The sequence below is a fragment of the Perca flavescens genome, chromosome 2 (genome assembly GCF_004354835.1).
Source record: "Perca flavescens isolate YP-PL-M2 chromosome 2, PFLA_1.0, whole genome shotgun sequence".
NCBI lineage: Eukaryota > Metazoa > Chordata > Actinopteri > Perciformes > Percidae > Perca > Perca flavescens.
The window spans coordinates 13,912,929-14,197,479 of NC_041332.1; the positions used below are offsets into that span (position 1 = coordinate 13,912,929).

General features: G+C 40.8%; 22 protein-coding genes and 1 long non-coding RNA gene across 36 annotated transcripts in view; 11 read left to right on the plus strand and 12 right to left on the minus strand.

Annotated features, from left to right (window-relative positions):
• pld5 (phospholipase D family member 5) overlaps window positions 1-65 on the plus strand; it is a 12,790-nt gene extending 12,725 nt beyond the window's left edge. For both annotated transcript variants that reach the window (XM_028567960.1, XM_028567969.1), the window contains one exon: window positions 1-65. This exon is cut by the window's left edge and continues 802 nt beyond it. The gene's annotated coding sequence lies outside the window, so the exon portion shown is untranslated.
• Window positions 66-3,243: 3,178 nt separating this feature from the next.
• LOC114562292 (girdin) lies at window positions 3,244-26,012 on the plus strand. Its single transcript, XM_028588622.1, has 30 exons — window positions 3,244-3,647; window positions 3,729-3,820; window positions 5,654-5,759; window positions 9,208-9,277; window positions 10,193-10,251; window positions 10,347-10,430; window positions 10,734-10,874; window positions 11,144-11,319; window positions 12,653-12,734; window positions 13,347-13,505; window positions 13,896-14,042; window positions 14,183-14,327; window positions 16,031-16,702; window positions 16,791-16,996; window positions 17,389-17,583; window positions 18,273-18,403; window positions 18,914-19,055; window positions 19,155-19,328; window positions 19,454-19,615; window positions 19,754-20,031; window positions 20,713-20,856; window positions 20,959-21,145; window positions 21,694-21,839; window positions 22,065-22,157; window positions 23,558-23,763; window positions 24,433-24,588; window positions 25,093-25,356; window positions 25,526-25,588; window positions 25,865-25,906; window positions 26,002-26,012. Exons 1-30 carry the CDS (start codon window positions 3,585-3,587, stop codon window positions 26,010-26,012), a joined length of 4,596 nt encoding a protein of 1,531 aa, XP_028444423.1. The 5' UTR covers window positions 3,244-3,584.
• Window positions 24,977-27,541, plus strand: LOC114547919 (uncharacterized). The gene is made up of 3 exons (XM_028567453.1): window positions 24,977-25,356; window positions 25,526-25,588; window positions 25,865-27,541. Exon 3 carries the CDS (start codon window positions 26,077-26,079, stop codon window positions 26,974-26,976), a length of 900 nt encoding a protein of 299 aa, XP_028423254.1. The 5' UTR covers window positions 24,977-25,356; window positions 25,526-25,588; window positions 25,865-26,076; the 3' UTR covers window positions 26,977-27,541.
• A 127-nt stretch (window positions 27,542-27,668) lies between these two features.
• mettl26 (methyltransferase like 26) lies at window positions 27,669-30,738 on the plus strand. The gene is made up of 6 exons (XM_028592870.1): window positions 27,669-28,027; window positions 28,267-28,429; window positions 29,412-29,471; window positions 30,007-30,074; window positions 30,242-30,320; window positions 30,439-30,738. The coding sequence occupies exons 1-6, from the start codon at window positions 27,834-27,836 to the stop codon at window positions 30,493-30,495; spliced, it is 621 nt and encodes a 206-aa protein (XP_028448671.1). The 5' UTR covers window positions 27,669-27,833; the 3' UTR covers window positions 30,496-30,738.
• On the minus strand, window positions 30,589-34,451 carry wfikkn1 (WAP, follistatin/kazal, immunoglobulin, kunitz and netrin domain containing 1). The gene is made up of 2 exons (XM_028592823.1): window positions 33,039-34,451; window positions 30,589-32,916 (listed from the first exon to the last, which is right to left on the minus strand). The coding sequence occupies exons 1-2, from the start codon at window positions 33,303-33,305 to the stop codon at window positions 31,399-31,401; spliced, it is 1,785 nt and encodes a 594-aa protein (XP_028448624.1). The 5' UTR covers window positions 33,306-34,451; the 3' UTR covers window positions 30,589-31,398.
• A 164-nt stretch (window positions 34,452-34,615) lies between these two features.
• Window positions 34,616-40,307, minus strand: LOC114565041 (ras-related protein Rab-40C). Of its 2 annotated transcripts, XM_028592858.1 has the most exons (7): window positions 39,697-40,307; window positions 39,380-39,577; window positions 39,224-39,284; window positions 38,624-38,684; window positions 38,465-38,542; window positions 37,493-37,715; window positions 34,616-36,682 (listed from the first exon to the last, which is right to left on the minus strand). In XM_028592858.1, exons 2-7 carry the CDS (start codon window positions 39,531-39,533, stop codon window positions 36,378-36,380), a joined length of 882 nt encoding a protein of 293 aa, XP_028448659.1. In that variant the 5' UTR covers window positions 39,534-39,577; window positions 39,697-40,307; the 3' UTR covers window positions 34,616-36,377. The 2 variants fall into 2 exon arrangements, with proteins under 2 accessions (XP_028448659.1, XP_028448649.1); XM_028592848.1 differs by having other exon boundaries at window positions 39,380-40,307.
• A 129-nt stretch (window positions 40,308-40,436) lies between these two features.
• Window positions 40,437-43,400, plus strand: zp3c (zona pellucida glycoprotein 3c). The gene is made up of 8 exons (XM_028592836.1): window positions 40,437-41,055; window positions 41,140-41,246; window positions 41,415-41,518; window positions 42,212-42,410; window positions 42,489-42,615; window positions 42,696-42,784; window positions 42,944-43,017; window positions 43,202-43,400. The coding sequence occupies exons 1-8, from the start codon at window positions 40,507-40,509 to the stop codon at window positions 43,375-43,377; spliced, it is 1,425 nt and encodes a 474-aa protein (XP_028448637.1). The 5' UTR covers window positions 40,437-40,506; the 3' UTR covers window positions 43,378-43,400.
• LOC114565014 (inositol 1,4,5-trisphosphate receptor-interacting protein) lies at window positions 42,925-60,488 on the minus strand. 3 transcript variants are annotated; one of them, XM_028592795.1, is made up of 4 exons: window positions 60,120-60,488; window positions 59,848-59,970; window positions 45,740-45,841; window positions 42,925-45,375 (listed from the first exon to the last, which is right to left on the minus strand). In XM_028592795.1, the coding sequence occupies exon 4, from the start codon at window positions 45,361-45,363 to the stop codon at window positions 43,429-43,431; it is 1,935 nt and encodes a 644-aa protein (XP_028448596.1). In that variant the 5' UTR covers window positions 45,364-45,375; window positions 45,740-45,841; window positions 59,848-59,970; window positions 60,120-60,488; the 3' UTR covers window positions 42,925-43,428. The 3 variants fall into 3 exon arrangements, 2 of the variants coding, with proteins under 2 accessions (XP_028448596.1, XP_028448606.1); XM_028592805.1 differs by having other exon boundaries at window positions 45,658-45,841; XR_003693876.1 differs by lacking the exons at window positions 42,925-45,375; window positions 45,740-45,841 and adding an exon at window positions 55,003-55,488.
• Window positions 47,327-50,257, plus strand: calhm1b (calcium homeostasis modulator 1b). The gene is made up of 2 exons (XM_028588631.1): window positions 47,327-47,872; window positions 49,748-50,257. Exons 1-2 carry the CDS (start codon window positions 47,327-47,329, stop codon window positions 50,255-50,257), a joined length of 1,056 nt encoding a protein of 351 aa, XP_028444432.1.
• zgc:175214 (RING finger protein 122) lies at window positions 52,435-62,218 on the plus strand. Of its 2 annotated transcripts, XM_028592882.1 has the most exons (7): window positions 52,435-53,181; window positions 53,380-53,746; window positions 55,275-55,428; window positions 57,156-57,198; window positions 58,734-58,775; window positions 59,873-59,955; window positions 61,337-62,218. In XM_028592882.1, exons 2-7 carry the CDS (start codon window positions 53,722-53,724, stop codon window positions 61,455-61,457), a joined length of 468 nt encoding a protein of 155 aa, XP_028448683.1. In that variant the 5' UTR covers window positions 52,435-53,181; window positions 53,380-53,721; the 3' UTR covers window positions 61,458-62,218. The 2 variants fall into 2 exon arrangements, with proteins under 2 accessions (XP_028448683.1, XP_028448693.1); XM_028592892.1 differs by lacking the exon at window positions 52,435-53,181 and having other exon boundaries at window positions 53,190-53,746.
• On the minus strand, window positions 62,209-79,718 carry pdcd11 (programmed cell death 11). 4 transcript variants are annotated; one of them, XM_028592757.1, is made up of 37 exons: window positions 79,634-79,718; window positions 78,957-79,090; window positions 78,564-78,704; window positions 78,269-78,433; window positions 77,805-77,966; window positions 77,571-77,688; window positions 76,779-76,954; window positions 76,484-76,591; window positions 75,459-75,671; window positions 75,208-75,332; window positions 75,046-75,106; window positions 73,981-74,127; window positions 73,434-73,685; window positions 73,118-73,243; window positions 72,841-73,035; window positions 72,500-72,670; window positions 72,201-72,414; window positions 71,968-72,117; window positions 71,076-71,188; window positions 70,314-70,813; window positions 70,137-70,199; window positions 69,803-69,899; window positions 69,540-69,629; window positions 69,300-69,402; window positions 68,569-68,746; window positions 67,747-67,803; window positions 67,527-67,649; window positions 67,267-67,389; window positions 66,942-67,110; window positions 65,815-65,961; window positions 65,525-65,671; window positions 64,519-64,769; window positions 64,007-64,175; window positions 63,393-63,546; window positions 63,044-63,209; window positions 62,621-62,819; window positions 62,209-62,586 (listed from the first exon to the last, which is right to left on the minus strand). In XM_028592757.1, the coding sequence occupies exons 2-36, from the start codon at window positions 79,056-79,058 to the stop codon at window positions 62,648-62,650; spliced, it is 5,448 nt and encodes a 1,815-aa protein (XP_028448558.1). In that variant the 5' UTR covers window positions 79,059-79,090; window positions 79,634-79,718; the 3' UTR covers window positions 62,209-62,586; window positions 62,621-62,647. The 4 variants fall into 4 exon arrangements, with proteins under 4 accessions (XP_028448558.1, XP_028448574.1, XP_028448552.1 ...); XM_028592773.1 differs by having other exon boundaries at window positions 62,209-62,819; window positions 65,525-65,668; XM_028592751.1 differs by having other exon boundaries at window positions 62,209-62,819.
• A 113-nt stretch (window positions 79,719-79,831) lies between these two features.
• On the plus strand, window positions 79,832-81,102 carry atp5md (ATP synthase membrane subunit k). Its single transcript, XM_028592902.1, has 4 exons — window positions 79,832-79,938; window positions 80,588-80,692; window positions 80,784-80,877; window positions 80,984-81,102. Exons 2-3 carry the CDS (start codon window positions 80,606-80,608, stop codon window positions 80,871-80,873), a joined length of 177 nt encoding a protein of 58 aa, XP_028448703.1. The 5' UTR covers window positions 79,832-79,938; window positions 80,588-80,605; the 3' UTR covers window positions 80,874-80,877; window positions 80,984-81,102.
• On the minus strand, window positions 81,100-87,250 carry taf5 (TAF5 RNA polymerase II, TATA box binding protein (TBP)-associated factor). Its single transcript, XM_028592786.1, has 11 exons — window positions 86,785-87,250; window positions 85,784-86,012; window positions 85,344-85,659; window positions 85,069-85,232; window positions 84,531-84,666; window positions 84,311-84,431; window positions 84,082-84,211; window positions 83,039-83,203; window positions 82,767-82,944; window positions 81,943-82,120; window positions 81,100-81,687 (listed from the first exon to the last, which is right to left on the minus strand). Exons 1-11 carry the CDS (start codon window positions 87,200-87,202, stop codon window positions 81,473-81,475), a joined length of 2,250 nt encoding a protein of 749 aa, XP_028448587.1. The 5' UTR covers window positions 87,203-87,250; the 3' UTR covers window positions 81,100-81,472.
• On the plus strand, window positions 86,440-90,315 carry LOC114565076 (uncharacterized). The gene is made up of 3 exons (XR_003693878.1): window positions 86,440-86,975; window positions 90,063-90,129; window positions 90,298-90,315. It is a non-coding gene; the product is annotated as an uncharacterized LOC114565076 (long non-coding RNA).
• Window positions 90,316-104,839: 14,524 nt separating this feature from the next.
• Window positions 104,840-120,223, minus strand: inab (internexin neuronal intermediate filament protein, alpha b). 2 transcript variants are annotated; one of them, XM_028601708.1, is made up of 4 exons: window positions 119,979-120,223; window positions 108,365-109,398; window positions 107,729-107,853; window positions 104,840-107,591 (listed from the first exon to the last, which is right to left on the minus strand). In XM_028601708.1, the coding sequence occupies exons 1-4, from the start codon at window positions 120,010-120,012 to the stop codon at window positions 107,312-107,314; spliced, it is 1,473 nt and encodes a 490-aa protein (XP_028457509.1). In that variant the 5' UTR covers window positions 120,013-120,223; the 3' UTR covers window positions 104,840-107,311. The 2 variants fall into 2 exon arrangements, with proteins under 2 accessions (XP_028457509.1, XP_028457518.1); XM_028601717.1 differs by having other exon boundaries at window positions 108,365-109,435; window positions 119,979-120,032.
• On the plus strand, window positions 112,594-135,400 carry nt5c2b (5'-nucleotidase, cytosolic IIb). 2 transcript variants are annotated; one of them, XM_028601685.1, is made up of 18 exons: window positions 112,594-112,810; window positions 114,129-114,248; window positions 119,094-119,167; window positions 125,988-126,105; window positions 126,443-126,538; window positions 126,733-126,824; window positions 127,018-127,075; window positions 127,692-127,785; window positions 128,833-128,886; window positions 129,114-129,197; window positions 129,412-129,453; window positions 129,644-129,751; window positions 130,218-130,284; window positions 130,397-130,567; window positions 130,953-131,004; window positions 131,322-131,382; window positions 131,666-131,842; window positions 133,626-135,400. In XM_028601685.1, the coding sequence occupies exons 2-18, from the start codon at window positions 114,148-114,150 to the stop codon at window positions 133,890-133,892; spliced, it is 1,716 nt and encodes a 571-aa protein (XP_028457486.1). In that variant the 5' UTR covers window positions 112,594-112,810; window positions 114,129-114,147; the 3' UTR covers window positions 133,893-135,400. The 2 variants fall into 2 exon arrangements, with proteins under 2 accessions (XP_028457486.1, XP_028457495.1); XM_028601694.1 differs by lacking the exons at window positions 112,594-112,810; window positions 114,129-114,248; window positions 119,094-119,167 and adding an exon at window positions 120,816-121,795.
• A 3,256-nt stretch (window positions 135,401-138,656) lies between these two features.
• On the minus strand, window positions 138,657-185,679 carry cnnm2b (cyclin and CBS domain divalent metal cation transport mediator 2b). 3 transcript variants are annotated; one of them, XR_003694054.1, is made up of 9 exons: window positions 183,999-185,679; window positions 157,499-157,642; window positions 155,470-155,607; window positions 152,732-152,901; window positions 149,470-149,563; window positions 148,351-148,413; window positions 145,381-145,559; window positions 141,136-142,441; window positions 138,657-139,262 (listed from the first exon to the last, which is right to left on the minus strand). XR_003694054.1 is itself a non-coding variant. In XM_028594770.1 (8 exons), the coding sequence occupies exons 1-8, from the start codon at window positions 185,482-185,484 to the stop codon at window positions 142,169-142,171; spliced, it is 2,547 nt and encodes an 848-aa protein (XP_028450571.1). In that variant the 5' UTR covers window positions 185,485-185,679; the 3' UTR covers window positions 140,758-142,168. The 3 variants fall into 3 exon arrangements, 2 of the variants coding, with proteins under 2 accessions (XP_028450571.1, XP_028450581.1); XM_028594770.1 differs by lacking the exon at window positions 138,657-139,262 and having other exon boundaries at window positions 140,758-142,441; XM_028594780.1 differs by lacking the exons at window positions 138,657-139,262; window positions 148,351-148,413 and having other exon boundaries at window positions 140,758-142,441.
• Window positions 185,680-186,269: 590 nt separating this feature from the next.
• Window positions 186,270-192,818, minus strand: as3mt (arsenite methyltransferase). The gene is made up of 11 exons (XM_028594793.1): window positions 192,659-192,818; window positions 192,276-192,324; window positions 191,883-192,010; window positions 191,636-191,786; window positions 190,637-190,773; window positions 190,469-190,538; window positions 190,213-190,294; window positions 190,002-190,133; window positions 188,207-188,346; window positions 187,997-188,119; window positions 186,270-187,025 (listed from the first exon to the last, which is right to left on the minus strand). The coding sequence occupies exons 1-11, from the start codon at window positions 192,673-192,675 to the stop codon at window positions 186,918-186,920; spliced, it is 1,137 nt and encodes a 378-aa protein (XP_028450594.1). The 5' UTR covers window positions 192,676-192,818; the 3' UTR covers window positions 186,270-186,917.
• Window positions 192,819-192,906: 88 nt separating this feature from the next.
• wbp1lb (WW domain binding protein 1-like b) lies at window positions 192,907-211,723 on the minus strand. Of its 2 annotated transcripts, none has more exons than XM_028566850.1 (4): window positions 211,314-211,723; window positions 202,940-203,042; window positions 198,528-198,689; window positions 192,907-196,121 (listed from the first exon to the last, which is right to left on the minus strand). In XM_028566850.1, exons 1-4 carry the CDS (start codon window positions 211,398-211,400, stop codon window positions 195,280-195,282), a joined length of 1,194 nt encoding a protein of 397 aa, XP_028422651.1. In that variant the 5' UTR covers window positions 211,401-211,723; the 3' UTR covers window positions 192,907-195,279. The 2 variants fall into 2 exon arrangements, with proteins under 2 accessions (XP_028422651.1, XP_028422652.1); XM_028566851.1 differs by lacking the exon at window positions 211,314-211,723 and adding an exon at window positions 205,898-205,994.
• Window positions 211,724-212,192: 469 nt separating this feature from the next.
• On the minus strand, window positions 212,193-219,040 carry poll (polymerase (DNA directed), lambda). Its single transcript, XM_028598759.1, has 9 exons — window positions 218,957-219,040; window positions 218,103-218,246; window positions 217,701-217,998; window positions 217,305-217,422; window positions 216,565-216,903; window positions 216,205-216,378; window positions 214,772-214,900; window positions 213,297-213,465; window positions 212,193-213,197 (listed from the first exon to the last, which is right to left on the minus strand). The coding sequence occupies exons 2-9, from the start codon at window positions 218,215-218,217 to the stop codon at window positions 212,836-212,838; spliced, it is 1,704 nt and encodes a 567-aa protein (XP_028454560.1). The 5' UTR covers window positions 218,218-218,246; window positions 218,957-219,040; the 3' UTR covers window positions 212,193-212,835.
• Window positions 219,041-219,226: 186 nt separating this feature from the next.
• On the plus strand, window positions 219,227-222,445 carry dpcd (deleted in primary ciliary dyskinesia homolog (mouse)). The gene is made up of 6 exons (XM_028596798.1): window positions 219,227-219,337; window positions 220,022-220,102; window positions 220,209-220,333; window positions 220,499-220,632; window positions 220,798-220,900; window positions 221,367-222,445. Exons 1-6 carry the CDS (start codon window positions 219,274-219,276, stop codon window positions 221,469-221,471), a joined length of 612 nt encoding a protein of 203 aa, XP_028452599.1. The 5' UTR covers window positions 219,227-219,273; the 3' UTR covers window positions 221,472-222,445.
• Window positions 222,446-223,661: 1,216 nt separating this feature from the next.
• On the minus strand, window positions 223,662-226,502 carry fgf8b (fibroblast growth factor 8b). Its single transcript, XM_028596810.1, has 3 exons — window positions 226,324-226,502; window positions 224,702-224,808; window positions 223,662-224,417 (listed from the first exon to the last, which is right to left on the minus strand). The coding sequence occupies exons 1-3, from the start codon at window positions 226,436-226,438 to the stop codon at window positions 224,121-224,123; spliced, it is 519 nt and encodes a 172-aa protein (XP_028452611.1). The 5' UTR covers window positions 226,439-226,502; the 3' UTR covers window positions 223,662-224,120.
• Window positions 226,503-251,098: 24,596 nt separating this feature from the next.
• slc2a15b (solute carrier family 2 member 15b) lies at window positions 251,099-270,099 on the minus strand. The gene is made up of 12 exons (XM_028605063.1): window positions 269,927-270,099; window positions 267,612-267,710; window positions 261,865-262,025; window positions 261,540-261,664; window positions 260,471-260,616; window positions 260,145-260,277; window positions 259,746-259,933; window positions 258,263-258,373; window positions 256,883-256,984; window positions 255,037-255,112; window positions 253,745-253,872; window positions 251,099-252,195 (listed from the first exon to the last, which is right to left on the minus strand). Exons 1-12 carry the CDS (start codon window positions 269,960-269,962, stop codon window positions 251,968-251,970), a joined length of 1,533 nt encoding a protein of 510 aa, XP_028460864.1. The 5' UTR covers window positions 269,963-270,099; the 3' UTR covers window positions 251,099-251,967.
• Between the last annotated feature and the right edge of the window lie 14,452 nt (window positions 270,100-284,551).

The window sequence follows — 284,551 nt, forward strand, 5'->3', positions numbered from 1 at the left end:
CCACCAGCTGTTTATCATCTCATTGAAAATGTCATCCATACTTATAAAATGTATCTTTTTCCTAATTGTTGTTGTTGTGGTGGTGGTGTGTATTTCAACATCACTTCGCTGGGAAAGCATAGAGTGGCCCACATTTACACTAACATAGTGCAGCCCAGCCATTGTTCATATTTTCCTTTTATCAAAGCAGTAAGTATGCATGCAGGCATATCTAATGAGATGAGTGTGTTTTATATAATCTTCTCAAATTGCACCTACAACACATTTTAAATATTGCATTGTTACAAAGCTAGAGTCTCCTGTTGGTAAAACAGAGCATCTCCAGTATGTCCAAGAAATCACACTAGAAATAGTCCAAACCATTAGTTCAGTTTGTGTGATACTCCATGATCATCTACACTCTGTTATGAACTCAGACACACTACATGAACCAGATTTGGCCACTGGTGGGCAGACAAACACCAGACCAAGATGATTGACAAAAAAAAATACCTGACATGATGTGTTAGCATATTAGATAGAAAACAGTAAAGTAAATAGATATAGATTTATTTTATTAAAATGTGTATTTATCTCAAATAATCAATATACTGGAAAAGAAAAGGAAAAAATCCAATAAAAACACAAAGATGATATAGATAAAGCAATCTGATTCCATCAAAGAACAAAAAAGGATGAGTTTGAGAAGGAGAAGGTGTTGGCCTACACCACCCACACACATAATTATCATCCCATTGGAGTCGATAAGTCCAGTATTCTATTTAACACATTATAGGAATACATAGATTTATTTTTATGTCAAATAACTGTATATATTCGTGGTTCCTCTTTTAATACAAGTGGACTATAAATGGTTTATCTGGCTGTTGAATGAGGGCAAACATCTGGCATCTGGCATTAAGATTTATCAAATCTATTAAGATTGAACTTTTGGAAAATCTTAATATTTCTAAGGAAATCATATAGTAATCTAAATGTTTGCATTATTATTATTGTGAGGCAGTGTATGCTTTTGCAAAAAAAAGTACATCCCTTTAAAATAACACTTTTTACACATTTAATATTATATTTTTGTGGTGTTGTTTAATTGTGTTGTGCTACACTGACAGGTGTTATTATTTTGTCCACCCCATTTATATTGAGGGCAGGCTAAATAACAGAACCAGATTTCTATTTATTGCAATACAGTTCAACAACACCACAAACTACATCCTCCAAAATGTTCTGAACATTATAATCTTAATGAAGGTAGGATTTATTGCAGGACTGATGTATTATGTATGATGATGTATATATATATAAAAACAATATATATATATATATATATATATATATATATATATATATATATACAAATATATTTAGAAATAACACATTACGATTTATCTGAAGGCATTATTTACATTACTTCAATACTGCAAAATAATAATATAGTGTTACATCGTTTTTTACAGTAGGCTATTTGTAACGTAGGCTACATCCATAGATATATACATATATGTACAGTACAGGCCAAAAGTTTGGACACGCCTTCTCATTCAATGCGTTTCCTTTTTATTTTCATGACTATGTACATTGTAGATTCTCACTGAAGGCATCAAAACTATGAATGAACACATATGGAATTATGTACTTAACAAAAAAGTGTGAAATAACTGAAAACATGTCTTATATTTTAGATTCCTCAAAGTAGCCGCCCTTTGCTTTTTTATTAATAAGGCAAAACATTCCACTAATTAACCCTGACAAGGCACACCTGTGAAGTGAAAACCATTTCAGGTGACTACCTCATGAAGCTCATTGAGAGAACACCAAGGGTTTGCAGAGTTATCAAAAAAAAAGCGTGACTACTTTGAAGAATCTAAAATATAAGACATGTTTTCAGTTATTTCACACTTTTTTGTTAAATACATAATTCCATATGTGTTCATTCATAGTTTTGATGCCTTCAGTGAGAATCTACAATGTAAATAGTCATGAAAATAAAGAAACACATTGAATGAGAAGGTGTGTCCAAACTTTTGGCCTGTACTGTACTTATATATATATATATATATATATATATATATATATATATATATATATATATATATATATATATATAAATATATATATACAAATATATTTAGAAATAACACATTACGATTTATCTAAAGGCATTTTACTTGTATACTGCAAAATTATAATATATAGTGTTACATCGTTTTTTATAGTAGGCTATTTGTATCGTAGGCTACATCCATAGATATATACATATATGTATATATCTATGGGCTACATCTATGACAGATTGAACGTTAGCATTCAGATTTGCTTCCAGTCTTTAACACAAGGAGGCGCCATAGCACCATCATACCATCACCGGCTGCTAGTTTTGAAAGCCACAGTTTGGCATGATGGGTTTGTATTCAAAAGGAACCCCATCATATCTGTCTCGGATAAAGTCCACCCTTTTAAAATTCAGTTCATCACTTTATTAGCACTTGCTGAACAGGATTCCTTAGCTGAACGAAATATTTTTTTGCGCAAAATCATATTAGTCTACATCGTAGAGTGCTCATGATGAGTGAATTTACTTGCAAATGAATTAACGGTAATTGCATTGGAGGGGAACTTATTATGTGTAGGTATAGTTGTTCCGGTGAAAATTTGCTAAATCTTAAACTAATTTAAAATAAATAATAGGCACATTTAAACAAAAACACATTTATAACATTACAAAAAGTTGTTGCAGCTTTTCATAACATCCTGCTATTTTGTTATGGCCCTTTATAGTTAGCCTACTACTTGAACAACAATATACCATAGCTAAGTGGCTAACGTTGAAGTGGATGTGTTAGCAGCAGCGTTGCTTTTGTTGTCATGTGAAAGAGAGGCTGCTGCTGCTGCTGCTGCTGCTGCTGCTGCTGCTGCTGATGATGATGATGGGGGGAGGGGTGGGGGCGCCGTTGTCATGGTGACAGATTAAAAGGCAAAGATATTTCAGATAGCTCTATTAGCGCGTCTGCTGCAGTGGCAACTGTATCCGAACTAAGGAGGGAACATTTCACGTTATGGTGTCTAGTCCAAGAGTTTTTAAAAGGAAATAGCACACTTGGCTAAACTGTCACTTTTGGTTTTAGTATTTGTAAAAATCGCTCACAGCCTACATCAGTTCTAACTCTTTCTGTGTGACGAGCAGGGAAGCTGGGAGGAGGAGGAGGAGGAGGAGGAGGAGGAGGGTTGGAGGGGAACTGGCGGCAGATGCCTTTGCAGCAGAGAGGACCAAAGGAGGATGTTAGAGTGTGTGTGTGTGTGTGTGTGTGGGGGGCTGTTGCAGGATAAAATGCGGATAGGACTGTGCTTGAACACCGCTTTGGCGACGTTTAAACTGGCGGATGTGAGTAAAAAACGCCGACAATCTGTACAACCGCAGAGGAAATAATCAACTAGTTTAAGTAAGATGCATGGGACGATTTGGATGGTGCACTCGTGCCAGACTGCCTCACTTATGAAGGAAATTTAGTTAGTGTGCTACCAGTCTTTTCCGGATTGACACAACTAGGAGATTCTGTTGAGGTTTATCACCCACAACCTTGGTAACGATGGAAATTGGAGTTGTTCTGCCCTGTCTGGATCTGTTCATGCTGAGCCCACTTGTCACTTGGGTAAGTAATTGCAGAAGGCTCCGATTTCCTGCCAGACTGTGATATCAACCTGTCATCCTGTATATTCTCTGTGTTATTTAGGTGAAGACATTCATGCCACATGATGGGGGCATGCACTTGGAGTTTTCGGAATTACTGGATGGAGTTTTTTTGAATGACATAATGACACAAATGTAAGTCACTTCATGCCACAGCTTTGTTCTTGCATCTTATATTTCATTTGTCAAATCTTGTGAGCGGTGTCCAGATGGATATTCAGAGTAGTAGCTAGAGCTGGGCAATATATCAATATTATATCGCTATCGTGATATGAGACTAGATATCGTCTTAGATTTTGGATATCGTAATATGGCATAAGTGTTGTCTTTTCCTGGTTTTAAAGGCTGCAATACAGTAAAGTGATGTCATTTTCTGAACTTACCAGACTATAACTGTTCTATTATTTGCCTTTACCCACTTAGTAATTATATTTACATTACTGATGATTATTTATCACAACCTCATTGTGTAAATATTTTGTGAAAGCACTACAATATCGTTGCGGTATCGATATTGAGGTATTTGCCCAAAAATATCGTGATATTTCATTTTCTCCATATCGCCCAGCCGTAGTAGTAGCCTGTGTTCTGAAGCTGTAGGCTCTTATAGACTTTATATAGCATCTGTCATTAAGTTATGATTAATCCTTCAAACACTAGCAAACAACCCTAATTAAGTCATTTTTTTAAGAATACTTTATCTTCTCTCCTCATGCCATTTATAGCGGCTACTGATACAGTATCAAGCTAACATTCTTATCCAGGCACAAACAGTACTGGCTTTGTCACTCTGCAGTAATAAAAGGGGATCTTTGTAGTCAGCAGTGTTTAAATGCAACTTCCTCATTACTTACAGGTTAGGGTTTCTTAAAAAATGTTAGAATTAGCAAGAAAGTTACAGACACTGAGGGACAGAAGAAAAAGACTACAAATCTGTCAAGACATGAGGGACATCATAGATACTGTCAAGACGCTACTTAAGAGATTATGATTTGGGTGCCTTATGTTCTGAGGGAATTACCCTCAACTGATGGCCTTTTGGCAATTTACAATGTGACAAAAACTGCTGTGAGCTGACAGGTGGCGAGACCCTAGCTTTAGTCTTTGTCTTTGGTTGGCACTTCAGACATTGATGTTAGAACTGAAATTGAAGAGTTGCAAAGAAAGGGTGAAAAAACTGATGACCCAATGCACTTGTGGATAATGCTGTCTAGCCACCCCAACTCTACAGTATCCATTCATCCCACTTATCCCCAAGGGTCACAATAACCAGCTCTAAATGCAAAACAATGCTGCGCCGAGGGGAGGGGAAGAGGCGGGATAATCTCTTGGATTGGGAGACCCTCTGGGATTAGGGCCTTGTTGCTGCTGTTTAGAGGCATTGGGACACAGATGGGAGGGAGGGAGGAGAGACACATAAACAGGACAAACAGCACTGAGATGGAGACAGGCAGACTAAAAAATGCGATGCACTGGGCAGCATCTCTGTCTCTCTTTCATCCATTATGTCTTTCTGTCTTTTCCCAGTCGTATATATATTATAAGACTATATACACATTTTGGCCTAGATATACATTTTAGTCCATCGCTGAAGTCTGACCTATATAACTGCACAAAGGTTCATGAATGATAGCATTTCAGCTATAATGTATGACAGTTCAGCCCCAGACTACATTAGGCCCGAGCCAACAGCCTGAGAATCCAGCTAAAGGGTTTCCTTTGGGTTGCAAAGTCTAATGCCACCCCATTTGGCTCGAAAACAGTGTGGTTTGTTGGCTGAAAGGAATGATGTCACACAGGCTAAAGTTAGGAATGAATAGAGACTTCATACATGTTTTCATGGCGATCCCTGAGCCAAGACTTTTACCAGCTTTTCTTCTTCCTCTTACTCCATTCCACTGACAACCATTTGTTTGTAATTAGCAGAAATGTCAAATAAAATGCCTTTATGTTGCATCCCGTCTTCAGAAATCCCTCGGCTACGCCTCAGGGTGCAAACAAAGTGAGCAGGGATCCAAGTCAGAGAATCCAGAACCTGAACTTCCTTGTCCAGCAAATCAAGACTTATTATCTGGTGAGTTTTGGATGTTCCCTGTTCTTGTTTCTCAGCCATATTATATGTTATCAAAGATACAGACTGCTAAGCTTTCCATCTCTCTACATCAGATTATGGTATCTGAACATGGAACATGAACCTTGGATTTCTTGCAATTCTGCATCATCCATCACGCACACACTGGCTCACACATGCGCAAACCAGATAGTTGGTAGATCAACTAGTTTTTGTTAAGCTGATGCCCTAAATATCAGCCATGACACATCTGTATAATTAGCACAGGAGTGAGGTTAGAGCGCAGCACAGAGCCACAGTAAAGCTGCAGTCAGTTTCACAGACAGACAGACAGACATACTCACTAGGTTGTAGGCCAATATGTACTGTAGGTGTTAAGGAAAACATGTTCCTTTGACTATTTGTTAATCATTTGAACATTTCTCTGTATGTATCTGTTCGAAATTGTCACACTGTTGTATGAGCTATGACATTGAGATGTAGTCAGATTGCCTTTTTCTGGGGCTTTTCTTGGTCACTGATTTATGAGCTGTAGAGAGGCTTGAGACTATTTATAAAATTCTGTATGTTAAACTGAGTAAAGTATATGACAGTTTGTCATTGGGAAAGACGAGACAATATGTCTGAATGGCTATTGAAGGACAAGCTAAACTTAACTGGAGACATTTCATTGGTTACTGGAAGTAGTTAAGAAACCTTCTCATTGGTTTGTAAAAATATTCATTTGGCTGCTTTCCAATAAGCGTAGGCTTCTACACTTGTAACCAACTATTCATTGTGTTTCTGTGTGAGCTTTTTGGGAGCTGCGGAGTGAAACTGAATGACACTATTGCTTTGTAGCTCCACTGTAATTAATTGCACATTAATTACATAAAACATTTGCAATATATCATTTTAACCATTCTTTGTGTTTTGTGTTCTCTGTGTGCCAAAGAAAATATCAATAACATAGGCTTGTGTGCTGTATGTGTGTGCTATCTGTTCAGTAGTTGCTCTTAACATATTGTCCCTTATGGGATTAATAAAGTTGTTGAATTGAATTGAATTTAGACAAACAGACAGACAGACAGAAAGAGCTTTAGAGCGACACATTAAGTCACGAGATTTGTGGGCAGACACTACTGATGTTGAATCTTGGATTTGCTGTCTGTGTGAGAGTAATTAAATACATTTTAAGCTGAGCTTTCTTCAGTTAAGAGCACAAGAAAAGTAATTTCACTGAGGTCGGAACAATCAAATTCTTTTGATTAGGAATTTGAAAGGAATAATGGGGGGTTATATACTATATTTTTGTTAGCACAGATGTATAGTATATCTGGTATCATCATATCTAATCATTGTTTCTACTGTGGTTACTCTTGGTAAACTCAAAGTTTGGTAACTTCTTAGTCACATCCAAGGACCTAACAGGAAGGAAAAATGTCAGAATTAATTTATGCCTGAAACAGACTGCAGCTTCTTTTTATGCTTTTGCCCATACTAAAATAACTCTTGAATAGGTTTCATGCAGTAAAAGCAGATGTAGGGCAGCTCTTGCATCTTTTAACCGCTGTAGTGTGAAAACCACATCAGTCCTGGATGTCCAATTTTGGTTATTTGTTTATGTTTGTAAAGTCAGTAAATTACTTATTTTTTCCACTGGTTGGAAAATTAGACTGAATAGTATCTACCAGTGGTGTAGTCTAATGTATTGTAGTGGGTAGACTGTGCTGTATATGGTGGGGGGCATATCATAGTGGGGGGGGGTCTGGGTGTTCTCCCCCAGGGAAGTTTTAAGCATGAACAACTTCATTTCCTGTATTCGGGTACAATTTTATGCACCAATTTACAGTGGAAATACATTTATTTAGCCTATGTGAAGAAAGTATAACACGCTCGATGGTGTTTTTTTTGCCCCCAACTGCTCCTTCCAGGCAGCGCTGCGACCGCTGCCTTCAAGGCACCTAACCCTAACCTTAACCCTAACCATAACCATAACCATAACCATAACCATAACCATAACCATAACCAGTGCCTCCCAGACAGCGCTGCCTGGAAGGCACCGTTGGGGACAAAAAACACTGATAAACGTATAACACAGATTACAATTCAAAATATATAAAAAATATAATGGAAAGTATGTTGTTGCGTGTCATTGGGCATTTTTAATTGGGTATATGGAGCTTTCTTAGTGGGTATACTGCGTATACCTGTGTATCACATAGACTACACCACTGGTCTCTGCAGCCATGCTAGCTGCTCTGTACTTTGGTACAATGGTACTTTGAGCTACATGCTAATGTAAGCATGCTAACATGTTGACAATGACAGTGCTAACATGCAGATGTTTAGCAGGTTTAATGTGTTTACCATGTTCACCATCTTAGTTTAGGGTTGTTACCATGATTTGCTAACAACTTGCTCTCAGCTCCACACTCCATAATCACACAAGAGCCACACAAGCTAGGAAGTAGAGGATGATGGGAGATTCATGGCCAGTCAGTTCAACTTTCCTTAACCCTTGTTTTGACTTGGGGTCAAATTGACCCGTTTTGAATTTTTGTTTTATATCACAAAATATGGGATGTAGAAGGGAGGAGGCCTCGGGGAAGACCCAGGACTAGGTGGAGGGATTATATCTCCAACCTGGCCTGGGAACGCCTCGGGATCCCCCAGTCGGAGCTGGTTAATGTTGCTCGGGAAAGGGAAGTTTGGGGTCCCCTGCTGGAGCTGCTCCCCCCGCGACCCGACACCGGATAAGCGGACGAAGATGGATGGATGGATGGATGGGATGTAGAAATAAGTGCTGAGAATGTAAAGAAGAAACATTTTACAATTTAAAACGTTGGAAAAAGCAAAAACAAACTGAAAAAAAGGCATCAAAAACATAGAAAAAAAAGGTTTTTTTTTCAAGGTTGATGGGAAGACAACACAAGGGTCATGGTGGCCATCTCTAGAAAATGTGACTGTTAGTGCATGGCGGACTGTATTACATCAAAGACTAAATGATTCCTGTCAACTGTAGCTTTCCTTGCATATGGGAATAAGTTATGGTTTCCTGAACTTTACATGTTTACTGTTCCTCATTAGGAGTTATTAACAATTACTATTACACTGCACACACACATACACCACAACAGCACACATATTGTACACACACGCAAGCCACTCATAGCCTGATACAAGGCCGTACTAAACACTTTTGGTGGATTTCCCCACTGCACCAGGGAAACTGGCTCTGTCATCTACCCATTCAGAGCGCTCCTCCATTTGTTGGCTGTGTTTCTATACACGTGTTAAAGCAGCTGCTATGTGCTGTACATACATACGTCCCTGTCCATTCAAGCACTTTGGCTCGACCACAAGAAATGTTGTATTCTGTCCTTGTTTCAGTTTTGGTCTAAAACGTGCTTATCTCCTTTATTTCTCTCCACCCATCTCCCTCGTCCCTCTTTGTTTTTCTTTTTTGCAGGATAATCTGAGACAATTAATCATGATTCCTTTGCCAAACGTGTTGCTGCTAGGCAGGACTCCTTACTGTGGTAGGCTCTTTTATTACTTATCTCTCCTCTCTATTGGAGCTGCAAAGTCAGTATGTGGTTGGAAGCCTGATAAGTCTGTTTGCTGATACTCAATAAGCAGTGCATTGATTTCTATTCATGTACCTAGGATTAGGACATGTGTAGTATGGATTTAGTGTCATTGCTAAACTGGTCGAATTAAAAGATCTAAGAAAAAAAAAGTTCATTAAAATATTATATATTAAAACTATTAAATATCACAGCAGGTCGAGGTTCTATACGTACTGTGAAAGTGTCAAAACGAGCCGTTAGGACTTCCATACAGTTGTGATGTCACTACTATACTATACTATACTATACTATACTATACTACGGAGTGTTAGACATAGGGTAAATGCAGGTTTAATCAGACAAACAGTATGAAAAAAATTATGTGCTTTAATATAAAGCATGTAAACATGTTCCAGTAGAAACCCAAAATACAAGTATGAACCTGAAAATGAACATATGTCCACTTTAAAACTGTTTGCTAATTAAACTAAACTAGCTATAACTATAAACTAATAATGTAATTGGTAATCGCATATAGAAAATGGCAACAATGCAAAATGCGTGATAATCTTTGTTTCTAATTAGTCAACAATGAAAATCAAGCAGCAGTTTCCTGCCAAAAAAGGCTTCCCAGCACTGAAAACAATTACAGTATTTCCTCACAGACAGACTGCGTTAGGTCTTTAATACAGTTTCTGATACAGTTTTAATTCAATTGCACTCTATCAGTCTGATAACTACACAGCCTTGTGATGGTAAGGCTTTGGCAAGTGGTGACCTAAATTCACCAGCCAGCACTCTATTCAACTTAAATCCATGCCAGCAGCCCTCGGTACTTCAATCTGATAAGTTCTATATCAGATAATGAACTTTTTTCCCCCTCAGAACAAAGTCTGGAGGAAATGAAGAAGCTTTTGCTGCTGCTGTTGGGATGTGCAGTCCAGGTAAAACCTGACTATCTTACTATGGCTGTGCAGAAAACCTGAAACAGACTGCATGAGCTGTGGAGATCTAAATCTGTTAACATTTTCACTTTCAGTGTGAGAAAAAAGAGGAGTACATCGAGAGGATCCGGATGCTTGACTTTGACACAAAAGCTGCTATAGCTGCACATATTCAGGAGGTATCTGACTTTCTATGACGTGCGCTTTGAAATGCCACATTCGTTGTGCAGGATATCAGTTTGTGTGTAGTCGTGCTCTTACCTGGGAAAAATAAAGAATACAGTTGTTCATGTTAGCTAAATATATTATGAGAAATACAGTTTGTATGAAAGTTTCTAAGGATTTATTGGGAAGTGAAAAAAGTAACTGTGTATGTCATTTTGTAGCTGCATCCTGAGGATCCGTGTGCCACTTTATATTCTTTCACATTATATTGTGCTTTTTTTTCTCCTACCCTGAATGTCCCTTTCCATGTTAACCAGTTGACTCATAGTCAGGAGAACGTGCTGGATCTGCAGTGGTTGGAGTCCAGCGAGGTGCACCCAGATGAGCTGGAGGCCGTAGCGAGGAATATGGCCACACACCTCCGACAACTTCTGGACCAGAGGGACACCCATCTAGAGGTATATATGACATTCTATCATAATTTATTCTGATTGTTTAAGAGATGCATATTAACTTTATCTAAACCTGTGTTTGAATCCAAACATATCTTTTGCATGAAGTTGTATTTTGGGTATAAAGTAGCTACAAAGTGTGCTTGTTAAGACATGAAAATTCTCTATGGATAGAACCGTTTCAGTCAACACATTTTTACAGTCTGAGTGCACAGATTTTCAATTGGTATTGAGTCATATGCTAAAGCTAATCTTGACCTGTCTTTTTTTTGCAGACTATAGCAGAGCTAATGCAGGAAAAGGAAGGTGTTGTTAGTTTGCTCAATACCCCCTCCAGCCCACAGTCTGGCAGCTACTCTCCCAGCATGCAACAGCAGACGGGGACGCAGCAACACCTGGCTGTGGAGCTGGCTGATTCTAAAGCCAAGATTAGACGACTTAGACAAGAACTGTAAGTACCTAATGTTGCATGGTTTAACATGACTCTTCATTTCTCACAGGCAATCTGATACACATAAAGACAATCTAAAAAACACAGGGGACATCTCGTAGCCATTTCGCCTCCTCCCCCCTGTACAACTCCCCTGGTTACATCTCAACTGGCATGGGGAAACTGAATCTGCACATAGAGACAGTTTACTGTGACCTTGTACTTTTTTCGGTTCAGACAAACAGTGGTCACATTATGTTCCAGACTTTGTGAGAGAAACTAAAATAGAAATAATATATTGTAATATAATAATATAAAGAATCATGCTTAAATGTAATTTTAAGCATGAATGCTTACAATAGCTTAAATGTAACACTTTATTTTATTTACAAAAAAGATATGCAATGCAATTAAACAAGAAAACACGAGGAAAAAAAACACTATTTAAAGTATAGTGGATAGTTTAATGAATAATAATGCATCATATTTTAATTGTTGTGTTTTGTGAGTAAAATGTGAATCTGGCATGTTCCTTTGACAATTGAATGGGAACACGGCTAGTCATAAAAGCATCTTACAGCAAACATGCCAATGCATAGGAAAAGTGTTGATCTGAGATCTAAATACAGCGCAAATGGCATGAAATCAAAAATACACACTGATGGAAGTTAGTTGTCCCTTCCCACAATGATTGTTGAGAGAGAGAGAGAGAGAGAGAGAGAGAGAGAGAGAGAGAGAGAGAGAGAGAGAGATACTACAGGATAAGAGTTGCCCCTGGGAGTTTGGCCCACATTACTGGTTCCATGGCTGTGCGCACCACCACTGACCCACATTAGCTCTGCATTTCAGTGGATACTGCACACACACACACGCACACACACACACACAAACACACACACACACACACACACACTAACCCTGATCTGATCAAAATCTCAGTTCCATCATTGCTCCGCATCCCATCTTCTCTGCTGTATTGTCCTCTCTTGTTGGGAAGCTCAGATTCACATACTGCTGCCTCTGAGCAAACACAATATCACGTAAAGCATCATGTATGGTCCTGGCCTAAGACACTTCTTTCATCTGCATAAATACATCTGAATCTGCAACAGCTCTTCTTACATGCATCTGCTTCTCGACAATCAAGTATATGTAGGTTAGTGCAATGCAAGTTTCTAACAACATTATTAATGATAGCCCACTTAGCTTATGAAACAACATTTAAAAGGGGCATTTGTGTTTGGTTATTTGCAGTATTTAAATATATGTAAAAGTATTGCAGAAAAGTAGTAAGTAATGCAAACTGAGCGGCCCGTCTGCTTGTCTTTCTGCGCTGCACATCTGACCCCACCAGAGAAGAGAAGAGTGAGCAGATGCTGGACTGCAGACATGAGCTGGAGAGCATGGAGGCAGAACTGAAGAGGATCCAGCAGGAGGTTTGAAAAGACAAAGAATAAATTGCAGCTCCTTCTGATTGTGACACACAGTAACCTCCTGTCCGCTCTGCAGATTATACAGATTATTGCACGTCACACTTTGCTGTAGAGCAGTGCTTAATGACAGCAAATTTAAACCTTGACTCAGATACAACAAAAGCTTGTAGGGCTTTGTCTGAAAAGGAGGCTACACATGTTAGCATGGTTCACATGTTTCCAACAACCAAGCATGGTTCACATGTTTCCAACAACCAAACATTTGTGGCAAAATGAAGCAGCATAAATTGAGGGACATATCTGGCTTTTTAGCTGCTAAATGTTCCACAAGCTAGTTGCTAACTTTGTCTGCTAAACAAAGGGAAAGCTAAATGGGAACTGCAAAGTTGGGTGATAATTATCTGTGGCTTATTCACTACCATTTCACAATACAAGTACTCATTTGATTTATTGTTATTATAAAACATTGATCAATGCAGCTTTAAATACAAATGATGTAACAAACTGACACTGATATTATGCTGAGAAACACTTGAAGACTTCCAGGACTAGATATGGTTCAGATCTCCATTTATTGTAAGTTTTTTCTATGAACCATGCCTCTATCTTCACCAGAACTCCCAGCTGCTTGTAGACGCCCGTGCATCCCGCACCTACCGTGACGAGCTGGACGCCCTGAGAGAGAGAGCCATAAAGGCGGACAAGCTGGAGAGCGAAGTGGGACGCTACAGGGAGCAACTGCACAAGATGGAGTTCTACAAGGCCAAAGTGGAGGTTGATGCAGTCTTACAAATGCTTTACCAGTGATTTTATTATAATTATACGTATGCTTTGTGGCAGCAGTAGCTCAGTCCATAGGGACTTGGCTTGGGACCCGGTTCAAGTCCCTGTACGGACCAAGCACGGACTGTGGACTGGTGCCAGTTCACCTCCTGGGCACTGCTCAGATGTCCTTGAGAAAGGCACCTAACTGCTCGGGGCGGCTTTAATGGGCAGCCCCCACGCTCTGACATCTCTCCATTAGTGCATGTATAGGTCTTATTTGTGCATGTTTGTGTAATATATAAAAAAAAAAAAATCAATAAAGTATCTCTCTTGGAATTGAATCACTGAATACTCTGCTGCAACAATCACATATTGATGGTTTTTGTGTGTGTGTTTTAGGAGCTAAAGGAGGATAATAGGGTGCTACAGGAGACCAAAGAGGTGTTGGAGGATCAGTTGGCGGGCTGGAGGGCACGCTCCGATAAAATTCACCAGCTTGAGAAGCACAGTCTGCTGCTGAAGGCCCGGGTCCACGACATGGAACAGGTCAGACATCTGCACACAAGGAGGGGTCTTCTTTCTTACCGTTGTGTTGCGTTGCATTAAGCCTCTACCACGTCTTTCGAGCGGCTGGACAGAATCCGTACTCATACCTCTGCTGCTGATATTTTGTGTCTCGCCTTCAGGAGAGGAATGCAGATCGGAGGCGCATTGAGGAGCTGCAGGAGGAAAACCTGGCTCTCTGTTTGGCTCAAAGGAGGAGCATGGAAGAGTCCCAGCACCTGGGCTGGGAGTTAGAGCAGCTCTCCAAGACAACTGAGAACTCCCAGGGTAAGTCTGCATCCAGACAGCCTGTGTTGGCCGTTCAATGGTGCAGCAATTACGCCGGTCTTTCCATTCATTTTGAATGGGGATAGTGCGTTTAGGCGGCGGCGGGTGTTGCCACAGGGGTGGAGACGGGAAAAAAACGCAGCGGCCTGCGGCAAAAAGTTAAAGGTCCCATGACATGTTGCTCTTTGGATGTTGCTCTTTAGATGCTTTTATAGACCTTAGTGGTCCCCTAATACTGTATCTGAAGTCTCTTTCCCGAAATTCAGCCTTGGTGCAGAATTACAGCCACTAGAGCCAGTCCCACAATGAGCTTTCCTTAGTATGTGCCATTTCTGTGTCTGTAGCTGTTGAGGAGGAGGGAGGGGGGGGCAAGGTGGGGGGGGGGCGTGTGGCCTTGATCAACTGCCACTTTGCTCATTTCAAAGCCATGATGTCTCTCTCTCATGGGTCGGCCAAATTCTCTGGGCGGGCAAAGCAGAGAAAGGGGAGGTAACCTTGCTCCTTATGACCTCATAAGGAGAAGATTCCAGATTGGCCCCTCTGAGCTGGCAGAGCAGGATACCCAGGGCTCAGTTTACACTTATCACCATTTCTAGCCACTGGGGGACCATAGGCAGGCTGGGGGAACGCATATTAATGTTAAAAAAAATCATAAAGTGAAATTTTCATGCTATGGGACCTTTAAGACCGACTCAACTTTTGAAGAAACTCAACCCCACGTCACGCTGAGGTGGCCAATCATGTAACCAGCGATCAGACTTGTCAGCCGGTTTTGAGGCGGTGTGAGAATCCCGTACAGGAAACAGGAAACAGGAAATATCACTGCCTCTATCGCTGCCACAAGAAAGTCCGGGAGTTTGTGTAACACCTGAATGTGTGACAAACAACAGAGCACAGTTGATCGGTCTCGCTCGTCTCTTTTCTCTCTCTCTTTCTCCGTGAAATGAGGCTGACTTCAAGTGCAGTCTGAAAACGTCGAGATCTATAAAGGATCTGACAGAAAACAGTAACTGTGAAAGTCTACTTCTGCTAGCTGGTTTCAGTGACACTCCCACACCGCAGATTGCTTTTTTTGGTCTGAACGGGCTCTAAGAGCTGGTGACACAGTAAGATGAAGTGATGGAACAATTAATGGATGGGATTTGTTGGAATGGTAGGGAAAATAAGGAAATTGATATGTAAATGATGTCAATGTGTTGTGTAGTGCTTTAATCTATTAGCACTTTTATATACTTCTCTTATCTGTTTCTTCATGTCTCTGCATACAGTTTGAATGTATAGATGCTGAAACACGTCCTAGAGTTTAAGCTCATTAACTAGATGTCCACAGATCAGTAGATGTTTCGCCAAACACCGTAAATTGTGGTTTACAGATTTATGTCAGCAATCTTTTTTGTTAAAGTTTAGTATTAATTGTTAGGATTGTAATGTAGAATTATATGTATGAGCAAGTTTAAAAACTCAGCGCTTGTATTGTACCATTCTGCTACTGATCCTACAGAATTATCTTATTTAATAGGCTAACTGAACTGAGCTAGACTCAAGAAACATTCAAACTGTGCACAGATATAATAAAGGTATCCACGTTATAAAGTGTGTCTCTGCGTACCAAAAGCTTTTAAATGTTTGCAACTAGTCTTTCATTCTGTCTGTCTCAAGTTCTCGTGTCCTTCAGTTAATTGCCAGCATGTGTTTGTGTACAGGCCAGCAGACTCTGAGCGAGGAGGTGAGTGAGAGGACCCGCAGTGGGATGCTGAAGCTGGAGAAGGAGAACCAGAGTCTCTTAAGGAGCATAGAGGAACTCAGAGCTGCCTCTATTAACAACAGCGCGCAGCCCAAACATGGCCTCCACCTCCAGTGTGAACATGTCTGCCAGGTGGTCTGTAGCGCCAACAACTGTACCTCGTCAACAGATGAACCCACGGGGTTGCAAACCACCTGCTCACATATAGAAAACCACACTAATGTATTCCCGCTCAGCACAGTAACACAGCAGATGCTGAATGGAAGTTCACACTGCCATCAGCCACTCCATGCAGAGGATGAGCTGGAGGGAGTCCAGAGTGAGATCCTTCTCACCGAGAATCCAGACCTTCATATGAAGGAGAAAGGACAGCTAGAGGACGGAGATCATTTTAAAGAAATGATGTCTGATCTGGAAGTCTTAGAAAACAATCACAATAGGCTCCATTGTTTTGTTGGATCACGGGATAGCCCCCCTGGCTCGAAGAGCAGCAGTCCCTGCCATGAAAGCATCTTCACAGGTCTGCCAACACGTTCCTCCTATGCCAGCAAGCACACACAGCGGCTGGAGGCCAAGTGCAGGGCCCTGGACACAGTTAACCAGCATCTGCAGACTTCTCTCGATAACACTGGTAGGTTCTGTAGATTAAACCGATATTTAAGAATCAATGATGCAAGCATAAAATTACTAAGGTTTCTACCCACCCTCCATCTCTTTAGACCGGAAAGTTCAGCGCCTGGAGGCAGAGGTTGAGGAGCTGGAGGCAGAGAACCAGAGTCTGGAGGCCACTTTAGAAGAACTTCGGATCACTGCACGTCGCCTGGAGCAACTGGAAACAGAGAAGCAAAGCCTGGAGCAAGAAACCACAGTCCTGGAGAGGGAAAAGAGGCAGCTAGAGAAAGAGAATCGACGACTCCGCCAGCAGGTAAATAGGCTTGTTATCTAAAGATAAGTTGTTAGATGCTAACCGTTCATCACACCCCCAACCAGCCCGGTCAGACACCGCCTACCAAGAGTCTGGGTCTGCCGAGGTTTCTTCCTAAAAGGGAGTTTTTCCTCGCCACTGTCGCAACAGCCCCTGCTAATGCTCGCTCTTGGGGGAATTACTGGAATTGTTGGAGCTTTGTAAATTATAGAGTGTGGTCTAGACCTACTCTATCTGTAAAGTGTCTCGAGATAACTCTTGTTATGATTTGATACATACTATAAACAAAATGGAATTGAATTGAATTGAATTAACCTAAGGTAGGGTAATGATTGGAAGACTTACATTGCTCTTGAATTAAATGGCTACTGTTCTACCTTCCTCTTTCTCAGGCTGAAATCCAGGAAGCCAACTTAGACAGCAGCAATGTCTGTATTGCCAGCCTGGAAAGGGAGATGCGTTTTCTTGTAAAGGAGGTGGAGGGGTTAAGGGAGACTGCTGAGAGGGTGAAAGGCCTGGAGAGAGACAACAGAGAACTGAGCAAGCAAGCTGCTATCGACCAGAGGACCCTGGCCACCCTCAGAGAGGTTAGAGGAAGTCTGTGCTGTCTGGTTTACGCTGACCGAATAAATAATCTGCCCTGACGTTTCACTGATGATGCAGTTTCTTTTACAGCAGCAGTGTGCATGTGTTTCACACGGGTTTTGGCTAGATATTATCTGCACACAAGTGTACTAGGATGCATAACTCACCGAACTCTTAACTACAAACATGCATTTTGAAAAATCTGATGAAACTACAAACATGCATTTTGAAAAATCTGATGAAAGCAAGTAAAACATACCTGTAAAATGTATGTTTTTGTTTTCTTTTGCATCAGTGACGTAACTTAACCAAGTGTTTTCTGCAAGTGTTTTGCATTTTATGTCCTAAGATGAAGGCTCTGACACGTGCGATGGTTTGTTGTTTCTATGGTAATTTCTTATTTAACCAGGCCTGCAGATTAACATAAAGCAGAGAATTGTTGTTTTTTTTAACATTTGGTTCTGTGGATTTGGAATTATGTCCTAACTTTGAAGTCAAAGTTTTAGCACAAATCAAATAATTATGTCATCTCCTAATTGTTGGTTAAAACCATAGATATAAAACATTATATATATGGTTAAAACCTTTGCCTGAACAATATAATTAAGTTTTTAAGTTCCATGTTAAATGTCTATAAAAATCTCTTTAAAAAAAATAAAAAGTTTAATCCACATATACTGTCCATCTTTAGGAGCTGGTGAGCGAGAAGCTAAAGACCCAGCAGAGAAACAATGAACTGGAGAGGCTTGCCCATGATTTGGAAATGAAGGCCCTGAGCCAGGAGAGTGCAGAGCAAGCTGAACAAGAGGCTACAGACACCAGGTGCTTACATACTGCTTGGAGTTCCCATCCTGTAACCTTTGAAGTGAATATGATAAAAAATGAGGAGGGTTAAGCGTGATTTATGGTTCTGCGGAGGCTCCACGCAGAGCTTTTGACATAGCCTACGTAAGTGGCCTGAAGTTTATACTCGTGCGCTGATGTGTGCGTCAATCTCTTTAGGAGAATAGCAGGGCCGGCATGTGTGTGTGTGCCTGGGGAGTGTGTGGTAGAGTGAGTGAGAGAGCGAAGAAGGGATTTGCTTAGGAGCGAGTAACGACTCTAGCGTGTCTCCCCTCCCCTCCCTCCCCTCTCCTTGATTTCATGTTGTTTATGGAGAAGGAGAACCAGGAAACGAGTAGGGGGAAATACAACACTACCAAGCCAAAACAGAGACGTGCGTCACCGTGACGTGTAGTCCCGTCTACGACGTAGATTTAACGCAGAAGAATAAATAATGCTTTATAATGCCACAGTTGGTAGCCTACAACAGTCCTTCTTTCCTCTATGCAGTAGGTTTAAGATGCTGGAGTCAGAATTGGAGTCGTCTCTGAAAAAATCGCTTCGGATTAAAGAGGACAAGATGGCAGCTTTGGAGGCTCGTCTGCAGGAATCCTCCACCCTGAACCAGCAGCTGCGCCAGGAGCTCAAGACTGTAAGTCATAAAGTTCACAGTTCAGTTGAGAAAAAAATCACTTAACAAAATGCATTGTACTTTGCTACAGACCCAAGTGTTTAACCTTTGACACTACAGGTGAAGCTAAGCTACGAGGCCTTGCAACAGAGGCATGAGGAAGAGTGGACAGCATCAAGTTCCACCCCTCCCAGAGAGACTGGCAAGGTAATGAGCGAATGGCTGCGTGAAAGCCAGGAGGCCACCAAGGAACTGCTGAAGCTCAAAGACCGTCTCATTGAAGTGGAAAGGAATGTGAGTGGTTGACCTTTTTTAAAGCACTAGCTTTTGATGTTGATTTATGTTACTGATAGACCAAACAACACTACCTCCTTGTTTTCATGTCACATTTTACAATAATGTTCTCTTCTCCACTCCAGAATGCAACACTGGAGGCAGAGCGCCAGGCTACGCAGGCCCAGCTGAGGCAGCTGGAGAGTCAGTCTGACAGCCAGCAGGCTCAGGTCCTCGCCCTGCAGAGGCAGGCTGCCTCACTGCAGGAGAACAACACAGCCCTGCAGACACACAACGCTAACCTGCAGGTGCCAACACAACACATTATTCTTGGTGATACACTTAACATACACACATACGTACGGTATATTCAAACCTCTGCATCAGTTTGCATGCAGACAGTACACACTGAAATGCTACATCAACTGGGTCCCTTTCTTCCCCAGGTGGAAAAATCCACTCTGAACTCACAGAGTGCTTCCCTCATGGCCCAGAATGCTCAGCTGCAGCAGCAGCAGTCAGGGACAGAAAGCGAGCGTGACGGCGCCATGCGGGAACGCGAAGACCTGCGCGTTGTTCATGAGCAGCTGTTACGAGATCACGAGCGGCTGGCAGCTCTGCATGAGCGGCAAGCTATGGAGTATGAGGCCCTGATGGGCAAGCATGGCTGTGTGAAAAACGCCCATCGCACTCTGGAGCTGGAGCATCGCACACTGCAGGACAGGTGCACTATTGTCAGGCCATGTTGTACAAGATCCCGACATGTTCCTGTGTAGGGCTGGGTTTTAAAAAATTGATTTTCCAAATTTGAATCAAAATCGATTAATAAAATCCAAGGATCAATCGTTGTCTGTATCATATGAAAGTAGCAGCCCTTAGGAATCCATTGGTACGCATGGTACTATGTAATGCTAGCTTGTCGGGAAGGGGGTTAAATAACCCTCCAAAGTTAGGCAACATTTTGGTTAGGGAAAAACTGGCATGGCCATTTTCAAAGGGGTCACTCAAGACATCTGAATGAAATGTCTCTCAATACTCACTGACTGTAGAGTCTGAAGAGCTGCACTTTATTGTGTGTTCATGTTAAATAAAAAGTACATTCATGTAATTGCTTTGGGGTCAATTCTTAATGTAAACATTGATACATTTAATTATGCAGCAGGTTAGAGGGAACCTTGTACTTGTAATTGTTGAATCGCTTTCATATCCAAGCGAAATTGGTATTGTAACTGAAATGTTCCTAACCTAAATGATATTGAATCGAAAATAAAATAAAATTGGGAATAATATTGATTCGGGACCTTGTGAATCGGAACCGAATCGATTCGGAAAATCATTGACGATACCCAGCCCTATTCCTGTGTGCGTTTTCATCCATGTTGATGTGTGTTGGTTGTATCTTTAGGTACAATAGCCTGTTGCAGCAGCGTACCAAGCTAGAAGACCTGGAGAAAGCCCTGAAGGAGGAGCAGCTGAGGATGGCTCTGGAGAAAGAACAGCACAGGACCACTGCTGCTGAATGTCACAGGCTCCGTGACGAGAAGGACTGGTGAGGAGGCACAGGCATACACAATACACACTAATGCATGGATTTGAGCTTAAACAAGGGCATAAACATTACCGTGCATAAACGTTTTTTTTTTTTTTTAAGGCTGAACCAGACATACCGTCAGCTCCTTAACGACAACGAGTTGCTAACGGCGGATCACAAGCAGCTCAAGAGCCAGCTGAACGAGGCCAAGCTGGAGCACACCTGGCTGGAGGCCGACTTCTCCAAGCTCAAGAAGGAGTTTCAGCAGCTGGACATTACCTCCACAAAGCTCACCAACCAGTGTGAGGTATTGACATGCAGCAGGTTGAGCTGGTGTGGTATTGACTATTGAATAATATAACTTAACCTTGTAGTTGCCTCTTAACCTCAGCACACTCTTGACAAACACTCTTTAGAGTCAGGCCTACATAGGCTCAGTAAGCTGACTCTATGTGTGTAGTAATGCATTTTTCTGTTTTAATAATTGCATGATTGTGTGTGTTTTACATACATGCATACACATACATACATATCTAGTCAAGTCAAGTCAATGTTATTGTCAATTCAGCAATATGTGCCAGACATACAGAGCAATTGAAAATGGCTTTATCTCCGACCCACAGTGCAATAACGACACATACAACAAGTTTAATATAAAAGATAAGAAATATATACAAATAAGATAAAGAAAGATAAGTAATATATACAATTTAAAAAAAGATAAGTAATGTGTACAATACAGTAATACATTCTAAATAGTGCAAATGTAAGGCAAAACCAAACCTTATAGAAAACTAAAGATAAATGAAATGTGCAATATAAAAGGAAGAGGCTGCTTGTCTTTATGATGTTTAGCTACTGGGCCAGTTGAAGGGCAACCTGGAGGAAGAGAATCGCCACCTGCTCAGCCAGATCGAGACCCTGATGCTACAGAACCGAACCCTGTTGGAGCAGACTATGGAGAGCAAGGATCTGTTTCACGTTGAAGAGAGACAGTATATGTAAGCAAATAGGGCCAACACCATGACAAGATAATGTAGCAATAAATAGGGTCTAATGTGTTGATTTTCAGCATATTACAGTAGTTTGTTAATGGCATTAAGGCTTAGCAATTGATACTTGCAAACAGCACAAAATGCACCCTATTTAGGACACCAGAATACAATCAACAGCAGGCCCACAATTGACGATGTATCTGTTTTCTCTCTCTGCCGGTCTCTGTTAAGTGACAAACTTAATGATTTGAGGAGGCAGAAGGAGAAGCTGGAGGAAAAGATAATGGACCAGTACAAATTTTATGAACCATCCCCCCCTCGCAGGTAAGTTGCCTGTAATAGTGATAACTATGATTATTTTTTTACCCCGACTATGGTGAAATTGTGATGTGTTAAATTTCTGTTTTCACATCCAGCACTCTGTAGCACTTGGCTAATTAACAGGAGTATCAAGTTATGTCATTTCATAGCTCACATACATCACAGTTCATATACTTATTTAATCATTCGAGAAATATTCATAGTGTAGTCAGTAATACGGTGAGCTCCATGGTTCTCTGTATCTTTGTATAGCAGGACATGTTTGTCCATGTGCTAATTTTCTTTTGAGAGCTCTGTTTTTGGTCTCCACCAACTTCCTGAAGGAAATAAATCTTGCTAAATGCTCCAGCTTTTTACCAGCTAGTTGCTGACTTTGCAGCCCAAAATGCAGCCATTAGAGCAGTGAGAGTGAACCAAAACAGTAAAGTTGTGGGCCATAAAACCAAAATGCTCTGTAAAGCTGAGAGGAATTGTAGAGTTGTTAAAGGAGACCTGTTATATACTGTTTCAGGTTCATACTTGTATTTTGTGTTTCTACTAGAACATGTTTACATGCTGTAATGAAAAAAAACCAACACCTATTTTTATCATACTGCCCATGGCTGCACAACCTGTATTCACTCTCCGTCTGAGGCGCTCTGTTGTAGCCCAGTCTGCTCTGATTGGTCAGCGCTTCCGTGTCTCCACATCTGTCCTCCACCATTTGCTCCGCTCTGGCTGTGTCTGTACTACTGCAGTTGCAGCCGGAGACTGACTGCAACAGTATATATAGCGTAACTGTATCCCGTGAAAAATCACCGTTAAAGGCTTCTAAGCCAAAAACTAAACAACCAGACATGTTCCAGCAGGAATGTGATCCGAAATTAGAGTGAAATCACCAACATCTGCAACCAAGATTACAGGTTTCCCTGATGTCAGCATGTAGCTACATGTAGCAGTAATGTAAACACTGCAGTAGCTGCCTGGAGCAGATATAGAAAACCGGCCCGGTGTGACATCACTCCGGGCCGAGAGTAGAAAAAAACTGTTGATCCAGAACGTTCAGAACAGTGAAATCTGAGGTTTTGGCTCACAGGGATTACTTTTAAATGTATTTACTTTATTATTTTAACTTTTGGCCACGTTAAATATGAACATCTGACAGTGTAACATTAAAGATATGACATAAAGCATAGTAGGTCTCCTTTAATAAAATAATATCGATAACAGCAGCTTTAAGTGTCCATTGTTTATTCTGAATATCCAACATACATTAACATTTATTGCTGGTCTAGCTCACTTCTGCATGATTGGTGATTGACTGCCCAATACTTTGGTGTGCCGACCAGCCTGGCCTCCCTGTACGAGGTTATTTGTGCCTCATTCTGTTAAGGTTTCTCTCTTGTATGTCTGCCCTTTCACAGACGTGGAAACTGGATCACCCTGAAACTGAAGAAGTTGATTAAGTCCAATAGCCGTGAGCATGGTCCCGACTGCCCACCCACACCCACAAACTCAGGCTTTACTGAGCCACACCTCACCTGTCAGGACAACAGCTCCTTCGTCAGCTCAGATGGCTCTGGAGGCTCAGCCTTAGCAGGTGACGCCATCTCACCCCAGCGTAACAGCAGTGAGTATGACCTTCTTGAATTCAGATCCTCCCTCACTGACTTGGAGGAACCGGCCTCATCACAGAACCAAAGTCCCCCTTTCACTGCTTCAGCCATAGACCAGGAAGTAAGATCATCATCAAAGGCAGGGCACAAAGATCATTCAGGAGTGTTTTCATGTAAAGACCAGCCCACAGCCAGAGGTCAGAGAGACATGGGTGAACCGGAAGCCACAGCCGTTTCATCTACACATGAAGCTGCACTTGTAGAACAGGCATTTAAACTTCCCCCTCCACCTCAGAATTTTCCAAGGAAACGCAAAAACTCAAATAAATGGATTTTAAAGTAAAACTGTGTGATAAATACATAAATAATGCAGGTGTTGCAATGTGTATGTGTGTGTGTGTGTGTGTGTGTGTGTGTGTGTGTGTGTGTGTGTGTGTCATGTCCAAAGGGTCATTTGTGCTGATGCATGACGTGTGTAAACTTTCCTCAACAGTCCTCAATATGTCTTCCCCATGTCTTTCTTGTTTCTTAATGTATTTCTTCACCCCTGCCTACCTTCTTTCCCTTTGTCTTTTCATTTCCTTCCCTTCCCTACCTACCTGTCTCCTCTCTTACATCCCTCTCTCTGCTTGCATCCATTCCTTTGTCTACCTCCCATGTGGCTGCACTTTGCTGTTAAACAGCGACCAAAATGTTTCCCCGTATGAGGAACAGGCTGAAGGACAGAGACAAAGTCAAGTCCCTCTTCCGTCGTTCCATGTGTAAGAAAGACTGTGGTCCGGTGTCTACCCTCCTCTTCACTGTAGCCTTTTATTTCACTGCTAACTTGATTATACTAAGTGTACAACTATGCTTTATTGTTTATGTTCTACAAGCCATAACACCAGTAAGTAACCTTAGTTGAGTAAAGTGTGGATGCTTCCCAGCAGATGTAAATCATCAGTCATATGTTAGTAATGTGTCCATCCATGCCAACCTCATTCCACCACTATCTTAACTAAATAAGATATGGTATTACATTTTTGAACATCTGCAGCAGTGATTTTTTAGCAGAGTGCTAGCTGTGTTTGAAGAAAATCTGGGATATTTTATCAGAGGTCAAAGAAATGCTGCATTGCAGAAGGGACACTGGTGCTGCATGAGCTCTGCCCTACCAGGTGCCAGCTGTTCTGTAAGGATCAAAAGTATAATAGCACAATTCAGGGAAAGCAAGCCATCCCTGTCTCTGTGTTTTCCACACCATAGAATAAAAAAGACCTCCTAATCTCCATGACCAGTTCACCTTTCTATCCCCCTCCCTCATCCGCTTCCCACTTCTTCCACTCCTTGGTCCAACACTGCAGCCCTGAGCAGCTTGGCGTACCCCTCGGCCCCGTTCGAGGAGGATCGGTGGGCAGACAGCTCAGAGCGGCTCGAAGGGTCAGAGGCAGGAGGAGAATCCTGTGTGGAGGACAGGAAGAACGCATTGTCCTCATCCCATACCACATCCATCTTGTCCATCCTCCACCTTAATCTTCCCACCACTCTACCATCTGGCCACGTCACCATCACAACCACTGACACCACCACCGACACTGTTCCAGATGTTTCTGAGCTCTGGGTGACAGGTAGAAGCATTCATGAGCCACTGTTTTGGATTGATGTCAACCTCATTAGTTAGATGCTAGAATAGTGTGTAGAGGAGAGAGTAGAGTGAAGGCGCCTTTCTATTCTAAGTGTTGAAAAGTGTCTATCACGTATAACCGTTCAGTGATTTCTCATTTTTATGCCCCACAGACAAGGATTCAAATGATAGCGCTGTGCCATCTGGATTTGAGGACGACGAGCTGCAAACTCACGGTAAAACCCTGTGTATATCTGGTTTAGAGGATTGGCAAGCATACAGATGTATTACCAGCTCGGGAATTAGAGCAAATCCATCAAATTGCAATCATGACCTTGTTTCATATTAATCTCTCTGCTGACTACAGAGGCCAACAACTGTTTTAGAAAGACTTGCCTTTGCTTCCCCCTGTTGGTCATTAAGAATATGTTGACTATTGCGTTTTCATGATAGAAGTGAAAATGTGTATATTGTATTGTAGCTCTTTGAAAAACATCATAATCTCTTTCCAGGGCTGAATGGCGTCCAGAGTCGTGCCCAAAGTGAGAGCAGCGGTGAGTTCAGCCTGAGTCTGGAAAATGAGCCATGGTCAAATGGCAGCAGCCCTGTCAAGCAGCCTCCATCACGCCACTCCTTCTCCTCCTTCCAGCCCCCCAATGATACCTCCACCCCCCAACACACACAGAAGCAGAAGCAGCAGCGGCACAAGGAGAAAGCCTCTACCATGGCCATCACCAACAGCCAGAATTCAGATATCCAGTCTACACCACAACAGAAAAAGCATGGGCTCTCTCAGGACTTCTGGCTCACAAGGGGTACAAAGAGCATCCGGAGGGTTCCAAGAGGGAAAGTGACGCGTCGCTCATCAGATTCAACAGGCACAGTCAAAATGAACCCAGGGCAGAATGGGATGAATTCAAAATCAAGCTCTAGCAAAGCTGAAACTACCCAAACCTTAGCTTGTTCGCCTATCACAGTGCTGTATGTTCAGGGCAAGTCATCCTCAATGTCTGGTTGCCTCAACTGCTTCTCAACCCCTTTGGGCAAAGAGGGGCGACTTAAAGGGCCCAGGTCGCCCAAAAGTCTCCCCCGAGCCAGCAGTGTCATTTCCACCGCAGAGGGATCATCCCGGCGCTCCAGTGTAAACAGTGACTGCAGGGCAACTGTAAAGACTGACCCGCTTTCCGCCAAGGTTTCAGAAGGGAGCAGTGGTCAGGAGGAAACAGTGAGTCAACCTGAACCAGAGACCAATAACAGGGAGCCTGAGCCCATTCCCCCAGTCAAACCTCCCAGAGACCCGGCAGTTTTTGATCCCACAGACGGCCCCAAATCCCCCGTGCAGGAGTCACTTTTTGGCTCCTCGTTCACTTTCAACTCTGTCTTCTCCAACACGATCTTCAGCGATTCTGTGGTCACGACCACGACCAGTCTGGATGCTCTTGACACCAACCAGACCTTCCTCTGTCTGAATCCATCTCTGGTGCAAAACTGTCCACTTGAGAGCCAGGAGTCCACTCCTCCTATGACACCACAAACACTGCTCAACATGGAGAATGAGCAGAGTCAAAATGTAGAATGTACAGCTGGGATGGAGGAGAAGGACAAGCCACTCACAATTGCATGAAATGCAGCTGTCACATCATTGACTATTGTCACATTCAAATATTGCAGCTAGCTGCAAGTCCACTTCTCATCACATCAACCGTAGCACACAATTTAAGTCACAAATTTAATATGTTTGCATTTCTTTCCACTGACTAAGTATACAGTTATCTTAAGAGGTGTAAATAAAAATATGTTTGGTTCTGATTTTCTTTCCACAGCTTTAGTAACATTAGTGCATAGTTGTTTTCAGAGATTAACAGTAGCCTATTATCTTTCCATTCTGTTTGTCTTTTTGCACAAATTATGTAACTGAATAACGTATGGATAGATGTCCTCTTTTGCTCATTAAAGGGTTGGATTGGGACTGTTTACTTTTACTTTTACACACTGACAATCCTATTATGTACATTTGTGTTTGCCAAAACATTTTGTTCATTTCCCCTGTTTCTATTTATGTCATGTCACTCAGAAAGAACTGTTAAATTATTATATGTTGGTGAGCTGTCTGTTAGATTTAAATGTAAGCCTGGAGGAAATGTGACGTTCATGTGTAATAAACTGTAAATCTTGTAAAATAGGATGTGTACCTGAATGCTATTTTCCCTTAAAATAAAGAAGCCCTCTATGTAAAATATGTATTTGCTTTGTCATTGTTTTATATAACGGTGCAGGGGAACTTGTACCCGCCCAGTAGTCTTATTGGATGGCAGATCAGTCACGTGAGGCAATACGGAAGTGGACCATTTTCAGCCGAAAAACAAAACATTCGTGGGTGGTGTTGAGTTATTCAATCCGGACTGACGTTACTCACCTCTGCTGGAGTGGTTTCGTAAACTGTACCGCATAACTCGACAGTTATACCCGGGGTTTGGCACGATGCTGAACGCCGCCGCCGCGGAGAGGAACAAGGAGCCCATCCTGGCTGTGCTCCGGCAGAGCGTGAACACCGGGAGACCCCTGCAGGCTCTGGAGATCTCCTCCGGTACCGGGCAGCATGTCACACACTTCGCTCAGGCTCTGCGGAATATCATCTGGCAGCCCTCAGAGTATGACCGCCAGTCTCTAGCCAGGTAACACAGGTTCTGTGTATCTGTATCAGTAACAATTCACATTACTGTTGTAACTTACCTTATAAACCGCTTATAACCTCGAGTATTGAAGATTAATTCCTGCGTAGCAAACTTGAAGCAAAGCATTATTGGCCCTAAACTGAGGTATTACCGGTGGTTCTTTTAATACTACCGATGCAGGACTGTGTTTTGTTGGAGAGCGCTTGCATAACAATAATGTCTTTTGTTCCCATTCTCAGTATCGAAGCGTACAGAGCCCACTACCAGCTGCACAATGTAAGGCCTGCCATCAACCTGGATGTTTCTCTGCCCCATCAGTACTGGGGAGGTATCCAGCCAGAGAGCCTCGACCTGGTAGTCAACATCAACATGATCCACATTTCTCCGATGGCTTGCACAGAGGTAGGACTGATGATTTTCTAAATGCTCATACATAGTGTTGTGATTGGTCTAACCCAAGGACCTGAGTATCCTGCCCAAAACTAAAACGTCCAACTGGCAAAGCAGGCAACTTGCCCGGGGCCCTCAGGACCCCAGAAGGCCCCAAATTGAATGTGTGGCAATTAGTTTGCAGTGATTTGATAAATTGCACATTTGTTTAGTAATACTGTAAGACACTACTAAAGCACAATTTTATATTGTAAAATTCTAAAATGTTAAAAGGCTCATCAGCACCTGCATTATCAAGTTTTAAGGCTTTTATTATTTGGGTTTATATTGTGCTTACATGGTGCATATTTATTAAAAAAAATTTAATAAATCAACCCACCACAAATTAATAACAAATAAGGGGCCCTCAGCTCAGTTTAGCTCTGGCCCCATTAGTGGATTAATCCAGACCTGATCCTTCCGGTTCTATTATCTTTATTGTTACTATAATTGCCACTGCTCATCATGCCAACTGCTATAATTATTATGAATCATATTTCTGTGTATCTGTTTCTCTGTGTCCCAACCGGCAGCGGCAGAAGGCCGCCCACCAAGAGGCAGGTTCTGTCCGAGGTTTATGCCTGAATTGTTGGGACTCCGTAAAATTAGAGTGTGGTCTAGACCTACTCTATCTGTAAAGTGTCCTGAGATAACCTTATGTTGTGATTTGACACAATAAATAAAATTGAATTGTCTCCTACCCAAACATAGTTGTGGTTTAAATCTATACAAGGGGAAGCCCACAATGCTAAAAGATAGATGTTCTTTCAAAATGTACATAGTCTGGCTGGTTTTGTACAGTGATCTATTGACTGGTCCTGGTGTTTACTTTCCATAAAGCAGAAATATTGCAGTGTATGCTGCTATATGTATGTATGTATGGTGCTGGAGTAGTAGTCCCTCTGGCCTCTAAACCCCCACCACATGACGTGACTTGATCACTATTTTCTTCTAGGGTTTATTCAAAGGGGCTGGAGCAGTGCTGAAGCCGCAAGGTCTTCTACTGACATACGGGGTGAGTGAAAAACCATTGTGTCATAAACATTCACTCATTCATGACTAGGGTTGGGTATAGTTTGGATTTTTACGATTCCGATGCCGAACCGGTACTTTTAAAACGATTCTGATTCCTAAACCGATTCTTGAATAACTGTAAAATGACATCAAAGATGTAATATGTTTACTAGCGATCGCGTGCAGTGAACGGTTAATATGCTTTCACGTTCGTTTTGGTGAGCCCAGAGGGAAAATATGGCATTTTAAAAGTAGCCTACATTTACGGTAGCTAGCTAATGGTAGACTACAGAGAAAGTGTGATATTTTTACGTCTGTTTACGTCGGAGCGACAGAGGGAAAATATTTCAGTCGACACATTATGAGGAACCAAAATTTGTGTTCTAATCCGGTCCGATTCCTACCGGTTGCATAGGAACCGGTTCCATAGTGGAACCGGGTTTCGGTACCCAACCCTATTCATGACGTTATTTATCGAATGTGAACATTAAAGTGTGCCATAATTGCTACATGACATATTTTGTTGTTACCCTCAGCCCTATGCAGTGAATGGCCAGATCACCCCTCAAAGTAACATTGACTTTGACTACAGCCTACGGCAGAGGTAACATGTTTTAATGCTTCATGGAAGTTAATTATGTTATAAAGGGAGGTTTTCTTGTCAAATTAGCAGCATTGTATACATGATTTCATGTGTTTATGCCATCCATACAATAAATAATGCAAAGGTGAATGTGGGATATATAACTGCTTTATGTTTTAATCATACAGGAACTCAGAGTGGGGACTCAGGGATATCTCCCTCCTCAGTTCTATAGCACAAAGAAATGGTTTATTCCTGGAGAAAATAGTAAGTCATTTAAACATCTGACACAATTTTTGAAATGTAAAAACATGAGAAGAAAAAACAGGGCAGTTTTGGGAGTATTGGTTTACTAACATATGGTTTGAAATGTTTTCTTTGCTAGATGGACATGCCTGCAAACAACAAGTGTCTTCTGTTCAGAAAGGAGAGTTTGGTGTGAAGTACCCTGTTGTTCCTTCTCTGGGTGCAGACCAGTATTGGAGCAGGATGGTCGAAACGCCTTAACTTACATTTAAAGCTCAGATACATTGCCAAATTTCCAGAATTTTTAATGAACTGTTTCCCCATATTCTGGTACACATTGACATAGATACAATTATTTATTCAGAACTGAAATACTGAATTATGTTATACACTATATTCTTCTGTATTGCACACTTGAGTAAAAAGGCTCACAGATTGATATGTTGTCTTTGTGCTATATTTACCTCGATACCGCCACCTACTCTTTCTATTTTTTCATTCAGTTTGCAGAGACTGAGACTAAGTTAGCAGAAGTGCTTTGCAGAGGGAGAGAATGTGCGGCACACATTAGAGCTTGAAGTCATACATAACAACAAAAGGTAACTTATATAAACAGCTATGCAAATGACTAGTATAAAGAACCCAGTACAAAATATACATAATACAATAAAATAGAAAAACAAACACAATCTGGAGGTAATATACTGTAGGTGTCTAGTTCTTTAGCTTCACAAGCTAGGCATATTGCAAATTGATCAACTTGTGTGGCTGCTATTCTGGCTACTATGTTATTTTTCAGAAATACACAGAATATATTTCAAAAGAAAGAATATCTATATTTAAACTTATAAAAAAAAACATTTCAGCATTGGTATTAATGTATTCAACACATCTGGAATGTAGTACAACCTGTGTTGTAATGAACATACAAATCACCTGACACATTGACATATAGTATTTAACATATTTGTGTCTTTTGATTTAAAGCGTTACTAAGTTTTAGCTTTTTTTGTTGCAATTCTGATGCTCATCCCTAGTGCTAAAAGGTAAAGGTGACCACAGACCCTCTGCGGGCTAATAAGTCTAAATTCTGGGACTTCTACAATACCTCACAGGTCTTTTTATTCAGAACCTCACGTAGCTTCTTGAGTCGGCGTTCGGTTATGGCTCTGACATAGCTGTCTGATTGGATGATGGCCATGCCATCCTGCACCACACCCATTACCAGCAAAGGGTTTTCGTCCATGGTGATGTTGGGACAGGGACAGCTCCAGTCTATCTTGGCTATAGTCACCTCTAGGTGTTTGGTATTGAAGAAAGTCAATTCCATCTTTTCATCTCTGAGGACTTCTTCCAAGCTAAAGCGGGCAAACCCAGAGTCCAGCTCCTCCACCAGCTCTGTCAGCCGCCCCACGATAGCAAAGTCGCTACGGCATAAGCTGGGCACCATTTTCCCCTTCACCCGACAGGTCTTGCAAGGTCTCCTTTTGGGCTGTGGGCAGTTTGCCTCACACTCCTTCTTGGTGCGGAAATTGTTGGCATTCCCATGGCAGCCACCATAGGCAAAGGCCTGGCACTGTTTCAAGATCGAATTCCAGGCCCAACGTGGTTCCCAAGATTTACAGGGGCCCTGCACAGCAGGCAGGAAGCAGATGCCCATCCCCTCTCTCTGACAGGAGGCCTTGCACTCCTCATAAGTCTCAAATCGGTTGCGGCTGTCGTCACATCCGCCGTTGCTGAAGGCCATGCAGGAACCCATCTTGCTGTCATAATACCAGTCCATGTGACGCTCTCCACTGCACACTCTCAGGTCTACTTCAGCCAGGCAGTCTGCTGGGGAGAATGGGCGCCCCATTGGCATCTCAGGATCTTCAGAGAAATCGTCATCAGACCGACGGATGACAGACAGGGGATAGTCTGCACGAAGAACGCCAGCAGAATTCCGTGCAATGCAGATGTAGATACCTGTATCCCACACCTGCGCGTTGTAAATGACAAGCTGACCGATGTTGGTGATAACCACGTTGCCATACATCTGGTCAGGCCTCATGACCAGCCGCTCGCGCCGTTCACTTTGTTTCTCCCATGTTACATCAGGTCTGGGGGCTCCAATAACGTCACAGTGGAAGCTGACTGTGCCTCCCACATAGATGGACTGGTGGTGAGGGTTGGAGTACAGCGTGGGGGGCATGGGGTCCTCCTGGGAGGATGTCGGGGTGGGGTTAGCTGTAGTGTCCTGAGGCAGTGGACTGGTGTGGGGCCCGGCCAGGTAAAAGCGGCAGGCGACCACGGTTATAGTCACCCCACGGATGCAGGCCTCTGCGTCCATGAAGCAGTGGTTGAAGTAGGTGAGGCCATCTGAAGCGCAGGTGAAGTTGGGCTCTTTCTCACACCGGTCCCGGCACTTGCAGATGGGTTGTCCATCCCAGATGTCACAGGTGGCTCCCTGCTGGCTGCAGATAAAGCCCTCGCAGGTAGCTGTGGAGTTGGGGGCATCATTTCCTTTTCCTCCACCCTGCCCATCTGGCTGGGCAGGGGTGCCATCAGAGAAACGTGCAGCCACACAGCTGTTGAGACCACACACGTTGGTGCAGCATTTCTCAAAGTCGGCACAGTCCTGCACAGACACAATGCACACACAGAACAGCATTTATGGAAGCAGATATAAAATGAACAAAACACCAAATGAACTGATGATTATTAGTGTATCACTATTGAGAATAACGTGAATAACACCACCTCGTCGACGTTGCATTCTCTCTCGCAGGTACTTTGCGCATCAACCCAGAGATTGGAATTCAGCTTGTTAGGACAAAATCCTAAGTGTTCAACTTTGGATCCTGCCACACTTGCACACAAAGAAAGTTCGGGTAATTCGCAAACCAGGAGCATCACCAAATACGCACTAATCCATCCTAATACTAGTTTATTTGAGTTGGGTGCATTACGCCAACTTTGATCCTTTATACATCTATCCTTCAAAAGTTGTAGAGGGAATTTATACATTATTGCGCTTTTGCATGAGTCGCCCACCGAGTAAATCCATTCCTACTTTAGGTCTTCAAATTCGGTATAATGTCGATTTTCAAACGTGGTAGTCCGTTTTGTGCGTAAACATTGTGGAAATCAGTTTGCTGTGCGCAGAGAGGAGATTTGTAGCAATCCAAAAGATCAAGACGAGTTCCCATGCGCTGGACGTTTACTGAACAAAATATATCCCAGAAACGCGTGGAGAAAAAAAAAAATCCAATAAAAAATATGCAATTGCGTTGCATGAAATATATGCCTTAATAACCAAAACAAAACTCAACAGGCAGACTCTCATTCGGGTCCATTTTCCCGAACAGCGAAATAAGCGAACGAAACTGCACAATGAGAGAGAAAGACGCAACATCAGCCTTTCAGAGTGTGAATGGAGGTGGAAAGGGCAGCCCCTCTGACCGCCCCCATGGTCGTCCGGTGTCTGAAACTCTTATGAAGCAGCACCATGCGCTAAGCAACTGGACAAACATTGTAAAAACATCAAAGAAAACGTGGAGCCGTGGTGGCAAGCTGTCCCAACAACCTTGCGCATGGAGCTACACATTCCGGTGAGAAATCCAACGTTAAATGTGTCCAGACAGAATTTATAGAGGTGTCATTTATAAGGGAGGCAATGAGCTATTTTTTTTTTTTTTTTTTTGTTGTTAGTTACAATTATCCATTTCCGCGTTTTACGCAGTACAAACTTCGGCACATACTTTTCTTGCAACAAACCAAAGAGCAAATTGTACCCAAAAAAAAAGAAGAAAAAAGAAGTCGCCGGGAGCGGAAAGCGTGAAGACCAAACACGGGGCGTGTCGCATCATGTCTAGCAAAACATGTTGTTTACGTCCTGCTTGTCTAGACGTCGGTCAATTTAGCACCGACGCTCATTCACACGGAGCTCAGAGATGCCACGGCCAGGTGGGAAGGCGTAAAAGCGCCACATTTTCAATAGTGTGCGAGTCATCTTTGTCCCGGCGCAGCTCCGAGGCGATGAGAAGCAGCACCCCTCATCTTTTCATTGGAAGTGACCCTGCAACCTTTGGGTGACTTTTGACCGCGTTGCATTCATGCGCTGCAGCGAAGTGCCGGTTATCCAAAACTGGCCAATACCGAGAGAGCGGCTAATCAATTCAGCACCCCCAACGGGTTTTTATTGCATTTGATCACCGGCGCCCTGGACTGGACAAAGGGTACAAAAAAATAAATATCTCCACAATGACCTTAATAAATGAATGGGGAAAAAAAATCATTGCAGAAAAGCACACAAGTTGATGAAAACACAAAGTAACCCTGGAGCTTTACCCTTTATTTTGTTGGGCGACTGTTTTCAATGAAGACAAAATTATAATTTATCCCGTATCCAAACCTTTAAGACACACATCTTTGATAGCAACAATCATTATCAAACGTTTACATATAGTGCTTTAAATAGCTCATTGTGCTGGTCTCAATAGACCACATAAAACAGGCACCAGTAGAAAAACATGCACCATTTCTGTATGCCCTCAATAACCGTATCACAGACACATAGCCATGACACTTGGAATGTTGAAGTGGAAATACAGCTACGTTAATCAGAGGTGGAAAGAAAACTTATAAGCTTTATAAGCAAAATAAGTATTTGTGTAGATTATTTAATTATTAAAAACAATATCATTATTTAGCTCGGATTAAAAATACAAGACTTTCAGTGGCCTCTCTGAAGCCTTCAAGTTCATCTGACAAATCATTCTAATCCCTACTATTACACACACATTTTAGGAGGGTTAGAAAATAAGAATGAAGTTACAGTACAAATACTCAACGCTTATTAAAAAAACTCACAATAGCAGATTACCTTCCCACCTCTGATTCTTACAGTCCCACATATTACCACAGCAAAGTAGCAGATGAATATTGTGTTACATTCATAAATACATTGCATATACAGAGAAGATCCAAAAAGCAATCAAATTAAAATATTCCTTTCACCAATGTCTAGTGAGTTAACAAATTCCTGTTAAGAACCAGGATGCGATCGCAGCTCTCTCTGAAGGCAAAACGCCACAACTGAGCAAACAATCTGCACATCTGATTTGTACAAGGTTTCCCTCATCAGCACCAAGCAATCTCTGAATTGCCACAATAGTTAATAGATTGATAGATGAGCATGTGGTTGATGGTTTAAACCAGTTAAAGCAATGATAATGCAACTAAGGATATTACATTTTAGAGGCAAAAATGGCCTGAGAAAGTCAACAGATGTTGACAATGACTGATGGAGACTGAGGGTGAATTCAGTTGGGCTGAAATTAAGAGGCACCGCAGGAAGTCTTCAAAATAAGACAGGTGGGCTCTACTCTGTTTCACAGATGGAGCATTGCTAGACTAAGAGTTTTTCAATGGATAATGGTCAATTCCAGCCTGGGAAACTAACCCTGCTCTTCTCATGACATTCAATTTAAGCCAGTCTAATTTTTTCAACATAACTAATCTGAGATTTAAATAAGTAGCTCAGCACCCTTGAGGTTGCAATGAAAATATTCCACGGTAGACAAAGGGTATAAGACGCACAAATAAATTGGACACCGAAGCAGGTCTCCGAAAACATTCAAGACAAAACAAGCATAAGAAGCTCCTCTCCAAGATCAAATCACCGAACACAGACCAAAACAACTTTAGCACATACAGCATATTTACAACTTTAAATACAATAAAAACAATCATTTTTCAAAATAAAAGCTAGCTAATGTCCCTCCACTCATGTTTAGTGTTAACAGGTGAGCGATTCTCTTGGATTCACATCTGTTGGTCCCAGGGAAATCTTGTTCTACTTGATCATAGCGAGCCACCCGTAGTAAAGAGTACGGGTTAACGGACATCCACAAGATGGCATCAGCAAGCGCAAAGAGAGCAGAAACCAATCCAACCATCAGAGTCAGTTCCCAAGGGTCAATGAAAGTTCACAGCTAGATCCGTTGCTGGTGGCTCTCCGTGCTCTCTCGTGGCCTCTTGGAGCAACAACACCTTTAATACTGGCCCTGTGGAGGCAACCATTAGTCAGCTCCTTCACTATGAAATCTTACAGCTCCCCTTAGAGGATGATGACGACGAGGTCTTTGGAGGGCTCTGCGGAGGCCTGAAAGACTTGGAGCGCTTGAGACTGTTGGCTTTGCTTCCGCCGCTGCTACTGCCCGAGGCTGCACTGTTGGCCACTGAGTAGGAGCGTCCGTGCATCATGACTGCATTCATGCCGTTGGCCATGGAGAAAGACTTGAGGTGCGACTTGATGGCCACAGGAAGGGGCAGTTTGTCAATGAGGTGAACCGGTGTGCAGGAGACGATCGAACGGCAGCACAAATCTTGGAGGCTGAAGACTGTGGGACAAGAAAAGGGAATATGGATGTTACAACTGGATGTCATGTCTTCTTTCTTTCTCTCTCCCCCTATGAAAAAAAAAAAGCTGCCTTCAAGTGCGGTCAGAAACGTCGAAATCTATAAAAAGTTCTGACGGAAAACAATTGTGAAATAGAAAGTGTACTTGTGCTTTGTTGGGGGAGGACGTCACACAAATTGGGCCGTTTCATTGACCCTCCCTCCTGCCGCGCTACCCTGCGGCAAATCTTACCGTTTGCACTATAAATGTGGTTTTTGTTTCATGTTGTTATCAATATATAAGCTTTAATTTGTTAAATCAGTGCATTTTTCTCTTCTTTTTTTTCCAGTCCTCACTCAAGTTTTCTAACAATTAAGTTTGAAATAGGTTCAATTTCACAACGGTCTGTTTAAAAGCAAGATATAAAATAAAAAATAAGTAAAGATTTTTCAATAACTAGATAGTTCCACCATGTGACATATACTATTTTTGTCGACTCATGTGTTGCTACAGTGTCATCCCATTTTGTCAGGAAAAGAAAAACACACCCTCAAAAGACAAAACGATTCAAACAAACAGTTACAGAGGCCACAACTCTGTTGGTTGGAATTTCTTTTTCAGACGAGTACTACAACGAGTAAAAACTGGATCCTCAAGTGCTGCACACAAAACTTGGCATCGTGAAGTACAACGCAATTAAACTTTCTGGGAGATTTGTTTAGTCATTTATCAACCCTTTGTCTACAGAAAAAGCATACATTCCTAATCTGACTGAATTGGTATGAAAAAAAAAACACATTAACCAGCTCACCTCTGTTGGGCCTCCAGAATTTCTCCATCCCGTGCCTCATCAGCACAATGCGTGAGAGTTCTGTGAAGGATTCGATGACGTTGAAGTTGCACAGCGGACTGACCTCAAAAAAAGTCATGCTGTTCTTTTCAGCATAGGCCCTTGCCTGCTCCGTAGGTACCTGCCGCTTGAAAGCCAGGTGAAGCCGATTTCCCACCAGGATCCTGGGTACACCTGGGGCATGCTAATGGAAATAGAAATTGCTTTTAGGTAAGGTTACCAAATTATGTTGTGTCTCTTAAACAGGATTTTTGAAAAGCTATTGCAGTGACTTTTTTTTTTTGACTGAAAATTGACTCTGACAGGGATGGAAGCATGTAGACACAGGATTAGGGCTGCACGATATCAGGAAAATATGCAATAACGTTGTCGAATAACGCAATAACGATATTACTTGCAATAAATAAAACAGTTATTTTTTTAAAGATTCATTCATTGGCCCTTTTTTAGGCCTATATAGGGCAATTTAGACTTGAAAGGGGAGAGAGAAGGGGAATGACATGCAGCAAAGGGCCGCAGGTCAGAGTCGAACGCGCGGCCGCTGCATCAAGGAGTAAACCTCTACAGTATATATGTGCCCGCTCTACCAGGTGAGCTAACCAGGTGCCCATAAAACAGATATTCAAGTGTACTCAGTTCTGCATTTCTGTTGCTTTCAGTATTCTGCTAAAATGCAACAATTGCTTGTTGAACTTAAAACTAAAATTAAATATTTCCCAACACTTTTATTGAACAAATTGAACATTGAGTTGAAGGCACCAGATTTAAAACTGCAGTTTTCTACTGATAATCTCTTTCAACTAACATAATAGGTGCGCCAGTTAATATTGCAATGACGATAAGAAAAGAATATATTGTTCAGCCCTACACAGGATATACCCCCTTCCCATACATTTTTTCTTTGTCAAACAGAAATGGATTGAATGGGATTACCTCATCAATTTCCCGTATCCAGCGGTCAATGCCATCAAAGGACCAGCCGTTTGTGATGTCATAGACCAGCAGGATGCCCTATGGAATGAAAACATGTTTACATACATATAGAATTCTATACTGAGGGAAAAACACAAAAACTGCTCTACATGTAGTCACCTGTGCTCCACGAGAGTAAGACCTGAAGATGGTGCAGAATCTGCCTTGCCCCGATGTGTCCCTGTTGAAGACGCACACAAGCATATACAGTAAGGCAAGGCAGCTTTATTTGTATAGCACATTTCAGCAACAGGGCAATTCAAAGTGCTTTACATAAAACATTAAAGAGCAGTTAGAAAACGATTAAAAACAAATTAAAACATTAAAATAAGCGAAAAAAGTTACAGTGCAGTATAAGAAATCAAACATTAAAGAGCAGTTATCGAGTGTCATACAGTGTCATCAATGCAACTTCAAGTATAACAAAATGAACAGTTATTTAAAGAAAGGCAACATCAAAAAGATAGGTCTTTAGCTTTGATTTAAAAGAACAGAGTTGCTGCGGACCTGCAGTTTTCTGGGAGTTTGTTCCAGATATGTGGAGCATAAAAACGGAATGCTGCTTCCCCCTGTTCAGTTCTGACTCTGGGGACAAGAAGCAGACCTGTCCCAGACGACCTGAGAGGTCTGGGTGGGTCAATTATGTATACCCATATGCAATGGCATTGTCCATTTTCCCACTTTTGACTTGCTAATTCTATATTTGTTAAAAACACTTACCACAACTCTAATTTCACTCTTCTCCCATCCAGCAGTATCGTGGTGGTCTTGTAATCAATCCCTGAGATTACACACAATCCACAGAAAGTTAGTTCATGTTGGTCAGTCCAAGCTTTTTCCTAAACAACTGAACTAAAGCAAGAGATAGTTACACACCACTGCTGTAGGCATAGGGAGACTCGACCGTTCCGTCTTGTAAACTGTCCAAGATTTCTCCCTTTCCAACATCGCTGTCTCCCACCAAAAGAAATTTCAGGAGATAATCGTAACTCTTGACTGGACTACTCTGGGTCCCCATCATCCCACGCATTGGGCCCGGTTCACAGGGAGCTTTTTAAGCTCGCCAGACGTCCACTATTCGAGGCAAGGGACAAACCAGACGCCCCCCAACAATGGTTAGCTAAAGCTAGGCGACCGTCTTTTTGACGTTAACGTTAGCTGATTAACTAGCTGGTACACTGCCTACGACTTACATTCACTCTGTCCTTTGTAATCCGCCGATGTGACGTTAACGTTCACGCTAATAACCAAAACAACCTTAACTAACTGTTAGCTGGCGTGCTAGCTAGCCAGCTAACACAAACGACAGTAACGCATTCTACCACAAACAATTGATACTGAGTTAAAGCTAGGCGGTTTAGTCCCACATAACACGATACTCCACCAAAGCAAATACGATTGTTCCACTTTGTTTATGAAGAAAAACAAAAGCCAACGAGTGCTACTCAGCTTCCGAGCACAACGTCAAGCCAAGTGTACTCGACTGCGTTGGAACTTCCTGGTATTGACATCATTGGCTGCGTAACATCCGGTTATTATACAAATAAAACAAACCCAACGTGTTGCTTACTTTTTTTATATTTACTAACACGCGTTTTCTAAATTTCACCCATCCTTTGAATGTGATTGATTTTGAAAATCACATTGATACTCTTCTTATCAGTATTAGTAGATGTTTAATTAATCTGCCTGGGAATTATTTTATTGGACCTTCATTCCATTTCCATTTAATAATACATTTCCTTAAATGAATGGAAAATTGGAAATGTCAAATTATGATATAATACTTTACCAACCCACGCTGGTGTGTGACAACAGACTACAGAGGAGGGGTGATTATATGGTCACCTGCCTCTCATTAGTTGTTCTTGATTGACATTTGCAGCAGCTGTGGGACTTTTCTATTGATTGCAGAGTAGGCCTACAAAAGCCAGTTGAAACACCACCATTACATCCAACCAGTGAGTTGAGGAGTCAGTTGGTGAGATTTGCTTGAGTGGAAAATGGATCTCAGGCACGCTGCGTTTTTGTTACTGCTGTCTTGTTCTGCCTATAGTTATCGGTTCAGAAGTAGAGCTGGCAATGTGGAAGACCCTGAACAAGCGTGGGAGAGACTGAAGACAGAGAACGGGGACGAAGTGGCTGAGACCCTTGTACCCAGATCCTTTTGGGATGAATCAGAGAATGGATCGACACCTCAAGCAAAACAAGTTCGTGAGTATCAGGCAATCTCAGCCTTGGAGAACAAGAAAAAGGACTTCAAGCCAGAAATTGGTGCCAGGCCCCTCCCTGACTGGGCCAGAGAAATGTTGCTTGAGACTGCTAGCGATTCTATGGAAACTGATACTTTTGCAACTGAAATGGCCAGGCCGCAGTTGGTTGAAATCCTGTGCCATGTTGACAGAATTTATGTAAGAATGAAGAAGAGTTTCTTTAAGACTTCCAACGCACACCGGTATCTGAAATTTGGCACCTGTCGTGTTAACCAAGCTACCAAAGATCATTACTACTTTCTGTACCTTCTGACTGCTGACTGTGGATTTAAGAAAATGGTAATTGTTTTTTGTCTTTTTGCTAAATTGTGTTTTTTTTTTTTTTTTTTTTGATAAACTACAATTAACATGTTTATGTTCTAGAGTACTGCAGACTATCGTTATGTTGGCAATGTGCTCACCTACAAGCCAACCACTCCAGTTCTAAGAGAAATGCCATTTGACATTCCCATGCAGTGTAAATTTCCCAGGTAAGATTTAGTTTCTCTCGTTTTACCCAGATTGTAATGGGCCTACTTTTTATTTTTACCAGCATTTAATATATAAATATTATGGAGTTTATATTTGCATAACCCTACAGGGAAATTAAGTTGCTGCTTAACAATTTGTGTTAACAGAAGTTCTCTTGACTGTTGCAGGTTTTTCCGCTCTTTTAGTGCTGGCTTCTATCCTATACTAAAGGGAGGCACAGTTTACAGATCGCTCAACCCAGAAAGCAGTTTCACCCTTACTTCTCAAGATGGTATGCATTTTATTTTTATGTTTAATTAAAAAGTGATTACTGTTAACCTGTGTGCTAGCATGTAACATGCAAAGTTGTGGACCGGTGCTTTTGAGCACAAGGCCTTTCCCCACAAGCTTTAATGAATTTCACAAAGAAGCGGGCTGTAAATGTCCTTAACTTGCAAATTCCCAAATATCTAAAGTAAATTTGGCTGTGTTGCATAGATGTGTCAAGGACTCTAGATTTTGTACAGTTATCACTTTCAATTATGTAACCTGGTGGGAAAATGTCCACTTAAAGGTGGAGTGCAGGATAAACTAGTGGAGGTAACACTTTCACTTGGTCTTAAATGAGTTGAGTAATTGTGCAAATCATAGCTCTTGAACGTGTGTGTGTGTGTGGGGGGAACTAGAGCTTGTAGGGAACAGACTATTTCCAGCTTTTAGCTGCTGTTGAGTTCAAAATAACGAAGTAGACATTCAACAAGTTCATATTTTATTTACAAATTTTTATGCCACCATACAGTAAAGTATTTGAAGTGCTTAAAATGTATAAAAGTTCAATACTAGATGTACTAAAAGGAGTCTAAAGGATATTCAGACTACAAAAGCTTAGGCAGAGATCAAACCTTTACACTTGGTAATTGGAAACTTATGCAGCTGCCTGCTAATTTGTAAGCATTGAAGAGTGACATCCCTCTCTCTGCCACAGCATTGGGGTTGGAAATCACTGGTGCCCAATCCTACAGCTTGGGTCAGACAATGTACTTTCAGGCCAAGGAATTTACATATTATGAGGAGGTGTTTGCGGAGGTGGCAGCGGAGCAGAGGATTTACATCAACCAATGCTTCATGACAGCCTTTCGAAATCCCACCTCAAATCCTAAATATACAGTCATAGACAACTATGGGTAAGATTTAAATGATTTCAGAATTGAGCTGGGTGCATCTCTTGGTTATCTGAGGTAACCGTGCATATTCTCTTGCAGCTGTATGGTTGACGGCATGATGACGGATAAGTCAAAGTTCCTCTCTGATCCCTCACAAACAGCCCTGAGATTCAGTGTGGCCGCTGTGATTTTCAAGGAAATGATTTCCACTTCGTCTTCATCACAGGTACTGTCAAGAGCAAGTGGTACAGAGCTCTGTACTGTCGCATAGAAAGTGTATTAACACTGAAATCTAATGTCTTTCAGCAACTCTACATGCACTGTGATGTCTCTATGGGACCACTTACTCCAACTGAGAGTTCAAAGACTTGCAACTATGATCAAGCTACAAAAGCGTGAGTTGCCTCTGGCTAAAGTAAATTATCCACAGGTTGCTTTAAAAGGTCTTGTTGGATGACCTGTATGTACTTGATGGCAAAAATTTTGTTTTTTGGTGTAACTGTTGGTTGGCTTGTTTACCACACTTGAGCTGACCTTTTGGGTTTTTGCTTCAGATGGAAGGAGCTGTATGGCAGTGACTCTGTGTGCACCTGCTGTGACTCAACCTGCCCCTCAGCAAAGCCTAAATGTAAGTTTACACATGACTGTATAAGCTTGGCCAAACCTGGCAGTCTAAAATATGACTTGACACATGATCCTTAAATATCCATTCATAAAGCATTTTATGTACAGTAAATAGATTATTGCATATCCCTTATTTACAAGGCAAACTATAAAATTTTACTTTTTAAAGCAAGAATTTGTTTCAACAGCTTCTAGGAATGTGATCTCAAGTCACGCTTGGAAGATCAACTTGAGCAACAATGGCAAATTTCACCCTCGGATGAAATCCTCAGCAGACTCCAGTTTGGCTGACTCTAGAAAGGCCGTGCATGCGGACTTCCTAAAGTACTGGGGGGAGGACCAAAGGAAATCTGTGAAATTTTAAAATAAAATGGATTCTCTGGTACCTAATGTTTGACTTTTTTTTTTTTTTAATCTAACAATTGCCACAGTCATACACTGCAACATACTCCTGTATCAGCATGTGTGCATTACTAAGCATTTCCTGGAAATGCATCACTGCATTTCTGTAGATGCAGTTGTGTACCACAAGGGGATGGAAGAGATTCACAGTATTTGCATGAGTAAACTCAGCAGGAAGTTTAATAACTCTCTGGCTTAAAGGGTTCCCAATAAGCACATGGTGCAGCAGCTTTGTCTTGAGGCTCCTCTCCATGAAGGCCAATAAGTCTCGAAGCCTACAAGCCACATTACTGGGTTCCCACTGCAATGGGTCTTTGGTCAAAAGCAGGTGCATTAGTGCAATTTTGAAATGCAAATCTTCCAGAGCACTACTTCCTGACAGTGCAGTCTGTCTCCTGTGAAGGAAATGTGCAATTTCAAGAGTTTGACTGTGACATGAGTTTGCAGGCAGGAGTTTAGAGATGTTTTCTAAGAAATTATCTTCATAGCCAGTCAAGGAGAGTGTCCAGGAAATATCAAAGTTTGGAGAGTGAGGATTAATGAATAAATGAGCATCGGCATTGACTTTAACCACAGGATTCATACTGAAGCAGATCTTCTTCCCTGATCTGAATCGAACTATCAGAGATCCCGGAGCACCAATGTAGCGAACTTTCAGCTCAAACTCATACTTATGTGAAATCTGTCCCCACGCTTGTTTGATAGTGTTCTGAAACCATCTAGTAACCTGTGATTTTGACAGGAAGTGGGAGTTCTTCATGCAAAGAAGGCTGGCACAAACTTCAGTCATTTTCATCTTTACTTGCTCAGTCTCACAATGCAGCAAGCACACCATATCATCTGAATTAGAAGACTGGCAGGGGCAGTCATTTTGGATTTTATTTTTCATCAGTTGGATTCGACCACAGACTTGCATATCTGGCAGCGTGTCATTTGCCTGATTGTTCCAGAGCAGACACTGGAAACTATAGGGATCAGGTGGGGTAAAAGGGACGATGATATTGCACACATCCACTATTTGAAAGTCCTCAATAACCATACCGCTATTTCCATCACAGACAGTCCTCATGGCCTCCAACAGATCCTTTGCAAACCCCTCCAAAAACTCCTTCCACTTATTTTCGGATGAGACTTGAATACATTTAGAATGAAATTGCTGCAGAGTTTTGCTGTCTGGTAGTGGTATTTCAGCAGCAGTGCAGGTCACTGGGAAGGCCCTGGCTTGTTTCATTTGTGAAATGTTCCCTAGGTATTTCCTAAAGAAGCGGATCATGGAAATGACAGAGATGGTGTTCCATATATACCAGAGGTAGTCCCCCTCCCAGTCAGCGATGGCCTCTGAAGTTTCATTTTCTGATGTCATGGTGTGAAGGTGTGATCGAGGGGATTCTTGTTCTTTGGAGCTGAACACTCCCTTATCCTCAGGCTTTTCTTGTTGCCCTTGTGGTCTGCTTTGGTCTGTAAAAGAGCCATCAGTCTGGATGTCTTCTCCCTGTTTACTCTTCTTGTCCAGCTGTAGATTTCCATTTTGCTCATGGTCAATTTGTGAAGTCTTCAGTGCAGCGTCAGGTTCACGTTTAGAGTCTTGTGGCTGACTTGGATCCAAATCTGCTTCTGGTGAGTTGTGACCAGTAGCGTCTTCCTCAGAATCATGTTTGGTGACAGTAATATCTTCTAAGACTGACGTTTGATCTTTTTCAGTAACGTGTTTCTCAGACTGAATATTTCTTAAGTCATCCTGACGAGGCACTCTACTGTCAGTATGTGTCATTTCCTCACTGACAGGTGCCATTTCGTCACCCAGTTCCTCTCCTCTCAGCAGCCTCTCTTCATGCTTTTGTATGCCTGCTGTGGTGATATCGTCCCATTCCTCAACCCCGGGGTCATCCCTCGGATACGTTAGGAGACTCAGAGCCACCACAAACACTCGCAACAGAGTATCTTGCATTGTCAATATTGTCTGTGAATAAGTCAAAAAACATAAAGAATTGTTAATAATTTAAGTGAGTTTTAAACATACATTAGTGTTCTTTGAAATATGTAAAAACAAAAGAATGATTAGAAATCCTTGTAATTACATGAAAATGTTCCTGCAGGCAAATTTCATATTGATGCTAAGCAAGTAAGAAAGAAGCTACTTCCTTGATGGCCTAGAAGCATCCTCTTTACTCATTTCTGTGACTACATCATACATTCTTTATTACTGCACACAACTTTAAAAGAGAAGAATGAGAATACGCACCAAAAGAAGCGATTAATTATCTCAGCTTTGCAATGTTCCGGTAATGTGTGAATAGGTACAAAGGAGGAAGCAAGAGACTAACCTTACACGGCCACAGGCTCTGTGATCTCTTCCTATTTTAGATGTCGTCTTTGGTGACTTATTTCCTGCACACCCAGCCCATGTGCTCAGCTGTGACATTTTCCTGTGCAACACAGAAGAAAACAGATAGCACAGACTTCCTGTAAGTTTAACTGAATATTCAAATGAGTCTAAAGTGAACCATTTACTCTGAGTCACTGAATCGTAAACTTTCTCATTGGGTTATGAAGGACCAAGCATAAGGCCACACACTAATGTTAAATTAAAATGTGGAAAATGGTTTGCGTCTATGAATAGGAGAGTAAGCCCCTGCCTTTTATCCTCTTGTGGGCTTCTAACTGGTTTGTCGAGCTCTGCCTCATTCAGTGGGTGCAGCTGAGTTCAAAGGGTGATGTGAAGTAAAGTAACAAATCCCTTTGGAGTTTTATACTTTGCCTGAGATAAGCTAATGTCCCTTGATTTATTTAGTTCTGATTAAACAAGTGGAAACAGATTCACCCTTCACCTCTTAGACAACAACCACATTTTCCAGCCAAAGCCACAGATATTTGAATGGATTGAGATATTTTTGCATGACTGGATCATTCTGGCTGCAGCTGAACAACAACACTGCATCCCCAATGTACAGGTAACTTAAGTTAACACGCCATGTAATATATATATATATAAATATATATTATAAGAAAGGGAAAAAGGACATTTGTCAAAAGGACCGCTCCAAGTGTGTTTCTATGAACTGTTAACAGGTTTACTTTTAAGAAAATGTGCGCTGAATGAGAATCTTTTGTTACATCACACTAACACCTGTGAAGGGAGGGGCATGCTGACAGATGATGTGGTCGACATCACCACAGAGAATTCTAGAAACACCTTTCAGTCGGTCAGAGCTACAATGCTTGTTAAGTATATAAAAAACTGCTTGTTCTTAACTACGTGATTTTGTCCTTTTCCTTTTTGTCCATCAACTCTTAAGAAAATAGGTAAGTGTGTGTTTGAGAGGTTTCTTTCTGATCAATATGTACAGGATGCCTGACTTTGTATTATCATCTCTATCAAACTAATGAAACCATAGTCTGCATGAAAGCTGGTTTAGAAGAAAAGTCATAGTTCATTATAAGCATATGAGATTCTGGTAGCAGTTTTGTCATAAGTCACCCTTTATTAAGTGTTTATAATAGCTTTAATAATTGTAAAGAAACAATTTACTATTTATTTATAGAACAGCAATAAGCTACTAACAACTTTTGGATTGCCAAGTCTCTCTGTCTGTTGAGCCTCCAATCTTCTGGCAAAAGGCTGCACAGCAACTCGATCAAAATGTATTAACAACTTATTATTAACAGACATGGATTATTGTAAGCAAATTTTATAAATAATTTATTGAAACGTATAATTGATGACTCAATAACTTTTGTTGTAGGGTTATTAAAAAAGTGGAAATTGTAAGTGACATATATACTTTTATAATTGCAGACTTAATTTTTCAATAACAAGATTGCTATTTCACAATCTTTCAAACTTCCTACTGCACTTTTTTCCCCCACAGATTTAACTCCATCTGAATTAAAGATCCACAGCATCTCCCAAAATGGATAAGTTTCGTATGATGTTTCAGTTCCTCCAATCCAACCAGGAATCTTTTATGAATGGCATCTGTGGTATCATGGCACTAGCTAGTGCACAGATGTACTCTGCCTTTGAGTTCAGCTGCCCCTGCATGCCAGAATACAACTACACCTATGGGATCGGACTTCTCATTGTTCCATCTATATGGTTCTTTCTGTTAGGTTTTGTATTGAACAATAACGTGTCAGTGCTCGCAGAGGAGTGGAAAAGACCCACAGGGAAACGGATCAAGGATCCAACGATCCTTCGCTACATGTTTTGCTCAATTACACAGAGATCCTTGATAGCACCTGCAGTGTGGGTGTCAGTCACTCTCATGGATGGGAAGAGCTTCCTCTGCGCTTTCAGCATCAACTTGGATATTGACAAGTTTGGGAATTACAGTCTGATGACGGGGTTGTCAGAGATGGAGAAGATGAAACTGCTGGCAAGGATTCCATGCAAAGACCTATTTGAGCATAATGAAATAAGAGTGGCAGCATCACGATACATCAAGTGTATATCACAGGTAGCCTGCTGATTTTCTCCTTAACTTTTCTGTGAATGGTTTTAAACTGACGGGCAATTAGCTTGAATGCTTTTAACAGAGACAGACCTAGAGGCAAATTAGACTATTTTATAGCCCAAACATGACGAATGCAAGATGAATTCTGGCCTAAATGGGAAAAATAAATCTGAATAGAAGTGGCTGGTTGTTTGGAGATTTGGGGTCAGTGAGGCTAGCCAAGCTAACTCTGACAGCACGGCTAGACTGCATGTTTTAGTAACAAGATCACTTAACGTATGTAAATCTGTTGTCATCAGTGCCGTAGCTACTATTTTGACTGGTCACAGTACAGGAAAAGCACAGGTGTAATTAATAAAATGAATGATGGATAAATTACATTTAGCTGCTTCGGTTTCAGGGTCCTGGTGTTGTGCATCATGGTTCACACTATCATGACTTACTGGGACACTTGAATAGAACAGTGATGAGTGACCGTTGAAGCTGCAGTTGGCAACTTTTATAACAAATAAGTTGTCGTATTTGCTGAAACTGTCACTATATCCGATAGTAGGAAATACTCCTAAAGGCATTTGTAAGATTCCACTGCGCCTGAAAATAAAAACCACCAATCAGAGCCAAGGAGTTTTTCTCCTAAACAGTACACTAAAATATCTTTCTGAAAACATTTGACACAGGAAATAGGCAATGCAGTAACATAATCTTGATTCATATTTGATCAGCACTGCCTAGTTTGACAGTTTGATTGCAGTTCACGAGTCATTGACACTCGGTTATAGACTTCTCGGCGCCAATTGGTTGCAAATGCCAATCGAGGGGCACCAGGAGACAGAGGAACAATTTTTTTCCCAAAGATTATCTGTTTTATGTGCTACTTTCAAGTTTTGTGACAGATTCAGCAAAAATGACAAAAACTTATGTTAAACTTTCTTACTATGACAAGTCAAAATGACTGTTGTAAAAAGGGCCTATTTACACGGATCAAGCCTGTGGATTTTACAATAGCAAAATAGTTTGATAGCTTTATCAGTCAATTTAAATAAAAGTGTGGCCAAAAGTTGGGGAAACTTTAAGCAGTATTCCAACTTCATCACAGGATATGATGACTAAGCAAATTAAATTTCCCTTGCTTTATTCCTCAAAAACTCCTTAACTTCAATCTCCCCACCCGACTCTAGCCTTGCACTTAAGCTCACTGAAGCTTTCCTGTTCGCTTATTAGAGGGATAGATAAGCCTCAAAATTTGTTATTCATGGAACTGAGACCTATTTCAATCCATCCAAAAACACCCACACTGTTAGTTAGGTCTTTGATCAGCCAAAGGGAAATTATACAGGCTTAAAAGTGACATGTCTCTGAAAAGTCTATTGATATACAGATTCTGTTAATGAGCCATGAAACTGTCAGGAAGCTCCTAGATATGCTTTGTCGATCACATGGACTATTCGACTTCCACTATCTTCAGTATCTGCAAGAACACAGACACAATTATTATTATTTATTTTGTCCCTCTCTTTATCTTTTTTCTTCTTTCTTAATTTGCTTTCTATCTTTCTTGCATTCTTTTTTATTAATGTAATATGATGATGTGTTGACCTGCCAAGGGACTACAAATGAAAATTAGCTTTTTTGCTAACTCTGGCACATTTACATTTTGAGTGTAAACAAAAAATGTCAATGGATGTGTATTGTCCCTTTTTAAATAAATAAATATAAATAAATACAACATAAACTTAGTCAAAAGTAGTCAGATTCTCAACCAAACTCCATCTTTGTGTTATTTATATTTTCTTCATATTTTGCAGGTTGATGCTTTAGTGTTCAGAATGGGGGTTATTTAGCCACACCAATATATTTAATCATGTCTATATTTTACAGGCCTGTGGATGGATGTTTCTGCTCACGATGACCTTTGCGGCCTTCCTGATCCGAGCTATTCGACCATGCTTTACTCAAGCTGCCTTCCTCAAGACCAAGTACTGGTCCCATTACATAGACATCGAGCGCAAGATGTTTGATGAGACATGTAAGGAGCATGCAAAGAGTTTCGCCAAGGTTTGCATCCACCAGTACTTTGAGAACATCAGCGGGGAGATGCGCAGCTTCCACCACAATCGCTCCAGCATGGACGACACCGACAAAGAAGAGGAGGATAAGAGAAGTGATGAAGAAAAGCTTCTGGGTATCAGAGCCCAGGAGGATATGAATAAAGTTTTATGGAATTGGCACACCTGTAAGCCCGCTCTGGCTCTGAGAAAGGACAAAATGGACGGTGAATACAATGGCATACTGAATGGAGAGGCCAACGGAGCAGCAAACGGATTTGTAAAGGGACACACCCCTGTAGTGGAGAAAAGGGAATGGGCAGTATATTACAGTAAGGTCTGAAGAGTTGAAAGGGACAAAGGAAAGCTTGCATTGGCTCTTCTTTAACTTTTCTGGAGTGTTAGGTTGTTTCAGGAATCATTTAAAAAATGTTAGCTAGTATTAGTAATTTGTCAAAGTTAGCTAGAGATATAATGAATTAGATTTTTACATCAATGCACAGATCATATAAACAAATATTAATTTAAGTCACTGTTTGACTGATAGTACAATACTTGAGCATTGTCAACATATTTCTGGTTCACAGAAATTCAGTTAACTGAATAACCTGTTTTGTCACAACTATTTAATCAACTGTTCTAGTCACAAATTACTAACAAACAATCTGCTCTCTGAGGGACAGAGCTTAGCGAAATCTGAAGTCCGTAAAGTCTAGGCTGCAGAGGTAGAGCTGCTGTATCCGGCTGATAGTACTGCACTATTACAGCACACTGGAGAGTTGATAAAAACAAAAGTTAATGTTTGTATTGCTCTAAAGTCCAGGGCCACCATAAATATCCACAGGGCAGAAAAAAAAGTGTTAAAATGAGTCACATATATATCAGCAGGGGCTTGAATTGCACGCAGCTTTTTTTTGTATGTATATATACATACAAAAAAAAGCTGTTCTCCTACAAGTGAAAAGTTTAATTTATAAGCGATAAAACACACTGCTCGATTCCGTACACTCATAAGTTTTGCCGCTACAGCCTTAGCTTATGGTGTCTATTGTTGGATATTGCTGTGTAACCGGCATTACTGAGTCAGTTTTTAGACTTTCTGGTTCTCCTATACTTACTGTATGTTACATCTTAGCATTACCATTACCCACAGAGGTCCTTGCTCAGCAAAATGTTACAAAGTCGCTTTAATGCCACATTCAAGCTTGATGGACGTCAGACACACTTTATCTGTACTGGCCCATGTAACAAGAGTTTATCAACGTTATTAGAATCATTTGAAAAAATTTTCATTAAAACATTTGTATAGTGTTATTTTTCATGCTTTGAACTGCATTACTGGCCGTATCAATTTACATGTCACTAAGAAAACAAGTCCAACATTTGCATCTCTCTCGCTCCCCCCTTTTTAGCTCTGTTGGTAAAACATTGAGTAATTGGCTTCTACGTTTGAAGAAGCCTTTTTCAATATCTTTTACAGCAATTTTATTAAAGTTACATGTGGATAACCTGTGAACGTTTCCTATTCTGTACATCTTCAGGAAGTTTTTGAAGCTGTTGTTGACAATGGCGATTTCATCATATTTCACAAGAGGGCGTGCTGTTGACAAACCCCCCATCCTTCACTTGCCAACAATCACAACACAACTAAACCCTGTAGCTACACACACATCTCATTTGATTCTGAAACCTGTAAACACCCAACAGTGCATGCAGTGTATTGAGGACTGTGTTTATGCTCATGCATCTGTGCGGTCAATCCAGCTGTCCCTCAGTATACAGCACTAACGTCTTTACTAGTGCAGGGGGCGGGTGAACAAAAATGGCATGGATCCCATTGAAGCAACTCCTCCCTCCCCCTGGGGATTGATGAAGCAGCTCTCCCCTTGACCGTCTCACAGCTTGCCCAGTAGCCCAGCAGCTGTTCTCTCCCTCAGCAAATTGGCAGCCAGGGCCGCTGGTGTGGGGGTGGACGTGCAAGGCAACGTCTTTGTAGGCTATGACTTTTCTCTCAGTGTCTCCCACTTTTTCTCTTCATATTATTTCCCTTCATATCTCGCTCCCTGCTCTGTTCCCTCTATCCACAGAAATACCTCTTCCCCTCCTCCCTGCTCTGCCTCGTTCTTCCTTTTGCAAAAGAGTGACATGACGTTTATATATAGATCAAACAAGCAAACATGAATAATAAGCGGCTATAGTTCTAAAAATACAATCAAATCAAAGTGTATGTGTGAAGGGAGGGAATGGTGAATGAGGTTGCAGCATCGCTTCTTGTGCTGACCTCCACTTCACACAGATGGCTTTGTTTTGGTTGCAGGACATCAGCCGTGCGCATGCTACTGAACGGGGCCTCCCTCGACTTTGCTGCAAATGTCTCTCTTCTCTCCCCCTCACATATACATGCACAGGGGTGTGCGCATGCAGACACATACACATCAGCATGCTTGCAGGCGCCCTATTCGTCAGTGTCGGGCTCATTCTGCCTTCCTTCTGCCTACAGATTGGAGGACAAAGGTAGCAAGGGAGGGCTGAGGGAGAGGAGAGTTGCGAGGCAAAACGGCTAGTCACATGAGCAGAGATCTGTTTACAAACCCAAGGCAGAGCAGAGCAGAGCAAGAGCAAGAGCGAGGGGAGGAAGGAAAAGGCGAATCCATTGCAGGCTGTCTCTGAGCACCATTATGGATTGAAAGAGGAAGAGGGGAAGCCTGCCATGATAAAGCCAGCTGGAGGTTGGAGAGCCTGAATACGACACACGCAGACACACTCGTGTAAACACACTGCCTTTGTCTCTGATTTTTTTTTTTTTTTTTCTCAATTGAAGGAGCAGATGGTTAGAGGGAGAGTAGGATCCCCCCAACCCACCCCCTACGCAAGCACACACATGCACCCACATTCACTAACTGACACACAAACACACGCTCACCAGCAAAACACCAAACCCAGCTAGAGGACTGTTGCTGACTGCATGGAGCTGCCCTCACTTTGTTTTGGCTTTGAGGGAAGCACATCCATACTGAGGAGGAATACCCACTGCACGATCAGAAGACTGAAGGAGGAGACAACAGAGGTGAGGGGGATGAGACTTATGAAAATCCTCTGTTAAAAAAAAAAAGCAGCTTTAGAAGAAGGACAAAGCACAGACTAATGCCAGATAATTACCTTCATTGGACGAGGACTGTCATTTTAAATGGTGGATGTCATTGAATTTGAGGGGACGACACTGCAGACGCAAAGTGAAGTCAAAGAGGCCCTTTTTATGCTGGAAATGTAAGTATTTCCTGTTACCAAGCAGCCTGTGTTGTTTATGACATTGTGACTGAGTGAGATTCAGCTTTTCACAATAACAACTCCTGAATAACACATGGTGTGAGGCATCTGAAAAACAATCATTTCTTGTCAACAAGATTTCTTTGTTTCTTCTTCTTCTTCTTCTCTCTCCTGTGATGACATCATTCTAACTGGGAGGAGGAGCACATGAGGTCTTCAGTCCCGGTCCAAACTCCAGTCCAAAATCTCCCAATTTTAACACGGAGTGGTTAATCCAGATTTGGGAATGCTGGGCAGTGTAGACTACTGAGCCAACAAAACCGCACCTCCCGAGGATTTGTGGAATCTGAGCAAATCTGAAAAATCTTGTTTTTGGAGGAGCTGACACAACACCACAAAAGAGCGATCAAGCTCAGAGTGACTGAATCCAGGCTCCAAACAGATTCAGTGTCCCGAACTCCGGCCCACGAGCTTGGCACCTCTCCAGCCTTCTCCCGACAGGGCCTGAATTTACTGCTGCTACCCTGGGAGTCAAATTTCATGCAACATTTCCAATGGTGTAACGGTAAGTGAGTGGATTTCTCTGCTGCTTGCCAAATACACAAGAGGTAGTGGCACGTGTACTTACTTGTATCTCATAAACTCTATTACTTAGTTGCTGGCCTATGAGAACCACATAATGGGCGTACTTGCGAAATAGTCAATTACTAAGAAAGTGGAGGCCTCAAATAAAATAATAAAATAATTCAAGGTCAAGTTTGTTTGACAGCCATGACCACTGAAACTATTTTACAGTCTAACTTCATTCCATGGTCTTGTTTTGTTACTGTTGAGTCTGCAGTGCATCCAAGCCTGGTTCTTAGTCGTATCTCTCATTATGCTACCCTAGGTCTTCCCTACACTAACCGCCCCCCCCACCCCCACCCCATCCCCCGTAAATCCCCCAACCACCCAGCCATGTGAAATTATCCAACATACACCCCCACAGTGCGCAAGCTGTACCCATTGATTCACTCTAAAGAGAGACACATGGACATTTAGAGGCTGGCAAAGAGCATCCTCGCTGCAAATTAATAGGAAGACATGTGGCCTGTGGAAGTGGGGCTTCCTCTGGTATTGTTTTACCAAATGGTCCTTTAGTCTCCAGAGTTCAATCTGTTTAGTATACCCCACCCACTACCCCCTTCCACCTGCAACACACACACACACATTTCAGACACACTCACCCCTACTCTTCCATCCCCCAGTGCTGACACACACACACACACGCACACATCACTCACACACACACACACACACACACACACACACACACACACACACACACACACACACACACACACACACACACACACACACACACACACACACACACACACACACACACACACACACACACACACACACACCACCACCACCACCACCACCACCACCACCACCAGTCAGCTCTACAGAGTTTGTGGAACAGATGGTGGTGTGGTGGAAGTGGCGTCTGTCCTCCGTGTTTGTCTTGTTCACAGCCAATTAATGCAAAGTCCTATGAGCCCGCAGTTGCTACCACAGTGCCAGTCCCAGCTCCCTGGGAACACCTGCATCCAAACAAACTCCTCACCAATTGTTTAATAAAACTCTTGATTGTGTGGAGATGAGCCAGTGCGCTCATCTCCACACTGGCTCATTGTCAAGCAAATGTATGTTAAGGTTTTGTGTCAGTTGGCAGCCAGAATAACCCAAAGCCTGTGATGGCACTGTAGATTCATGTTGTAGTTAATGATCAACAATCTCCTACTGCTCTGTCAAGATTCCTCTTTCTCTTCACTGTACAGTTTAAATACATTTATTACTGCTTGCAAATAATAATCATGCCTTGACAAAGGCAAATCATTTCCACAGATCTCGAGAGCTTAAATGGTTCTCTGAACTCATAAGAGTGCATTGTCTTTTACAAATTGCGGCATCTAAAGTCTATGCTACCAATTTGGACTTGCGCTGTCATTGCTAACAAATGTATACTATAGATCTTGGGCATTTTTTTTATGGGAAAGTAAACAATAAAAAAAGTTTTAGAGTTAATTATTAACTCTTCTTGCCAGGATGCCTGTGTGGTTTGGGTTGTCAGCGCTTTGAACACTACTGCAGCATGACGTCTGAGATCTATCACCTCCCGCTCAATGTGTATGTCATTGTGCTGGGCATCGGCCTCTTCGTCTTCATGCTCAGCCTCATCTTCTGCTGCTACCTTTTCAGGTAGGTGGGGGAGGTTTGGGAGGAAGATGGACTGGGTGGTGATGAAGGGGAACAAGGTAGCTACGTGAAAAACATGGGAAAAAGAACAAAAAGAAAACAAAGAACTGACATTACAGCAAGAAGGAAATTACTTCAATCGGTTGGAGAGCATTTGGCAGTTAGAACAAGTATTGCATTACAGTTTGATACAGCAGGTTAAAGTTAATTCAAAACTAACTTGGTAATAAGATCCTGCGTGTGGTAATAGCAGCAATCATGATGCTAATTTGTGGAGTGGTGCCCTGCAGAGTCCAAAGTTGCTACATAATGTCTCTAAGATAATAAAAGCATCAAGCATGCTAGTATTTATATGCATGTTAAAGCAAAATCAAAGCTATTTAATAAACAGATAAATCAGCCGGACCGCTGTGTCAACACTCACTATAAGTTACTTGCCCATCACCAAACGATAGACGGACAAAGGTAGCAACAAACTAGCTAGACTAGCTAGCTAGACAACAAAGAGCTATAAGGAGAGTGAATTGGACTCTCATTTATCAGGTGGACACAAACACGACTCCAACAACTAAAATGTTCGCAATATCAACTTCATAAGGTGACAATATCTCAATAGTATTCAAAGCTTGTTGCACTGCCCCCATGTGGCCAAAAAAAAAGCAATGACTGCAGATGTAAATACCATGTAAATAACCTTATGTTATGTGCATCAACAACCCAGCATCAGTTTGGCTGTACAGTGATATGAATAAAAATGTAATCAAAAAAGTTACAAATTGCAAAAGGTTTCCATAAATGTATGCAGGTGCCAATTCATCCACTAGTGTAGTGCTGGTTAATATTAGGATATATACTTGATGAATAACACAGATGACTTAATCAGTGGTTCCTAATATTTGTTTTGCCTGTGACCCCCTAATATTCGTACGCAATATCTCCCTCATAACCACTTGCATGTCTATAAGTTGTGAGCAGTTAAGTCAAAGAAGAATCTCTTCCCAGATTGTTCATTTAAATAAACCTGGAGAGGTCAAACCAAACAATAATTCACAAGAAAGAAGCAAAGTTTGGATAAATGAAAAAAAGAAATAAAAACAGAATTGTGTGCAGCAAAATTTATTTATTTTCTTATTTTCTACCTGGGTGATCATCTTTCATACTCTACCCTTTTGGTACCAGGTGCTTTTCTCCTGGTTATTTTGTATTCATAGTACTCCCTCAGTGTAGGCGGGATTCTCAGCTGATTTCCAAAGCGACGCCACGTTAAACTGCAGTGACATAATCTTTAAAGTGACACTCCCTGGACACACATCGGCAATGATGCCTGCACATCGATAATTTGTGCCGCGTAGTTTTGCAAGCCGCCATTTTTTTTTATATCTGGGTTGAGTGTATAAACAAATTGCGTCGCTATTGACGCTACCATGCCTATTTAAAATGGGCAGGTTTGTGCAGGATGTCCTGTGTCGTGCTAGTGACGGTTCTCTCTGACCAATCCGTGGTGTGCAGTGTTTTAACTCCACCTTCTAGTATTGGCTCAACCTGGAACCTGGTACCAAAAGAAGTAACAACTTTTGCTAATGCTGTGCAGTGGAAATTAGACATTGTATTCATCTTGCGTGCCCTAGCAGGGGTCCCGGCCGCGAGGTTGGGAACCACTGACTTAAGTTACAGTTGTTACAACAGTCACTTCTACCATACAGATGTTGTTCTCTCTCCGCCTCTCTCAGGTTGAAACAACAAGGAACGAGGGAGCAGTTCAGCTACAATGAGGTATGTCACTGCAGTATATGTCACTATGGGTGAACATGTAACACCAGCTTCTGAGGCCGGTTATAAATACTAAAACAGTTTTCACACTGTTTGTGTCTACTGAGTGTGTGAAACCTAACACCACTCTTTATAGATGACATTGACTTTATCCATGTGTCCTTACCTGCCCTCTGATTCCAAACTGTTAGTGCCATGTGAAAAAGCCTGATATAGTAAGCAGGTAGCAGGGTGTGACAATGTGGTCACGGTTGGTGGCAATGTTTTCAGCTTCGGGGAAGGTTGAACTGCAGTTGTCTGTATTATATGTATTAATAATGATTTTTGTTTTGTTTGTTGTTGCCACAAACAAGAGAACAGTGTTTTCCCTAGGTTTGTGGAAGACTTAGGTGTGAGTATTTGAAGGTTTAGGAGTCCTCCCTCACTAAAGGTTACATTTTTCAATAAAAGAAATGCAATTTCACATCATTTTGAACCATTATTATTACCATGTCCTTGTCTAAAACGTTGTAAAAGGCAGAGCAGATAATAAATAAATAACACTCAAAAAGCTGAAAGACAAAACTTGTTAAAGAAGTCCACTGGGGACCAATTTAGAGATGTTCCGATACCGATACCAGTATCATCAATACGATACCAGTATCGGTATCGGCTCCGATACTGCCGAAAACGCTGGTATCGGTAAGTACTGGAGTTTATGCTCCAATCCGATACCACGTAATAAAGCCCTAAAGAAAATCTACATTAAAGTAGTTTATTTATGTTCTTTTTCCGTTATAACTGACTGTCAAACTGGAGAATAAAAGAAAGTTCTGGGGCATTCATTGTTTGTGTTTGTTCATGTTTCACCAAGAGTTTAACCTGAGCCAGACAGACAACAAAGATAGAATTTATATCACATCCATACAGGGATAGTAGTATACAGCTGTTAAAACATAATAAAATATATGACACACTGGTATCGGATCGGTACTCGGTATCGGCCGACACGCAAGTTCAGGTATCGGAATCGGTATCGGGAAGCAAAAAAGTGGTATCGGGCCATCTCTAGACCAATTACAATCATTAGATCTTAAAAGAGTCTTTTAGTCTTGATGCTCACATTGATTTTACATTTATTCGGCTTAGGTGGTGCCCAAAACAGCTTGGGTGCTGCACCTAAGCCTTATTATGACATTATTAACCCTGGAGTACACACCACTCTTGTGGATATTTTAATATTTTATTGAGTTTTTGGATTGTATATTATGTTGTTGTTGTTAATCGTTATCGGGCCCCCCTACGAATAGCTTTTAGTAGCTTATTTGGGGTTCTCCATTTCACGCAGCTTATATATGATCATTTTACCTTGTGGGATTGTGTTTGAAGATACATTGATGACGTGTGAAATAAACTTGGTTACATCTGAAGCCAGTCACATCAGGATATTGAATCCATCTGAAGTGTTTGTTTTACATCATAGATTTTCTGCCAACATGATAGTGCTGACACACCCATCACATGACACAATACTTCTCTCCTCCTTTTTCCAACTGTAGGTGGTGCTGAAGGGAGCAAGCAAGAAACTGAGCCTTCTAGGAGTAAGTAATTCTTTCTGTACATGGCTTTGTGCTAAACATATGGCAGCTGTACCAACACTGCTTCCATGCCAGGTCAGATGATGAGCTGGGAGGGTTTGGATGGTTAACTCAATCAATTTCTCCTCTCGGATGTGATTAACATGCTGCACACAGTCAGAGGAGATGTCCTGAAAATATCTTGTATCTCAAATGCAGCTCGGCTCTCTATTTGTAGCCGAATTTAAGACTCCAGGAATAGCTGCACTCATTCAAAATGCATTATAAAAAGATCTCTTCTCTTGTTCTTGCAATTCCTAAAAAAAGATCACTTTTCCAAGGCATCGGTGGTTAGGGGACATTTTCAGTTTTCAATTTAATGACAATCTCTGTTTTTGTACAAGAAAGGTTGAAATAATCCGGTTACTGGTTACTTCCAAACACAAACTTGTACTTGTCTAATACTCTGAATCACGTGATAAACTCAAGGCACGCGGGCCAAACCCGACCCCTTGCAAATTTTGATCCGACCCACATTTCAGTTTAGGTTCACAATAGATTTTGAAAAAACTGTTTTTTAAACTGCAATTACACAACACTTAGAGCAGAATTTGGCAGATTTGCTGACTTTGAGATTCAGATATTCCAACAGAACCAGAGAGTTTGCATATTCAAGCTGTGAAACAGGTTGCTGTGAGTCAGCTGTGTGGTAGCTGCATTTAAAAATTTAATCATTGTTTTGCTCTATAATGGCTTTGGAACTTTTTTTAGGGCTTTATGTCGACTTAACTGTAAGTGAGAAGACTATATAAGACATGCAATACTATGAGATGAATAAGTTTTCGACAAAATAAAAGCATATCAATAATAAACTACATGGCTGGCCCTTGATGTGATTCTCATTTTTCAGTGTGGCGAAGTTGAGTTTGACACCCCTGCTCTAAATCTAGGTCAGATAAGATTAATTTCCTGCTCAAATGTAGGCCCTTCCTCATTTACAAATCACAATTTACTTGGCTGTGATGAGATACAAGCCTACTTTTGAACAGAGATGAGGCCCACACAAAAACACAAATCAAATCACACATAAACTAACCTTGCGGTTGTTTTTGTTCTTGCAGCAAACCTGTGCGGTGTGTCTGGAAGAATTCAGGACCAGAGATGAACTGGGAGTGTGTTCATGCTCACATGCATTTCACAAGAAGTGAGTGTTATTAAACTAGAAATTATAAATAGAAAGCAGAAGAAATACGCTTGTTCGCTTAGTGGCCAAAAGTTAGAGGAGTAGAAAGATGCCATTCTCATGTCTGTAAATATGAAGCTACAGACAGACAGTAGCTAAATTGTTAGCTAGCTTAGCTAGCCTACCTGGAGTCTTCGCTGGTCGCCAGTGGCAGAATCAAGGGGACGTCGACTCGACGACACTCCAAGAAGTTACCGCGCCCAGCCAAGAAATAGTCCAGCACAAAAGTACAACTTGTCCATTTACACCCCGGATTTTGTAAGGACTAGAAACAAACTATATATGACATGTTAATTAATTAGCTTTAGAGGTGCTGGCAAGTGGGTTTTCTTGCCTTTATGCTTTGGACAGACCCAGAGAAGCAGTTCCCTCGTGTTTCCCAGCGAGCTAAGCTAACTAGCTTCCAGCTGTAACGTTAACTTGCCAGTGGTATCAATATTCTGATATTTTATACTAGGATTCTAACATGGATTCCTTGCCTGAAACGGGCCAGTACTGAGTATCGGAACAGATTTTTGTCCACGAGTAAGCCTACCCTTACTTCTAATTGTTATTAACGTTAACATTAATAGGCGAATATTTATACTAAAATAGGCTATTTATCATGATTTATTGGAAGAAACCAAGCAATTAAAAGGACATCAACATATATCATTCAGCATCCTCATATAGCCCGAATAGATGAATCCTTTGTTTCATTACCACATTTTCAGATGCTGATGATTCGAGATTGGCAGTCTAATCAGGTGCCTTAGATCTATCGAATAGTCGACTAGTTGTGGTCACCCCTACAAAATATACACAAATATAAATATATCCAAGACACTTGCAATGATCTTGTCATGCAACTGCTGAATGAGGGTACTGGCACATGTTTTGGTCCAATTCAGGCACTTCAGGGATATATTCTAAGCGCAACATTATTTCCCAAAAATGTATTACTATTCCATTATGCGGATTTGGACAAAGCAGTACTTTTGCATCTTCTTTCAAAGACACTTAAACATTTTCACCCAATTGTTAGGTTGAAAAAAGTCAAGTGTTTAACCACTTTTTTTTTTTGCTCTTTTTGAGAGTTTACATAGTCCACCTTAATAATTCTATTAGTATTATTGTCCTCCTAATCCCACGCCCATGTAAAAATGTAAGAGCAAAACCCCAAAAAACTTCATTTTCACAGTTTGGACTAAAAAAACATAAAATTAGTGATGGCTTCTATTACTTACTGCTGCAAAAAAGCACAAAATCATGATTTCAGCTGTTTGTCTCCGGAGTTGTTCCTGTTAAATGAGATTCGGTTGTCATTGTATTAAGCCAACTGTTCCTGTTTTTGTCCTGTCAGGTGCCTGCTTAAGTGGCTGGAGATCCGCAGCGTGTGCCCCATGTGTAACAAGCCCATCCTCCGGCTCCACACCGACGCTCCCCAGGGTGCCGAGGGTCCAATGGATCCGGAGGAGGTGTGAGGGAGCTGGGAAAGAAGCAACCAGACTCCCCTTACAGAAAACACACACATTAAATACACTAGGGATGATGGACAGTGGTCATCTAAAAGACATCTCACAGGAAATGTTGATAATGATCCCAAGCGGTCGCCCTGCTGCTGACCTTTGAGCAATATGCCTTGATGGGAATTGGATATTGACAGCACCAAAATTACTTGGTTAGATCAGCCAGGGAGTGGGTGGATGAATAGGATCTTTTCATAATAAAATGCTCCTAGTTCTACTTCCATATTGCACTGTTCACCAAAAACATTACAGGAAAAAGGAGCCACATTAGAGAGCAGGATATCATTGCCACTGTCACTGGACGACTAGTGCGGCACTGCCAGAGACAAACACTGCAGGCGTTGAGCAGGACATTAGAGTACTGGATCAGTATGGATACCTCTAATATCTCAGGGGTGTTACCAATACAGCCAGCACAGACCATGTCAGTCACCCTATAACCCTGTGCCACACATGCATCTTCAATACTGCCAATGTAGGTGAAAGGCTCCAGCAGTCAGAGGTAGCAACAACCTCCGGCTGAAACCAAGACCAGCAGGATTACAACCGATTTAAGTAGACAATATTGTTACCGATTGCGTCCCATGCCCTTTCCTTTTAAAAGAAGACTGATAGGAAACTAGTCTTGCCTGTATGTATTGTATGTAAACATGTCCCTATATATTGTTATTTTGTATTTGTTGCTTTTAAATAAAACGTCACGTAATGTATTGTAATTGTGTTGGATTTATTGAAAGGCCGGCCAGATTAATAGAAAATGCTACCACACATTTGAAAAGAAATAAATCCATTCAAATATGCAGTAAACTAAATACTTACAACATTAATTATTCTCTTCATAGCTCATTCACATACAAAATTGACTAAAATGAAATGTAATTTTTTTTTTTACATTTATAGATAATTACAAACCTACTTTACAAATGGTTTGACTTTCAGCTTCAGAGGTCCCAAGTCCACAACAATAAAAAAAAAAAACAATCATATTGATGAACCTGTACCTGGAGCCACAAACTTAAACTTCCTAACAGCCGTGTCAGGACACTGCAGTCCACACACACACACACACACACACACACACACACACACACACACACACACACACACACACACACACATACATACACAATGGGTGTATTAGGTCATTAGTTGGCAGCCTCTGTGCCTTTAGCTTCCACAAATTCCATGGCCTTCTCCTTGACTGCCTGGATGCTCTGCGGAGTGCCGTGCTTCTTCTCGTACTCCAAGTAACGTTTGAAGAAGAACTTGATCTTTTTTACTGAAACACTCAGGTGGATCACGCGATCAAAGAGCGCCCTGCAGGAGACAGCAATTTGGAAAACAACTAGTATTTAAACAGCTCACTAACATTTTCAGTTTTTCTCATGTAAAGCACTATGATTGATTAGTTTACATGGTATTGCATATTTTAGCAAATATTTCCCTATATATAAACAAAAAAGCTACAAGGAAAAAAAAAAACTAAATGTTTTAAAAGTGACAATGGGGAGTCAGAAAACAAAGTAAGGGCTTTTACTCACCTAACTTCCTTCTGCGATCCATGTTTGACCATAAGGTCGATAAAGACGGACCAGAGGTCTGTGCGTTTCGGGTAGCTCGTCAGGACTTTGTCAAAAATGGTGCGACCTTTCTCTGAATCACCATAACGGAACTCCAGCTGAGCGAACTTGGCGATCACATCCACACCTGAGAGGAAGTGTGACAATACATAAAGGTTAAAAACCTGTGGAGATGCACCGCTGGGCAGACAGAATCGACACGCGCACACACGCACACACACACAGTTCAGTCAATGGCGGTGTACAGTTCAAAAATACATCACACTGTTTTGTGACATTATGTCTCCAGTGTTTGGGCAGGCCATCTTACTTTCTTTGGAAGGCAGACTCTTGAGCGCCCTCTGCAGGAGAGCACTGGCAGTGTCACTCTGACCCTGCTGGAGCAGGAAGGTCCCATAGCTCAGCCACACTGCCTTGTTCTGACGGAAACGCTTTACCATCGTCTTATACAGGCCCTCCGCCTCCTGGACGCAAACGTGAGTCACACAGAAAGAGAGACATGCAGATGTAAGTGGATCCAGAACACAGCATTTTAGTAGGGCTGGGCGATATGGAGAAAATCAGATATCACGATATTCTTGACCAAATACCTCGATAGCGATATTGCGCCGATATTCTAGGGTTGACAAAATATGTTCAAACTTAGATTTTAGATAAATAATCATCAGTAATGTGGACACAAAAGTCAAAGTGGGGAAAAGGCAAATAATGGAACAGCAAGAACAGTCTAGTAAGTTCAGAAAAGTACATCACTTTACTGTAATGCAACCTTTAAAACCACGAAAAGACAACACTTACTAATATCAATATATTGCCCAGCCCTACATTTTAGCATCAGTCTCAACAAATGGGCATGAAGTATAAAGTAGGGAAAGCTCAGGGGAGTATGGTATGGAGTATTTAAAAACACTCAGTAGATCGTACCTTGGTTTTGTCGGACTTTGCGTAGATGTCAGCCAGCTGCTGGTACACGGGCATGGGCTCGCAGAACTGCAGCGCCCGCTCAAACACTTTCTTCAGGCTCTCCTCTGTGCCGTACATGTTCTCCAGGTTCAGCAGGGCCACCCACACATTCAGCTTCTCTTGCTCTTCCCTGGACAGACACAGGACAACCATCTGTTAAAATGTGTCTTTATCGATCTACACAAACATGTATGTAGACAAAGTAAAAACCTTTCTTCAGCACATCCTATTTCAACAAGAGATACTATTATTCATTAGGGAGGATACAAAGATTTAGGTCAACTAAAATACATGACAAAGGTAAATAAAAAAAAAATTAAAAAAAGAATACAGTCACCCTATTTATGTTGTTTTATTTTATTGTTAGTTTGAAACTTTTTTGTGCATCTTTCTGCTGCCTTTTGGTGATCTCTGTTCAAATAAATGTAGACACTCACATTGGATTAAAAACATGTATCTAAAATTCAAATCACCTAAAGGAGATGGTCTTGATGGCCCTCTCGGCCACAGCGCGGGCCTGCTCGATCTGGGTGGCCTGTAGATGGTGAGCCATGTACTGGAGCCAAAGCAGCGAGCTGTTGGGTGAAGCGAGGAGCAGGCGCTCGAAGGCGGCTGCGTCCTGGGGTCGCAGGCTCGGATCCATCAGCTCGGTCTCACGCTGTACCAGGGCCTTCTCTGCCGCCTTTTTCTCTTGCTCAAGTTCATGACGAGACTTTTTCTGGGGCTGGTGGAGTACAGCGGTGCGCCCCAAGGCCAAAGACAGGAAAGAAGATGAGTAGTGATGGTGGAAAATATTTAAATACAGATAAGGAAACAGAAGAAGTCAAATTTAAGACTTTTTAAGACCGTTATGAATGAAATTTAAGACCTATATCACAACATCAAATAAGAGTCAGATGTCAGAGTCCGGAAACATTGTCTGAAACAATTCCCCGATTTACCTAATTGGCATTATAGGACTGGTGTCTAGATTGGCTGCAACATAAGTTGCATGTTGGTCTCATTTGTAGTGGTAATACAGCAAATTATATTTGGACTAGCGACAGAAAGAACTACAACACCACAGAAAAAAAAATTACATTCTAAAGCGCTGCAGGAACATTTGAATGAGCGTAAGAGGTAGCGTTACACTGACGTAGGAGGAAAATTAAGACCCGTTTAAAATTATTTAAGACCTGGAACACAATACTTCAGCGAATTTAAACTTTTTAAGGCCTAAAATTTTGATATTGAAATTTTGGACTTTTTTGGGCTTTTTAAGACCCCACGGAAACACTGAGTAAAAGCAGCACATTTAGCACATTAAAAACAGATGAAGCAAAGAAACCAACACATAAAACAAGCGTGTAAAAAGCAGGTGAAACAATCAAATCCAGCAACTAACAGCGGATACTATGGGAGACGTTTGTAGGAAGGCTAATCTGGAGAGGTGTGTTTTGATGAGTGAGTTGAATACATGCATATTTATGGTCAGCTCACCTTGCTGCTTCCATCTTGGTCCTCTCCATCACTGGAGTCCCCCTCCTGCGCTGCAGAGGCAGGCTTCAGGGAGCTCAGTCCCACGTCCCAGGAGAAACCTGCTGCCACCTGCAGCCTGCATGGACCCGCTGAGCTGTGCGTCACCTGCTGAGAGAGAGAGAGAGAGAGAGAGAGGAGGTGGACGTTTATTTATTTTAGGTTCTGGATAATGATGTTACTGTACCAAGTTTATGAAGATTTGTACGAACATTAAAAAAATAAATGAAATAAGCAGCAGTTTATTCGTTTACTTTTACAGAATTAGATGTGGGTTCTTCTTCAGCTTCCTTGTCTTCTTCTTCTCTGAAGTACACCTCCACTCCGCTGTCACTGTCGTCAGTCTTTGCTTTCTTGGTTTTCTTCTTCTTCTTCTTGGGGACCTGGGACTCTTCTTGTTTCTGGCAAATGAAACCACAGTAGAGAATACCAGCAATGATTAAATAAACTGCAACACAAGTGACCTCAGTCAGAGTATGCAGAGAGTTTTAACTGAGGCTAAAAACAATGCCTCGTTTATTACTGTGAGACTAGTCTCGCATTGTCAGACCTATCACCACAAGAGGAAGGTCTGTCCTTTCTCCTGGATAGGCGGAAAAAAAAAAACGGTCATGGGTTGTTTGCATTTCTTAAACCAGTCACAATCGTCTTGGGCGGCGCTATGCTCCGGACGCAGCGACTGTGTCTCTGCAAAATGGTCTCAGGAAGGAACATTGTTTTGGTGGAGCAATTGCACCCCGCAAAAGAAAACGCCACATACAATATTAAATTAACTTAACTGTTCACACAATACAGTAACATGACGTATATAAATTAGGTGCATACACAGTTAAACGTAATCTGCTACTACCAGTGTATCGCCGTGTGCATTTTGTCCATAGCAAACCCCCGGCAATAGACATCCCAGTTAGAGAGTAAATGGGGTAAAAATAAATCTTTGTAAATCTTTACAATCATTCCCTGAATGAAACAAACAGGCCTGCCTTGTTGCACGATCCACATTTTCCTTAAAAAAACTTGCCATTGTCAGCCTGTACGCCTGTGAGCCCGTTGCTCAGAGGTTCCGGTTAATGTTGCTCAATGTGACTGGAGTTTAAAGTTAGAGCGAGGGACATCCGGCGGAACTTCCGGCAGCCCTGGATCTATCCCGTAAATGAACAGTCATCCATACAGACTACTGTGAGACCAAAGGACCTCCTTGACCCCAGCACACTTAAGAGGACTGAGAAGGGACTCATTTACAACGTGTTTACTTTGATGTCAAAAGCAGGGATTGAGAAAGGAAAGCTTGATGTGTGTGTGTGTGTGTGTGTGTGTGTGTGTGTGTGTGTGTGTGTGAGTGAGTGAGTGAGTGAGAGAGAAAACTGAAGCCGTTTGTCACCTGCTCGCTCTCAGACACTGCACGTTTCATCTTCTTCTTAGTGTCATGTTCCTTCTTCTCCTCTCCGATCAGACGCAGCGGCAGACCGAGAGACTCTGGAAGGACGTCTGGCTTCCCGGTGTCCTCTGGGAGCAGCGAGAGGTGGACCAACTCCTCCTCTATGTCAATACTGTGGACAAGAATAGAAAGCGCCGCAGACTGAAGATGAGACGATGGCAGCATCGATTCTATAAATTGTTATTACCTAAAGCTGCACGGGGCAGGATTGTAAAGACACACCATCAGCATTACAACGCTAGATTCTTCCTTATATATTTTTTTTTACCTGAGGATCTTGGTAGTGAGCAGGGTGTTGGGAGTCAGGTGCTCAGAGAGGACTTTGTGGTGGCTAACAAAGTACTTGGTGGACTGCTGAAGTTGGGCTCTTCCTGTGATGCTTCTTGACAACCTGTGAAACAAATGTGAAATAACAAGTATGATGATTACTGAAATAATTACATAAATACATTTTCCAGAGAAATACGGAGCATGTTGTTCATTTGGAGTTTAAATGGTTTAATAGTGCTGCGTGAATTTCTCAGTTACCTGATGAAGACCCCCTGCTCTCCCACAGACTTGACGTAGCCTCTGATGATCTGGCCTGCCTTCAGTTGGTCTACAGACAAAACTTCTGGGTCCTTCGCTGGCTTGGCCTGCTGTGGGTTCAGCCTGGAAGAGCAAAGTTACGGCAAACCACATGGTGTAATAAAGATACGCGTCTGCATTTATTACACAAACTCACAAATCCAACGAAACTCGATCATACCTTGATGGGCGTAGGGACAACTGCCACTTGCCTTTTTCTTCCCCAAAAAGGAAAAACCTGAGGCAAAAGAGGATGCAAAACATAAACTCCACACTTCAAAATTATTAAAATGGGTTTTGAACTCTGATAGCGGAATAAAAAATGTTTAAATTGGAACAGCTGAGAGTTGATATTGTGCGCCAGCAGTTGCCCATAAATGTATTGGGCAATCTGGAAAATCAATGTTTACAAAAACTGTGACAATAAGGCGCTAAGGATTCCAACATTGGCCTAAACAGTCAAAGCCTTTGATTCTTTTAGGTTCACCGACTAAATAGTCATTAATCACATTTTGTAATTGAAATAAAACATCATTTATTGCATTCTCTTATCAAAATGTTTTAAAGGGAGTTAAGTTGGGCTTTTTTTGTGAAGGGTAGAAACGGAAGAAGTGAAGCTGTAGCGTTGCTGTAGTCACTATGGGAGTTAACAAAAGTGTGTGCGCTGGTTTTGATTACGGAGCCTCTGTGTTTTTGTTTTATTACCCTTGGCTACAGTAGTTAGCAGACATTAGCTCGGACGGCTGACTTGGCTCGTTTACTTTACTGCGTGAACGTCTTTGTCAGCCTGAACGTCTGGTAGTTCAATAAAGTGTTGCTTGATACTGAAAACCTGAATAAAAGGAACGAATAGTCAAATATTCGTATTGAATGACCAAATCAGATTCGACTGACAAAAGTCTGAGTCGGGTACAGCCCTATCTAACTGTGCCTCAGACCATGTGCAGTACATATTAAAAAGGCATTTTTTTTTAAGCCACAGGTCACTGCTGCATCTACTGACCTGAGCAGCTTATCCTTGCTGTACCCATCCAGGGGGTTTGGCCTGTAGGCATCAGCCAGGTCAGTCACATCAACAGTTCCCATGCCGCCAAAGGGAAGTTTGACCAGGAGGCCAACTTGTGGCTGAATATTAGTCACTATCCCCAAAGCTACACTGTTTTTCTCCAGTTTATGGACACCTGGAAAACAAAAGAATCAGATTAATTGTTGCACGTGATAAACAATCTGAGGCAAGCGATAGGGATTACAAAAGTAGTAGTCTATATAAAGGACGTTCCACTTCCAAGATTGCATGACGTGCCTCATGTAGGCCGGATGTCTGTTCCCTTGGGCTTTCTTTGTGTTGGCATTTTAACCTCCTGTTGATTTCTGAGGACTATGGTTAACTGCTCCTCAGATCTCTGCAGGGTAAATCCAAACAGCTAGCTAGACTATCTGTCCAATCTGAGTTTTCTGTTGCGCAACTAAAACAACCTTTGAACGTTCCACGCAAACAACTTCCTTCCCGAGGCTATTGTAATTGGTTTAAAGAAATGCCAATAAACCAGAGCACGTTTTTCTCCCGTCCCGGAATGCTGTGTGGCCTCGCCAGACCCTCCTCCGCGGCGCTGTGGAGGAAGGTCTGGCAACGCGAGACTACAAAAGCAGTAACAGCCAACAAAGAAAGGAAACGGCATGTATAACGTGACGATTAGAACCAGTAAACATGAAAACAGTCTGAGCTTCTCCTACCTGTGAGTGACAGCATAAAGCGTTGCGGTTTGGAGATCACTTCTACCACTTTGGCATGGACTGCCTGGCCCAGCTTGTATAGTTTCTCTGGGTGGCTGGCCTCCTGAAAATGAGCAGAATTTAAACAATCACAACTTTTTTTAAACGAAGGTTGACCTAATCTTTTCTCATAAGCTAAAATAACCTTAGACTGTTAAAAATGATCCGATATTCATACTGTTGAAATATTATAAAACTTACTTTTGGATCGGTGATCATGGCCAGAAGTTCAACTGTCCCAGTAACACAAGGATCAGTGGTGACCTCCAAAATCTTCCTCACTGGATTAAACTGGGGTCAGAAGCATGAACACACTGAAAACGTCTACTCCAACAACCTCCAAAGTTGTTTTGGATTTATTTGATTTGTCAACTTATAAAATCAATGTAAAATGTATTTTGTGGAGACTGCCAGCAGAAAAAAAATGCAAGCTTCTGCAAGCCATTATGATTTCCAAAACTTACCTTTGATACAAAGCATGTCACTTCTTCCCCGACCTTATAGCGGTTTATTTTCTCTTTTACTGTAACTGCTTTGAGAACTGGACACTTATCAAGTTTGCTACAGAGAGGAAAGAGAAACAGAAACAAATAAGAAGCCGACAAACCACAAAACGTGAGTGTGAGTGGATTGAGAACATCTCTAATAATATAAAAACAAAAACAAAGCAGACAAAAATGTCAGAATGAAATAGAGAATGCTGTAAATTTACTAATTTACCTTAGGATTAAACAATATTCAGGTTATCATGCAGTATATGATCATGACAATGTTCAATGAACTGTACTATACAATTACCTGGGTACGAGTGTGAGCTCAGGAATGGTGTATGTAAATTTGGGATGGGAGAAGGGCAAGTATCTGAAATAAAAACCGTTGAGATTCATTTCAAGTTCAATAGAATTTGACAAATAATTTAATAATAATCTATTCCAAAACGTAAGACGTAAAATGAGACCCTCCAGCAGTCTTTACCTGTGACTGGAGGCTTCTCGCCCTCCGATGACCCTGGCGGTGACCTCACTGCCCACTTTTACAGAGGCAGTGGGGAAAGATCCCTGACACACATCTGCAACCTCCACCACCTCAGACACGTGCACGCTGCCGGTGCTTCCATCCTCTAGTGTGACCTGAAGGGAGGTGGGCTTCACGGTCCGTACTTTACCCCGCACGATTTCACCGAAGCAGTAACCCTTAGAGCTCGTCTGATTTTCCGAGGTGGTGCGCTGTCGGTTTGGTGCGGTGCGCTGCCACGACACTAGGGAGAGCCCCTGCAGTTCCTGACAGCTGGGCTCTATAACCTCGACGGCCAAACTCATCCCCGCCTTCAGCTTCTCTGACTCGGACAGGAACGTCTCATTCAGGTGGCTGCTGGTTTGGATCACGGTCAGCTGTGCCGTGTCTTCCAGCGAGACGACAGCAAAGTCTCGGTCGATGTGCTGCACCATCGCCGTGTACTTTGATCCTTCAGCTAACTGTAAAATACAAATGATAAACACACATAAGAATAGGTCAATAACTACATTAAATGATTAGAATGTGACTATGTACGAGTGCCCTCACGTGTAATATATACCATCTACATGTGTGTGGAAACGTGCGATTATCAGGCTGCTCCAGAGAAAGCAGTGTTGGAAAATGCGTGTCCAGTCGAACTTCCCACACACAGTACATTAAAAGTCAGAACACTCATTGTTTGAAAACACCAAAATGGCATTAGGAAAAAGTAACACTCACAGATTTCTTCTTCGCCATCAGCTTGGGAAGGAGGGACACATGGACACATGTCGACAGGATGTCAACACGGAGGATGACCGCAGTAGCTTTCTGTCCTGGGGTCAAATTAACACCTGGAGCAGCCAACAGAAAAGCATCATCGCTAACATGAAGTGATTTGGAAAAATATATATAAAAATGAATAATATGCTACTGATGGAGTTTACTTCGTGGGGAGCCCCATAGTTTCGGGATTAAAGGGCCACTCCGCCGATTTTACACATGGAGATCCGCTTAAGTCAAAGGAGGGAGCTCTCTAAAGTCTGAGACAATGACTCAAGTGACACTTGTCACGTCATCACTTGACGCGGGCATATACCAGTCAGGAAAAGTCTAATGCAAGATGCTATTTCATTATGGGAAATGTAGGATCTAGGGCTGTGCAATTAATCTAAATTTAATAGTGATTATGATTTTGGCTCCCAATGATCACAAAAACAGAGTATTTGAGAGAAACAATTATTTAGCTCATGTTTTGCAAGTAAACTCTTATTTTCTCTTGTTCTGAATGAAAAAATAAAGTTTAAATAGGAAAAGTATTAAGGCAAATTTTTTCACTGTTTTTTAAGTTCAATAATTGCAACATCTTTCCAGAAGTCAACGAGTAATCGTGTCAAATTATTGTGATTTCAATATTATATTTTTTTCCATAATCGAGCAGCCCTAGTAGGATTCAGCGTTTTTGGAGTTTGACCCATACTAGAGAGCCTCAGTTGCATCAAATCTGACCATTCTTTCTTATATCTGCCTCTTGCAAGTCCTTTAACTTTATGGAGGTGCAATACCTAAAGACATAATATGGAGTGACTATCGCAGTGAAATAAATGAAAAATGTTACTGTTTAAATACATACCCATGACATGGTGCTTGGCGGCTAGTATGGTAGCACCGGCCAAATCATCCGACTTAAAGGTGGCAGCGCAGTCCTTCGCAGTATCTACAGTCAGCTTCAGCTTCTGACCAATGGACAGAGCGGCCAGCTGCTGGCGGAGATCACTGTTCTCTGAGAGTAAAGACAGAGGTAATCGGAGGTTCGACAACGCAGACAAACTTTAAATGAATAATTAAAGACCAATGCAATCATACCTCTCACAGCTAACATTTCAGCCACAGCTTTTCTCTCCTGCAGACCATTGATGAGTCTGGTCTGGACATCACCCTCTGGAGATATGACCTCCGACATCTTCAGCGTGACCAGGAAACGCCGCTTTTCCTCATCCAGGTTGGTCACTTTTGCGAGCACCGTCTGGCCCGGCTGGAAGACGGTTATCGTATCGCTGATGAACTTGTCGGTCATGGCCTAAAAAAAGCAGAGGAAGAATTTGAGTTGAGAAAACAGACAAGATTTTTAGGTTAGAAAACACAACACAAAGCAGCTTACTCACCGACTTGGGTGCAAGACCAACAAGCCCGTATGGGAACTCCACAAAGACGCCATAAGACATGATGTTCTTGATCCAGCCAATCAGCTGCATTCCAACTGTGATTTCAGAGAAGTCCTTGGCAACCACTCCTTCCTCCAGGGACCATCTCACTGTTGGTTTCTTGGTGAGGGTCTGTAACAGGGGGAATTAAGGAAAACAGAGACAACGTTCCTGCTTTTCATGGTTGACTTACCGAAGCATCAAAACAACAGAATCAATCAATCATAGCAGGCTTGGGGTTAACTTTTCAGATGTAATCAGGAGCACACAAAATCTACAGACTTGTTTTAGAGACAGGATACAATATTCAGTTTGTTCTTGTTGAAGCACATGACGTTTGAGATGACGTCTCCCTCCTGCAGGCTCTCCCACAGCAGAGTGCAGTTGGAGAGGTGATCGGAAAGGTGCATCGTGGGTAGTACGGCTCGGACCTCATCAGGGAGGATGGCCACCTCCAGACCGTTGACTGACTTTTTCAGCACCTTGGCCTCCAGCCTCTGCATCACACAAATACACATGCTGAGGTCAAAATGTGATGAATTGAGATGAAAGAAAACAAAACGTGAGGCTTTAACTTACCTTCCCCACCTCACAGTCAAACTGGGCCGTGGCAGCTTCCTCAGTGTCTCCTTCCGCCGCGGCCTTAAATGACAGCAACATCTTCGCCTTGTCGGGGTCACACTGAAGAACCTTAGCCTTAAATACCTGGACAATCGACGTCAAACAAACATCTCATCAGTTGCCAAAATATAAACAGTTGAAGGCTTGTTTCTAATGGTTCCTAAACATCTTTTTATTTTTTATATATATATATATATATATATATATATATATATATAAAGACACCAAAAGAACAAACATGATCCTCTGTGTCCATGCCGTTTCATCTCCTCACCTGCCCCACATAGAAGAACTCCTCAGGACTGAGGACGGGCTCCGAGCTGAGCTCGCTGAGCGGCACCAGACCCTTGACGTTGTTGTAGAAACGAACGATGCAGCCAAAGTCTTTGATGCAGACAATGTAGCCGTGGGAGACGCGGCCAGGACGGGCATCGGTATAGCTGAGGAACAATGGCAGAGAGCTTTCGACCAGGGCCTTCTTCCTGGTCAGATACAGCTTCTTATTCTCTGCGTCGACTGACAGCACCTGAAGGAACATTTTCACACACACACACACACACACACACACACACACACACACACACACACACACACACACACACACACACACACACACACACACACACACACACACACACACACACACACACACACACACACACACACACACACACACACACACACACACACACACACACACACACACACACACACACACACACACACACACACACACACACACACACAAGAGTTAAAAAACGGCATGTTACAGATTTTATTCTCGTGGTCTTCTGAGCGGCATTAATCCAAACTGGACTGACCCGACATTTGATCTTCATGCCCTCTATGTACTTCTTCTCTGGATTCTTAAGGAGGATATCAGACAGGTGTGTCCGGGGCACCAGGCCTTTGATGTGGTCGGACAGATGCACCACCATGCCGTGATTCAGCAGAACGGACACTGTCCCCTTGAAGAGAAACACATGGAAGAAAGACAAAGTGAAAAGGACAATTTAAGAATTAAATCAATCTGTGACAAGTGAGAAAACCGGGTTTTTGGGAATATTTTGGGAAATACGCTTTTTAACTTTTTTGCTAGGAAAAGTTGCCAAGCATCCAGGAAGTCACTAAGCTAACTGACTGCTGGCTGTAGTTTCATTGTTAACAGACTGATATGACGGTGGTATGGAGCTCCAACTCTAACTCTCAACAATTGATTTAAAAACATATTCTGATGTGACTGGATTACTTGCAATAAGAAATCAACTTTATTAACAAATGTCTATGAAATCAAAAACGGAGGTTTCAACAGAGAATGTGTACTCTTTCCCCAATAACTGAAACACACAGAAAATACATTTGGGGTATTGGCCATTTAATACACAAACAGCAGTGTTACATAATATTAAAAGTAACGCATAAATGTACTGATACATAGTATGCTTATAGTATAGTATGCTTTTTATTACCTCTGCCAAGAAAGTTTGTTGTGTATGTTTTCGGCTCGGTTTGTCTGCTGGATTATGGAAAAACTATAACTTTATGTAGCAATTACTTTTACTTACTACTTTTGTTTTTTAAAGTGCCCCCAAAATTTTGTAAAGGCCCCGGATTTGTCAGACATTGTCAAAACAACAAAAGTTGCCCTCCCCCCCAAATATTTCTCAAATTGCCTACACTGCTCTCAGTACACAGAAATAACTGATTTATATAATCTATCAGCTCTAAAGTATAACAAGGCTTAACATGCTGATTTCATACTGTAGGATTCCATTTTCGAAGTGGAAAGATGCCTTGTGTTGCTTTCACAGATTCTTTAAAAAGCTGAATCCAAGTCCTTGTGTGACAGGGTACATGACAGGTAGGTGGGGATGCTTTATTCTTACCTCTACAATCTGTCCGGCCTGAAGATCATGATATCTATAAAAACGCTTGTCAATCACACTCCTGTAAATCAAGACAAAAGAAAGTTGTCAATGCATCGCATTAGAATTGTGAAGTCCACGCTTGCTTTTGAATACGACACATAAGCGAGGGGATGCACATACTTTCGCAGAGAAGCAAAATGAATTTGGTCCATGGCGCTGAAGTCCAGGATCCTGCAGGTGTGCTCAGTCATGGCCAGCACTCTGTTTTCATTGGCTGGCTCATTAGACTCCTTCAGGTGGTTCCTCTGTCAAGAAGGACACATTTCACGTTATTACCCCAATGCTGAGTCAGCAGGATATTTACAGAGAGCATTTATTCTTCTCAACAGTCAAAGTAGGTTTAAATTATTTATAGCATCACCCCGACTCACATGTACAAAGGCCAAAGTTTTGTCTGGCAGTTCCAACATGGCTCCAGACATGTGGTGCATAGTGGTCATCTTGCAGTTCTGCACCACCTCACCAATGCGGTCACCTCCAGCAGGAGACGGGTCAACTCTGGTCCCGGGCTGAAGGAGGTAGCTGCGCAGGCTCAGGCCCACCAGACGGGTGGACGGCTCCACATACAGCACACAGGCCCGCACCTGGGTGGATTGATGCAAAACAGGATTAGCCTGCCAAGTTTGTACTCAAAGATAAAAACGCATGGAAAACCATTAACTGGCCACATGTAACACCTTCATTTAAAAGCTACATTGTGTAAGAATTTCTCCCATCTAGCGGTGAAATTGTGTATGACAACCAACTGAATATTACTTTCCAGCCCCTCCCATTCCGAGCGCGTTTTAACTCCTAAGGTGGCCGTATGCCAAGATTAACACGGCTTCCGGTACAACTTTGTCCATTCTGTATATTGTATGAGATTAATAGTGTACGGCAGTGGATCGGTGAGACCGTGTAGGCAAAAAAAAAAATTAAAGAGACACTCTCCAAAGACCTTGAGAATAGGTGTGATCTCCATCTTCAACAGGCTTTCAAATCTCCCGGCAGTCGCGAGTAATCTCCCGGCTGGCATTCATCACGGTGCCACGGAGTGTAAAAACGCGAAAGACGGAGGCATGTCCCTCTTTGGCTAATGTATTTTAAAGATGGAGGCGCTACATGGCTGCCGTCATTCGAGCGAGTCGCTCATGTATTCTGAATGGCTCTGAATGGCAGATTCTACGCTTACGAGAACACTTTGAGTAGTTGGTGGAAGTAATTACATATGAATTTTTTTGCTAAGAATCAACTCAAAGAAATGACACAATACAGCATTAAGATTGTTTCAAGAAAGGTGCTTTTCAATCCAGATTATCAATTTGAGCGATCGGATCAGAAAGCCGAAAAAAACGACAGACACAAAAGGGATCGTTTTGTATAAGTCAACAGGATCCATGTGCCAGGTCCGTTTTACCTGAGCTCCCTCGGTGTAGCTTGATGTCTGCCCTGGCTCCATGTGGAGAAAGTCCACCTGGCCACTGAAGGAGGACAGGAAGTCCAGGATCAGGCCGTGTTTGGTCACCTGCAATACGAACATGTAGACGTTATTCAAATGAAACACAGCTACCACCGAAGTTGTGCTAGAGACGGTTAGGGCAGGAGGAGATCATTCACTGGATAAAATAAAACAGCTTTAGGCTGCAACAACATTTACCCCCCCCCATATCCTTTGACAGAAGATTTACTCATTGCCAAAATGCTGTCTCTACCTTTTTGATCGTAGCTTTGACCAGAAGCCCAGGCAGCAGGTTAGTGAGGTTCCAGCCCTGCTCGGATTCAGCACAAGCCTGGGCGACGGCCGGGGGGCTGACAGAAAGGCGGACCACACGTCCATCGTTCTTTACTTCCTCCACTTGAGAAGTCACATACTGACCCACAGTCAGATCTGGACACATGAAACAGACAAATGCTTGCGAGATGTATTGACACTTTCCTCCAAATACCACAGTTTCTACATGTTTCACCAAGTCACATTTAAGTCTTTTTGAGACCATTGTGAATAAAATTTAAGAACTTTATTACAACATCAACCAAGCCCTAAATTCAGTTGTTTCAAGCAAAGTAACGCTTAACTTGAACTTCTGTGGTACAGTCTGAAAATGACACGTGCCAATAACACGAAGGCTGATTGGCTGCAATATAAGTTGCACATTGGTATCATTTGTAGTTGGAATACAGCAAAATTACATTTGGAATAGCGAAAGAAAGAACTAAAACACCACAAAATAATAAAATAAATAAAAAAAGAGCATTAGAGGTAGCGTTGCATGGACGTTGGAAAATTATTACCTTCAGTGAATTTAAGACTTTTAAATTTTGATTTTTTAAGACGCTGCGGAAACCCTGAAATACGTTACTTTATGACCTCGTTTGCCAAAAAAAATGGAAACAACTGCACGATCCAGGTGGAGCAAAAGCCTCCTCTGCATTAGAAAGGACACAGTTGACTTGAGATTATTGTCTCCGTACATGACAGGCTATTTAAAATACTTTTGCCATACCTTCTGAGTTGTGTTTATCTTTCACTGCTTTCTTGTGCAGGAAGGCTTTGGTTCCATTGATGCCAATGTCCACTATGTAGCCATGATCCTCCACACTCTCCACACATCCGCTCAAGACCTGAGTTGTCAAAAAAATAATATTACCATAAACTGTTGGATAAAAAAAAAGGCAAGCTGAATGTTTACAATTTTCTTACCAAATATTTTACTGAAGATGCTCATTTTTTTACTCACCATGCCAGCTTTCAGAGAGGTTGATGTGAGAGCCTTGTTGATCAGCTTTGGATTGATTGACAGCTGGATGCTAAGAGAGCCTCCTTTGGCTACATCTAACTTGGCAACCACACACCTGAACACCATGCCAGGGTAGAATATGTGTGGCAGAGAGCAGATCTCCTGTGAAGTTTAAAAAAAAAAAAAAAAAAAAAAAAAAAAATACACCATAGATGTTAAAAAATATCCTGACATATGAGTAACTGTTAACAAGTTCAAGGAAGAGCCCTTAGTCTAATGTAGTAATTCACGATCTGATTCTAGACTCCAAAGATCCAATAAAACCAAAAAGCTCAAAATAAATCATCCTATACAAAAGTTATTGACAAAATCTGAACCCATATTTTTCAGTTTCAAACGTGTACTGTACATCACCAATGATATGGCCCACTACAACATTTCAAATCATCACTCCACAAGCCTACCTCTGTATCAGCTGACTCCAGTTGTTCGCTGAGGAGCTTGGTGTACGAGTCACAGATGTTCTTGATGCTGAGAAAGCCTTGCATGCCACAGGGCAGGCTGACTGTCACCTCAAAGTCAGTCACCTCCTTCACACAGCCCAGCATCAGGATACCCTCCTTCACATTCTGGAAAATGGGAAAACACACACAATAGCAAGTCAGATAATGCGCTGAATATGCTACTTTGATTCACGGTAGTGTTACACATTTAACAAATTATATAAAACGCAAGTTGGCTCTTGGTAAAATGGATTACCTTGATGTGTAGAATTTCCACACACTTGGCTGCTGCATTTAGCGTCAGACCATCTCCTTTGCCCGTCTTTGGCTTCTTGAGCTTCTTTCCGTCATCTTTGACCGCCCCCTTCCTTTTCTTGGTTTCTGCTTTTTCGTTCGACTGCGAGAGAACAGCAAACTATCGTGAACATACTCATACCATCGGTCTGAATATTACAGTATTTATCCTCTGTCTGAAATGCTGCATTTCAGCGCCTGATATTGTATGATAATCCTCTCTTTGGGGATAGTCATAACTTATACACAGTTCTTTCGAGTTTTTTCCCAATTCTCAATGACTTGTCCAGAAAAATCAAAAGTTTTTTTTCCCACAGCAGTATGAACAGAAAGATAGGAAAGAGTGAAACTCTACCTGGAACAAGTTGTCCACTTCAGTCCGCTGAACCACTATTTTACTCTCTGTGGGCTTCTTTGCTGTTCCTCCTCGAGGGAAGTCCTCCTCCACTGATGCCATGTTTGATGTTGTTCCGTTGATGTTTTTGACGTCTAAGAAAATGAAAGATAGTGGCAATAAACAAATCATTTCAAACCACTAATCTCCTGATGATACAAAAAAACAGTTAGTTTATGCTAAGTGACGAATGGATGTATGTAGCCAAGCATTAGACCCAGTTTGTGCCCCATGTATCCAACGTTATATAATCGTTTTTATATTTGAGACTTGGTGACTTTATTACATTGTTACAAATGCATAAGAATGATAGCATGATAGTCACAAACACCAGCATGGCTCTCTAATTGGACATTGGTTTAATCATGACATGCACATCGAATTATGCTAACCACTTTCTTGGAAAAAGATAACCAAGTGCATTAGGATCAGTTGCAATACTGCTGCACATAAGGTTACCACTCAAAATACACGAGACAAAATGAGCAACTTGTACGTTATCGTATTATAGCACTCGAGCTAAGCACAAAGCAAATTCGCCAGCAGACAAAAAGCTTACTCAGATCGAGAAAAATTAAAAATGGTATCTAAACAAATATGAAATGGTTCTTTCAGTATTTATCGAAATGTTTCCTTACATTAAATCTCCGGCAAAACTCACATGTTGTTCAGCAACACGCCATGATCGTAACCCGGAAGAAAAACTCATATGGGCGTTTCATTCTTGATCCAATCACAGATTAGAAAGAATGATTGACACCGTTATTAGCCATTCAGTGGTCGTTTTGGACGACCACATTTGATTGACATTACTTTGGACCAATGCTGACACACTTTTGGATTGCTAGAGTAGGCGGGATTTCCTAGTGAATTTAGTATTGCGGCCTCTCTCTGCTGAAGGGCACTTGTCTCATTCTGTTTGCACAGGGGTCGAGTATTAAAGGTAAGTTATAACACATTTACAAACAAATAAGCCCGTTCCCTTTGGTTTTAAGAATGCTGAGTAACGTTCGTATCCATATGGTCTTTAAACGTCTGTGTGACAATGTAATATTTAGCTAGCGGTCTGAAAATTAAACAAACTGACGTTAGCAGGCTAACCGAGGAAGCTAACGTTAACCCTGATATTAACGTTACTGTGTGTGTGTGCTAGCCAACAAGCTAACTTAATGCAGTTACTGACCGATGAAAGTTGTTTTTGTGTGCGGCGGGTCAAAATTAAGTTTACTAACGTTAACGTGCCTTAGTTTTCACACACTCCTTCCTGTCAAGTTGTCAACACCATGCATTAACTAAGGTCCATGCTGTGTGATTAATACAGCTCAAAGGTCATTTTAGTTGTTGTAGGATTTTTTTCATTATCAAATTAATGTCCTGATTATTTCTTGGTTATCATAGTGCCCAAGGTGACGTCTTCAAATGTCCTACTTTGTCCCAAAGCTATTTGAATTGCTATTATAGAAGATGGTAAAATTACTTGACAGAATCTTAATTCGCTTAAAGTGTAATTATCAACATTTTCTGTCAGTCAATTTATCGTTTCAGACTACCAGATTATAATCAATCAATCACCTCTATTCTCCTTGTTACAGGACCATTAACAATCCATCATGGGAGGACACGACGCCGGAACCCAGCATCAGTTCACTGGATTCGCAAAGTACTTCAACGCATACACAATCACAGGAAGGAGGAATGTGAGTTTTTTGCAACTTTGCACTTTAATTAAGATTTGCATACTCTCTCTCGCTCTATGAATTTCTCATCATGCCTCCTTTTTTTCTTTAGTGTGTTTTGGCCACATATGCCAGCATATTAGCCATTGGCCTTTTCTTCAAATTGAAGCCCAAGAAACAGGCTGCTGTCACAGAAAAGTGATCATGTAAGTGTAATAAAGCCTCTTCATCCTATTAGTTTCCAAATCCGCTGTATTTTAGGAAAGTATTGCTCCATTCAATTAACTGCAAGCCCCTATTGTCTCCTTACAGGTGTCTATTTTGACCATCATTTATAACAGCTGGGAGTGGAGAAAGCAGCTGGACATGCTTGTAATAAAATGAGTGTTTGTGTTCCCTATGTTAACAATAAAGAAAATGTATGCCCAAAACGTAGAAAATGTGTGTTTTATTTACACCAGTATAAAAGACTAAGATACGGAAATGTCAGCCCCGTGTTGAACAAGCTGTAATCATGGCAGTGATTTAAAAAAACAGTGCTCAATCAACAATGGCACTTGGCATGGCGAGGGGATATCTGCAGTAGATCAGCTTCATTTATGGCCAGAACAGAAGTCTGCTAATTTAAGTTGTATCTTCATTCACAGCCAGTCTCTTGGCAGAGGTGATGTTGACAATACAGTTTTTTTTTTTTTTCTTCCCAACTGCACCACAAACCTCTTCAGTCACCTGTGGATCTTGGGGACCAGACGTTTGCTTAATTTTAAACTTCTATAGATTATTTTCTCATAATTCAATGTCTTATGGATTGTAGGCCCCAGTGGCCAGCAGCAGGTTCCTGCGGGTGAAGTGAAGGTGTATAACAGGTGTAGATTTAGACACGTATGTGCCCAGCAGAAGCTCCTGGGAGTTATCTTGTAGATGGACGTGTCCTGTAGCTGCTGTGAAATCATCGGTCTCTAAATCATCAAAAGCTTTCGTGGCATCCCACAGACGAACCGTGTTGTCCATTGAGCCTAGAATAACAACAACAATGAACATTGTCACTGCAAGGGTAATGTAGTTATAATTGCAGAAAGTCCACTCAAATCTTCATTTGAATACATTGAAGCCAATAGATGCATAAAGACTGCAGGGGTATCATCTTTTTAAAAGCTCCATTCTCTAAATTAGATTTTACGTTCAACAAATGTGGCTGCAAATGCATTCAGTTTAACTGTATGTTAATAAATATTCAACTGATGTCAAATTAAGAGATGTAGGTCACCCACCGGAGGCAAGGATCTCTCCGTCTCTGCTGAACCGGAGCGAGTAGATGGTATCTGTGTGGCCTTTAAGCTCTCCAATCATCAGCCCATGGCCAATGTCCCACAGAAGAACTCTGCCATCAGTGGCTCCTGAAGCCAAGAACTTCCCATTGGGAGAAAAGGCCAGCGCGTGGATAGGACCCTGGAAGAAAGAGTTAAAAGACTGCCTCAGTAGTGGTCTCTGCAGTCAATTCTGCTAGCTGTGCTGCAGTATGAATCTGTGAACCTTAAGCATATTTCACTCTGTGGGTGTAAAGAAAAATTCTCTGAACAGAAATTATAGATGTGTTGCTCCAAGCAAATGGTGTACACAGTTTATTTAATGTTAAATTGGCTAGGTTAGGGCGCCCGGATAGCTCAGTTGGTAGAGTAGGCGCCCATATATAGCGGTTTACTCGACCAACGGGCCTGGGTTTGACTCCGACCTGTGGCCCTGTGCTGCATGTCATTCCCCCTCTCATTTCTTCATCTGTCCTGTCAATGAAGGCCTAACAATGCCAAAAAATAATCTTACAAAAAAAAGGTTATTTTTAATTTATTTACAACCTAGTTTTAATGTATAATAGGAATCACATCACAATATTTGTTGGATGTGTGTGAAGTGTCAAACTAAACTAACTGATTCCCAACTATGCAGATACCAAACTAAATATAAAACGAACGACATTTTCTAAAATATGACATAATTTTGTTAATTGTTAGACAACAGATTTGGCTATATCATGACATAGCCCTAATGCTGAACGGGAAAGCACAGATCAGGGCTCTGCTATGGTGACTTGTCTGACCTTGTGACCGGTGAAGATGCGGACGCAGTTTCCGTTCAGGACATCCCAGAGCCGGATGGTGCGATCAGAAGACCCTGTGGCCACATAATTAGAGTTGGGGTGGAAGCGGGTGCAAGTGACATCAGCTAGGTGACCAGAAAACATCCGCAGAGGCTGGTAGTGATCTGTAGCCCACAGACTGTTACAGAGAAAGCACAACATAGGACCATGACGGACATCTGTAGGTGCTGCTGTGTATCGACAGTGTGTTTTCCTCTGTTACAGTTTCTTACCGGGCAACTCGGTCATGTCCCCCGGAGACAAAATAGTACCCATGGGGGGAAAAGTGGGTGTCCCACACTGGGTAGTTGTGGCCTTTGTAGCCCACCAGACAAGTAAATGTTTGGAGACTCCATAGCCTGACTGTACCATCTTCAGAACTTGACAACAAGTAGTTTCTTAAAAGCAAAACGATGTGTTATGTTTAGATACACATAAAAAAGGGGTAGTCAGGGGTCTCTTCACTACGTGCCTGTTTTTAATACTCTTGATCTCTACTTCTCATAATTAATATTTTTTTAAGTCCCTATACAGTGGTGCTCATAAGTTTATGAACCCATGCTAAAGTTGACTAAAAAGAGGAATAAAAAAAATCATCTTTTGGAAACTGATCTTAATGCCTAATGCCTTAATTAAAAAATTTGGAAAAATCCAACCTTTAAGGACACCAACTTATGTACTTATGTTACACCAGGGGTGTAACATAAGTACACCCCTATGTTAAATTCCCATAGATTGGCATGGGGTACTTTCCATAAAATCATCTCTCAATGTAAATCAAACCAGCTATTAGGCTAACTGAAATAAAACCATGTCAATCTCTAGGTATGGTGAAAGGTATGTGATGATGTGGGTCTATTTTAATTCCAAAAGCCAAGGGAACTTTATCAGGATGCATAGTATCCTGGATCCATGAATTAACTGGCCTTTAAAAATAAAAATCTGCCTGCCTCTGTGGGAATTTAACATAAGAGTGTAATTACTTATGCCCCCTGTATTTTAAGGAAGAACATTTATTTATTTACGATACATTTTTCATTCACCAAGAAAACTGGTGTCCTTAAAGGTTGGATTTTTCCTAATTTTTTTAATTTAGGCATTAGGCATTAAGATCAGTTTCCAAAAGATGATTTTTTTATTCTTCTTTTTAGTCAACTTTAGCATGGGTTCATAAACTTATGAGCACCACTGTAAAAGGTTTTAACTGTTAACGTGAGTGCACAGGCTGACAATAATAATGTAAGCTGTCAAAAATGAACAGTGAAATGATTTATACCTGTCTGGGCTGAAGCTGATGCCATACACCGGGCCACTGTGTCCATAGAGGATCTTTGACTCACTGGCCGTCTTCTCATCCATGATCCTCTCCAGCACATCGTCTGACTCTTTGTCGATCAGATTCAAGTCTTGAGAGAGAGAAGAGGGGGAAAAAATTACTTGTGTTATGAGGTCAAAATATGCGGTGGTCACGGTCATTCATCAGTGGTCACAGTCATGCACCGTACCTGCTGCAGATTTGACCTTGCGGAGCTTTTTCGGTGTGACACTCCACACCCGTACTGTGGAGTCAGCGAAGCCTCCCGCGATCAGGCTGGAGTCATCGGTGAAGTCCACTGCAGTCAGACCCTGCGGGGCAAAAGGTGAGAAAAATGTGAAATGATTCTCCTGTCGTTGACAATTAACTGTCCACTCGCTACCACTTGCTTGGTTATTATGGGCTATTACCTGGTAAGCATTGAGAAAAGTGTAGAAGCAGATGGAGGGCAGGTTATCTGGTCCCAGGCGGATCCTCTTGGTGGCCTCCTTCATGTACATGATCTTGTCCAGCTTGTCTGAATCCTTCAGTTCTGGAAGAGGTATCCTGAATAACCAAAAAAACTAACAGTTTCAAACTGAGCTTGCAAGTTAATAAGAAAATATGTGTGTGTGTGTGTGTGTGTGTGTGTGTGTGTGTGTGTGTGTGTGTGTATATATATATATATATATATATATATATATATATATCTTTTAAACATTGAAATATGTAGAGACTTGGGCGTTTTACAAGTATTGCACTATTAACTGTCTTGTACTGTGTATGAATAAGTAATTTCCTTCAAATTAAAAGTTTGAATTAATGCGATCATTTTCCGACTGAAATGTCTCCGATCACAGCATCTAACTTCTAATGAATCATACTGTTCTGGCCGTACAACGTTAGGTGATGGAGACCAGCAGGACTTGCTTAGACAGAGCTATAGACCAGTGTATCAAAAATATCTACCTAGTTTGTGAAGGTGCATTAGGATCCTGCTTCTTGCTCTTGGAGCCCATGCTGTCCTTTTTGGGTTTCTTCTTCTTGGGTTTACCCTCCTCATTCTCTGCTTCCTCGTCCTCATCATCAAGAGGCAACTCAATTTCTGGTTCCTTCAGCAATCCATAGTAAACCTGATTGAATGATAATAAAACAAGAACGCGTCACAGTTGTTAAAAAAAAGCACGGGTAGACAAAGAAAACAAAGATGTCCTTATATACGTGCGCCGGTGTATAAATCCAACCTTAGCTTTGTTGGCCTCCCGCTTGCCCTCTCCTGCCAAGCTGCCGGACATGGCATCAATCTGGCCCTTGCTGCGTGGCATGCCATCAAAGATGTCAATGTAGAGGTGCTCTTGTATGATATTCCAGATCTGGTTGTTCTGACGCTCCTGCAGGTGCCTCTTCAGCAGCTGGTAAGAGTCACGGGAGATACGCAGGACGAACTTGCTGGTGCGGAAGTCCATCAGGGTCTCGTTGCCTCTCATGTGCTCCCTCTTGGACAGGCTGGACAAAATACGCAAGTCGTCTTCGTAGTAACACTCTTGATCGCCACTGAACCTGAGATGGAGAGTAACAAAAAAAGGTAGGGTTTCTCAACTGTGCAGGATTTAATGCTACCCAAAACCAAATCAAGTTAACTGTTTATAGTTGGAAGGACATACATCATGTCAAGGAAACTCACTTTTCGAAGAACGCCTTGGCCTCACTTTCGTGATTGTTGTACACCAGTTCCAGATACATGTGCACAAACAGCGGGTAGAAGAGCTGTGACAGCTCTGCTCGGTGACAGTCCAAAACCGATTCTATGAACTTCTTCAGGCCGCTGTAGTAAACCTGGTACAGCGGAGGGTCTCCCTGCTGGTTGTAAGCTGACAGCACCACGTTGACATCTGGCTGATCCTCCCCAGCAGCTGTTACAGAAGAAGTCTGAGTGAGATGTGCACTCTATAGGTTAACGGCTAACTGCAGCTTATTGTATTAGTCTTAGTTTTTCTTTTAAAGATTACCTTAACTGGTATTTAGGTGAAGAACATAAATAAAATGGCTTTATAACACAACTTTTAAACTTGACAGATGACATGATGACAACTAAGGCAACTCCATGACAACTGAAAAAACTCCAACTGTTGAAAAAGTATTCTGTCAGACTTTTTGTGACACTGTCATGTCTATAAAGCGCAATTTGTTTTTTTACTTTATTTGTGGTTACACTTAAACTAAAGTGTATATTGGTACTTGCATATAACTATAACTATACTTGCACTATTTCATATAAATGGGAAATAGTTAACTGTATTGCTTAACTTGAAAAAAAACTCTGTCATCGTTAAAGCCAAATGAAACTTTGTGAAAACATTAGAAACTGTACACTCAATGACCAGAAACATAAATAAAACACTTGTACAATATAATGCAAACCAAGCATCCCTTAAATGCATACAACCTTTGTGGAACTTTTTTTAAAACCTTAACTGAGCCTCGGAGAGAGGATTTGGATCGACATAATGAAGATTGTGTATTTCTGGGTCATTGAGAGCACGATTGTAGTAACTCTATAGTCGTAAACGTGATAGTTATCCACGGATGAAATACTTTTAAGTCGTAGGGGATGTTATATCAACAGGAAACGCAATAGCGTTTCACACAGTAAAACGACGGCAGTAGCCAAGTTCTATATCGGACCTTTAGTTGGCGCCTGAGCTACAGCCGAGGATGAGATGGTGACCCGGCTGAGAAGAGAGCTCGCATCCCCGCCTTCTTTGTCCCCACTGCCCGCAGCACCCGCCGAGCCTGCACCGGAGGAATCACCCCCCTTCAGTTCCAGTGAATCCTCCGGTAGTCCCGCTTCACGACGCAAAATTTCGACGGACTCGGTCAGTTTGTTCTTCCTGAGGAATTGCAGGACTGCCAGCAGCGTCTGCTGGTCCTCCGGGGCTCCAGCCGCAGATTTATTAATTCCAGCCGAAGCACTGGAGCTGGGGGACGTAGAGAGCACTCTTCCGTCGTTTGCATTATTATTTCCGAAGCCATCGTTTGATGGTTCTGTTTTTATGTCTTTTTCTTCGTTCGTGTCGGCCAGACCACCTTGTACGGCCGCCATTTTAAAAATGAAATGCGCATGTGCGAGGTTTAAAAACGGAAAACACGATCTGTGTAAAATCAGGTCACTTGATTGGTGCTTATTGATGCAGCGTCATCCTGTGTAGAGCAGAAGTCCCGCCTCTCGTCACCAGCAGCAGTAACTCAATGGAATTTGGTGGTTTATGAGTAAATTGCGACATAAAAAAATAAATGTTGTGACAAATAAATTGTGACATCCATTAGCCTGGTTGACACCAGACCCTTCTCAGTTGAAACTGAGAGCAAATCTCAAATTTGCCGGAAGTTCGTCAGTGTTTACCCAAGCTAGACATCCATGGTAAATTGGACTAAATCCTAATTTATAACCCCAAAACAGGTTATATTTCTGCTCCAATAGTTTCTAAATATGCTTTTTGCATATGTACCATGCATAGCTATTGCACCTGTTGTCATTTCCATTCTATTGAAGCTTAGGTAAACTGTATGCATTTAAACAGTAATTATCATTTTCTTTCAGAAATGAAGAATTTCTATTTATACATAAGTTTGTGTGTGCACTTTAAAGTGAATTGCATATTTTATTTGTAATTAGAGATGTACCATTTTGTACCAGGTGGTGGCACTTTGGTCCCATGCAACCCCTGCCCAACCAAAGGATCCCTTGGACAAATGCAAAGAAAAACAGACCCACGAATAAAAAAGATGATTTAGATTATCAATTAATCTACTGATTATTTTCTTGATAAATCAAGTATTTGTTTTGTCAATTAAAGGTCAGCAAATTTACATCACATGTTCGTAGAGCCCATGGTGACACCTTCGTATGTGTTGGTTTGTCCAACCAATAGTCAAAAACTCAAAGATATTACATTTTCTATCATAGAAGAGTAAGAAAAACAGAAAAATATTCACACTTGAGAAATAGATCTGCTGTATTTCTAACCTGTCTGCTTGGTCATGCTTTTATGACAGTGCTTTTTCATGACATATCCTTATGTGCTTGACTGTCTAATAGGATTTTATAACAATCTTCCCGTTTGTTTGATATAGGCTACACACTACTGAAATAGAATTGTCTTAACACGTATTCAGTCCAGCTTTGCGTTTTATTAAGTTATTAATTTTATTATTCAACTTGTAGCAGTATAGAAACTGATACAAGTATGAGCAGTACTCACTTTGCATTTTGCTGAGGCTGGATTTCTGCATATATAGTACGGAATAACATACCTTCCCTCTCTGAACTCTCTGTCAGAGACACACTCATATACCGCTGACTGTGCATCTTTCAGATCAGCACAGTATCTGTTTTCATTTCTAGGAGACTGTCCGTAGAAAATCAGAACTCAGTAGGATTTTATTTTATTTTCAAATGAGTCATGTTCACTCACTGGCAGCATTTCTCATTTGTTTCAAATCTCTTCTGTACAGTATTTTTCTCCATATCTGTCTTGATTATAACACCTCATAGATTAATATCTGTACATCTGTGTTCTAACCTTTGACTAACTTATTTCTCGCAAGCTCAGATGCACTTATAGAAGCTTTTCTCTCCATGCCCTGGCTCATCCACACTGGATATCATAAGAGTGATAACTCAGCAGCAGGTTTATCGTGCAGACTAAGGACCATAGTGAGGGGTGGGACAACAGAAGGAGAAGGGATCACAGCAGAAGCAGCAGGGCGTTGTATAACATTGCGGTGGTGTAACTCCATGTGGAGGAGAGATGGGGGTGGGGTTGGTTGGTGGGTGTAGGAGATAAAACCCATATTACACATTAACATCAGCAGCTCAGGGCGTGGTCAACAGTGCAGGCTCATTGTAACATGTCTTTTTTTGGTGTCACTGAATGGCAATGACAATGTATGTGGTATAATACAATCAGCAATTTTACTATACATGCTTAATATAGCTTTTGTTGTATTCACCTTCTCTCTTACCTGACAAATATGCAGATGACCGAGGGCTGAAAACACGTGTCAGGCTAAAGGTTATTGATTTTAGATCTATAACTGTTCCCTTCAAATAGTAATTTACACAGAGTCTGCTGCACTGCATCAAATTATTGCAATGTCCAACTCCTGCGCCTCCATAAAGGTACCATTGATGTGTGCTTTTGTATTTGAATAGAATAACTTCACTGTTGTGTTGAAGTGCTTTTATTTTGAAATGATGGAATAATGAAAGAAAAATCACTCTCTTCTGGCTGCTTTAATGCTTCATGGCAGCCCTTCAGTGTTGACATTGAAATGAAAGAAAACTGAGAGATTACATGTGGCAGTAAACTGGTACTCAAGGATTGAATTGTTTCAGTGAGATAGATTACAAGATTTTGAGGTGGACAATTTATAAATTAACATATACTTCTACTCCACTATTGAAATATTGTACTTTTTTTTACTTCTACATTTATCTGATTGCTGTTAGCTTCATTTGCACACAAGCTCATAAAATGTGATGCATTTAGTGCCACCTGGGTCATCTGAACGTTATAATGCTGCTTACACAATAAAGCATAATTTTACACCTTTAAAGGGATCATTATTCATAGTAACTACTGTTATTACAATTTCCTGCTATGATATTTTCATAAATACTTTATACAGTATTCCTGCAATGTAATTTTGCTACTTTCTCCTGAGTACATTTGATTTCATCCACTTGTGTTAGATGTCAGTAAATGAAGTGGCTCTCTCCCCCTCTAATATTAAATGGTGAAATGAAATGTTATTACAGACAATTCAAACCCATAAACCTTGTGTGTGTGTGTGTGTGTGTGTGTGTGTGTGTGTGTGTGTGTGTGTGTGTGTGTGTGTGTGTGTGTGTGTGTGTGTGTGTGTGTGTGTGTGTGTGTGTGTGTGTTTGTGTGTGTGTGAAGAGGTGGAAGGCATCTCAGGAGCGCAGCACAGGATGTCTGTGCAGACTGCATGCAGATCCAAAAAAATGTATGTATGTATGTGTGTTCCCTGATATTCCATTTATGTAAAACTGCTCACATGCTGTTCACAATAGTAACAAAATGGCTGAGTTAGGTTGGGAAAGACACATATTCGGTTGGATTCTCCTTTCACACCTCAGTGATGGCTTTTCTCACTTTCTCTCGGTCTGTGCAGAAGCTGGAAGACTCTCCCACCAACCCCCCCTCTCTGTCTCTGTTAAGAGAGGGAGCAGGGTGTGGCATCACCCAGACAGCTCTGTAGCAGCAGACAAAAAGACCCTAAAAGAAAAACACACCAATAAAATAGTATGTCATCCAAACATTAGAAAATCACTGTAATGCATGTTTGAACATTAAACAATGTTCACCTCTATGTCGTTGTCATGTCAATTGTTGCCGTTCCTGTATGCTACTTGGTTTATTTACATGGTACTAACCAGTCTGGTGCTGATGACCACTAATATGCATCACTGATTTAAATGAAAAGGCTTTTGCTTTGTGGTTACAGTGTTAATGTGGTTACAGCGTTAATGCGCTTTATGGATGTCCCCTCAAGCTGTTGTGCTTATGTGCCAATAAAATTGTCCTCTGATGAGATTGGAGGAAAGGTTTTGGTATTGGTGGCATTAGCCCAACGAGAGTGGTGTAGTCCTGGGAGTACAGAGTGGGGCGTGGCAGGTTTCTAGCTGTCAGTGTTGTCTTTTTAATGCATGCACGTGTAGGGTAGGTTTTTCCCAGCTACAAGAAATGGTGCAGTTGAGCTGCATCTGATTACTTGAAATATATTCACCATCTCTGTAACAGAATGTCTTCTTTTGAAGGGCCTAACATTATAAGAATACTCTTATAAGATGACAACTACACCTCGAATGCCTTCTTATACATATTTACATACTGTATATATTTACCACTCAAATGATGCTTGTCTGGCTCGCTGTGTTTGTCCGTCCTCACTTTGTTATGACAGTGTTAAAAGAAAGCGTGCGTGTGAAGCAGAAAATCTGTGACACTTACTGTACCTACACATTTAAAGGACTTCTTACTTTTCAGAAACCACCACCTGTCTATCTTTCAGCAGTAAACGGTCAGGGAATGCTGCAAGATCCCTCACTGAGATGCACAAGTAAATAATTCATGAGGTGTGACTCTCAGAAGAGGTGGAAAATGCCCTAAGAGAAGCAAAAGGGGGAGGGAGAGAGTGAGGGAAAAGATGAAGGGAGAGAAAGGAGTGGAAGGAGGGTGGAAGGGAGGGAGGCGGCATGTTGGGTGGGATGGGATGGGGATTGGGCCAGGGAACAGGAGGGTTTGGGGCAGTGTACAGGGAGCGATAACAAGACAGAAAAGATGGTGCCTTAAAACTGGGATGATGTACGATTAATAGAGAGGCAAGGAGAGGAGCTCAAGTGAGATTGTGACTGGGAGAGGTGAGAGGCAGGTGTAAAGGCAGACGTGGAACCTGTAAATGATAAAGTGAAACAGCAAATGAAGAGTGCAACAGTAAAGCAGATTTATTTCAGTGATGTAAGAAGTAAGCAGGCAGGGAGAAGGAGAATAAGGATTTCTCTTCTAGCTGAAAGAATTGCATCTTCATCCAGTTTAATTACACTGAGGTGACCAAGTAAAGATCAGATTTAGCTTTAATTCGTAGGCTACCACTACCACAAGCAACAGGGCGTTAAACCTTTACCACACCTGAATCCAATTTCTTTTCACACCAGCAATCACAAACCTTAGTGTTCGTATTACTTACATGAGGTTAAGTTGCCAAGAAATTCCCGAAATCCATCGTTATGCTGCAATAACTCACTGAAAGCTCCCAGATCAAGTTATTTCTGGTTAGCTTCTATCCTGTCATTCCTTGTCTTGCAGAGGCTGCTTATTTTCTTTGGCCTGTGTGTGTGTGTCTGTGTGTGTGTGTGCATGCTCGATGGTGCACTAGTGTATGTGCGTGCATGAGTGCATCTTAGAGCTTTTTGCCCATCCAAGCGGAATAATGGGTGTGAAGGCAGAGCTGTGGCACTAAGGATCACAGTTTTGGGGGGATGAAATATGGGGAGCCTGCATTATTCAATGTTGACCTAAAAGGAGGGCTGGATCCCTCACGCAGTTGCCGGCTCTGCCGCACTCATGGATGGGCGGTGGCAGAAGCAACCTTGTTCAAATCCCCCCAGAACAGCAGGGAAAAGTCTGGGGTGAGTAAACAAAATACATGCAAAGTGCCCTTAAGCAAGGCATTTAATAGTTTGACATGTTTGGAACTTGTTTGCTTTCTTGAGAGTTAGATGAGAATATGTGTATGTATATGTAATACCACTTCCATGTTTGTATAGGAAGCTAGGTTAGTTTAGTTTTCAGCTTTTGTACCGAAAAGAAATATTAATTAGTTGACAGTAGGTGGATTTTGATACATTTAGCCAGGCTAGCTGTTTCCTTCAGTTTCCAGCCTTTGTCTGGCCACGCTTAGCATGGCTGTAGCTTCATGTTCATGGTAGGGACATAAGAGTGCTATCAATCTTTTCATCTCTTAATTATCTGAAAAGGTCTGTCTCTATATATATATACATCTGTTACCACAAATGTGTGAAATGCTATTTATCTTATCTTTAAACTGCCATTTTATATTAATGAATTAATTTGAGTTGTTTTAACTTTATACTCTGCCTCTCCTCTCTCTCCCTCTCTCTGCTTGCTATTCCTCTCTGTTCCCTCCCACCAACACTTTTTCTGTCAGTAGATCTAACCAGGCACTTTAGCAGCCCCCCACCTCCCACCCCCCCCACACACACACACACACACTGCAGGTACTTTCCAACACAATGTTCTGCACCACAGTTTCTTTATCACTATAAATAATGCAGGCTCCTTAAACTAATAAGGCAGCACGGCACAGTGAGGCAACATAACAAACTCAAACCAAGAAACACGCAGAGTCCTATTGAAGCATTTTGATTCAACTCATTATTTCAGGCACCCAAAACTGTACGTCTCCATATCACATAGTACATCATAATTAATCTTGTTATTATAATTAATTGCTTTTTGTTGTTGAACCACATGGCGGTTTTACAGAATGGAGCTTTATGTAAGAGACAATTCACTGCATGATTGTCCTTTGTTCCCTGCATTCAAAACCACTTCAGAAAGCTCTTCTACCAAATTAGTCTTCTCTGCGGTCCAATGAGCATATCTAAAGATTAACACACACACACACACACACACACACACACACACACACACACACACACACACACACACACACACACACACACTGACTGACAGCTGATGTGAGGGTAAGATAAAGAGGTGGCCTCCAATTTGCTAAAGGGCTATAGGTCAGAGCCTCTGTACTTAAAGCCTGAGTCAATAATTATTTGTAACCAATGGCAACATCAACATTTTAGAGAAAAAACAATATCATTTTATGATTTATATAGTATTGTCTGCTGTTTTAGCAATGACATTCAGTCAGTCAACTCTTATATGGACGTGATAGTAAATATTCCAAAAAGATCTGAAGAAAGACAAATGGTTGTATTATTAGCTCTTTGCATCCATCCCCTGATAAATTAGAATAATTTACTTGAGGGATATCACAGCTCTCCCTCCTATTGTGTGTCACATTGGCAGAATTCTTCTTCAAGGACATCCAGGACAATAATCTGGCTGATAAAAACGCACGTAGTAAGCTTTTCCTGAAATCTGTCGATGTGGACCTGAGCTAAATCCTGATTTGCTCTGTAAGCCAAGGTGTTAAGGAGCACCTTTTCACGGTATAGGTTATCAGTTCATTTGTCGGAAAAGGACACATCAATTTTCATTCATTTGCCTGACATTGTGGAGGTGAGGGACTTGGGCTAGGCCTACTGCAAGGCCAAAATGTAATCAATCATTCTCTCTCTCTCGAAAAATATATACATAGATACATACATCCGAAATGACAAACAGGCAAATGCACAAACAACTCTGTTTGTGGAAAAGCAATGCTCTTTGTTCTCCTTGAGTTGTATGTGTGTGTGTCTCAGACCCAAATTAAAAAGGTGGGGGTAAAACCAGGTTTTCCTTTGTCACACCATTTGATGTCACCAGGAAGGGAGGGTGGACAGGATGATGGGAATGTCCACGGGGACCGAAAGACTGACCTATGGAAACATGGTGGCACGTGAATATATCCACATGGAAAGACAGAAACACATAGATTTCACACATAAATATGCCTAAATGCTTTTACATTCGCTCAGAAACCCCCAGTGTGCATTTCAATTTTAGACAACAGACTTATGACATACTATACCATTAAAATCTCTAAAAAGGCTTCAACATTTTTGCTTTCAGGAATGCCTTAGGAATGTAAATGTTGTGGTGATCATTTCTTCTTATTTTCACTAGGTCCACAGGTGGACTCCATATTCGTTTGGAGATTAAATGTATTACAGGAAAATCGGATACACATTTTGACAAATATAATGTAGCTAAAAAGCAGTTTCAAAGGGAAGAAAATTCCTAAGGGAATTAAAAGAAATATTAATAGAATGTTTTTAGGGATATCTAAAATTGCCCTTAGAGTATAAAACAGAAGGTAGTTGCTTATTTTATATCTATCTCTAATGGAGTCTGAATCTACTGACTTTTATGTCCATTTATATTGTACAGTAAGACAGTAATTAACATGGCATTTTCATTTCCCAGAGCAATAACAGAATGTCTTCACTCTGAGAGAGCCTGTAATTATGCTATTTGATGAAAAAAGGCATGCACGGCAAACATCTTCGTAAGAGTCAATTAGGTAAGAGTCTCATCCATACATGTGTCAGGGAGTTTAGATCCTAACCTCACGACACATAGCTACATTGTACACTCTTATAACAGATAAACTTACTTGTGAACAGGCCTAAAGATTTATTTATGCAGACAAGTGATATATAACCTCTCAGTTTGCTCAAAAGCTGACCGTACAAGCCTCTAAACTGCTTTTTAATTAATAGCTGATCCTGCTCCTTCGATCTGCTCTCTAATTATGGGGCCCTGGCTTACTATGGATCAGCTGTCCTTGTAATGCACACAACCACAAAACCATCTGCACACACACACACACACACACACACACACACACACACACACACACACACACACACACACACACACACACACACACACACACACACACACACACACACACACACACACACACACAGACAGACACATCACGCATACCTCTACACCATTAAGCCGGATGTTGTACTGTATTCAATTCATTATGGGAGGTAAATATTTTAACAGTTTACCAGCCGGAAACATTGTCTGAATGAGTCTTTGGGCCTCAAGTCCCACAGGCTTAGAATGAGTTGACATTTTTAAATACGATCGCACCAAGATAATGGTGTTTTCTGCCCGATCAATAGCTGTTAATGTGTGTACAGTGACACAGTATATCAGCCTCTGGGCGGGCCGCCAGCAGGTGGAGAATGACTCCAGTCAGCACTTTGGGAGATGGGAGAATAGGGGAGGGAAGGAGAAGAGAAGGGGGGGGGAGCAAACACACACATGCATACTGTAGGCCTGGTGATGCCTTGACATTGCATGTATTTGCTGTGTTGGTGCTGTGTTAGTGCCGCAAAGAGGGTGGAGCCAAGGGGGCTGAAGTTTCTCTCATCATGGATTTAAGAAGCTGTCTCTGATAGGTTTTGCAGCACTGCAGTGTGGACGTGAGATGGACAAGAGAAGAAGACAGACAAAAGGAGGAGGAAAGACATGCGCCTCCTTTTGTTTCGAAATGCACAGAAAAATGTGTGTGTGTGTGTGGTGTGTGTGTGTGTGTGTGTGTGTGTGTGTGTGTGTGTGTGGCATTGTCTGCACAGCCCAGCTGTAGATAAAGACGCCCATGGTTCTTCAGTGATGGATGTTCAAACCTTGCCTCACACATAGCTTGTGACACTGCACATGAGTTAAGTGAAATAAATGGGATGTGCTGACCATTCATAGTTTTGTTTGTTGTCCAGGGAAACACTCAGCAGCAGTCCTTTGCTAGTCTTAATGTATCTTCTTAAAGCTTCAAGGTTGAAATAGATATGGCACAGGCACAGGGGGGAGTAAGGTGATGACGGTACTGTTCAATACTTTAGCACCACCCACCTAACCACCTACCCACACACCACACATCACATACAAAGACATTATAACCTTCAGTGGGTGAAGGTTGCATGCAGCAGTTAAAGGGGCAATATAATTTGGTAGTCACTTCACAGCGAAACCACCAAAAGAAATAATTCAACCGCCAAAAAAGTAGTAGGCTTATATGGTACACTTAAGCATTTATAACTTGCAACAAATGGCTTTCTTAATGGTTAATACATAATTTTTATATTCATCACTATGATATCACGAAAAGGAATTTTTTTTATATAACATTGCAATGCAAAAGTTGTTCTTTTAACAACTTTTTAAGATGCTCCAAAATGTTCCATCCCATTATAACACTGTCACCCCACACCAGAGGCAATGGTTGCTGGTTATTTTACATTTTTAAATATCTGCAAACATTTAGGTAAAAATGTCAAACTATTCTATGTGAATGCACAACATATTTCCATAGGCAAATTAATTATTTACTGGGATTTAAACTGGTGTCAAAATTCTTTTGATGCATTTTATATTTTGTGTGACCTCCATTTCCTTTCTAAGGGCCCTTTGATGGTATAAGATGATTTGTTTTCTTGAACCTATACTCAATATTGACTATTGGCGTTTATCATGTTTCAACTTCTTCTAAAGCGAGTTTCTTCATGAAGAGGACAAGTTCAAACATGAATGACCTTCTTGCCTTTAAAAGCAGCAAGTGTGTTTTGCATTATGATGGGCTGCCACGTGCACTGCACATGTCATTTCTAACTCAAACCTGATGCAGGATTTCCCCATTAGTCGTTGACTGCATGTCAGCGAATGAGGAAGGAGTAAAGAAATGACTCATGGGAATTAGGATGATATACAAAAGAAAGCACTTAAAGTATAGGTAAAAATCACTTATTTTGCCATATGCACAACAATTACAAGACCGTTAGCAATGAAAACATTAGATCTCAGGCTGCCTCCAACAATGCTTATACAAATATGTAGAAAAAGAAAATCATGCAAGTAAAAATTACAATCTAAGACACAAAATTGTGCAGATGTAGGGATAAAATATATCATATATTTTTTGCCATTTTAGTCCTTTATTAAACAGGGCAGCTTGAGAAGTGAAACAGGGGAGAAATGGGAAATGACATGCAGCAAAGGGCCGCAGGTCATAACCGAACCTGCGGCCTCTGCGGTAAGGACTGAGCCTTCGTACATGGGGCACATAGATCATATAAATTAAAATAAAATAATATGAAATACACGTGTACACTACTTGCAAAATGAATAGAAGCTAAATGTATATGTGTAATCAGAAGTAATAAATATATATACAGAGATGTAAATGGGAAGTAAAACACACACAAGTAAAAGTATATGAAGGTAAAGTGACAATATAAAAGTGAAGATATCCCACAAATCTGTAAACATGTAAGCTTGCTTTAATGAATCCCTGCCACTGATTGATCAGTGCTAAATTGTTGAAGGCTGCACTATTCAGGGGTCAGGGGAGTATGGACAGCACATCCCCCACCTGCATCCCCTCTGAGCTGCCCTGTGCACATCTGGATGTTTGAAGACTATATATCCTGTGGTGCATGAGGGCTTTGTCAATAAGTCGGCCTGTGGAGGCAGGTAATCTTTATTCCTCCAGCCTGACAGCCTGCGGCCCTTTGTGTGGGGAAGGGAGTGCCCCTTATGTGTCCTTTTCCAGTTCTTACATCATCTGCTGCACATTGGTAGCTACTGAGGCACTAGCTACCGTTTCCACGGTGTGAAACTGGGTGAGATGACAACTTCAAAAGTGATATTGTCTGTAATGCAAAATGTATCCATGTTCGATGATGAGAAAGAAATACCCGCTGACTGTTTTAGTGGAGTTAAAATAATCACAGGAACTTGAGAAACAAAACCTCATCAGTCCAGTCATGCCACCTTAAGTGTTTCATTTTTGGAGATGAGAAATTGTTAAACCAACAATTCTGTGAGAAAATTGCATTGTGCTCAATATTAACACACACAAAACAAACACAATCTAATGAGGGGCTTTTCAAGGTTAGATACTAATCCCCTGGAAGATAAAAATGAAATCAACCTCACGAATGAGAACTTTAGATAAAGTAAAACAAGCTAACCAATATTTTGTAGTAATGATGGATCAAATGATAACGTACAGCATAATGTAAAAGAGAATTATCACCTGACTGCAGTTCCCCTCAGCAACTGAGTGTTTCAGCATATTCTAAGTCCTTGGTTTAATGTCTCACAGCTTTACTGTTATGGAACAGTCTCACTGCTATCATTGTCATTTCCTGCCATAAAGCATGCAACTGTTTTCAGGGTAAAAGTCTTAAAACCCAATAAACACTACCTGCCTAGCACCAAACAGACAGACACAGTTAGTGACTAGCTGGTGAACAGTAGTAGAGCATTTTGCAGCTAAAGAACTGGAGTCGTTTAAGACCATAACAAAGCTAAACAGAGAGCAGAAAGGAGTTCTTGTTATTGAGAAATGAATGCTACTTTGCTATGAATGGCCTTAATAAAATATAATTTAGTGTATTTGTAAATGTGCATTAAGTCCTAAGGGTCGGAAGATTAATGATAGGTTCACACCTGTTCAGCAGCAGAGGAAATGAATGGTCACAATGATGTGGCCTAACAATGATAAAGAAAAGCTAATAATAAAATATGATATTTAATGAATGTTTTACTTGATAATATCACTTAAAATAATGGGTTGTTTTTTTTGGCACATGATGTAGATACTGCGCAACGGCATTACTGCGGCAACTCTCCAGCAGCAAGTGCGAAACAGCAAGTCAAATCATTTTAATATTTTACTGTTTAGGACCAAGAACAGAGAAAAAGAGAGCCCTGAATAAAATCATGACAAAAAGCTTATCTTTCATGTAATCTTTCAACTGATCAGGCTACATCTATCATTGTCGCTCTAACATGAGTGAAAAGGGGAATTCTTAATGCAGGTCATAAAAACAGAATCATTTAAAACTGATCAGAGGAATCTCTTTTTTTTTTTTTTTTTTTTTTTTTTTTAAAGCTTTGAGCTCCTCATCATTTATTATTCCATTTGTCACACTCGCTGTTTTTACTGTTCTTACTACTCCTTCACTTCTAGGTTTTAATTCCCTCATGTTACCTAAATCTCAGCTGGAGCTCAGCGTTGTGACATTTTTATACTTTCAATTTCTCTTTGTTCTCTCTCTCCTCTCTCTCATAACGCTGTGTCATAGTCTGCAGGCTCCATGTTGAATACAAAGCCCTGGGTGGGCTCAGCTGCTCCATTATGGATTAGGCAGTGGTAGCACACACCTCTCGCCCCCAAAGAGCTAAAGGAACATTTTAGAACACGACGGTACACTGTGAGCTTTAGATTCACCATTTGTCTAAAAAATGTCAAATTGTTTATGCACTTCTGTGTTATCCACTTATGCTCTAAACATGACAGGAGATGATAAAGATGGAAATAACAGAACCTATTCTAAAAACACAACCTTGAACTGACATTGCTCATATAAAATACATTTTTGAAATTGGCTGGAGCTTCATGAGGACATTGCCTGGTAATAACCCCAAATGTCTTTATCCAAATGGATGTCTTAATGTGAATTTCATTCCAGATGAAATCTGTTGATACTGTCAGTGGTTGGACGCTGCGGCACCAGGTTACTCTAAGGACACATCCCTGTAGGTTGAACGTGTTTTGTTGCACTCCGGCCCCCTCCCTGTCTTCCTCCAAAATAACGAGTCCCAACTGAATAGGGACCAAGCAGCGCTTATTCTTCTTCAAGTCACTGACTGTATCGCTGAAAAAGTTTGGCAGAAAGTAGCTGTTACATGAAGGAAGCATGGATAAATGTAAGGGAATTGGCATTTACAGTATTTATTAACTGAAGGTCATCACATACTATGACATAACAAAAAAATTCAGGAATGCTTTTTTGCTAATTAGTAGAGGAAGTGATCATGACTGCTGTTTCCTAAGGAGTCCTCATGTAAACGTTAGACCTGTATTGAAAAAGGACTGCAGACTTAACTCTGACAAAATGCCTGAAGCGGGATGTGAAAAAAAATCCTAGGTTTTACCAAAATTGTATATATTTTTTGTAACCAGATTTCTCTCCACAGTACCTTCATTGCAGTACCTTCCTCCCTCTTCCTCCCCAGCTGAAACCTAAAAATAACTTCCTTTTAACATCACATCCAACGTTTCCCTGTGAACGTTCCCTCTGTTTAATCACGGCAGGAAGTGATTGATCACACACACCAGAGAAAAGAATAAGATTTCACCCCAGACAGTTCTGGTGTGATGCGTTTTAAGGTATAGTCTACATGAGAGAGAGGTTTGAATGTTGTAAACTGCTATGAGATCACTATGACATGCATCACATGTGGTAGTTATGGGGCAGCTCTTGTGTTTTGTTGTATAATTCTTGCATAATGCATGTGTATATTTGTACACGCGTACAATTGTGCAAACTATATAGCCTACTGATGGAATATTTGTATTAACAAGTTTGCATTTGCTAATACGTTATATTACATTACACTAATCTGTCAAAATATTAATGTGAAATGTAAAGTTAAATGTTGATCATGTGTCACATCTGGTGTATGTGACTAAAGAATAAAGAAAAAGAAAAACATGGAGCTATTAAGTCACTTAACCTTCACTCTTCAAATGAAATCTTTACATCTAAAACCAAATTCTCTACAATATTAGAATTATTTGAACAAGAACAGTAACCATGCACTCTCCATTTTCTGATTAGTGAGATGCACTTTCCAGCTAATGTAATTGTATTTCTCAGGTTAAATACCCCCAATATCACTTCATCCATCTTACAGAAGCTTAGACGGAGGCCATTAACAGGGCTGCGACCTTCTCCTTTGTTCAGGGAGAAACATTTGCCTTTGGTCAGTCTGTCTGCATGCTCGTCTGTCTGTCTGCATGTCTGGGTGTCTGGCTCTGTCTCTGCTATTATTAGCACCAAGGGGGGAAAAAAACAGCAATGGCTTGGTTAACAGAGAGAAAGCCACGTCACATACAGGGCCTACCTCGAAATGACTCAGTACTGCCAGGCAAGGAAACAGAATGAATAGGTGACGTAATGCTAAACCCTCCTTGAGTGCATTTTCTCCAAAATAATAGTAAGTTGCTTGTCAAAAAAAAGCTATTTTTAGCTGTTGCTTCGACATGTTTTAGGCTCATCCAATTTTCTCAGTGTGCCATTGTCTTAAATGTGACAAATCTGCTCTCCTTAATGTTTGCTATCTGGCTTCTGTATTCATTTTCACTTTGGATGAGAGGGAACTCGTCTCGGTCTCTCTCAGAGCTGTAATCCCCCCAAGGCTGCTGAAGCACAGCAGGATGCTAGCAACAGATTCCAAGGCAACAGCATCAGCAAATCACAAATTAACACTTTGTTTACAGGTACAAAAAGATGGTTAAACATGCATCGCCATCTGTTGCTGAGTAATTTGTTAGCTTACACATTTTTTTACTGACTACCAGGAATTCATGATGGTGTATAGCACCCAAGAAGTCACGCTGAAGTTGCTGGCTTAGTACACTTTACCAAAACCCAGTTGATTGTTGGGTATTATTGGCAAGTTTGCAAGCTAGCAACTTACAACATGCAAAAAGACAATTCTGGAGTTGCTGGAAGGTGTGTTTCTTCAGAGGCTAACTATTTCCTTCTGATAGCAATGTTTGTGCTAAGCTACTGTAGGTTAAACACGTCCTGCACAGAGAGGGATGAGATCTTCTCATTTAATTCCTGGTAAGTCCACAAACAAACGCACCCAAATGATTGTGTATTTAACTAAAATGGAAGAAGTGTCTGTATGTCTGTCCTTTGATTTTCTCAACAACCATTCACCTGATTGACTTCACACTTGGCTAGTGTATTGCTGAGGAACCAAGAAAGTTTTGAGAGCGAGCCCTTGAGGCCTATGGGTCAAATTTATTAGTAGTGCGTTATGCAAACACTATTGAGAGAGGACCCCTATTAACTGTTACACCACTGAACGGCATGCTGGGTACAGCTTGCTCTTCGTCACTTGCTACAGTACATTTAAGAACGGATGAAGAAACAGAGACTTGTAATGTTGTAGCATTAGTGATGTAACTCGGAATTGACGCTTTAATAATCATTGGGAATAGCCTGTGCGTGCGTGCGTGCGTGCGTGCGTGCGTGCGTGCGTGTGTGTGTGTGTGTGTCACACACATTCACATTTTGTCTGCAGAGCCAAGGCTTCAGTCCAGTGATCTGAATTTCAGTGAAGAGGGATGGCTTTGATCCAGAGACGCTGACAAACTGGTCAAATTTACGGCCATGGCCCCCTCGCTCCACATCCTGATTCTCATTTCCACCACCATCACACAGACACTTATTACCAGACAGGACATAAAACATGCTTCTCCCTCAACACAGTCTTTTTTTAATCTCTCAAGAGGCAAAGGCATGGAAAGGAAAGCTTGCCATATTCAGTGAGGAGTGTGCATGTACAGATAATATTTATTAACTTCTCAAACCCCACTGACCAGCTAGTCATCATTACAAATGGTTAATCTAATCATTGTTTCTTAAATTACTTAATTGATTTTATATTAGGTGAAATCCCAAAATGTCAGAATATCTCCATATATGTCATCTAGAATATTTCCATTTGATGGAATGGAATCTGGGGTTTGAATATTTCATTTAGAGTAACCATATTAGAGCTTCAATGAATGGTATATAATATAAATGTAATACTGTCAGACAGTCTGGAATTAGATGATTTCCCCAACACTAACTTCAGTGGAAATTAAACAGGGGAAACTGGATGTTAACTGGATGTTGTGAGAAATCAACAGAGAAGCTCTTTCTATTACAGCCTAAAACAACATTTTTACACAACACTCCGAGCATTTTAAGACAAACATGTGTGCAATAATTATATAGTGACACACTTGAGAAATTAGCTAACTGCAACGTCTGCTGATTGCATTGGGACTGAAGGACCAAACACCCTCTGATAGCTTTCAGTGGCTGTAAATTTCAAATTCATCCAAGAGTTTCCTGTAGGAGGCAATATTTTCTAAATGGTATTCATATGCTTTTATAGCCTCGTAATACTCTCGTAGGTTTTGAGTAAGGGCCAGGGGGTGACTAAGGTGAGACTTAAAATAGAAAGTTGAAGCACTCTTCAAGTTTGAAGCATGAGGAGGGAGGGCTGTTTCATAACAGGGCTTCTACAGTGGCACATCACGGAAAGGCTCCCACCACACCTTCTACTCAGCAGCATTGCAGGGGTATAAATCTTTGAAGAACTGCAACCTGCGTCACGCATGCACATCCAGCGTTAACGCTGTCCCACCCATTTGGTGGGCGAGGAGAGATGGGCTAATCAGGGGCAATCCACAAGGCCTAAGGTCTTAAGGTCTAGGACTGTGTATGTGTATGTGTGTGTGTGTGTGTGTGTGTGTGTGTCTGTGCACTGGCGGGGCTACAAAGATCAATGTACAGTACAGTAGTGGGTAATCCATCATGTCTTTAATACACATCTGCAAGGTGGCCCTGAGAAGCAGAAGAAAGAAGGTGGCATTGCTTTCCAGCCTCTATTGCTCCAAAGAAATATTTATTTTAACACATAAATCAGAGCAACACATGTATTTTCCTCAGGCCTGAAAACATGCAGAATATTACATTACAATATTGGCACTCAACATTGAACTTTACAGGTTAATAGATGCATTTGAAGCATCAATCTAAATGTGCAAAAGAAATAAAACTCCCCACTTAGATTGAGTTGCTCTGTTAAGCATGCTACAGAAGAATGGCATGTTATAATCATATACTACTACATAATTCTGTGAATATTCTCTCCGTCCTATTCCTATAATTGAATAAATTAAATCTCATCTTCATTAATCAGTGGAGGAGGAAGTAAAAGTATGAATAGAAATATGCTATATTCTATACAATATGCTTAAAATACCAATAGTAAAAGTACTCATAATGCAGAATGGCCCATTTCAGAATTTCGTACATTATATTATTGTTGTTATTATAATTATAATAATTATGATGCATTAATGTTTACATTATTTAAATTTTGCAGCTGGTAAAGGTGAGGCTAATTTTATTTGCTTTACTATATAATTCTGGGTGGCTGGTGAATTTCCACCTAGGGATCAATAAATTCATATCTTTCATTAACCTATAAGATTACATTATAGTTTATTTGTTGATTATACATTTTTATCATTAATTTGAATCTGCAAAGTCAATAGTAACTATAGATATGAAATCAATTAACTGAAATAAAAAGTACAATATTTCTCTCTGAAAGGTAGTGGAGTAAAAGTATTAGGTAGCATAAAATGGAAATACTTACATAAAGTACCTCAGAATTGTATTTAAGTGGAGTACTTGAGTAAATGTACTTAGTTACTTTCTACCAGTGTTATTAATGCTGTTACATAGGCTATGTACAAGTAAAAAATATGATCTTTTTCAGTCCACTAAAAAGTGGGTGTTGCATATAAAATAAACACAATGAAAACGTGTGCAGCCTCAATAATGTCAAGTCTTTATTGATATATATGGTGTCTTACAGCAATACATAGTAATAACAGTAAAGAGAATAGCATGTCAACTACATTCGATCCCCATGCTTTAGTAGTCATGGTAGCTCTAATAAACGCTAATAAAGAGATAATAATGATTAAACACTCCACTGAACAGAATCATACATGTCACACACATGGCCAGAAACAAAGCTGCTGGTGTTTTAAGGCATTTCACATCCTACAGTTATTTGTTCTATGGCTAAATCTTGATTTAGTTGATGTTGATTTTTGTATTGATGACGCACTGTGTTTTCAGCTTGATGTTTTTTCCCCCCATGAAGTGGTGTTGCATGTGCACTTAGAAAAGTTTGGCAGTGCAGTAGTTGCAGGCTAGTAGTGACACCATTGAAAACTCCTTTGGTTTTACAGTGTAAAGATAAAGGCTTGACATTTGTAACCATGAACCATTCATCCTTTGTTATAGCTGTGTACTATAAAATGCTGCTTACATTTTTAAGTTCTTGTACATCTGAGATTTTTCTACTGCTTTACATTGGGATTCTGTTATCCATAAAACAAAATGCCCAATTTTCAGATTTGCCACCCCCTAAATGATTCCAGTTATGATAGGCCACTGTGTAGAGATACAGACACACTCACTACAGTACTAAGATACTTATCACAAGCCTCAAGTAAAACAGCAGGAACCCAATCCAGAACAGTCTTCCATACAATCAGTCGTTTTTTTGTTTTAATTGTAAGTGCAGTTTGTCAGGGCGTGGGTCGCCATGACCAGCAGCAGGAGAATAAGCTTTGTTAAAGTCGGCAGTGCGCAAGCAGAAAAGAACAAGCTACACGTCTCTCATACTGAGGGGTTTTAAGTGGTGAGGTTGTACTACAACAGACATTTTCTCCAGCCATGGCCACAGTTGTAAAGAGAGAGAGGTCAAGTTGTTTCAAACATGTTGCGGTCTGGCGGCTCCTGACTTTTGAGCGATGATGGCATGGTTTTCTTGGTTTTTCTGGCTGAGTGATATGGTATGGATCCTGGGGTTTAAATGTGCTTAAAGCATCATTGATGGGAAATAGTGTTGAATATGCACACAATTCATAACACCCTGGTAGAGCATGGAGAATCTTGTACTTTTGTGCTAAAGCGAAATCTGCAATTCAGTCTCTAATATAATATATCTATTTCAAGATAGAAATCACTACCTCTTTCTTATTATATTAGCTGCATTTGGCTTCCTTTACAGCATCTTTGCTTAACCCTTTTCCCTGTATCCTTCATAGCACATTGTGCAAACTTTTTTCCAAATTTGATAGTTTTTACCTTCCAAGATAAGTGCCTTAACGAGGATTTTGACCTTTTCATAGCACATGTCTATTTCAGTTATTAATGAGTTGTGTGCATGATGATGCTCAGTAGCTGTATATGGTGGAAAGGAAAGCATGAGCCAGCCTTTTAACTCCAAACAATGAAATTGTGTCCAATGAGCAATGGGCCGATGGATTCCATGCAAGCATGACATCTACATACAACATGCAAAATGATTCTCTATTAATACATTTGTTTTCTTGTTTTGCTTCAAATCTCATTTAAATAGCTACGGGAATCCAATTTTGAGGATGAAACTTTGCCAGGAAGGTAAAAAGGAGTTGGAAGAGAATGATTCTTCCATACTGTTGTCATGCAGAGCTGATTAAACCACAGTCAAGTCACTGATGCACCAACTGGGATCAAACAAAGTGTGTAAGAGCACATTTTGCTTATGAACTCCATTTTTAGTAAAGAGACTCAAAATAATGGCTCAGCAATACACTATCAAATATTATTGTTTATTTTGGCTGGTTTCCGCTAACTAACTAACTAAACTGTCATTAGAATTATTTTTTGTATTGTATGTATGTAAGTGGATGCACACACATGCTTCCATAGGAATGTGTTGAGAGGATCTCACAGCTTGTGGTATTAGTGAATAACCAGTTTAGAGTTAACATCTACTGTGTTTCAGTATCACATATTGTGTTGTATTATGTAACATCAGCCCAAAGTGTGAAAGACTGAATATTATATTTTGAAAGACCATACTTCTGTATGAGATGCTACCTACAGTATGTGCTTGTCATTGTTTGATGTTGAGTGTGAGAAGGAGAGAAGAGAGTACTGTGGTTTTGTATTGAGTGATGGTTACAGTAGAGTTATAATGGATTTCCTTTGAATAACACATGTGAGGGACAAAGGGGACAGGGAAGGATAAACCCATATAAAAACAAACATCTAGCTCCCACACTCAACACACTTGTGGACATCCAACGCACAATAGTGCAGAAAGAAACCATGACGATTTTACTATGATTATAATAAGGTGGTTTCACTATAATTTTCGATCCCCACAAGTGCTTAAGTGGCCCAGGGTTTGTTTTAGAATGGGAAATCAAGAGAGAGGTATAGGTTTGCACGGTAAAAGGGAAACTTGAGGGGTCAAAAACTAGCTTAGTTTTTCTGATTGGTGGGAATGTCGCTGGGGTCTTGCTGCTTCTCCATCTTCTTGGTGGTGACCACTGTCTCCTCATAAATTTCACGCTGGGTCACCTTGCCTGCAGACTTGCTCTGCTGCTGCTGCTGGTCCTCGTCCTCCCTCTTGGAGCCCTTGCTGGAGCTGGTGTAAATACGGCTCTGGTAGTTGTAGCCTTGGCCAACACTTGAGCTCATGGAGGAGCCGGGATAGCTGATCCCTGTCCCGATGCGGGTCTCCTCCCCTTCCAGTAGTTTCCTGCAAAGAGAACGATGGAAGGAAGGATTTAGAAAGAATAGAGATAATATAACACACACACACACACACACACACACACACACACACACACACACACACACACACACAACACACACACACTCAATGTCTGAACCTACCTGTAAGCTGCAATTTCAATATCCAGGGCCATCTTGACGTTCAGCAGATCCTGGTACTCCCTCAGGTGACGAGCCATCTCGCTCTTAGTGCCCCTCAGCTCATTCTCCAGCTCTACCATGTTGTCCTAAGAAAAATCAAACAATACAAGAAATATAGAACAGGGTTCAAGATTTCAAAAATAAAAAAGAAGAAGAAAAGAAATATGCAGTGCCGAGACAAAGACCTACGTCAATGTCAATCCTATTGTTAACCTGAACATTGTGTTGCTCGGAATTCGAGTCGTTTATGAGCAAAATGGGTTGACATTTTTTTCCTTAAAACATACTCTCAGTTGGGATGGCTGAATCCAAAACAACACTGAAATGACTCCTTTATAGCACACACACTCAGTGGGCGTTGTCAGATGCAGCTGCTGAGCGTCTGTCCCAGGGGAATGAGTTTCAGCACCATGGACAGAGCTCAGCTGCTCCTGATATTATTATTATTGCTCTGACATTCACTTCTTAAGGGGAAAAAAACGCTATACAGTATCTTCATTTTAATGGAAATGAACTTTTATGAGAATGAAAACTAAAATGGCTGATTTTTAACCCTTTTTTGATAAGCGGTTAACAAGTCATAACAAAGGAGGTTACCTGGTAGTTTCCAATCTCCACATTGTGCCTCTCCTCCATCTCCCTGAGTTGCTTTTCCATAGACTCGTTGGTTCCCCTCAGACTCTCTATCTCGATGGTCTTGGACTGCAGCTGCCTCCTGAACTCGTTCAGTTCCTCCCTGCTGGCGCGAATGGCCTCGTTACTCCGGGTGGCCTGCTCGGACAAGTCGGCGAACTTGGTCTTATACCACTCCTCGGCTGACTGCATGTTCTTGGACGCCATGGACTCGTACTGGCCGCGAATCTCTTTGAGAGCGGAGGTGAGGTCCGGCTTGGACACCTCCATCTCCACAGACACCTGGGCAGCGTGGATCATGTCCGTCAGCTCGACCACCTCCTCTTCGTGCACTTTCCTGAGGAAGTTGATCTCGTCCAGCAGAGATTCCACCTTCTTCTCCAGGTCCAGGCGCACCATGGTGGCATCATCCACATCTTTCCTAAAAGCCTTGAGGGTGGCCTCCGCGTCCTCCCGGGCGCGGTACTCCTCTTCGTATTTTCCCCTGAGCTTCTGCAGGTCGTCTTCAATACAGTCCCTCTCGATGATGAGCTGGGACTTCTCTCCGTTCAGCTCTTCGAGCTGGGAGCGCAGTTCGCGGATCTCTTGTTGGTAAAGCTCGGCCAGGCGGGACGGCTCGGTCTGCCGTTGGCGCAGAGCAGTCAACTCCGTCTCCAGCACTTTGTTGTGCTGCTCCAAGTTGCGCACTTTGTCGATGAACATTGCAAAGCGGTCATTGAGACCCTGCATTTGTTCCTTCTCATTGGTGCGGACGATTTTGAACTCATTGTTGAGGACGTTGCTCTGTGTCAGGTCGAAGGTCTCCAGTGGCATGGAGCGGCCGGACTTTCTGTTGTACGAGCCCAGAGATGCAACGTTGCTCCGGGTTGCAGAGGAACGGTAACCTCCCCGGGACACGTTCACTGTCCGCGACGGAGAGGACGCATAACGGGGAGAATCCCCGAAAATCTTCCGGTAGGAGGAGGAGGAAAAGACTTCAGATCCGTAACTCATCTTGGCTTGAATGGAGACAGAGCAGAGCAGTGGGCGCGTCCCCTTTATATAGGGGGACCCACCCAATCACTCGTTAATGCCCGGTGGTAATATCCGGACTCAATCGTTCCCCAGTTGGCTAAATATGCGAATCGATGCTGAATATTGTGCTGAATTTCCTTATAATTATAATTAGTCTACAATTATCCCGAAATTGGTCCAGATGTGCGCAGAGTGTGGAGCAGATGGAACTGTCCTTTTTGACGCAGTGGTGCATCACCTTTTGTTGCGCATTTAGCCTATACACTTAATAGAGAAAAATCATATCGAAATATTCTTCCAGAAGCAAATCTTTAGCTTTTGGTATCTCAGTGTTTTTGTAGCTGAGAAAAAAATATTGAAAACCGAGATACCTGTAAAAGTTCTTAACGAACCCTTACCCACTCTAAATCCAAATTCACGTCAGTTCTGCAAGTGATTTTGAGACAGAACAATGACGGCGCACTTTACTTTAAAACTGTATTCTTATCTTAACTAGTAGCTGACAACTAGGCATCGAAAGGTAAGGCAAGGCACGTTTATTTATAGAGCACCTTCATATACACAGAGGTCATTCAATACAAGTTGTCAAACAACAAAAAATATACAATAAGATACATGAAAGGACAGACACATTTTATAAAGGTTCAACAAAGTTTAAAACGTAAATTAATAACTTAATTAAAAGTACCATAAAAGAAGACTAATTAAAAGTTTGGGGAAAGGAGAACAGTCTAACTTAGTTTAAAAATTGGTAGCCTAACAGTTGGCGCTTGTCTTAGATCTGATGGAAGCTGATTCCAGCAGTGAGCAACAAAATGGCTAAAAGCCATTTCAACACACTTGGATTGAACTCTGGGCACCACTAACTGAGCAGTCCTATATATTACTGTTGTCTAAAACATTGCAGTGACACTGTCAACAAAACTCAATTCTGCACAAATCAATAGGGTTTTAAAGGTTTAAAATGAAAGAACATGCGTGTTTGAATGAGGCCAAAATAATAAATGTATAATAAATTTGCTGAACTTTGTGAGTGGCAGAACATAAGAGAGGTGAGTTTCACTTGAAACTTTCAGATATGTTGAACTGCTGACCGACATCAACAGGAATAGCTATTAAATGAGGACTTATCATTTGAAGATTAAGTTGTTCATTCAGGTATAAGCAACAACTTGCATCGAATGCTGTTGTTGGCCTTGAGGTGGCTCTTTAAGAGTTTAGAGTTAACTCTCCATAAGAGAAAGTTTAAGATCTTTATTCATATTTAAAGTTTATCTTTAAAGACAAAGTACAGTTAGGATAATAGTTGTTTTGTGTGGTGTATATTTAGTTTTGCTGGACTCCATTGAAAACAGCATCGCTACTGACAGGCCTTTGCTGCCCTCTGTTGTCAAATTGCAGCACACTGCAAGCAAACATGTATATAGGACCACTTGGTACAAAGCTATGTAAGTACATAAACTATGATAGTGAATGCACCCTAACTGGCTACAGGATGGTCTCGTGAATTGATGATAGTTGAACTGGTGAACTGACAGATAGTTGATAGCGATTTTCCCAAAAATGAAGCATGGGGGCAAAGAGCCAACAGTCAGGTTCAGACAGGTCAACCCTGATTGCTGCCATTTTCAGGCTGACATGATGTCTCCCAAGAGACACACATTTGATGCAGAATATTCAAACATGAGCCACTGAGATGCCCCGTAAGTGCCCTGGAGATCTTTTCTGCCTTTCTCTTAAAATATATGCTGATAGCAAACAATGTTTGGCAGGGGAGGCACGTAGTTGTAATGACAAAGTCAATAGAAGACCTTTTATTCCCCAGGTTATCTGGAAAAATGCAATTTTGACTTTGCGCTGTGGAAGTTTGGAAGCCATATATTAAACATTTTTGCAGCCAAGGAGCTTTGCCTCATGCACGCAGACAGAATGTATCTGAAATGAAACAATGACTGAGGTTACTGACCTTTAACTTTCAGGGTGTTTGAGGTTGTTCGTATCAATAGGGTAAACAGACTTATAGCCATTTTTTAGTCCTCTTAATTTTAGAATAGTATGGCAAGACAATGACAATATACTATTGGTATGAACACCTGTAAATGAAAGCTGAAAGTCCCCACTTTAACATCTAAGTCATTGTTTAATTTCAGACCCACGGCAAAAAATGTGCCATTGTCCAAATACTCATGGGATGCACTGTACGCTTACTGCCACTGTTCAATATCCAGTGGTGGAAAGTAACCAAGTGCATTTACTTAAGTAACTACAATTTTGAGGTGCATGTACTTTCCTACCCTCGAAACTTCTCAGATGGTTTCATTTATTTGTCTGAGGCCCAAAGAGGTAAACCTCTAATATTTCACCAAAAAACAAAGAAAAGACAAATGAATACAAATTTGTGTAGCATACATTTTTTATTCTTTCTTCCCGGATTTATCATGACCCCTCAGATTTATCTGGGGACCCTTTGGAGCGGGCCCAACCATAGGTTGGGAACCACAGGAATTAACTAATTAACTGTATCTGAAGAAGATAGCTCCACCTCGAGCAGTTACAGCAGTAAAATGTTACTTGTTGCATCAGTATTAACAATCTAATAATGTCATATATAATAATGTTTCAGTTACAGGCATACGGTATATAGGGTACGGGTACTTTTACATTACTTTATTTTTCTGATAACGCTTCTGTACTTTTACTTGAGTATTTTTACACTGTTGTATTGCAACTTTTAAAGGATCTGAGTACTTCTTCCACCAATGATGATAGCCATCACAGAGCCTACAAATGTCAGATACAGTATCTCCACCTGACTAGCTGTTAATGCAATCAGCCATCATGAGAGAACTGATCTTTAATTTGTAAAGAAGAACAAAGCTGAACACGGTAAACATTAACATTTAAAACAAATAAACATTCTTGGAACAAGCTAAATGGATGCAATCCATCTTGTAGGTCTCCTCTCTGTACCTGGTTGTGGTCAAACTGATAACAGAACAGATGCAAGGCCGTGGTGTGACGTGTCTGCGCCACTACCACAGATAGTCCCGCCTACTCTTGATAGACAGGAGATAAACACCTCCCCCTGAACGTCTCATAACAACAGCTGGTAGCACGAAGAGAGAGAGAGGGAGAGAAAGAGAGAGAGAGAGAAAGAGAGAGAGAGGGAAAGGGAGAGAGAGAGAGAGAGAGAGAGAGAGAGAGAGAGAGAGAGAGAGTGAGTGAGAGAGTGAGAGAGAGGGCACAGGCAGTAGAAACACTCTTCTGCTGCCTGGCTTTACAGTGAAGACAGAAAGAAGAAAACACACATTAGCGATTTTTCTCCGACTTTTACACAGCTCAAGGCGCATGCTCAGACTAACTGACGGTGCAGTTGTTTTATTCAGGAACTCAGAGGTGAGTACAGTAATGCCAGTCACGGCTAAACGCAGTAAAATCGGCCCTGACGCTTTGTGGCTTTTGTTTTTACATCAAAGCCAGCTAACGCGTTAGCTTGCCCGGATCACTTTTTGCCGTCCTTCTCAGCAATATCGGATAAAAGAGAGCAGGAAAGAGGCTGTTTGAGCGGACTGTTAGCTAAGTTAGCTTCTGCAGTTGAGCAAATATCGGGACGTTTTTTGGTGTGATAACGCTAACCCCGCGAACAAGGGGTTTCTTTGCTGTTAGCTTGTGTAGATACTTTTACAGTAGCTTTAGCTAATCTCCCAGCGTTCACAGTCGGTCTAGCTGAATAGCCCTTTAGATTTATACAGCCAAAGATAATGCTTTTAACATAAATTACACTTTACATTTTGTGACAGTTAACGTTACGTGTATGTTAGTAGGTTTGAGATAAACGCTGACGTACTGTCTCACTCTCAAGATTGATCTGAGGCAACAAAGCCTGTTTACAAGTTATGTTCAGCCTTTTCTTCAGGTGCTGTTTGCAGTGCAGGTTTGCTTATTGCTAGGCTGTGAATCTTTCCTAGCCAGAGCTCCCTTCAGACCCCAGTGGACCCAGGTCACACCATGGGTTAAGGTGTCATGAAGGCATTAGCCAAAAAATAATAAAACATGCATTGGAATGACTGAACACAGTTTTACACGGAGCTAGATGTGTTATTTCTAACGAAAATGTTCATATTCTCATAGGACGGTAGAGTTCAGTAAATGTATGTAAAAAAAAAAAGCTTTTGTTTGCTCTCCTGTAAAGTCAACATTGATAGTGAACAAACCCATGTAATACAGTGTTTGTTGACAATTCACCTCTGCCTCAATATGCAAGTCTCATTTGCATTTGTGCTGGTGCTGGCACACAGAACAAAAAAGCTGCCCTCCTCTACTTTTCCTTCCTGTGGCCCAGCCTTTCCAGTGACAGGAGAGTGATAATGTCAAAAGAAACGTACAACTCGAGCCATTAAGACCAGACTAGGCTTACATTCCACTTAGGCAGGCAGGAATTCCTGAGACTTTCCCACAGATTTTTGTATTTCTACTTTGGCCTCTCCTCTTTGGTCTAAGCCTGTTTGTGTGTGATCTGACCAAACAATCAGACTCCATCAAGTTGAATGTTAAAAGTGACTGGAATTAAATTTATTTTGACTCCTTTTTACTGTTGTAAGTTCAGTTGCGTATATTGAGTAAACGTCTTCTAAAGGGACAGCATTGGGTTGTGTTTGACCACATATTGTCAAATTGAGCCCCTCCCTATGTTTTGCTTTCCTTCCCCCCCCAGACACTGAAAGGTTTTAAAGATGACCACTTCATGGAGTGACAGACTGCAGAACTATGCAGACTTGCCTGCCAACATGGACGGCTTGTCAATGAAGAAATACAGAAGAGAGCCATACCACAGGTAAGAAACAAGTGTGGAGGAAACTAGGCTACATTCAGATGAGATACCTGAGTTTTTATTACATAATTTGTGCAGCCAGACAAAATAATTGACCCTTCTTTTGTGCCATACATATAAATTACAGTGAAACACAACTACTGGGATGGGCAAAATAACCGCTTTAACTTTGAAGGAATTACAAAGTCAGTTAACAGATGTTTGTTAGATTTAGAAAAAGGTGAGTTTGTCATTACAGGAAACAAACCTAGTTACAGTAACAACAATCTCAAAACCCATACAACAAATACCAAATGTGGACAAACTTAGAACTTTACTTACATGGTTATGCAGGCTCATCAAACTCCAGATTCAAAGATTGACATGAAAGCCATGTAGTTTCCATGTAGAAATATTCATAGGCTATAAATCCATAGAGTCTTTGTTTCCATCCATTTAGGAAAGTTTTGCATCTGTAATACCCATGTGATAGGGGTTTAATGAATGATCAGTAACCATCGAGGAAAAACGGGCCACTCTGTGCACATACATTGGTAAACAAATTATTATAATCATTTATGACTGGATGGAGTCAGGTCCACTGCTCTCAATGGCTTTCCTAATCACCGATCTAACCATCACTGAGCAGTTAGTAAAGAGGATTGTCTTTTCTCCATTTCCCCTACGTAGAACTGACCAAACGGTATGCCACATTATTTTTCAATCAGTAGGTCAAATTCGATCTGACCATATTAATCATCACTGCTTTCTTAGAATATGTAATCCATACTAGACTTGAATCAGATATACTATGGATGGCCAAACAAAGACATTCACTGTTCATTCACTGAGACTGAATGAATCATCACATACAAATAGAAACTTAAAACAGAACCTAAAACTGCCATTAATACATTGTGTCACTTCTTTATTGTCATTATAACAGCTATTATAACTTGAATATTGGATATTTACTATTCCTGGCATTTCCTAGCTTTTACTTGGACACTTATATTATTATTGATAAAAAGCACTTGATGATCATTGAATTCATATTATGGTGCAGTTAGTATGTGTATCCATTTATTTGCAGTCTTACATCTCACATTGTCATTAACTGGAGCAGAAGCCTTACTAGGTCATGAACCAGTTAGGTCTGTGAGCTTGAATATGGACATACAGTCATTTGTGATTTGGGGGTGGTTTTTAGACTATTATGCAAAATTCCTCTCTGCCTTATTACAAAATTTGCATATTACAAAAATGTCACTGGACCATTGAGTGCATGAATCCAAAGCTTGTAGTTAACTTAAAGGGAAAACAATACCCTCCATTGTATATTGAATACAATTGTTTTGACACTTACTTGCACAATGGGAGAGTCTTACCATAGATAGAGTTAGACTAACTTGTCCTTGTACCGGTTAACTGGAAATGCCCTGTAGTCACCCTGGTTGAAAGTCTAATGTTAAGAGGCATTTAGTCCTTGTAGTAGGAATAAAATCTGTGTTGCTGTTCAATGTTTAACTCAACCTTAGACATGCATGCCCACTGCTGTTCTTTCACACCATTATATAAATATGCAATGCTCACAGGGTTTATGAAACTGTCATTCATCTGTTAGCTCCGTGTGTGCTGACATAAGTCCCCCCCACCCCGTCCAGACACACACGCACACGCAGACAATCACACGTGCAAAGATAACAAAGGTACAAAGGTGGTGTGTTGTGCACGCTAAACAATATACATTTGACAGTGATTCTGTTTAATGAAATTAACCAAGGCTTCTTGATCTTGATTGAGCTTAGTCATTCTTGTAAAATGTAAGAGACTACTGAAGGTAACCTTTTTGTTTATCTCACAGACAGACAAAGACCAATACTTCAAAGTTAGAGCTCAGCTGAAACAATGCGGCCTGGCAGTGAGCTGTGTATCGCATAACAGAAGGCTGACGACTCTGCCCAGCAGCAATGATAAACTTTCTATCTCAGGGAGTCGAATCACTGTCCACTAGTGAGATTAGAGAGCAGTGGAAAAAATCTGTCTGATTGTCGCACAGCTGCATTTAGATGGAGTATATGTTTTTACAGGATTCTATTGTAACTGTGGTGTGGCCCATGGGGGGGATATTTAAGGCAATAGTGTTGTCAGCAGGACCAAAGTCGAGGCTGACTCTGAAAATCAAGTCACCCTCCAACCATCCTACCCCCACCCATTGTCAATATAGGCGAGCTTAGGAGAGGTATGATCTCACATAAGTTATGATTTATGGCTGTCCATACTACACCTCCCAAGTGCATTGAGCAAGAGGTCATATGTGAAATGACAACAGCTTAACAGAATAGAAAAGATTTAGATTTAAATCCCTCTCTGGAAAAAGGCGTATGCTCGCTCCATTTGTTTTTATTGAGGCGTACCTCTGTTTTAGACAGACTATATACTATGGAAGCAGACTATGGCCAAAATAATTTGAATTTTATAAGCAACTGAATAACTACATACATTATCAGTAAGGGATACTTAATGTTGGAATATAAATCCCACAGAATTGATGGCATAGAAATATGTCAATATTCAAGTGTTGCTATTTTAAAAACTGTATTTTGTTTCCGATTTCAAGTGTTTTCGGTTTAAAATGGCTCATCATAACGTCATAACGACATAACGTTCCTTCCTTGCTAGCTTGAATGTTCAAATTTTGGTATCTGAAACTAATCAAATTTGAGCAATTAGGTTTTTGACTTGACTTGAATGTTAGATGCAAAAATGACCAATTTGAGCAACGTGAACATACTTTTTTATGGATATTTGACACTTTTCTAAATTTATGAGTAAAAAAAGTAAAAATGTTGCTATAAAGTGAGTGTTTATTCACTTACTTTATTTCACTTCCATAAAATGCATCCATGTCTAATAAAAGATAAAATGAGAAACATCTGGTGCCCCTGTGGGAGAACTTGATTACCAAATGTTTACATTAAACCAAATCTCAGTATGGTAAGCAGCTGTCGCTCGGGGGCCGGGGCTTGCTTGATTCTACCTGACTTGTGATTGTTCTAGATGTCTTTGAGGGCCCACAAACATCATGCTGCACAACAACAACACTGACTGACAGCACACAACAACAGAGAATGACGCAGAATGCCCACAATCATTTTTGCAACAAGTCAGAAAATGTCTGAATGGCAAGGAAGCAAAGCGAGAGAAGGCAGGGGGGGCATTGTTTGTGGGCCAGAGCTGCCCTGTGTAGCACACCAACGGAGAGTCAAACTGAGGTTTAATTTTGCGCAGAATGCATCGCCAGTCGTCTGCTGGACTAACATCTAAATGGGAACTTGTTCACTATGGATCTGCTGCCAGGTATTTCACAACTGATTTAGAGATTGGCAAAGATGAGAAGGCCAGTGTCATAGATTGACAATTGCCTTGCAGGGTCAGTGAGTTTTGTATCAGATTAATGTGCTAGTTAAGAGTGATCTAACCTTGTTGTTATTTCAGTGTGACTTTTTTGATTTCCCTTTAGCTGATTTACATCTTATTTCTATGACTAAATATTAACTTGTGTGGAAATATTTCGGTACACGGCTACATGTTCAGTTCAGTCAAAGATGCTGAGATATGTGGGTCATCAGTCAGCATGTGTCTTTTCAGGTTGGAAGCCCGGTCAACCAGGCTATGTAAACATTGTGTATCGCTGTGGACCCTCAGTCTCCTGATTGATTTATGAGTCCGCACAGTAGAGCTGTTTCCTGGAACATTGACATGCTCTGAGCTAAATCTGTAGGGTTTCACCATCTCCTCGTTTAAGGTTTTGTAAACTTCCTGTGGTTTTAGCAGCCAGCTAGCCACTGGACTAAAGACATGATTTGAGATTGCTCAACAATTTTAAGTTCTTGTGTTACTCAAGTTCATTCAAGTGCTGCTCAGTTATGTAATTATATGGTTAGAATTTGTAGTTTCTGATGCATGATTAATGGAAACCTTTTATTTTAAATTGTATGTCGTTGTACAATGCAAAAATATATTTTCTCTCAAATTAATACCATAAATTATTAAGTACAGTTGTGTCCTCAATGTTTCACAGTACTTTGTTATAGATATTGTTAAAGATATTGTCACGACTGATGATCTTTACTGCCATCCTTTAGCTTTTTCTAAGCTAGGTTTGCTAGTCATCTGCCTTTTGGTGCTTTGTGCAGTTGTCCTCTTTTTAACAGTAAGACCAAAGTTATATGGGCTATCATTCTTTAATAGTTCATACTTTAATAGTTGCTGGTAATTTTAGAATTATTGCAATTCAGAACTACCCTCCTTTGTGCTTAAGCAGCAACAAAAAGAGATCATGTTTGTCTTGTCATGTAAATAATTTCATTATTTAAAATAAAAACCAAACTTAACTACAATTGATATAATTGATGCAAGATAAAAATGTTTGCTTGAATTTGCGGCTTGTTGGGTGTTTATATGTGCTCGACTTGTGACACAGCATGCACTCAAGCCAGTCATTGAATCCTGTTGTTTCAGTTGTTAGCAGAAAAGTGACAGGCCAACTTGAATGTGTTTCTGATGAAAGCAGTTAATGTCCGCACCAATACCCAAAGTTATGAATGCAAATGATACATAGCTTGAACTTGTGTAATTGTGTGTGTCATTGACTTATTGAGTTGTAGTAGTGTGTTTGGTACATTTTCACATTACCAGCTATTTCTGGATCCTGAATAGACCTATTATTTTAGCCCACAATCTGGGTTATAGTGGGTTCTTTCACTTATTGACCCCGCTTTTTTTTAGTCTGCCAGAATAAATGCTAATCTTATTTTTGAATATTTGATTGCAACTAAAACATTTACCTCAACTTGTTTCCTCCAGAGTGTTTGTCAACAGAAGTTTGGCAATGGAGAAGATTAAGTGCTTTGGCTTTGACATGGACTACACTTTAGCAGGTAAGTTAAATACAAATTCATCTAACTAGCCACCACTAGTGCTGAAACAATCCTTTTTTTTATATGTTTATGAAAATTTTGATGTAGGAAAAATACAAATAATTTGCTGGTTACAGTCTCTTAAATGTGAGGATTTAAATGCTTGTGTAACTTTATTTTTATACTACAATTTTATACTTTAGGCTCTGTCAACACTTTGACAGACATTTGGCCTTATTTCTAACATCTAGTAACCAATATAAATATGTTTGAAACTGAAAAAGACAGTAATCAGTAGTTCCAGGCCTACGCACTACTATTGGTACTTTTAAGTGTGCAGTATGCCATCCAAGTTGGCCAGAGGGTAGCATAGCAGATCCAGTGTTTACATATATTAATTATTGTAAACTAGTCCAAATGAGCAAGTGTCACTTGATACATCCAGACTGATTAAAAGTTTCAGAGATGAAAGTCAATAAAAAAAAAAAAAAGATCCATTGATCAAAAAGAGATGAAAAAACATTCTGTCAATGCCAGGGTACATTTGGATTTTGAGGGATTTGTCACCTTTTGGAATCTGTAAAAAACAAATCTAGTTATTGAATCTCATTTCACCTTGTGTGTTTTGTGTAGATGTTAAAGTCTACAGTATCCCTTCTTTTCAACTCTATATTTGGCTACCCTGCAGTACCATCCCCCAGAACGGCAGCTTGGCCACAAAATATTATTATTTAGGTCAACACATTGAGCACACCATAACACTTAGATAAAAGCATGTTAAGCACTGCTAACTGGTGCACAAAGTCAATTGTATGTTCTTTTTCTTACTGACCTGTAACTTGGTCAAAAATATCCAGATTTTTCATGCCTGTTCTGTGACTCAGCTCCAGTCTTTGGACTCGCCGTCTATAAATAAATCCTGCCTGACTTTGAAAAGCAGGTCACGTTTGTTTGTTGAGTTCACCAGTGATGGCTCCCTTGAGAACGGGAATCACTCGTAGTCCCTCTCTGGATCTGAACCCCTATCCCTCTATCCCTGTTCAGATTGCAGGAGATTTTATGGACGCTCAGCTGCTGTTGACATGACTCTTTATGGGTGCTCATAACCAAGTGTTAATGTTTTGCTGGAAGCGTGGCTATCATGTATCTTTTGGAGGGTGTTCAGGTTTTGACCACAGAGGTACTCCATCAACCCCACGGAGCTGGTAGTGTCACAGAATGGCTGCTGCTTAACCACAGCACTCTGCTGCTTAAAGTATGTGCTTTAAAACATGACAACTTACTTTCTGGATGAAACTGCCCTTATTAAATGTTGACAGAGCTTCTACAAAGTATGGCAGAAAACCAATTTGATGATTTAGTATGTCTTGAAAAGTTCTGTGAGGCTAATACATTTATTTTTTGATTGGCTGGCAGGAGTCCATTTAAGTCGTGTATCGGGGCGCTTCAAATCTTGCATCAGTATAGTGATATACCTTTATTTGTTTGATATTTAATTTGCATAAGTAAATGCAGACATTCAGATATTTTAACTAATAACTGATTACTATATAACTACATATATTAGGGCTGGGCGATATGGAGAAACTCAAATATGATATTTTTGACCAAATACCTCGATACCGCAACGATATTGTAGTGTTGGCTAACGGTGCTTTCACACAATATTTACACAATATATATATATATATATCTATCACATATGCCGCGATAGAGGATTATATCTCTATTGCCCACTCCTATTGTTCAGTCATGTTACACCATAGACTGTATATACAGTCTATGGGTTACACGCAGTTTTACACTTTTTGTTATTTTGCATATTATGATGGTGTTGTAAAACATAAAAATACAAGCATAAATCTTATTATACATTGCCATTTCGAGCAATATGTTTATTTACCACCTTATAAAGTGCAAGATGTGAAGCTTGATCTTTCAGCATGAAGGTAGTTAGTTAGAACATGGCCCAAGACGCTGTTAGTTTCTCCTGTTGTTTCATGGTGCTGTGATGCTCTTTTCTTTTGAAATTAATTCAACCCCCAAACATATAAAGATCAAATGTTGCTGATAGATTTACAACTATTACTGTGCGTGCATGCATGTCACACATTTTGTAATATTTTACGGGATTGTAAACTAAATCAACATTGTATGAGACAACATTGCCTCATCTGTTCTTTGTGCTCCAAAAGGGAGCAAATAGTAGCCTGCAGAAAATGTTCCTCAAACACACAATTAAACCCAGATTGCATTGAGAGATGCACATAGTTTTGTCCTAGTTATTCAAGAGACTGTTGGCTGGAATGTAGGTCCCCGAGGCTGTGCTTTTAAAGTTTTCTCCTTTTTCCACAATATGTTCGTGTCATAAATCTGTGACAAAGGCCTACATTTTCATATTGGTGGCCACAGATAAATTAAGAGGTGTTGGCTGCTAAAAAAATTGCTATGTGACATGGTTCAGATAAAGTCTCTGTGCGTGACACTTAATAAGATTTGGATTTAGTGGTCTTGTGTGTGAGGGGGGGTGTACATTACATTTAGGCCTGAGGTGACCTGGCCTGTAAACTCTGGAGAGACACCCCACACTTCAGCAATTGGAGCAGCGGGAGTATAATTAACTGGCAACAATCTCATCAGAGATTCAAGGTAACAGAGCCCTAAAGCTAAGACTGCTTCTCGCCCCAGCTCTAACTAGGTGCTCGCATGGGTGTGTGCGTGTCTATGTGTGTGCATGTGCATACTGACAGCGTCAGAAATGTGAGAAGGGTCTTACAGCAAGGGATCAAAGATCTGTATGAAACAGAAGTGCAAGAGAGTCAAGGGCACGGCAAACGATAACACAACTTCCGCTCTGCACACAAATGCTGTAACCCTAACCCTTTTCACTAACATCTGTTGATAATACTTTCTCAGATGCCTCATCCACTACCCACCAGCAGTACTATGTCTGTCCGGCTGTTTCGCGCATGCATTTTGCCCTGTCCATTCGGCTGACTCGAGACGCGAGAGACATCACATGCAGCATGCTGACGTTCATGGAGGCCACTGTGTATTATTGTTTGGTTATTTCATATAATATAATGATTTTAGACCCTAGGCAAACAGCGTCTTGCTTTACTTTTCCTCCTTTCTCTAACTGGGGCTGTTGGTACGGGCAGTGGTGGAAGAAGTACTCAAATGTTTTTTTCTGAAGTAAAACTATTAATAGTAAAACTATTGATAGTGCACAGTTCTGCATTTAAATATTTACTTCATGTAAAAAGAGAGGCATTATCATCACAATGTACTTAACGCTACTTCACGTCTGTTCAAGGTAAAGTTTTCAAATCTAATATAATGATGGATAGTTTATTGAATAATAATGCATCTTTATAAATGTATTATAATTGTGATCATTTGTTAGTAAAATCAGAATCTGCAATCTCTGAATCTCTGTCAGATAATTGTAGTAGTGCAATGTTGTCTCTGAAGTGGAAGTACACAGTATGTCAGTAATATACAGTTGGGTTGCATATTAATTGCTTTGGGGTCCTTCTTTAAGTTACTTCTGAGTAAAATGGTTTTGGAGAAAGCTGCAAGCAGAGGCCAAGAAAATCGGCTCGTTTCCAAACATGCACGTTTTGAACGGGCACTGCACTAGTTTACCAAAATATGTAACTTTCCATGACCAAAAAAACAGATCTACAAATCACTCCAGACTACTGCTCGAGCCTTCAATCATGAAATTCTGAGGGCTGTCTAGAATTACGTTTGAAAGAGATACACTGTAGGTCATGGGTTTCGTGTGTCTGTGTGGAGTTTTTGAAGGGGGGGGGGTTGTTTTTCAAGTTGTTGAGAAGTAAAATGGTTCCAGTGTCATTAAAGTCACAAAAACGGCTCCAGTTTGGGATTGTGGTCAGTGTGTTTTAAGGCCGGTCACAGTTGGAACAGTTTTGGTTTTGTCACATGAGAGATTTTCTGTGTTTGTGTTTTTGTCTGTGCTCTTCTCACTGCTCTGAAGTGAGCAGGGTACAGATGGAAAAAGGTGGTGTCATGTATTTCTGTGCACCAATCAGATGTAGCAACATTTGAATCGAAAGCATATTTGCTTATTTAAATATGAACATTTTATGTAATAGAAAAATACGTAAGGTTTGAAACCAAGTTTTGAGGGGATTTACGGTCATGTTAATATAAGTTTAGTTTTTGTCTGTTAAACTCATAATAAGCAATACCTAACAATGCTTTCCTTTATTTTGGCTGTTGCACATTTAGCGACATTTAGCAATATTTAAAGGGGAACACCACCGGTTATTTCCATGGCCTAGGAAAGTTCAATCAGAAAAGCCAGAAACCAGAGAAGTACGTCTCAAACTTGTGATGTCATCAATTATATAGTCTGGTTGCTGCTCAGTAGACAATGAATAGGAGACTTTATTGAACCACAGAATTGTTTGTTTTCTTTTTTTATATAGCCAAATGAGCTTTGAGCTTTTTTGTGTGTTCTCAGTTCTGTTTTTGGACTGTCTTAGACCATAGAAATGCAGTGTATGAAATTTGAAAATGGGCGTAGTATACCCTGTCATGTTATAGAGAAATACTTTAATAGGTTTTATTCAGTTGAGTAATTTTAGTACAGTAGTTACAGTAGTTGGTTGTCTTAACTTTTGGTTTTAATAAAACGAGACAATAGTCTTGTGTAATTATTATGTAACAAAAGACCTTCCTGATCCTAAATGACTAACCGGACTCACTTTTACATAACCTAGATTGAGATGTGGTTTTATTTTGTGTAGTGTGAGTACCACACCGGTGTCCAAAGGTCAACACGTGGAAAGATCCACCCAGTGAACTAAAGAAAGAGAGAGTGATGATAGCAAAGGTGACGGAGGGGAAACAACTCTTAAAATAGGTTTCTTTGTAGAGCCTCAGAGCTTCAAGAAGATTTTGACAAGTGAGAGACGAGGAGGAGGAGGAGGAGGAAGGGCAATTTAGTTGGTGTAGGCTACTGCTCTGGGCACAAGGCCCAAACCCTCAGTTTGCTGGGAGACCACAGCGAGGGGTTAGGGAGGGGGGTTGAACTGCGAGAGGTTACGTGATTATAATTCAGAAACAGGCTCAGGCTTACAGAGTAGGGGTGTCAACAAAAGGACAAAGCTTTACTTAACTCAAGATTTCCCTGTAACTCCGTGCATACTCATTATGCCTTCTGTGCGTAACCCAGCATTGGACGCAAGTGCACATTTTGCAGAGTAGGACACAGATGTTTTCCTGTTTGTCCTGCAGTGCTGTTCCCCCACTAACTGTCCTGTATCCAAGCATCATCAGCCAACATTTCTTCTCCTCCTCCAGGGGCCTCCACCACCCCACTGGGAGTGTAGAAAGCTGGCAACAACACAAGCGCATTCCCCTTTCGTATTTATAACATCGGACATATTCTTTTCCCAGTGTCACATAGCATTTTAATCATCTGTCAGCCTATTCTGAGCCCAGTGTCAATATTTTCAGAGTCCTCCCCTGCCTCGGTTTTGGTAAATATCTTATTCTGGCGGTGACAGGATGGGGGCTTGTCTGTCTCAGCAGGGCTCATTAGAGCTGCTGCTGAAAGTTGAGTTCATTTTCACGCCTGATCCTGTTTCCTTGTGGATTTGTGTGCAAAACACGGAGGCCCTTGTTGATAGCGAGGAGAGAGAGAAGGGCAATGAGTGTGTATGAGGCGGGGGGTTCACTGGAGAGTGGGAACATGTCATAATACTGAGACAACACCACAGACTCTCAAGTGGATGAGGTAGCCTTAAAAAAGTCTCATGTACGCGCTGTGTAACCTAAGTGAGCTCCACTGACTGTATGTCACTAATGAAATGTTGGCTGTGCAATCAGAGCTTCACCCTAAGGTCATGTTACTCAACTATATATGTATATTTATGTACATTTTTTATGTACTCCACATGCTCCACAAGCTCTCCTGTCAGCAGTTTAATAGCTGATCGTTGTTGTGTTAAGCAGGTAGAGTTATCTTCCACAGAGCAAGAAAATGTGCCACTGAGGACTCATTGATTTCACCTTTTTACAAAAACCATTCTACTTTCTGGATGGAATCTGGACATATGTAGTTTGTGATGTTGCCATATACTGATTTGTTTTATATATAAAAATAATAATCATAAGTCATGTTTTAAAACTGCTTAATGTTTTATTTTTTACCAGTATCAAAAAAAAACAAAGATGTTCATGTTCCATTATCAATTAATATATTGGTTATCTTTTTAGATGTATTATTTCATTGTGTTTTGTGCTTAAAATGTCAGAAAATAGAAAAATAAAAATAAAAAAAAAAGCCCGTCACATGTTCCCAGAGCAAAAGGTGAGGTCTTCAACTAGTTTGTTTTGACTAACAGCCTAAAACCCAAAGCTATTGAAACTACAAAAAAAAACTGAGAAAAGCAGAAAACCGACTCACTTTGGAAAGGCTGAAATCAGAGAATGTTTGGCATTTTTTGCTTGATGAATGACTTAACATAATTATTTGATTATCCAATTTGCTGGTGATTTCATTGTCTGATGATCGACTAATTGATTAATCGACTAATTGTTTCTGTTCTAATTCAGTTTACAGTGACTTACAATGGCGACTAACGATAAAGCAGTTATCAGAATTATCAGCTTCTTAAGCCAGGACTGAAACAATTCAACAACTTGTACATAGCATTTGCATAATAGTTTTAAATGTCAACACCAACATCTGTGGCTTTTTTTTGTATAGGAAGTTAGACACCAAACTGCACTGTGGCCCCACATGCTTTGTGATCTTCTATTGGGGTCATTTTAACAAAACTGTGTGTGTATGTTTCATTTCTAGTGTACAAGTCACCAGAGTACGAGTCACTAGGTTTTGAACTCACAGTGGAGCGGCTGGTTTCCATCGGTTACCCCCAGGAGCTGCTCAGCTTCGTCTACGACCCATCCTTCCCCACCAGGTCAGACCAATTACACCCCACCACACAGACATCATGATGATGACCACGGCCGTCAGGTTAATGGCCGACTGCTGCTTTTTATTGCCTCATCTCTCATCGTGTTGGTCCCTTTAACGAGCTTACCTCTGTGGATATATCGAGGACATTAAGCAGGGCTAAAGGACTGGGTGGGGAAAAAAAAGCCATCACCTGTTCAAAGTTCAGTCTATCCTGATAATAACTGCAATTAATAACAAATGATGGCAGTTTAAATGCCAAATGCTATAATCAAGAGATACACATTTGTTTAATTCTATATTGTAGACTTATAAGAGCATGTGTTCCCTCCTGCCTTCAGGGGTCTTGTGTTTGATACCATGTATGGAAACCTGTTGAAGGTTGACGCCTACGGTAATATCCTGGTCTGTGTCCATGGATTCAACTTCCTCCGAGGGTGAGTGAGTCGTCCCCGTCCGTCCGTCTCCCCCCCACACACACACACACACACACACACACACACACACACAGAAACAAACACACACAATCTTCTACATTGTATGTATTTTTCTCTGACATTTTCTACATCATTCTGAGCACAAGAAAGAAGAACAATGACAATTTACTCTTGTCTTCTCTTTTTTCCCCCAGCCCTGAGATCCGTGAACGGTACCCAAACAAGTTCATCCAGAGAGATGATACAGAACGCTTTTATATCCTTAACACTCTCTTCAACCTGCCAGGTAAGGTCGCTGAGCACAGAGGAGAATACCATGGGACTGTGAAAGAGAAAGAAAGAGCTTTTATCCTGATTAAAAGCTGAATATTACGTTACGGGAGGTCCAAGAAGAAACCTTTCCCTGCAGGTTAAAGAAAAGTTTAATCGAGCTGCTTTGTTACTGATGACTTCTCCCTGCTTTTCTGTTTCCTTCACAGAGACCTACCTCTTTGCTTGCCTTGTGGATTTCTTTTCCAACTGTGACAGATACACAAGGTAAGGAACCGTTAGTAACACTATCCATCATGCAACAAGTTTCTGGGCACCGCATGGTGACACAAAGACAGTTGCAAGCCAAACTGGGTCAAAGAACAAGCCCTACAGCATGGGAGGGTCCAGGCGTCTCAACTGCTAATCTAAGCTAATTGTTTTGTAATGGAAATCAAATGGGAGTTCAGCCAAAGAACCCATTTTTTTTTTTTTTATATAACAATGAATTTCTAACCTATCTACTAATTGTAGAAAAGCATGGATTCTTATCAGAACGAGATAGGAATGACAAATGTTCTCACTAACTATTTAAAGAGAATGACATCTTGATATAGCTAGGAGATAATCTTTTAAATGTTACTGTAAGTAAATATAATGGCCTGTAAATTAGTTGAGGATGTAATCTGGAATGGCTGCATGTCCTTTGTCCTCTGAAACCTGGTTGTTGGTCTTTTAGGGGGAGAATGCTTTCCTGTTTGGCTGGGGACCCCTCCAACAAGGGAAGGCTATCCCATTTAAAAGCAAACAAAAAACAAATGTCATGTTTTTGAAAAACCTTGTGTAAAGACCTGTGGCCTGTCCGACGGCTGTGTACGTGTGTGTCTGTGCTCCTCTCCCCCAGCTGTGAAACTGGCTTCAAAAATGGCGACCTCTTCATGTCCTATAAGAGCATGTTCCAGGACGTCCGCGACGCCGTCGACTGGGTCCACTTCAAGGTACGACACCTGTGATGTTTGTGGGTTTAACCTCAGTATGTCAGTATGTTATTTAACTGACACGGTGGACGCGTGTTTCTCATTTGTGCTAATGCACACAGCCCGTATTCAGAAAAAGAAGCTGGCACGACGTACGTATGGTTGTGATGTCACAACTATATTTCATATAGGTAGAATGTGCCGCTACAGTGCTGCTACAGTGATTCCCCGGCTGCGAAGACAGTGCAGAGACTCCAAGAGCGTAGATGCCGATGACCTGGAAACGCTGACCAATCAGAGCAGATGCTTTTTCGGGAGGGGGGGGCTTAAAGAGACGGGCGCTAAAATGGAGCGTTTCAGACGGTTGTTGAATACAGGTCTATTCAGACGGACCGTATGAGAAAAATAATGTGTTTTTTGAACAATAAAACATATAAACATGTTCTAGTAGAAACCCAAAGTACAAGTATGAACCTGAAAATTAGCATAATATGGGACCTTTAAATAGTGATGAACAGATAGAAATGTAACAAGAGAAAAGGCATTTAGTACTGTAATATTACAGGGATGGATTTAATTGTTTAGCTTTTGTATTCTTCCTAAAACCATGTACAGTATCTACTGTCGCAACATTCTGTGGTTGGTCTGCCCAACCACAGAGACCCTCCTATTGAACCAAACCAGAGAGGTGAGGTGTGAATGGCGGCATCATATATGGTAAAAAATTCCGCCAATATCAAGACTTGGAAAAGGGGGAAAGCTCTGGGGTTATTAATATCCATCTTATGTAATCTAAAACATCTGTGGTGGGCGTACAGGAAGTTGTTGTCAGGCCCTTTGTGTCTCAATGGGACCTTTCTGGTTAAATAAAGGCTAAATAAAAAAACCTCTGCTAAATACCACAAGTCCACACGTGTTCTGTGTGAGTTGTCACTAATTATTGTTACTCAACTGTTACAGCATGAAATGACTTCTAACTGAAGAGGGTAGCGTTTATGCAGGCTGTGTGTAATTCATTTAAATCTAGACGTTCAGTGTTTAGTCTGACCCCTGTGTCTCACATTGCAGGGTACGTTGAAGGTGAAGACGGTTGAGAACTTGGAGAAATATGTAGTGAAAGATGTAAGTATTTGTGTTCACGTTGGACGCTACATGCGTACTGTGTTAGAGAATACACACACACACACACACACACACACACACACACACACACACACACACACACACACACACACACACACACACACACACACACACACACACACACACACAGTATAACACCTTCTTGAGAGGCTGGTTTGTAAAGCTTCAGTCTTTTTCTTTATTTTCTTCTTCTCTGTTCCCACTAGGGAAAGCTGCCGCTTCTCCTCAGCAGAATGAATGAAGTAGCCAAGGTTTTCTTGGCTACCAACAGTGACTACAAATACACTGATGTGAGTATAGGTGTGCAGCATGGTAGAAACATTTTTACTTTTTTTTTTACACTTTTTAGGGGAAAACATTCATACAAAAATTGACAGACATGATGAATTAACTTTGCGATCCATTTCTTGGAATTTGTACTAGTCTGTCGGTGGCCTTATTTAACTCTAAACACAGCTGCGTTTGATCTGACTGCCAGTCTGTCTGTGTGTTGTGTTTTTACAGAAAATCATGACCTACCTGTTTGACTTCCCACATGGACCGAAGGTAAAGTATAGCTCTCCTCCCTTCCCTTTGATCACACTTTAAAATGTATTAAATATGCAGGTGAAGGTGAAAGACACATTCTTTATGTTGATGTGTGTGTGTGTGTGTGTGTGTGTGTGTGTGTGTGTGTGTGTGTGTGTGTGTGTGTGTGTGTGTGTGTGTGTGTGTGTGTGTGTGTGTGTCTGTCCAGCCTGGTACCTCCCACCGGCCCTGGCAGTCCTACTTTGACCTGATCCTGGTGGACGCCAGGAAGCCCCAGTTCTTTGGAGAGGGTACGGTGCTCAGACAAGTCGACACGGTGAGCAGACACAGGACACACAGCCGAGACAGATGATATTGAGATGTTATTAAATGCCGTACTGCTTGTGAACGAACGCCGACGTATGCGGACATGTTGCAGCCCAGTTTGCACGTCCGCTTTTTTAAGCTAATGTGGCAAAAAGGTGAATGTTGTATCATTGGATTATCGTTGGCATGATTTAAACATTCATATTCATGGGACCCTTTTATCTTGGCAACACACACCTGACACTATTTGAAAATCCCGAATTAATGACAGGATTTCACATTTGTTTGTCTAAAACATATAGTTCAAATACACTATAACAGCTGCATAGTCTGATAAAAGTAGACAGGCACAAGACTCTGCTTGTAAACGTGTTCTAGCATTTGGCTCCATTTATGTCCATGTTTGCGGTTTACCTCTGTGATTGCGCCAAGGTTCCTAGAAATCAGATTGCCAATTTCTCTGTTCTTCATTTCAGACAACCGGGCGTTTAAAGATAGGAACCTACACAGGACCTCTGCAGCATGGCATAGTCTACTCTGGAGGTAAGACTTTTCCTTTCGTTATTCATTCTTTGACCAAGTGTTTAGTTGTGTGCAGCATTTGTGATTGCTAAGATTTTTCAGGTATTTTAAATATCAATTCATTCCCCTTTAGGTTCCTCAGACATTGTGTGTGACCTGCTGGGGGCCAAGGGGAAGGACATAGTGTACATCGGTGACCACATCTTTGGAGACATCCTCAAGTCCAAGAAACGCCAAGGCTGGAGGACGTTCCTGGTCATACCTGAGCTGGCCCAGGAGCTGCACGTGTGGACCGACAAAAGCTGTGAGCCTGTAGACCAACGCATGCACACAGTAGTGTGTGTAACACGCACGCGGTGACATGTAGAAATGACACTGACTATATCTACATGTGTAGCTGCTTTCGGGGCTTTCCAAGTACTGCAGGCCCACTGGCGTTAGAAAACAATCTCAACAGGGACCTGACCTAGAACAGCAGCTGCAATGTCCGACCTGCACCTTTCAGAGAAAGACATTAGTAGTTCATAAACTAAACATGATAAAGTTCATGTAATCAGTGGGTACAAAGTCAAAACACTGGACAGTCATTTTCAGAATCATGAGCATTTATTATCGAGGTAACTAATGCTCAAACACTGTATATCCACTGTACATCTACGTGAGATTCACTCTCTTCTCGTGTTTTACAGCATTATTCGAGGAACTGCAGGGCCTGGACATTTTCTTGGCAGAACTCTACAAGTAAGAACTCTGAGCTTTAGCCTCCCCTCCCTTCCCCGTATCCCACCTCCCCCCCCATTTACGTCTCTTACACCAGTTTTGCTGCTCTTTGCAGTAACAGGGTGCGTTTGAGAGAGAACAACGGGGTCAATAGGGTAAAGTCGAAAGGGTCGGTTCTCGCAGGCCGTCAGATAACCAGGTTCACCGAGGTTATTTATAGCGGGGCACGACCTATTGCAACACTTCTTTGACATATTACCTTTCAGCAGATTGATATCAATATCCTCCCCTCCCTCACCCTTTCACCGTCCTCATCGCCTTTCCCTGTCCTTCCCCAGACATCTGGACAGCAGCAGTAACGAGAGGCCAGACATCAGCACTCTTCAGAGAAGAGTCAAGGTACGGTATTAATCACCTCTGTTTCTATGACAACAAGATACTTGTCCACATGCTTTTAACACTGGCTGCCTAGAGACGGCCAGTTATCACTGCCCACGCGTTTGATACGGTTTGTGTCTACTATAGTCTAATCATTAACAAACAATCCACTTCTCCATCAAAGAATCACCTCTCTCAGTCCCTGGTGAGGTAATCCACACCAACATCCCTGATAAAGATACTATACCTTCTATGGTTAGGATAGTAAATCCTCTCACAAATGTCTTCTCTTCTCCTTTTTTAGAAAGTGACACATGACATGGACATGTGCTACGGCATGATGGGTAGCCTTTTCCGCAGCGGCTCCAGACAGACCTTGTTTGCCTCTCAAGTGATGCGTTACGCCGACTTGTACGCAGCCTCCTTCATCAACCTGCTGTACTATCCCTTCAGCTACCTCTTCAGAGCTGCACACGTGCTGGTGAGTCACTGAATGTAAATTGCGGGGAGCATGAATTACACGTTTCCGCCTCAGAGGGTTAGGGCCAATGGCACTTCTTTATTTTGCTAAAAGAGATGATGAAAGTCTTGTCTCATAACAGATTCGAAAACTTCACCTGTAGACATTTCTCCCAGGTCTTTAAAGGTCTAACATGAGTCTCATTATTTCCCCCCCCCAACTGTGTAAAGACATGTTTGCATTGTAGATACTTCAATACCCTACTTCAACTACCCTAGCTCCGCAGCATTAATCTCTCAATGCTTCTGCGCCCACTTCAGGCGTATTTGTTTCGCAATGTGCGCGTAAAAGCACGGCGAGGTATGTACAAACAGGCCGCACTGAGGTAAAAGCGCGGACTACCTGTCGCGGGAACTGAAAATGGCAAATTGCGCTTTTCCGTGTCATGCATATGCATTCACGGGAGGGTGAAGGGGAAAGTGGGAGTTTCCCATAAAGAGATGGGAGGGGAAGCGTAAAGCGTGCCTAATTATGTATTTCCGTTACCCACATTATTGTGGGTAATGTAGGCACCATGTTTTGACGAGGAAGAAAATAGCTTGGAATAAAAGAAGACAACATTTTTAGTTTCCCTGCGTCAATTTAGATTTTCTTTTGTTCAACTGTCCATAGTGAGTCCAACAATATTTAGGGAGGGCAATGCTAAATCGGTGGAGTGCTCTTTTAAAAGTGGAGCTATAAAAGACAGAAGGCTTTTTTGGAGGCTTAGCAGTCATTGGTGGATAATTCTGTTATTGACGGAGGGGGGGGAGTGATAGTATCTTCCTTATAAGACAGAGAAAGGCTTTCTAGTAGAACCCTGCAAGCCCGTTGGGGCCCGACGGGGCCCGACAGGCTAAGCCCATTCGGGCCGGGCTCGGCCGTTTTTTTTTTTTTTTTTTTTTTACAAATCGGGCTCGGGTCGGACTCGGGCTTATTTTAGCTTCTCTCCTCATTGTGCCCATCTTAAGGCCATTTTACAGTTGTGCGGAGGCTCCACGCAGAGCTCTCGCCGTAGCCTATGTAAGTGGCCTGATGTTTATACTTGTGCGCTGGTGTGTGCGTCGAGCTGCGTGTGTGTGTGTGTGTGTGTGTGTGTGTGGGGGGAGTGTGTGGTAGAGGGAGAAGTGAGAGAGTGCTGGCGATCGGAGCGAGTAGCGACTCTAGAGTCATAGTGACAGAAACAAAGTGTCTCCCCTGTGTTTTCTGACTACGGTGGGAAATCTGTAACAGGAAAAGTTGGCCCTCTCCTTGATTTCATGTTGTTTATGGAGAAGGTGTGACGTGTGTGTGTTTGCGTGTGTAGCAGAGACAGTGCGCATCAGAGAGCGCGCATCAGAGAGCGCGCGCCAGAGAGAGCGCGCGCCAGAGAGAGCGCGCGCCAGAGAGAGCGCATCAAAGAGCGCGCGTCAGAGAGAGCTTAAAGTGATTGATGTTGGTCTAGGGTCGGGCTGGGTTTGGGCTGAAAAAATTGCAGGCGTTGTCGGGCTGGGGTCGGGTAGGGCTTGAACACCACGGGCCAGGGCCGGGTTAGGGCTGGAGTTTTTGGCCCGTGCAGGGCTCTACTTTCTAGGTTTATAATCTCTAAAGTTTACATCTAAAGGGGAGCGAAAGAAGATTTTCGCGTGCACCCGTTCTGTAAAACACCCTGACGGAGCCCTGTGCCCCAACCTGCTGCTTGGATAAACAGCAGACTCTTCCTGTAAATCGGCTCGTGTTGCAAGTTGTTTTCTCACATTTTGTCCTGCCTCCTCCTCCTCCCCAGATGCCCCACGAGTCGACGGTGGAACACGCCCACGTGGATATCGACACCGAGTCGCCACTGGCCACGCGCAACCGCACCCACTGCAGCGACTGCAAGGACCTGGAGTGCAAACGCACCCAGCTGACCCGCTCCTTCAGCGAGATCAAACCTCCCAACCTGTTCCCCCAGACTCCCCAGGAGATCACTCACTGCCACGATGAGGATGATGATGAGGAGGAAGAGGAAGAGGAGGAGGAGGAAGAAGAAGAAGAAGAGGAGGAGGAATAAGCTGGACATGCAGAAGAAAGCGAGGTTTCTGATCCTGCCTTGTCATGTTTCCAACTAGAGTCGGTTAGTTATCTCTCTCAAAGTGAGGCAGGGAGGAAAAACATTGTGTGTGTGTGTGTGTGTGTATATATGTATGTATATGTATATATATGTATGTATATATATATATACACACACACACACAGTATGCACACCAAGACACATACTGAAGATTTCTGAGGAAAGGACCAGTAGCGAGACAGATCATATGACTGTCAGAAGACTGTATGCATGCTCGGTCCTCTGAAACCCAACTATTCCTAGCTTCATTATGTAAAAAAAAAAAAAAAAAACACTTTATGATTTTTAATTAATTTAATTTGATTTCTGTATTATTTTCTCCGTCAGACAGACAGAACATCACACACTTCGTTATGTTGTTTTTTTTAAGCTGACTTGAAAGACCTGCTGGTGGATTAAATAGACGCAGTCACATTTTCAGTTTGAATCATAACTGTATGCACATTATAACAAACAAAAAGCACTGTTCAGTTACGGTGTCAAAACCACCACCCCCCCCCTCCCCCGCACAAAGTGTATTAAAACTTTGAAGCAACATGGGAACAACATTCACTTTTTCATCTGTGTAGTTTAGTTTTGTGTCTTTTACGAGTACTTTGTTCTAACTTGTATGTAAGGGTGTGTGTCTGTGTGTGTGTTTCTCACTCAGACTGCAGCATCCTGAGTAACAGTAAGCTAAGTACTAAACTTGTACTAAACTGAAGCACAGGAGCACTTAAGCACAAGCCGGCATTAGACGGATGCATTTTTTGTTTTGAAGTTTGGTTTAGAGAACACCTTGTGGGACACGAGTGGCTCTTGAACTGATGTTTTGTTACCAAGCAACAATGAGGACGGAGTACTGTAACCGTATGTTATGCCAATAGACTCTATGACTATGTGTAACAGGAGCGTTAAAGTTGCCTCAGCATGCAAGGAAATTAGGATGGACCGTCAAAGGCTCAGTTCAGTCGGTTCAGTGTAATCAATAGCTTCAGACTATGATTCGCGTGTTTTGTTTATCTCTTTGGTATCGGGGCTTTGTTGGGTGTTTTTTTGCTTTTATCTGCTGACCCTGAATTGTTGAGAGTGTACAGTATTCTTCGGTTGGGCCTCCAAACACTGTGAAGTGACCGTTACATTATATTGTCGGTTCCAGCTCGGTTAACAGTTCAGAACTGGATGGAGATCTCTGAGTTTAACCACTTGACTTTTCATTTTCATGACTTTTCAAATAAGCAACATGATAGTTAAAAAAAAAAAAAAAAATACATGTTACGGTATTATTTATTAAGAGTTAAACTATCAAAACGCTCAGCTAATCTGCTTCATCGGGACGGTATGAGCGTGGTATGATTTGATTGACAGTGCGTGCCTTTCCATACGTCCATTTTCAACCTGCATGGAAATGTGAAGAAATGTAAATAATAATAATAAAGTGTTATGCTTCCCAGAGGTGGAAAACACCAGCAAAATGGGACAAAGTGCAATGGAAACACACATTGCCAACACATCACGACATGTGATAAGAAGCATGTGACCACTGAAGAGATTAACAATCGTGACAGAAAAAAACATCACATGATGAGACCCTAACCTTACGCAAACATACATTTCCATGTTTTTTTTTGTTTTTTTTTTACTCGTTTGAGGTTCTTTTAGGTTACGTTCTCTCGCTGCATGCTCTTCTTCTGTAAAGGTTTTAATGGCACCGGACTGGAGAATTGGCGCCACCAATAATATTTGCGAAACAGTAGTGAGTGGAAACATACTTTAAAATGCATTTTCTTTAAGTTTAAGAATGTTCACTCATTTTGGATTCAAATTTGTCATCCGATTTTAGATTTAAAGGGGAACTATGCAGTTTTCTTTTGTTTAATTTACCTTAACTGAACAGCTTCGGAGTCATTGGAACGGTTATATGACTTTTTTCGAGTTGAATGGTGGTCGTCTCGCTCCCCCCCACCTAGTGCCTGTGAGCGGAAAAACTTCCGGCCTCAGCGTCAGGAAGTATCGCGTGATATCGGGTCTCGCGATGTAACAAATTGCTTCACGGCACTGCACACATACGCCCATTCAGGAACCGGCTAACAAGGTAGCGATGGAGTTTTTCCCCCTAACGTCATGGCTGAGCCGGCAAAAAAACGAAGCAGAAAGCTAGGAAAGCATTGTCGGAGGAAGAGAGAAAGAGGAAACGGCAGACTGACCGAGCGAGGAGTCAGACACGAGTAAACATAGGAGCTTCCAAATATCTGTTCCGAAGCTGTAGGGGGACCTCTATAGAGGAACCTGCGAGTAAAAAGCTGCGAAGAAATGGCCAAAAACTGCATAGTGCCTCTTTAAATGTTGCTAAATCGTGATAAACAGAAGTTTGTGACTTCACATTTTTCCAGAGGAGCCCCGCCTACTTCACACTAGTACGAAGAGCACAAAAAAACAAACAGATGTCTCTCATGTGAAATAACAAAACTGTTCAAATTCTGCCAGGGTACCGTGTGTTCATGTAAGACCCCATAGTGATAAGCTGATGGAGAAAATGTTTTCAGGGCCTTTTTAACCCAGGTATCGCTGGCACGTCCATTTGTGTCTGTTCAACACGTGTGTCCAACACCAAGAATTTCAAACATGGTGACTTTTTTTATTTTTTTTTATTTTTAACATCTAGTTTATCCTGTAAGTTAACTTTCCTAACCTTTTTTGATATTTCGTCTTGACATGCTGTGTCAATCCCGTACTGTAAGTGTTGGATCGGCCTGTTCATTGAGGCCACAAAAGGGAAGAAACATGCCGTCTACTTTTTTGCATCGTTTTTGGTTTGGCTTGATGTGGTGTGGAGAAAGGTGAATGTGTTTAACTCTATGTGGGCGACTGGATAAAAGCTTGTAGGACATTAAGAAACACATTACAACTGTTGGTTCTCTTTTATTATTTTCCTTTTTCTTTTCTTTACAAGTGAAATATTTGTATTCTCAATTTGATTTTGTTTCTTGAACATAGAATAACTGGATATGCTACGTGAGGCAGCTGCATTGCTAATGTTTTTTTTCTTTGCATATTTTGTATATGCATGTGAAAATAACAAGCATATCCACTCTGCTAAGGTGTTTATGGTAGCATTGGTTCTACTTCTATGAGGACTGCATCATTTGTCATTGTAGTTTAAACGGGGACAAAAAAAACCAAACTGCAAACCTATAGTAAAATTAAAAAAAACAGTACAATGACGAGAAATGTGAATAGCATGTTCAGTACTGCAACAAATATGTTACTTGTAATCAATACCTTGGGTTATTTTTATTTTTCTAAGCTAGTGTTTTTAAATAGTCTTGGTTTACAGAACTGTAAATAGACATTTCCATTTCCTTGTCATATTATTTCTTTTCCAAATAACTTTTTATTTTAAATTTTTTTGTTAACTTTTATACAGTACCGCTGAAGTCTGTCGCTCTTAACTAACTAAAGCCTGGCGAACAGGTTACAGTGCTTTTAGAAGATTTGTATCCATTGTTGTGATGCCCCAAATACATCCACATTAACAACAGGTGCCAAAAAAAAGTCACCTTTATTTTCTAAACTATAGTAATCTTTTGTGTTATGCATATCCATTCAAGTTCTCCCGAACAGTGTTTTGTTTGTTTTCAGAAATTATCCTACAGACTGTACATTGAGGTAAATTACATAAGAATGTAGAATAAAGATAGTTTTTCATAATTTCTTGTTGTTTTGTTGTTTATATTTTACGACTGTGATAGGCTGGATTACCAACTGGGCACAGTGGGCAGTTACTAGGCTCCAGGTTCACCTTGTGGCATTTTAATTGTTTGTTTGTTTGTTTATTTAGGATCCTCATTAGCTCCTGCATTGCAGGTGCTATTCTTCCTGAGTTGTTAATTGCTGCGTAAATCGTCCTTAGCAGTCCCGACTGATCATTACCCACTGATCATTACCAAATGTCCCAGTTAGATTATAAACGCCGTAAACCTATTCCTTGTAAATCTTTACAGTTGTTCACTGAAAGAACAAAGCAGGCCGGCCTTACAGCACGATCCTAATTTTCTTTAAAAATTGCCATTTTTCAGCTTTTAGCTTGCTAGCTCAAAGTTTGTTTAGCTGTTATTTGTATTAGCTGTCATTTGTTTTTTTTACGTGTATCTATTGTCTGTAATGGCAGCTACTGCTATGCACTATGCACTTTTGAGTCCATGACAAATTTCCACTAGGGATAAAGTATATTCTATTCTATTTCCTAGCTTAGAAATCTAGACGCACCCGAGCGGCAGCAAATTTGCAGCCAGGGGATGTGGGTCTGGCTTGTCAGGCTAGTTGTTTCCCGTATCAAAGGGATTTTAAGGAAAAGCAACACTGAGAGTGGAAGGTGAGGGGCAAATGTCAGGCTTGATCCTGGATTTATACTTCTGTTGATCCAGAATATACCAGACCAAGTAAGGCTGTAGCAGCAAAACCCCAGAGTGTGTCGTATTGAATTATAGAGCATTTCATTGCTTAGGAACTCAACTTTGAATTTGTAATTCCTATATTTGAACTTCTCTGGTGTGAGTATCAATACCAAGTGTGTGTATATTAGTTAGAAGAAGAAAATCATATATTTAGGAACCCGCCGTTTTTATTGCTAAAGCATACCAAAAAAAAAAAGAGGCTTTAGAAACATTTAGTAGGCTAGAGCTTTAGATTGAGTACATTGACTTGACATCAACTGCGTGTCTGTTAATCATTCACTTTTTTATTAAACCACCAGCTGGAGGAGGCAATGGGAATGTTGTTCGTAAGGTAGAAGATGCATTATGGACAGCACATGGGTACAATAGCAGCATTGGGATGGACAAAAAGACCAGTTAAACACAGGCCTGCAAAGCATTCACATAATGGAAGGTTGATAATCTTGTGTTCAGCCGAGGATGAAGTGTGTGTGAGAGGAAAAAGATAATGTGTGTATAACAGAATATTGAAATAACCCAGTCACAGCTAGCGGATGTGACTGTCACCAGTGTTTCCTGTTCCCGGGCTTTTGTACTGTCATCGTGCCTCTTGTTCTCCTGTCAGGCACTGAAGTCTGTGAAGCAGAGTACGAGTGTCCCAAGCACAGTCTTAACAATCTGATCCTCGTTCACTGGCTGTACCTCTGGAGCGATTGTCCCTGCAGAGCAGGAGCGGGCCTGCTGCATCGGAGCACTTTCAAGTGAACCATTAACAACAACGAACACAGCTGCAAACAATGCAGAAGTACTTTCTGTCTGGTTATACAACCGATACGCCCCTCATGGCTGAGCAGATGGAAAGGCTGTTTGTCCATGTGTGCCGTTTTCAGGGGTCCTTTACACACACACACACACACACACACACACACACACACATTGGATTACATGTGGAAACAGCGAACACCAGTGGATACAAACTGCAACTGAATATTAAAAGAATTCAGCTGCCTGTAAGGTGGCCAGAAAACTTCCAGCACACAGTAGTACATAGAATGTTAATGAACAGGCCTGGAAGTGCAATCAAAGTAATTGTTTAGCAAAAGAGTTAAAATTCTACACCCCTACAGAAGTGTGTGTGTGTGTGTAGCTTTAGGAAAAATTTCAAGCACATATACAGTATCTTCAAATCATTCCTGTCTTTATGAGGTAAAACAATAAGGGCAAGAAGGTACTAAAGCAAAAAAAATAAAAATAAAAAATCTAATAAAATAAAAATAAAAAAAGAGTAGTTTAACATTTACACTTATTTGCTTTCTTGTCGAGAGTTAGATAAGATTGAGACCACTCTTATGTCTGTATGTTAAATATGAAGCAGTAGCCAGGAGATCTTAGCTTAGCTTAGCTTAGCATATACAGACTAAAAGATTACTAACTACTCCAGTTTCTCCAGAAGTCCAAGAAATAGTCATATAACACTGTAAATTATACACTGTTTGTGTGAATTTAACAAACAAGATATAACTTGCTAATTATTGAACATTAAGTTTAAAAACGACAAGTTGTGGTTTTTCGGGGCCAGACTATTTCTTGGCCAGGATCAGTGACTTCCTGGACTAATTAATGAGCTTTAGAGATGGTGATAGGTGGATTTATTTAAACCAGTGGACCCCCCTAGTTTTTATGCTAGGCTAAGCTAACCGGCTGCTGACTGTAGCTTCATAATGTAACGTAGAGAAACGAGAGTGGTATCAATCTTCTTGTCTTAACTGTCAGCAAGAACGCAATTTAGCTTATTTCCAGTAATGTGAAACTACTCTTTAATTGTGTGATTTTGAAATTGTGAGAAAAATAAGCATATATGGCTAGTGTTTCTAAGATAAAATCAGTATAAATCTCTGTTTAATAACATAACATTTGTGAGGAATATTTTAGATTTTGATCTGAATTAACTCAAGAATTATTAAACATGGATTATCTGCATTGTGTGGGGAGCCAAAACAAGTAAAGTCTAGTTTCTTTCACATTCTCTGCTGTCAAAAAATAGCCTTTATATGAATTGAACTGCCGGCCCATGCTTTGTAGACACACACATGCAAAATAAAAATAAAATAAAAAAAACAAGTTCACACACATAAACAGTGGAAAGGAATAGCTGTGTATCATTCATGGACATGTTTAATGTCGAGGTTACTTTTTGTGACGTTGATGATGCTCAACATGTTAGATGAGGTCATTAATACTGTGCAATTATCAAGTTTGATTATGCTTAAAATTGGCAAAAAAAAATAAGACACATAGCCTCCACATGCATAGGTGCTTTGTTGACACTTCCACCACCTGGTAGAACCCCCCCTGCCCCCTTCCCCCCCCCCCAATACACCGTGGTGAATAGTCCAGGCATCATTACTCCCACATGAACATATAGTAGACGTGTTTGAGGTCAAAAACATGAAAGAGACAAGGAGAAAGAGAGACTGACTAAGGACAATTTTGCTTGTGGATGGCTGCAGTTTAGCATTTTTCAAAAAACAAATATACATACATACAGTACATACATACAAATATATCTGTCGATTTATAATACAGTGATTTTTTTTATCATAATCATCTCTTAAATAAATTTCTGTTCATTGCACTTTGTTAAAATAATTAATTATATGATTTCTCTTAAAGGCAATAGTGTGATTGTTTAAAAGGTGAAAAAGATAGTGTACCATAAGCCTGATTTAGGATAATAGTAAAAATAACAAGATCTGTAATATACATACTGTATCTGTAAAAGACCCTCACCACCTCATATACATGAATGGATGTTTGTCTCCATATATGTAGCATGTCCTTTTTGATATGACATGTTTGCCCCACGTACACCTTTGTGTACATGCTTGTGCATGCTCGTATGCCACTTTATGTCATATCATGTCTCCACGCATACATATATACATACAATATTATAAAATAAATAAATACAGGAAAACATTCTTGGTTCGTGGTTTAACGGATTCTTTCAAAGCGGTTTTTGGTGCAGTCTTTGACCAACCGTTCTCTCTGCTTGTTTGGGTTGGAGTCCTCGCTGATGGGATCAACAACGACTGAGCCTCCCTGAAAGACTCACGGGTGGGGAAGCTGCATTTGTGTGTGTGTGTGTGTGTGTGTGTGTGTGTGTGTGTGTGTGTGTGTGTGTGCGCGTGTTTGTGTGCGAATGTGTGTGTATATGGGAATGTGACTGTTTGAATATGTGTGTATGTGAGCAAAAACAGTCTGTGTCCAGTGTTAGAAGGGGGGACCAAAGTCTTTGGCCTGAGGAGAAAATACAGCGAGTGTTGCGTTATGTTATGTGTGTGTGTGTGTGTGTGTGTGTGTGTGTGTGTGTGTGTGTGTGTGTGTGTGTGTGGTTGCGTTTAGGGGAAAGGGACAGAGTTTGCATGCACTCTGTTGTCCTCTAGTCCAAGTCACCGCTATGAAAGTGTCAGATTGTCCCAAAATAGAAGCTCAGTCACAGGTACTGTCCGAGTGCACCCTCTGTAAGAGGGTGTAGTACAGCAGGGATTCTGACAGCGTTTAGGTTGGGGCGTTCAGGGTGACGCAGCACCCGTCTTCCCCACTGCCCCTCCATGAAAGGGTTCCACTGACTGACTGACTGACTGACTGACTGACTGACCGGGGGCTACTGGTTGGAGCAGAACCCTCACTCCACCCACCTCCGCTTCCCCCATTTTCCCTCATCTCCATCTACGCCACCGCTCCGTGTGTCCACGAGACAGGGTGGAGGGTCGGGGTCTCCACCGGGCTCGGCGGGGCCTAGATGGGTCCCTCGTTGTGGGCGCTGTGGTTGCTCCTGCTGAGGCCCACACAGTTCTGCTGCTGGTTGAGCAGGTAGGAAGTCTCGTTGGCCACGGATACGGACATGGCAGGGGTGGTGCTGGCTGTGGTGGTGACGACCGCGGGGGCCTCCACTCCATCGTGCAGCTCCGTCAGCGTGAGCTCGATCTTAGTGAACTCACTGTCTGTCGATTGGGGAGTTTTGTCCATCCGTGACGCCATTACCGCGTTCTGGTACTGTTGGCGTGTTACCTAGGAAACAGAGGATGGAGGCATGATAAGGTCAATTGTCACAGCAGAGGGTTGGGCTTGATTGGACTGGTAGGGCTGGTAGGTACCTGCAGGTCATCCCACAGTGACCTGCCCGACAACCCTAGACTTGCCAAATCTATATCAAATCTATACATCGCTTCTGAAAACGTATTTTTATCCTAAGCCTTTGTTTCATTTGTTCGCATGTGTATTTATGTGTGGTATGCTGGTTGGTGTATGTGCGAAATGAAAATACATATGTAACATGTATGTTTTATGCTTATCTTTTTTTTTTTTTTCATTTCTTCATTTTGAAATTTGGTTTTGAAAATCTGGTTTTGAAAAGCGCTAAATCGAAAGTATCAGAGGTGGCTCAAAAACAACCATGTCAGCTGTCAGCCAATTAGCGCTCTAGTTTTGCTTAAATGCCCCAGAGTGACACAAAATATGTTACATAGGTTAATGGATGTGTACACGAGGAAACATCTGATTACAACAAGATACAAACTGATAAAACAGCTATCCATCAAATTTATCTTTAACTTTAAACATTAATTGAGTTGTTTGGCCATTTGGGGGCAGCAGAACAAAAGACAATATTGACATGTTATTATCACCTATTTACACATCCAGCAGCAACACTAGCATTCATTTGGAGTCGTATTTCGGGCCACCTGATGAATGTAAGTCCAATATTCCCTCTCTGTTAGCTCAGATTTCAGCCTCCACTAACTCCTGAGGGAAAAATCGGTCTCTTTAAGCTGCCTAAATCTTCCTCTACGTTTACCAGCTAAATGCTAACTGCTCGCTGTTTTATGCGCAGCAGGTAGTATACATTTGTTTTAAGAGCTTTCTCACTGAAAACAGCTGCCTGCTGCATCTTGAAACAACACTGATGAGATGATAAAGTGAAGCAAAACATTAACGTTGCGGACCATAAAACCAAAACTGGGAGCTGAAAGACACTAAAACGATCCGTAGAGCTGAAGGGACCTGCAGAGCGGGCTTCAAAATCATTTTTATCCTACACTTACTTGTAGTAGGGAGAATGATGCCTCTGGCATTCCCACTTTTGCGCCCTGATCGCCTGTTCTTGCACTGTGTAACTTTAGCGAGCGGGTACGATCTCCCGCGAAGTGCTTAACGCTTTACGGCACTACCAATGATTTTGGTGAAACTGGATGATATTTTAATGGAGAAAATTGTTTTTCTGGTTTTCTCTGATATCCTCCGGCTGCTCTGCCTCGACTCTCAGGGATTTAGGGAGTTTCCTGATGGACAGAAAGCTTCACTCAGGCTAACCGCTAACTGCTGCTATCTGTTAGCTCAGTTAGCCGTGCTGCTGGGACTGGGAGGTCAGAGCACGGGGGGAGTGTTGATGTTTACACCGCTAGCACTGTAGCTTTGGACCGCTGGGAGGAGGAGGCTTTCAGGCCCGGGGCGGGGGGGAATGCTGGCGGCGCCAGTGTAGTGCCAGAACCGGAGCCGGGCAAGCGGGCAAAGGGAACCGGGTTCAGCAGCCGCTACGGACATCATGGCAGAGGCGAAGAGACCGAAGAGGACGTTGACGGAGGAAGCTAAGAAGAGAAAAGGAGAGAGTGACCAAGCAAGAGGTCTTCGGGACAAGTGTAAATTTCGGACGGGCTTTTAGTCGTTGGCGAGATCTTTGCGAAATAAAAGGCTGCAAGACAGACGGCGAGCTGACCATCTTGCTGTCGAACCAGTTAGTAATATTAGCTGGTTTGTTTAGTCTCGTGTTGTTGCACATGCTTATGTTTGGCTGTGTTAGCAAAGTTGTCGACTCGCTAGTTTTCTTTTTTTTTTAAGTAATGTAATCATCAAGAAATGCACGTTTAAAGCTGTCTATATTTACGACAACGGTGTATAAATGAATTGCACTCTGAAAACTGAAGGGGCACTAAATCGCAAAGAAAAAAAAGTCCAATGTTGCTTTAATACATTTTTTTTTATATAAAAAGATTGATAAGTGCAGCTTTAAACTTACCTGGTAATTCAATTTTATTTCTTTTAATAAAACTTTGTTGCCAAATTGATAAACAAATTGTAATATTCATTTGGGAATTCAGGGGATTAAAAAAATGGATATAAAATGAATTGATACATTATGGAAACTTTATTCTTTCCATAATGAATGATTCTTAATTTGATCAAATTATTGACACAAAGCTTTTCATTTGTACAGAATTGTATCAATCATTTGTTTTATTGTCCAAGTAAATACCAACTATTAAACTGCTTTGAAATGTGGTCTATGATTTGTGGTCTTCACGTGTCAGATCTCTTATTAGACATTTTCATGAATCCCTTTTTAACGGTCTAATTAATGATTTACCAAGTAGCCATGTGCAAGAATCTTCTATACCAGCATCTATGTATACAGTGTGCCTTGCTCATCTGTGTCTTCTCACCAGTGGTGGGAGAAGTATTCAGTTCCTTTACTTAAGTAAAAGTACTATTGCCACTCTGTTACAAGTAAAAGTCCTGCATTGAAAATGTTACTTAAGTTAAAGTATGTGAGTATCGTCAGAAAAATGTACTTAAAGTATTAAAAGTAAAAGTACTCAATGCAGAAAAATCCACACATTTTAGAAACGATCCCAACAGTTCTGTCGATCAACCGAGTATTCAATCAGCTAATCAGTTCAGCTGTACTTGTAGGCCTGTATACTGTTGGGTAGTTTAATTTATAATAAAACATTGTATTTTATAAACTACATGTGTTTTGTGTGCAAAAGTCTGCTGTTAGATTAATGTAGTGGAGTAAAAAGTACAATTTTTCTCTCTGAAATGGAGTAGGAGTAGGAGTAGAAAGTGCCATATAAATAAAAGACTCAAGTAAAGTACAAGTACCTCAAACTTGTACTTTAATACAGTACTTGAGTAAATGTACTTAGTTACATTCCCCCACTGGTTCTCACCTTTATAAACTGCAGGTCTGTGCGCGCTCTGACTGAGTAGTCAGGTACGTAGATCTGCAGGAAGGAGTTGAGCTGGTTGTTGCTGCTGCCGAGAGTCGGGGTGATGGCGTCGATACGGTCACTCCTGTTCAAGGAGTCTGAGTGGTTGAGTCCGAACGGCCGTGGAGGAGATTTATTTTCTGTAAGGAGGTAATAGAAGAGGAGAATACAGTTAGACTCCTAACCAGTAATAATCCAAAAGTATCTCAGAAAAATATTTCCAACCTTTTAGCTTATTAAAGATTGTTTTCTTCGTGTTTCAGTGACTGTGTGTTTCTTTCACAACCAGAACTTATTAAAGCTACACTATGTAACTTTTCTCGCTTCGGTCCCCCTACAGGTTGTCTCATTGGAACCACAGCTGCAGCTTAAAGTTACATAACAACACCCAAAACTGAATTCATACAGCAACAAAGACCGTCCGTCGCAGTCTACTCTCTGCTAGAACTCATTATAAGGGGATCCTCACACACTTCACGTGCTGGGCTGTCATCTACTCTGTATTCCTGTTGTTGTTTGTGTCTCTGGTGCTGTCATATCAGAGAGCAGAATTTGAGAACAAGGTGAGGACTGTGCAGGGTTAACGTGACCTTGTTTGGCTGTAAGAATTCGCAGCTCTCATTTTACACTCATTTTTAGCCACACCAGCAGGATGGCTCTGGATGGCCACGTTGGTCTGTTGGTCAGCCAGTCCACCACTTTGGTCCAGACAGAAATATCTTGTTCAGTATCGGATGAATGGCCATGGAATATGGTACAGATAGCTGTGGTGCCCCGACGATGAGTCCTCTATTTTTTGATCTAGTGCCACCATGAGGTTCACTTTTGTGGCTTTGCAATTACATTTCTTCACAACTATTACATGGATTGCATTCCATCACCATTCCCCCACTGCTCTGACTTTTCTTCTAGATCACCAGGTCAAAATCATCAGGTAAAAAAAATGTAAATTTGTCCAATACTTTAATACTCCAATGCTTTATGCTTGATGTTTTCCCATCAACCACAGCTGTTCTTTGTTTAGTGCTAGCTAGCTGTGAGCTTGTTAGCATGGCTGTAGATTCTCTTGTTAATAAACAGAGGTGCCAGTCATCAATCACTTAGTCTTTTAGTCTTTCACATCCCTACTGCTCTGACACTTACTATTCATTGATAGTTTTGTCTGGTGTGGCGCTCTACTAAATCATAGCCTGAACCTGTTAAAGCTTTAGTGCGTAACTGTTTGATATTATTGAACATGCGTTACATTCAAGCCATTGCCACAAAACTCTCTCTGTATTTCTCAGTATGACTGTGTTCAGAAGATTGTGTCCTCCCCTGACTTTCCTGCGCAGAAGCTTGAGTGAAGATAATGACCTCTTCTGAAGAGTCCATCATCTTTTTTTAATCCTCCGTATCCTCCTTGGCTACTAGCAACTGCGTGGAGGAGGGGTGGGGGCGGTGCACGATCACAAAAGGCTTGTATCATGTGGATTACTTCGAATTACTCATGGGGGCAACAGAAACTACGCACTATAGCTTTAATCATCACAGAAGTAAGTACAGTACGTCATCTTAGACATATTTTGCAGATTTTGATACCTACAGATACAAAAACTCTTGTGATGCACTACCTGCTCTAACTCACAATTTTCTCTAAAACTACTTGAGCTGCTCAACAGCTTCAGCAGCACCTGTGTATTAGTGACATTGTTCAGTGTTTAAGTGTTAGACATAAGCACAGATGCTTGCTGTGATGTATGGAAATCTAATTTCTATGTAAAGCTTTAGGTGAGGGGAGTTTTTAATACAGCAGGTATTGAGTCAGTGGTCTCCAGTGATGCTGCTTCCATCAATGTGCGACCACATAGAAGACTTGTTTCTGTTTTTTTTTCTTGGTTTTTTAATTAAAGCCAGATTATGTTTTCCACTTCTTAAAGAAGCCTAGTGAAAATCACACACAACAAAGTGGAAACGGCTTGGCCAACGCTAATGCTACTACGCGACTGGAATGTATGTAATCCCATGTTGGAGTATGTGTGTGTGTGTGTGTGTGTGTGTGTGTGTGTGTGTGTGTGTGTGTGTGTGTGTGCGTGTGCGTGTGCGTGGGCCGAGCGCAGTGGGCCAAAGACCTGGCATGTGAACTCTTGCGGATTAGTACTCCACTTTCTAGGGGCCGCAGGGGCCAGGTCAAAACAAAAAGACAAAGGTGTGTTAAGGAGACACACATAATGCATTTACGTACATGCAGACACACTCAAACGCAGCGGGGCGCCAAACTGGGTGGAAATAAAAACATTTTGAGAGGTGCACTGCAGTTCACTGCGAAAGAGAGCGTATTTGTTCAACTGCATTTCCGGATACATGTGGGTGTGTTTGTGTTTGTGGCAGCATGTCCGTAGTTATGTGTGTGCGCTTCGCATACATGTGCCTGTGCATGTGAACATATGTGTATGTGCATGTCTTTTTATGTGCTCTCAGCGGTGTCCGGCAGGGGGCTGTAACTGTAGGTCTTGTTTATGTAGTCAGAGGGTTAAAGGTTAGGGGCGAGCAGGGCGGAGCCTGGGTCCGCTCTGGGGCCTCCAGTCTCTAACACCATTCAGCCACTTGACTAATGGCTCAGGGGATGAGGGTGTTAAATCTCTGAATTGGTTTTCCTCTCTCCTGCTTTCTCTTTCACTTATACACGCATGAATATACAGTGCATGTTGCATTCGAATACAAACAGACTTTCAGGCATCAACCCCTTTTTCTGGTCACAAAAAACTATTCGACGATGAGGATCAAAACGACCATACACTCGTGTAGGTTTACACAGAGCATGCAGGGTTAAACTTGGAAAACAATCTCAGTTTTTAGCACAAACGTAATTATTATTTTTCAAACTCTCACATGTTATTAGTTGACGGGATGGTATTAGTATGGTGTCAAAAAAGCAAAAGGCAACAGTACCTGGAGATCCTGCTAATGATTCAGCCCTACTGACCACAAATGTACGAGACAGGGACAGAGGCACTGGGTGGGTGGGACAGAAAGAAGATACCAGATATGGAAAAAAAGAAGAAGAAAAGAAAGAGTCAATCAAAGTATAGACATAATCAGTGCACATACACACACACACACACACAATAAATTGTCATTCTACTATTTCACCAGTAGGTGTCTCTCAGTTCTCACCACCAATGTGAATCAGAAAGGTTGAAAAGGGCTGAGAATAGTACTGTAGTTTATGAATGAACTGAGAGGATCACTAGGTGACGCTTTCTCATGATGTCACTGCGGTATTCATAAACATTCATCGAAGAGAATGTAGGCTTTTAATCACAGAAGGTCCTGAACTGATCTGTACTTTGCCGGCTTGGTGACACAAAGGACAACGTGAATGCAGACAGTGGTGAAGGCAAATTCTACATTTATTGCTGCTAAAATTATTTCTAACATCTTCACAATGTGTACTGATCTTGAAGTTTGAACAAATACTATGTGTCTCAATACTAGTGTTGATAAAATACCAGCGTTCCCAAACAGTCCTTTTTTTTTAATTATACTTTAAGGAATGTAAACGTGTTTCTCTACAAAAGCCATTTTTTTAGTCGACACAAGGAGACAAAGTTCTCAAATGTTAAATGTTATCACAAGCACAAACAGAAGCAGCGGTACAATAACTTTGCTGAAACATAATACAGTCAAACATAATACAGCAAAAGAAATTGTCTGAGCAAAGAATAAATAAAAAGTAGTATTTTGGTACTTGACGGTTTTTGATACTTGGTGCTATGAATACATTTCAGTCAATACCAAAAAAAGCAGTAAGGTTTGGTGCCCAGCTCTATTTGTGACTTGTTTTTATTGGAGCTACAATGGAGTCCAATAGGAATGGCCTAGATCTTCATAAAAAAGAGAAGACCTGCATGCAAAGCTGCATTCTTATAGTTTACTCAAAAATAAATAACGTTAAAATACAACGGGGGATTTTTAGAACGTTGAACTGACAAAAGTCTTTGTTATAACACTCTGAGAAACTTGACTTGACTTTGGACCAAACCCAGGTGGGCTGGTTAGAGATCTTACCTGGCGAGGCTGTCAGAGCCAGCATCCCATAGAAGGAGAACGGCCCCGCTTCAAACTTCATCCCCTCTTTTCCTGCCTCCACCTCCACTTTCCCCTGTGACGGAAAGATCCAGAGGCGACAAAGAGTTCAACAAACTATGCTCTTTAACTTTGTCCACATGTTAAACCAAGAATAATATATAATGATTATTACACTCCTTTTATTTCTAATTAACTCTCAATTGCACATTTTCAGTTTGGAGCATTAGTGCCTTGTTGTGTTAATTACCCTTTCTATCTAGGATTTCCACTACAGCTTTAGAGTTACACTTTCACCCTATTCGAAATCTGCCACTTTTCCAGCTCAGATATATTTATTCTCCCTGCCCGCCACCCCCTCTTTCCTTTCCTTTCCTTCTTATGTTTTACTGCTTATAGAAAATCCATTCTTTAATGTAACTATATGTAGTTAAATGTTTCTGAAATGTAATAACGTAGTAATTTCTCATCTGATGATCATAAATGACCTGTAACAGCTCACGCGACTAACCGTGAGAAGAATGCTATTTTGATATTGTTTTTATTAATGCCTTTGCCTAGGTCCGATTTTTTCCCGCAAAGTCACAAAATGATTTACGGTAGCTAGACCAGCTCTATAGTCACACATTCTGATGGGTCACAGATTTCGGCGTAACACCGGAAAAGCCTGTGTTAGTGAGTATCCAGCCAGGTAAAAGGTAGCAGGAGATATCTTTATATAGGCCTAATTGTATTTTAATTTTATTGTAATAGTTATTTGTTGTAGTTATGGCTGATACTGGGGCAGGGCCATTACAGAAAAGACGGAAATTAAACGAAGAACAACTAAAAGCTAAAAGTGAAAGTGAAAGACAACGGTGAAACCCCGAGTCACACTCAGTCGGGCTTTCAACAGATGAAGACAATTACGGGATTGTAAATGATTCATAAAATAACTTTACAATGCGCAATGTGGTTGTACGTCAGTGGCCTACATTAAATTACGTCCTCCTTCCATTTAGTTTTTATTTCTTTTCAATCCGTGTTTGTGTTGGACTACTATTTTCTTTTCCCTTGTCCCCCTATACTTGTGTAAAACCGTGGGTTTCATGAAATGCGCCATATAAGCCGAAGTTATTGTTACGTTGGTTGCTACAAAAAAAACTCTTAAAGGACAATTCAGGTTGGGTTTTTTTCAATCGGAAGTACTCGCATATTTATAGCGATCAAGATTAACGTAAAAATCGGAATTCTCCTTTAATGCTTTGGCTCGTGACACAGTGACAGTGATACCCTGTTTAGCTCACGATAGGCTACATCCAAAGTAGGCTAAGTTACTGTTTGCAACACTTATAATGCAGAAATGTACCTGTAACGTATTATCTTATTGTAAATGATTGCAAAATATTCATTGCAATGATATGACCTCCCGGGTAACGCTAACTCAGTAATCTACAGTGGGCAATACAGCACCATAAAGAAAAGATCTTAACGACAGCAGGTGTGGTAAAAACACTACTGCTTTTGTCCAAAGCGGCAGCTAGAATCAACACAAACTGAAAGTTACATATATCCACTTTAAAGGTGCTCTAAGCGATGTTGGGTGATATCACTTCTTGCTGACGTTCGAAGTATTGTCAAACAAAACGGAGGCTAGCTCGTCCCTCCCTCCCCCTCCCTTCCGCGCATTAACCACCCAACCCCCACCCCCAAATCCTTCTTGTCGGTTATTGGCTGGAACGCTGTTATGTTTTGTGGTGCAGGTTGGCACAGTTTGTTTATGTTGCCGTTGCTGTGGAGCAACGGCAACATAAACACACCATAACAGCAGGCGCGCTAATCTGGCCTCACGTGGCCAGACCATAATGGCGGCAACACAATCTCGTATTTTACAAAAACAGTTCACCGAAACGTGTTTCTGAAAACATTTTAAGTGAGAAATAGGCCATGCAGTTGCTGAATCTGTCTTCATTTCAGATCAACAAAGGTCAGTTTAAAAGATTTTCGTCAGATTTTGAGAGGCGCTCGTCACGCTCATCCCGCTCATCCCGCTCATCCCGTTCATCCCGCTCATCCCGCTCGTCATTTCCGATAATTGGTCATTGAGTCCGACTGCCCCCTGGCCGATTCAACAAGTCAAATCGGCCCAAATGAACGCCAACGGCTCCTCCGACTGACGACGGCACGGAACACACCAAACAGACTCGGGTCACCAACCTCGCCAGACTGCCCGACGGCCAATAATCGGGTTGGTGTGTCAGCGCCTTAAGACCAAAGAGGAAGACGCCATGTTGGAACCAATAACATATTCAGTGACAGAGCAGACATTCAGACCAGTTTTCAAACTATAAGGCTACATGAACCTTCATGAAAACTTGTTTTGATCCCCTTTTGAATAAATAGTTGTAACTCTATCGCAGGATTTCTTGTATGTGTTTGCAGAGAGACAGAGTGTCAGCGAAAAAAGAGAGGTATGGGTATACAGTAGCACTACTGATGCTTTACTGTCTGAAAATTTGGTTCATTTATAACATAAAAACACAGAATTACATATATTTCACTTTCTATTTGTGGTGTTTCTATTTACAACTGACACTACTGCAATCAATCAGTACAGTACATCATGTTCCTCATACCAACCTACATTGTTTCAGTATATTTTGAATTGTTATAGCGAGTGTCTTTGGCCAGACATTTGTATTATTAATGAGGTGTTTATCTGGCATTGTTGCATTCTTCAATAGAAACTGCCCTGCAGCACAGTCATACCATGCATACCTTTTTAGGACGTGTGACCCCTGTGGGGGACAAACCTGCAGTAAAGCTCTTAGAGGAATGGCTATACTGTAAAAAACTGTGGGAACAAGGAAGACAATAACTTGTAGTACTAACAGCAGCATGTCCCTGTCTTCAATTTGTTTAGTGTAATGTATAGTGTAGTTTGGTTAGGGTATGAATATTTTCTTAACAAATGAAATATTGTTCTGTAGTGACATAAAGTCATGTTGTGCTGTAACTCGTGGGTCATTGGCAGTAAAGCCTGTTTTATGGTTCTGCGGAGGCTCCAGAGCTCTCGCCGTAGCCTACGTAAGTGGCCTGATGTTTATACTTGTGCGCTGGTGTGTGCGACGAGCCGGCAAATGTGTGTGTGTGTGTGTGTGTGTGTGGGGGAATGGATGATAGAGCGAGGGAGAAGTTAGAGAGTGACGGCAATTAGCTTCGGAGCGAGTACCAACTCTAGAGTCACCTCATTGTGTCCACATACCTGCATTATGAGGATGAAATAATCAACGGGCTTGTTCCTGTGGAAGAGGTAGTGCTCCGGTGCCCGCTTGTTCTTCTCATCATATTTCAGCTCCTGAATGACGTTGGGGTGCTTCAGCAAGCGCAGCAGAATCTTTTCTGACATTTGCGCCGGTGCGAACGGCTCGACCTCTGAAGAACCAATGAGAGACAGGGCGGGAGACTGTGAGGAATTTGAAGGCAAGGCAAGGCAGCTTTATTTACATAGCACATTTCAGCAACAGGGAAGTTCAAAGTGCTTTACATAAAACATTAAAGAGCAATACAAAAATTTTGACGGATAAAATACGAGATTTTAAGACGCTAGTATGGGACAATGTATAAGCCATTGCTCTATACACGTAATCCACCCGCAATCATTTGCCGTTCCCATGCCGTCTTACTTTTTAATTCTCTTTATATTTACACAGCAAATGATTGATGTTTTTATAATCAGAAATAAAAATTTTAAGTGTTGTACGATACAAGAAATTTGATAATGTCACCTTTCACAATAATTGTGATGAACATTTTTCACTAATTTCTGACATTTTATCCAAATCATCCAAATCAAAAATCACTCTTGCAAACTCATTTGTTCTTAAAGGAACATGCCGACTTATTGGGAATTTAGCTTATTCACCATAACCCCCAGAGTAAGACAAGTCGATACATACCCTTCTCATCTCCGTGCGTGCTGTAACACTGTCTGACGCTTCCAGCATTAGCTTAGCCCAGCACAGATCCTGCAGGTAACTGGTTCCAACTAGCCTACTGCTCCGAATTGTGACAAAAGTGACAAAATAACGCCAACATGTTCCTATTTACATGTTGTGATTTGTAGAGTCACAGCGTGTACAAAAAACAACGTAACATGAGACACAGCCATCTTCTAACAGTAAACAAACTGGGAACTATATTCTCAGACAGGCTTGCTGCGAGCATATCACTCCGCCCAAGTACTATATTCTTCCGCCTGAGAATATAATTCCCGGTCACACATGTAAATAGGAACATGTTGGCGTTATTTTGTCACTTATTCGGAGCAGTAGGATTGCTGGAACCATTCACCTGCATGTTCTGTGCTGGCCTGATGCCGCTGGAGCCGTCAGACAGCATTACAGCACACACGGAGATGAGAAGGGTATGTATCGACTTGTCTAACTCTGGGGGTTACAGTGAATAAGCTAAATTCCCAATAAGTCGGCGTGTTCTTTTAACTGGCACTTTTGAGCCATTTAGGTGAATTTGTGGCATTCACCAATTTTCTTGTGTTTAAGACTTTTCTCTTAGGTAAGAACAAAATTCACAAGTTGAACAGAGCTCTCGTACAAGTCGTGTACAGACAGTCTGACTCTCTCGACAGGAGGAAAACAAACTCTTTTGACTTTAACAATGCCTCTCTGTCACTGTCTCAATAAAAAGGACAATTCTTCTTTTTAGTCTTCTGTGTCACGAGCAGAGCCAAACAAGTAGCCTTATATAGCAATTTCAGGGATGTTGATTGCGCTAATGATGAAAATCTCATGAATGCGCACTTCCTCATAAACTGGCAATTTATGACAAGATTGTGCAGATGAGATAGTCTGGTGAATCTGATTTGAAACCATCACACAAAAAAGTATGAGAAGTTATGAAATTAGAAATTAGTTTCTACATATTGGAATGTCACAATTGTTATTCTCTTCTACTCTGTATATATGATACCTAGTGCATGTCTGTCCATCGTGGTAGAGGGATCTCTCCTCTGCTGCTCTTCTTTTTGTCCAATAAAAGGGTTTTTATTTACTCCATCTGTCTTAGCGAACTAACATACAAACCAAAAACTCATTTATAACTTATAACACTCATTTATAACACTGTATCCACATTGTGACTGATATGCTTCAACCACCTAATGGGCCAATCAGCTCCTTCAACTACTGAGCGGCGGTGATATGTGTCAGCTGGCTGCTGGCTCCACCACCAGGAACTAAACTCCCTAATAGCCTTTAGAGGAACTTAATCAACGCTTAGCTGCTAGGTCAAAGTTCTGAAGCAAATCCAACTGCAATGAAGCATATTCAACTACTGCTGCTGCTGCTGCTGCTGCTGCTGCTGCTGCTGTAGTAGTGCTTGGATATGCTGCAGCCTTGTTCAGAAATCCATTTCCCAAGAGAAAGCGGGTGAAATATTTCACATTTTACACTAAGTATGTCGACTTGTGTGAGAACCCCGATCATAGGCCAAAAATGCTGGATGTGATGTCACTGAGGAACGTGTGTAAGCAAACAGGTTGGTGTTTTTAAAGCTGTGAGCTAAGATCCCAACATGTAACCTCCAGTGCATGAAACGCAAGCAAATAGACGCCTGGGTTTTTTTGGGATCTGCACGCAGTCTGCACAGACATCCCGTGCTGCGCTCCCGAGAGGCCTTCCACCTCTTCACACACACACACACACACACACACACACACACACACACACACACACACACAAGCAAATCAACACACTTGTTGTGAGTCCTCTCACAACTCATTCCCTCACACACACCAACAACAGATACTCATTCTACACACATACTCACTCCTCCCTACACCCACTTGCCCCAAAACTCAAAGCCCATACGGGCACATGCACACACAAACAACTCACACATACACACACACACACACACACTTTCCCCACAGTGAGGGGTTGAGGGCACACTGGGGGAAGTCAAGCAGCAACGCAGCCCACTTGCCTGTTGCTAGGAAACGCAGGGTAGCCAGCAGAAGCTGAGGTGATATTTTAACCTTCATTTCATTGTCGGTAGGCTTGAAGGCCGAGAAATCCTGCTTCCTTTCCCGATGGGTGATTTTCTTCTTCGTCTTGTTGTCAGCTGAGGAGGGAAAATGAAAAGTCAAGCGTAAGACACAGTGCAACAGCAAAAGGTCGATCCACGACACTCCACAGATAGTGAGCTCGTCCTCCAGGGTCATAGGGTGACTAAACTTGAGTTACCCAAAGCTTATTGCTTTTTCTGGAAATGTAGCTGTGGTGTTCTTCTCAGAACTAAAAGAGAGCTATAGGGGGCTAAATTGTTAGCTTACCACATTCTTAGAATTACTTAAAGCCATATGTATTAGGGCAACAAATAGACTGGCACATATTCCATGTCAGGAGTGCAGGCCTTTACCATCAGAGGAATAGCAGTATAGTCAGCTCATGGTTTGGTATGGTACACTATGTGCCCTATACGTTAATAAATGAGTCAAATAAATTGTGACTGTACAAAATGAATTCCTCCCTGGGAAATTATGATAAAAAAACTTTCACCATTGTTACTTGTTTAGGTTTAGGTGCCCACACAAATAATAGAATATAATCTTAAATGACAAATATAAAGCAATTGTTTATCTACATAGAATTGAAGAGTAATATTCTCTAAAACACATTTAAACATTGTCACACAAACTGATTTTCCATTTCTGGATTAAGATGAAAGCATTTTTAAAGCTGATATGATCATTATTTTTTGGTGTGATGGGAAAGGTTCTTTCAGCTCATTGTTTCGGTTTTCCTGTTGCAACTGTATTGCTTTGGTTCACTCTCTGCAATCTCATCATCGTTGTTACCAGATGCAGCAGGCAACTGTTTTCAGCAACAAATCTATAAAAACCAACAGTACACTACCTGCTCAGCCCCAAACGGCAGAACGTCATAATTGCTAGCTGGTGAACATTTATTAGCTAAAGAGCCAGATATTTTCTCAAGAGTTGGTGGAGGGCAGACCAGAGCTACAAAGAGAGATAATCTTGGATTACATTTGTCAGATGGACACAAACACATCTCCAAATCAATGCTAATGTCTGACAGTTCAATGTTAACTGAGGACAATTTAAAGCTTTAGTGCGCAACTTTTTGATATTAATGAACGTCTGTTACATTCAAGCCATTGCCAAATGAGTTGCTACAAACTAATTAAGAGTATCAGCTCCACACAACTCTCTCTGTATGTCTCAGTATGGCTATGTTCAGAAGATTGTGTCCTCCTTGGCTACTAGCAACTGCGCGGAGGAGGGGTGGGGGTGGTGCGCAATCACGGAAGGCTTGTATCATGTGGACGCGCCGACAGTTATGTTGTCATTACTTAGAATTCCTCATGGGGGAGACAGAAGCTACGCACTATAGCTTTAAAGTGACATTTAACATTTGTTTGTTTTTGTCTACTTTGGGCAACTGTTGTAAAGTCAAGGTTGACGTAAATCATGTATTGTTAGTTGTTATGGCTAATGTGTTAGCAATCAGTTTCTGTTTACACCTCCAGCAGACATGGAACAACTGTCACATTGCATGTAGTCATTTGAGCCTTCGTTATTCATAAAATAATGACTGGTGCAGCTTTATTATGCACTTTATTTGGCGTTTAACGTATGCAAACAACAATTGGCACCATTCAGAATTAACAACTGATCAGATTTAGATAAAATTGAAATCAATTTTCAGCTCCTTTTGTCCCATTTCTGTATTATGATATATTGTGCCATGGCCATAAAACATTTGTCAAAGCCTAGCAATGCTAATGTTTATTTGAAAGCCCCTGCAAATAAAAAAAAAAAAAGCATATTTAGATATATTTACTGCATAAGTTAGACCCACATTAAGTTGGTTTAAATGGACACAGTTTAGCAAGTCACGGATTTTAGTCTGATGCTCTTACTGTGACAGGCTGGACGTGCCTTGAGTTCTTACAGTCTAAGGAGGTATGAGCTTCGAGAAGGGGAACCTACTGTACAAGTCAGTCTCGTCCAGGATCTCTGACTTGATGATCTCTTCAATAACGTCCTCCAGGGTGACAATACCCAGAACTTCATAGAAAGGGTCTCCCTCACCCTCATTGTTCACCCTCTGAACTATGGCCAGGTGGGATTTTCCTAGCAAACACACACACACACACACACACACACACACACACACACACACACACACACACACACACACACACACACACAGATACACAAAAAGGTTATAAAGTTAGGGCCATGTAATGATAAAGGGAGTTAAATATAGGTCAGGCATGATGATGGAGGTACAAGGGAGCAATCATGTAGCAATTTCACATGTATAATAGATACATATGTTATCCATGGTATTTTATACTTTGAAATGGGAACAATAAGTCACTCATGTCAGATAGTGTTGTGAATGTCATAACACGGAGGCTGCAGTATTGCAGCAGTCTGACAGTCCAGATCAGCGACAGGGCAGGTGACACCAAGTGATCTGAAGTACTAACTGTTCTCCGTATCAGTTAAATGACCAAGGATGCAGGGCAATGGTAGTTCAAGTGTTAACAGTGCCATCAGAAACTCAAACAGTCATACAGACAGTCCTACATTTCATCATGGGTCCCCTCAGCCCTCCCTCCCTCCACATCTGTGTTCCCAGGACCCTCCCGTGAGCTGTACCAACTGAAAAAAAAATAGAAAAGAAACAAACTGCCGTGTATGCAGAGAATACTGTCAAGCAAAACGCTAAACAAATTCTTTGCCTTTTCTCAGCTTGTGATCATTTAAAAGGAATTTTCCAGAGGCCCAGGCTAATATTAGCCCCTGCAAAATGAAGTTTCCATTCCGCCCCGGCGATATTCTCACCGAGCGAATGAACAGACCAGGCGAAGCCTCCGCTGTGTGATCAGATTGTCTCAAAATGGGCCGTTTGCATGCAGTTACACCTTGGCGTAAATAATTGAGGACGTCAGTATGCTTACGTGTACGTGTGCATGCACGTGTGTCAGAGTGCATGAGTGTATGGGTGCACGAGTGTGTGTGTGTTTATTTCTGGAGAACACAGGTACATTACTGAGTCAGTGCTCACATGCTGTTTCAGCTAATGTTGGCTGCTTTGGTGCAGGCAAGCACAGACTGAGAGGACTGATCACCAAGAGTTTTATAGCACTGCAGCTCTCTGTTTCCCTTGTGACAGCACACTAATGTGCAGTGTACAGAGCCTGAGAATCTCAATGTGAGCATTAGATGCAGAATTGATGCATCAAGAAATATACTCAGGTTACATCTAATAGGCTGGCAGGGTAAAGATCCCCAAAGAGTGGTATCAATAATGTAAAAAACAGAAATCCATCATAACAAAGAGTCTGCAAATGGCAGGCAATATTTAAGCTCTTATTTTCAAAGGGTCCAATAACATTAGTCTTTCTGTTAAGATGTCAATGAAAACTTGAGCATGTTGCTTTATCACTGAGGGTTGGGTTGAACTAGGACAGACATAAATGGAGCCTCAGTGGATTAAAGCAATCAGGTCTCAGAAGTCCTTGAGCAAGCAATTACTCTAAACTGCCCAGGGAGGGAAAGGCAAATGGAGTGGCCAGCAAAGCACAGTACAGTAAAACAGATCAATGCTCACTTCCTTCTCTTTAATGGCACCCACTCCACCCATGTCAGGTTTATAAACAAAGCTTCCAGATTAAGGATCCAGGCAAAGAATGTCGACTTTAATGTCACTTCAATCTTAAACATGTGAACTGCACATATTCAGGAAATATGCCAGTGAAGTGAGATCATTTAATTTAACATTATTCGTTTCGGGGCAGCCTCTAGGTCACTTGGTAGAGCGTGGGCCCCATGTAGGCTCAACCTAAGGCCCTTTGCTGCGTGTCATGTCCCCTCTCTCCCACATTTCCTGTCTCTCTTAAGATGTTCTTATAAAGGAAAAAGCCCTGAAGCCCTCAAATTATTTATTTCAGTGCAAATCAACTTGTTTTAAGATTTGTTTTGTACAAAGTAACATCGCAGTCTGCTGTACTTGTTTCTTGGTATTTAAAGGAATAGTTTGAAATGTCAGGAACTACACTAATTATTTTTCTTAGTCAGATGAGAAGTTCTACACCACTTTCATGTCTGTACGGTAAATATGAGGCTATTGTCGTAGCTTAGCTTAGTACAAATACTGGAAACAGAGGGAAACAGCTAGCCTGGCTAGAGGCACCTCTAAAGCTAACTAATTAACATATTATATCTTGTTTGTTTATTCTGTGAAAGAAACCAAGTGTAAAAAGAAAATGTTGTGGTTACAAGGGGGAGGGGGTATTTATTGGTCCAGGACCAGTAACTTCTTACAGTCCTGGAATCTTCGACTTAGGCACTATATTGAGCAATTAATGAAGGTAAATAAAAACAAAAGTACTTGGATAGTATTTTACTAAACGTCTTCAGTTCATAGAGGCTTATGTTTTTAAAACTGTATAGTAGTCTACAACAAACAAAATGTAACTCACGGTATGTAAAACAAAAATGAGAAAAGAAAGGAAACCAAAGTATAACGAAAGAGGAATGGGAGAATCTATGTGAGCTACAATGCAAAAATTCAAATTCAGATCAAAAACACTTTTCATCACCTCCTTCAACAGTGGAGTTTACTTACAGGGGGTCAACTATTAGAGATGGCCCGTTGAAAGAGCTTCAACAGAGGACGCATTGGTCCCTAGTTACAAGAAAAGAAAAGAATGACACACAGGATAAAAAATGAATGGGAAGCTATTCAGTAGACATGACAGAGAAAAGCATGTTTATACAAAGTTTAAGAGTGTTTTTTCTGGAGTCTGTCCAGTGGGCTATAATGTAAGTAGAAAGAAATTTCATAAATTCCATGGATGAGACAGCAATGGGAAAACCATACACCCACCATCCCCTTTATTCTATTCTATACAGTATATTTTCTATGGAAATCATTAGGCTAGATATTTAACTAGTGCCATGTATTGAGCAAATATTTTTGCCACGCTGGTGCCATTTTACTTTGGTTTATGAGTGTTGCTAACACGCTAAACTAACATGTGACCATGGTAAATCTATTACCTGCTAAACATCAGCATGTTAACATTGTCATTGTGAGCATGCTAGCAAGTGGATGTGTAGCATTTAGCTCAAACCACCACTGAGCTTAAGTACAATCTCACAGACCCGCTAGCATGGTGTCGACTTTTAAGCCTCTTTCACACATGCCCTGCAAAGCTGAAATTATCTAGACATTACTCAGCAGAGCTATATTTGCAAATGTCTGAATCAATAAGATCGGTCTTTACCATGACTACAAGTGCAAGAGTCAGTAGGATTCATCCTCTGGGGAACATGAATGGCTGTACAAAATGTCATGGCAATCCATTCATAACAGTTGTTGAGATATTTCAGTTTTGACCAAAGTTGTGGACCGACCAACAGACACAGCCATCCCTAGAGCCATGCTGCAAGCATAGGTAAATTCAAGAAGACAGTTGGATACAACTTCCATTTTGTAATTTATTTCTCTTTTTTCTCTCTTTCATGTATTTTAGGATGCTGGTCATTGGTACCATGTAGTGGTTGCTGAGCAACGTAACAACTAGGGACTGATGCATATCAGACTTCAGTGTATAACATGAATATTAGTCTTTATAGTGTTTTTAGAGTTGAGAATCATACAGCAGAATTGGACATTTGATCCAACTCACACACTTTTCAAGGTAGATGGATATATAGGTTAGGATTCTTTATTGCTCTAAAAATATTACATTTATTTGCTGATACTTTTGTCTGTAGCAACATACAAAAAGTGCATTGAAAATTCAAATCAGCTTAATCAGCTGACCTTTATGAGCACCACAAGCCTCTAAAATAATAGTAGTTTCCAGTAGGACTGTTTTATGTAAATAATGATCTAAAAGTTGCCAATTTACGAGCAATGTACCCATGTAAACTCATTTTCTGGTGTTCTCTAAAGTCTATCTAAAGTCTACTTTTGTCTCTGTCAATTTTACACACACACACACACACACACACACACACACACAGACACACACACAGACGCACACACACACACACACACACACACACACACACACTTCTGCACACATCTCTTACACAGTAGCCTTCACTCCACGTTTTGTCTCAAAGTCCCACAAGATCAATGCATACTTTCCAGTTTCCCACAAACACAAAATACCACACGAGTGACAGCAAAAATGCAGCTTCTATCTTCCATAAATATATATTACAAGACAATGACAGCCTGTTTATTCATAGCTCCTTAGCTGCTATTATGGCAGTGGGTTTTGTGAGGGGGGACTGGAGGTAGAGTGGGGAGGCTGACCCTCTGGACCCTGTAGAGCCTGAAAGTTGGCAGCAGGCCACAGGGAGAGCGTGTCCTTGCTAGGACCAGTCGTCTGGGGTCCTATAAGCCACCACTGCTGCCTGACATCTGGGGCTGTCTAGGCTGAGGATAGGTGCATGCTGGGTAGTCCAGCACATAGTCACACTGCACACATAGGGTAGGGGGTCAATTCACTTTCAATTTCATCCATTAGGGAAGCATGTTTTCTTTGGTCAAAAACAGAAATGCTTTAGTCATTAAAAGGCTCACATTTTGTGATTTCTAAAACAGTTCTGAGAATAATGGTTGTGTAATTACACCTGTAAATGGTATTTTCAGTTTACATTTGTGATTGGGTGAAGTAAAAAACACACACACACACACACACACACACACATACACACACACACATGCACAGAGGATTATTTTGTTTCTCCTAACAACCAGGTAGCAGATGACTCAGGTACCAGTAAATGCTTAATCTCACTGAGGAGAGTCAGGGGTCGCAACGCAAGATCTGTGCATTAAAACCCTGGCTCTGAGGATGAAGATACACAGCAAAATATCTACTCCACAGGGCCATAGCCAGGATTTTAGAAATTACTGAGGTCAGCCCCTAATATTTGTAAAATTGTAAACCTGCTGGTGGCGCTACGGAAGAAAGGGGATCACCAAATAAAATAGGCATCATCTCTGGGGACCATGAATGTCTACAAAATGTGTTTGAAATCCATGTTCTTTTTGTTGAGATATTTTAGCCTGGAGACATGCTGCTAGCATAGCTAAAAATATTGGTATAAGCCTTTAAAAAAATCCCTCCATCTGTTTTAAATTATAAAATGTAAACTACACTTCTGGTCAATTAATTTCCAGAAAGAAAAAAAACCCACAGAATATGACCTGTGCCCCCAATGATAGATAGTTCTGCTACTCCAGTGTTGGAGGCATACTCTCTGAAGATACAGGTTGATTCATTATATGTCACATAATTGTTGCAAAATGAATAACCAGGGCGTCACAAATGATTTGTTTAAACTATAAATCAACATAACTTTTTTTTTTTTAAGATTATTTTTTGGGGCTTTTCCCTTTATTACATAGAGACAGTGGATAGGCATGAAAGGGGGAGAGAGATGGGGGATGACACGCAGCAAAGGGCAGCAGGTCAGATTCGAACCTGCGCTGCTGCAGGACTCAGCCAGCATGGGGTGAACGCTCTTACCTTCAACATAACTTTTTAAGACCAGTGTACCAAAGTGTCTGTCACCACTGTAATAAATACTGTGGAAAATACTCAACTGAGGGTACAACAGTTCAAGCAGCAATATTTGCAGTGGGCTCATTTTACACTGTAGATTGACAAAGGCCCAAATTAAAAACTCTTGATAGCTGCAATCAATCTAACAATCAATCAATGAATCTATCTATCTATCTATCTATCTATCCATCCATACATCTATTGTAAGGGAAATTGTCTTTGATCATGCTGTAATGAAATCACATTTGACCAGACACATGTAATTAGGTTAACTTAATTTGATCATACTGAATGATTTATCAATGTAACCTTTGACTGTGTGACTCTTGACCTGATTGTACTGTATGTCATCAGATGGTTCTCACCTCTGGCTGGTTAGACCTTTGGTCTTGACAACAAAGGCATGCAATACACACACTGAGAGAAACCACCCGGACCAGAGGGGGAGGACAAAGCCAAGGTATAAAGAGAGAGAACACCTTTCCATCAGTGTGCATATTAACAACTAAACTTTGTTTTGTGTACCATGCTCTGAGCAATACAAGTGTGACGAGTGTGTCCTGTAAGAGATTTTTGTCTCGTTCCTAATTGACAGAGTGGGATTGCAAAATTGCCATGACACTATCATAATACAAAGCTAAGCCTGAGAACCTTCACTAAGGCCTACAGAGACCAAGCCGTGTGCTCTTTTCCACCATTCCCAGCTTATTTATGGAATGCAGCTTTGTCATATTTTTCCATAGCGCAATTTCCCCCTATAAATAGGCACGTAAGGCTCGGAGAGATGGGACGGGAGTATGAGGGGTCAGTATCAGTTGTGGACACTCATCATTGCCCCCCTCCCTCTCTTGCTCTACCCCTCTACTTTTCCAAATATTTGAGCACTGACAAATATAGTGCAATGTTAGGGTGATGGGAACATCTTTCTTCTAAATCTACCTCCAGTAAAAGTTTCCAGCCATTCTGACCCATTTTTCCATTGACATGTACAGCAACTTTACCCGGATGCTGGTGACATGTCGACTATTTAAAGCGTCTTCATTTTCATAAACATTAAGTCTGAACACATATGCAATAAAAAAAACAATATTATGTGTCTTGGCCTGTATTATCTGGAGACATAAGTGGAATGTGTGTGTCTGTCTGTCTGTATGTTTGTGTTTATAAGTGTCTGTATTTCCTTGTCTGCAAGTATTATATACAGAGGTGTCAAATGTATTCACATTCATTACTCTGGTAGAAGTATAGATATTAGGGTTTAAAAAGACTTCTGTAGAAGTTGAAGTATCAACTCAAGCTTTTTACTCAAGTAGTACTGGTTTCAAAACTACTTACAGTATAAAAGTAAAAGTAACGTAAGGGGAAAAAAATAATATCAATATGCTTTTTCAAATTAGACGGCAAGTTTTGGAAACAATTAGCTTGTGGTACTTGGGTGCACAGAGCTAACAGCACATTTGAAAGGAGCTGTTTTTGCATCCAAACATTTCGAAAAATTCTTCCAGGTACGGCCAGGGATGTAGAAGGGTTGGCTGGGATTCCTGGCTACCAAACTCCCTGCTGGTGCTTGGTTGGGACATTTCGCTCGAGTTCTCTTGAGGCTCTGCCACGAACATCTTTGTACCAGGCTACATACATCTTCTATTTCCTTGCTGGAGTATGACGTGATTTGTGTCATGTGCAGGTGCGATGGATCACGTACAAACCAATAGGGTGTCAGAAAAAGTCTGTTGTAAAATAATTACTCCATTAACAATATTTAGTCACTTAAAGGGGAAGTACAGCTGCTGCTCTTGAGAGGCTCTTTAAAATTCGGAGGAAAAACTTCTTTGACGTCACTCAAAGAATTGGACTACACCAGGGATTCTTTGGTTCCCTCTCGTACCTGTCAATAAGACTTCATGCTGTGTGAGAAGTGTGTTGAAACTGTTACCTGTAGAGACTAAAAAGCTTGAAAGGAAAATCCCAAATTTTGCCTGGAGTGCAAAACTGTGTTTACCTGGCCAACTGCTCCAAGTACTCGTTAAGACACAGGAAGCTAATATTTTAACAAGCTAATTCCAATACTAGCTAACACTACTTTTTCTTTTAAGATAATTTTTTTGGGGCATTTACTTCATTAGATAGTGATAGTTGATAGACAGGATAGGGTTGTAATTTTCACACTACATGAGGGACCGACAACAAGGCGTCACACTACAAGATCAAGTACAAGTATGTCTAGTAAATGGATGTCCGCCAGAAACAAGCACTCCCCGAGTTGGTGCCCTGATTCGCAGCAATAAAACAAGGAAGAAAAAGACAAGAAGGGTTACTAGGTTTGTTATTGTCACACATGTTCACAATATAGCCTGTTTCCACTTGTTTTACAACAACAACTTTGGTCCGAAAATGCCAAAAGCAACACATACAGTAAAGTTCCTATTGTTACCTGCGCCCCCCCCCCGGTTGCCCCTCAAGCCGTGTCTTGCGCTCTCATTGGCTATATGAACCTGATTGTTGCACCAAGTTCCTGGATTTCTTCCAGGCCAAAGTGGATCTTATCCATCAGCAACTCCTGATGTGTGCCCCATCCACTTCTTATTCCAATCAACCACAGGACATTGCTCCCTCCCCTGCTCATCTGCCTCAGCACTGCCTCTCTTCCTTCACGCCTGTGGACAACCATCTAGTGACCAAGCTGGTCCACCTGCTCCATAGATCCAATGCTACAGCCCTGGTCAAAGCATGTCTGCCTGTCCTATGTCCCATCATGGTGGATGTCATCAACTGCTCCTTGGAATCTGGCGTAGTAACCACCTAATTTAAAACTGCCTCAGTCACCCCTATCCTCAAGAAGCCAGGTTTCGGATTCGGAGGATGCAAACAATTTCCAGCCAATCTCCAACCTTCCATTCCTAAGTTAAATCCTGGAAAACGCAGTTGCCGCCCAAGTCCATCAGCATATGTCCAACCACGAGCTCTATGAACCCCTTCAGTCAGGATTCAGACTGTATCATAGTACAGCCCTCATCAAAATCACAAATGATCTACTCAACCCTGTTGACTCTGGACACATCAACATACTCATTCTTCTTGACCTTTCCGCAGCCTTTGACACAATCTCCCATACCATTCTCCTCAACCGCCTATCCCCTTACCTTGGTATCACTGGCACGGCTCTCTCCTGGATTCACTCTTACCTCTCACACAGGAAGCAATTTATCACCATTAGCAACTCCTGCTCCGATCCAGCTCCGGTCAACCAAGGCATGCCTCAAGGCTCTGTGCTTGGACCCATGCTCTTCACCATCTACATGCTCCCCCTTGGTCATATTATCCGGTAACATGGTCAGCACCAAACCAACCAAGGCGCTGCTCCAGAAGGTTGGAGATCTCATCCTGGATGTTGATGGGTACGCCATCTGGCCATCCTTTGAGGTCCGCAACCTTGGTCTAATCCTTGACTCCACCCTCTCTTTCCATACTCACATCAAATCCATCACCAAAAACATCTTTTTTCATCTCAAAAACATCTCTAGACTCCAGCCATCACTCTCTGACTCCATGGCAGAAACCCTCATTCATGCTTTCATAACCTCCCATTTGGACTAGTGCAATGGAGTCCTGTCTGGGGTCCCCAGCAAAACCCTAGACAGGCTCCAGTATGTCCAAAACTCTGCCGCCAGGGTCCTCACCCACACCAAGACCTAGCAGCACATCACCCCAACCCTTATCCACCTTCACTGGCTCCCAATTAAGTCCTGCATCACGTATAAAATACTCCTTCTCACCTACAAATCCCTCCATGACCTGGATCCACAGTACCTCTCCGACCTCCAACCTGAAACCTGCGGTCCTCAGACGCTGGTCTGCTCTCCATTCCCAACACCAGACTCTGTACCTTCGGAGACAGAGCCTTTAGTTTTGCAGCCCCATCCCTCTGGAACACCCTCCCTGCAGATATCCAAAATGTAACATCCCTGGACATTTAAAAACTCCTGAAACACCACCTGTTTACCACAGCCTACAACCTCCTTTACCTTAGCCACAGTCATTCTGTAAAGTGCCCTTGGGTTTCATGAAAGGCGCTATATAAATAAAAGTTATTATTATTATTATAGCTCCCCCACAGACTCCCCGACCGGGGACACAAATTGCTATAGAGCTCAGATTGTATTAATAATCATTACTTCCAGACCTATGCAGAATAATGCTCAACAATGAGGAAACACAGTATCATGTCGAAGACCACAGCAATTAATTTTCTTGTTGACATATAGATGTAAACAAGTAGGGTTTCAGAGTCACAGGCTGTTACCTTTGAGTTATGGGCATGGTGTGTAATTCACAAGGCCCCATTTCAGAAAGCAGGTTTAGTGAAAACTCAGATTTAGTGTACTTTTTTGCAGAGACACAGTGTTGACAGCCCCGGAGATGGACAATCTGTCTTGCCATCTCCCGATGTCCACTGCGGCCTCGGCGGGGAGTAGAACAGATTGGCCGCAGACTCTTTGCTGCCGATTGGCCCGCTGATTCGGGTAACGCTGTTTTGTTGTATGGTGTCACAACAATGACTACGACTCACAGCGCGCTGATGGATTATGTCTGGTTCACAAAACCACTCTAGGTCGAGAGTGGGGAGGGCAGCACTCCAGGTCGAGAGGCAGGGCAGTTGAAGCATGCGCAGATGCTTAAACTGATCACAGCACGCTTTGGAGGAGGGTCTGGCTAAGCGAGACTATAGCCCGGTCAAGGTGTATACATGGAGTAATAACCTGGTTACTGAAGGAGTTCTCTACCTTTGTTAACCGGGTTACGAGAACTCCGATTTTAACTGGGGTAAGGTGTTTTCATGGCGTTTGAGAAATCGGTTTATTGCCTTAACCCGAATATAATAATTTTTTAAAACTGCATGAACACTGACAGTTGAAGGAAACTCCGGATTTTGGGTTTCACAAAGCCAGTTCAGATTAACTCTAATGGATGGCAACATACTCTGGGAACTTAACCTGCTCGCTAGCAGGTTTTCTTCAACTAACACTAAGTTTCTTTCCCCTTATAATCCAAATGCAGTACAGTACTTAAAGGTCCCATGACATGTTGCTCTTTGGATGCTTTTATATAGACCTTAGGGTTCCCCTAATACTGTATCTGAAGTCTCTTTCCTGAAATTCAGCCTTGGTGCAGAATTACAGCCACTACAGCCAGACCCACAAAGAGCTTTCCTTAGTATGTGCCATTTTGGTGTCTGTAGCTATTGAGGAGGAGAGCGAGGGGGCAAGGTGGAGGGTGGGGGTGGCCTTGACCAACTGCCATTTTGCTCATTTGAAAGCCATGATGTTTCTCTCTCTCATGGGTGGGCCAAATTCTCTGGGCGGACAAAGCAGAGAAAGGGGAGGTAACCTTGCTCCTTATGACCTCATAAGGAGCAAAATTCCAGATCGGCCCATCTGAGCTTTCATTTTCTCAAAGGCAGAGCAGGATACCCAGGGCTTGGTTTACACCTATTGCCATTTCTAGCCACTGGGGGACCATAGGCAGGCTGAGGGAACACATATTAATGTTAAAAAAACTCATAAAGTGAAATTTTCATGCCATGGGACTTTTAATACTTGTCATGTTGATGAAACAAGTAAAATCGTCCACCTCAACCCACTCTTACTGATGTTCTAGCAATTGTATTTAAAAGTCTTTTTCATCTGCATCCTTATGTGGTCCATTTCAAGATCTGCTTTTTAAAATCTTTTTCTCTAAGTACACCTTGTACAGCTGTTTCACAGGGAGCTATAGAAACACAACATTTCAAAGAATTTCACAGTGCCAGGCCTTCTTAATTTCACTGTAAACCGTGGGCCTATGTTGAACATTTTACAGAGCCAAGTTAGGCTGTGGAAATGGATGGCCCCTGGCTGGCGGAGGCATTCAACCACAAGGTGGTAATTCTAATTTTGCTATCGAGATAATATTAAATTAAATGGTAGTATGATATATGAATATGGTGACATAAATATACCTACATTTTGTCATATGTAAGTCCTGTTTGCTTGTCAAGAACTGTTTAGATTGGACTTTGTCTGAACTGTGTGTGTGTGTGTGTGTGTGTGTGTGTGTGTGTGTGTGTGTGTGTGTGTGTGTGTGTGTGTGTGTGTGTGTGTGTGTGTGTGTGTGTGTGTGTGTGTGTAAATTAATCTTTTGTCTGCATTTCCCAGCTGGATGACCAGAGTGGTAGTTCACAAAGTAGGTTTAACAAACTACTAGTTCCATCCTGAACTCTAGGTTGACTAACTCTGAACTGTCAAACTCACAGTTTTACGGTTTCAGAACAGGTGATAGGAATTAGGTTAATCTTAGGTCAATATTATCTCGATAGCAAAACTAGAATTACCGCCTTGCGGTTGAATTCCTTCACCAGCCAGTCAAGTTGCATTGTACATCTAGTTGCCCAGTTTCATATAAAATATGTAGTTAAGACTTTGAAGGAATTTAATAAAATGTATTATTATTTTTTGGCGAAACGTAGATTCTTCACACACATCTTCAACCCGGCTGCACAGAAAAAACTATTAACCACAGTTTCAAAGTGAGCACCCAAGATTAGTCACCAATTCAGTATCCAACCAAATGTCAAACATGGATTGACAGATGGTATATTCCTGAAGTACAGTACTGTAACAACAAATCATTAGCACATAAAATAATTATAATTGTGTAATACCATAAACAAGGAAAAAAGAGAGATGCTAGCTCCTACCTCTTTACTGATATGAGGCTGTCAAGTTTCTTTTCTGCAGCAGTGATGGATGGCACAAAAGTAAGCACTCTTATTATAAAGGGGGTTATGGGAAATGCAGTCGCCCTAAAATAGTTAGATAGGGTGCTCTAGTGATTATAGACATTGTCCTGTGCTCAGAAAGTCATAAGCTTCATACACTCAGTGACAACAGAAATCAACAAGTAGCAGATGTCTACCTGCTCACTTATTTCACTCAGCTGCACTATCAAGAAGACTTCTTTCTGCGTGACCTCAAACAGCCGTGGGTTTGTGTACAGTCACTGATGCTTCAGTCAGTCCCTTGGCCTTGGGTCAAACAATACAGATATGGACTAATCAGAGTAACGTTAAGAAGTTAAGTCTGCGCACAGCTCCTTACTATCATTAAGGGGCCTTGGTCACAAGATCACTCTGCTGCTACTAGCCAGTGGTGTTTCACTACACACACACACATACAGTACAGCCACCCACCCACCCACCCACACAAACACACACACACACACACACACACACACACACACACACACACACACACACACTGCTGGAATGACATTGTTGTTCATTCAGAGAAGCAGCTTGCTGTCGTAGCTGGCTGCGTTTGTTGTTGAAAGGTCCCCTGGGTGGAGATTCCTTTGGGCCTCAGTCATAAGGAGAGGCATCAATGGGAAACCAGTGGGGATAAATGAATGGGCCTGTGGTCAGGTGCTGCTCTGTGAGTGTTGCAACTGCTGAATGGTGAGCACATCACACAACAATGACAAGAACTGGGGGTGTTTTTAAAGTGACTATACAGTATGTAACTTTTAAATGTTTCGGAAGCTCTGTCATTTTTCATACAATGGTCTTAAATGACCTGTAACAGCAAACAAGACTAACAGTAAAAAGAACACTATTTTTATATAGTTTTTAGTAAGGCCTCTGCCCGGGTTCGATTTTACCCGCGCAGTCACAGAATGATTTGCGACAGGTTGACGCCACTACCGTAACACATTCTGATGGGTCACAGATTTCTTTGTTACACCGGAAAGGCTGTGTTAGTGTATCCAGCCAGTTGAGTCACATAAAAGGAAGTAGGAGATTTCTTTATAGGCCTAATTGTATTTTAATGTTATTTTACAAGTTATCTATTGTAGTTATGGCTGATACTGGGGCAGGACCATCACAAGAAAGAAGGAAATTAAAGGAAGAACAACAAAAGCTAAAAGGGAAAGTAAAAGTGAAAGACAACAGGCGATAAAGCGAGCCACACTCGGTCAGGGTTTTAACAGATGGAGACAATTACGGGATGATTCAAAAACGTCCCCGAATTGTCCCTCGGTTATGTAATATGTCTATTTCATTCATAAAATAACTTTACAATGTGCAAAGTGGTTGTACATCATTAGCCAAAATTATTAGTAACGTTACTTGAGTAAAGCGTCCGTGGGTTTCATGAAATGAAGCTATATTAATCTAATTTATTATTACGTTGGTTGCTACAACAAACTTTAATGCTTTGGCCCGTGACACAGTGACAGTGATACCCGGTTTAGCTCACAATACATCCAAAGAAGGCTTAGTTACCGTATGCAACACTTGAAATGCAACGATCTGGTTGAGCAAAACATTCATCTCGACTATACGACCTCCCCCATAACACTAACTCGGTAATACAGTGGGCAACACAGCACCGTAAAGAAAAGACCTTTACGACAGCAGGTGTGGTAAAAACACTAACGCTTTTGTCCAAAGCGGCCGCTAGAATCAACACAAACTGAAAGTTACATAAAGCCACGTAGTAGCAAAACACAGGATTTTTTTAGCTTAAATATTTCTGAGTAAAACAAAATTGTGTTCTCATAAACAACGGCAACTAGTTTGCCTGCCAGAGTTTAAACCAATCATAGTGCTTCAATCATTTTGTCTCGTAAAGATTTCAGATTCTTTCACCTGGTTTGGGTTAGGAATAAAAGGTTTGGCTGCTCCAATGATATACAGCATCTATACACTGGCAGACGTTAGCATACTTTCTTCAACGGCATATGACAACATATTCAAAGCTCTACAAGCTCACTTGGTGCATCAGTGACACGCTGGACAAAAAGTCAGAATTTGCAACTGCAGTTGGTTGCAATTTGAATCATTAAACACATGTGGAATGGTAAAACCATTAATTTTACATTATCATTTCTTTTCATTATATAAAAGATGCAAAACTTCTTGTGTTACACTACAATTTTGTACCAGGGACGAGAAGATTAATATATCTATCTTTTTCCTGTGCATTACATACGGAGCTGGAATCAGTTTGCCTGCTCAATCCAAAGTTAAAAAAAAGCATATCAACACCTCTTAAACTTACTGTACTAAAAGGTATCTTGTTGCGGCCGGGTTGGATCAGTGGTAGAGCACACAGTAAGCGCACATATACTGAGAGGTTTATACCTCGATGCAGAGGTCAAGGGTTCGAATCCGACCTGTGACAATTCCCTGCATGTCTTCCAGTGAGCTGGATAGGTTTGGTGCCATTAGGCCTTTAAAAAGACAAAACCTAATGTCAGGCAACCCACGGCTGAATGAGCCGCAAAGAATTACTGAGCAGATGGGTGAAAAAAGTAGCAAGTGTAAAATAGTAACAACAAAGCCATACATCACAAATTGCATTTTTTATTACATGTATAGTTTCAAATGAGATGTTAATTTGTGATCTTAAAATAGTGTTGATAGTCACAAAGAGCCGTTTCTCTCTTTTTCTGGTATTTATGCTAAGCTATGCTAAACACATCTTGACACCAAGACTACTTAAAACAAGACTAAGTAACTTTTGAAAGAAGAAATAACTGCTGCAAATTGTGTGTGCAGTAAGCTGTTGATCACTTGAGCGGATCGTCCACTAATCACAGGGTTGGCGGTTCGATCCTCAGCTATGATGTGTGTGTGTGTGTGTGTGTGTGTGTGTGTGTGTGTGAATAGGTGAATAGGTGAATAAGGGGCACATTTAAAGTTCTTTGGATAAAAGCGCTGTATAAATGTAATCAAATAACTTGACAAGTCACCCTCTTATTGTGCTTAATCCTTTATAAGTGTGATACTGCATGAATGTGTAATAAAAGTCTGAAATGTTTAAAATGGCATGTTTGTTTTTACAACACTTCTAACAATAAGTTAAAAAAAAAGAAAAAAGGTCCAAGGCACTCTACTGGCAAACAAGTTAAAAAAGCCTTTATTTAGATGGCTATTTCATGAAGAAATGACTTGTACATGTTACAATAGAGCTAAGAAACAACCCACGCAGTAGCACAAACGGCCTTCTTCAGGGCTTCTTCTAACAATAAACTGTAGGAGTGAATATCAACAACATCAGCAGCAATACATCCCAAAGCACTGTCACTACTGCAGCTGAATCATTTGACGCACTCTTCACTTGTGACACAGAAAGAGCAAGCTAATTAAACACCTGAAACCACGCATTGTTTGGCACCAAGTACTTGCAGCTTTAAAACTCATAATTAATACCTCAATAAAAACAATTAGCTGGGGCGAAATCCTTAAAGCTAGAATGAGCTAAGTACTCTATAAAAAAAGCTCCCATGCTTTGTACAATAAGCTTAACCCTAACCCTAACCCATATAAGGCAAATAACAGAACAGCTAGAACAGTCTGGTAAGTTCAGAAAAGTACATCACTTTACTGTAATGCAGCCTTTAAAACTAGGAAAAGACACCACTTATGTCATATCACGATATTACGATATCCAAATCTAAGACGATATCTAGTCTCATATCACAATATCGATATAATATCGATACATTGCTCTAATTTGTGTTGTTTAAATGTTGCTATGTGACGCACTTGGGGCTGCATGAGTTAAAGCTCATGCACTCCCTGTTCAAATGATGACTTTGTTATGGCATCGCATGGTGCATGGCTGGCTGCAGACTTACTGATGTGACACTGATTTTAGTTCTCACCTTCAAATAACTGTAGCTTAAAGTCATGTTAGTAATATATTAACACTTTTACGGATCAGTTAGTAGTTGAATCTCAGTGTAAAAGAGCTGTAAAGGTTTATCAAAATCTTAGGCACGTGCACAGTTTTAAACCAAGGGAGTCAATCAACACCATACTCTATTTCCTTATCTGCAATAACTCTGCTCAAACTATTAAAATATTGACCCTGTTGACTCTCAAATGGCCAAACTCATGGTTTCTCTCAACATGAAGTCTCAGCTGATTACTAATTAACCATTACTCATAAAAATAACATGTTGCTTCAAACGTAGAAAAATAGAACAGCTATTCCAAAGTTTTTCGAACCATGAAGTCAATACACTGACAGCTGTCACCTGAAGCAAGAAATCAGGACTCACTAAACACAACTCCCTAAAATACTATATGTGCACAGCAAAATCCCCATCTGCAATGAATGCAAACAGGACAGGAATAATAATTGAAGCTGGAGGGTCAGCTGTGGATGGGGCTAAGGCTTGGAGCCTGGATCTTTAGGGTCAGCTGGAGCAGTGGCAGGGGCCTGCAGACCATAGTGGGGCTCTACTAGCAGTTTCCCCCCTTGCTGTTAGCCGGGAGACACCAGAGAGGGAAAAAGTTCAGGCATACGAAGAGAACTGAATGACCTACATATGCATCTGTGCATTTAAAAACAAAGCTGCATAGGCAGATATCTGGTTTCTATCTGGTTTATTTCTGCATATGGATGTTTGCTTTTTCCCTGTTTACACTTACATAATACATGTCCTATCTGTGTCACATCTAAGAAAGAAATCTTAACTGGGTCATAAAAGTCAAGTTTGTTTCACTTTAAATTTGAATCTATGACTGAGCCTTAGTTTTTATGTCAGCCGTTTGCTTTCGAACAGGCTTTATGTAGAAGTAGGATAGGACACTAAACTTATTATCAATTGGGGTCTTAGGTGGATTCCACCTTTAATAGTTTCTTGGCAGTGTGAGGGCATGAAATGGACACGTGCACTTTTATGACCCATTGGCTTTTGCTAATAAATGCTTACGAGTGGCTGGTGCCAATTTCACCAAGTTTAGATTCCAACCGTCATTTAAAATCCATAAACGTTTAAATAGTAATGAAATCATTAGGATTCATGTAAGAGAAACGTCTAAAGTGTTGATGGCCAGTGCTTTTTTGTGGTTTTATTTATTATTGATGTGTTTTGCATGGCCAGCTGAAATTAAACAAAACAAAAGTAGGCTCCATCAGCTGATTGTAAAAAGCGCTGGTGTCTTTTGGGCCTGTGAAGGGCCCGTCTTGGGCTTTTCCTCCTGCCAGTAAATGGAGAGACGGACAGTGTGCCTGGTGTTATCAATGAAGCCAGCCTCTTGGCTCTCCAAAAAGTGCAGCTTGGAAGGCGTCCATGGTAGGGCATTAGGCCTGGAGGTTTGTGTCGTTTGTAATTTATAACACTGAGGGAAATGGGCAAGAGGACAATATGGAGAGAAGAGGGAGAGAGGGAATGCGGGAGGAGGGGGGGATGGGACTGCTTGCTGCACAAGCAAGTGGCTCTGCTTCCCTGAGTGTGCTGCACAGAGCCTGGTTACTAGGCTGACCAAGCTGGAGGGCTATCTGTCCCTCTCTGAGGCACAGCCTGAAAGGGCCTCAGTTTTCCTTTTCCTCAACTCAAAGTTAGACAGAAACTATATAAAAATATATAGTCGTGGGTACATACATATAAGTGCAAATGCGAAGAAAACTAACTGTGGGAGGAAAGGAGTGCTTGGGTTTAAGGAATAAACATCCGGTGTTTGATTGATAGCAGCTACTGTAGAAGCAGCTTTAGTTTACATCCGAGACTCGGAAGGTGTCAAAGAGAAGCCGGTAAATCAAAATGGATGATTTTCATACAGTATCACTACCTCCTTGTTTCACTACTGCACTGTACCTCTGCAGCTCAGTCACATAATCAATGTGACAGATTGTTACTACACTGCAACACAGTAAACATCATCATCATCATCATCATCATCATCATCATCATTCTTCTCCTCCTCCTAATCATCACACAGTGCCACTAATAGCAGCAATTTCCCTTCATTTCATGAGAATGACATAGCGCACAACGCTAAAGCGCAGTCCAAAAAAACTTGTCTCGTCAGAGACAAAAAGAATATGGCTTTTTACGACGGACGGTGTCAAAGATATACAAAGGTGAAATCTGAATTAATCTTTATTGGATGTCCTTTAGCGAGACAAGATCTGCCACTGAATGCAAAATGAGCCTCTCTGAGCTGTCTTGTTTTGATGACATTCAAGATGGGGTGTTTTTTTTTAGCTCTGGGAGAGAGTTTTTGATGTTCCCAACACCGATTAAATCATCTTGAATTACCTTCCGTTGCATACTTAATTGTGTTTCCCTTTAGAGTAATGAGGTCTGTCATTTAATCCTCGATTGCCTTGGACCGTTCAATCAACACTGTTGACATCAACAAGGGTCTCACAGCGCCTGCGCCAACGAAACCAAGAACGGAACCTGTTACGTGATCAATATGGACAACTCCGAGAATAAATAAATAGGATGTCTGCTGTTTGGTTATAGCTCTCTTATCATGTCAACTATAAAGTCTAAATGATCTGTTAACACCTTTGTCTCCTTTAAAAATAAAAGAAAACCCAAACAGGTCCAGTGTGATCTCTGTTTTGGGAAACAGCTTATTAAAAGGAACATGGGGGTGGTTGCATTCTAGATTGTGTAATAATAATTTTTCCTCAGTAGTGCATGACTACAGATCCTTGGCAACATGTGCTGGAAGCAGACTCGGCTCCTTAACTACATCCACAACACAAAACATACCAAAGCCTTTCTTCAGGAATAGGCATCATTAGAGGCTACCCGAAATGAAGTGATTCGCTAATGAGTCTACGGTCAAGTTATTAAGGAGAAAAGATGTGGACCGACATGTACAACTGTGTTGAAAAAAAAGAAAGAAAAACAGCCTTTGAAATTTGCCCAATATGGACGATACATTACACTGTTGGTGATTTCTGTCGACCAAAAGAGACTGTAGTAATACACAAAGACCTGTATACCTGTAACAAGAAGGGCTTCACATCTATCCTATTCATGTCCTGGGTACAATATGGGGCTACACTGAACTGGCTCCATCTCAGTAGACATTCATAGAAGCAACCCATTGTACCTCTACTAGGCCCTATAAGCAGTCTTTTGATACAGTACATCACTATTGCCGTCCAGAGTCAGGGAGGCCAGATCACAGAAGTTTAGATCAAAAGTCTTCCATGAAAGAAAGTCACACAATTTGCTCTCCAAAGGGAGGTTTCATAAAAATGTCATCTTCAAGGCAACAGGGACCTTGTTGTGATTTATTTTTAGACAGTAGCACGTTGTATTTCATATTGTACCTTTTGTTAGCTTCACACAGGTTTTCCGAGTGGGGCGAATTGGGAGGCTGAAGCATTTTCCAACTGATGTCAAACGTAGGAAGCTGACACTGACACAGTTGTTCAAAAATAGCTGTTCACAGAACATCAAATGCAGGAGTTGTAGGGTAGCAGCACCCTATTTTATACAGCCTATGGTAGCACCACATAATGGCATAGCCTAATCTGAAGACTTGACTACACACAAAGCAAACATTTTCTCTTGAGCATACACATCACCAAACAGCAAATCCATGGTGTTTTTGTGTTAGATATGCGTAGTGTGGGGTGCCCAGGAGAAAATACATGTAAAGTAAAAGTCATAATGCCAGATCAGACAGGCTTTGTGAATGCATTGCTCCTAGATTCACGCTCCTCAACTGTTGTACTAATCGGGTCTTAAAAGCCTATCGCATGTACCAGAATCTGAAGAATGTAGGCCAATTCAAAAGCCAGTCTTCTAACACAACAAACTCAAGAGTTCAATCCAGACAACATCTAAATCACCAAAAGTCAAATGTGTATTTATTCATATTTCAAGTTGCAAAACGAAAAACAATTCAAGAAGGAAAACAATAGCCAAACATGTTGAATGAATGAATAGATAATGTCAGTTTGGTTGGTTGTATTTCAACTGGAGTGATGCAAACAAGTCCTGGAAATCCCAGAAAACTGCACATATTATATTATATTAATATATAAATATCCAATCAAATAACTATGAGTAACGTGGAGAAGTTGCTCGTACAAACTCACTGAGATTATCATCCAACTCTGGGGGATAAAAAGAGATTGAATATTGACTTACAAAAATTACTCCAATTGAATTATAACGTCACCACATGGCTGCTGGACGTGAAAATAGAAAATTGTTGGCCATAACAACTTCATAGAGTGATAATATGATAATATGTTGTTTTCAGCTGGTTCTGCTACTGCTAAGTGGCGAAATACATTATGACATTAGCCTAACTGTGACCGAAAGACAATGAAATGGAACTGTGATGGATCACCTACTCTGCTTCCAGAAGGTTTCAGGTCTCGCGAAAACTATGCTTTGAAAAGAAAAAAATGTTGGCCGTAATATAAAGTATTCATGAGTTGTGGTATAATGGGCTAAAACATGCAAAACAGCTTGTGGTCCTTTGAATTGAAAGTCAAGAGCGCAAGAGAGGAAAAGTTACCATGCAACCGGTTTCTCTGTTGTAGAAACAGTTTTTGCCCTCTCTCAAAAAGTCCTGTCAAAGGGGTTACATGAAAACTCAAACACTTACTTAAATCATACGCAGGTCCTTATTATAGAGAAGAAAAAAAGCTCAACAACAACAACAACAAAGTTTTCATAAACTAACTGTGTAGTGAGGCAAAAGACAGCACAGGTGTCTGGACAAATAAGCAGGAAGCAGAAAAAAGTACAGTATTTAGATGAAAAAAAGATATGCTTTTTAAATTGACAGCACACGTGAATGTGTTAATTACGCTGTTTGTAAGACAAACTTATACTTCTAAATTACATTCCATCCAAGGAAAGAAAAAATCTACTTCTAAAACCATCTCCTGTAACACAATTATATTATAGTGAAATGCAGACAACTTTTCATTCGAGGTAATTAGTTCTGATAAAGTGAGCGGCTGGCAGGAGAAGTCTTGCTGAGTTCAAAGGGGTGTCCCTCATCAGGAAACATTAAGTGTTCTTACCAACATGATGCCATTTAATCCCAACACTTGTTGCAGCATTAGCACCAAGGGTTACCAGGCACACACACACAATTTCTAGACATTTGCTATGATACGCTCCGCACAAACACCCAGAAAGAACAACAGCATTTGAAGCAAACCACAAAACTCCTGTCAGTATTTCAACAAGCCCAACAGAGTCAAGAGTTTCACTTTAAGACAGAGTACTGAGCAAAGAGACCGTGAAGGCTGTTGAATCTGAATTAAGCATAGATTGGCCTATATTGCAGCGATCGGAGAACTAGTTTAAGACGTGCGAGGCCTCATGTAGGCTCTTTTACACTGGGGACTTTACTCTCAAACAGTGGAGCGTGTATACCCTGGGCTATGAGACACTAGCTGAACAGATAACAAAACAGACAGTGGGCTCATTTACCATGAGGCGGGAGTATTGTTAACATACATACAAACATAACTTATAATTGGTAGCTTTAAATGGAATAAGCTGTGTAACTACGTCAATTTAGACACCAAGTTTACAAGTTAGAGATGAAAAGAACTTAGAGTTTGTGTCCGTGTGTCTGATGTAAGCAAAGCAGGGAGACAATTGGGGGGGGGAAAGGTTTTCCTTGCCTCTGTTGGCAAGTACGAGACAGTCCCCCCCCCATCAAGACTCCCATATTCAAGTTAGGCAAGTGGCCTGCCTTCCCCAAAGCACACATGACCTGATTTGATCTCTCCAATCATCCATACAGCAGATCTTTCCTAATCTCACAAGGCTGGTGGTTACACTGTGAGTGAGTGAGTGAGTGAGTGAGTGAGTGAGTGAGTGAGTGAGTGAGTGAATAACTTTCACTTTCAGGAATATAACTCAAAGTCAGAAAGGCAGCTGAATTCCTGTTTCTGACTCAACTGCTTGGTTTGGTCCCAAACGGCACACACTGACCCACTCATTAACCGGCAAACCTGCAGCTTGACAAGCAGCTCCTGGATGACAGTAATTGTTGCAATCGCAGACGGAGAGCAATTAAAGAAAGGGTCAGAAGTTTCCACAGGGGTGTCTGCCTGAATTAAAAAGCTCGTGCATGAATCTGACTGTAACCCCTAACCTAGGACCTAAGCCTGTGCGCACAGTCGGGATCAGCACTTTCTTTTCACGGCATAGAAAATGTTAAGCAAATTCAATATTTAAAGCTCTCGCTTTACCATACTTTACTGTTCATATTTTCCTTTTTTTCTTTTAGGGAAATATAAATGAGTAGATTGTATGAACACCTTAATGAGTAGGAAAAAAAATTGGTATTACAGTGAATTGTGTATTGTTGCTGCAAAAGAGAAAACACCTCGCCAGAAAGTATTCAATGCTGCGACAAGGTCTCTAATATGAGCGTCTTGTATGTATTTTTTTTTTCTTCTTTTTTGTAACAGACGACTATGCAGCTCCGCAAGCGGCATCAAATTAATTAACAATGACTTACAATACAAAGCACTTTGAACTGAGTGTGCGCTGCGAACAGAGCCAGATTGACGGGAAACTTTGACCCCGCAGCCCTCCCTACAACAGTTGCTTATGACTTCCATGAGAGGCTGGAGGCGAATTCCCTCTGGCGCAGGGCCAGCTGCAGAAACACTCTGCCTCAGCCACTACACACCTGGACTGGACCTATATGATGAACCGTGTTGGCAACATAATGTGAACATGCTGTGTTTTGTCTTTTTTTTTTTAGTAAACAGATACACCTGAGCCCACAGTGGAAGCTGTTGCCAACATTTTAAGTATTTCAGGTGTCAGGTGATTTGAACTTGCAGACAGTGTTACACTCTGTATGGGTTTTATATGAACTATAACTATGCAGATTAACAATTCAGGCTATTATTCAACAAGTGTCAGAATAGCATTAGAGCCAAATGACCTAAAACTGACTAAACTGGTATAATGAAAATCATGACTAAAAGTTTGGATATCATTATATAACAATATGCTGTATATCTGGTACAGGTAAACACCTTGATTGCATTATACACGTAGCTACAGAACACCACATGTATGCCCAAGCTCACTGTGAAGGATTTCAAACACAAGTGTGCACAAAGCTGGAAGACTGACAACATTAACTCAAATGTAGACGTGTTACACATGTCTACATTAGAATTAAGTTCTGTGTCTGGACCCAACAAAAGTAAATATTAATGTGAGATACGTGCTGTAGCTAGCAAGAGGGGATGGGACCTGATGCACCAGGGCATGTGGTGAGGGCAGAAGGGGCACACACACATGTTCCAAACCAAAACAACCTGGATGCAAACTGATGAGTGTCTAAAAACTGGTCATTTGTGAATGAAGCTCAAGTCTACCAGCCTGACAAGCCAGACCCACATCAAGATGTTGGGTCTGGGAACTCACCATTGGCAGGGCTCAATCCGAGGGGCGGGATAAACGGTTGTCTTTCAAATTCCAACTGCACGCGATAGGATAGCGCTACAACCAGGCAGAGCAACGCTAGTTGATAGATTAAACTTTTAACGTATCCGGTCGGCAAAACTCTGAACCCATCTTCCTTTTTTTAAGAATTACTTCAGTGCCGTTCTTTGTCCTTTTCTCAAAGACAAGCTGAACTCCAAGTCTTCCAGAGTCGCGGCCAAAGCCGATTCGAAAGGCCGCTGTTCGCCAGCAGCAGCAGCCATCTTCTTTGTTTTCAAGTTGCAGGGAATTCACGTGGAACCGTCGTTAACTCTGCCGTCATTATGTTAAGCCCGCCCACCGACTCTATACACGATTTGATTGGCCTGACCAGAGTTTGGTTTTTCCAGCTCGCAAGCCAACGGAGAGTTGCTAGACTGACCCTGGCTGCAAATTACACTTGCTGCCGCTAGGGTGCGTCTAGATTTCTAGGCTACAAGTCTACCATACCGGCTATAAGTATTTTCAAATATTATTTCACACTACCTTCCTTATTCCAATTTGTTTCATAGTTAATTTAGTAAAATCGTGGCAGCTACTTTAAGAGTAATGAAGTGAAACTTTAATATTGATAGTTCAACATAATATACTTCAGTTTTTCTGAAAATGATACTAGAATCACACTGTGTTCAAAACAAACGACAAACATGTAGTCAACTGTAATTAGTCACTGATCTTGCATCAGCACATTTAGCATCCACAATCAGAGATCTCATTGCTACCAGTCACCTAGCAAAGGTTTCCGTGAGAGCTAAAACGTATGTTGTTGTATTTGTATGTCACTGAATTCAACATAAGTGTGTGCATGTCGCCATGTCTTCTATCCCTACCTGCCTCTTTTCATACCCAGTTTGATCACACTGACTCAGAGGTCAAAAACAGTCATAATACTTAAAAAAAGAACATGTCAGCCATCAGATGTTAACAGATGGTGGATTAGTGTAACAAGTGAGGCGAGAGCAAGGCTCACATTTGGTAATAATGTTACTGTAATGATGTAGCGGAACATGGCACAACGCTGTTCTGTAACACTCATATTCTGATGAACCTTCTTTGTCTGAAAAAGGATCAACAAGGTCAAGGGAATTGATGTTTTCTTGCTGCTAGTGCATGTCTGTAAATAGTCAACTGTGACGAAAACAAACAAACCCGCCCCCCCTCCAACTAGATTATTACATAATCATTAATGCTAATTTGGCAAGGAGAACTACACCTAATTTCTGGTAATGGAGCTCAATGATTTGCTCTATTTTCCTCCCAATTAATCCTCTTAAAGTAAAGTGAATATTCTAATGAGCACGGAATGCATCAATCGTGCTTTTTTTCTTCACATTTTAAGTATTGATAAATCAGTTGCTGAACAGGTGTGCCCATGTATCACTGGGTTACTCACACACACACACACACACACACACAACTTTTTTTCCACCTGCCACTGTGGCTGGTGGATTCCAAAGTCTCCCAACCACTTCATAGTTTACCAATGTGTTTTTGGCTGGTGAGTGAATCAAATCTAGCAGCCCGTTACCTAAATTACCAACATTTAGCTCGTGGCTGGTGCTAATTTCCAACCCTTGGTACCTCTATAGCTGTGTATCTGGTCATAAATAAAGAACAGACTAGCACCAAATCTACACACACAGCCGGGAACAACTAGGCAACAACAGAGAGGGAGGAAGGCTATGCAAAACGATTAGGTAAACGTTGGTGAGGTAAACATGTTTCTCAAACACCATGCGCGTACACACAACACATGGGGGGCTCGAGAGTGATAAAGGCTGTTATTCATTATCCACACGACTGCATTCCAGGGCTGGACAAGAGGAGTTATCGCCACCATCGTTCAGATGTGAGCACAAGGGAGGTAGAGTTGGATTTAAGCAGGTTCTCAAACAAGATGCCCCCACCTGATAACCTTAGCACTGCCGTTGCACCATTCCCACATGTCCTAATGTATTCACAAATCAGAGAAAGAGAGAGAGGGGAAAAAGGGAGAAAAAAAGAAGAAAAAAAAAGATTGAATGAGAAGGCGATGTAAGAGGAGGAAAGCAAGAGGAGAGGGAGAAAGAAAGAAACTGTGTGAACATTAACACTGAATGGAAGCGATGGAGAAAGATAACAACACCTCCTCCTCCCCTTTACAGGAAGTGGCCAGTGAGGCTGTGGCAAGTGCACCTCACTTCTGATGTGGCTGCTTCAGTGCTTTGTGAGGCAGGCCGGATAAGAAATGCCAAAACAACTCTGTTTCCCTTCCTAACCTGGAATTTTTTTGGGAAATCTTTAAGGGGGCACATATACTCCTTCCCCATTTTATTCCTGAAGATTAGGTTTTAAAGATTTAGGATTCACTCACACATCATGACCTTTTGATGGACAGGGAAGCACAGGCATTCAGCGCCGATTCAAGGGTTAAGCTGTGGCTTCTTGTATTATACTACCTGAAGTAATTCACCTGTCTACCCATCATCCAGGGTCACGTGAGGCTCAAGAGAGAATAAACTGAAAATGTGGAGGCTCTCTGACACCTTTATCTAGTGGGCTTTGTCATTTGGCATCAAAATAATAAATAATAAATGAGACAATATGTGCACCCTATCTAGTTGTCTCACCTTTTTTAAACTCCTCCAGCATTGCGTCCAACTTGGTGTCATTGAACACAAAATGTAACGGGTGGCTGTAAAACTTTGTGATGGTTTTGAGAGGGGTGCAATCATCCGGGTCCACAAACGCCAGGTCCTTGACAAAGAGCAGATCCACTATGTTTGACCTCTCGCCCTCGAAGACTGGGATGCGCGTGTAGCCGCTCTTCATGAGGTCGGACATGGTGTTAAAGTCGAGGGTGCCATCCCCGGGGATCATGAAGCAATCTCTCAGCGGCGTCATCACGTCCTCCACGGTCTTAGTCCTGAGCTCCAGCGCGCCCTGGATGATGTTCAGCTCCTCCTTAACCAGGTCGTTGTAAGGGTCCGTGACGCGCAGCATCTCCAGAAGCTTCTCCCGGTTGTACACGGTTCCTATCTCCTGTCCCAGAAGGTAGTCGAGCAGCTTGCTCACCGGGTAAGAAGCAGGGAAGGTGAGCAGCATGAAGAACTTGGTGAGGAATATGGTGTTGGCCCCGACAGCGAGGCCGTGTCTGGAGCAGATGGCCTGGGGCACGATCTCTCCAAAGATGACTATTCCAATGGTGGACATGACCACCGCAATCAAGCCCGAACCGGCGATATCATCCAGCAGGATGGTCAGCGTGGTGTTCACCAACACGTTCCCAAGCAGAAGCGAGCAAAGCAAGTAATTCCCTTGGCTCCTGACCGGCTCTATTTTTTTGGCGTAATTCTTTTCCTTTTCCGTGCCACAGTTCTGGACTATCTGGAGCTCCATGGGGTCCAGAGCCATGAGCCCCAGGTTCAACCCGCTGAACATACCCGAGAGGCAAAGCAACATGGAGATGAAGATAACCTGGAGCCAGAAAGGCAGCAGAAACTTTTTTTCCTCCACCACTATCACTTTGGTGTCATCCCCGTCGTGGTAGATCCAGGTGTTCTCCGTCCACAGGTCGTGCATCCCGGCTACGGCCGGTGTTGCGGTGGCGATGCAAAGGTAATACGCTTTACTCCTCTCTGTCTTTCGCAGAGGTTTGACCTCAATTTCAACTATTCCGGACGTCTTTCGATTCAGAATGATGTTGGGCAATATAATTATATCCGAAGTCCTAATACCGCAGGGATGCAAGCCGGACCAGTCCTCTTGGCTCTGGTTATCCCCCGAGGAGCTGTCAATGCTCCCTACAGTCCGGCTGCGCTCATGTTCCGTGAAAGAAATTTTGGACCAGGTCTCGTTGTTGATGTTCTGCCCGTACACCCTTAATTTTACCCGAGACCGCTCACTCACCCGCAGGTAGCCCCTATCCATGAAGGAAATGTCGTCCGTGTCCTCCAGTCGGAGCCCTATGATGACGGTCTCCTCGGACCCTTCCTTGCCACTTGTCGGGGTGACACAACAGCCGGTGACAGTTAAGAAAATCATCGCCAAAGCTCGGACCCGGTTAAGTGACGCCATTTTTGCAGCGGTGGGTGCTTGGGATGACGGCTCTGCCATATTGATAACCACTGGCAACCAACCTCCTGAATGAAAAGGGCTTTTAAAAATCAGAGCCAGTCGGAGTCCGCCTTCATCTCCGCCGAGGGTTGCCGTGACTTGTGCATCGGGACCTGCTCGTTCCCACTACGTGTCCGACACTGATGACTCGCGAACGCAGGCTTATGGGCCAACTCGTGCCTCCCCTGATGTCCCCGAGACAGGCGACAGAGGCGACCAATGAGGAGGGGCCGTTGGCCATGGGGCGGGGCGTCCGCAGCCCGTTTGGCGAATCAAATTCCAAAACAAGTGCACCTCATGTTAAGAGACAGGCAGGACTCTACTCGTGACTTGTTTAACATGTATCCTACTACAGGAGATAACAAATGTAAATGATTAAAATGTATTTGTAAACAAAAGACATAAATAAAGATGGACGCAGTAACATGATTACCTATACATTATAATGCAATACATTATGATAAATAAATACTATATACTATTTATAATGTTACATTTATATTAAGACTGTCAGAGGTATTCATTCAACTAGCCCTACACGGTAATGTTAAAGGTATTTATATATTTGCATTGCATTACTATATATACATTTAAGATAAAAGTTGTAAAAAATTATTTTGTGAAGCAGATATATATATATATATTTTTTTTTTTTTTTTTTTTTTTTTTTCTTTCTTCTTTGATCCCTCAGATTTATCTAAGGACTCCATGGGGTGTCCAGGTTGGGAACCATTGCATACAGTATATAGTTTGATAGTAAGTGTGTATTAATCAGTGACCAGTACTAGTTAATTGACTGACAATATTTATTGTCCTATAACAGAAATTACACACAATAATGAACACAACAATGCTGATATTAGTTAGAATGCCTGCGAAGCTAACACTAATGCAAAACCTGTCCCACCTACTGCCTAACAAATCAATTACATTAGAGGTATTACATAAGAAGTAGTGTAATTAATTAAGGCAAATGTGGAAAAAGTTCTGATGGTGTGAATGTGATGGATTAGAAATTCAGATGTCTAAGATTGTAGACAAATGTGAAAAAGAATAGCCTCATAAGAAGAAGTCACCAAAACTGTTCAAGATTATGTACAGGTTTTGAATTTGTGGGTATTTGGATCTTGCCTTGATACGGAGCCAAAGTCATTTTACTTATGCAACATTATTATTCAAATAAATTAAGTTAATCTTTTCTGTTTTTCAAGTTGAAGAAGATTGACAGGGAAGTGTGCACAGAACATCAATAAGACATGTTTATGTGTGATTCATTTCAATTGCTCAAATCGCTATATAGTTGCTCCTCGTCATAATAAGACACAATATAATGACACTGCCTCATGCATAATCAAGTCAGTAGATTTAAACTACTGTTATTATTCATACACAGTATGATGCTGGGCCTATATTTCTCAGTGCTCTTCCCACCATCATTTGCAGCAGGCAGCAGACTGTGTGCTGCAGCATCCCCCTGTGGCTGAACCTGGACTTTGTTTCTCCAGCTGATGGACCAGCTCGAAAGGATCCACAATGCCTGCCTGTATCAACAGTTCAACAAGGTAGAAATCAGAGGGAGTTTACATAACCTAACCTACATAAAGTTCTACGTAAGTATTAAATACATAATAATTGTGTTTTGCCCAAGACAATTGTAAGGAATGTAGAAAAGTTTAAAAAGTGAATTCTCACTTTTTCTGATTTTTTTAGCATTAAAAACCATGCAATATGCTGAACATTCTATATAACCGCAGAATAAAAAGTTGTTGCACACGGAGCACTCCGGTGCATCTTTACACCTGGTACCAATGTCTCTAGTTGTTCATTAAATCAGCATTTCACAGTAGCTGTACTTTCAATAACAAGACCAAAGGCTTTTTATTACTATAATCACCAACTAGACGTGTTTCTGAGGAAAGTATTGCAGACCTGATTTCACTTCAGAGTCCAAAGGTTAAACCCAGTCACAAATTTAGATAAATCACTTTTTGTCAATTGACTTCTTTGCTACACAAAAAAACCAAATGGTAATCACTTAATAGCAGAATAAAATGTCATGAGTGATTAAAAGATGAAGGTAGTATATAGTATATATAGTGGTGTTTGTAGATATGTGTGTGTGTGCACAGAATCACCATGAGTGCTGATAAGATGGTATTCCATTAGCTGAGAAGAGAACATTCCTTCCTGTTCAAGGTTCCCCAGCATGACTCCACAGTCTGGTTATGACTCCAAGACAGCTGCTTGACCTTGTGCGTGTGGATGTGTGCGTATGTATGTTTGAGTGGGTATGTGAGTGTGTGTCTCTGTGTGTGTGTGTGTGTGTAAGAACTTGCAGCATGCATTTCTGGTGCAAACATGCGCGTGTGACTATGTGCACAGTGTAGACCGTGGGGCTCTCTGGGTGTGTCACACACTTGGAACTGATACGACAAACACACTGACCTCTAGTGCTCAGAGACAAATCACACAAAGACATTTCCACATCCAGGAATTTAGTTGGAACACTGACCTTAGGTTTAACTCCACAGGACTCACGGGAACCTCCCGGTGGCTGGAAAGTGAAGTCCTCCGTAAATCTGGAATGGGTCAAGATGGTGGCCACCTCTCCATCAACCTCCACCACTTCATCCACCTGTGAAATACACCCACACCTGACATCATTTGCACATTCTTGCATGAGCAGAAGACATCGAGATGTTCTTGTACTGCATGTACAGACCTTGAATGCGTTCTGACAGTCAAACTGGAAGTTGTCCTCTACTCCTGTAATGCCCCCGTTATATATGACCTGACAGGGCTTAATGTTGCCTTTAGGGACCTTGAACAGGCGGTATGTGGCAGAGACAAACTTGAAGTCGCCTGTATTGCCAGAACGGGTAAGAGAGAGTCAATAAATGCACCAGTCAACCTCAACAAAAATCTATAATGTCTTGTGTGATATATTTAAAAACTGCTATTATAATATCTATGCTATAGAAAAAACTATGTATTTTTGATTTTGGGGTGAACTTTCTCTTTAAGTTGCACCAACACAATTAGAAGTTAGTGATAACAGTTTAGTATAACTCAGATTAACAGGCGTTAAACATTAACTAGAGCTGTGCAGCACAAATTAACCCCAAGTACACCCTAGTTTTGTAAATGTAAATTATGAAAACCTGACTATCTAAACCGAGATTATAAAAAAAAAGAGAAAGATAGCAACAAGACTAACATGATTTTAGCGTTTACATAACTCACTGGAGAAAAAAAAAAAATCACAATATGAAATATATTTATATATAAATATATATTTAAAAAATAGAATGGATATTAAAATTGCATCTGGTGTTCACATACAACACTTTATACCATGCAACAAACAATGGAAATGTTGGAGCTGGTCACAGGCTTGTGATCTTTAAGAATTGCAAATGTGGGCTCCAGGTAAATCTCTGAATCTACAGTACATGAACCTCTTCTGAGAAAACTTGTGGGCCACTAGATATTTGGTGACCAGAAAACATTGCTTTCAAGAATTTTACTGGATCCACAGGACTGACGAGTAGACGTGTAGTAACTCATAAAGTTCAACCAAATGACCTGTCAACTAACACCTGCATAAACCTTAAAGATGCCGTAGGTAAGACTTATAAAACTAACTTTCTGTCATATTTGCTGAAACTGACCCTATGTTGCAGTAGAACTACATGAAGCAGGTAATACAAAAAACATCTGGCTCCTCTGCCACCACCTACAGCCTGTAGTGCGATTTGCAAAAATCCACCGCTCCCTGTTCAGATGCACAAATCAGGGCCAGGCGGGGGGTGTCTAACTGCATATCAATCACTGCTCATGCACACACATTCATTCTCCCTTGTGGGGGGAGGGGCTTAGGAGACTGTTTTAGCCTTTAGCGGAAAGGGGGGAGGGACTGAGTAGTTGTCGATGTTGACATTTTTTTTGCTAAGTCCTGGATCTTCACAATCCTACCTACAGCACCTTTAAAGGCCCTGTACACCCATGGTCCACCCAAACAGGTGTTTTCACTCATTAAGTCTAATTAGACCTCTGTGTGGGCGTGTGCAAACTATGCTTATTTGACATCTCCATAACTCTTCTGTAAGCTTTATTGCACCTGTCAGGGAGCAGAAGTCTAATTAGCAAGAATAAGTGGAAACACCTGTATGGGTGTGCAAGGCCTTCAAAATAAATGTAGTTTCGGATATATCTTGGCTTTAAAAAAAAGCATAAATACACAAGTAAAAAAGCAATTGTTGTTTATTGATATTTATTTATTCTACGAGGAATACCTCTTGAGATGTGTCATCTCATTTTTGAGAGGGTCCTAAAGAGAGTTTAAATTCAGGTTTAGTCTTAAAATACATTGTAATGTTGGTGCAACGATAATTTAATTTAGTTTGAAAATGAATGTTTTTTTATGTAACCCAGAGTTCTTTTTAGAAACAAGCAAACAATGTAATACACAAAAATAAATCAATAAGTAACACATAAAGAACAAAATAGTATCAAACCCAAAACTTTCTGTAGCTCTTTGTTGTCGACAGTGATGATGCTGGCTGTAACCAGCCGTGGTGGGCTGAAGCCCACTTCTTCAGCCAATTGCAGCAGATCCTTCCACCAGAGTGCTCCACCAAGACACTCACCTGCCAAGATACATTTCATTGTAAAATTCTGGCACGTGTCGGTGAGCTTTTATGGCAAAAGGATATTAATTTGACGCACCCCACAGCACTTTGTGGTTTTTAATTTCCTCTGTTAGTATTCCACTGCTGTAGACATCACTGAAGTACAGCTCACCACCATCCTAAAGATCAATAGTCAAACAGTGTATGTAGTTAATATGCAAACTAAGTAGACTAATAGGTTCAATGGTTCATGATTCATACTTTTTTGTGTGCCTTTTGTCAAAGCATTCTTGTTGTGTTTTGTAAGATTTAATTGGAAAATCAGACCAAAGCTCAAGTCTAAAGCAGTTTACCTTGAGCATACTGTAGGCTTCTGCCAGTACTCGCTTCTTGTCTGGAGAGAGATTCACCACACAGTTGGAACTATGGCAGAAAATCAACATTTCAACACAATTGTTCTAGAATTACACAGCATTAAAATACAAAAAAGAAACAGAGAAAAAGAGACAAGAAAGACGTACATAATGATATCAAATGAGCTCTTTTTCAGACCCGCTTCTGTTAGGGCCTCAATGTAGCCCTGGACAAAGCTGACATTGGACTTCTTGTAGCCAAACTCTTTCATGTGATAGTCCACATATGTCCTGGCAATGTCAAGCTAGAAGAGAACAAGCTGTTGCATTTGAATCTAAATTTGAATTACATACATAATACCAAAGTACATACAAGTACATACATACTAGGAGTGCAAGATATATCGACTCAATATCGTTATCCCAATATATCGAAAGCGTCGAAATAAGTATGCAATATTTTTGGTTATTTTGTGGAGCGCTGCGTCCCGTCCGTTGGCTGTGTGGCCTAGTTGTGTTTGATTTAGAGCCCGCTTGAAATGCTATAATGATCATGTATCATTGGCCAGTTACCGTGCCACTTGCACATGTTAGTGCAGGTCAGTGCACGGGGTCCACTACGTGATAAACCCTATGGAGCATACCACGTGTGAGCATATTTTCGACAGTGTGAAGTAAGTGAAGAAATAGATAAAAGACAACAAAACGGAACGAATCAGAGAAGCGAAAGAAAAATTGTGTCCTGTTCTCTTTATTTATTTTATACTGTACAACCAGTAAAACATGTCCTGTTCTGTAGACACATGTTGTACCAGTCACATATGACTTTCAGTTGAAATAAACATTGTGTCGTAAGAAAACTTGTTTGTTACGAATCTATTTCGATGCGTTTTCCCGTAACATTTGTAATTTTACGTTTAAAAATATCTAAATTAATATTGATATTGCAATATTCATAATCAATATCACAATATCACATTTTGTCAATATCGTGCGGTGCAACCCTAATACATACCAGGGAGCAGAATTTTGTCTTTCTAAATCCAGAATAGGAAAGCTATTGTTTACAAGACCTTTAGCCTTCAGACATTTTAATTTACTTTTTTGTATACATCATTGACAGTTCACTGTGCACCATAGCCATACTGTGATGTTGATGTACAGTACCTGGTCCTCAGTCATGTCAATCCCAGTGACATGGCCCTTCTCACCCACAAGCTGACTTAGCATGTAACAGTCCCTCCCACTTCCACTTCCCAGGTCCAGAATCCTGCAGCCCTCCAAGCACTCTGGCACCACCAGCCCACAGCCGTAGTACCTGAGGGAGAAGGATGCCCACTGTAACCACCTGTGGATCAGCGATTGTTGCAGTGTAAACAACTCTGAAGCAACAGTGTAACAACAGTCCAGTGACCTGGCGGTGACGTCAGGGTGTACTTTCTTCAGAGCCTGGCGGATGAAGGCAGGGATGGGCTTGGCTGGAGCTACACAGGCGTTGCTCTTCAGGTCTGCAGTGTTCTTCAACACCTTGCCATAATACTCCTGTTTGAGTGCAGAAAGGCCAGCTAGCTATATAGTTGCTCCTCGTCATACAAAAAGGTTCTTATCAGTTAATATTAATTTGGACTCGATAGGCCACTTCTAATCTGTACTTTGGTCGGTGAATTCACCCCGAGACAAGCATTACTAAAGAACAGTGCTGAACTAAGTAACATTGTTTTAAATAAAAGTTGCCTGTAAAGCACTTGCGCTAATAATAGGCTAGCGACAAACTAACGTGTACAGTAAGTGATGCACGTTATATTACCTTGACGTCCACGTGAACGGTGCTATCAACGAAGCCTTTTGCACACGCACTTGAAAAAAGACAAGTTAAAATTCAAATAGCATGTAACGTTAGCTAGTTAGTTACAGTTAGCTGTAACGTTATGCTAACTGCTAATTAACTCACATTGCTGGCTAGTTACAGCAAACAAATTACAACTTAACTACATTCCACACGTTTACAGTTACAAGTTGTTATGTAGCTAGTACGTTATTAATGTAGCTAACTAACATTGCTATAAAAACACAGTTACGGTCTCACGTTAAGGTTCAAATCTGACACACGCCCCTCGCTCCAATGCTAAGTTCCATAAACATACTATACGATAAATAAAGTTACGAGGTATGTTTTGAGGTGGTTCTTACCGGTTTTCTTCAGCCATTGCATTGAGTTTTAACAAAGTCCCCAAATTGTACCGGTTAACGTTATAGGAAAGCTTTCAGCAGTGTTCTGCTCTCTGAACAAAATGAACAGTGTACAGTTGACTTCTTGCTTAATAGCACACCCTGTCCTTCACTTAATGAAATCACAGCTGGATCCTGTTAACATAACGTTACAGTCAATAAAGTTCAAAGATAAGGTGTGTGTTACATTTTTAATCCATACAAATGAATGAATTTAAAGGGCATGTTTATTGAAAATACATCCATATTGGTTGCTGTAATAAATGGCTTATGATCAGAACATTCAAAGGACATGTGCAAAACCACCTTACACACTGGTGAAGAAAGAAAACGTGTCTTTGGCAAGATGCCCCTGATCTTCTTAACAAGTTATCTACTAGTCAAACGAACCCTTCACACAACTTAAGGATAAGTTATTTAAAAAAATCTTTTTCTAACAGACAAAAATAATAACCATGAGAAAAAAATCCGACCATAACAATAAAGCTAATGATTTCATAAAAAATATGAAAGCAACTATTTGGTTCGCAAACATGTGACAGAACATTATACACATTTTCAAATATAAAGTGGTTCTAAAATTGTATACAGTTCCATTATTTTTTTAAAGGATTCAGCTCATATGAAAATAGCTTGTCTTGGTTACATGTACCACAATCACACAATATCACTTTCTAGCTCACAAAAAGCATTAACATATAAAGAATTTTAGAGTGTGTTCAGACATTGATGTGTAAGATTCAATCATCTTACTGCTAATACATAAAGTTCACATTACATTTTCAACTATATAGAAATCTGTGAGACCAATGACAGAAACATTTGTGCTTTGCAGACATTGCAATGTGTGCATTTTTTAGGGTGCTACGAGGAAATCAGAAAAAAGAACACGTGCATGACAATGAAATGTAGCATCACCAAGTTCCAATTAATTTCAGAGAGTGGGAAAACTAAAATTTCACTTAATTTGTAAGTTTTACACAGCACGCTCATAGCATTTTCCATGGCCAATTCATCATCAACATCTAATCTATAACAGCCCCTGTAACATTTGGATTAAGGTTGGATTTAAAACATTTAAGCTCTTAAAGGCGTTTCAAACTAAGTCTTCCAGAGAAGATACATTAACAGAACTATTTGGTATATATCATTATAAATATTGCTTGTTAACTTATTGTATTGTTTGTCCATAAAACAAAAAACCTGTTGTGCAAAACTCTTTATTTATTTATAGATATTTGGATATTAAGAAAAGCCAAGGACAACTATCAGACTTATTTTATTACCTTATCTGAATCTATGTGTTTTTTTTAATCCAAACTAAATTAACTAAAACTTAAGTCCCGTAAGATGTATTTGTCAACTCAACAGGAGGAGAAGCATTTTATACTGTATAGTGGGTTTAGGCGGTAAACTATTTAAGTGACTCACACCAAAGTTTGAGGTCTGAAGTTGCCCATCTCAGTTATAATCTCTAAGAAACGTATCATTGTTCATCAAAGTTCTGCATTTTTCTGGGTAGTCATACTACAAAGATTCATTAATTTAAAAAATGATTGTGTACAAAGTGAATCGGTTGCATTCCATAACAATCCACAGAGGTCCATTTCTTACAGATGTAACAAAACCCTAACACACTAAATCATGTACTGCGTTTTAAGACTGAATTAATGAAAGCATTTTCTGTTTTGATTTGTTTAGCTAAAAGCTCATTTATAAAGATAAATACACTTTGTGCAAAATAGGAACTGCTCACGTCAAGATTTGTAAATGCACTTATACTTCTCTATCACTAGCAGGGCAAATAGAGAGCAACAAAAACAGCCAAGGCAGAGCGTTTTTTTAAACGCTGAAAAGCACTTTAGAAGTATATACGGGACATCCCACACAGTCTTGTTCTAGTGTCCCTGTACAGTATCAGTTTGCATAAGCACGCACTGTGGTAAATCCACATTGCACTCATCCAAAATGTTCCTGCTGTGTTTTTTTTGCCACTACGTACTGTAGTTTCCTGCCTGCAGAGAACTGCTTTGCAGAACGGTTGCAAGCACCAGGCGGTGAGGAAGGCTGCATTCATCCTGGGCACCTAATGTCCTGTCCTGACGTCACAGCTTCAGACAGTGTGTCAGTAGCTTCCGTTGCATGAGAAGGACAACTGAAAGACACTGTGTGTGTGTGTGTTTGTGTGTGTGTGTGTGTGTGTGTGTGTGTGTGTGTGTGTGTGTGTGTGTGTGTGTGTGTGTGTGTGTGTGTGTGTGTGTGTGTGTGGTCTCAATTGACACAGGCTGTTAAAGGGCTTCAACTGCCCAAACATAAGTCATAATACACAGGTTAAGGCCACTGTTCCAGTGAGGGGAGGAGAAGGCTTTCTCAGCCTTTGGATCCGACTCATATTCAGTTGATATTCCCCCGCCTGCTCCCACCCCTGTTTTATCAAAGATGCACACATTCATAAAAATACTCACTCAGAAAGTATTTAGCCATAAAACATTTGCTCAGATACAAACGCATATGCCTCCATGCTCTGTCTCAAGTGCTCTCTCTCCTTCCCTCTATGAAACAAAAGGTGTGCTGACTGTATTTCAGCCCTGCGGCTCAGTGCTGGTGCTGTGGTGCGGTCCCTCCTGCTCGTTGATGGTGTGGAGGAGGAGGCACACTGGAGGGTGGAGCGCGGCGCTGCCTATCTGGTGAGCCGGTTGAGGAGATCCTGACGGCCCACGTGCGACCCGCCTCTCCAGCCCGCCCAGCGCCTGCTCCTCCTCCCCACTGAAGGAGGCTCGATGGCCACAGCTGTCGCAGAAGTCGCCCGCCTCCTCCCCCTCCTCTTCCTCCTCCTCTTTGTCGTCTCCCGCGTGCCCCAGCAGGCTCTCTAGCTCCCTCAACTCCTTGCCTTCCTGGCCTGTCCCTCCAGCTCCACTAAAACCGCTGCTCCCACGTGTGCCGCACACACACACCTCAATCCCAGAGTCACCTGTGAATCGCCTGCTCCTTCCGTTGGGGAGTCGGTCTTTGTCCTCAGCAGAACCCTCTGACGGGTCCTTTAGCAGGTGGTCCTTGCAGGAGTCGTCCCCACTTTCACTTCTTTTCTCCTGGCTGGTAAGTCCCTCCCTACTGAGCCCATCTGACAGCAGTATCATGCCTGAATCTTGTGCTGTCTGCATGGGCTTGTTGTCAGGCTTTGGCCTCAAGTCTAAGGTGGGGGTTTGTGGTTCCTCTGTGCTGGGTCTGCAACACAGACTGTCAGAGACCGGGGGCACTGGAGTGGGCTGGATGGTTGGACAGTGTCTCTCCTGCTGCTCAGGAGCCAGTGGACTAGAAGCCACTGATGATGGGCCTGTGTGTAAGGCACTGTAGGGAGGGGGAGGAGTCGGTGGCCGGTTGACCACCTCTTCGTAGTCAGGCAAGAGGTAGTTTGGCAGAAACCCTGAAGAGAAAAAGCATACATTTGAATATGCCCTGAAATAAATGTTTTATTTTATGTAACCAGCATTGACTGATTCCTAAACATTTCAGTATGACTTCACTTGAACTTTCTGGGCCATTATTCAAACATTCATAGAGCAATAGGGAGAAAAATGTGACAAAACAAGCTAATTTCTGGGTCAATTGTGTGCTGAAGACTGTTGCAGCACTGTGCAAGATGGTGTCGTAACACTGGCGAGGTACCAAAAGAGCAATGCTGGCCGTTTCCTGAAAACTGGGGCATGCAAACAGGGAAGGTTCTGACGCTGTGTGAAACCAGGGATACATGTCAGTGCAAACATTACATTTGAGCCAGGGACCACTGCTTTGTTTGTCACTAGTTTTAAATACCTTAGTTTGATGTAACTAGGAGACTACAGATTAGAAATGAATATTCTTGAAAAAAGTTATTCAGTTCAGCCCCAAGTTTTTCATTCCAAGAAACAATGAAGGAAGTGGCTGGACTACATGACATCGTCCCCTCAACAGACCTGACACAGGTGTACTGTGAGTCATACGCTGCAACTGGTAGGCTTAGTAATGGGGTCAAGTAATACAAATGTACCAAAAAGTGCAACAAAACTTTTTATTTTATTTTTTACAAAGCGGAAGAATCATGAGTTCAGTGTGGCGATTCTTTGTCCCATTGAAAAGAACTGACAGCTCTTCCAAGCTAAGATGTTTGGGGGAGAGAGGTTTAGGACCTGCCTTGAACAACCATAAATACTTTTCATCAATTTAAGGCTGTTTTATGCTTCTGCGTCGAATCGACAGCATACCCCCGCAGACCCCTCTGCGTCGATGCTTACCCCTGTCGCGCACCTCCAAAAATTTGTAACTTTGCGTTGAGGCGACCCAGACCGCAAGGACTGTGATTGGTCAACTCGTCCTGTGCCTACTGTGGGGAGAACAGCAACATGCTAGATCACTGACATAAGCTTTGCAAATAAACTCCGACATATTTTGGTTACAGTGACAGGGTTATCCGTTTGTAAAGTGTCTATATGTCAGACAGTAACGTTTTGAAATTAGCACTTCGCCAGCAAGCAGTGCTTTGTGGGTAGTTGTGCTAAAGTTTGCTTGCTAACATAACATAAACTGGCTCTCTCTCTTTCGTCGGAAATGGTATCGACCTTCCGGAAACCACACACCCCCTAGCGTTCTGGCGGTGAAATGCACCACGATGCAAAGAAACGCGCTCAACCCCAACGCAGAACCTCGAAAGGCTCACAACGTTATTTAGTCCCTCAAGCTGACTTGACAATGATAAGCAAACCAACATTAAAAAATATGTCAACAATGTCTATGTCGACAAAAATGACACTCTCAGCTCTGCTGCGTTTCTAGTTCCTTATCATTATCAACTTTGTTTTGTTTGAAAATTGTTTCTGTGATTACAAAGTTCACACTAGTTGATGTTCACGGAGTAGTATTCATGTATTTTAAAGGGGAACTAAATTCATACATGTTTCTCCTATAGTCTAAGACAGGCCAAAAATATTTTCAAATCCAAAAACTACAGTGCTAAAACTAGAATGTGTGATGCCATCATGTATAAACTGCTCCATGGGCAATAAATTAGGAAACATGTTATAGATGTCACTGAGAGCGCCCAAGGGAATGTTCTGAGTATATGGGAAAATGTTCTGTTTCAGGACTGAAAACACTACAATAGAATAAAGCTCATTAGGGTATAAAAAAGAAAAACATTCTGTGGGTCCACAAAATTAGTCTACTATTCATTGTCTATGGAGCAGCTCCAGACTTTATACTTGATGGCATCACAAGTTTAAGACTTACATCTCTGGTTTCTGGCTTTGAGAGAGAGTAGCTCATGTTCACAAATATTGATTGAACTTTCCTCGGCCATGGAAAAAAAACTAGTGGAATTCTTAATTTAAGGTGGTGTTCCCCTTTAAGTAGCTAACATTGTGTGTTTTTTTTGTTTTTTTGGGGGGGGGGGAAGCGCCACCCAGTTGTAAACAACATTAATATCACCGTATAAAGTTGCTGTAGCAAACTTGTTAGCAAACAGTGGACTCCTTACTAATCTTGCAGACACAGAGCAACATTAGCATTCATTTGGAGTCGTGTTTCTGTCTACCTGGCAAAATTAAGTCCAATTTTCTCTCTACTTTTGGCTCTGTTTTGCTCTCCGCCAACTCCTGAGAAAAAATGTCTGTCTCTTTAGCTGCTAAACGCTCCACTATGTTCACTAGTCGAAAACTTTGTGTGTGCGGTTTATTGATGAGCAGGTAGTGTATGGTGAGTTTAATCTGAACTTTTTGGTATATAAAAAAGTTACAAATCAGGTTTTATCATCATGTTGTGTGTGTGTGTGTGTGTGTGTTGGAGTGGTAGCTCTTACTGAAGTAGAAGGGCACAGAGGGGTAGTTGTGTGCTTCGCGGTAAGCGATGAGGTTAATCTCATGCTGCCGTTGTTGCTGCTGCAGCCGGTGTTTGGTGCGGCGATGGTGACACACACAGCAGCAGCTCAAAATGAAGATGATCGCCCATACCAACCAAAACCCTGAGGTGAGAGGAAGATCAACACTGTCATGTTATGTTTAAAATGGAACTCCAGCAAAATCAATCAAAAGTAAATGGGATCGTTGGCCTGATATTTTAAAATAAACTCACAGGGTGATGAATAGGTTCAAACAGGAAAGATTGTGCTGTACGATAATGGAAATGTAGAACTGTGCTGTACATAAAAGCCCTGCTGCTAACACAAAAATAACACTGCAGATCAAATAATGACAACATCTGATTCTAGGGAAACATTCACGTGCTTGTACACCGTATGTATTGCATTTTAAATTGAATGACATAGAATAACTTCAATCATCATTGAGCGGTCCAAGTACAGTTTTTATTTCTAGAACAAGGCGCTGAGAGGTTCCTCTATGAAGCAACCCAATATATAACACCACAGAAAAACATTCCAGCATAATGGGATTGTTTAAGAACAATATGTGCTTTTTCTCTATGATATGAAGTACTAATTTTCTACAAAGGCATTATTTGTAGAACTGTACTATCTAGAATCCAGTCTAAACAGAATTAGAGAGCAAAAACTGGCGTCAAAAACGTGTTTATGTCTCTGCCAACCAAGTTGCAGTTTACATCCGTGTATGTCTAGAGTCATATATGTAGTGAATTTGATTTAATAAAAACAAATGTAGTTTTTGGCAAAACATGAATGCTTCACGCACATCTTCAACCTGGCAGCAGAGATCTATGCAATCACCACAGATTGATATATAGTGCAGAAATGCGAAATATTGTCACAATCTGCCCTTCTGTTCCTGAGTTATGGTGTTGAATAATGGCCAGAGAAGTGTGTTTGCAGAATAGTATGATGTCACAGTGAAGTTAACCTTTGGGATATAAAACGCCATCACTTCATCATTTTATCCTATTAAGACATTTGTGTGAAATGTTGTCAGAATTAGCGTAGGAATTCTTAAATAATGGCCAAACACTTGTTTTATGACCATCGTGACCAGTCCAGAAGGATGCTAGTGCCAAATATGAAGACATTCACTCAAGGAGTTCCTGAGATATCGCGTTCACCAGAAAGGGACAGACGTAAGGTCGCAGAGACCTTGACCTTCTATCACCAAAATCTAATCCGTTCATCCTTGAGGCCAAGTGGAGGTTTGTGCCAAATGTGAACAAATTCCCTCCAGGGCTTCCTGAGGTATGTGTTTTCATGAATGGGACAGACTGACAACCCAAAAAGATTATGCAGGCCACGGCTGTTGCCAGCATGGAGGCATAATAAAACTACATGACTTAAAGAGGCCTAAATTGTGACATAGTAGGAGTATGGTTTTGGATTATCTTAATAGCGCACAACAGAACATAACTTACCTCAAAGGGCACATATAATAACATATACATGAATATTTATGCCACCAAATGAGCTGAAATCCAATTACTGTACATATAAAAGGACATTTTAGACTCCTTAATTTGATTAAGACTAAAAGTAGAATACCTGGTTCCAAAGAAATATAAGGCTTTTTTTAATCATCCAGCAACATATAAATGTTTATTTTTCTCTGAGAACAGGCAACAATGAAATGCATGAGACTGAAATGTTTTCTATGGGTTCAAGCTCATTTGGTGGCATGTAAATACATGTATGCAGTAAATGTGGGCTAACATGGCTAACATAACTAATCACACAAACTCATAATGACTTGATCCTTTAATATTTTTGAGTAACAGGAATTCATGATACATCCTGCATTACTTCCTGCATTAAATCATCAATCAAGCAATGCATTTCTTACACCTGCGTTTTGTACCTTATTATGAAGTGTTACCTAATAACTTAGGGTAACATATACTGTAAGGTCTGCATGTAGAAAAAAAAGAATTTCAAAAATGTTGCTGCCAGCATTTTTTTTGTTTACCAAATCTTCCACAAATAGTGAGAAAAAAAAGGAAAATATGTCATTAAAACTACATCATGTTGGCAGTGCAGTCCAACAATTCAAGATCAAAGCTGTGAGAATATAATTTATGCCGTAATATTAACTGTATGTGTTGCCATTTTGGAAACATACTCCCCGACCCCAACATTAATGCCTGTTGTTGACCACATCCTAATGACCTTAATGAAACTGAGAAATAACTTGTCATGGTAGATTTAGACAAGGAGATTTAAAAAGGTTAAGGGGGTCAGATCAGTAACACTGCTGGAGCATGGAAAGACATAATGTCAAAGAGCATGCCAAAGATCTTATTTCATTGCTGCCTTGTGAAGAAATTCAGGCTACGTTGTCACAGACTTTTAAAGAACACTTTCCAAACACATGTAAAGTAAGACATTTAATACTGCACTTAGACATGTTCCCACAGTTCATCAGCTAACAACTAATACACAACATACCTGAATATATAGTTCATTTAAAATGTTTTAACATTTTCAAAAACTAGAATGAAATACAGCTAATACATCCATACATCTATAAATTGCAGGAACGTCTGTCTGTCTGTCTGTCTGTCTGTGTGTGTGTGACAGGTGTCTTGCTATGGGCACGAATAAGTGCAGTTCCAAGTTTGACGTTGTTTGGATTAGAAATGCTAAATATATCGTTAAATATATATCAGTAAAAGAAGCACACATTGGCTTTTGCCCTTCTGGCACTGCAATAAGGTTGGCGAAAAAAAGGTGCTTCAGATTATTCCTTCACAGCGCTGTGCAATGCGAGAAAATCTCAGAGCTGAACTGTGCAGACACATCAGTTTTCATCAGACTCACCCTGGGTCTGGTTAATTAAGTCTACTGCTGACAACACAACACTAATAACATTACCTTCGCCAAAATACCCCTGCGAATCAAATCCCCTACGATCATACCACACGAGACAAGACTCTCTCTCTCTCTCTCCCCACACAGTCCGGTTCTGGTGGTTGATTAATGCAGATATGTGCGGTTTAGCTCTCATAAAGTGCTAGGTGGGTAGCACACTGCCATGAATCCAATGTCTGATTACTCCACATTTTCTTTTTTTAAAGATTATGTTTTGGGCTTTTCCGTCTTTATTCGACAGGACAGCTAAGTGAGAAAGGGGAGAGAGGGGGAAGACATGCAGGAAATTGTCACAGGTCAGACTCGAACCCTGGAACACCGCATCGAGGCATAAACCTCTAATTATATGTGCACCTGCTCTACCCACTGAACCAACCCAGCCACATTACTCCACATTTTCATTGTGATATTTTGTGATTACATTCTGAATCTGCAACGTTCTCTGTCAGGTAAATCAGTAAGTTAGTAGTAGGGTATACAGGGGAGTTGCATATGAAGTGGTTTGGGGCCCTTCTGTAAGTAATTTTGGGGTACAATTTGGTTTTAAAGAATTGTACAAGCAGCAATACCACAGGCCAAGCAATCGGCCCGTTCCAAACAGGCACATTTTCAACGGGCACTGCACTAGTAGTATTTAACAACAAGTAAAGAGCTGTAGATAATTTACTGTAGAAAAGGAGAAATGTATTTTGTCAAGGTAAAAAAGCCTCTGAAGTAGTATTTAAAGTATGAGAAAAAAAAAGTATTTTTTTAACCTTGAAGCATATTAACATGTTCTAGTAGAAACCCAAAATACAAGTATGAACCTGAAAATAAGCATAATATGGGACCTTTAAGCCATTGTTAAACACAGGAATTGGGACAATTAAAAATCCAGCCAAATTGAATCTTAAGTTTTTATAACTCAAGGAGTTAGTTGTATGTAATGCAAAAAACAAAGATTGCAATGGGGGAGGGGTGTTTTGGTAAATTGACCGGATGCTCTCGCTGGTGGATTATCAAGCATTGCAGACTGATCTCATGAAGTGCCGTATTTATGACACGCCAATTTGTAGGCCATTATTGGCACGTTATCAAGACACATACTCGCTTTGTAGTGTGTTTATCAGCACCGCTTGGCCTCCATTGACTTACATTACCTTGCGATTGCGTGTGAATTGACGCCGTAGCGAGTAGTATGAAAGGGCGAAAATCCGTGTAGGGAGGTTGATCGAGGTGGCGGATGGGTTAAACACAGGACTTTCACCCAGGAGACCGGGGATCGTGTCCCGCGTGTCACGTTTCCTAAAGTCAACTGTCGCTTTCTTCTTTTCCTAAACCCAACAGGTTCTTCTTTTCCTAAAACCAACCCGTTCTTCTTTACCTAAACCCAACCCTATTATTGTTTTCCTAAACCCAACCCACTGGAAAATAGGGGTTAGAAGAAGAACAAAAAGGAAAAACAAGATACTTACACCAGAGCTCATAGTAGTAGCTGCAGCACTGAGACTTCCCACAGCAGTGTCCGGACTCACAGACGTAGCTCTGGTTGTTAATACCTTCACAGTGCAGTAGGCTCTGAAAGAGAGAAGCAGTGTCACTTTAAAAAAAGGAAAGTATGATCAACACCTCAACTCAACCTAAAAAAAAAATGCAATGCCATCTCAAGGCATCCGGTTACGGTGTGCAGTGCCAATAAAAAAAAAAGCCCCTCACCATGATTTTATTTTTTGACTCAGGGTGAAATTACGTTTGTTCGGTTTTTTACACTGATCAACAAAACAATGTTCATTGCCAAAGTAAAAAGAAATCTCTAAATTGATCTACATTAAGTCCAACTAAAAAGTATAACAAAAATGGTTTGGGAAATATTTGCCAATGTCAACTGCTTTTAGGAGCGGTAGAACAAGTTCAATTGAGATCACCAGAGCGTAATAAAGTACTGGAAAGGGATTTGGGGTTAAATACAGCACATTATTATTACATTATGTACTTCTAGCCTCCAACTACACAGCCCAGTTGAGTGTTTACCCAGCTGGGTAATGATGAAAAATAAAATGGTTAACCAAGGCCATAACATTTTTGTGTTTTTTGAGTGCTGCTAATGCTGTTCAGAGCTATTGTCACTTTAGCAGAGCACTCTGCACTCGGCAGCGCACCTGTCTTGCATTGGATGTCACTCCAGAAGCTCATCAGAATTATGAACATTTGCAATTTGTCTTATTGTTCTGAATTTTAACGTTTAATTCTAAATTATTTGGTTTCAGTTATTTTCCTGGTGGAATCTTCTCATTTTTGGTCTTTCAATTTTAATTTCATGGTTAACTACTAAAATCCTTGTTGCTTCTTAGCCCAGACAACCAAAGTGGTTTGACCTGACCAACTAACTGTCATCGTGTGAGCACTATGTTCTTACTAGCAGGGCAAAAACTGCTGCTACTTTATGTCCCAAAAAAAATCTTACAACTGATGGTAGTTGCTTGAGTCATTTTTACAGTGTCCCCTCTTTTGCCTGCATTTTGTCACATAGTACAAAGAGCACAGGTGACCGGACAGGTAACATTGACAACATCTCTGTTCTATTCAAGTGTCCTAGTGAGCCGGCATGCGCAATACCAGGACCCTGACACTGAAGCAGCTCTAATCTTACTACCTGTATTTACAACTTTACTTTAACTACTGTGACATGTCAACATGTCTACTGTGAAAAAGGCCTATTTCTGATATTAGTTGTTCTTGAGCTAGTTAATTGTGTCCTCCTTTTCTTCAATTTAGAAGGTTTTTTTTCTTTATTCTTTTTTTTCTCCTTATGCCGGTTACACACTGGATGCGTTGTGCGAGCGTATCAGCTGTGTGGCGTGTCCGTTTATATTTCGGCTCCCATGTTAACAGGTTAGAGCTTACACACTGCCTGCGTGACACGCGTGTCTCAGGCGCGTGTCACGCTAGAAATAGAACCGCCGCCTATTTTTCACGTGACACGCAAGCGTGTTGGAAGCGTTTCCAGGCAAAATAGAATAGGAAAATATGTTTATATGTCGTTTAGACTCAAATACATATTAATAAATGACATGTTGATGTTTGAAAGTCTCTAGGTTTTGATATAAATGTAATTAAAAAAAAACGAGCCCCCTTTGCAGCCTATTTTGCTGTCAATACTGCCGACGTTGTCTTTGCTGTAATCAAATCAGTATACATTTATGTTTAACATGGCATTTCATTTTATCAATGGGAAACATACATGTGTCCAGACAAGGCTAGCAGCAGCAGCACCGCGTCAGACACGTTTCTGGTGTGTAAGACATAGAAAAATCCACGCAGCTGACACGCAACAGAAACGCCACTCTCACACCACGCAGGCAGTGTGTAACCGGCCTTAAGTTAAGGGGAGGTCCGTTACATAAGCCTGTGGCTTTGTGACTTCTCCTGACACATTTATTATTTTTCCTGGGGGCTTTTTCTTCACTGTGTCCTCGTTACATACATTAAATACATATTCCTAAACAGGTTTTAAGCAGCATACAGGTACCATCATCTATGTATGGTGTGTAGTTTTCACACACTGAAAATCAATGACAAAACGGTATTCTCAAAAAAAGTCAGTATGCATACTTAAAGATTTTTTTGAGAGTGTTGTTGTTGATGGACATTACTGTCCCACAATGCAATTCACAAAATGAAAGGGAGGCAATACTCAAAGCTGCAAATACATTATTATACAGTAAAAGTTGATTTCTTATATACTTACCAGAAAAAAACCTGTATACTATAAAGATTAGTATATAGTGCATCCTTTGCACAGTTAGTATGTAGTATAGGATTGGAACTAGATGCCTAGCCCTGATCTTTGATTTAGAATAATAATAACACTGCAGATATCTAAGTTGTAGCCAACATTTATACTTAGCTCTGAAGTAAACAACCTAGCCACTTGTGGTGGAAAGGTGTTTAAGGCCCATATCAAGTGTAAATTTCTGAACCGCAGCCAGCACAAAACAACTCTGTTGCCGCAGATCTAATACACAATTTCAACTTAAAGGTTTAACTGAGGCATAATCAGAGCTTCAAAATTTCAAAATGTGTTTGACTCGACAGTCCACTTCCTCTCTCTCACTCATCCAAAATCAATTAGGCATTTGTCTACACTACAAAAGTCTGTTTTAACCTTCAATATAGCAAAATAGCAGCTATGCATGATTAAAAAGTAAACCTGACTTAGAGTATTCATGGACAGGACACAGGCAAGGCCATAATTAGATCAGATAGATCTGCATAGTGCCTAAAAGACAAGGAGCACTGTAATCAAAATCCTCTCATGAGAAAAGTCTGTGGATTTTTCCAGGAAGATCCCTCAGATGTTTTCTTCTAGATTAGCTTAATGATTAGCTAGACACAGATCTTAAAGAAAGATAGTTTTGCTCTCTATAGATTACCAGCACAGGTCCCAGATTGTGAGGCATGATGATCCAGGGTCCAAAAATCCCTCCAACCTCCTGGGTTATCCCACAAAAGAAGTCAAACAGCTCTCATACATACTCTCATACATACTCTCACTCCCTCTCCCTGCCTCCCTCTCTTTCTTCACTCCCTCTCCCTCTCCCTCTCTCCCTTTCCTCCTATGTCCACACACACACACACACACACACACACACACACACACACACACACACACACACACACACACACACACACACACACACACACACACACGATTGCTCTCACGGAAATTTCCAAGCAGAGCGAGCTCCTAGCTGGGCCGCTGCATGATGATACTGTGTAAGGCATACAGGGCAGTGAGAGGTGTTCGAGGCGTGGAGAGAACAGCAAGAAAAGCACGTAGAAAGCCAGACACAGATCAGTAACACAGGAATGGTTCGTCACCACACCAGATCAGCACAAACCAAGCTGCTTACAAATGTGTCCACAACCTCAAACCCGAAAGATTAGTCATTTCTCAACAGCTGTTTCAACCTTATTAACTTGTCATTTACAACAACAACAAAAAAAACAGCCCCAACAACAGGATTGAACTGTCTGTGTAATAAACACAGGATGCTCTGTTTCTCCACTCTGTCTCTGATAACTTCAGCTGTTTTCACTGACTCACTTACTACCCTCCACCATGTGGAGTACCATACTTGGCAGGCTGATTCCTTCTTGCAATTCGATACAGATTACCATCTAGATTGTTTGGGTCTTTAGCCCGCGCTGCATGAAGACAGCCGAGTACTAAGGGGGTCGGGGTTTCATAAATAGGCCTTTGTAAAGAAATAGTGCTCCATGTAATCTTAAAAAAATTAGGTGAAAGTTTCCAGTTATGGACTCTTTCCAGTCTTTTGCTGATGTTTTTATTATTATTATTCTTTTTCCCATTTCTACTTTATATTATCTACAATGCATATTTGCAATATTTTGTAGATATTTGAAAACTTTTCTTTCACTTTATTCAATCATGTCATGTATTCATTTTTTTATTTATCCTCTTCAAGATGTTTCATAAGATAACTTTGCACTGTAAATACTTAAAGAAATGTTTTTAGTCCAACTTTCATTCGGAGGCTTTTATTTTTATATTTCAGAAATAAGTAATTGAGAGTTACTAGCCCTTTACTAGCGCAGCAATCTGAGATTATATCAGTTCATGCGCCTTTAAGACATTAAAATCTAAATACTGGATGAAATTTGCTTGGAAGGTAAGGATGATATATATTTTATTACACCTTATAAGCATGGGAAATGTCACCCCTCAGCAGGAAATAGTTGCTGGAGAGGATGTGGGACAAGTAGCAAACTATAAACACACAGATTTCTTACACAATTCGTATGTCCACATTGATGCCCTTTTGGAAAGAGATTGAGAAAACTCCAAAGTATATTATTGACTTAAAATAACCTCTGATGGAGTTAGAAAATATTTTTGTTATTTGCTACTTGGAAAGATAAAATTGGTGGACATGCATCTTTTAAACATATTGCATGTGACGGCCAGTAAGCAGGTGACAAGGACATGGAAACAGACAAATCCACCAAAACTAAATGCATGGCTATTAACAATAGAACACATTTTGTAAATGGAAAAAAATAATATTACAATCAGAGATCACATATGTAAATGGAATAAGATCTATCCCAAAGATAGAATCTGTAAAATAAAATCTCAGATAAAAAAAATATTAAATAAAATAAATAAATAAAATCTCAATCTAGCCCAAGATTTGCAATAAAGTACTCCTGCCCCATTACAATCCCAGTAACCCCTTTCCTACCCGTCATACCCTTTTTTTGTTTTCTTTTTGTCTTTGTTTGTTTTGTTGTGGTCTGGTTTGTTTTACTTGAGTTTTGCAGTTATTTTTTGTTTTCTATAACTTTAACTTTACATTTATAAAAACCATTTTCAAAAAAATGCAATTGACTCTCAAGTAAACAATTGTCTGAAAGATGGTGAAAGAACATTGTAATAAAGTAATACAAACAAAACTAGGTGGTAGGGTGTCCATCACACAGCTGAACCTAAAAAACACAAATAACCTTTACATTATAAGACAGACAGCAAAGAATCTGGACAGACTAGATTCTACCTGTCTCTGATCCAAACAGGCAACAATGAAACTATCCACCTCTCACATGCAATACTACCAGATTAAAGGCAGATTTGGTTACCATTCCAGAAATGATTGCTGCGTTCGAAAATAATCAACGTTAATAATGAGCAGCTGATGAAATGAGCAGACAGTGATCACAGTTCAAAAATCCCCTGGTGACTATCAAATACTTTTCCTGGAGATAAGTGGCTACGGTTCTTAGTTCATTCTGACTGCACAGTCAGAGTTGATCCACTTAGCACAGGCCTGTAGGACTTGGCAAGTTAGCTGTTGCAAGACCTCGCTGACCCCTTATTTATTATTCTGTCCTGCAACAAAGAAAGGTGCTCTTTCATAGTCATCAAGGTTATGCATAACAAAACACCACTGATGCGTTACCAGCAACCGTTAATGCCATACACTCCCCCCAAAGAACAAACTTCAACAGCTGAGGTCAGTTCAACAAGCACAAGTTGCCTCATATCTAAAAGTTAGAACACATGGTATGCTTGCCAGCACTTTTAGATATAAGATTTAGACAAACTCTAGCTGTTACTTCTAAAGTTTCATTTCTACTTGTATTTTGGTTTTCTACTAGAACATGTTAAATGAAATGAAATGAAATGATCAAAATACACTAACGCATACTATCTGTCTGAATATACCTGTATCTACCCTCTGTTTTAAATGCTTAATTTTTGCACCTGTTTCTTTAAGCCCCCCTCCCAAAAAAGCCCATTCTGCTCTGGTTGGTCCAGCGTTTCCAGATCTTCTACATTTGTACCGTCATTGCTGCCAGGAATGCTACCTACAGTATAGTATATGGTATAATTGTGACATTACAACCACTCAAAGTTCTTACAGCTGGTTTAAAGGCACAGTATTTATATAGCACCTCGACCTGCTTTAAAATGAAAAAAAGACATGTAAATCTTGCTTTTTACAATATGGGACCTTAAAATGACTGCAATAGGTTAGACACAGAACTGTTGGTTCTTTACCACAATAGATCCAATTTTCAGCACTAATATTATTTACACTTGATTGTATATATATTGTAATACTCATCTTTATTTTTTTAAAGATTATTTTTTGGGCCGCTGCGGTAAGGACTGAGCCTTAGTGCGCGCATGCTGAACCAGGTGAGCTACCTATATAATGCACATTTTTATAATATAAAAAATATATAATGCACATATTTTTATTTTCATTTTTACATAAATATGTCTTACTTTTAATTTGTTTAAATATTTCCTATTCTATTTTATTTATTTTTAATTTTTATTTGTTCTTTATATATATATATATATATATATATATATTTTCTACTCGAGAATTAGCACAATATATGTTTTTTTATTGTCATCGCGATATTAACGGGCACAATATACACATCACAAAGGCTGCGACACATTGCGAAAACACTCAGGGATTTGTTCTGTTAGTTGAAGGAAAACTACACTTTATAATGTAAGGTAGGGTAAGTGTCACTTTTTTTAGTGCCTTTTATATTTAATTCAATGTTCAATTTGTTCAATAAAATAAAGTTTGAAATTATTTCCTTTCAATTCAACATGCAACTTGTCGTGTGAAATGCAGAACTGAGTACACTTTAATATCTGTTTATCGACATTGAACAACGTTATCGCATTACATTACATGTCATTCAGCGGACGTTTTTATCAAAGCAATTTCTATATATGTCAGAGGCCGCACGCCTCTGGAGCAACTAGGGGTTACGTGTCTTGCTTAGGGACACATTGGTTGATGTATCACAGTGGGAATCGAACCCGAGTCTCCCACACTAAAGGCATGTGTCAAATCCACTGCGCCATCACCACCCACCACATGTTTTCCTCATATCGTGTATCCCTATCAAGAATGGAGCATTTGTAACAAACCCAATCCAGAGATCAATAAAGTATTTTGATTGATAAACAACAGCCACTGAATACATCATGGTGAGAAAGCTCATATCAGCAGGAAGTGCACCTTTTTGACAAATCAGGAAACCGAAACAATACAGGTCTTGTGGATATACTGGTTAAATTAGAAGAAATGCATATAATCAGGCTGTATATAAGATTTAGAAAGGATGCCTGGCTCAGAGATCTTTGAGCACATTAGCTACGATAAAACAAAGAGGGTGATATCTTGTATGAAAGGACTGATTACATCCTGGTATGGGTAATTACTGAGAGGTTCTCTCCCACCTTTTTTACGACAAATAGCTCACATTTACAGTAACTGCAAATTATTAGGGAATTACGTGACAGGGATGCCAGTGACGGCCTTAAACTAGATTATCATTCAAATTGATTTAGACTAGCTTGTGAAGTAGTTGTGACATATCCTTGAGTCGCTTATCAGCAAAAATGCAGATGCGTGAATGCAGAATGTTGTTACTGCATCTATTTACTCATGCTACTCTAAGTCAAACATGCTTGCAACAACATAATGCTAAATCTGCTGCGTTGCCACACAGTTATAAATTAGTCTTAATTAGTAGTTTGCAAGTTTGTGGTTTCATACTCATGTTGTGCACACTTAGAAGTTTTCACTGAACAGTCATATGACCAAGAATGATTACTGACTAAATATAGCCTAGGCTATAACCTATGTTAATTGCGGTTAAGGACCAGTACTGGATGCTGACTAATCAATACATCACTCAAATTATGAATGCATTAGTGTACCCATAAGAAGCACAACTATATATAATATTGCCACCACAGCATGTCTCGAAAACTTGTAGTGTCAAAAGTGTAAGACTGCTGAGATTATAACAATGTCATTGTCAACACACTGACAATAAAATCTAATATCATTTTGACAGAATAGCTATTAGGTTCATTAACAAATATAGGCATTTTCAGTTTTGCTGGCAAAGATTAATACCAATAAGTGCTAGCTGTTATGTCTACCGGTGTGGCTGCATTCATACCTGAATAACTGCTTTTATTGTTTATGCAACTCACTTCTGGCTAAAATGTCAAACCTTTACCATAAACACAACAGAGCAAGGCCCTGGCTCATAAGTATCCCTTTACTTCAACAGTGCTAGGTACGTTAGCTATCGCAGTTAGCAACTGAACTCAGTCAGCATGCTAACATCTTTCTTGACAGCACAGTAAGTTAACGCTAGCCACTAACGACAACAGATATACTGTGCTGCAATAATGCAATAAGTTTGCTAACTTAGCCGGGTAACTAGCTAGCTAACAGTGCTGTGAGAGAGAGAGCCTTGTTTGTGACTGCTCAGCCTTACCCTGTCTGCTGCGGACTCGGTGGGGTTGACAGAGCCAACAGCGTGCAAAAACAATCCCATTTTAATAGCCGAACATACGCCTCTCATTCCTCCAAAAAGTAGATAACGTTACAGCTTCGGCAAAAACATACGCAAGCAAACACTGTTGTTCACAAACTGTGTCCGAATATCCTCAACTATTTCGCGGGCCCTGTCGCTCTGAGAGGCCGCTGCATGCGCCGCCTCCTCTGCGTCCTCGACATTTCAACTAGGCACGGTGCTGGCGCAACTGGTTGCTGTCGGTGCCACTGATACAGCTGTTACACAAGCCGTTCCTCCAGCAAAGGCACTCTGCCTTGGTCTACTGGGTGTGGCGTGGTCACCTCTACCCGATCCATGTGCGCAACGTGATGGGCGTTCAGTTGCGTGGATCGCCCATGGGGTCGCCACTAGTTTTGCGGACTGACCCGTGATTGGACAGCTCGGGCCAGCTGGGAAAAGACTGACCAATCACTGATCGGTGCGTCTCTAGTGCATGGCCTTGTTATCTTCCTGGGTTCCCCTTCTGAAGTTCATGGGGACACATGTACAAAACACGGTCATCTCTTCTCGAGTTTATGGGAGCACTTGTTTAAAATCATCTCTTTCCTCGCGAACCTTTAACTACGTTATCCCCCTCCCCCGTATTATACGGTATTCAATGTAAAAAGTGATTGGAAAGATTTAAATTGTACACAAGGCCAGTGAAATGTCTAATTAATACCCATTGTGTACAGGCCAGTTTATACTGAAACTAGAACCGAATTCCCTATTTCAGACTGAGGCTTGTAAACCTAATACAGTCCTAAGTAAACTATTGTGCAGTTCTGAATAAATGAAGAAAAAGAAAGAGATCTGCTATTACCCTTTGATATGTTTTATTACCATTACTCATCTTTCATAAAATATACAGCATCAAGCATTACCCATCTTAAAATTTATTTAAAAGGGCCAGTTCACTCAACTTACAAAATCACATATATTTCCATTTACCTCTAGTGGCATCCAGCCCTGTACATAGTTTTGGATTAACCTGTTAAGGTGTTAAAATATTCTCCCTTGAAACTTTTGCTGCCAGCCTTGTATAACGAGCAATTTATCTTTTAACAATGTTCTTTATCTTAATCCAACTGGCGTCTGCTGAAGAAACGTAAACTATCCCTTCAAAATAAACAAAGGCTCTGGACCCTATAACAAAATCCCATTCATTGTGTTGTATTGGGGTGGCAGCAGGAGTTTCAGAGGTGGACATCTCAAAACCTCAGCACATACCCCATCAACAATTACGTAAGAAAAATATGTCTTTTTGGATATTTGAGTGAACTCAACCCTTTAATCTGTAGAATTAAATTAACATTCAAGTCACACAGGGCTCTTGAATGATCTGTAGAGCAGTAAAACATCTTTAAAATTGGTTGAGCACAATTGCAGTAACCATTGTTATAATTCATCATTTATTATCATGATTTTAGTCATTGCGACTGGCTTGGTGATTGGCAAATCTTCACCAGTCCCTTTCATGAGGTTGTCTGTATGGTATGCCTAAAAGACTAAAAACATCCTTCTCTGTCGGTGTAGCAAATGAAGTGCCACTATACACCTTCAAGCTACCCTGGCGCACCACATCTTTGTTTAGCGAGTGCTCCGATAAGCTCATTTTTTTTGTCTTTGCCAGGGCTCTCATTGAGCGGTTAAAGTGTGCCGACCCGGTGAAATACATGAGCGCACAGGCAAACTCATTATAGGGCACTACGATGATGTCAAGCCTGCGGTGGCGGTGGCCGGGTCCTGGCAAATGGCACACACCCATGTATTTCTTCTGCTCTCCGTTCTCCTCGTGACTCACCAGGTCGTCTGTCAAAAACCCTTCGAAATAAACAGTTGGTTTTTTAGGTTTCTCTGACGGAAAACAAATGAATATGACACATGAGACAATCCTTAAACATAAAAGAAGATGGAGCTTACCACTGTCATGAAGGCTCTGTAAAACTTTGCTGAAAACCCCCTTGTGGGACTTGCCATCAGGATGAGATATAAGTATGTCCACATCTCCACATGTGGCCTTTCCCCGACGGTAGGAGCCACACGCCATCGCCACCAGGCCTGGGTCTATGGCCTGGACGGCATCCCTCACCTGCACATACACGCAAAAAAGAAGAGACAAAACATAGGCTATTATTAGTGCTGTCAGTTAAACGCGTTATTAACGGCGTTAACGCAAACCCATTTTAACGGCGCACATTTTTTTATCGTGAGATTAACGTTCTTTTTTTCTTTTTGGCCTAGCAAACTTTGTAGTTTTTTTCACATGCTGTTGCAACAACTAGTAACGTTAGAAAAACTACAACACCACACCGGATCTAGCTAGACCGGAAACAAAACAACAGGCACGCCGCACACACTTGTTTGGGCTGACGAGCCGGCCAAAGAGTACTAGGCTAACGTTACGTTTTGAGTGGATGGCGAGCGCGAGACGCCGAAATGGATGCCAATAAGAATCTGAATGGAAAGTTTACTTCTAAAAAGTTGCCAAATGGTTCCACTGACAAGAGCAAAGTGATCTGTGTGTTTTGTCGTTGTGAACTGAGCTATCATCGCAGCACGTCCAGTCTGAAATACCACTTGATGGCCAAGCACACAGCTGATGCGAATTCTCCGCCCCCTAGTCAAAGCCAGGCGACAAAAGCACAAAGCAAGCAAATCCACTTTTCCATATTGATAAGAGCATTAAAATGAGAAAAAATAATGGGACAAAAACAAATCAAGGGACATTTAGAATAGATAAAAATTTGCAATTAATTGCGAGTTAACTATGACATTAAATATTTTAGTGGTTTGACAGCACTAGCTATTATCCATCCTAGAGTGATGGAGCTTTTTTTTTTTTTTTGGCTTCTCAATAATAAGTAAAAGTATACTTATTTGCCAGTGTGCTTTTCTGTTTCCAGCCAAATGCTGGGAGGTAGGCTTACTGAAGCATCACATATTATTTTGACAAGCCGGAGGGAGTACACATGCTTTTGTCATCTATCTAATGTGCACTTTATATCTGGCAGCTTTGGAGGAAAAATAAAATCCAAGTAATACAATATGAAAACAACTAGCGTTGTACTCAACGCTCTGGAGTGAACAGGTATCTGGCTAACTTAAGATGCCGCAAGTTTCTAGAGTTAGTTTTCCCCTTTGGGATGCTCCACTTTGTGAGAACACAGTCTGGTTTTCCCATTATCAAGCAGTCAAGGAAAGCTGACACAAACCGTTTCCTTCTTCCAAGCCTTCTGCTTCCAAATTACTGAGGGTTAGAGCGAGGAACTTTTTCAGAGATGTCTCACCTCTACGCACTTGAATAAACACATTAATGTGGTGAAAGATGCAAACATATTTCAGTCATCATCATAGAATGATACATGTAGATATTGCGACAAATGAAGATGCATTACCACTTTCTCTATGGCTGCTGCTTCTTCTCTGGGCATTCGGTCTAGAAAGTCATCGTAGTGCTTGAGTCCTATTTTCTGAGTGTTGCTCAGGTGGGCTTTTGTGCGGATGTCCTCCAATGTGCGAAATCCCTAAAAGACAAATATAATTTCTATAAAAACTTGACTGTATATTACATATTAGATATGTCCCTCCTGTGTCCTTCTTGCCTTAGGTATCAACTTTATTAAAATTAGATTATTTAGCCCGCAGCTAAACTATTATTAATAAAAGCCTCCGATGAAGAAGCTCCTAATTAATTGGGATCCACGGACCGACAGATTATTTGAGATTTACAAAATCAGATAATGATAGAAGTAGAGATGCACCGATTGATTGGCTGGTGACCGTAATTGGCCAATTTTCACGTGATCGGCCACGACCGGTGACGGGCCGGTCAGTCTGACGTATGCCGATTTTATGCCAGTCAAATGCTGTAAATAAATAACATTGTAAAGGCTACCATACACAATGCATACTAATTATATATAGGCTAGCAAATAACAATAAACCCACTATTAATTGCATTATCTTAATGCAGTGTAACTACTGTAGCATGTAAATAATGCACATAAAATACAAACGTGAGCAAGGGTGTTCAACAATCACCATTATATCGCATCAACAGCCATGTGCAACCTACAGTAGCTTGCAGGTGAAGAACACAAACAACGAAATCACCATCTAACAATGAACTGACAACATAAGTTATACGACTTACAGTTCTCAAGGACGAACACACGCGATTTCCACTGGCTAGTTATCCTCCGGACAGCGAGTCTCTTTTTTTCTTTCTCTCACTTTCCCACCGGGTGGCAGTGTGAAGCGCGTGTCCACGCTATTCTCCAACATGCAACTAACAATCACTGCTTAAAGATGGCCTTTTGTACAAATGCATTACCTGTTTTCCCTGTTTTCATACAGAAGTTTAGTTTGCTAAATATATCACATTTTTAGTTGGAAATTGGATGTGAAAAGAAGGAAATGGTTCTTCCATAACATTGCACTTTAGATGTGTGTGAATTTCCCACACCAGGAGTAATTTATATAGTTCTATTTTATAGCGATCAATTATCTGTTCAAAAAATGTTCTATGCAAAATGTAAAATGTTCTATTAAAGAAAAGATTGAAAAGTGGTTAGAAAAAAATTTAATCGGAATCGGCTAAAATCGGTATCAGCAGGTCAAACTCAATGAAAAATCGGAATTGGCCTAGAAAATTGTAATCGGTGCATCTCTACATAGAAGGCTATAAATCCAGAGTTTCAATCTGGACTGTATTTATATTATGTGACATATCTGATAGTATAAAAAGATATCTTGTCACAGTGTTGAAGTGCAAGTCAAATTCAATTCAGATATGCCTTTATTATTGTGATTCAATGTGTGTCTCTACCTGTTGGTACCACAGCTGTGCAGTTTTAGCTCCTGCACCCCAGATGTTAGTAAAAAGCTCCAACACTGGCACAGCCTCCCCGAGGTGGTCTAGCTTCCGCAGGTGACCGCTCTCCATGATCTCATCAATTTTGTCAGCCATGCGTTTTCCAATTCCTGGGATCTGACAAGCTTCCTAAAACAAATGAAAAAAGATTTTGATTCAAGAAGGAATATACGCGAAATAATCCCTGTATTGTGCAATAAAAAAAATTAACGGCGTACTTTCCTGTCATCCGATAAAAAGTACTTGCTAGAGTATATTTAACAACTATACACATTACTGACACTAGCGACAACAAAAGCAACTGCATTAGGTTACCTGATATGATGTAATAGGCTTGTGGTAACTCTTTAGTGCGTTGACAGCCTTGGAGTAGCCCAGCGCCCTCCACCTGTCCCCCTGGTGTGTGTAGGCCTTGGCCAGCACTTCTAGTTTGTCTGTGATGTGTTTGTTGAAGTTATTACTTTTGGACTGAGAGGAGTGGGCACAGACCCACTTCCCTGAGACAGCCTTCTGAGCAGCAGAGTCTGAACCAGGGTCTAGGCTGGGGCCAGGAGTCTCCTCTTTGGGGTGCTGACCAGTGATGAGAGCTTCCAGGTCAGTCTGTGAGACCCCGTCTTCGTCTCCTCGCACTTCCTCTTTAGTGTCAGAGACTGTCTGAGAGTAAAATGTAATTTTAAACTTTAACACACACACACACACACACACACACACACTTGTTGTTAATATGTGTTCAAGGCTTAGCTTTTGTTCCCTATTGTACCAAATGGTAGTCTGGATCAACGTAACAAGTACATTTCCAGGATAAAGCTTTGTCCCTCACCTTCCGCTCTCTGTGTGTTGCCGTTCTTAAAATCCTTTCGCTAAGGGAAAACAACAACAAACTTCGAGCTAGCAAACAACCCAGAGGTTTTTTTCTCCTATTCTAAAAGGTATCTGTGGTGTAGCCAGACCTCACTCCACAGCACTTTGGATACAGGTCTGGCAAAGGGGAGACTAACCAACCGGTAACTGACTGAAAGACTGCAAAAACCTGTACACATCACATGGAAACCTACCATGTCTATGGTCTCCTCTTGCCTGGTCTGATCAGACACTGGTTCTGCAATAGCTTCTGCAGTAGGCTTTACATTCGATAACTCTTCTTTAATATTGTCATGTTTGGTTTCAGATTCCCTGTGTGGGGAGAACAATAAAAGACTGAAGTTATAAAACTGACAACTCATTGAATACTATAACATATATCTGCTGTCTCCATGTCAACACAGTATTGTAAATGCTTCAATTTTAAGCAGTAAATGTGACATACAAGTGAAAAGTAGATACACATTCACCATGGCTTGCTTCACTGTAGTGTATGGACAAGCACAATACTATGTATGTGATAAACTGGAAACATCATGAGATACAGATACAAGTTAGCATTCTAAAAAGAGTACTATTAGGTGATTAACCTCTTGGGTGAAATAAGGCTGTAGCTGTCAACATCCAGCAGTTGTTTCTCACTGATACACAAGCTCAACCAAATGCATTTCACCAGTTGGACTCCAGAGGGCATACAATCCACTTTCAGTAAGCGCAGAGCCCTGACCCTGTTCATGTTGTCATCCACAACAACATGACTGACACTGGGACACAGTGAACTCTCCGTCTGTCCTCCATTCTGCTGAATTTGTCTTTGAAAGATCTGGCATCTGGCAGTTCCTATTCCAGCAGGCAGGATGTACACTGTAACACCATTAAAAATGCTTCCTGGGACACAAGAAGAGAGGAACATGTTACAATGAGTGACTATGTTGCATTTTCTGGTTTCTTTTTTGATGTTTTTTCTCTTAATCCATGCACACACACACAACCTGAGACATCACATTCTTCAAGCTTCTTCTTTACTGGAGGTGCATCCTTTCCCAGTAACACTTTCGCTCTTTTAACTTTGGGAAAGGCTTTCATAATCCCGTGACGAGGCTCCATCTTGTGTCTTGAAGGGGGGCACCAGTGGCCTGTGACATGAAGCAGAAATATAAAGATATGTCACTTTAAAACCCACCCATAACTCTGGAACATAAGCGGTGTACTAGCTTCTAATCGTGCACCAAAACAGTGTTTGAGTATGTAATGGGTTCACAATGAATGCATTTTAGTATTAACCTTTGAGTACTGATGAAGTAAATGTATTTTGGGCCATCCCACCACTGCAATTTGATTGACGCCTGGTATCTTGCGTAACTTACAATTAACGTTAACATTAGTTAAAAGTAGGACTAGATACATAGCTACATCGTAACTTTTAGCTACAGTTAACGTTACTAAAACATATTGTGTTTTTCGTTAGTCAATTTATACTTCACAGAATCGGTAACTTATAACGTTAGAATGAAATTTGAACACAGGAAACAGTGGGACATGTTTCGGCTTGTACACAAATATCCAGCTAACTGACACAGCAGTTTATCCTGATTCGTAAAACAGACTGAAGAAATCAATCTATGATATCACAATACAGTGTTAGCTAGCTACCTCCCTTTAGCTTGTGCTAATGTTAGAAACAGCAAACAGTCGATCTTTCTCATAAATTGTTTCAATTATCGTTTTACTTATACTTTTTTTTTTAACTTTTATTTAAATTACGATTTAATTAATCTTAACATATCTAAATATAAATCCACATTTGAAGCAGAACATTCATAAACTGTAATATTTTGGCTCTTACCCCTGTTCAGACGGAACCATACGTAACGTTACAGACAAGCGGACAACATTTTGTTTAAATGTTTCTCTTCCGGGTCAATTACAAGATAGAAAAAAAAATAATTGGTTTAGTTTTGTTTAAAATGATATCTAAACTATACATAAAATCTACAAATTACATCGTTTTTGTATGTAATAACGTTTACGATGATTTATTAACGTTTATTATCCTAATTCTAAACATATTTTCCTGTGTGTCCTCTGTGTATTGACCTCGGTTGCTGTGGTTACGGGTTGATTCCGGAAGTGGCCCTGTGCTACAGAAACATCTTTAGAAACATGGCTGTGCAAAACTGGATTGATGTCCTAAAGTCTTCAAAGAAAACAGCGTTAATACATGATGGTAAGTACCTTACAAAGAACAAAAACAAGTTATTAAAATAGAAAGATTTGCTTTAGCATTACTAGCCTTTTGCCTGACGTTAAGTTAACTCAGACTGTTAGCTAGCTAGCTTTATAGCTAACATGATGTCACTAGGTAACAATCAGGTGGCACAACTGGCCCTGTAACGTTAGCACATTTGTTTTAACTTTAATAGACGGTAAAACACATAAAAGACGTTTAAAAATGTATCAACAGTTCGTCGCCAGTATTGCGCTATTTCTGAAAAAGTTGTGCCCTAAAAAAGAGGTAGGAGAATGTGACTTGCGGCTCTCTGGCTGTCTTTACAGATAGTTAAGCATTTCATTTAAGCTTCATAGCTAGCTAATTGTGAGATCTCTAATCAACGAGTCTTGTCTTCATTCCTGTTTGCATCTCTGCTCACTTTACACTAAACTGAAACAGTAACGTTACCCTTTATCCATCCATGCTGGTTTCTGTTTACAGCAATTACATCCGCTTTTATTTGACCACAAATGCATTGGTATTGCAGTTTTCAAAATGAAAGACATGTTTAATATGAAGCTAACTATCTATAAGAATGATGTGCTGTGTTAATACTGACACTAAAAACACAAACATTATAGTATTACGTTTTTTGGTTTTTGCAGTTGTATTAAAAATATTTTCAAATTCCACCTCCAGGGAAAAGGAAGATCCACTACCTCTTTACAGATGGAAAAGAAATGTCAGAAGAGTATGACTTGAAAACCGATGAGCTCATTGGTAAGCAACAGGTCTCCAGTTCCACACAGTAGTGTGTAGCTGCTGGTGTTCTTAATTTCAATGGCATACGTTTATGTATCTTATGAAAACGTTTGGTACTTTTCAGTACGAAAGTGGCGTCATAAAAGCACACTTGGAGCTCATGGCCAATGGGAGGTAGAGGTGGGGGAGCCACTTGCAGGCCCTGTCAATTCTTCGGATTCGGAGGTGATCAAGGAGAACTGCTCCAATGTGGGTTTTCATTTATGGACTCTATAACTTTATAATTCAAGTTGAAACACTTCATTTTATAATGGGCATTTTTGTTTGTTTAAGCTCACTTTGATTCCTTTTAGAGAAAATATGAATAAATGTCATGCCTTTTTAAAATGGATTTGAATGTTTCCATTACCACAGCCTGTGTTCATGCGTAAAGACACAAAGACCAGCTTTCAGTGGAGAATCCGCAACCTTCCCTACCCCAAAGATGTCTTCAGTGTTTCTGTAGAGCCATCTGACAGATGCATCATCATAAAAACCTCAAACAAAAAGTAAATATGCACGAGAACACTGGTTTTCCCTGGCCATCTTTTCATTTCTGTGTTGTACACTTGTTGCATGTAATCCTTGTGTCCATCCTATAGATGGCACTGTTTACAATACATTTGTCTATACAGTACAGTGGTACCTATAACATCCTCTCCATGTGTTCCCAGGTATTATAAGAAGTTCAATATTACTGATTTAGATCGCAGTCAGCTGCCATTGGACAACTCCGCCCTCAGCTTTACTCACGCCAACAACACTTTAATTGTCAGCGTAAGTCCTACACATTGGAAAATAAATAAATCTTTACCACTAATATTATACCCAATGCTTTAAATATAAAGATATGAGCATTACAGGTTGATTCTAGATATATGTTCTAACGTAAAATGTTGAGTGCAGGGACCCAAACAGCATAATCTCAGCTATCTGAATAATTGCAAAAGTATCTGCAAAAAAGTTTTTTATTTTGTTTATTAAAGCATTTTATGCAAATCATGAGGATTAGATACAGGTGTTTTTTGCTTAGATTTTGTAGTACTCATTTTCCTCTGTGCACCTTTCACTTACTCCTAAATGTTTGAGATTACAAAAATACGTTCTGCCTCCAACAATTGCTCTTTTTGTAATTTTTGCTTTAAATGTTGCATGCTCTTTCCACACAATAACGGTGAATAATTTGCAGGAGGGAGACGGGGAGAATGTTAGAGTAATTATTATTTTTTTCTCTCTTGTCCAGTACAAGAAACCCAAGGAGACCTTAACCCTTGAACAGGAGCTACTGAAGGAGCTGAAGAAACTGAAGGGGTCCGGCGAAGGGGATGTTGACTGCAAAACTCAGTGAATTCGGGCTGTGGGAGGAAGAGGATACTTCTGCGTTGCATTTAAAGCAGAACCTCACTGCGTCATTTTCCAGTCACATGTGAGCCCTCATTTATTTTTCTTTCGTGGATCCCTTTATTAAGAAGACCTTTGCACAGTGCCTTGTCAATGGTGTAAAGCTTCTAATTGTGTTTACTAATTGGGGAAAGTTTATTAGAGTTGTTAGTGTTGAAATTTGTCCTACCATTTATATTTGATACAGACATTCAGTAAACTAGATTACATTTTGAAGTCTCACAATCAGATGTATTAACTTTGTAGCTGAACCATGAGTGTTTTTCCAAATTATTTCATTTACAGAAACATCATTTAAATATTTGCATTTAAAAAAAGAAAAAGGTCTTTTTGCTTCTTGTTACCAAACCTACTAGGGAGCAATTTTGATGGGGGTCACATAACCTACCACCGTGCTTTCATTGATGTCCTTGTAAAACACTCAAAACACACAATGCCTCATCCCTGTCCGTTCCGGGGTCACTGTTACGAGCACATCCCATTTGTGTTAACTGAATACCCTCATGTTCCTTGCATGTAGTGGGCCACCCTGAAAGCCATTACTGAAACTCTGGTCACCAAGCAAGCTAGTGTTACTCTTCCCCTTTACAACAGAGGGTCACTATGACTCTGTGGTCTCCAGCTCAAACTACATGCAACTGGTGCCTAGCTTTGTTCCAAACGGATTGGATATTATTGTCTAACAAGGACAAATATAAAAACGGTATTTCTGTGCTTTTGGATTTTTTAATTCTGTGTATATATGACATGTACAGAAGAAAAAATAATAGTACAGATCCATGCTTTAAAATGGGATATTTGTCTACTTTTTCACCAAGAAACTGTCCTGTCAGAAATACTTAGACAGTGGATAACAAAAATAACAGTGCTGTTTAAAAGAGACAATGGCATTTAAATATAGCGTGTTTTTCAACCTTGTGATTCCTTGCATTTTTTACCACTTGTCCAAACCCAGAGAGCAAGTGCAAAAAGCAGAGACAAAACCACAGGTCTCTCTCACTATTGTACTTTGTCTTCTTCCAGATGGAAAGAACAGGAATACAAGAAAACCTTTTGATCCCAGCCTGTCCTGTTGTTGTGAGGGACTTTTTGTGACAAAAATGCATTCCTACATACTTGATTAGGTAGAGTTTGCCTGTGTGGTTCTAAAGAGGTGCTGTGTTAATGCTACTTAAATATATCTTGTAAGAAGTATATGCTGTTGACCAGATTTCCTAAATACCAAGCATTCATTCTGAGGTCTTAATTTTCGTTCTTTAGTTTAGAGCTTTACAATCTTCAGAGCTCCGGCTGCTGTCAAAACAAACTCCCGCAGCAGCAAACACCAACTAACAAATTGGACATCCAGCTCATGCACTGTGAGAGCAGCTGAGTCCCTCTGTTCAGGGTCTTCTTCCTCCCCTGTCGTTTGGCCTCTGATGGTCATGCTCAACTGCTTCTGGGAAGAGGGTTTCTTTTCTGCCTCCCTTTCATTCCCGAATGCCCCTTCCCAGCCATTCCCCCTCTTTCAGCCGATGCCACATTTTGCCACACAGGCCCCGATGCTTTTTCTGCAACCCTTCAACTCCCTCTCTGCAAACCCCCTCCAACCCCTTACCCCTCCCTGTGTGACTGGCTTCTTTTTGATAACTGACCCCTCCTCGTGTTATTATTCGAACCCACTATTGTATAACATGCCCTTTTATATGAGGTTTCACAAAGGGCCCATTTGATCAGAGGGTTACGGTGTGCGATCGTGAGAAATGCAACTACATGGTGGTAACCTTTGTTTGGGCCAAAATGGTGGGCTGACCTCATCGCTTTTAATGCATAGCTCGGGCCATTCAGGCCCAAGTCTCACTTGCTGAGCACATTGAATTCAGTAGCCTGTCACAGATATTGCCCCTCAGTTATCTGGGTCTCCAGCTTGAAGAAGAAGAAGAAAAAAAACAGTTTTTGGGGGCAACAAACAAAGTATGCTAGCTTTCCATGCCAAAACAACCACACGAGAGAAAAGCCGAGCAGCTCGTGAACTGATTCTTTAGTGGTTTTAATATACACTCTACAATAAATATTTCCATCATTTGATGTCATTTACATTTTTACAGTAAAAATATATTCATATACAGTATGTAGAAAAACAAAAACAGGTTAAAAATTCTCCAGAATGGCCTCCTAAAGGCAGGATAGCATGTCAACTGAGACTCAGATGCTGTAACCACAAGAAAATCCACAGATAGCTGCCGTGTCTAGCTTCATTGAACTTATTTCCCTTTTAGGCATTCTTTGTTGCTGCGCTTGTTCTAACACACAGGTTTTCATTCATGACAATATTGTTGAGCTCTTCTGTACTTGAAACACACACACACACACACACACACACACACACACACACATTTAATAAGTAAAAATCTGTCCTAAAGTCTGTCTGAATTGGAAATAACTAGCAGATTAGATAGTCAATGGTTACAAAGAATTACACAAAGGTCACAAAATGAGGCAAAAAGTGTATGGGCACTTGACTGTAAAAGTTAATTTCTCTGAGAGCACTTGTTTTCCCTTGTAGTGGTTTCTCTGTGCTGGTTCGTCCACAGTTCTCCCTCAGTGGTTTCAGTCCTCAGCGGCCCCCTGAGCGCTGGTGATGGGAATGTTTAGTTCGCTTGCTCAAAGGGTGCGCGGGGACACGGAGAGGAAGGACATCAAACGGTCTCCTTTCGCCCAGCAAGTGCCCCCTGGGTAGACGCTTCATGAAGTGGGCCTCCCTCTGGTGCTGCTTGGTCTTGGAGGCCTTCCTCGGACGGCCCTTGCGTGTGAAAGCCATGTACCAGCCCTCGTACTTGGCGTTCTGCAGCGCCGTGTAGTTGTTTTCCAGAACAATCTCGGTGAAGATGCAGTCTTTGCCTCGTCCTTTCCGCTGGGAAAGAAAAAGAGGGGGGGTGGGGGAGGGGAGTTGAGGTATGTTGGCCAATTTCCAGGAAACTGAAACATCGTCTTTATTTCCAGACAATCAAATACTCTTTGAAACCTTGAGAGGACTTGCTCAGAACAAACTCAAAATCGAATTTGTTCTGGCTTCGAATGTGTCTAATCAATGTGTTGCCATAAGCTGCAAATATGGAATAACATTTCCAAGGAAACAAACAAACTTTAAGATGTTGCTGTAGTCATGCAGCCACAAAACTATGAATTCCAGATTACCTTGCCGATCAGCTTCCCCCTCTTGTTCATACATATGTAGTATCCTGTCTTCACCCCTTTAATGCGAATACGACTTCCAAAAGAGTCTGTCTCCACCTCCAGTTTAGCTGCACAGACAAAACAGATCACACATAATGAGATGACACAGTTGTGACATGATGCAGGCATGCAGATTATGATGTTACAGTGTGTGAGACAAATTAATTCTTCATGTATGGTGGAGGCCGTGTAATGAACTGGAATTACATCACGTCATTATTAAATCTCACTAAATGGTTTTGAAACGATCATGAGCAGCGAACCAGAATCATAAAGATGACAAATAAATTCCTTCTTAACCCTTTTATGGTCCAGTAGCTGCCTTTAACAAAGCCGGCAAGCCTTCCAAAATAGCACCAAATGATAGTGATTTAGCATGGTGCGATTGTTGTTGAATGTCTGTAAATGCTGTGCTGTGATGCAGCTCAGACTGGGGATGAAGGAGAGTGAGAATACTGCGGTCAGGGACACAGCCACAAGCACAGAGCAGCGGTCAGATTTGGGTTTGGGCCTGTTACAAGAGTGACACCCACTTAGGATGTGTAGCCAATGTGTGCATGACTGACTCTGTGTGTGTGTGTGTGTGTGTGTGTGTGTGTGTGTGTGTGTGTGTGTGTGTGTGTGTGTGTGTGTGTGGGCCGAGAAATTTAAAAGACAAAAGAGCACACAGGAGAGGCAAGGAGAGGAAAAGGTATAAAGTGAAGATGCTGACTTCACCGCTCCTTATAAATTGAGTCATACATTGAGTTGTAAAGCAATGAAAATTCCTCATAAAATGAGCCTCCATAAAGCATGCAGCAGGCATTGAGAAGGGGATGGATGGTGGTGGCTGTGGTGGAAAGATGGCGAGACACACCAAAATCATTTGGTGACAGGAGTTTTGCTCCCTTTTTAAGTTTAAGACCGTTTTTTTTTCCCTGGTAGAAGCAAAGATTCTCTCCCTGAAGTCCATCATAACAGGTGTCAAAGACTTTCTAGACTACCAACACACTAAAGAAATAAATCATCTTCATAAGGCCATAAAAGATGGCAACACTGATGCCACTAATGATGTTTGCAATTGTTTCTCCTGGCTCAAACATTTTTTCCTACAGGCTGCCAAAAAAGAAATAATTTGTAGGCTATTGCTTTTCGGCTATTGAATGTAAACAGTTCCCGTGTTTGTAACGTGAACATGTTTCCTATTTTAGTGTTTTCCTGAGGTTGATCTGGTTATAACACACCGGGCTTCAAGTGAAGTTTCTCCATCATTTCAGAGACAATTAAAAAGTGCCCTCCCTGAATACATTAACATGTGTGGACATCTGTTCAGCTATTTATAATATAAACATGTTTAAATATGTGATCATACGGCACCTCAGGTAGGCCTAAGAGTTCATAGCATAACGTTCAAAAGCTAATTGCATGGCGTATTCTCGCGATATTTTGAATATTTCTCATAAATTCAACTGTCCACGTCCTGCCGCTTACTAAGATATAGTAGTTAAATAGACACTGAATTGTGTGTGTTTTAGTCATTTTAAGCGGTGTCATTAGCTCTTTAAATCATTTCTAATATGCGTCCCTTTCTGTTTTTGTTTTACCGTGAACTGCTCCGTCGTCTCCGTTGGCGTTGACCCTCTTGTTGGCCAGGACCTGGACGTGTTTCCCGCTGGTGCGGCTGTACAGCTGGTAGGTTCGTGTCAACCTGCGACTCATCCGGTCCGACAGCCGGCTCTGCTCGGTGACATGGTGCTTGAAGTTAGGAGGGGACTGCACAGTGTTCTGTCGGACAATATAAAACACATGTCACGAAATGTGAAATACATTTTTGCAGTTTTTTTTTACTTTGCAACTCAGGGAAAGCCTTTATAAAAAAAAAAAATTAAAAGAAAAGTCAACTGTGAGTGAGGAGACTAAAGCTTGCCAGTCAAACAGCCGAGGTCCAGGCCCACAGTTCATCATGTCTTTCATCACATTTAAATACATCCTGCTTTTTTTCTTCTTTCATTCATGTGTACATGTAGCCTACGGGACTGTATTTTTTGGAGATGCTTTCATGAACCCTCGGGGGTGACATTTCCCTCTGATATTGTTTTTACCACCGATGATCTTTCACCCCTTCTTGACTTCTTCTTCTTTTCTCATTTCAGCCATCTCCATCGACATGTGTTTAAACAGTTACTTTTGAGGCTGGAGCTTACCTCTTTTCAAGATGTTTGAATTGTAGCCAATTGCCATAGCACTCATAATAAAATGTTTTCATTGTTATTGCAGCCTATTGCAGACGTAGAGACGCTGAACTTTAAGCCGCTTAGCACGGCGTCTGCATACCTGTTAAGTTTTACCTACTTAATTATAGAACTTAACCCAACATTAATGGTTTTTTTATTATTATTGAAGTGAAAATGTGAGTTACCTGTGCGTAAAAGCAAAGCGCCGTGAACTGAAGTAACCTAGGGGAAAACAGAGAATAAATTAAACATGTTGTTCGAATTCAACGAGTTACATAAGCAACTATATTATTTTGACACCTCTTTACTTACAGATAACCTAACCTCGATGTTCTCAGCCTCATCTTGTAATAGTTCAAATATTGCTTCATGAATACTCCACTGATTCGCTGCTGGAAGCTCTCGGAAATAAAGTTCTTCCTGATGTGTGATTTCAGATCAGTTTAATCCCCCTCTTGTGACACATAGAAGGTGATAGCCGTGACAATCAAGAGATCCCGAACTGTCAGGGTCCCGTGCAGATACAGGATCCACTCTCCTCTCTACTGAAATATTTAAAAAGTCCAAAAGGTTTAAAAGGCGCTGCGGTGCCAATCCAAACTGAAAGTCCGGAAGAAAAAAATAAATAAAAAGCCCCTGTCACCAAACCACCTCCATCAAATCCTCTCCGTGTCAATCACTCGGTCATGTAATGAAGCTCTTGATTGAGGTTTCAAGTCGAAATAAATCCTCTCTGACATTCTATGACAGAGCAGCGGCGATTATTTACGCATGGATCTTTACGCATCAGCGGGCAGATGCGCGCTGTGAATTTCCTAAAAAAATAATAATAATAAAAAAGTGATTAAAGAAATTTTTCTTTGAATGAATTCCACAAGGATATATTGGTCTGCTGACATGCAGTTTAAGCAGTGATGCTACAGCTGTCCCTCTATAAGATGCAACGATAGTAAAACTCCAACGTCAACCTTCCTCCCACACGTGTATTTCTTGTGGTCGCCTCCAGTCCACATACAGCATCTGTCTCCCTCTACATTTAAATACTTTAACTTGCGGGAAAGTCAATATCCTCGGCGAAAGCAGGCGGAGCGTTCGAGCTGGAGCCAATTTGAAACTGAATACTTATTAAAACACTTTGCCTGCACCTATTGTGTTCACAAATCCACAAGCACAGAATCCATCAATAACTTAGTGTATATAATTAAACAAGATGAAAATATAAAGTACAATCCAGTGGTGGAATGTAGCTAAGTCAAGTAGCTCAAGTACTGTACTTAAGTACAAATTTGAGGCACTTGTATTTTACTTGAGTCTTTTCTCTACATGCCACTTTCTACTTCTACTCCTACATTTCAGAGAGAAATATTGTACTTTTTACTCCACTACATTAATCTAATCTTTAGTTACTAGTTACTTTACAAATTAGGACTTTTGCACACAAAACACATGTAGTTTATCAAATATGATGTTTTATTATAAATGAAACTACCCAACAATATATAGTACTGCAGCTGAAATGATTAGACGATTGAACACTTGGTTGATTGACAGAACTGTTTGGATCATTTCCAGTTTCTAAAATGGAAGGATTTTTCTGCATTCAGTACTTTTACTTTTAATACTTTAAGTACATTTTCCTGATGATACATACTTTTACTTAAGTGAAATTTTCCATGCAGGACTTTTACATGTAACAGAGCATTTTTGTTTGTGTGGTAATACTGTTTTCACTTAAGTAAGGGATCCGAATACTTCTTCCACCGCTGCTACAGTCTATCATGATTCTTATTTGTGAGTTAGATCCACAAAGACATCTAATATCAGCATGTCTTCCAAAATGCTTTTAGCTAAGCATGTTTTCACAGCCATACACATTAATCCTATTCATGCACATGTCCTGATATTACTGTATCTTCATCCATGTAAGTGAACTTGGTTTTCTATAAGCAGAAATGTCCACACGGAAAATTCCCTGGCATGTACTTAAGAAAATCTACAGTTACATTAACTTATTCCCTGACGGCAGGTTAGAGGTTGTTTGGGGGTCCCTCAGGGCACACCTTGATGTACTTTTTCATCCTACATATGTAACTAATATGTATTCCATGTGAACACATGACACAGAATGGTTTTCACATAACATCTGATGCTTTTGCCTTGGATACAAATGCTCTCTCGCTCACAATCATTCTTCCATTACTTTTCACAAACCTGGTTTGATTTTCAAAACTGTGTCCCGGGCCTGGTCTGCTACTTTCACAGCATGGCTTCATGCACTACATCATGCAATTATATTGTAATTATTCTTTGTGACAACAAAGCGGAAGGGTTTCCTTCAAGGGAACATGACTGTTATACACTTTGCTGATAAAAGGGGGACAGAAAGTGAGCGGTTGTAACGTGGGATACTTTGAACTCTGTCTGTCAGGAACAAACTCTAAACTTGATCAATTGTGTAGACTCTAGTTTTATCAGATACGAGACAAGAATGGCTGTGAATGAAGATTTTGAAGTAGCTTTTTTCTCTCGAAATTAAGTTAAAAAAATGTGCACAACGGCCACACACTCTCGTAGCTATAGATTAAGTATTGCATTTAAAATACAGGTAGTATCCATAATCCATATTATGCTTAACCCAAAGATGTAACATGCTACTCCACCTGTGTTCAAAAGTTACATTTCTTTCCTGACCTTGAGATAAAAATAATTGTATAATATTTGCACAAGATTTTAAAAGTTAATTTACCTAGTGAGGAGATATGGATGGAAATGTGAAACAAATGTTACATTCAACCCCACCCGCCCCTGTCTACTGATGAAATTAACATTTAGCGTGTCAATCACAAATTGTGAAAAACTGTGACTGTATAAGCCAAAGATGAACTTTAGGTGAACATCAGCGTCTATACTGTCTGCACGCTCTAAATCCGAATAGAAGTGCTAATCTTCAAGCCTCAAAGCGTATTACTGTCCGAATGAGCCAAAGCCAAATTTTGGACATTGAATTTTACCTGTGATTGTTCACAAAAGCAGGCCCATGTTCTTTGTATGAACAGTATGGGAAACTTTTCACACAGCACAGCTGTACAAGAGTAAAGTATAACACACACACATATATATACATATATATGTATATATATATATATATATATATATATATATATATATATATATATATATATATATATATATATATATATATATGTGTATATATATAATTGTGTGAGTTTGGTCAATGTCTTAGCTGTAAATCAGTCATTTCAGCCAATGCAGGGGATTTAGAGGGTGAAAATGGACCTGCCTTATTAGTTCCAGCGGGACACTGTAACAAGTGATTTTGCCACCTGGAACAATTCAGCTCTTTGTTCTTCCATATTTTGACCCCTATGAAGCAACGATCGCACATCCTAAATCTGAAATCCACATGCTTGATAATTAAAGAGATTGAGTTTTATGAAGACCACACAATGGCTCATCAAAAGTGCATGTTTGACTGTCTGAACCCACAGATTAGGTTACGAGTCATTTAAAGGAAATTTGATTAGGAAGAGGAATCCTGAGGAGATGGTGGGACTCTGTATAAGTAAAACCCACTGTAACAGTCTACTGTACATAACTCAAATTTAACTTTATTATTTAAGGGGAAAGTCAAACACTTTATTATAAAGCTTAACCCTTTCTTTTTTGTCTCTGAAGCAAATTCGAACGACTGGTTTCAATCAAAATATGCAGATATTCATATCTGTCGACATTCCCTCTTCCAGGCAGCGGAGTCTCGTATGCCGGAAAGCATGACACTATTTCATTGCAAAACAGCGTTTACTCTCTCCAAGATACTTGCCAGCTTGCTTCCTTGTCTACTCTTGTGTTGGCCTTGGTTCAGCCAAGACCAGACAATGACAGTCCTTAGTTCTGATCGCTAGGAAAGCTGTCTATTGTCTCTCACCTGTTACTGCAACAGAAAATCCACATTTTGTTTCTTACCTGACCCATTTTTCGACATTTGGGCAATACACTTATTTGCTTTCTTGCTGAGAGTTACTGTAGTTGAGAAGATTGATCCCAATATCTCCACACTCAGTATAAGTCTACACTAGTTGCCGTGCCAATTATAAAGGCCAATAATAGGCCTACCTTCAGACAGAGCCAGGCTAGCTGTTTCCAGTCTTTATGCTAAGCTAAGCAAACCGACTGCTGCCTGTAGCTTTGTGTTTAGTGTTCAGACACGAGAGTGTAGCAATCTTCTCGTGTAATTCTCAGGAAGAAAGCAAACAAGTGTATTTCCCCAAATGTTAAACTATTTCTTTTAATTACACACAACATATTTAGTTATTCTTACATGCAGCATCTTCACAGTCTATTGCTTTTAAAATAAAAACTTGAGTGAGAACATTTGGTTCACTCTCAATTCGCCGCTCTGACTTCACTACAGTCTACACCAGCCACTAATGATTTAGAAACAATTCCATCTCTGCAAACGTAAATGACATTTGGTTAAGGTGACCTGTCAGACAGGTTTGGCTAAAATTATCCAGACTGCACATGAAAGGTTTCTCTGAAACATGATCTCAAGCTATCATTTTTTATTCTAGTTTTTTTTTTTTTTTTTTTACATACCTAACTGGCTGCTGCCTCACTCCTGAGATTCTCTAGTGACCAGCTTTTCTGGCCTCTTAATGAGATTGAGAAGAGTTGACGCAGGTCCAAGTTTTGCCCCAGATCCCGACTCCTTTTGCCTTTTCTCTCCCTAGTCTCCCAATGCTGTTTTTCTCATTTGGATCACAGTTTGCTAACTAATACAAAGCCCTGGTATCAGCGAATGAGGCACAAAAACAGCAATCACAGGACTCTGTGAAAAAAAAGAGGAACATTTTGGCAAAGATGCACATTGGTTATTCTTAGAAGAAGAGTGACTGAATGTCTGAAAAGGCCCCAGAGCAGACTACCATTCACTGAGAGGTATTATTCCCCCTAGCTAATGTGAGACATAAAAATACACACTCTTGCATAAGGCAGAGCCAGTGGAAAGGTAGACACCATAGAGGAAGAGAAAAACACAGAGCCAGAGAGGAAGACGGACAGAATATGAGAGCGAGTGTGTATGAGTGTGGAAAGAAAATGTGGGATGTTGTGATTCCCAGTGTCATCTGGTAGCAGCGTCGCTCACCGCCTAAACCTCAGCGGCTTTTTAGAAGAAAAAAAAAAACTCTTCAAACACCTGTTGTAATTATGCACTGCTGCTCTGTTGCAACAACGTGAACCGCATAATGTGCCGGGAACCACTTCCCCACACTTACCTTGAACTGACTTCGAGAGTGTGCAGACAGTTTGTTCCTGGTACGTTAGCAGGATGACATGGAGGATTAACGGCATACGTTGTGCTAATGGATTCCAAACACTTCAATTCTTTGATGACATTTTGAAAATTTTACTGACAATGACAGTTGATAGGAAAATCCTTAATAAGCCTTCTAAGTTATAACTAATGGCTTTATTAATGATAATCGAGGATTAACTAATGCTGTATAATAAGAACAACTTTTGGGTTGGCAGGGGATTGTCCTGCTCCATTACTTGCTTTGTCTTCTCTGCATGGGATCTTATCATAAACAATCTTCCAACTGACCATTTGACCTCTGACCTTCTGGAAAATGACCACCTGGACCAACATTTACTTATTAACAACTTATTAGAATTTACAACTGCTGACTTGGTTTATTGCAGAGACCCCTTTATTAAATATCATATCATTTCAACTTATAGATGACTTATTCACTTTGGCTGTAGGCTTTTTACAAAATTGGAAACTCTTGACCTGTTATCAATGGCTTATTACCCCCCCCCCCTCATCTACAACCTTTTGTGCAATGTGTATTTCCATATAACAACAGACAACATGATTTATTAATGACATACTAACATTTATAACAGCCAACATGACGGTTTATTAAAAAGTGAGAAACTCTAGACCTTTTATTAACGACTTTATTAATCACTTGACTATATTAATGATTCAGACATTTCTTACTATCTGGCAACCCAAAAGTTAATGTCATTAATGTGTTATAATTCTGTAAAGCATAAATAAATTATTAAATAGCATTATTTAAAACGTATAAACCCCTTATAAAGGGTGACTTATTAGAACGTGGTGATGATAAAGATTTTTTCTGAAGTAACAACAACTTGTGTAGGCATGTTCTTGACTCAGCGAATTAGAATTTCTGTATATCTTGCATAACATACTTGCATATGCTGCAACATATTTCTAGGATGCCCCTAATTACCCATTTTGTTTTCATTCAAATGAAGGTAGACAAGAAGACGTTGCCCATTCTATACCTTCTAGGTTCTTATTTTTTGTTGTCATCTATGAAATGAATTTGGAGTGATGGAAAACCAGCACGAGATGGACACTAAAATGAGGTAAGCAGGGTAGGGGGGGGCTGTCTACCTTTTAGTCACTCAGTCACACAGTGATGATGATTTGGTGAGTGTGCCGTGTGTCTAAGTGAGTGTGTATGTGGTGGTATCACAGTGCCAGCGCCTGAGAAAAATGTTAACGGTGAGAAAATTTGGAAAATCAAGTCAAAGTTCTCGCCACCTAATGACGTTTGAAGTACTTACATGGGTTCGAGCGGAGCAGAGAGCTTGAATTGCTTTTTAACTGGATGAAACGACTGTCTGGGAATGACCCCGGTGTGTAGAAGTGATTAAGGGGACCCAATTTTGCCATAACCCAAATGTGTTTGCGTAACGACTTTGAGCGGTGTTCCTGGTGGTATTAAAAAAAACTCTCTGTTGAAGCTTTTAACAACTGTGTAGCAGTTCTGTGTTGCTATTTCTCTTGGTAGGCTTGTTTTTAAATTATCTCAACGACAATTGTATCATTCAGTAAGTCTTACTATAAATGACTCATTTGCTCTTGTCAGAACAGATGAAACTGAAAGTGATGAAGACAAAGGGGCCACATCGGGCATCTCTTCAATTCCCTGTGAGAAAAGGTGTGTGTGTGTGTGTGTGTGTGTGTGTGTGTGTGTGTGTGTGTGTGTGTGTGTGTGTGTGTGTGTGTGTGTGTGTGTGTGTGTGTGTGTGTGTGTGTGTGTGGCGTGAAGGGCTGGCAGTGAGGTAGAAAGCTGCAAAGTTGTCGTTGGCCCCTTCAAAGTGGTCTTCCTTCCCAGCGACTTGGATGTTTCCCCCGTATTTCACCCCATAACCCCCCCACCCCCCACCCACCCCGAATGGAGCGTGATTTACTGTCTTGTAAACACATAGGAAGTAGCATTGAAAATGGTTTAACAAAGTCAATAAAAGCAGACATCATTCCTGGTATCAGGGGGTGGTGAGGAGGAGGAAGAGGAGGGGATCTGGGGCAGGTTTCCCCCCCAACCCTCACTCCTCCATCTCTTTTCTCCTTGTCTGTCATGTGTGTCCTCTGTTCCTTCTCTCCCTTTACTTTGAGTTTCTCTTTACCCATGTTTTTATATCATCCTCTTTTCCCCTTTTACCCTCTTCTACACTGCCCCCTCCCCTCTCTCTCTTTCTCTCTTTTTTTTTTAATTCATGCTTTGGGCAGTGGACAGCCAGAGCAATGGCTTTACCAGACCTACCTGCAGGGCTGCTTAGGGCGGCTCTTTCATCTGTGCTCTGGAGAAAGAAGCCCCCGGCCCTGAAACAGCTGTGTAGAACTGGAAAACGCAGGGAAGAAAGAAAGGAAATTCAATGGTCCTCTGGGATTCATACCTCCTCATGCCTCTCTCTTGCTCTTTTTCTCCTTCCCTCTTTCTCTCTACCTTTATCCTCCTCTCTTTTTCTTTATCTCTCTGTCGCTTGCTCATTATTCCACAACGTTTTCTCAGTCTGTACTTCTGTTTTCTTGCAGTTACAACTTGTCTCTATCAAAGCTGAAACAACTCAGCTTTAGATTGGCATCTCTGTTACACATCTCCTGCAACAGATATCACATGCTCCCTTTTCACCACTGAAGTGCCAAATCGCGTCTGGTCAACCCTGGACTGAAAGAAGGCCAGGAGCAGGGCCAAACTCAACTGTGAGAAATTGAATTCATGAAATCAAACGTTTACAGTCTCATAATAACATGACAAAAATGAAGGGGAAAAAAAGTGTAGTCCTTTTGCCTTTCTATTTATTTATTTATTTCCTGATTCATTATTTTCTGTTTTATGTCATCCTAATAGGTTTGGATTGACTGCAAGATTTCCATCTACAAATTGAACACTTCAGAGATTTATTAGTAAAATTTCAAAGAGATATTTGAGATATTAATCAGCATCATACTCCATCAGTGCAGTATATTATACAACAAGCATCTGTGGAGCTTTAACTCAGAAGACATACAACAAAGGCAATTAATTACTTGTCTGCCTTTTTATCCTTCAAATATAATGGTAAAACATTTTAATTATAACTCATTCAACAATTAAAAACAATAAATCTTGCAAGCTTGCTGCTTTGGGACTTGTATTCATCACTGTCACTACAGTGTTTCTTTGTCAAGTATGTCAGGCTTTTACAAGTAAACAGAGTACATATGTTTAATTTGGTCCCCTGCTGTATATATGTGTAAGTAATGCAATATGACGGGTAAATGAATAGGCAGTTTGTGTTTGTTTGCTTTTAAACACAGGGTTATGTCCACATTACAAACAATACAAAAACCCAATTTCTTAGTTTCACAGCTGAAGTTTAGTTTAAGCTAGGTGCTTACAAGGTTATTAACTTTATGTCCTGAACATTGTCCATATAATGACTTATTAATTTTTATTTATTATACTTCATATAAGACTTGTAATTCATGTCATATACAGATTTAAACCAACATATTTTGAAGATCAAGGTTTAGTGAAGCAGTGTGTGACCTATGGACTGCCCCTTAGTGGACATTCACAGAAAGCCTCTTATTGATCTCAGAACTCACGAGGAACTCCAGGTCTTTTTGTCATTTTCCTCCAGCCTCTTTCCTCCATCCTATTTCCCTTTTCCTGTCATCTCTGTACATTTATTAAGTAGGCTAAATTCATGCTGAAACATCTTTGTCTCAGTTCATGCCGCCCCGGGCAAATTTCCATCTCATCGTGCTCACTCATGTCTTTCTATTGACTTTGTACGCAATCGCACGGGCTCTAAACTTTGCCTGTCTGTCTGAAAACACATTTGGTCTCCATCAACTCCTGAGAAAAATGTCTGCCCTTTTAGCTTCCTTGCTAATAGCAAGATGTTTGACTTTCTCCACCAGGTACTACTGTAGTTTACTGCATTGCATCCTACCTGTTTGACCATGTACTACATACTGGTTTTTATATGGTGGCTAAGAGTGGTGAGACTCAACGAAGTGGCCAACCATTAAACGCTTGGTTTGTTGTTTGATACGATCGGTTCTTAGCTATTGAGTTATATAGCCTAGACAATTAATTGCCTCAAGTGACATTGGGGATGAAATCTAAAAGAAATCTGTGGGTGTGGAGTTAGAAACAAGTGAAGTTACCAGGCCTCTGTAGCCCGTTCCTCATTTCTGCTTGAGGCTAGCGACTTAAGGCTAGCCGCTACTAGCATAACGCATCAATGCCAGTTTTTGACAAGAAAGAGAAGTGCGAATTTTTACACTTTTTCTATTCATCGTCCAACACTGTTATGCTAAATTTGTGGTGTACTCTTTTAAAGAAAACATTGAACCGATATGTAGCTTCAGATTTATTTTTCCCCTCTGCTGCACCACTGACAAAGCATTCACGGTTTTAAAAATAATTAGCATCCAACTGCATAGCCGTAATATACATTGTATTAATTGTCTTATTGTTTTATGAATCCATTTAAAATGGAACACAACCAATTATATGTGTGCAGCAGCACTGATACAATAGTGACTCAGGTTTTGGGCTTTGCACATTGAAGGCAGCATGAAAAAAAGACTAATGGACAAATTTCTCATCTCTAGCATAGTGTATTTCAGCCTCAGCTTCTGAAAAATAAGAAAGAGGAGCTGGAGTTTTGGAGCTGAACGTAATGTCCCTCATGCATCATCACCATCAGTCCACTCTGTGATGAGATCACCGTCTTGGTTTTAAAATTCCTCACACTCCTCCAAATGGTGGGATATAATAAAAAATTGGTGACAATCCATACCATCCCCATGGGTACTGCTCAAATAGATTCTCAGTTTTATAACTGCTCAGTTTTAGGCTTTCTAATCCTATTGTTGTCACTCTACTCTACCAGCCACACTGTGCACTATCTCTATTAGTTGATTTGTTTGTGTTGGACAGCGTTATGCTTACTGGGATGTGTCAGTGTAGTGACTTAGCTTTATGATTGCTCTAGATTGCCATAAGTGTGCACTTATGGCAATCTCAAGTTTTAGGATGTGTATGTTTGGCCAGAAAGTGTGTGTGGGAATAAGAGTAGTCAAGTACGCAGATGCTCAATTTGGTGTAATTGACTTTCCTTTGTGATTTAAACCTCCTGGCTAACATGGGCCATGTGTGGTTTTTGTGGTCACATCACTGATGGACATTTATTCAAATCAATATCATGTGTGAGCCATGCTTTACATGCAAAAAAAATGTTTTGCCTTAATTGGTACAAAACTAAGTAGGTGAGACTTTTCACTTCAGTTTTTGCAGTATAAACAAAACGATGCTGGTAGGCTTATTTAAAAAAAAAAAAAAAAAAAAAAAAATGTTGGACAGAGCCTAGCTAGTTGTTTCGCCCTATTTCCAGTCTTTAGGCTATGCTAGCCACTGGCTGCTGGCTGTAGCTTTGTATTTAGCACACAGATATGAGAGTGGCATCAATCTTCTCATCTAACTCAAAGAAAAGAAGTTAGATGAGAAAGAAAGCGAATGAGTGTATTTCCCATAATGTCTAACTTTTTAATTAGCTTTAGTGAGCATAATGCTGCATTCACATGGTGTCTGAATAATCAGTAAAATGAGTTCCCAACTGGGGGGGGCTGGTTAACACGAGGGGCTAAGTGCGGCAGGTAACAGAGTGAGAAAGCAGAGAAGGAAAGTCCACTTTAAGGCAGAGGGGGGCCGGGGTTAAGAGTGGACGGGGCTGGTGTTGAGTGCTGTTGTGTTTGTTTAGTCCCCTTCAAAGACAAGCTTAATTATTTTACCATGCTGTGCCTGCAGAGACTGCAGGATTCATGGGCTGATCTTAGCCCCTATCTCCTCCAACCAACTGAGGGCTTAACCCTTAAAACACTTCAAACGTTCACGTGCAACAGAATGTAATGTATGTAAATGTTCAGATGATTTCCCCAAACAATAAAGATTATCTTGAAATATATGATTAAAATATCCCTTTTTGTCGATTTAGTAGGTTTTTCGTCTCAGGAATCAATTTTGATTGATAAAATGTCTCAACCCGTGACACTGAGCCATCTGATGACTGTGCACACATTTCCTGTTCAACAGAGCAATGCATCTTCACATAAATTAGATGAATCACTCTGGACACGTGCTCGCTGCCTGCAAAATAGTTTGCTTTTCACCAATGGGGGCAACAAAGTTGAAGCGGAAACAGGTCAGTAACTGTCACAGTATGTAAAAGTGTAAACTACTCACATAAAAGCAGTGACGATGATAAAGTAATAGTTTGACACTAATCAACAGGTTATATCTGGTTTGTTAATTCTGTACAAAAACAAATTGTAAAATCGACATGTTGTGGTTTAACATGTAGTTAATCCACCGAGCGCAGACCTCTGTCACTGTGCCGAGACACCGAAACAAACAAGATAAACAAAAAGATATGTATGTATAGATGTTATGTTAGTAAGTGAGCTTTAGGGTTGCTGGAAGGCAGGTTTTGTTACCTTTGGATGGTGCGAGGCTAACTGTTTTCCCTTGTTTACAGTCTTTATGCTAAGCTAAGATAACCGCGGATTAATATTTTCTGTAGCCTATCGAGTGGTATCAGTCCTCTCATCTAAGTTTCAGCAATTATTTTTTTCCTGACCAAGCACCATATTGCATGTCAGAGTCATTACTGAGTTAAAACAGACCGGCCTTCTCACTGATGTTTAAATCTGTGATTGCTAGACTTCTGTTAAAGTTAACAGTCAAAGTGGTTAGCCAATGGTCTTGCTCGCCAACCTATAGTTGCAGTGTTGCTCTCATTACGTTGTTGAATCGCTGGATGGGTTTGGGCTCTATAAATGTGTCGGGGTAGAGTCCAATAGCCCATTTAAAGTCCTGACACATAGTTGAGAAACCAGATTTTTACACCATTTCAAGTTCTTTTTAATTTAAAAGATGTGGTAAAGGCTTACATTTACTAGATATTTGACACATTCATAACACATCTTTGAATACACCATTTAACATCTGTCATACATACTTTGTAATACATCTGGACCATGATAGTATATCCATGACATTACTTGACTGCAGCTATACTGTAACTTGGCTGACGGTGTGCATGCTCGGAAAATGGCCCATTTCACAACTTTAGAGATAAGAAATAAGATAAGAAAAGAATAGACAGCAGTTAAGATGTGTTGTAGTGATGCAATGTTTCAGTAGATAAAGGTGGAGAGGAGCTCTATAGGTGCTTTTAAATGACATAAGTACTTTTCACTCCATATTTACAGCTGCAGTATTGTGTACAAAAGCAAAAGGATTTTGTACATTCAAACTTAGTGACTCCTTCAAATAAATTGTCCAACAGGAATTGTGTCAGTGATCTTGTTCACTCACTCCTGACAAGCATACAGCAGATCACTTTACATCAAATGGGAATGCCAGTCACTTTAGGAATTTATGTGTTATTACTATGGTCTAGACAGTCTAGGACAGATGTCACTGAGATGTAAAATTGGACCTGTTCCATAAAAGAAATGGACTATGCAAGATGCTACATTAAAAAATGTGTATCATAACAAAGAAATCATATATATTTTTTAAACATGTGAAATATAAAAGTCAGGTAATTCCACTTATTCCCCACTCAGTATCAGGTGTCTCATAGAGCTAGCTGAAATAAGAAACAATATCACACTGTAAAATAAGGCATCATAAAGGTATCATAAAGGCATTCATTTAAGGGAACTCTTCAAGAAATTTCAAGTATTTTCTATCTATATTTGCATTGGAAGTATGTTAAATTACTTCTCCCACTGGCAGTTTTTTTCAACCATCTTTTTAAGAAAAATAATATTTTAAGAGCCCTAACTAGATTAAATGACTTGTAAGAGTTCCTGCGGTGTGACAGCACCCAGGGTGATTTTTCTGGGAATACCATTTTCTGCTCTATAACTACCAATAATACAGACTAAAGCTCGTTGGGGTATAAAAAGAAATAAATACTCTGAGGACTCACAAAGTCACTCCTTCATCTGCTGAACAGTTCCAGATTTTACTTCTCAATGGCATTACAGCTTTTAGGCTGTGTGCTGTGGTTTTCCGGCCATTGAGTTGACTTGTTCATTGTCACATAGGCTGAAAATTAGGTAATACATATCCGACAAATAAAATACTATAATAGGCAAAAAAGATCAGACATGGGCTTTGCCTTAAAGACGGTTTGCTCTTCAAGCTTTGTATCTCCTTATGGATTAACGCAACATTATGAAAAGTCTTGGATTAGGAATAAAATTTAATAAAAATGATATCTGCAAGCCAAATTAATCAGTAACAGTTTGTTCTGGAAGTTGTAATAACAATACAATAAATATCAAAACCTCGCTCTGACATGTGTTATGTGGAATTGTATAAAAATGTGATATAACTCCAAGTCCAATTATGCTAAATAGATTTTCAGGCAGTGTTACATTCAAGGCCCATGTTCAAGCCTCCATGAATGACAACAAGTAATTGTCCTGCTGAAGGGCTGCCGCTTTGTTTCTGACCCTGCTCTCTGACCTCCCTGTGGAGGGGAAAGTTATAAAAACAGTGTCCCCTTTTGAGATTGATATGTGATCGCAAAAAAATCTTAGTACTTCACCTAGACAATTCACAACCCTCTGCAAGGAGTATAACGAGCATCACATGACACTGAGAATACAAAAAGAGACGTGTATTAATACATGAATTGTATGAATATAACTACTGAACACTGAACAAATTGATGCATAGGCTATAGAGAGAAGTCCCTCCCTTTCCAGTGGACCACCATTGGACTTTATTTCGGAAAAAATATGTACGGCAGTGAAAGGCGAGAGACAAATACTTTTTTGATCCCGTTTAAATTGAGCCATGAATTACACATACGATGTCTGTCAATTTAAAAGATAAATTTGCAAGTTAAGAAAGCTGCAGTCTCACTGTGCTCCACATGTAAGTAGACAGGTAGACAAACACTCTGCGAGCAAACACCAGGTGCTATATACATGTTAACCATGGGGCTTCTGTGCACTACTGTATCCCTGCCAGTACAACTAAATGACATAAGTTGCCTGTGGTATCATATCCCTAATCACAGATTGATTTATAACAAATAGTAGCAACCCTAAACTAGTTATTGTAACCACGATGTTATTGATGTAAAGTTGATGAAGTATATTGTGCAAAACCAGATATGTAGTTCACTGAGCTGTTTCACACTAAACTTGTAAGTGGTAGCCTACTACGACAAACCTACGACAAACTGTGACTTTCTTCACTTGCAAAATTATCTTTCTAAATGACAAACATCATGTGTTATTCGTGACACAATTCAAATGGGATCAAAAAATGATTTGTCTCTCCCTGTTAACTACTTTACATATTTTTTTTCAGAAATAAGGTCCTATAGTGTCCACCGGAAGTGGAGGGACTTTGCCTCTCTATAAAAGTTAGACCAAAATCCCTTTATTATCCTACTCACCGCTGGTGCTAATACGGATGTTAGCATGCTAACAAGCTGAAGTAGCACAGAGAACATAAAGATTCTACCTGCTAAAGATTAGTATGTAAGAATTGTGTTGTGAGCATGTAAGCATGCTGATGTTAGCAACTATCTATCTATCTATCTATCTATCTATCTATCTATCTATCTATCTATCTATCTATCCTATTATGTTATGTGATCTGTGTTTTAATGATGCACCTGGGATTGAAAGCTGCCATCCTAATCTAGTTCTCTCTGACGAAACCAGTCTCAATACTGCAGTAAAAGTCACTGTAAAACCCAACAGTTGCATTATGGAAGGAGGACCCCTCTGCTCCTCTCACTGTCTTCCTATTTCGCCTCTTCATCTTTCCCTTCTTGCTCGTCCCTCCATACCCCTTCTTACCCCTTCTCTTCTGTCTTTTCCATCTATATGATTTCATTTTCTATCTGTGTTTCTGCGTTTCCCCCCGGCGGCTCGCTCTGCTCTCCATGTGGCTTCTGTCCGATCCCTCCTTCCTGTGCCCTCCTCTATCCCTCTTTCTCTCCTACCATTTATCTGTCTCTCACTCCCTGCTGTTCCTCCCCCCCCCCCTCTCTCAACCTCCTCTACTTCCCTGTTCCTTTCTCTGTAGTCTGCAACCTGTGGAACCAATTAGACCTTGTAAGCGGGAGCGCTTTTGCCACTGTCATGGGGTCGGTTTAACCTGCCGCTCCAAAAAGGACCTTTCCTCATAGCGCGACCACCACCACCTTGCCTGCCTCAGTGGGTGGGTTTGGGATGGTAGGGTGGGGGTGTATGTGACTGCAGGAGCTCAGGGACCACCAAGGCTCTTTTGAACCGCTGTCCTCAGTAAAATCCCAAATTTGGGGTTGACTTGCTTTAAAAGAGAAAGAATGGGAGCCGATGGAAGATTTGCGTGCTTTTTGAAATGACAGTCAGAAATACGATGAAAATGTTTTCATAAAATGAATCCCTTCCTCGTTCTCCATCTTTATCTTTTGTGTGTGACTATGTTGGAGGCCTGTTAGGATATGGTTCATCCTCTTTAGGGGTAAACAAACTCCTCTTTTAGCACCAGACCGTCTCCTTTCACCCTATTTCCACCCTCACCCCAACTGCCAGGAATGCTTTTAACAATTCACTGTTGGACGCAGAGCAACATGGGACGCTGGGAGATTGTCGCATTCCAAAGGGGAGCATTTTTTAGTCGCTCTTCACGTGTCAATCAGCGACACTATCGCCTTGTCGCCCCTTTAAACCCCCTGCCCCTCCAAGACACACATACACCAACCGTGTGAGCCTGCAGGCCGCTTTGCGCTTCTCAGTTTAAGGACATCGTCGTCGATGTGTTAAGCACCTAAGAATGCGGGCCTTATGACGGGTGAAGGACACACAAACACATTTTTCTCAGACTCCACACAAAGGACTCTTCCACCTCCAACATCTGTGATGTGGGTCACTGAGGAGCACCTCTCCTCTGGTGAAATGCAGAGAGTAGCAGGTTTCAAGGAGTCCCTGAAAAACTTTCAGGCCACTTTTGTCCACAGAAAACGTACAAAATACTGTAAAATCAATCAAAATACACAGCCAAATCCTATACTTTTGTAGCTTGATCTGAAATGATGATAAGCACATGGGGTCAGGGAGGGCACATGCACGCACGCACGCACGCACGCACACACACACACACACACACACACACACACACACACACACACACACACACACACACACACACACACAGGCCAACTTTCAACAGCTCTCCTCCCAACACACACATTCTCCCCCTTACAGTTGGGATAACAGTCCTGGTGAAGTTCCATGGCACATTATCAGTGTGTTGAAAGCACCTGACTGGTATGTGACAGTAGCAGTTAGTGACAGTTCTCCTTAAAAGTGGGGGGCGGGCGGCAGTGGGTTGGGCAGAGGGGGTAAAGGGTTGATCTATTTGATACACGTCCTGCTGGATACTTGACAGGAGCTGTCAGTGAGCCGAGGGGAGGGTGTTGCTTATCGATCAAACACCCCTCCTATCTGCCACGCTGACCTTCATGTCCTGAGCAGGGGTGTATTGGTGGGGAGTCTGAAATGGGAGACATGACGCGGGTGGGTGTTCGTCTTGTAATTGTGAAAGTAAATTCATTACAATATCAGAGTTTAGGTGCACAGAAGCTGGCCATCAGTGTATTTATGTGAGTTTCTGTTTCTGACTTTAAAGATTCCAAAGTAAGCACTGGAGCTTTTATTTTACATCTTTGTTGCGTAATATCACTTATATTTGTACAAGGTAAGTTGGATGACAATGCACTGTAGGCCTTTACTTATTAACTGTAAAAAATATCAATGACACAATGTAGTAACACTTAAAAGTAAATAAAAACTCTATTTATCTATAGTAAGTAGTGTTTAAGTATCAGAAGCTATACATACTGTATGTTTACTGTATGAAAACCTGAGATTTTTCTATTTTCATTATCAATTAATCCGTTGATTATTTGTTGTATTAATCAATTAATCATTTAGTCCCTAAAATGTTATAAAAAAAGCAAAGAATACACATTACAATTTCCCAGAGCCCAAGCTGATCTTCAAATAGTCAGTTGTGTCTGACCAACAGTTCCCAATTACTGTAAGTAAATAAACAAACAAGGTTTAAAGTAAGGTTCAAATGTAAAATAATATAAATAGACACATTTGTTAGTTATTCAAATGAATAATTGATTATCAGAATTCTTGTCAGTAAGCTGACTAATAAATGATTCAAATAATTGCTTCAGCATTCATCCCCACAAATCGAGTATTTTTGGTACAAACATAAACTTCCACCACTGACTTTATCTCAATATAATGGAGAGAACATTACCAATTCTCTAAAGAAATTAACACATTCCTATTCATCACACTGCCTAGCTTTAAACTCTAGCATTGCATGATATTATATTTCTGAGTATAATAAAGTTATTAAAAATATTGACTTTAAGTTAAATATTTCAATGTTTTAAAAGTGTACAATTTCAGTAAATGTACTCTAAATTAGTAAATTAAGATAAGTAAATTACTTTACCTCTCTTCCTAATCCCAGCCAATTTGGATCTGAACCAATCACAAGCCTGGCTTTCTGACCTCCAGCCAACTGTTCACACACACACACACACACCCACACACACACACACACACACACAGTTGCTTGCTTGTGGTTGTCCATCGAATCCGATTATGACGTCCACTTCTGTCTTTTAACAGTGAGTTTTGTGATGGCTGTATAGTTCTATCCTGGATCCACAGGTTCTATTGCAGGTGGGACAGGTATACATGGTGTTGGTATTGGCATTCACACACACACACACACACACACACACACACACACACACACACACACACACACACACACACACACACACACGCACTGCACATAAAACTCCCTTCACAATTAGTAGAATTATTGCAGATTTTCAGAGTGATTCACCACTTTAAAAAACTAATTCAACATACAAATCACCATCTAAACACACATCATGAGCACTGTCAGCATCAGCAGGGATCCTGAAAAACATCTTTAAGTGATTCTTTCTTCAAAATCTGGCGCTGAGCCACAGTTTATTTTTGCTGGAGAGGTGGACACCGTGCATCACACCAGCAGCATGCAAAAAAAAAAGTGAGACTGAGGGACAACCAGTCATCTTGTGGTTAACCATAACCAGTGTTTAGCCTGGACAATCTCTGGCCACTGGTCATTACAGCACCATGCGGGGCCCACTGTACTGCTGTCAAAACACTGTGCTTGGAAGGGACTTTGTACAGAATGTGACTGTTTAAAATATGTGTTAAAAAGTGTGGATTTGATATGGAAGTTTTGAACTGATTGTTTTGATGTGTCAGTGACTTGCAGGTTGGCTGTGTTTCCACTTTTTGGTAATGTGTTGCAAGGCAATTTTGCCGTTTTAATTTCGGTGTGAAGGAAGCAGCTAACTCAACATACAGGGTCTGATGTGTGGTTAATGGGCTCCCCCTACTGTCTCTTGACTTCCTCACAGCTCTGCCGTCTCTGTGCTGACTGACTTCACATTCCTGCAGAAGGAAACTCAGCTAATGTGCTAAAGCATAACTCGCAATCAACACTAAAGCACGAGTGGATTGGATTGCATTTAGATGAATATTTCCCATCGTATCTGTATTTCTGTGCGTACACTTCCTCATAAGCCCATTAGACACACATCCATCCTCTTCTTTCCTCTCTGTCCTCCCTCCATCCTGATCTATAAATACTCTCTCATCAGCAGGGGCTGGCTGCGTGAGGCGTCGACCCCGGCCTTTCTCCGTCCAGCAGAGCAGTGATTTATGGGGGCTCAGGCTGGCGCTAACCTTGCACTTGGGCCCTGGCAGTATAAATGATGGCAGGTCAGTGGCACCGTGGATGGAGGGCAGAGACTTTCTTTCCCCACCTCTGTCTCTCTCTTCTCTCTGTCCTGTTATCATCAGCGTGATGGAGACATCATGATCATCATCTCCCGGGAGTATAAATAGTGCTGGATCAGGTGACAGTGCCAGCCCTGGCCTTTGATGGGAGCTTTAATTTCATGCCTAATTTCTCTCGGCACAGAAAGGATCGATGCTGCCCTGCTCGTGCTCCCCATCCCTCTGCTTCCCTCTGCTGCAAAGACAAGAGAGCAAAGAAGGACAAATGTTCATTGCTGAGTGATGTGCATGCACCAAGACATTTAGCTTACCTGTAAACACACATACTGTATGTGAGGACATCCTTCACGCTGCGCAAACACGTTGACAAATAAATGCCAAATCAAGACACACATGCAGAGATTCATTTTTCTGCAGCCACAGACGACTCAAACAATCAATACACCTGGAACAGATCGCTTTGGAAATAAGGGCAACAAGCGAAATATAACTACACAGCTACCCACCTGTGTGTTGTGTGTGTTACACATTGCCATTGTGATAAATTTAAGCCCTCTGTCTGCTCTCGCAGCCCCAGGGAGGCATTGAACTCTAGCCCCTCCATAATGACTTTGTCTACCTATCGATCCGGCTATGATCCATGTACCGTAATTCTTATATCATCAGCCCCAGCCCCAGCAATAACTCCAAGTCATATTTCGGGGCCTCCCGTCCACTTGACAACTTAATGATGCAGGGGTCCTTGCAGAGTTTGGACTTTCACCCCCACCCCCCCCCCCCCCCCCCCCCACCCCCCTCCTCTCTCTTCCTTTTCTTTCTGCAGGGCTCTAATTTCTCCTTGTTCTTTCAGACTAATATCAGCAAAGGCACAGAGAGTTGCTGTTCTCTCTAAGGACTTCCCTCTCTGAACCACATATCTTCTCCTTTTCACCTCTGTGTACTTGCAGTATAGCATAGGGTTAGTGTCTGGGACTGCTGTGCATCTGTCTCCGATTTGGAGCACAGCCCCTGCAGGCTCCGGAGGAGACTTAGCCGTCCCTCTTTAGACCCTGTTCTTTTTCTCCCTTTGAGTTGGGGCTATATTTCATTGTCATTTCAACCCTCTCTTCCTAGCCTGGATGTAATAGCGGGAGATATATGGCCCTCGCCTCTGCAGTCTTCGGAGCTTCCTCAGCCTTTTATAAAACACTGTCAGAGTGACAAAACAGCAGCCCTTGGGTATTCGGGCACAGATGCCCCCTCATCCCGAGGCAATCTCTCAATATCCTGTGCTGATCCTTTTAGCAAAGAGATAACATCTGGGTCCTTGGACAGGATGAGTTGGAATAGTCATCCTGGACACAGTCGTAGCTCATCTCTATAGCTCTGTCTGCCTGTAAGCCATAGGCTGTCTGTCAGCTCTGTTTTTATAAGAGCTGATTTAGGGAGCAGCACTTGAATCCTGAGCCAATAGAGAACCGCGGGAGCATGCAGGACTTTTAAAAAAAAAAATGTTATACTTCGATCCAGTGCTGACACACCTGATAGGCTACTGCTAATCAAGGAGCGTCAACCTGTCGAAGCAAGAATAAAGAGAGAGAGAGGTTTTGTTCATTACCGTAGCTGTTTGAAAGGCTCTAATGGTGTTCCACCTGGCTGCAGAGACATATAACAACTCTATGCCACTGAGACATGGCCCTGATTGAGGTGTGAGTAAAAGAGGGAAGCAGGGGGGTGTAGAGGGGGGAGCAGATGGGCTCTGAAGACAATTAAAGCTGCATCTTCTGTTGTGGTTCCACCACTTTGTTCCTGTCACTCCAGCCTCATCCTTAGTGACATCTATCCTCTTCATATGCCACTGCATCTGCCTCACATTCCCATCCTGTCCTCACATTTCTACCCCTTCCTCCTCTTCTTATCTTCATGCCCACCTCAGTCTTCCCTCCTTTCACCATCCTTTGCTCTTCCCCTCCTTCCTTTCACACTCTCATCCACAAGACACAAAATCTCTATCTCCTCTCCTCTCTCCTGCGCTCCACATCTCTCTCCCTCATCCTCCCCACCGCCCCTCCTTCCCTCCCAGCCTTAATTGGGAGTCAGGGAGAGCAGTGGAAATCGCATTAACGCGGGCCCTGCCTGGGTGTGCCATCCATCTTCTTTTTTATTACGCCGCGCCGGGGCTGCCTGGGCGCTGCCGTTCGATTTGTCACCGGCCTCGTTCGCTGATAACAGGCATTTGTCATCGCCTTGCCTCCCTGTTAATGTTATCATCTCCTCCCTGACAGCCGCCCTCCGCCGGGGAGCGCCGGCGACAAAGCACATCCGTCAAGCGAATATTTCCACGGCTAAGGGGACCGCACACTGCAATAAGCCACATTAAAGCACTTATGAAGGGTGCAGGCCGAGTATGTGTGTGTGTGTGTGTGTGTGTGTGTGTGTGTGTGTGTGTGTGTGTGCGTGTATGTATGTGTGTGTGTTTGTGTACGCACCGGTGCCACGATGCGCGCTAGTGTGTGCAGCTGCGTGCGCATACACACCCGCGAACGCACGCGCGCAGGAGCGTGTAGTGCGCTTGTCAGTGCCGTAAAAGAGGGGGGGGTGCCGACAGGGAGAGGAAGAGGTAATTTGTTGCAATTAATTACGCAGTGAGTGTGGCTTTGTTGTGTGGGAGAGCATTTTATCTGTTGGAATGCTTCCTTCGCCAGGCTGTGATGCTATTTGTTTGATTTATAGCTTCTGCCTGCCCAAGGCGGAGTGAGCCTGAGAGTGTGTGAGTGTGTTATCACATGTGCACAATGCTGTGGGATTATCCACAGCAATGTACTGTGGTCGCAGTGACAAGGAGCCCTTTGTTTGGGATTGACGTTACATATGAACAGCCACATGGCCCCTGTTTGTCCTCTCTCAGGACTCAAACTCCCCTGTCCATTTGTCATTCAGCAGCAAATCAACAACTCCAAAGGTTGACTCTCAATCACCTAGCTTGCATCATCTTTTCCCCTCCATTTCTGTGACAGGAAGCCATGTCTGAAAGTGCTGTGACACTCTTTACTGTATACCAAAACGATCCAGATGTGATGCTGATGTTTCCAACACTGACCCTCTTCTCTCTCTCCTCTGTGATAACAGGACAAGCAGGGAAAACATGTATCCATTCTGCCTCAGTTGGGGGTTTTGCAGGGTCCTTGTGTAGGGGCTGACAGATGGATCTGCCAGCCTAAAGGCAGTGAGAAGAGATGAGAGAGACAGGAGCGCCACTTCCCATCCTTCTCACATTTACCCTACAACACCACATAGTATGGCACATTTGCGACCCTGGCTGGCAGAGGACTGAAGTCATGATGATGTCAGTTTTACACACTGAGAGAACGCTGCTATTCGTGTGATTCTTCACTCAATGATGATCACACTACACAGTTTGAGATGAATGACAAAAATACCAGGGGATGGCCATAACATCCCTTAAAAAGACTTGAACTCCAAAATGTCTCATTTACTTGTTGAGGACAGATTCACAGTTCTTCAGTAACTGAGCATGTAGTCTTATTCGTTGTGGGAACCAGAGACAGATATCAAGATTATGTTAAATACACAGCATCATAGACAGTGAAGTGATGGAAGTGTGTTGGTTTATTGTTTATTACAACACTAAGACATTTAAAGATGTTTTTTCCCCTGTAGGCTGTTGTCTGTTCTGGAGTTATCAGCCTCAGTGCAGTCCTTCCAAGAGTGCAAAAAATACTTCTTATATATGTAACACCTGCTAATAAGTCACCTTTTATAAAGAGTTTATTTGTTGTATTTAATGGCTACATAAATGCTTCATAAATCCTTAAGAGGATTAGGAACAACTTTCGGGTTGTTGGCTTAGTATTTAGAATCCTCCAGCATGACACTTGTTTTGTCTTCTTAGCTCTGGAGTTCATCAGGAAGACCCCTCAAATGAACATTTTGACCTTTGACCTTTTACAAAAGAGCTGCAGAGCATTTGGCTGTTTCGGAGCTTTCAATCATATCATAGGATCTTCCTCAGCAGATGAAATTTGCCCAATTGTTATGGAATTGTAGACGTTGAAATGTGCATTTTTTCTGAGAACTTAAAGGACTTCATGTTCATGTTGTACAATCTACAATTCCATGACAACTGGGCAAACTCTATCTGCTGATAAAGATCATTTAATATGATTGAAAGCTCCAGATCAGCCACTAAATGGATGTTGAGAGATTTGTTTTCCCCAACTGCTTTTTCCAAGGTCAAGAATGAACTTTGAAACCATATAATTTATAAACCCATTGTACAGTACGGGTGCTTATTGCTTTCGAGGCTACAGTTTTAGTTTCACTCTTCGCCCTTTAGAATGAAAGGCTTTCAGTATTTCTTCTACAATCTTTTTCTATTATGTCAGTGTTGGGAATCATTTTGATTGTGCTTTTAAGACCTACATTTTATTTGCTTCGTGATGTATGTGTATTTCTGCTGTAATTGCAAATATTTTTTTATATTGATGGTTGTTTTTGGCGAGATACAATAATGCCAGATAACGATCTTTCTCTTTATTGTAATTTTCTATGCATGGAGGCGACTTCCAGTTATTGGGCATCACCACAGCTAAATAAATATGAAGTTAACATTGGCCCCATAAGAAACTAAAGTATTGTGGTAACACAAAAGAGCCACTCTGTATTTGATGGCACAGTGGGTTTATTTTATATTTTATTTTATAGTTGGGTAAACTAACCTACTGTATATGAATCTTATTTTTTTGTTCTTATTTTTGTATGATAGTTGTGATTATGAGGCTCAATCAGCAAAAAGCTTTACAGCTCAATACAGCAGAATAACAGACGGGACATATTTTTATGTTTCTGCATATTAAGGTGTCCAACAGTTTTCATTTTATTTCCACCATATTTTACACAATGAGGTCTTGCAAAACAGGCCAGTTAAAAGAAATCACTGAACGACCTTCTACAACTTATTTTTTCATGATATATTGATAAATTACAGCTCTTTAACAAGCTTCATATATTTGTGCACATATTTGGACAATACATATGAAATGATACTACAGCAGCCACACTATCCAGCTCTCTTAGAATAGACACAAAACACACACTGAACAAAAGATGAAAACAAACACAAGCTCAAGTTCTTCGTCAAGACATTCACCTTGAGCTGAACACTGTGAACAAACAGGAACAGTAACTATTGCATTATTCACATTATGTCTCGTGACTTTTTAACCACTGAGTGAAACATGAGAGAAATGGCTTTCATACCTTCCTTTAGTTCACTGATTGAAGCACTGCCTCAAGGTGTTATTGCCATGTCACTAAATAAACATAATCAGTCTTTATTGAGCAACAGAGACAGAATTCAACACTGACTATGAACAATTAAGTGATCATGGGATGTGTTCAAATAAAGTGAAGCCAATGTGAAGATTAAAACTTCTGAGAGCACTGTGAGAAACCAACTCGGCTCCCGTAAAAATGACTTAAGATGCAGGGAAACGGATTAAAATGTCACTGACGGTTGATTTGAAACGCATGACCGTTGAAACGCATGACTGTGTGACTTCTGTCCCACATAATGTACAGGAGCTGCACTTTGACTGGGGATTAAGTATTAAAACAGGAATTTGTGTGCATGTAGAAAGTGCGTGGTCTTTGTAGTTTTCACATGAAGCAGCAGATCTCCTCGTTGCCACAGAGGTTCCACCTTTCATCTGGTCTTCTAGAGAAGAGAACATCATTTGCATGTAGGTCCACCTCCTCAATCCTTCTTATTTTTCGTCGTGGCGGCCAAGGGTTCCATAGCCGTTCATCACAGCCATTTTGAGATGCCCATTGGAATACAGCTCTTCTTTGAGGATGTTGTTCTTGACAGCAAACATCTGGCTGATCTCCATAAAGGTTTTGTTCTTGGTCTCAGGAATAATGAAGATTGTGTAGACGGCCACTCCCAAGCAGATCGTACAGAAGATCAGGTAACAGTAAGGACCTAAAGACATCTGTGGTGGGAGGACACACAGTTTAACTTTGAATAAAACACTACAATTGCATGATCAAATAAAACACATACTGTTCTTGTGGAGAACTTGTTAGCAAACAGCTGCTACACACACATGCAGTTGATTCGGAGCAACATTAGCATTCATTTGGAGTCATGTTTCTGGCCACCTGATAAATGGGAGTCCAATATTCAATAGTCCCTTTTCCTCTCTTTATGTATTCAATAGTCTGGCTTTATGGATAAATGTACATTGACATGACGCGCCTGACATCCGGTGCGTCCCAGCAAAGCCTGTCCTTCCCCTGTTGCTTTCTCTGTATCGGGACTTAGTGCCGCCAAGGATGGTTGTGATTGGTTTAGTCTATATCGACAATCTTCCACTTCTGGGATTTTTCCGCCGGAAATTCGGCCGTATGTCCTTCTTTTAGGCCGGATATCAGTTACCTTACGCTTTCTTTGTGTTGGAATTTTAAACTCCAGTCGATTTATGAGGACTATGGTTAACTGCTCATCAGCTCTCTGCAGGGTAAATCAAGATAGCTAGCTAGACTATCTGTCAAATCTGAGTTTTTGTTGAATGACTAAAACAACTTTTGAACATACACATGTTCCACCAAAACAAGATCCTTCCCAAGGCTATTTTGCAGCAGCACCGGGATTCCATGCAGTGCTTAGCATGGATGATTTTGATTGGTTTAAAGAAATGCAAATAAACCAGAGCACGTTTTTATCCCATCCCCGAAAATCTTGTGTGGACTAGCCAGACCCTCCTCCGCAGCGCTCTAGGTGAGGGTCTTGCAATGAGAGACCATGATTGGTTTAAAGAAATACAAACAAGCCATGGCATTTTTTCCCTCTATGCTAGAGTAGATAGGCAGTGTAGCCAGACCATACTTCAGCGCTGACACAGCACTGTGGTAGATAGGTCTGCTACTGCAAAACTAGGTATTCACTGACAATATCTGGCTCTGTAGCTAATGCTCCACTATGTTCACCAGCTAGCTGCTAACTTTGTCTATTGGGGTCGTGTACATACAGTATATCATACTGTATATATCTGGAGTATTTATACTGTTTATTCTACATTCTATTTTTTCTATATTTTATTCTGTATATTAATCTGTACATTACTCTACACTTTGTACATCCTCTTTACTTTGTGTCTGTTCAATTAGAGTGACTAGACCAACACTGAGGACGATGAGAGACAGCAAGGTCGCTTTTAATTAGTAATTTTATTGGTATTTGGGGAGTCGTGTCTATTCAAACAAAACCAGACGGCCCATAGCATAATTGCAATGTGTCTGACATCGCGAGTGAAGCCACAACAGATCCTGGATGCAATGTCAGGATGAACTCAATGCCAGCTAGACTAAAGATGCAAAATATACAAAACATTTGGACACATGAGATGCTCGTTTTTTTAAAAATGAACCTGACTGTATTTTAGGCAGTAAACCCACGAGATCTGCTTCACATTTCGGTCGTTTCAGGATCAAGAGATTTCACAATCAAAAGCCAACAGCAGAATTTGAGTTTGCTCTTACCTCTAGGAAAGGAAAGACGAAGCCGATGGTGAAGTTGGACAACCAGTTGAGGCATCCGGCCACAGTGTAGGCAGCCGGTCGGTGTGACTGCTTGAACAGCTCTGCAGTGATCAGGAAAGGCACACCAGCTACACAGAATAGACAAAAAACCAACATTTGTATTATTTTAAAGGAAACATTTTGACAACATGGTTCACTTCACATACGGTTCATCTGTTGGTCTGATCTAACCATGCATCCTATCATAACACAAATCACATTTAACCACTCGGTGCAGTATGAATCTATTGGGTGTTGTGAAATTAACACCAGCGTCTTCATTCATTAATTAGTTTATCAATATTCCTACACAGGACTATTGTTTGGCAGTCATTCAAAATAAACAGAACAATGATAAAACAAATGATAAACATTCCTCGAGCCCCATTTGCTATTATATTACAGCGCTTTTTCTGCATGCACTTCATTATGTGTTCATTATTACTCAGTGATCATAGATTGACAACAGAGAAGGATGTTTGTCAACCTGGAAAAAGTCCAACTCGGAACCACAAGAAACAGAATAGCTTAGCCAGGACTTGTGCAAGTCATTAGTTTGATATGCAGGATCTATGCCATGTTGTCCTAGCTTTAAACACATAATTCTTCATTGTTAGAAGTAAAAGCTATGAAGGAGAAAGGAGTAAAAGCGAACAAATGATGTCCATTAAATAATTGTCTAATTTAATACCGCAAACCAACAGGCCAAATTTGTCAACATCTGTCCGTCATTGTGCATGCAAGGTTTCGTCTGAAGGAAATCGTATTCGTCGCGGCTAGCTTATGAACAATGAGCCATTAAAAGTCTAATTGCAGCAACAGAAATCCTCGACGTGCTATATAGAAACCCAGGATCGTTCCAATTCATCATCCTCGCAGGTCCACTCAACGTGGCTCCCAAAGTTGTAAACTATTACAATATTAATTAATTCACTTCACTCAACTCATCCAGTGTACAAACGGCTGTGGGAATGGATGTAGTGTGGCAGTTAAGATTTCCTAATTTTACAAGACTAATGAAATAAATGTATCTCTTCACAGTCAGAGGAGCAGTAGGGAGGGAGTGGTGCTGTTTTTTTTGTTTGTTTTTTAAGATTTGGTGCCTGCTATTGTGCAATCTTCCAGCAGGGAGCAGTGTTATCTTACACACCGACAGACAGCCCAAATCTAGTGCAGTATGTATGGACTGGAAATGTTCCTATTCTTAAAACAGGTTTAAAGTGAGATACAGAGAGGGTTACTGAAATGTTTACCTGGACCTATGCAGAAGCCAGCAATAATCCCAACAACGCAGCCCACACTGATGTAGCGCATGAAGGACACCTGCGCCTGTGATTGGTCAAACACAAGTCATGAGTCTGAAGTCACAAGTTGTAAACATTAGTAGGCTATGCAATTTGCCCAGTTTTTCCTGATTATTTATTTGACTTGACTATATTTAATGATTCTGATCATATGTAACATATCTGTACCATGCTACTGACATTTACTTCATAATTACTTTCTTGTTTGTACTACTACTTTGTAAGTAAACAGGTTTTCCAAACACTAGTTTACTGAAGAGAACATAGTTGTATGTAGATGTTTTTTTTACTAATGATCTGGTAAATCTTTGTCATTCTAATCTCCAAAAGAATAGGTTCACAATTTCACAACTGTTTCAAAGAAATAGTACAAACATTGCTGTAATCATTCCTACTGTTCATGCAGGCTATTAGGAGATCTCTCCCTAATGTGATTTCAATGTAAGTGATGGCGGACAAAACTGTATTAAAAAGTTTATCTGAAGCCATTATAAGGCTTCATCTGTTTGAGTTTGACAAATCAAGTGGATATCTTTCAAATCTTACAGCCTTTTTAGTATAACATTCTCTCTTTTTGTTAATATGCTTCCTTTGCAGCTCAACAGCAAAACTAAAAGAGGGGATTTAATACTAAAAAAAAGACTTACATTTTCACAAGAAATCCACTTAAATTGTTTAAAGGGTAACTGACGTTTTTTTCAACCTGGACCCTATTTTCCTATGTTTTGTGTGCAAGTGACTGATGGAACAACAATCTTTGAAATTGGTACAGTATAACACAAGCCATAACGCTGTAACCGGCAACCACAGACCGGGCTGCAATGTAACCCTACGGGGCAAATGTTCAGCGTCAGTTTGGTCCACTAAAAGTACCGTTTTGCCACTAAAAGGCTCAGGTTATTATTTTAAGTGTCTGACAACACTATGGAAATGATCCCTACAGAGTTAGACCTTTTTAAAACCTCTTTGTGTTTAACCAGAAACAGCTCTGAGGTCGCTAGCGCTAAACCCACCAGACATTTAAAAAAACAATACTTTTAGCGTGTATAGAGCCAAAAATATTTTCATATGTAAATCGGTAAACTATGTGTTTATTTCAAACAAAACTAGAGTTGTGAAGGTTGGAAAAGTAGAAAGACGACCCAAAACGGGTTTTCATAGTTTTATTTTGTTTCTGTCGACTTTGAATGAAGTGTATTATACGATGCTAAAATGACTGTTTATTTACATGGAGTCTGGTGGCTTTAGCGAAAGCAATTTCGCAGATGTTTTTATGTTTAAAAAAAGGATCTTACTCGTTAACAGAAAGGTCGACCTCCTTAGAAATCCTTTCCATAATGTTGTCAGACACTTAGAATATTAATCTGAGCCGGTCAGTGGCAAAACAAGAACTTTTGTAAAGGTAAATACAAGCTAGACAACTGCCCTATTAACTTACATTGTAGCTTGTTTTGCTGCTTCCGACTGCAGCGATCTCACTTAATACTGGACCGATGTCAAAGAACATAACAAAAAAAACGGTAGTTACCCTTTAACTCAGCCTGCTGAAGCCTCATGTAAGCTTTAGATAAACTTTCCAATGTTCATAAGGGCACCTATACTTATATGATGTTGTTATGGAGAAAACAAACAACAACCATACCTTAGACACAGCTTTTAGTTTATGTAAATTATTATGTAAATTTGGTAATGTCCTTAGCCCTATTTAAAACAATGTACTGTATGCCCTACGCCACAATCTGCAAGTTAATGTTAATATAGTCTTAGCTGAGCAGGGCATTAGAAGACACTGTACCTGGAAGAGGACAGTCACTGTGATCCCAGCACAGCAGAGACCCATGAAGAGGAAGCCGCCAATCATCAGAGGTCTTCTGCCAAGACGCTCAATAGTAAAACACTGCAAAACGGACAAAGAGGCAAGAACTGTGACACCATCAAGGAACAAGAAACCGTTTACTTTTTATCCTCTGATCATTTATTTTAGCCCATATCATGATTACTGGTGCACCACAGACAATACATAGAGTATTCCATGTTTCATGTAGCACAAAGGGCAACCACAATTAGCCATTTGGCTACATCTGGCAAATTTACATCACACACAGTGACTAGATGAATGAATAAAAGTACAGTAAAGAAGATCTAAAAATAATGAGATGTGCTGTGTCACTAATTGTATTTATTCAGTGTGTATTTTTATTAGGGATAAGTAGCCTACATAGCCATACAGTATCAATAGACTAGTTTGCAAAACTCTTCCCTAGATGGGACTTTATACAGTACACAACTCACATACCGACCAAAAAACCCCCCACAAACGATACAATAAAATACCATAAAAGCGTAATGAAAAGTACCTGATCATTTATGACTACATGACTGATAAATTATCCCAATCATGATATGTAACTCTAAACTTGTTCTTTCTAAAGTTCTATGGTGGGTACAGCAGCAGGTTCAACATATTGACCTGAACGGAGAAAGACATCAGTCCAAATGACAATTGAGATAAAAGATGTGAATTTGGGAAAGTAATTTTGTTTTCACTTAGAACATACATTAACAAATGACTCTCACACAGCACATTATTAGAGCTATAAAACTAGCAATTATATGATTGATTAATCTGTCAGTTACTTTTTTCAATTTGGTGACTAACTATTCAGTCTATAAAATGTAAAAATGACAAGTTACACAAGTTACCAGAGCAAAGTGACATTTTCGATGTGTTTTGTCTTATTTTGTGTCACTAACGTCAAAAGGTCCATCAGAAAGATACTAATTTTACAATACAAAACAGAGAAAAGCAGCTCCTTGTCACATTGTAATGGTTTGTGTTTTTACTTGATTGTTATTGATAATGACTGAAACAATAAATCGATTGTCAAAACGGTCATTTAAAGTCTGTTGTTTAAGCACTACACAACAAATAGAAGTAGGACTGCAACTCAATCATGAATAAGTCAAAGTTTTTTTATGATTGATTGATTGTCAAGTCTATAAAAATGTTCATTTTGTTTTAACAACACACCAAAACCAAAAGACAATTCAATTTACAATGATGTAAAATGGAGAAAAGCAACAAATCCTGGATGCACTACTCGATTCGTTGTCATAAAATACTGACATAATAATGCCATCTTATTGTGTTTAAAGTGTGATAATGTCTACTCACCCCCAGCATCCCAGAGATGACCTCAATGGCACCAGTCCCCACAGTTGTGTACTGAATATAAGGTTCTGGGATTCCTGCGTCGCTAAAAATGTCATTTGTGTAGAACCAGATCTGAAATTGACAGTGACATGAAGTCAATGATGAATATGTCGAACCACAGAAAGACACACGCACACACACACACACACACACACACACACACACACACACACACACACACACACACACACACACACACACACACACACACACACACACACACACATACACGCCTTTTTAAAAGTCAAACTTTGGCCCAAAAGTCGCACTCTGTTTATTTAGCGTTTCCCGTGATTCATCATAGTGATCATTATCCTCACGCCGAACATCACTCATGCATTTGAGATACAGCGTTTCATCAGTATGGATGTCTGACAAGTACTCCCCTTGAAATTAATTTGTGTATTCTCATTAATCACACTTTGCCGATGCAACATCCATCATTGATGAGGTGTGGACAAGATCTTGATTGGTGTGGTTAAATGCTGTCTTGTTGATTTAGTAACCATGCGTATACCATTTCATCACTATTGCAGCACTGCGTTCACATGTCTATATCAAAGCAGAAAATATACACAAACACAACTATTTGAAAAACTTAAAGCTCCCATATTATGATAGCCTTCTGTTCTCTAGAAGAATGATTCTGTTTAAGTGGAAGGACCCACTGCCACCAGTATACGGTCTTTTGGATAAGGAGGTCATGCAATACATTAGTTGAAAAGGATTTGTACATAAAAAAAACAGAAATGCAAGCAGAGAAATGTAATTGTACCTATTAATTTATTCTTGTTGCCGTTTCTTTTTCCCGTTCTTCATTTACTCATGGTTTAATTCATTTCTAATTATGAATATATCTATTTATTGTAGTTTGTCTTGCTCAATTAAATAAAGACAACACATTTCCACTTTAAACTCTCTTGAAATGTCTGATTTTGTATTTTGTGTCACAGATTTATTGCACAAACCGTTTGTCTGGATGTTTCAAGCCTTCAAGTGTTTCTGGGACAGTGGGACCCAGTGGGGTGTACCCCTGCTGGGAAATGGTACTAGCATGTGAGCCAGCATGCATAGAGCTTCCAGCCACATGCAGCAATGAGTATGAAGATGTGTTTGACTTTGTGTGTGGATGAGTGGACCTTTTCATGTGGGGTAGCACTAACAGAGAGGACCAGTAGATAATGAGGCGTGGTCCTGTTGCCCCCTGCTTAGTCACTCAGTGGCTGCATGTGGGACTGTGATGTATGGACAGGAGGAGGTGCAGATGGGTGGAGCACAGCTGGGAATGTAGCAATATGACTTACTTTCGTATAATAACTGCACAGTCTTTGCACATCTAAAATGTGAGCACACACACACAAAGACAGACACACACACACACACACACACACACACACACACACACACACACACACAGACGGGTCACAATGCTTTTTACACTTACAGCATCGATGCCAGACAGCTGCATGCCGATGTTGACCACCATAATGGTGATGACCTGCCAGCGAACAGAGCGGTCCATGAGCAGGCCCCAAACAGAGACGGTCTGGAGAGAGGACAGAGAGCGCTGTTCCTCCTGCATCTCATCCACCTCCGCCTGGATGTCTCCTTTAGGACGGTACCACTTCAGGGCTAAAAGGAAAGAAAAAAAAGCTTTTACCTGAAGACACATCAACCTAAACTTCAATCACAAAAAGAGTGACATTAACACGTTTAGCCATCGGATTTTAAATTTTGCTTTGTTATCGTATTTTAAAGAAGAGAAACAAGAACTGCAGCTTGTTAAGAGAAATCATGACACAATCTGTGCTGAGAGAAGAAAAGGAAAAGTCCGATTTCTAACCAGCAATGGTGGCGTGAATATTTTCCTTCTCTATCAACAGGTACCGTGGACTCTCTGGAAACCATGGCAACAGCATCAGCTGGATGGTGGTAGGAAACACCACCAAGGAAAGAAGCAAAGGCCAGTGCTCTTCCTGTGTAGTAAAAAAAAAAATTTGTAATAAGTATGTGTTTTTTTTTAAAATCTTAATTCTTCTGTGCAGCTGTTTCATACATCAGCAGAACTTTGTCAACAAACACTTATAAAGGAGAAAGGAAACAAACTTGAGACATTCCCTTCAAAGTGTTGACAGGTGACCTAGCGTTTGAATGCCACGATGTTAATACCTTTCCCAGCAGTTCATGGAGTCCCAGGACCTGAGCGATGAAGACTCCAAGACAAATGTGAATGCTGGGAACGAGGCCTAAGAAGCCTCGCAGGTTCTTGGGGGCGATCTCACCGAGGTACATCGGCACCACACTGAGAGAGATACCTGAGGGAAACAAAGAGAGGGGAAACCATGGGCTTAACCAGGCGAAGATTAGCAGAACTTGAATGTGCTAAATATTCATTCTAGACTAAATATGACTTTCATGATGATGTAACATATTTGTTTGGTGTCTAGGGTACATATTTAGCCTATCTGCTTCCTGAAAAAAGACAGATTGTTTGCTCATAGGATTCAATGTTCTCAATTTTATGTTCTTCCATTTGTCACAGACAGAGCATCCAATCAGTGACGAGGGATCCTTGTCCAATATGAACCTACCTTTCCCCGTTTCACCAAATGCCATTTTTGTTTCTGTTGTGTTTTCTAAAATGTTGTTTTCTCTTTTGCTGTTGTGTTTTGTGAAATGTTGTGATTTCTAAAATGTTGTTGTGTTTCATTCGTTAGGGCCAACATAGTTGGATATTATAAATGTTGTATTTTATAAATATATGAGTGCGTCAATATGTCAATCCACACAACGAAAAACAAAAAAGAAAGCAAATTTTCTTGTCAAAATTTTATAAACTTGATTTCCACAGGCATTTGTTTGTAGTTAGTTTTTTTGATGGCAAGCTTGATTATACAGTGTATATGTATATATATATATATATATATATATATATATATATATATATATATATATATATATATATATAAATATACACACATGTACACATACACACACATACATCCATACATTATCCAGTCAATGAAAGTCTACTAATTATCGTAAAAAAAAAGAAGGAATGGATACCAAAATGAATCCTTAAAAAACAAAGTAATTTCAAAATGAAGGACTGCAAATCAACAAAAGCACATGAAACAGCTCTGCACACTGCAGATGCAAAAAACATGCAGCTACTTTAGTGTCGAGTAAGAATTTGACACATTGTAACAAAATTCGGTCATTCAGGAAACAGGCCTACCTGAGTGTAGTCCTGTGATGAAGCGTCCAATAATGACCATCGCAGGCATCCTGCACATTCTGCTGAAGCCCAAGAGAGCTCCCGCTATAAACACCAGCACAGTAGATCTCACCAGCGTCCCTTTCCTGTTTGAGAATGTTGAAAAAAGAGGGGTCACTGTGTGTCCTAAGAATAAGATGTACGTACCTGTCAGAAGCACAGGCTTATGGCATTTCACAAACACAAATATTCATTCTGCATGTGTTTCACACACACACACACACACACACACACACACACACACACACACACACACACACACACACACACACACACACATACACACCTTCCATATTTGGTTACCAGTTTGCCCACTAGCAGGGCCCCGATCATTCCACCGATAGCAAAGATGGAAACGGTGAGGGAGTACAAGACGGTCAGTTGCTTCTCATCCGGGGTCCAGTTGTAATCTTCTACCAGCGTCTCATTGTAGAAGTCTTTGATGTACTTGTTGAAGAAAGAAATAAGTTAATTTAACAGTGTCCAGCAAGGTAAATGATAAATAAATTCATTATCATATTACATAGACCATGTGGAATTACAAGTTATTGCCCTCTTTTCCCAAGTATCATATCTTGTTTTTCCAACAAATCCTATTTTGCTTTTACAAAAGACTATATATACTTTCAAGATTCAATGTGTAAACCTCTACACACCAATAAACATGGCCATGAAATTTGACATCATCAGCATTTCCCACAGTGCAACGCATCCAACTGTCAATGTTAGTCTTGCCATTTCCACCGTGTTTGGGGTACGCTGCACTGGGGGATGGGATGAAGAGTTGTTTGAATCAGCGGGAGAGGATGCGGTATTGAGTAGACAGGAAGCTCATCGAGCCCCCACAGTCAAAGTTGTATCAAATTTCACAATAAGGGATCATAAACTGCATGCTTGATAAAATGACAGTGGTTAGTCTTGGGGTGTGACAGAAATTTACGGTAAGGGCCAGCAGCATCAAATCAGATTTCCTTCAGGTTTGTGTCTAACAGTGGAGCCTCCACTGAGATCAGGCTGTCCTGGAGAGCCCATTACATTAAATCCAATTCATCTCAAGAGACCCAATTCAGTCGCTCTCTGTGAGTGAAATGAGACATCAGAAAACTGAAACGGGAGACGGAGAAAATAAGAGTTCATTTTAATTTGTGCGAGCAGTGTTAGTATTGACACTGATCAACAGATTAAAAGATCAATTATTTTGTTTGTTAAAAAAAGTGAGGACGCAGAGTGATCATTAGAAGGAATGGGTGTTCCTGAGGGAGTTCAGTGATGAAAAGAAGCAGAGACATGTTTTAGTTTGACAATTTTGTTATGGAACTCTAGACAGTGTGCGTCCAATTTGCCCCCAAGAATGTCTCCAACACAAGCAGGGAACTGTATGAACTGTGCAGTTCTGACACATAACTGACCAGTTTAATGTTCATAATTATTAGCACCTTGCAACAGCCTAGTGCTGATTGAGCAAGAATTAATTGAGGTAACCAGCTAATCTTATGAGTGTAATCAATATACTTGTTTTCAAAAGTAAAAAGCCTTTATTCATTTTCTATTTTTTTATTTAGTTTAACCTTTATTTTACCAGGAAAATTCCCAATGAGATTCAAAATCTCTTTTTCAAGGGAGTCCAGGCTGGAGATGTTCCGAAACCGATACCAGTATCGGAGAAGCCTCCGAGACTGCCTTAAATGCTGTCATCAGTATCGGCAAGTAAAGAGTTTATGCACTGATCCAATACCACGTAATTTAGCCCTGAAGTGAATCTACTTTAAATTAGTTTATTTGTTCTTTTCCTGTTATGACTTGTTATGGATAATATGACATTCATTGTTTGTGTTTCTTTATGTTTCACAAAATGTTTAACCCAAGCCAGGCCGAGAACAACGCAATAAAATATATGACACACTGGTATCGGATCGGTATCAGCTGATATGCAAGTTCAGGTATCGGAATCGGTATCGGGAAGCAAAAAATGGTACCGACCGTCTCTAGTCCTGGCCAAGACAGAAGCATAGAAAGTTTCAACATAAAAAAACAGACTTAAAACAAACAGCAACTTCTATCAATGACTGCAGGTGTAGAGTAGGCTAGCAAACTGGGTTCAGTGCCGCTGCGCTTGCTGACTCGACGGTCTCTGGCAGGTAAAAGTCCGATAAGCTCTGAGTCTATACTTGTCAGATATGTACGCTAAAGTAGTTGAGTTTGGCCGAACAATACCACTTTTAAAACTTATCAATGCGAGAGTTAATGAATTACAAAAAGGAATACTTAAAATTAGGCTTGATGTACTGAGGTTAAGATAGATAATTAGGCTAGTGAATCTTGGAACTCCATAAACAAAAACGTAAAAACTAAAGAAAAGTTGAATTAAAAGTTTAAAAAAGGAAAAAAGTCCGATAGGCGGACTAAGCAGACAACGACTAAGTGAAAAAGGCAGAAAGTTCATCTAAGCACTTGATCAATGTTAAATCATTAGTTTTAACTGCTGTCTACAGGAAGTCCACATCCTGGTTGGTCAGCTGCTTCTTCAATAATTCTTGGAAAGTTATTCATTTTTTATTATAGATAGAGATAGAGATACTTTATTTATCCCGAAGGAAATTAAGGTATCCAATAGCTTATACACATAGGCACACAGACATATGACATATGACATCCACGCACGCATACTACAAAAATACAAAGAAAGATATCAATAGTGTGCCCTTAAAGTTTGGAAAGAGTAGTAGTAGGAGGAGGAGTTAAGAAGTATTAAAGCGTGTACCTTATGCGCAAAACTACAAAAAATACTTTTCATCACTATGATACCTCAGATTTAATCATAATACAACATTGCATAGTATTGTAGATAAAGAGACATTCTAAAAACATTAAATCTGCAACACAAATTAAACATCCTCTTACAAGCCTATACAGAACTTTTTGGGATATTCAGGATGAGTGAGCATCTGTGTGTCCTGTGACTGCTCACACAATGCATGGCTTTATACTTTAAGTCTAATTTTAAGGCCAGTAATGTTCACAGGCCCTCGGGGGCATATCCTCAGAGGGACCAGGATGACAGGAAGAAATTAGTTACTGTATATGTCTAAGTGTGAGTGTGTGTGAACAGAGAGGGGGGAGAAAAAGGGGAGAACAGCCTTTCCTTTGCTTAGAGGTGTCATTTATTACCTCCTAATGTACTAGGATATAATATTTCCATCTTACGCAAAATTCAAAATTCAGCTTTCAATTGGCTTGATGAACCACAAGGTCCTGTGATTTCAGTCCTTTGATGTGTGTCTCATATCTGAAATGACCCAGAAATCACCCTGTGCATATGTTTATACCTGGTATTAAAATTCAATCTGAGTGACCAGATCACAAGTGGAGCGCTCTAAGGTGTGAATGCACCCAGGACGCATTGAAGATGCATTGAGATCCGATCACTCAGACCACATTCAGAGGTGGTCTAGGTCCACAGACTCTAAAAATAATGGACAAAGCCTCCGGGTCTGAAAAGTGAAGCTAATGTGAAAGTGCCAAAAGAGGGTTTAAAATGCATATCCCAGGCACTGTGAACATGTTGTTTGTCTTTAATTTTGACTCTCTCACTGTGTGTTGTCACTTCATCAAAGTTAGTTGGAACATTTTGTTCACCTAAAAATGTCATTGTTCTGCCAACCAAGCTAGCTAGCCAGCTAACGCCAGCGTTGGTTAGTTCTAGCTGGTTAATTAAGGGAAGGTTTGCCGATTGTCTGTGTACTGCTGGTAAATGCTGGTGAGGTTTCGCTGTAAGCCCCCTACGGGTTTCTGACCTCTCCAGCACACAGTCTTTCTCTTTCTATATGAAAGAGATATGCTGTATTGTTTTTTTTAGTTTTTTATGAATGTGTGCAAACCAATAAACCAAACCAAACCTAAACCAAAGCTTCAAATGGCAGTCCACCAACCAATTGGTGATGTCACTTCTGCTACGTCCATTATTTTTTACAGTCAATGTTCAGTTCACATGTGGCCATATTTTTTTTAGCAGTGTTTACGCAAATGACGCAAAGTCTATATCCTCGACCTTCCACTTCCGGGATTGCTCCATTAGCGCCGGAAAATCTGTGTTATGTCCTTTTTTTCGACCTGATTTTCGTTACCTTCCGCTTCTAAACTCCGGTGGATTTACTATGGTTAACTGCTCCTCAGATCTCTTCAGGGTAAATCCAGACAGCTAGCTAGGCTATCTGTCCAATCTGAGTTTTCTGTTGCAACGTTTGAGCGTACACATGTTCCAACTAAAACAAGTTCCTTCCCGAGGCTATTTTGACGACGATTGTGATTGGTTTAAAGAAATGCCAATATACCAGAGCATGTTTTACTCCAATTCCGGAATGCTGTGTGGACTCGCCTCAGCAGCAAAGCGAGACTACACAAATGAGAACTCAACTGTGAGCAGAATTACGTAGTCAATTAAAGTATTTCTCATGGCACAGAAACCACTCTATCTGGAGATCTGTGTCCATTCAACTGTTCTGGTGAGTCTTAAGAAACTGAAATGAGTACTCTGCAGTCTCATGATGTAAAGCTCAGAGGCCACTGCTGGGATACAGAGGCCTTTTGGAAACAAGTTATCATTTAAATACTACACTATTACATGCATAAAAGACGTTTGTGTGATTTCAGAGGGATCTAATAGTGATCCAATACACTGTATATTTGTTTATTAACCTTATTAAGTGAAGGAATAAAAATTGGGAGAGAAAAAGGGCACATAGAGCACATGACAAGTATGCAAAATACCTAAAAGGCACACAGTAGAAGGGGGAAAAAAAACTCACTGGAAAGTGGCCCTTCACTTGCGCAACCCTGCACCCTGAGCAAAAATAGAGCCCTACTGAAAGTCGAGAGACCTCACTGACACAGTGATACAGAGTAAGCAGCTTCATACATCCTAAACACTGAAAACAATAAGTCAACTAAGTCGGTTTATAAGAGTCAAAAGAGTTTTTCCACGCTGTTGGATCGCATTTGGGAGACGTTTGCCTTCATGGCCCTCTGCCAGAAATTAAGACAAATTCAATATTGACAACACATCATGGTTGATCAGCGGATCTAATACAGGACTTTCATTCTGGAGGGTTTGAGTCCAGGGCAAAACCAATAGTTTACTATTTTGAGACTTAGTTGATTGGTCTAGATTGACGACATAATTTGATGTCGTTAGATCGTCCCGGAGGGACGTCCAGCAGGTGTAAATTATAATATTGTTCTGTAACTGCTGGATTTGTAAAAATGCAACTGTCAACTGTTTTGGGACATTGTTTATTCACTTTCTTACTCAGCACTGGATGACATGATTGATACCACTCGCATCTTCAGGACAAATATGGAGCTGGAGATGAAAGGTCTAACGCTGTAATCTCAAAGATTTTAAAAGTATTGCAGTATTTGTATATTTGCAGTATTACAAACTGGGTGTGTGGGGTGACATTTCCAAATGAGATTAATTCTATTTCTGTGCTCCAGACTGCTGCAGAATTCTCCTTTTACGATTTAATTATGTTTTTAATCATATTTCCGGCTGCTCGGTATTCCTTAACGAAACATTACATAATTTGCTAACTAGCTAAAAAGTCAGTTAGTTAGCCTGTAGCTATTCCTTAACAAACACTGAATCTGTCATGTGCCGAGTGGGCCCAAAGCAGCAGGTGCAGCTCTTTTTATGCAACCCCCTCCTAAGAACTGTACCATACACTAGCTAGTAAAGTAGCTCACATGCTTCATTTTGTGTGTGTGTGTGTTTGGGTGAGGGGGGGCGGGATTCACAGCTTAGTCACTCCACACCAAATCAAAAAACAGCACATGATGGATAAAACAGGATGTCAATGACATGGTGAGGCTCACAGCATCTTCTGGATTTGATACACAAACCCGCATGACTCACATGACAATGTAATGCAATCTGAGCTTTACTATGTCCATTAAGAAATAAAATTTATCCGTAGCGTATTCTGAGAATGATTATTATTACATTGTTGATGTTGGTGATGTGGTGGTGACACAAACCTGTGCAGGAGAGTTGACGACTGCCAAGTTGAAGCCATAGAGCATGGAGCTGCCGAACGAGGCCAGGAAAGCCACCGCCAGCAGAGGCTTTGTAAGATGCTGAAGAGAAGATGATGAGATGAAACAAGTCAGATACCAACAAAAGCCACACAATAAAATTTCCGGAGGCCTGTTAGCTACATTTAATGTGAGATCACAGAAATTAGTTATTAACATGACTTAGCTTAAAGTGTTTGAAAGAACCTTTTACAAAGCTGTGACCAGTGGCCAGTGGATTTCCCCAAATAAAATGCAGGAAATACCTTTAGTTTCTGTCATCCCCATGAGGAATTCTAAGTAATGACAACAAAACTGTTGGCGCGTCCACATGATACAAGCCTTGCGTGACTGCGCACGCGCCCCCCACGCCCCCTTCACACAGTTGCTGGTAACCAAGGAGAGGATTGAAAAAACATGATGGACTCTTCAGAAGAAGTAATTATCTTCACTTGAGTTTCTGCGCAGGAAAGTCACCGAATGCCACAATCTTCTGAACATAGCCATACTGAGAAACACAGAGAGAGTTGTGTTCAATATAATATTCAATAATATCAAAAAGTTACGCACTAAAGCTATAATGTAAGTGTAAAATAAGCTTCACAGTCAAACGCCCATTAAAAGACCTTGATGTTCACAGTACATATGGGTTCTTTGTTTTTGTCATGGCACCCTAAAATAAATAAAGTAAAAATAAATTGTCTGAATCAAATAACATTGTATAGACTACATTAAAGCTAAACTAAATGTGCATGTTCTATTTTCTGGACTTGGCTGCAGTCTGCAAAGAGATTAGCTCACTCATTCACTCACACAAGTGTAGCTATATGTTGCATAAGAGTCTCTGATCTTTGAGCATAGCTGAACAGGCACAAAGCAGCATGTGATAGAATCAGAAGAAGTGAAACAAACCGGCAGCTAAATACAGGTAATATCCAACTAGCCTGCTCACTGGCACCATAAACACATTAGCCTTGGGAAAGGCACTTGAATTAGATGAACAAAACACTAGTTTGCAGAAAACACAGACTTTATGAAGCGAAAAAAGCTCAATTTCTCAGGTAGCTCAGCTCGTGTAGCAGTTTGAGAAAAACTGACAACTAAAGCTTGTAGAAAGGATTGAAACATCAGCTGGGTACTTCTGTTGACCACGCTGAAGTCACATGAGCCTCACACTGCATTTCAAAAGGATGGGGGCAGTCTACTGTATTTTGATTAGGAACGACCTGCAGCTACCCTCTTGGCTGCCGTCCTGCATTCCAGCACACAGATCTTAGCTGACCTCTACGTTAGAGGCTCAGTGGGATAATAATGTGTGGATGGAGCATAAATAAAACTGGTAGATGCACCACACAACAACACCGCCCATCAACAACTCTGTGATGTTTTCATCATTTTAAATAAAATCAGGGTTTTAAAAAAAGTCCACTATTCTTATATATCAGCGAGCCAAAGGAATCCACTAATGTGAAAATGTAGGATGTTGGTGTGTTAGAACAAGGAGCAGACAGAGGAGGATCTGATTCTGCTCTGACTGAACAATAACAGCATAGATGCCTTAAAGAAACCTAATTTAGCCGGTTAATAGCCTGATGGACAGAGTCAGACGACTACACGTGAAAATAGCTCACAGGAGACAATGCTGCCCAGTCTGCATTCAATTTAGGGTGATTATCTGTCAGATGTGCAGCTCTTTATTTGTTGCATCAGTTTGGTCAAAGCTCTGGGTAACTACTAAGACTTTTACTATATTCGTTATAGTCCCTTTACTTTTTGTTGGTTTGGTTTTTAATTGATTTAGGTCCAATTAAATGCTGTTGTATGTGTGTATCCGGCTTAAGCTATAATGAAATCAAAATCCAAGGCAGCACATATATATATATATATATATATATATATATATATATATATATATATATATACTGTATATGAATATGAATATATATATATATATATGAATAGCCTATATGAATACGAATATGAATATATATATATATATATATTTATAGCCTACTGTATATGAATATATATGAATAGCCTATATGAATATTAATATGTATACTGTTTATGAATATATATATATATATATATATATATATATATATATATATATATATATATATATATATATATATATATATATGAATATGAATATATGTGATCTATGAATATCTATTGACAGTGTTGAAGACAATAAAAATGATGTGACTAAAATATTGTATGGCAGTTGATCTACATGTCAATCATCTCTATAATCAAAGTCTTAAACGAGCACTCACCTTCTCATCGTTTTCCACAAGTAGTTGCTCCGCCATTTAATTCATGAAAAACGACTCCCCTTGTATGCTCTGCTCGTTTGAGATGAGAAACAGCAGCTCATCCGCACAACTTTTCAAAACTCTTCACTTCCAATTTGTAGTTCTCAGCCATGCTCGCGGGGCAGAGAGGAGGCGTGTCGTGTTGATGGGCGAAACTAACAAGCCTGTCAAACTCCCGATGTCCAATCATTGGAGCGCATCGCATCGCAGGCCCGTCCCAGGCTTGAGTCGTTTCCCCGGTCCATCAGCGATCACATGAGCCGAATGGTTTCATCCTGCGTCCCAAAGTGCCTGTAGTCTGGCTATCACCAGACCAAGCTCAATCTTAGCTCCTGGGCGAAATCACATCGCCGGAAGATTGGGCTGGGTTTAATTAATAAATACCCTATGACTAACTGTATTCAGAGGCGTTTTCAGGATTAGTAAACATTAGGGGCTTGGTTTAGACCCAGTAGCACCTTTAGGGGCACCTTCACCCAGGAGAGAAGGTGGGGAATCTATACACTTAAAGCACAATTTTAATGGTGCTTTATGACCTTACGATATGACTTTAATACAATTAAGGGCTGAAATGAAATCACAAACATTAATTTCGATATCAAAGCCTATGTGGCACTTATGGGATGGTTTCCTTTTCCTAGCACAGTGAGAATGTTTTCTGTGCCTAATTTAAATAAAATAAAATAAAATAAAGTAATTTTTTTGTTGTGCAGGTTTTATTAGATCAACCATGATTTTCTTGGCTGGCTACTAAGAAATTCTGCCTAATTTTGTACTTTTCGTCGTGGATATAGCAGGAGGTTAGCAGCCACATGCCATCACCGTCCAATGTCAACCACGTAAGGTTAAAACTATATTTGTTAAATAGACAATTCCGCATAAAATATGCAAGGATAATGGAGAGGTGACAGGAGAGGTCCGCACCTTCTAGAATCTATATCCACTGCCTGTAAGTCTAAGAGATGCAGCCTGTGACGAGGGATAATAGACATGGATTTATGTCAAAGGGCCACAAGCAAAAAAGGTTGAGATCCATTAGAGCATCATGGCCAGATCTAAAGTACTAGTAGGGTGTCTCGGATGGACAATGCACAGAATAATAAACTTCATTTAATATTAAAACAAAAGTCTTACAACAAAACAGCAAAACACAAAAGAGTTTTGAGTTGATTTTCTGATCAACAGGGCCCTAGACGTGTGAAAGGCTTTCTAAGTTTAGTAGTACTGTAAGTGATATGTAGGGGTTTTCCTCATCTTGACTTGCTAAACTTAAGGTTGTGGGAAAAATAAATTGTATTTTATCTGTATGTGGCAGAAAAAACATTAGGGCCTTTGACAATGATCATCCAAAATGATGTTAATCCAATTGGCAGCATGGTGGCCCAATGGTTAGCACCATGGCCTCCAGCAAGAAGGTTCTGTGTTCGTATCCAGGTCGTTCCGGGGCCTTTCTGTGTGGAGTTTGCATGTTCTCCCCATGTTTGCGTGGGTTTGGGTTTCCCCCACCATCAAAACCATGTACTAGGTTCTCCAGTCAGTGCCCTTGATTAAGGCACTGGCTCAGATCTGGAGTTGGTCCCCGGGTGCTGTCATTGGCTGCCCACTGCTCCCTTGAGGGATGGGTTAAACGCAGAGAATGAATTTCGCTACATGTACGTGTATGTGACAAATAAAGTACCTTTACCTTATCCAGTTAGTGTGTAGATTTTTGTCTTGATTTGTTTCTATGTGTATTTTCATCTTTTAATAACCTCTGATTTTTTACTTCTTTGTACTTCTGAGTCTTAACTATTGTAGTCAATAACCTTGACGTTCCACTTCCGGGATTTCTCTGTTGCTTACGGAAATTCTGCCGGATTTCACTCATTCAGGCTGGATATCCGTTGTCACTGTCTATACCTATGCTGTTTATACTTTGTGTTAATATCTGATGTTTATACCTGATCCACTCACACTCTTCTGTTCTATCTTTTATTGGTTAAAATGTTTTTATTAATTAGTGTATGTAGTTTGTCTTTTTTTGTATGTTTGTATGTTGCTGCATTGATTTCTATTTAAATGTATTCGGTGACTCCTCGGTCTGTTGCTACGTAATGATTGTGATATAACCAAGATGGTACATCTCAATGGGTTTTATCCTACAGTTACAAATACATTTGAACACAACTATGAGAGTTTAAGGTCCAACAGGTAATATTTTTTGCCAGCACTGTATTGCAAGTGTCTCTTTTTTGTCCTTTAAGATCTTTCTGTCCCTCAATAGAGACAGGTTTTGTTTCATGTGAAAGAATTCACAAAACTGATATGTTCTGCATGTGTTCCAGTATCTGGTCACCTCGTAATAGGCTTTGGTCACAGTGTCTCCTGCTTCATGTATGATTTCATGGCAAAATGTTTTAGTTTTCATTTTCTCTAAAGCAACCGTGTGACCTCTTGAGGGAAAAAGCTCCCAACATAGATGTACATGACATGGAAAAGACAATTTTGTGTTTGCTTTGAATTGACAGATTTTTCAAAGTTGCACCATTTGTCACTAAATCTGTTTGGTGCAGTACACCACTGAGATCATACATGGAGAGATTTTTGAATTAAATAAAAACTATATTGAGATATGTTATTCATTGGAAGTTCTTTCCTAGTGGCCATATCACCGCTGAAGTTCTCAAACAATACATGATGTGTATCTGTGTCTTTGGTATAGTTTTACTTGCTTTACACTGCCTCCATCAAACTATCCTCCCTGCTGCTACAGTATTTCCTGCCACACTATACTTTCCTACAGTTTTCTCCGATACACAGCCAATTTACTTTTGGCTTGTGCTCCTAACTTTAACCCAACGAACCAAGTTGAGACTATCATGCAAGTCAAATGGCTTGTGTCATATGACTCCTATGACTGTGAAATGTCTGTGGTATCATGCTGTGTTTGTGTAAAAAATCAATTATGCTGCGAAAAGGGATGCAACTCACAGGGCTGGCACCATGAGAGAAGAGAAGTAGAGAAACATTTCTGTTTTATGAAATGAAACATTCCAAGGACAGGAAGAACGGATAAAGTAGAAAGACCTGTTGTTTTACGAATGATGACAAATGATGACAAAGTTATCAGTTTATTTGGTAAACTTGCACAATTACATGCTAATCTAACCAAATGTTACAGTGACTGAAGATTAGAAACGCTTCTTAATTTCACAAACTATGACCTAAAAAATGACACAGAGTTCAATCAACTTCTTTTTTTATTCATTCATTCATTCATAACATGCATGAATGGAAAAAAAAGGAACAGGAAGAAGAAAATCTTATGGTACCTGTCACTTCTCTGACACAGTGTCAACATAAACTTAACATTGTGGCTTGATTGCAGATTTATTATACTGCATTACGTTGCTGAGGTATACTTAATACTTCAGAAAGAGATATATATATATATATATATATATATATATTTTCCTGGGGAAGGTAAGTCCAAAATGATCTTTTTTTAGCTCTGATTTTGGTCTCCAGCAACTCCTAGCTAAGTATCTGGCTCTTTAGCTGCTTAATGCTCAATTATGTTCATCGGCTAGTAACTTTGTCTAATTTAGTGCTGGGCAGGTAGTGTGGTTTTACTAAAAGGGCTTTTCACTGACAACATCTGCTAGCTGTATCTGGAGATGAGGTTGATTAAAGCGGTGCGAGTGAACCTAAGCAGTACAGTTGTGAGCCGTAAAAACCAAAACAATGAAGTGAACAATGCTAAAATTCTACATAGAGTTGAGGGGAACGCAGGTCATTAGACAGGACAGCAAAGGAGTCAGGTGATATTTCTCCGTGGATTCATGACTACGTGAGACACCTAGTGCAGCTTTAAACATTGAATATTTTTGACCTTTCCGTCACAAGGACATTTTTCTCCCGCGTCCAATACCATCCTTAGTAACTGATCCTATCTGCTCATTAACACGATGATTAGATGAAAAACCAGAGAGAGACTTCAATGTTGGCAAAGCTGTGAAAAGAAATGAACACCTCACAGACATAATTTACAAGAGGGACATCTCATAGTCATAATCAGGATCTGGAACTGCATGATTTAATTTCCTCTCAACAGTGAATGAGATGTCATTTGATACATTTCCCACTGATAGCTGACAGTATGGGGATGCTGTGCTGGGAAACATGATGTGTGCATGTGTGTGAAAATTAGACTGAGTCATTTTTCTGTGCACCACAAAGACATGTTGCCACAATTAGTATCCTCACAAGCATTTGTGTATGTGTGCTCCAGAATAACCTCACATTAGCAGCCCATTATTTCAATAAACCTCCTCTTGCATCCCGTTGACAGATCATCTGCCCAGAAAAGCAGATATTGTGGCCTTTAATCAGTCAGCCCCCTCCGAGTCTCTTGTGCAGTATTTAAATTCCTCATTTACTCAGTTGCAGGCGGGACGTGCCTGTCCCCCATTGTTCGCTCTGAATAAACTGGGGAGCTGATCGTGTTAAGTGCGGCCATGATTGATGGATGCTGATGAAATCTAATATACTCGCCCCATGCCATCGTTTGGCAGAAATAGGATTAGAGAGAAAGACTCCAACATGAGCTGATAAAAGGCGAAAATGTTCTTATGTTGCTTTTCCTGAATTTTTTTTAATTTAAGAGTTTTGGCTATGTTAGTGTAACTCCAACAGGAGTTTGGGACATTAACTGTTGTGGTGTGTGTGATGAAAGTGGGTTAGGGAAAAGAAATTCACATCTGTGTGAGAGTGTGTGTGTAAGAAACCATGAAGTAGAGTGTCTGACATCAACCAAGCCTCCATGCCCAGCTAATTATTTCCTCAATTGTTAACACAGCGTATTATCATCTCCTTGTGCTCATAGCAGGGTCAGCAGTCAATGGCAGAAAATTGTGAATTTTCATTTTCGCATGCACATTGAGTTACTGCATTTATTTTCTGTGGTTGGCACATGATTCTTTGATACAACTGCTTCATTGTGCTGATGAACATTTGAGAGACGAGAGCTCTGGAGGATTGTAGGGAGGTAAGATTCTAGTGACCCCTTGTGGGATTTGAGCTGCAGTTCATGATGATTGTTTGACTGTGATTATGGACCTGAAAAAAGGGTGTTTTTCTGTGTTAGCTTTGGTTTAGCATTCACTGTGAAATTGTGGTTCTAGCTAAAGGATGCATGGACAAACTGGCAGGACAAATCCTTTGGCCAAATGCACACACACTCAAGAGCCCACTTGAACCAGTCATAAGTCTCAGCGTCATCCTCTCTTTCCTCCTCTGCTCCTTTACCCACTTTACAGCTACATTAGCACTTGATTTGGGTGTTATGGATCTCCCTCCTCCCCTTCCCACCCGTTCCCATTGGCTGGGGCTGGCCCCCAGCCCAGCCCACCTGCTCCACGGCGCTCTTCTTAATGTGACTGGCCGAGGATGATGGATCACCCCCTGTCACTTCCACCTCGTCCTCCAATCAACAACCAGCCATGGAAATTGATTGTTCTAATTTGCTCTCATTATTATTATGATATTAAGCACAATATACAGACACAGCTCACTGTCAGATCTGGGCAACAGCGCCATTAGTTACAGGGGCTGGAGAATACGCCTCGGCGGGGTTTTCTCCCACAGACTCCAGGATGTAAAGGAATCAGTGAGCGTTGGAGAAACACACTGCTTTTTCTTAATAAGATTTGCCATGCAGCCCCTCACTGAGGTGATGTAGCATCTAATTAAGTTCAATTCGGTGCATCTGGGAAAGAGAAAAAAGAAGATATGATTAAGTTCCTCCATGTCAGATGCAGCACATTCTCGTGCAGCTGCTGGATCGGAGGAAATGGGAGGTGCCAGTGTGAAAACACTTGTCCTTACATCTGCAATGACTACAAATGGTACAAACCTACAGTTATTAAATGCTGCTTAGAAAATGCAATTAAGATGCACGACTGTACATTTACATGAAGAACGGGGCTGAATAACAAGTAGAGCACACAATCAAGGAACCATCCCACTCAGTTTTCTGGGGTTTACGTGCATCCTCATTTTAGAAAATACTGCTTATATATTGTACTGTCACAGGGCTAAAGTACATATTGTACAGGAATGTTCATTGACATTGGAGATGACCTTTTTTATTCTTCTTCCCCTAAAATCTCTTTTGTCTTTGTCATCTTGCCTGAAAAAGAACAACCAAAGGTCAGCCGTATTATCATTCAGAGAGCTAAAGGCCTCCCACCCCTCCTCTGCTGTATTCGCAAGCCTGGTTTGAAATGGTATCCTGATATTACCACAGCAGCCCCCCCAGCTGTGTACTACTCCTATGTTCCACGGACCAAAGTGTATCCCCAGTCATGCTGTTACCAGCCCAGAGTATATTGGATAGTGCTTACATTAACACAAGGTGTCTAACTAACCGCTTACGCTCCTTTAATTGGATTACAAGGAGTGCTGCATTCCCATTGGTGAGATTTGGAGGGTCCGGGCACGGAGCCGACTCCCCTCCCCTGCGTGAGCGAGGGCTCTGATTCGCCGTCCTCTCTAATGACCTGCAAAATGCCAGGTGTTTGATTGGTGGAGTGGCGCGGGCACGAGTGTTTATTGGTCCATGACAGCGTAATAAGGGGGGATGCCAAGTTGACTGTCAGGGCGTTAAAGTGTCTACTCTGATCTAGTGGTGATTAATGAGGCTATTTATCTATTTACTGGCCTTAAATACAGTTTGTGGAGATACTTTTCTCTAAGTAGATTTAAAGGTCATCCTTGAAATCTAGTAGAAAAGATTCAAAGAACTACACTCGGTTCTTATTTGACTTTAAAACGTTTTAATGGACACAGAAGGGAAAGGTGTGGAGTGGTCCTCTTTGGTTTAGCTTGTAAACGTGACACACTGTATATAGAAATCTGTGTCGTTAAAGGCTTTGTCCTTTTTTTCTACTGGTATCTAGCCATGTAGATAGCATGGCCATAGCCACCATTAACCCATCCTAAGCAAGAGTGGCAGGGGGCCACATATATCCTACAGGTAAAAACATAAGCTTTTTTCAGCTGATTCCATCATTTCGACTCAGTATTTTCACATTTCACCACTTTTAGGTAACAAAGTAAACTAATTGATGTAGGATTTTATATTTTTTACAGGTGGGTCTTTTTTGATATATGTTGAAGAAAGAAAGTAGCCCATCTTGATTTCTGGAGGACTTTCATGATACAAATGCTACAGTAAAATAAAACTGGAATAAAATACAATTAAGCATGCAGGTAAAAATATAAAATATTCAAATAATAATAATTTTTAGAAACTTTCTATTTGCAATAGGGATAGCAGTTATGGGGATCTGAACATTTAGGCTACGGCCCTAGCAAATAGTTTTGGTTTTATTTGACAAGGTGACAGCTTTCTGCCTACACCCTAATAACAGAGGTGAATGGAATTTGTGTTTTTTTTGTGCATTAAAAATTCATGGTTACTCTGCACAGGCCTCACTATGATATTTTTTTATTTAAACTACTTTCCATTAAAAGAGAGACCCTATTATTGAATTTTGGTTTGTAGGCAGAAAGAAAAATAAATCTACATGATTACATAAACCAGAGGTAAGTGAGGAAATGCATTTATAACTTTTTTGTCGATTGTGTGAACTGACCCTTTAAGGTTACATTACAGCATTGTTTCACATTAGCTTTCATAAGTGCTGTGAAGTGTATATGTGTGTGTGCGAGAGACAGAGAGAAAGTGCACCTTCTGACCTTCCACACTTTGACCTCCGACCTTAACCCTCAGCTGTAAATCTCGTGGTTTTCGGCCTTTTCATCACACATTATCCAAACCTCTGACCACTAACTTATGTGGAGTCCTCGGCACAAGCTGCTGAAAACCTGGCAGCTGCTGGCCTCCTGTGAAGGAGGACCCTTTCCATCATGGTGGTGACACCTTAACTGTCCTGCTCTCGCTCAGTGAGGAAGGCCCCCTGCTACCACACACACACACACACACACACACACACACACACACACACACACACACACACACACACACACACACACTCACACACTAAACCACACACTTTTTCTTGTGGTGGTGAAAGGACAAACACAATGACACACTGACACAAGTGCACACATTCACTTTCTTTTCTTACACAGGTGCAAATGTGTGTTCTTGGGTGCACAAACACGGCAAACATAGTAAACACAAACACACACACACACACACACACACACACACACACACACACACACACAAACACAAAAACACACAAACACACACATTCAAAACAGTTTCTCTTATTCACACAAACTGTCTTTGAATCCCAGTTCCCACACCACACACTAGCTAGACTAGCAACACAAACAATTCTCCTTTTGACTCCCTCATTCACACACTCACACATACACACACACACATGAATACACACAAACACTGGAGCTCAATCATTATGCCTTAATGTACTCTGGCCTGTCCCTGCAGGTGACCTGACCCTTACTGTCCTGTTTGTCATAGAGAGAGGAGCCAATTCAGCCAGATGGCAGCGGAGCAGAATAGCTGCGAACAACAGGCCGAGTTAATATGTAGCTTTAACCATTGTCTTCTCTGCCTGACAATGGAGCGAGCTGGGAGGGAGGAGCACTCGCTGGAGCTGCAGCTAAAGATGAACTCGGCTTGTATTCTTGGAGGAGTTCATAAAAAAGCTAAAACCCACTTGATTCATCACTGTCTCATTTGGGCAGGAAAGCAAATGGACAGAGGGGGGTGGGGGGGGGGGGATGCACTGTGCTGGTGTGTTCTGTGGGGGACGTTTGAATGTGGACTAAGCAGTGAAGAAGTGTAAGAAGTGTAAAAAGACATCAGTTTATTTGCTACCATATTAGCTATTAAAGTAATTTATCATAGCTGAAATGTAAGAAGAAGATTGTATTCAAGGTTACATTTCATGAAATACATTGCAATCGAATCTTCTAAATACGTTCCTACAGTCAAGTTTAATACAAAAACAGAGATCAAAGTGCTTTCTTCCCTCAATAACCGCCGCAACAACGCCAGCTAACATCCCCAGCTAACATCCCCATTGTCAGCCTCGGTTCCTTGGCACTATCACTTTCCTAAAGATGAGGGTAATTTTCTATGCAAATGGGCCGCCGTCATTGTCCCCGCCTCGTTAATCTGGGCCTGGGCTCCTTTGACAAACCCCTCTCTGATTGATGAGGCCCTGACAGCTCCAATGTGTGCGTGCTTTTTCACAGATTGACATCATCATTAAGGAGCGAGAGCAGGGCCTGAATCACTCCAGAATTACTCCCCCCACCACAACCACCACCCTCCCCTCCCACACACACATACATACACACACACACACACACACACACGCACACACACACACGCTAGTTGCCTTAGCATGCACACGCAAATTTACAAGGGTTGATGCTTGTGTGCATGCAGGAAGACACACAAAAGCAGCCCACCATCCGTCTAACAGCTGAGGTTTCCCTTCTGTACCCACAGAGTCAGGCAGGCGGCAGAATGCAAAGCGCTCACTCATTGGCTGCCTGAATCTGTCATGTTGAAGTTAATTGGTGTAGGCTTTAAGCAAATTTCCAGCAGCACCCCCAGTCACCGCGCCACTTGATGGGTGAGCCACTGTCATATGGCACCTATTGATTCACCCAGGGGATGAGATGACTCCCATAATGCTCCCTATGTCAGTGTCACCCTCTCAAAGAGCGGCCGATAGCCTCTTCTCCTACCCGTCTGTTGATGTAGATCGGAGAAAGGAGTATTTTAAATCATGCTTTATTCATATTCATTCAATCTTGAGGGGATCCACGGGCTGGATTTTTAGTGTTTCAATCGGCTAAAGTCCATTTTGGAGTTCATTTGAAAATGGAAAAATCGTTACCTAATCCTATTGCTTTGCCCCCTAGCTACAACATAAGAAACATGGTGTGTGCTGGCAGAGCAGAAAAAAAAAAAAAAGAGACAAGAGACACAAACACTGACTGAGTGGAGGCAGCTGCAGATGAGCAAATAAAGCATTCAATATTTATGACTGAAATTAAAACCAGATAAAGATGTCACATATTACCGCGTCCCCGCCCTCCTTTCCTCCCTCCCAGGCCTCTGGCCCTGACTCCGGTGCTCACAACTCTTTGCTTCTCTCAGCGCGAGTGAAAGGGAAGCATTATTCCTTCCCAGCCCAATGTCTTCAAAGACAGTAATGAATGCAATGCAGTGACCCAGAAAATGGACTTTAGAGAAGGAGAGCGAGAAAAAAAGCAATCTTGCGTTTGTGGCGGAGCATTATCACTTTACTCCCCTCCCCTCATCCTCTCCCCTCCCGGGCTGGTGTGTGCATTTCTGTGCGTGTGTGTGTGTGTGTGTGTATATGTGCACCTGCCATTACATGTGTCTCCAAGGGCCTATGTGCCTGAGTGTGTTCATATGAATTTGTATGAGTGTGCACACTTGCCTCTGATTGTGTGTGTGCATGCATGCATGCATATGTGTGTGCGTGTGTGTGTGTGTGAGTGTGTTGGTGGGTGAGCTGAAGTCTCCATCAAGAGGGAATGGGCACAGGCTGACAGGCAGGCCTATTGTGGGGTTAATTAAACACTTCAGGTTTAACACCCCATCCCTGTCGTTAACCCAAACACTGGCTCATCACTCATTCCCGCCACACTTCAGTTAGAGAGCAGGGGGGGACAGGAAAGGAGGAGGACAATGGAGATGTCACTGCGGGTGGGGAGGTGTTGGGTGACGTGAGGGTATCAGAGATGGTGGAGGCAGTAGGAGTTAGTACCAGAAAGAGTCTTTTTAAGTGTTTTGACAGGAATAATAAAAGGGCCCATTATAAACATGATCTGGTAAAACTAACCGGTATGTAATTTACCTGGCAGGAAAACTGCCAAAGAAGAAATCTGGCGTCAGTGTTTCATTAAGGAGCCTGAGTGAGTGCAGTTACATCATTAGGGATCGAACTCCTGTTTCATCAAAACAAAGCCTACAAGGATTTCAGGAGCATGTGTGAGGTGTGATGCGATTCCTGTGTTAGTTATAGTCGTCCAAAGTGATAGAAAAAACAGATGGGTTACAGATAAAGGATCGTAAAAAGGTTTTGGGCCACCAGGAGTCACCAAAACAGTTCCGGTGCTCCTTATTCCCCCAAGTCTCTGAAATCTAGTTGAAGAGTGAACAGCATTCTTTGCAAAGATATACCCTAAAGGTCCCTTTGCACATGCTATTTTGGGCTGTCTGAGATGAACATTGACAATAATGAGAGAAACGTGGTAGAATCTCTGCTTGTCAGTCCAAAACGGTGATCCTAGATTGCAGATGTGTAGGGGGCAAAAGTAAAAAGATACCAGAATGAATAGCCGTGGGTGCGGGGAGGGGCCCATAGAGAATGCCTATGTACAGGGTCCAGAATTTTGTGCTATGGCCCTGCTAGATCACACTGTGAGACAGCCGATTTGGAGCTTTGGCAACCAAGGACAACCTGTTTTTAGGACCACATTCTCACAATGTGGCTGCTCATACAAACCAAGTTTACAAATCAACCAATCAGAATATGACATGAAATTATCCAGAATACACTGGCTAGCGCAGCATTTCATATGTACCTTCTTTAAATAAAATTTAGGGGAAAAACAAATGTGTGATTCTGGCAACGAAGAAAAAAACTTTCAGAGCTAATTTTCAAACAAATTTTACCCCAGCTGATGACGTGCCTGTGCTCGTTTTTTTTATTTGCTATGCATTCATTGCACAGTCTGAAATGGCTCATACTGTGTCGTACAGTCTGACACAGATTGTGATCAAGATTGTATCAGACCAATCTCGCACAATGTGATAGGATCATTGTTGTTGCACAGTCTAAAGGCTTCTTAAGACGTTGGACCAAAATCCTCCACTGGTTGAATTATTTGGCTTGATATCTGCAAAGGCCATAAGACAGGATTCACATAATTCACATACTCATCAACTCATTCAGTGACCCCTCATATCCTGTATGGAAACATCTACATTCGTTACAGGATCTAAAATCCTATTTTGTCAATCAGCAAATGAATGAATGAATTTGTCTCATTAGTTTCATGGTATTTCCGTGCACCAACTGACTTTAGCCTTTAACGTTTTAGGGAAAAATATGATGAAAGTTGTGGGGTAGTTTGAGTATGTTTCCAGGCCAGTGTCAATCAAATCTGATCAAAGCACACCCACACAGTCTTGATAAACGATACGATACGATACGATACGATACGATACGATACGATACAACTTTATTGTCAGCCAAAGGCTGAAATTCTTTGTACATCCCTGGGTAGCTTGTTTAAGATGAGCACGTAGACATACATCCAAAAACAGTAAATGACATACACATACATCCTAATGAGGACAAACACATACATCCTAATGAGGACATACACATACATCCAAACATTCATGAGATTAATAACACCAACAAACATACATGAGACATTACCACAGATGACATAAACTCCAAAATAAGGAAACAGAGAAAACATATATAACAACAGTACATGACATAAACATACACACAGACAAAGTCTTGGAGATGTATATCCCTGAAATAAATATTGCACTGAGTTTAATGTAACCGGTTTAGCAATAGGATAGATTGATGTATGAAGGAGTTTTTAAGTCTAATACGATTAAAAGAATGAACTCTAAAGCGTCTGTTTGAAGGCAGAAGCTGATATTCACTGTGCAAGACATGTAAAGAGTCATTTGAAATAATTTTGGCTAGTCTAAGCATGCTGTTATTGTGAGCCTCCTGAAAGGAGTGCACTACAGGTGGTCCTATAATCTTTGCGCAAATTTTAATCTGATTAAATAGTTTTGTTTTATTTTTAACTGAGAGGCTACTTAGCCAATCAGTACTACAGTAAAGCATCATACTCTGAATTACTGATGTGAAAAACACAGAGATGATTTGACTGCTAGCTCCAAAAGATCTCAATCTACGAAGAAAATAAACACGCTGTTGTATTTTTTTTGCAGATAAAATCTATATGAGAAGTCCATGAGAGATTGTCGTCTATCATGACACCCAAATATTTATAGACCGAGACTTGACTAATTTCTGAGTTATGAATCTTCACCAAGGACAGTTGACAATTTTGAGTTATTCCAAAAATGATTTCCTCTGTCTTCACAGTGTTAATAATGAGAGCATTGTTATCACACCACTCAACTAACCAATCCACATTTCCCTGATACAGTGTAGGGTCATCATCTTTGTTCAATAAGGTCAGGAGAGTTGAGTCATCTGAGTACTTTAACAGAAACTGATTTGGTAAAGTAGCAGTACAATTAGAGGTATATAAAGTAAACAACACAGGTGAGCTAATACAGCCCTGGGGTACTCCAACATTAGTTGTCTTAGGAGAAGAAAGTTTGTCATTTACTTTGACCAGCTGGACCCTATTTGAGAGAACTGAGTAATACCAAAGAATAAGATAAGAATTAATCTGAAACTGAATCATTTTTGATAAAAGTAAATTTGGTTGAATTGTATTGAACGCAGATGAAAAATCAAGAAACAGAGCCCTAACATGTTAACATGTTTTTGGTTTATCAAGATGCTTGGAAATGAGGTGCACCAGTGTAACCACTGCATCCTAAAAAGCAAAATTTAAAGCAAATTAGCTTAGTTTTTTTATGTTAAACCCTTAATAAATATAACCTAAGGATGTCCCAAGCTATGATTGCTGCTTGTTTAGTCATACATATTTAATCTTAGAAATATGCGCTAAGATTTGAAACCAAGTTTTTAATTTGTCCCCTCTCTGTATATGATATTAACATTATGATCCAGCATTGTGTCAGAGGGGTGGGAAGAAACACTAACATCCACTTTTTTTTTGTTAATTTACAAAGTAAAAAAGTTTATAATTTAAAAAAGAATATATTGGCCTTCACTGATTTCAACACATGTAAAATCAGATTGTGTAGTGAAGCATTGGTGACTCTAGTCGTCTGTGGGAGACTACATCTGCCTGCAGTGTAGTGGAACCTCACACCACTAGGTAGCAGTAGTTTACACCACTGACAACTTAACCAGTCCACTCAGTACAGTCCACCCCTGAATAAATGAATGAGTGAATAAATAAATTAATTAAGGGGATTTTAAGTGTTTTAGGAGCCTCAAAAAGAGATTGTTTATAATTACATGATCTTACACAAGTACACAAGCAGCTACCATTAAGCAAATGAACAATTATTGAGGCAAAATTCTGTTAAAGTAGGTTGATGTATTACTGGGGTTGTACGTTTGCAGTAGAGTGCAAAAACTTTAATTTCCTTTAATGATATGAGAAGCTTAATCAAGATAATAGATATATAGTTTATTACATTTGTTAGAGACGTTATCGGTGGTCTTGAATAACAACTTTCAAGTGTCTTTCCTCTTAATAATGCAAAAAGAAAATGATAAAAGGTGGAGAATGGGTACCACTTTCTGAAAGGGCACCCTTTATATAGAGCTTATAAGTCTAAAATAATGGCTTTGTTAACGTTAATAAATAATAATTTTGGGCTAGTGCTTTATAGACATTAATGAGAAGACATTTAGTGTT

Coding starts and splice junctions, on each gene's coding strand:
- nt5c2b (XM_028601685.1), top strand. CDS start 114,148: ATGACCACTTCATGGAGTGACAGACTGCAGAACTATGCAGACTTGCCT. Junction 119,168..125,987: donor CATGGACTACACTTTAGCAG/GTAAGTTAAATA, acceptor TTTCATTTCTAG/TGTACAAGTCACCAGAGTAC. Junction 129,198..129,411: donor GTGACTACAAATACACTGAT/GTGAGTATAGGT, acceptor GTGTTTTTACAG/AAAATCATGACCTACCTGTT.
- LOC114565014 (XM_028592795.1), bottom strand. CDS start 45,363: ATGCAAGATACTCTGTTGCGAGTGTTTGTGGTGGCTCTGAGTCTCCTA.
- LOC114565041 (XM_028592858.1), bottom strand. CDS start 39,533: ATGCGTGGGATGATGGGGACCCAGAGTAGTCCAGTCAAGAGTTACGAT. Junction 38,543..38,623: donor CTTACTCTCGTGGAGCACAG/GTGACTACATGT, acceptor TTCATTCCATAG/GGCATCCTGCTGGTCTATGA. Junction 37,716..38,464: donor GGATACGGGAAATTGATGAG/GTAATCCCATTC, acceptor TATTTCCATTAG/CATGCCCCAGGTGTACCCAG.
- as3mt (XM_028594793.1), bottom strand. Junction 190,539..190,636: donor AGCTCATTTGATATCATTAT/GTACGTCTTTCT, acceptor TTTCTGCCATAG/TTCCAACTGTGTGGTGAATC. Junction 187,026..187,996: donor CCTGTGGAGTTAAACCTAAG/GTCAGTGTTCCA, acceptor CTGTTGATACAG/GCAGGCATTGTGGATCCTTT.
- taf5 (XM_028592786.1), bottom strand. CDS start 87,202: ATGGCGGCCGTACAAGGTGGTCTGGCCGACACGAACGAAGAAAAAGAC. Junction 84,667..85,068: donor AATGCACCTTCACAAACTAG/GTAGATATTTTT, acceptor TTGGTTATTCAG/GATACCTCTTCCAGAACTGA. Junction 82,121..82,766: donor GCATCTTCACCGGTCACAAG/GTCAGACAAGTC, acceptor TCTTTCTTCCAG/GGTCCTATCCACGCGCTGGC.
- zp3c (XM_028592836.1), top strand. CDS start 40,507: ATGGATCTCAGGCACGCTGCGTTTTTGTTACTGCTGTCTTGTTCTGCC. Junction 41,519..42,211: donor CACCCTTACTTCTCAAGATG/GTATGCATTTTA, acceptor TCTCTGCCACAG/CATTGGGGTTGGAAATCACT. Junction 42,616..42,695: donor CCACTTCGTCTTCATCACAG/GTACTGTCAAGA, acceptor AATGTCTTTCAG/CAACTCTACATGCACTGTGA.
- atp5md (XM_028592902.1), top strand. CDS start 80,606: ATGGGAGGACACGACGCCGGAACCCAGCATCAGTTCACTGGATTCGCA. Junction 80,693..80,783: donor CAATCACAGGAAGGAGGAAT/GTGAGTTTTTTG, acceptor TTTTTTCTTTAG/TGTGTTTTGGCCACATATGC.
- inab (XM_028601708.1), bottom strand. CDS start 120,012: ATGAAAAATCTGGATATTTTTGACCAAGTTACAG. Junction 107,854..108,364: donor TGGAGATTGGAAACTACCAG/GTAACCTCCTTT, acceptor GATTTTTCTTAG/GACAACATGGTAGAGCTGGA. Junction 107,592..107,728: donor ATTGAAATTGCAGCTTACAG/GTAGGTTCAGAC, acceptor TTCTCTTTGCAG/GAAACTACTGGAAGGGGAGG.
- dpcd (XM_028596798.1), top strand. CDS start 219,274: ATGGCTGTGCAAAACTGGATTGATGTCCTAAAGTCTTCAAAGAAAACA. Junction 219,338..220,021: donor AACAGCGTTAATACATGATG/GTAAGTACCTTA, acceptor TTCCACCTCCAG/GGAAAAGGAAGATCCACTAC. Junction 220,334..220,498: donor TCAAGGAGAACTGCTCCAAT/GTGGGTTTTCAT, acceptor CCATTACCACAG/CCTGTGTTCATGCGTAAAGA.
- pdcd11 (XM_028592757.1), bottom strand. CDS start 79,058: ATGGCATCAGTGGAGGAGGACTTCCCTCGAGGAGGAACAGCAAAGAAG. Junction 70,814..71,075: donor TGATGGCGAAGAAGAAATCT/GTGAGTGTTACT, acceptor TGTATTTTACAG/TTAGCTGAAGGATCAAAGTA. Junction 69,403..69,539: donor CCATGATCACCGATCCAAAA/GTAAGTTTTATA, acceptor GCTCATTTTCAG/GAGGCCAGCCACCCAGAGAA.
- slc2a15b (XM_028605063.1), bottom strand. CDS start 269,962: ATGGCGGAGCAACTACTTGTGGAAAACGATGAGAAG. Junction 262,026..267,611: donor TCGTCAACTCTCCTGCACAG/GTTTGTGTCACC, acceptor TTCTTCAACAAG/TACATCAAAGACTTCTACAA. Junction 258,374..259,745: donor AGCTGTCTGGCATCGATGCT/GTAAGTGTAAAA, acceptor TGTCAATTTCAG/ATCTGGTTCTACACAAATGA.
- mettl26 (XM_028592870.1), top strand. CDS start 27,834: ATGCTGAACGCCGCCGCCGCGGAGAGGAACAAGGAGCCCATCCTGGCT. Junction 29,472..30,006: donor GTCTTCTACTGACATACGGG/GTGAGTGAAAAA, acceptor TGTTACCCTCAG/CCCTATGCAGTGAATGGCCA. Junction 30,075..30,241: donor GACTACAGCCTACGGCAGAG/GTAACATGTTTT, acceptor TTAATCATACAG/GAACTCAGAGTGGGGACTCA.
- LOC114547919 (XM_028567453.1), top strand. CDS start 26,077: ATGGCCATCACCAACAGCCAGAATTCAGATATCCAGTCTACACCACAA.
- fgf8b (XM_028596810.1), bottom strand. CDS start 226,438: ATGAGTCGCAGGTTGACACGAACCTACCAGCTGTACAGCCGCACCAGC. Junction 224,809..226,323: donor AGACGACGGAGCAGTTCACG/GTAAAACAAAAA, acceptor TTGTCTGTGCAG/CTAAACTGGAGGTGGAGACA. Junction 224,418..224,701: donor GGGGGAAGCTGATCGGCAAG/GTAATCTGGAAT, acceptor TTTCTTTCCCAG/CGGAAAGGACGAGGCAAAGA.
- cnnm2b (XM_028594770.1), bottom strand. CDS start 185,484: ATGGCAGAGCCGTCATCCCAAGCACCCACCGCTGCAAAAATGGCGTCA. Junction 155,608..157,498: donor GGACGAGACTGACTTGTACA/GTAGGTTCCCCT, acceptor TTCCCTCCTCAG/CTGACAACAAGACGAAGAAG. Junction 148,414..149,469: donor GGCTCTGACAGCCTCGCCAG/GTAAGATCTCTA, acceptor CCACCCACCCAG/TGCCTCTGTCCCTGTCTCGT.
- zgc:175214 (XM_028592882.1), top strand. CDS start 53,722: ATGCAACATTTCCAATGGTGTAACG. Junction 55,429..57,155: donor TTCTGCTGCTACCTTTTCAG/GTAGGTGGGGGA, acceptor CGCCTCTCTCAG/GTTGAAACAACAAGGAACGA. Junction 59,956..61,336: donor TCACATGCATTTCACAAGAA/GTGAGTGTTATT, acceptor TTGTCCTGTCAG/GTGCCTGCTTAAGTGGCTGG.
- wfikkn1 (XM_028592823.1), bottom strand. CDS start 33,305: ATGTATAAATTCCCTCTACAACTTTTGAAGGATAGATGTATAAAGGAT. Junction 32,917..33,038: donor GAGAATGCAACGTCGACGAG/GTGGTGTTATTC, acceptor GTGTCTGTGCAG/GACTGTGCCGACTTTGAGAA.
- poll (XM_028598759.1), bottom strand. CDS start 218,217: ATGGAGCCTCGTCACGGGATTATGAAAGCCTTTCCCAAAGTTAAAAGA. Junction 213,466..214,771: donor CAGCAGCCATAGAGAAAGTG/GTAATGCATCTT, acceptor GTGTATGTGCAG/GTGAGGGATGCCGTCCAGGC. Junction 213,198..213,296: donor ACAGAGCCTTCATGACAGTG/GTAAGCTCCATC, acceptor TTTATTTCGAAG/GGTTTTTGACAGACGACCTG.
- wbp1lb (XM_028566850.1), bottom strand. CDS start 211,400: ATGAGAGGCGTATGTTCGGCTATTAAAATGGGATTGTTTTTGCACGCT. Junction 198,690..202,939: donor CTACTACTATGAGCTCTGGT/GTAAGTATCTTG, acceptor CTCTCACCTCAG/GGTTTTGGTTGGTATGGGCG. Junction 196,122..198,527: donor CTCTGTGCCCTTCTACTTCA/GTAAGAGCTACC, acceptor TTTTCTCTTCAG/GGTTTCTGCCAAACTACCTC.
- calhm1b (XM_028588631.1), top strand. CDS start 47,327: ATGGATAAGTTTCGTATGATGTTTCAGTTCCTCCAATCCAACCAGGAA. Junction 47,873..49,747: donor ACATCAAGTGTATATCACAG/GTAGCCTGCTGA, acceptor TATATTTTACAG/GCCTGTGGATGGATGTTTCT.
- LOC114562292 (XM_028588622.1), top strand. CDS start 3,585: ATGGAAATTGGAGTTGTTCTGCCCTGTCTGGATCTGTTCATGCTGAGC. Junction 3,821..5,653: donor AATGACATAATGACACAAAT/GTAAGTCACTTC, acceptor TCCCGTCTTCAG/AAATCCCTCGGCTACGCCTC. Junction 19,056..19,154: donor TGCGCCAGGAGCTCAAGACT/GTAAGTCATAAA, acceptor TTGACACTACAG/GTGAAGCTAAGCTACGAGGC.